This window comes from Diplodia seriata, assembly GCF_021436955.1.
Source record: "Diplodia seriata strain FDS-637 chromosome Unknown scaffold_8, whole genome shotgun sequence".
Taxonomy (NCBI): domain Eukaryota; kingdom Fungi; phylum Ascomycota; class Dothideomycetes; order Botryosphaeriales; family Botryosphaeriaceae; genus Diplodia; species Diplodia seriata.
The window spans coordinates 1-232000 of NW_027117315.1; the positions used below are offsets into that span (position 1 = coordinate 1).

The window sequence follows — 232000 nt, forward strand, 5'->3', positions numbered from 1 at the left end:
CCTAACCCTAACCCTAACCCTAACCCTAACCCTAACCCTAACCCTAACCCTAACCCTAACCCTAACCCTAACCCTAACCCTAACCCTAACCCTAACCCTAACCCTAACCCTAAACCCTAACCCTAACCCTAACTACCAGCCGGCTACTAGCGCGCGTATCGAATCCTTAGATATAGCTAAGAGTATAGCAAATGCAAGAACGCCTAACCCTAATATATATAAAGATAAGTAGCTAAAAATATACTTAAATAGTATATTAAATAGTATTATTCGATAAAATCTAATCTTTCTAACTAGCCCTACGCTAATATTTAAAGTAATAGAACTCGCCTTCTCTAATAGCTTTAAAAGCTAGCGTATAAAGAACTTACTATATATAAAAGATTTACTTTATCGTCTCGTAAATAGATAGAGAGTATTTAAGCTAATTAAAACCTCTTTAATTATATATACTATAACTAGCTCGGCTTAGTATAAAAGTTAGTAAATATTATTTACTTAGCGAAGAGTTTATAGCTTTTATATACGTTATTAAAGCGCTTCGTAGCATGCTTAAAAAAAGATAACGCAAGGAAAAAAGATAAAGTAAGACTCTTAATAGTATTAAATAGAGACTTTAGTATTTTAATAGAGACGATATAAAGATAAATATAATATTTAAAAAGTACTATTATAGTAAAGTTAACTTTAAGTAGAACGAGGTATATCTATTTAGTAGATAATAAGCTAGAGTAACAAGTCTTCTTAGCTGCGCATTTTAACCGAAATAATAAGCCTATAGTCCGTATAAATAAGGCTACTTCCAGCATCTCGCTCCCAAATAAACCCTTCCCGGTCAAGCAGCTTCATATCATACCGCCAGAGCAGCCTCGCCACCGTGAGCCGAATGCTCTGCTGTGCCATGTGCCTGCCAATGCACTTCCTGCTTCCGATGAGGAACGGACGGTAGGCGGTTCGATTGTCCGCTTCGAAACTGCCATCTTCGGCGCCCCCAAGCCACCTCTCCGGGCGGAAGGAAGCGGGATCGAAAAAGTACTCGGCAGACCTTTGGATGGTGTACAGGTCGGCCGAAACAATCGTGCCAGCCGGGACATGAGTGCCTGCTATCGTACAGGCGGGAGCGGTGCGTTGGGCCGTCTTGCCGTTCGCCGGCGGAAGCAGGCGCAGCGTCTCACGGATGCATGCGTCGAGGAATGGCAGCCGAGCAAGCCGTGCCCCGGTGATTTCGTCTTCGTCGCCGAAGCTGCTTCGCACTTCGGCACAAAGCTTGTTGTAGGCCTCGGGATGGCGTAGGATGTGGTAAAGGGTGGACGTCAGCGTGGTAGCTGTAGTCTGGTAACCCGCCAGCCTTTACGGTCGTCAGTACAGTTTCATTTCGCGGAACGAGGTAGCACAGACGTCAAGCCCATTGCGTTGCTGAAGAGGGCGTCGGAACTGAGGGTCAAGCCTTGCTTCTCGCCGTTCATAATGGCTGTAAGGAAGTCTTCTCTGCCGTCTTGCCGGTCTATGCAACTGAAAAGTCGTTAGAAGACCGCGCACCGGGAACCGATTCGATTTCCTTACTCGCGTAGGCTCGTCGACGGCACGAGCTTCGACAACTGCGATGGGAATGGCATCATCGAGACGAGACTCCTCACGGCCTCGAGCGCTTGCGCCACTCCGGGCATGGTGAGCAGAAAGCTCAGCGCTTCAACCATTGGCATTGATGTTTTGCCAAACCGTTTCAAGGCCTCGTACGTCGCTAAATGCACATGCTCAGTACTTTCTCGCTCTCTCCACTGGGCTTTTTTTCGTGTGACTCACGCCGTTTACCAGCCATCAATGGCTCTCCAAATGCAAGGTCACCAATGGTCTCCCAGAACATGGTCTCAAGCGCATCGGCAAGATCTACCTTGGTGCCGCTCTCTGCATGCCTGTCAAGCTCGGAGGTGGCCTTGTCAATGTGGAGCTTCTGGATGGGTTCCTGCTTGGCGAGCGCATGCGGGGTAAAGGCCTGTTCAATGACACGATGCAGCCTCTTGTGCAGCCCGGGATCCGGTATCGTGATGAGCGTGGGAGCATTCAGCACGAGGTCGGAGAAGAGCGACAGGAAGGTACCGGCTTTCGAGAAGCGCCCGTCCTCCTGTTTGGCGTATATCGCCGTCTGCGCCTCCAGCGTCGCAAAGGAAACCTCGTTGGGGCCGATCCGTACCGCGGGACCTGCCAGGCAGTCAGAGAAAACGATACTCCGGCCTCCGGGTTGGATGGAGCTTGCCGTATTTTTGGTGCAGTTTCTCCAACTCGGTGTTGAATTTCATGTGGTGCAGCGCCCTCATTGTCCATAGCTTCTGCCCGTTAGTAACTCTCCCACCTGCCGGTTGCTCTTCCGATACTTACCGGAGAAAACTTGGCCAGCAGCGGCCCGGGGATGTGGGAAATCGGATGGAAGAAGCAGTCGTACACCACAATGGAAGCGACTATTAGTAGCCCCTACCGACGGAGTGCGTGAGAAGAAGCAGAATCGAATGACGTTCGTTTGCGCCACATACCGTAATTCCAGCCACGGCATAGGGCTGACGCAGGTCCCATTCTTGAGGTGAAAAAAAGTCTAACATGGTCGACGAGCGCGATGTCGAATGCCGTTGCCAGGGCCAGAGTATCCAGGCCAAACAGCGTGCCGTGGGTTTTCAGCCGTTTTTCCCGCCCGGTATTGTAGGCAAGACCGTCTCCATCACGGAGAGACCGAGGTGCCCTTCCCTGCTGCGGTGAATTTTGGGGGCGGGAAATCTGAGCGGGATCAGCCGCGTGAGTGCGTCACCGGCCCGGGAACGAGATCCTTTGTGGGTCCCTTGTGCGGGCCTGGTAGGCGCTCCTTCCGCGATCTCACGCCACCTTGATACAAGCTCGCGTCAGGCAGTAATGAAGCGCTCTCGGCTGATTTGGGCTGAAGATGAGCTGGTGTCGTGGCAGCCTGGAGTGGCCGAAGGGCAGTCAAAACTGTGCAGGGGTCCGCAGTAATCCGTAGTGATTGGAGGAAGGAGTGTGGAGCTACCTGCGGCCCCCACGCAGGGTATAGAGATCAGGTCGCGGTATCCTTACTAGAAAGTATCCCATCGCACCAACACCGATGTGCCTACTATCTCCATTCGTGCGGGCCCATGACGCGCCGCTAGCACGAGGGACAATATTGGCAAATGGAAAAAAACGTTAAATGATCTTCTGCGTTTTCGAACGGGTGCAGTTTGTTCAACGCCATTTCGTGTCATCAGAAGAAAGCATGGAGTTACCGTACCAATCCAGACTTATTGCCGCCGACGAGGCTCGCCAGTCTGGCTGCTTCACGACACTCCCAATCCGCATCAATCCCCGCGATGATTTGGCCAACGCGGCAAGCCACAGCTTCATCAAGGATTGGGCGGCACAGATTGGAGATGGTCGAGAGACCAAGACCCATTTCTCGTTTTCCCCGGTCGGAAATTGGTCTTCTCTGATATATCCAGAGGCAATCCCAGCACGACTGGGAGTGCTGGCCTACCTCTCGGATCTGGGCTTGATCCACGACGGTAGAGTCGCCCCGACCCGCGTTCCCGACAACAAGACTGATCCTGTTCGTAGATACCGGCGAGGAGCTGAGCATTGCGGAAGCGCAGGCAGAACATGATGACCTCTATGCAGCGCTGGATCCGGATGATAGACGCAGCCTGGCAATGGACTCCAAGGCCATGAAGACCAAGAGACTCGTCTCGCAGTGCATGCTCGAGTGCGTCGGCCTTGACCGCGAACTCGGGCTCAACATGCTCGCTGCGTTCCGGGATCTTTGGCTTGCCATCGGCGAGAAAGACAGCGACAAGGAGCCTCAAACGATGGAGGAGTATCTGCGGATGCGCAGCGACAACGGCGGTATGCTGTAAGAGACCCATCCACCCCGTCTTCACTGTTCGAGAGATTGAGGCTGATCCGACCGGCAGTGTTTTCTGGCCCATGTTGCAGTTCAGCCTCGGCATGCACATGTCAGGAGCGGAGCACGAGCTTGTGCAGCCCATCATCGACGCCGCCACGCAAGGCTTGCTGCTGGCCAACGACTACTTTAGCTGGGAGCGCGAGTGCATCGAGCTCGAGACGGGCAAGTCCAAGAGGATTGTAAGCGCCGTCGAGCTTCTCATCAGAACAAAGGGCCTGTCGGTCCCAGCCGCCAAGGATGCGGTCAAAGCCATGATCATCCGTGCGGAGGGCGATTTCTGTCTTCGGCGTGATAAGCTCTACAGGGAACAGCCAGACGTCTCGTTGAAGCTGAAGCGATGGATTGACTGCGCCGGCCTGGCGGTTTCCGGCAACCACTACTGGTGCTCGGCGTGCCCGAGGCAGAATGCGTGGAAGAACGAGCAGCCGACGGACATGTTGTCGTCCCCGGCCAGCGGAACCAAACGGCACCTGGACCATGACAGTACGTCCAGCACGGAACAGCCGTCGACAGCGAAGAAGACGAAGAGAAGAGATTCCGGAGCCAATTTGCCCGACACACCGCAGTCCGAGTCCAGCGCCGGTGAGCCCAGGCTCACTCAGGTGCCCTGGTATCCGCTGTACAAGCCCTCAAGCCTCGTCATGGAAGCGCCGGCCAAGTACATCACAAGCATGCCGTCCAAGGGGGTGCGCAGCGTCCTCATCGAGGCCTTGAACACGTGGCTCCACGTGCCGCCCGCGGCACTCAGCACCATCACCTCGATCGTCGACATGCTGCACAACGCATCGCTCATCCTGGACGATTTGGAGGACAATTCCCCCCTGCGTCGCGGCCTCCCGGCAGCGCACACAATCTTCGGCCAGGCCCAGTCAATCAACAGCGCCAACTTCCTGTTCGTCCGGGCGATGCAGGAAGTGGCGCGCAAGCTGAGCCCCGCGGCCCTGGCCGTCGTGCTGGAGGAGCTCGAGGGCCTCTACCTCGGGCAGAGCTGGGACCTGTACTGGAAGCACAGCCTGGTGTGCCCGAGCGAGGCCGAGTACATCAACATGGTGGACCACAAGACGGGCGGCATGTTCCGCATGCTGCTGCGGCTGATGGAGGCCGAGAGCCGCCTGCCGCCGGCGGCGCGGTCGGCCCTGCCCGACTTCCAGCGGCTGACGCTGCTGTTCGGCCGCTTCTTCCAGATCCGCGACGACTACATGAACTTTGGCGACTACGCCGCGCAAAAGGGCTTCTGCGAGGACCTGGACGAGGGCAAGTTCTCCTTCCCCGTCGTCCACTGCCTGGAGCACCACGCCGAGTACCGGAGCCACATCCTCGGCGTCTTCAGGCAGCGTCCGACGGTCGCCACCAGCTCGGCGTCGCCGCTGTCCAGGGAAAGCAAGCAGCATCTCATTGGCTGCCTGGAGAAAGCCGGGTCGTTTGAGAAGACGCTGGACTGCTTGCGGGAAGTGGAGATGGAGTTGGAAGCGGAGATTGAAAAGGTGGAGCAACTGACGCAAGAGAGAAACCCAATGCTGCGTTTATGCGTCGTGCGTCTAAGCGCCAAAGGATTCGTTCCGGTGGGGGCAAAGTGAAAGCAAAGCAAGAGATTAGATTAGCCAAATCGACATGATTCTTAGCATCTCGTTGCCCGTGCATGTGCCCCGCAGCGGGCAGGATCGAGATCCCTGCGTGAGATGATGCGCTGCCGATATCTAAGCGAGCAACGGGGAAGTGATCGGGCGATATAACAGCTCTGCGCGTGGGCCTTGTGCCCGAGATCGACAGCAAACAATAATGCGGCAGGGACTCAGCGCTCTCTGGCTTTGCACACTGTGCGCATGCGGCGCCAGGGGTGAAGCAATCGACTACGACTCGTGCCAGGATGCGGTATGTGGCAATGCCATCCAACGCTCCAACCGAACGCTAACATGCCCAGTGCAATGCCATTGCCGGCCGCTCTCCCGTGGACTCCGACGGCCGCATGGCCAGCTTCCAGCATGGGCAGCAGCAGGCTTTCGTCTCGGCCGGGGATGAATCCCAATCCCAGTCGCTATTCTGGGCGCAGCAGCAGCAGTCCGGGCGGCCGGCCTGCTTCGTGCACCCGCAGTCCGCTGCCGACATTGCAGCCGTGATATCCATCTCGCGCTCGACCGGCTGTCCATTCGCCGTCCGAGGCGGCGGGCACTCGGACATGCGCGGCGCCAGCAACAGCGACGGTGGCATCACCGTCAACATGGCCGGCCTGAGCACCGTCGAGGTGGACGACGACGCCGGTGTCGCCAGGGTTGGCGCGGGCGCCCGATGGGGAGCGGTCTACGCCGAGCTCGAAAAGACCAACAAGACGGTCGTGGGCGGCCGGCTGACCAGCGTGGGCGTCGGCGGCCTTCTCCTCGGCGGAGGGCTGAGCCACTTCTCCGGCCTGCACGGCTGGGCTTGCGACAACGTCCGCAGCTACGAGCTCGTCCTCGCCAACGGCAGCGTCATCGACGTCTCCGCCTCCGCCCACTCGGACCTCTACCGCGCCTTGCGCGGCGGCGGGAACAGCTTCGGGGTGGTGACGCGCTTCGACCTGGACACGTTCGCCCAGGGACCCTTGTGGGGCGGCTTGCATGTCTGGCCGCTGCTCGACTCGGTGACGCGTGCCGTCACTGCTGCCTTTGTGAGGTTTGCGTACAACGCGCCGTCCGACCCGCACGTCTCGCTCTTTGCCGGCCTGGGCTACCGCGGCGGCCACTTCGCCTGGGCCGCGGGCCAGTACGACGCGCTCGGGAGGGAGGCGCCGTCCATCTTCGACGACTTCAACGGCGACATGGAGCAGTACGGCGCGCCAAAGGTCATGAACACTGCCAGGGTGGCCGCGCTGTCCGACTTTGCCGACGAGCTGGACCGTTCCGAGCCCGCAGGCATGCGCAGCAGGTTCACGACGGCCACCTTCCGAGCCGACGCGGAGCTGCTGAGGCGGCTGGTTGACGTTTTCAAGCAAGAGGTGGCCACGGCGCTGCGAAGCGGCCTCGGGGACGACGAGCTCTTCGCGCCCATGTTAGGCATCCAACCCTTGTCGCGAAGCATTCTGGAAGCACAGAAAAAGCGTGGTGGGAACGTCATGGGCCTTGACGAGAGCGACGGGCCCCTTGTTGGTTGGTATTGCCCTCCGGTCGTGTTTCTGTGCGGCTGACATTGCAAAGTTTGCTCTTTCGGATGGAAATGGTCACATGAATCAGACGATGCGGCGGCTATCCAGGGAATCAAAGCCGTCCTCGAAAAGGCAGTGGCCACGGCCAAGGAAGGGGGTCTGTATCACCCGTTCAAGTACCTGAACTATGCCGCTGAAGATCAGGATCCTCTCGCGAGTTATGGCGAGGAAAACGTTGAGTTCTTGAGAAGGGTCAGAAAAGCATACGATGCGGATGGCGTGTTCACAACGCTGGTTCCGGGAGGGTTCAAATTTGTCTAAAGCCTGGTAATGGCCCTTAGAACCCAATGCCAAGAGCTTTACATGTGGGAGAAAATGAGAGGAATGGTCGCCCAGTGACTAGCCCGTGAGAAACCAGATCGTCCACGAACCCCGCCGCAGTGACTGTCATGATTACAAAGGTCCACGCGAGCCCGAACAACCGCCACTTCGGTCCTGCCCAGCCAAGCCCATGTTGAGCAAATGAAATGACCCGATCCTCGAGCAGAAGCAGGTTTGGCATGAGTGCAAAGAACCCCAGAGTGTTTGAAAAGGATTCGGATGGAACCACCAGCCGGGCGGCAGCGTAGTGGTAGAGCCCGGAGAGGGTGAAGGCGACATACCATTGGACGTAGCGGGAGACGGCCGAGCCCGGCGGCGCACCCGCTACCGCCCTTGCAAAATACCGGCTTGGTGTTTGCAGAGCTCTGCGGAAGTTTTGGTGCCAGGTGCGTCCCCAGAACCTCGCCAGCGTGTAGCTTTCCGTCCACGCCCCAATGGCCGGATGCATGTCTTCGATGCGGGTCCAGAACAGACCGGTAGCCACTCCAGCCATGCATGCCACGTGATATGCAATGTCCATGGCTGCGCTCGACGACGCCCCCCAGCACGCGGTGCTGAGGCTACGACGCAGCAGGCTCAGCTCGCATATCGCTTCGTGCCCCCCATGAGTCAGCCACAGCAGAAGTCCGGCCGCAATGTCGTGGACGAGGTACTGCTGCAAAATCCTGGAGCCGCACGTGCGCCAGAATGTTTGCGGCCGAGGAGCAGGCGAAAGCCGCGCCCTACGCATGCCCCAGTTCCAACCAATGCCACGGGTGGAGAATGCATTGTCGAAACACCATCGGATCTTTCCTCTCCTGGAGAGGGAGTGGTACGTGCCCTGTCTCTTGTCGGCACCGCCGTCCTCGGCGGTCCATACGTGCTCCAGGTAGGGATCCTCAAGCACAAGCAGGTTGAAGTTGAGGAGGCCGACGTAGAGGACTGTTCGACACAGCACGTCAGCAGAGAGGCATATGGGAGATGGAAATTACGCATTCTGACCTGTCCCAAAAGTGTAATTTTTCGCAACGTCGGGCCCGAACCGAAGCCCAAGAGCAATGCCCGCGCACAGAAAAAGAAAAGGGACCAACAGATACCAGCGGTGCTCCTTCGGAACACGGGATCCCAGCAGTAGAAGAAGTGGGGTAGTAAGCCACACGGCACCGACAAAGTCGGCGCGCTCCAGAGCCATTATTGAGATTGGACGGTGTTCTGGTCTGAACTGGTGCGGGTTGAGCCGGAAGTAACAACAAGTATGAGCCCGGACCTCGCTCTGTCGCCTTCGGGATGTCCGAGTTGATGACGAGATACAGGTTTGGCCGATGTTGGTTCCTCTTTTTTCTCGCCCTCGCTTTTACTTTTTGCGTCACAGGAAGCCGCATAGTAAAGTGCCCTACCAGGGGCGGGCGGCTAATGCGGGGCATCCAAGCTGTTGCGCAGCTGCAGCCTGTCTGGCCCCGCATCACGGAATGTGTTCTTCGCGGAAGGTGGGGGCCAGCATCTGCGCGTCATCCGCTTAGTGATGCTGACTTTCGCGCTGAGGACCTGCAGCATGAGGTCAGAAGAGGAAATACGGGTCGTGGAAGCCCACTAGCATGAAGCTTGGGTACGGACCAGATTACAAATAAGGAAGGTGGGGGCTGGAAGGTGGGGGCTGATGTGCGGGGCATTGAGTTGGCGATTTGACTTCTGCCCCCCCCCGGCCTGCAGCATTGCCGTTACAGTCTGCAGCACGATTGCCTCTACGGCCTGCGGCACTTCCTCTGCCGTCTGTGGCGTTAGATAAGAAGAGGGGCGGAGCCTAGGGTGCCACCAGTAAGAAGAGTGCGTGGGCACGAATCACGCGGCACCAACACGTAGAGACGGAGTGACATCTTCGCGCTTGTCATGACATCAGATACCGTTGGGCTTCTCTGAGGGAGCCGGGGCTGACCTACTTATGCTGCGGAATGGCATCTGAATAGCGCGCCATTGGCGGCGATTTCGAATTCCACACCGAGTCGCTGCTTCTATCAGTAACCGAGGGGACAGCACTTCTCCCCTCAACCACCTTCCCCATCGACAAGATGCTCGTTGGTGGCAAGCTCGCGGAGATTCTGGGGCCATCAGCGATACTACCGTCCCTGATTGGCCTTGGCGTGTTCTACTCGCTCTACCTCACAGTATACCGCCTTTTCCTGAGCCCAATCGCTCGCTTCCCCGGCCCCAAACTAGCGGCATGGACATATTGGTACGTGGGACGAACAGCTGCCGGAGGAGACAGGGGGGCCTGACATAGCCGCAGGTATGAATTCTGGTACGATGTTGTTGCAGAGCCCGAGTACACCTTTAAGATTAGCCGTCTACACAAGGAATACGGTAATGTGCATGCCTTAAGGCTCGACAATCGGTACTAACTCTTCCAAGGACCCATTATCCGCATTAACCCCGACGAGATCCACATTGCAGACCCGGACTTCTACGACACCGTCTACGCTGGCAGCGGCCGTAAGCGAGACAAATGGGACTGGATCACCAGGTCGTTTGGCGTCGATGAGAGTCTCATCGGCACACTTGGCCATGACCAGCACCGCATTCGCAGGGCCGCATTGTCCCCGTATTTCTCCAAGCAGAGCGTGCGAGCGCTGCAGCCACTGATCGACCGCAACATGGCCATCCTTCTCGGCCGCTTGGGCGAGTTTGCCGGGTCGGGGGAGCCGCTGAAGCTGGACGATGCATTCGCGGCCTTGGCCAACGGTAAGCTCCGGCCGTTTCTCTCCCGCCTGCACCTTTCCGGCTGACGTCTGGCGCAGACATTGTCGAGGACTACGCCTTTGGGAGAAGTGACCATCGGCTGCAGGCGCCCGACTTCGATCCCTCGTTCAGAGACGCGATGCTGCAGGGCGGCAAGGCGGGGCACGTGATGAAGCACTTCCCGTGGCTCATGGACGTGCTGCGCAAGCTGCCCGACTCGCTGCTGCTCCGGCTGAGCCCGGCAATGGGTGCGTATTCGCAGTTGCAGGCCAGCGTGAAGCACCAGGTCGGCCAGATCCAGCACGCCCACCACACCCACAACTACGACAAGACGCGCCGCACCATCTTCCACGAGATCCTGAACAGCAAGCTGTCCGACTACGACAAGTCGACCGACCGCCTGTGGCAGGAGGGCGAGGTCGTCGTCGCCGCCGGCACCATCACCACCGCCTGGGCGCTGGGCGTGTCGACGTACTTCGCCCTGGCCACGCCCTCGATCCTGTCGCGGCTGAAGGCCGAGCTGGAGGCCGCCATCCCCGACCCGGGCCGGCCGCTCAACCTCGTCGCGCTGGAGCAGCTGCCCTTCCTGACCGGCGTCGTGCAAGAGGGCGTCCGCCTCAGCCACGCCATCTCGCACCGCCTGCACCGCATCTGCCCGGACGAGACGCTCGTCTACGCCGACGGCGAGCGCGAGTGGCGCATCCCGCCGGGCACCCCCATGAGCATGACCAGCAACCTCGTCCACCACGACGAGCGCGTCTTCCCGGACTCGCACGCCTTCCGGCCCGAGCGCTGGGCGGCCGATCCCCGCCTCGACCGCTACCTCGTCTCGTTCGGCAAGGGCGGCAGGGCCTGTCTCGGAATCAACCTGGCCTACGCCGAGCTCTACCTCACCCTCGCCGCTCTGTTCAGGGTGTATGGATCGGTCGAGGTCCAGGGCAAGGACGACGTCGGCCATTTGGAGTTGTTCGAGACGACCGCTGCCGACTTGGTTATTACGAGTGACACTGTCCTTCCCACCATGCCCGAGGACTCGAAAGGCCTCAGGGTTAAAGTAGTGGATTCGAGAAAGAAGCAATTTGAGTAGAGGTCTCGTACAAAATTTGATAGAGAATCAATTCTGCTATATCCTCTTAGATGTTCTGAAATAAAAATAGAGGATGATAACTTCAATTTTTTTTACCTACTAGGAGTGGAACCGGGAGATAAAATGTGTGTTATCACGCTTGAGTGGGCAGAGATTTTTCTTAGCTGGCCAGTAGAACAATGGACGCACGCTTTTCGAATCTACCTAGGCCTTCCCTTGCAAATAGAGAGTGGGCACAGAACGCCTGGAGGATGCTTGGTGAGAACTACGTTAGAGGGGCTCCATCATCCTCGCATTCCTCGTTTCTGCGCCGAGTGAATGTCTGGTGCATTTGTCTGATGCGTTTTTCTCTGAAACCCGAGACCGTAATGCGACGTGCCGGTCTTTGACACAGGGAAGCCCGTCGAGAGACTTCGCAAAGCGTGGGTAAAGAGTTGAAAGTAACTGCTGTAAAGTACCGGAACCTGCTTAGCCTAATGGTCTGACTGTATCTGGTACAAATCGAAGAATCCGGAAAAGACGCAATCTTTCAAATCTGCCACTACACCACCTACAATGCTTGGACAGTTCCTGATTTCCTTTCCGACCTCACAGCACTCTTCAGCGGTGAGGAAATCAAGAATCCCCCTTACTTCTCTGGCACGGAAGTGATGATCTCAGACCGTCCACGGCTACCTGTTGTGTTCTATTTATCTAACATAAGACTTTAGCCTTCCCTGCTACTCGTGCTACTCTGTGCTCAAATCTCCCCCGTGGCTGGCAGATCGTGTAGATGCCTTTCGAGAATATCTACACCCCCAAGCATGACATTCTTATCGATAATTAGAGCCGGATAAATCCTCAATCTTCTTCCTGCTGCGTTTAGAAGCAAACCCCGCTTTAAACACAAGTCTGCTAAGCGCTTCCCCGTGACTAGTTCCTGCGGGTGTGTCTCATGGATGTAAACGCTTCTGAACGAGCCCTTACCGGTAATCTTGTCGAAGTAGGGGGACATGATGACACGAAGTCTCGCCTCATACTTCTCGCCGAGGGCAGCAGCTCGGGCAGGGAGTGATTCGCTAAGAATGACGTCGAGAGCAGTCAGTGTGGCAGTGCTGGCCAGTGGATTTCCGGAAAAAGTGGAACCATATCTTGCGTGGTGCGTCAGTTTCAGAAAATTCCAGGTATCCATTCTACCATGGCCGAGCGGAGCCAACGGGGGAGACTTACTGCCCTGGTTCAAGACTATCCATGACTTCTCTTGTGGCCAACGCAGCTGAAATCGGATACAGGCCTCCCGACAACGAATTTCCAAGAATCACCATGTCGGGCTTGATTACAGCAGACTGATATGACAGAAGGCGCCCGGTTCGGCCAATTCCGGCTTGAATCTCGTCGGCGATGAAGAGTCAATTGTGTGTGGTGCGTAATCCTCTCACTTGAACGAGATACTCGCCTAGATAGGCAAGAAAGCCGGTATGGCCCTGAACTGGCTCGATGAGGAATGCTGCGATCCGTTCTCCAGCCTTCTGAAATGCTTGTTCGAGGTCTTCGATGACGACGAAGCGCACGGCGTCACCGGTGCAGTAGGGACCGATGTTGGGCATCCAAGGACCACAGTCTGTAAACCAAGTCAGCACTCCTGACGCAATTGTTCTGTGCCCTGCAGGCCGAGGCCGAGCTTTGAATCCGGGGCAGCCTAATCTTCCTGTATCTCTCTTTAGACGATGCAGAGGGGACGCTCAGCGTCCTGCCATGGTACTCCGACTCCGCGGTCAGCACAAGCGCCTTGTTCTGCTCAACGCCCTTGACCTTGTATGCCCACGACCGCGCGAACTTGATGGCCATGTCGACCGCCTCCGCACCCCCGTTCATTGCAGCAACCTTGTCGAAACCGGTCATCTCGCACAGCTTTCCTCGAGCATAGAGTGACTGCAGTCATGGTAGAAGTGTAGACAGTTGGCGGTTACAAGCAGATGTGTTGGTTAAGTGTAAGATGATCCGTGCGCGACAAAAGAATCTTTTATAAAGCCTTGACTACTCTTAATTCAACAGTTCTTTAGAGGACACAACTAACAAGATGAAGGCGTGGAATTGGCTAACTGCTTAAACCAGGCGTCCGCCGAGAAGTGCCTCAATGATACGAAGGGTCAAGCACATAGGCATGAGACGGTTACTGGGCCACCAACATTCTTCCATCAGGAATCATTTCCGACGAGGTGCTGTCCATGGTGCTGCCCGTAACGGAAAGTCGACTCGCGAGCGCGTAGAATGGCCCTCGAGTGTCTCGGTCTATTCCTTTCCGAAGATGCAGGGATCAATTCCCAGCTGTTTCCCTCGTAGTTTCCTTATCTGTTTTGCGTTGCTGGCACGGAGATCTTCGTGGTCGCAAAGCAAAACAAGCTATCAAGAAACTTCTGCGGGGTCGCAGCAGGACCGACGGAGCGATCCGCTCCCTTATCTTCGGGTGAGGGGCATCTCCGTCGAAATACCCGCTTCGCTCTTATCTTCGGGTCAACGGGCTTGGCAACCGACAACAGCGCGAAGGACCAGAGTCCCCTAGTAGGTTTCATGCAGAGAGCTATGCTTGATATAGTAGTACCAGACGCGCTGAAAGCTTTTTAGCTTTGTTGCCAAAGCCTTGCATAGTCGATCTGCGAAGGGACCAGGCAATCAATAGATCCTGGTAAAACAAGGCAAGGTACTGTTACTCCTGCCTCAGAACTGCTACACCGTGATCGTTCTGTCTCCTCTCCCAACTTCGAGCAATGGGCTCCATGCCGAGGTCATTGCTCCAGCGGTGACGTCTGGCCACACGGCCATCGTCCTGGTCCAAAATGGCTTGAACATTGAGAAGCCCATCATATCAGCATTCCCGTCGAACATTGTAATCTCGGGCATCTCTCGAATGGGTTCGACTGAGCTGAGTCCTGGTCAGGTTTTCCAACAGGACCACGACAGTTTGATCCTTGGCGCTTTCAGAAACCCCAAGCTGGAATCGGAGAAAGAAGTTGCGGTGGCCAAGCAATTCACCGACTTGTATAACGCGAGCGGAAAGGCTTCCGGCCAGTACGAGGCGGATGTTGCGTTCGCACGATGGCGTAAGCTCGTTTACAATGCGTCCTCCAATTCCCTCTGCGCAATCACTGGTATGGATACGTTGAGGATCAAGCTGGCCAGATCTCCGATTACAGAGCTGTTGCTGCCAGTGATGCTGGAAATCAAGAACATCGCGAGAGCTGCTGGCGTGAGACTGTCAGCAGACCAGGAGGACACGTCCTTTCGGCCCAGCATGAAACAGGACATCGAGAAGGTAACGTACCTGGAAACTTGTTCATTCTGTTACCGTCGAGCTGACCACCCGCGGCTGGTAGGGGAGCTTCATGGAGATGGAGATAATTGTTGGGGAACCGCTGAGAGAGGCACAGCGGCTGGGCGTCCCGGCTCCGACTCTGACGTTTATTTATTCACTTCTCAAGGCAATTCGGACGAGGACGAAGCAGAACAGGGGGATGGTTGAGATGCCACCGGCCAACGACTATGGTGCAGGCGAGATGCTCGCAAAGTTCAAGGCTTCGGCGTCCTAAGGCTTTGAAATGAGTAGAAACAGTGCACCATCAACAGAACAACGTATCTTCTAGCTGATCTGCCAGTGGGCTCTCTATTGCGATAAGGTGATAGGTATCGGCATAACGTGGAGCAAGCGATGAACAACCCCACGCGCGCCTGTTGTCTTCGAGCCCCGCCAACCTCTTCACTTCTCCGCACTGCTGACTCTCAAGACGTGCCTCCGGTCCAAGGCCCCTCAGAGCTTCGACGGCAACCTCCTGATCAACCCCGGCACGCCCCCCTCCACCACCGCCAGACACTCGGGCCCAATATCCGCCAGGCTCTTGCACCCCGCCAGCCGCATGCACGTTTCAAACTCGTCCCGCAGGATCCCGACGGCGCGCTCGACGCCCTGCTGCCCGGCGTACGCCAGCCCCCAGATGGGCACCCTGCCGGCAAAGCACACGTCGGCGCCCAGCGCCAGCGCCTTGAAGATGTCGCTGCCCCGCCTGACGCCGCCGTCGACGCCGACCAGCAACGCGGGCGCCCCCGCCGCGGCCGCGCACCCGGGCAGGGCCTCCAGCGTCGCGGGCGCCCCGTCGAGCTGCCGCCCGCCGTGGTTGGACACGACGACGCCGCGGACGCGCGGGTGGGCGGCGGCAAGGAGCACGTCCTCGGGCGTGCAGATGCCCTTCAGCCAGATCTCCATGGCGGCGGGCACGGCGGCGGAGAGCCAGGGGAGGAAGGTGGCGGCGGAGGTGGAGGCGTCGCGGACGGCCGCGCGGAAGCTGCGGGGGTCGTGGGACAGGTTGGGGAAGGCGAGGGTGGGGGTAGGTCGATGCCGTTGCGGTATCTGGCGCGTGGTGTCAGCCGGGAGGGGTTGCGGTGGGGATGGAGGGGTGGGGTGCGAAGTGGCGCGTTACTCGTTCAGGCGGCGGCCGAGGGTGGGGGCGTCGACGGTCACCAGCAGGGCTTTATAGTTGGCTTTTTGGAGGTTTGCACTCGAGGTTTGAAGGGCGTACGGGGCTTCGGGGTTGATTTCCTTGCCGGCCGCCATCACGTCTTCGAGGGACTTGGTGGCCCAGTTGGATAGACCCATGGCGATGCCAGCCTTGGCGGCTGCTCGAGAAGTTGCCACTTCGCCGTCGGGGTGCGCAAGGCAGTGCATGGCCGCGGGGGAGAAGCCGAAGGGAAAAGACACCTTGGCGCCGAAGATGGTGGTGCTGGTGTCCACTTGGGCGACATCCCGGAGGATTCGAGGCATGATTCGGTACCGATCATAGGCTGCCTCGTTTGCCTTGACAGTGATGAGGTCCATCGAGCCTTCGTTAAGGTACTGGGCCCATTTTGGATCCAGCTTCTCCGTTGCTGCCGTGCGGATGTCACTGATCGTGAAAACTTGGTTGGGATTCGCCATGGCGATGGCTAGGGGAGAAGGACGTGGAGAAGCAAGTTTGGGTAGCGCGTCTCAGCCCGCGCGAGGACATTACAAGTCATTCATTCCCCAGAGATCGGATGGTCCGGCTTCGGCTTAAGTTGGCGTCAACCGAAAGGCACATGATAATCTGTGTGACGATCGTGTCAATCATCAAGTTGCGGGGCTGCAATCTTGCCCCCACTTTAGAAAAATCCATGTACCTTTGATCCAGGACGTAAGCAATTATGCATGGACTGCCTTCGTATACATCCTGTAATCAAATAGCAATCTTTATCCGATGGCGTTTAAGCTATTACTACCGAATGGAGAGTGAAGAGTCGTGGACTAGAGATATGCATGTTGAACAGGCCGTGTTATGGCGGCTCAGCAATCGCCCCTCTTACCATGCTCAGACCAGAAACTTGACTCGTGCGTGCACGACTAGCGGCATCTCCGCAGTAGCGTAATTGCTATCGAGAACGTACATACTGCTAACAAAGCAATGTAACGAGTTCCTGTGGGCAAGGACTTATTCGCAAAGCACCTGGAGTTGGAGATATCAGGCACGAGAGACTTCTTCCGTTATTATGTACTTGTGCAAGCCATGTATCCACTTAGATAACGCGAGGCCACAAATCTTAGTAGTATGCACTGTGATATAATTCACGTCTTGCTACGTCTCCCGCCGGGGCAATTCTGCACTCATCCACAACCACTGTGTGTACTTATTGACTGACAGAAGTACCGCACTGCCTTTTGATAGGAAAGGAGGCAGCATAGAGTACTTTCAGTGCACATCACAGGCCACAATAGATCGGCAGTTGAATTTCTACACCCTTCACTGGGTTTTCATGCCTTCAAAAGCACCCACCAACGCCAACCACCACTCGGCCAGCGCCAGAGACCAGCCCGCCAGCGCCCGAAAGCCGTGCAGCAGCTGGTACGTGCCAGTGTCTTCGTCTGGTCCAGATCATGGTCCCCCATCATGACCACCTCCCCATCACGAAGCCTCGCGAAGTAGATGGAAGCAGAAGCAAAGTTTTGCGGACGAGTCTTGCATCTCTCGTCCTTGGGAAGGCGAGGCCTTCGAAAGCTCGCTGAGCTCCCATGCGAATAAGGCCAACAACCTATTCGGCACCGCGGAGCTTTTTATAGAGAGCAAAAGCATCTGCAACGAGTTTCTGCTCCTTCTCGTGCACGGCGAAATGTAGCAGAAATCGGCTGGAGCGGACGGGGGACAATTCGCGTGAGTGTCGGCGTTGCAAGCCAGCAGTGCGCTTTTGGCGTCGATATCATGTGTATAGGAGGTAGTAGCCAAGTCTTGCAGCCTGGCTTCGATGCAAGAGTGACGCGACGTGAGCTCGAAAGCGGCCAGTAACAGCGGCAGGCGAAAGACTCAATCTATTGGTACTCCCAGAATCAGGTGTGTGGCAATGAGCCACAGCTGCAAGGGCTGGAGCACAAGATCAGCCAGTGTAAGGGCAGACAGCGAGGCGACTGTTCGGTTGGCTGTGTGCCCGACACTAAAACGGATGCATACAAGCTCGTAAACGCTGCTTGTGCGGTAGCTTTATAAATCTGTAAAGCGAGAGGCTTGAAGCAATGTTCCATTACTACTGGTTAAGTACGCGGAGTTTAAGAGCTGGATAGCAAGGGGTTAGTTTCTAAAAGGCTTAAGTTCTTTGGCGGTGCGGCTCGTCCCGTCCCGTCCCGTCCCGTCCCTGCCTCTGCGGGGGTTTTCCTAATTGAGTAAACGAGGCGTCAGCGGTTGCCCTGCTAGAATCCTGGTGGACTGAACAAGACCGAGGTAGTATCAAAGCGCGGAGAGCCAGAGCGGCGGCGAAGCTTCACTTCCCCTACTCAAAACAAAGTCAACCTTGCCTTGTTTATCGCCGATCCGGATTCAGTATCGATCGGGCCGTCAGGGAGACGAGGGAGCCAAATACGGCAATAGCACTGCCGACAGATATTCGGATCGAAGCATCACCTGGGGAGATCTTGTCAAGGAGGTATGGGCCGCTGGGACAGTCATGAGGTGCAGACTCTATGTAATGATCTGCCAGCAAGAGCAGAACAGATCTTTACCAACAGGCCTCAAGATCAGCAACAAACAACCGCAACCAATAAACATCCCACCACCACTATTTTCGCCCTCTTCTCCCTCCTCTTCCGACCCGCCCACAGCCTCGTCTTTCCAAACGTCCCACGGACGGCCACGGCGACGGCCACGGCGACAGCGGCAGCGACTCTAGAGACGGCAACCTACACGACCCTGAGCTTTCTCCTCCCCGCGGTCGACGGGCGGTTCGTCAGGCTGGCCACCATTGTCGGCCGCGCGGGCGCGCTGCGTAGCCTCGACGTCAACCACGATCCAGCCGCTGCGGAGCTCGACGTGGCGCTGTAAGGCGACAGTATCCACCAGTCCCACACCTTGGCCTCGGGAACGGAAACGCACCACAGCGACCGTCTCCCCGCTACCCGACCACAACCTTTCCTTTGCCATCTTTCGTCTCCTTCTCCTCTTCGCCCTTACACCACCACCAGCTCCACCCCAGCTTCGAATACCGCGCCCATCAATCCCCTCGACAGCGCTCAGATCTCCCCAAAGCTCACCACCTCGCCCACCGCCGACATCCTCGCGATGCCGTAAAGCTGAATCAGAAGTAGAGTAAAGAGTGGTACATCCCGAGCGTCCCCGACCGAAACATGCCCACAGCGACCACCCAATCACGTTAGCCCGACGACGAGGACAGCGGCCAGCTTCGCGTGCAGGCCACGGAAGCACGCGATGCGGACTGCGTCCGAAGCCGACAAGGCACCAGCCGGTCCGATGGAGTCAGTCCACCGGGACCATCTGGACCGCCGTGCAGGGAGGGGCTGCGCCGCCAATGCCGCTTCCGGGGAGAAGTATTTTTGCTTTTGGTTCTCACGTCGGACGTTGCCCCTCGCCTTTAGTCCCTGTCCACGAGCAACTCTTGGCAGTTTCCGCTTCGCCCCGCGGCGGAGGCAGGTTTGGCGTAGCAGGCGCAAAGGGGGGGAGGGGTTCGAGCAGGAGTCGTGTTTCCGCCGCATAGCCCGCCACACCTCCATTTGGCTTCCAGCCGACACTACACGCCTTGGCCGGCTGATGATCGTGCACCAGCTACGGGGTGGGCATGATACGAGACTTTCCCTAGCGTCGAGCGTGTTTGGATTAGTGAATCTGGAACGAATCGCCTCGGATGTGGTGGAGTTGTGCGGTATTATTTTAGTGGGGGATGAACAGCGACCTTCTCCAAACGGAATGGCGGTTCAGGGGTGCGGGGTAGGTCACCTAGTAGATGACGTGCAGGATGGGCCCTTTTTTTTTTTTACTTGGGGCCAGAGCGAAAGACGCCTCGCGTTAGGGGACGGCCCGCTGCAGGCACGTTCCTGCAGGATTGACGCTACTGGGCCACGGGGGCCGTTGGTTGGGCCGCAGTGGGGTCGCCGCTCATAGCCGATGAGCGTTCGGGTGGATCATCCCGCTTTGAGCGGCTGTGCGTGGCAGCGCGCGCATCGGCAGATCCTCTTCCGGACGGGTTCGACTCGAGGATGCGGGAGTCGGCCCGGAACGAGATTGCCCATTCCTTGGTGCCTGCCTTGTCCGATTCGGTGTGTAAGGATCTTCGAGACACCGGGTTTCTGTTCTGTGGCGCCTCGGGGTCGGGCTTTGTCCCACCGCGTACGAGTGCCATTCCTCAGCTGGCTCGAAAGCCTTGCCTTTGTCCCTTCCTTCGCTGGACGAACTCAAACTGCTTGACCAGTCTTTGTTTCTTCTACCGCAATGCCGGCGACTTCTGCTAGTGCAACGAGGCCGCGCCAAGGGTGTTGCGGCTAGAGGCGGCCGACCTGCTTGGCTTTCTCGGCTACTTTATGCTGCGCCTTTGTGGGGGCGGTCTTGGCTTTCCGTTGTGCTACTGCGGCGCTTGAGATGGCTGCCGTTATTGCCGTGGCTGACGCAGGCGCCTTGGTGTGCTGTTTGGGGAGCGGGTTTTGCGGCTTGGCCTTTTGGCTGGCTGGGAGCTCGTCGTTTGTCCGCGTAGGAGCTGCAACGAGGACTTTCCCCCATGCTGCCTGATCAGGATGGCGCATTTTTCATGCGATCAGATGGAGAAGGCGCGTGCTCTTACTTCCATCAGAGAGATTCAGCCGCGCCAGAGCTGGGCCGAAGAACTTTGTTGCAGAAATCACGAGCGTAGGTCGAAGGCAGGTCAAAGCTAACTCGTGGGTGCATACCGACCTCGCCCGTCCTCAATACTCTGCCCGATAGTGGTCTCAATCCTCTGTTGGGCCTCTGAGCTGGATCGGTTTGTTGCCTCCCGGGCTCCTCTGAATGCGTGCAGTGGCCAAGCAGTATGCGACTCTCAGCTCCTCTCGGTAATCGGAGCATGACTATGCCGACAGCTACGCGAATGCCTTTGCTAACTAGTAACATGCAGGACTTGGTTCCCATCCGCCTCGACCCGCAGGTGGCAAATGCTGGGATATTTGTACGAATCGTATCTGCACGAAGCGTGGACGGGGGGGTTGCATGTTCGATGGTTAGTGTGAGGTGCTTTTTAGGCAAGAACACCATCTTGACCTATCATACTACCTAAACACGACCAGAACCCCTTGTTTTTCGGATTCGCATCCTTCGCGCTGACTGTCGGACGTGCAACCCCTCTGTACGTGGGACACACTTTCACCGAAACTCCTCCACTGACGAATTCCCTGTCATCAGCTAATGCGAGAGCAGGATAGTGCTACTGCGATTTCTTCAATGGGGGAACTTCACACCGCAACTGGCACGGCAACGTGAGGTCCCTTAGACATCCTTCGCCAAGCACACCCTATTGGGATACGGTAGACGACAGGTGCAGCCCAGTCCACTTTGCCGACAATAATCCCCAAGAGTTGTGATGGGCCAGGAAGAGTATTTAACGGACTTCGTCGCCGCTCCAGATCCGTCCCACCCTTCACATTCTACAACCATCCGGTCAACGCATCAGAATACGACACATCTATCCCCTTTCCCACTCGACTTGTTACTAAGATGCAGTTTTCCACCCTCGTCATCTCTACCGCCCTCTTCCTCGCGAGTGGCTCTCACGCTTGGACTAACGGCGTTGCGAACAACCGCTTCTACGTCATCAGGGGCAGTAAGTAGTAGCCTGAATAATGTCAACGTTCAACCAAGATCGAAACTAACATGCTGTGAAGTCACTGTGCATGAAGCATGCACCTATGCGAACACGGAGACCATTCACTACGGAGCTTGTGCGTACTGGATTGACGGTGCTGGCAACAAATTCAGTGGAAGTATGTATCCATCGATCACCGCAAAGACCCACGGCAATTTCGCACGCTTACAAAGCCTCTTAGCCTGCAAGTCGTATCCCAATCAGGTTCTCTGCATTTGAGAAAACGACGCAGGGAGTGCTGGGGCTGTTATGGACGACGGTTGGGTGCCGACCACTCCGAGGGGTCAAGTTACCCACCACATCACAAACGGGGCAAACTCAAGTCGCTCGTTTACACGCCATCTTCTTTCCAACCCCCCTTAACTCTGAACAGCTGTAGACTAGTACTTGCTTGGCAGACTTCAATGAATTCAACTACTATGTTCACTTATATGGCACTTCCTTGCGCTGAACGAGATAGTGACTATTGAATTCCCTTCCACCGTGATCCTGAAGTGTGGGGTGGATTAGGGTTCCTTTGCTGGAGCGCTCCTGGGTTCGGGATCGTGGTCGTGCAAGGCGCTGACGTGCTGGGTGAGTTCCTCGCCGGCGGTGAAGCTTTGGTTGCAAGGTAGGCGGGTAGACGCGTGGGTCGCCACCGTCCTCACTTCCTCAACCTCGGGTTCAGTCTCACCCGCAATACCACAGCGTCATGATTCACGACATGACGCGTAGCAGACGAAGGTGCGGCGGCAGCGCGTGCAGGACAATGAGCAGGTTGAAGTCGTAGGGCATCGAGAAGAAGGCGGCGGCGGCGGAGGGGTGGGCAAGAGACGGGGTTTCCTTGCGGGAGCGCTGTTTGGAGGGCAGTGCAGGCGACCAAGTCGGCGTCGTGGGAAGAAGCTCTATGCCAGGTGAGGGCAAAGGCACGGGGAAGAACACTGATTGTGGCATGCCAGGCGCAAAGTCCGAGGGCCAACGCCGGGGAGACGGTTTCACGTCGTAGTCGAAATTCCCATCTCGAACCAAGGCCTGTACGTACGTGTCCCGGGCCCAGGCGGCCAGCAGCCGCAGCGACGCCGGCACGACCTGGTAGATGCCGAGAAAGGACGCGATGGAGCCCAGGTGGAGATGGCGGTGCAGCTGGATGCGGCCGTCGTCATCGCCGTCGTCGTGCTCGCTCGAGGGAATGCATGTCGTCGTCGAGCAGCTCGGCAGCGTGCCACTTGGCAGCCGCCGGGATGATTCCAACGCCCCCGCCCACGTCGCGGATGGCACGGCACAGCTGCCGCACGTCGGCCGGCGTCTGGCCCGGTCTCTCCAGCGCTACGGACTCTACGCGCATGTCCGAGAGGTGGAGGTCAGCCAGGCGGGAATGTGAGTTGCTGGCGGTTGCGGTATCCGGTCATCACTTACTTGGTATGGCGTCGGCGGAGGAGGTGGGCCATGTTGAGCGACATGTCGGCAAGGCGACGGTGCTTGCGGAGGCTGAAACGGTAGTCGTGGTCGACGGGATCGTCTGGTTGATCATCGAGCCACATGTCGACGCTGGACATGGCGGTTGGCGGTTGTTCGTGGTGGTGGTGGTGGTGGTATTCTTGTTGTGGGGTGACCCGGTAGACACAACGCGATGGAAGTCAGTCAGGGTCGCGCCGGAAAGTATGTATTCATACGGCATTGCCCTTTATTTACTGTAGCGTTGTCATTTGCGAGAAGGGCACAGCGCCTCACAGACTAAGCAGGTGTTTTTAACCTTCTTCCTCTCTTTCACATCAATTATTGCAATTAATATGCCGAGATTTTTCGGTCATATTGCTCAACTCATGAGACAGTTTGTTATCCAGGAAGTCTTCCTCTAAGGACTTATCAAATTCCATGGGGTAGGTGGACTGGTACGCCATTCTAGAGAGTCTTCGGTCGATGCCGCTTTCAGGCGTCTTTCGGACTCGACCAGCCCTCTATGTCCGGCGTAGTCGATGATCACGGCTTTATTCTTCAGACGCCGCCGTTAGACTAGCTAACGAGCTATGTGCCCGACGAGCATATCGTGGTTGTAAAAGGTCACGAGTATGCGTGCCGATTCTATCACAGTCTCCCGGTCCGGAATTAACCATACTTCACTTCCCGGTATGAACGTCGGCCAGCCCGAGACTGTAAGCCAATAAGTATGCGGACAGCGGTCCCTAGACTTGCAGTACTAGCTTCTACAGCCCAGGGACTTTGTGCTACAAGACAGCCACAGGCAAAAGATGGACGGATTGTTGTGGCTGTGAGTGCCATACGTGCAGTCGGTACTTGCAAGGCTGGACATCTACTGCCCTCCCAGACAGTCGGGTGAGGTACTCCCGCGGATATGGTGGATTGGTGCCGGAGCGGCTGCCTCCCTTCCGTTCCATGCAACCGGCAATTATAGAGATGCCTCGCTTCAGAGGCCTCCCTCAGCTCTGGAGTGGACCCCGTCGCCGTACACACCCACGATCAAATCTCTGGGATTTGCCGGCCATGTACCATAAGAAGGACAGAAACAGTATGTGGTTGTAATGATGTTGTTACTGGGAGACGGAACGTGAAATGCGACCGGGTGTTTACAGAAGACGTTACGCGACATCTTAAAAATAACATGTTCATTTTAAAAGTTATTACTATAAGTGTATATTCCGTTGACGGCAAGAAACGAATAGTACATAAAGGTCCTCAACTCGTGATTGGGAAAAGGTTTGGACTCTTTGCGGTGAAGAGCATTTGTTGGGCGGTACTAATAACCGCAGTCATTTGCACAGCTTAGCAGAATGTACAAATTCAACGGCATTGACAGTCAATGATTACTAGATAGAATATGGGAATCAATCAGCTTCCGGCGAAAATGTTCGTTAACCCAGAGCCACACGTCTGTTGTATGATGGAATCTCGACCTCTACTGAAGACCATACCGAAAAACACACCGTTGGTTCTAGCCGGTACTATATGCCTTCGGTGGAATACACCGGTGCCCATAAGTCATCTCCCAACTGCACAAACTCGATTTCATCGGGCAATTCGCACCGCCTTTCCTCGGACATAAAAAGAACGTCAGAACCGTAGCAACTATCAATCCTGTACCCTTGCCATCCTTCCATTACATGGCGGTCAACGCGGAGCCTAACGCATTTAGTCCAGAAGAACAGCAGCCGCTTTAGCACGGAAGTCTTGTGGTGGCCATACTGAGCATCTATCACATCCACCGCATCTTTCGGCGTGTGCTCTTCGAGCGGGCTTGACCAATATTCGCTTAGCTTCCACTCTGGCCTGAAAAGGGCTCTGTAGTTTCCGTCCCCATGTAGAGCGAAGATCTGGAGGCTTTTGCTGATGGAATTTTCGGGCTTCTCACGGGAAGGCCTACGGTAGTTCAGTTTAATGCTGATGCCACGAGTTGGAAATTTCCACGCAGCCCACGTCCAGCTCGGAAAGAGTTCAATGTTCTTGCCGGTCTCATCACATGCGTTGTTTCGTTTCAACGGCTGATTATGGCCGAATATCCTTCGTGTTGACCACGACAGCACGGCCCAGAGTAGTCCTTCCGGGATTCCCCAGATGTGATTGCCCATCCCAGGGCTGAACTCCGAGAGCACCCCGGAAAAGGCATCGATGCGGTCTTTTTCGCATGTAAGCTTCCGTGGTACGTATTGGCGCAACAGCTCCAGATGGTTTGCGAGGCAGTCCTGCCCGGTCGAAGGGGTTGTCTTTCTCCTTAACTGGTCGTCCGGAGAATACGGTCTGAACGGCACATCTGTGATTAGAGACGATTCGGTGGCGATGTCTTCTCTCCAAATAGCCTCGCTGCAAGAGAAGAGCATCAGGCTGGGAGTAAAAATCAAGAGTCTTCGCGAAAGACATCTCTCTTGGAAGGTCCAGCCTCTTTCGTTCCAAGTTGAATTGAGCAATGGCTCCAGGTCATCTCGTATAACTGTCATGCGTGTCCCGTCAACTTCCTCGCTCAACGCGCTACTATGGAAGGGAGTTGTGTTGTGTGGCTTTTCCGTGACCCGAGGCAGGCCAGCATCTGCATTGTCTCCAGCAGCTCCGACAAGCGTCACAACGGCCATGCTGTATATGTCCCCCATGATTCCAATCTGATGTTGCTTATCATCGTCACAGTCCTGATTGATGCAGAGGCTGTCGACCCAGAGATAACGGATGTCCAATTTTCGGCAAAGAGCGATAGCGTCCCTAACGGTCCGTGGGAGGAAGTGAGAATTTTCAGCCAGGTAGCCTTTTCTTTGCAGAAGTTTATGGTTGAAGCTATTCAGCTCGAGTTTGCGGTGTGCCGATTTCCCCCATACGTAACTGAGAGCAGCGTACTCGCAATCGTCCGGCGCATCGAGGATGCAGCCGCGTGTTGTATCGATAAGGCGGACTCCCATTAACTGCCGCTTCTCCTGGCGACATCTCCAGTGGCCGTCAATACAAGTTCGAATCCATGACCTCGCCAGATCCACATCTAGGCTTTGGGGATCGATGACCCTACCCCCACCTGTCCCGAATCTTTCCTCGCATGTTACTGCTGGAGCGCAACTGTATATCGAATACTTGCAAGTCCAATCTTGCCATTGTGAACCGAATCCGAGATTCAAGCGGATCGACCTGGCGGAGGCATGTTCCCGACTAACCAGAATGTAGACTTCTTGTCCGAGATGAATAATTGAATCATCTCGAAACATCGCCTCAAGCTCTCGCGTCTCACTCGCAGACATTATGGGGCGGTGAGGTAACGAAGGAGGAGCGCGCTCGGTCTTCGGTCTGGATGAAGGTTCATCTTTGTGCAGCTCAATTCCACGGACCAGGATTCGACAGAATGGACAGGAAGAATTCGAATACACATCGGTTTTCATCCATCGGTATGGAAGATTGCCGGTGGTGTCTTTGTCCCTTACGCAATTGGGAAATCGAAAGAGGTTCTCAAAGTCCACTTTCTGGCAGACAGAACAGAGTTGATCCATGTTCGGGGTCTGCACTCAGGACTGTTAGATAAGGGTATACGACAGTAGCTTAGGGGTTGTGGTACGGTAGAGATCGAAAGCGATCTAAGCAGCTTACGTGCGCTAGTTTCTCGATCCAGTCGCGTGTGCTTCTGACTGAGGGTTCGACGCCAAGAGAATTTCAATCCAGCTTCGTGAGACAGGATCGGTATCAAAGATGATGTAAGCATCACCTACACCGTGGGCGGGCGGGTGGAAGGGAAAGGAGATTTCTGCCGCTGACGCGTTCCGCTGTTCCGTCGTGCTAAGCGCATTTCCACTGTTTAAATGCGCTCTAAGCGACCCCTCTCGAGGCATTCTCGCCTATAACGAAAGCCACCGGGTTAGCCGCGAGAAAATCCGGTTTGGGCGTCGAGAGTAAGCGTCCTGTGCCGGTTTAGTCGGCGTGCAGTAAGCGAAAGGCCGCTGCGGCAGCTAGAAGCGATAACAAATGCGGGCGACACCCGAAAAAGCGTAGCTCTTATGCCGATCATGGACTTTTTGAGTCCGCCTAGAAGTGTTTCGCTACAGATTTACCGCCGATCGGCGATTGATTTGCCTGATAATTGGGATCGGGGAGCAGGCAGGTAGGTATGAAACTCTTGCCCCTCCTGAGGATGGACTGGACTGGCAAGGGACGGGGGGCAACAAGGGCTGGGGAGTAGCAGTACGTGGTTTGGATGATGTTGGTACTGGGAGACGGGATGGGAAATGCGACCGTGTGTTTCCACAGGGTGTATAAGTACTTGATCGCTATTGGTACGAAAGTTCGCAGTTTTCCACACAGGTCAAGCGTCGATTTCGAGCACGTCACGAGTACCCCATTCCTCCCGTTCGCGGATGGCCACCGCCGTCCACTCTTACTCCACATCATCAGCTCGCTGCTCTCTCTTCATGACAACATCACCCTCGACAGGCTTTCGATTCACTCCCCACCGCTTTCCTCATCGTTGGCCACTCCCCGTCTCGCGAATTTCGTGCGAGAGTGAGAGTCATGAGGCTCATGCGACCTGCACTGATGCGGTTGCCCATCGAACTGCAGACCATGCCAGCCACAATGCCAGCCAGTGCCAACTCCACCACAGCCACACAAAAAGGCAGACTCCACCATGGCCAACGGAGAAGAACTGATATGTGTCAACACGAGGAGGTATGTCTGACCCTTGCTTACGCCCCATCCGTTTACAGGGCATTCGCCTGACGCTATGCATCATAAAACAAAAAAGACAGCAAGTAGAATTTCCGCAACCTTGGCCTTGAAGTCTCACGCTTCGTGCATCTCCCACTGCTACTACGACCTCACCGTGCTGTAAATGCTCCATCAAGTGTGAGTGGGGGAGGTTCCAACGAAGAAGCAAGCCGATGCAATGCCACGGCTAGATTGTGGATGGAACGACAAGTATACAGAGCGACTTCTAGTAGCCTTTAAACCCACTCGTAGACCAACTCACATGCGCCCCGACGGACTTCAGAGAAGACAGACCCGGAACCACACCCAAGGGAGGAGGCACCTCAGACCGATGAGGATGGACACCAGGCCGGATCACAAAAGTTAAGACAAAACTCTCGGGAAAGAACCGAGCCAGTAAAGAATGGTGACCGTCTGAGGGCATTGATGACTATGCAGCTGTCGACTGCTACACGGAGTGCGGCTTTTTCTTCTCACGTGGGCAAGTGCGTCAATATTTGAGCGTCCATCCGGTCCATCTAATGCCTTCCTCTCGCGTTTCTCTCAGCTACGGTAGTCTTCGACGTCATGTTTCGTATCTTCGCAAATACATTGCCTCATCTGTCTTAGATGTTCTCAGTCACTTAACAAAGCATCTTTTAAACAGTGAGAATTACAACAACCTACACACACTATGAATTCATTCGTTTGAATTAACAACCACATAGTAGCTTTCGTCAAACATCTCCCCGTAGCGATGAGCAAAACACCTGCAGACACACCTATTTGCTACCTGCGATTATTGCTCCAGCTAGAGAACTAACCCCCGCATCTCATGCAGTAAATGTACGAAGTGTTCGTTGGCAAAACCATCTCCACCTCGAACCCGCACCCCCCAGGACATCGATACTTACCGTAGCGAGAGGTGATGGCGTCAATCTCCTTTTCCTTAACAGAGGGTGATTGATAGATAGCTCGCGTAAGGTCTTTGCCAAAAGATCCTACTTCATCCATCATGGTGCGGTAGCTTTCACTGTCAAGAAGCTCCTCGATATAAGCTGCTGCGACCTCGACCGCAAGGTCCCTCAGGCCGCGGTTCGAGTCCGGCGTCGTATTGTAGATTGCTTGTATAGCAAGAGGAAATGTTAGGCACCCCTAGGAGGTCCAAGCGAGCTTCTGAAAGTGCCGCTTTGCAAGATTCTTGATTCCATCCACACCGTAGATCTCGCCGATGGCATACACTCGAACATAGAAGAGCAGCCCCGAACCTTCTGGGATGGCATACTGGAAGCGGTAGAGGAACTCGAGCAGCGCTCTAACAGTCTCTGGATCATCTTCTTTAAGGTGAATGATGCCTTCGTTCGCTTCCTATTTGTTTGCCGTCAGTCAATATCGGTAAAACGACATTTAAAGCAGCCTGCGGTTGATATAATTTCATTGAACCTACCTTGAAGCCACGTTCTGGATCACAGGCAGTCTTGAATACGTGGCTTTGGTTGCAGAGAACAAACTTGTGGACCTTGTATGTATCTCCGTTTTTGCACTGTACTCTGAGATCCGAATATTGTCCACTATCGAAACACCTTGAATTAAAATGTTATTTCTCCGGACAATAAGAATATATTTTAAAGCAAAGGCGAATAGAGAAATCCTTACTTGCTCATTCCGCCTCTCATAGGTCCAGAAAGATCTTTAGAGGACATTGCTACAATTGGCTTTTGTTTAGCCTTGTTGCGTGTGCTTGGTTTGTGATGTAATCGGTTGAAGAGTTGAACGTCTTGTGAGTATGACAACAAGTTAAAGAGCAATCCTATAAAACGAAGGAAAGATTCAGCTAGATATACTAAAGGTCTAAGTAGACACGTGTACGGTTGTTAATGCAAGAACTATGTGATGTAAGGTAACTGCCAAGCTACGGGCTTCGAATGGTTCGACCTTGCATTGCCTACCCGTCGAGGCAAACTCATAATTTACTTGCTTAATCTTCGAGGTATCTCATTCTATTACTGTTTAGAGTCTATATTCATTTCCTTATTCACAGCTTTTGCCAAAGCGAGGCTAATGTAGCTGCGAATTGCCTGCCAATCTTATTACATCGAAGCTGGAAGGTTGGGGATGAAAGGGCCTGCACTACATAGCATGGAAGGTGTTAAAATTTCGGAGTGCCCGGATGATCACCTGGCGTCAACAAACGGAATTGCTTGGTCTAGGCCCTTGCTTACCCATGCGAGATGCTTGTTGAAAGAACAGGTACATGGCAAAGTCGCACAAATTTTAGCCACCATCTTAGCGGCCAATGTGGTACGCTGGTAGAGTTACTCGGCATGTTGTCAAGCGACTATCTTCTGTACGCAAACCTTTCGTTCCCAAAATACAGGCTACGCCGCGACACAATAATGTCATACGCACATTCTTCGGGAGAAGGAAGAATCCACCTAGTGGCTCGGTACAACTCAAACTGGAATGCGTGGAACTGTATCAGGCTGCGAACCTCAATGCCTCCGGGTGGCCGGCAGGCTAGCGGAACCCAGGAGAAAGCTACTAATAACCTGTCTATTTATTCTGAATCCCACTCCCTCACAGACGCTCCTCCATAAGCCTTCCAGGTCCGACAATACTGACTCAACACACGCCAATAATAGCGCAACACCTTCTCTGTGACGCCAGTGCCAAGCGCAACGAACCTGAAGCTTGCCCTAGGTACATGATAAGTCTCAAAAAAGACGAGTCTAGCATAAAGCTCGAAGCTGATATATAAATAACAGTACGCAAGATGAGTACGGCAAGGCGCACCATACGCGCTACGAAGCGCATCGCGAAGTCCCTCGCCTCTACCATCCGCAACAAGTGGGAGGATCTCTCGGCAGCCGCAGCGCACTTCTTTAAGGAAGCTTCTACTGAGATCAAGGACCTACTCGCGGCAACGGATTGGAAAGCCTTACTTCAGCAGATCAAGAACTGCATCAAAAACTTGGCCACGGAGATCTGGGACTGGGTCCAGGCTCATCCATACCAGGCGGGATTCATCGTTTTATGCATCCTTACCATCACCTTCACTCCCACCATTGTTCCTCCCGTTCTGACAGCTGCGGGGCTCACAACCGTCGGTACTACTGCTAGTGAGTCATATCAGCTAAATTCCCCAAGTGAGAAGCAGAGCTTGGAAGGCCTTGTTATTGACTGGGGATCGCAGGCACTATTGCTGCAGCTGTGCAGTCAGTAATCTCTCCCGTGGTCGCCGGCGGTACCTTCGCCATCCTGCAGAGTGCCGCAATAGGTGGCTACGGTGTCTCGATTGTGCTTTGTTCCGTGCAGGCGGTTGCTGCTGCCGGACTCGTCACTATGGCTCTCTGGAACTACTTCTTCGGTGCAAAAAGCGGTGACGACGACAAAGACAAGAAAGCCTAAGGGAAATAATAATGGGACCTTTAGACGGAAGGAAAAATTGTTTCCTACACAGTAATTATACTGCTTAGTATTGTCGCATTTTAAAAATTTGTATGGGAGAAAAAAACAGATATATTCACTTTAAATAGATCTTGCATTGAATATTTTTTAACCTTCGCATGGTTCGCACACCTCTATTGCCACAATTATTATCGCGGTGGGGGTGAGGGAGAACAGATGCTGATTGTGGTGAGAACAGGAGTGATTGAGGAAGGAGCCAAGATTTTCACTGGTTTTAAATTGCAGAATTCGTGCTTCGGGCCAGCACGAGGCGAAAAGAAGGTTTGTGGTACTCCATTTGCTCTTCGTTTCGTGCAAGGAAACGAACATGGACCTATAAGCACTCTCTTTCTCTAAATTCCAACTGTAGCTGCCCGTGGCGGACTGGCTTAAAGAGCCTCCCGACGTCTTTTGGCTTTGTCTCTCTGATTTCCTCATCGCTTGCTACCGTTATGTAGCTGTAGACTGGCCGAGTCAAGTCACCAGAGTCATCTAAGATGGTCTGCTGGAGTCGATTATACGTAGAATCCGCTCCCGGGAGGTACGACTCGATTCCTTCAAGCTCAGGGCGTGCAATGAGAAGTGAACCCCCAAACCATCGTGCAGCCTCTTCGTTAAGACCCAATATTCTATAGAGCTGTTAGTGTATTTCGAGATTAAGGCCTAGGGAGACGTAATCTCTAGCTGAAATACTTCTGGATAAGTCTCCAACGCGTTCGGGCGGATCGTGAGCCATGACATTAAGGGCCGGTGGCCGGTTCCCCGTTCCGTACAAAGAAAGCAGGAGCAGAAACCTCGTTTTGCGTCGATCACCCCGCCCACACCGCGGACCGAGAAGATGTTGCAGTGTCCTACCTTCCTTTAGGTTCTGGTTGACTTCGGTGCGTACGGTGACCTCGTCCAGATTCGTCCGGGAGACGATTCTGTGCGTGTACTCATTTCTTACCCACGCATCGGCACTTTGACCACTTTTCCCGCTTCCGTCGCCCCGAAGTGGTAGTGGCAAGCCTTTCCTTTGGTTGGACTTTCTTTGAGTATCATGCTTCCTTTTTTCAGCCATCATCATCGCCTGCTTCGATTTTCTCTCCCCTTCAAACTTTTCGTAGTAGAACAGCTCACACTTGAGTTTAGTGAACTGCGCTAGGTAGGAAACCTTGTCGTACTTCCTAATATGGAGGTGGAGGATGGTAGGATCTTGATCAGTGTGATTCGTGGGATCTTCAAGCATCATCGGCTCGTGGACGATGTCCTTGATCTTCGAGCGTACTTCTGCGTTGGCCACTTCGCAACTATACTGCAAGATCCTGACTGTCTTAAGTACTGGTTGGCTCGCTGGCGCACTTCTAAAGGCCATGAGAACGTCTTGGCTGTTGAAACCCCCACGCTCGGCGGAACGGTGGAGACAAGCCTCCCAGCGTTGTGATTCTGGTTGCGGAAACTGTGCGACTAGTGGAGGAGGGGAAGACGTAGCCCTCTGTCTGAGATGATCCAGCTTAACGGTCACTTTGGTCGCCATTCTGTCCGGGAATTGAGATGGTCGTTTTTTGCTCTTCGAGACCGGGGTAAGAAAAAGTTTCTCATTTTCATCATCCACCACGCGTTGACATCGCCAAAGGATTGCCTCGAGATAAACCGCCCGAAGCTTGTTTAGCTCGTTACTCAGTTCAGCAGCGCTGGCGTTGCTAGATATCTTTAGGGCTTTCTCTGGGTACAGGAAGCCCTCAGCTCGTGATATCACGGCAATGCCACAGTTATAGCAGTCTGGGAAACTGCCGGTGGGATACAACTATACACCAATTAGCAATACAATAGTAACAACAGGCCTTGGAACGTTACGGGGTATGTCTCAGGGGCCGACCAGCAAACCGCGGAAAGCCCGTTGGCGATCCTGTGATTGTTCACGAAATTGCCGATGTTGCAAGCCAATGCTTTGGCTTTTTCATGGTGCCCCCCTTCGTTACCGAAGACGTGCACTCTCTTGCCCACAAAGTCCACGATGACAAGGATCCAGTGATTTCCGGAGCCTTCCCAAACGCACTCGAGAGAATCAGACTCGACATTGCAGGCAATACATAAGTGGGATGAGCTCGGTTTGTGTACCAAGGTTGGCAGTGCAATTTGGACACCGGCTGTGGCATTCTGGCAAGAGATGCCTGGGGCGGGAACATGCCTGATCGCATGAGAAGCTATCAGGATCTCCACCCTCTCCGGAAGAAGCTTTTGTAGCGTCAAGACGATGGCATCATCGTTCAGCTCGCTGTTCAGACGAAAACACTCAATAGTCTTCCTCGAGGTGCCCAGTCCGTTGACGAACCGAAGGACTTGTTCAATCCGATGGTTTAATCTTGTTGCCACAGTCTCTCCCACAGTTGTTTCTGTACTTGGCCCATCTAGCGGCAGTTCCACGTCGTCTGTCATGTCGTCTTCGTCATCCGAAGATATAACGATGACATCAATGGCGTTACGATCATAGGCGCGCTCGTGACCGGCTTTGCCGTCTTGGTGGACTTCTTCTTCTGTCAGGGTAGTTGGCGGCGTTGAGATCCCACGCGACTGGCCAGAGGAGCTTTCGGGGGTTTCGGACGCTTCGGATGGTATGCGCGTGTCTGGAGAGCAGCCAGGCAGCGCGCTAAGAGTTTCAGGCGGCTCTGGTGTCGTCTGCGTGTTGGTGGGGTGGTCACCCAGCGCTCCCGGGGTTTCGGGCCCTTCCGATGGCGCCTGACCGAAGGCTCCGAATGACTCTACTGAAAGAAATGCGCTCGATGGGTGCTCATCCGGTCCGCCAGGGGCGTTAAGCGCTTGCGACGGTGTCCGCGCCTGGCTCTCCTCCGTTGTTCCGTGGTCAGAATCACAGCTTGGCTGCCGAACTTGGAGCTGAGCGGGCATGATCGAGTGTGCACCGCATTTCCCCTCTTCTCTCCTGCAAAATCGGTATCCTTCAGGCGGCCCGGTCCATTCGGATTCCGCAAAGTTTATGGCCACGGCAAGGTTGGGACCGGCGTTCACGACCTGGTGGTACGTTTCAGAGAACGTTACCACCATCTCCCCAGCTGCGCAAGAGACGATTCGATATGGTATGTCCCAAGCGTCAAGAAGTTTAGGAGAAAGCAGGGTGCTCAAATGACGGACGAATTGCGAGCATTCCTTGCTCTGATCTTGGCCCTGGCCCTCATGCTCCTCCTCTTCTCTTTTCCTCTTGTCCTTGACTAGATAACATTTGGCCTTGTGTTCAAGCTCTCTGCGGTAGCATGGCTCTATCATAAGCCATACTTTGGGAGCCCCGGCAAGCACAATGTTCACAGATCCAAGAAACCCATCCTCTACGTGCAAAGGTGAGTTCGATCCCCGACATGCGCTAATGTACAGGTATGCAGTGTGTATTCCAGGGATCCAACTGACCGTTCTCTTGAGCTGCTCGCCACAGTCCAACAGCTCGGGGATGAGGCCTAAAGAATATAACCAGCGTGGACAAGATTCTGCGGGCATAACCAGGTACGACTGTCCCTCGCCTCTACGGGCATCTCTTACGGTAGAGAGAAGCAACTCTCGAGCATCCAGAGCTTCGCCTGGCTGGAGTAGGTCTGGAACGCGAAAGGAGCTAGCTTGGTCGTTTCCATCGATGAGAGAGCTGCACGCAAGTCCGTAGAGCGGGTCGCCCTTTTTGCGTGGCACAAGGTGTAACGTCGTAGACTGCAAGCCATGCAGCTCGTTGATTCTCGATCCGCTGATTTTGTGGAGGTTCGTGTTGCGAACGACGTCCCCGCCGACCGCCACCTTGCAGTATCCAAGCTCTTTGCACCGCGGGAATCCCTCGACAATTTTGCGAATGGTCGGAACAGTCTGAGCATTGAGCTGCGCCAACTCAAGTTTGATTGTCCTGGTGTAGCAGCCATCCGACTCGGGCAGCTGCCGTGACAATAGGCCTTCACCTCTTCGTTGCGATGGAAGCTTTGCCTGCTTCTCAAGGTTTTTGATCAAGTTTTCCACCTGCGTGAGTAGCTGGTTGATACAACGCTTCATCTGAACAGCGTCGTCGATGCACGCCTTCAGGAGCTCGATAGGCCAGTCGGTCGCTGTTGAAGCTGCCTGTCCGACCATCAGTTCTGCGCGCAGGCGAGCTGGCGAGGAAGATGCACGCACGCTGAGGTCTGTCCTTGCTGCCTCCACTTGGGAGAGTATTGAGGATAGGACAGTTTTCCTAGGTGCAGATTGTCGACGAGCCATGGTGGTCAAAGAAACATGCGCCTCTGTTCTAGAAGTTGAGGGCAGCCCCACCTTTTGACGCCTTGTTGCAACGCGGCGCGATTGGAGCCTGTGTGCCACGGAGCTACGTACGACAATCTTAGTTAAGCGTGGCAGCGGCTTGGCGGGCTTTGACTGCCAAGCCGCTGCCATTCATTAAGAGCCAGGTACCCCAACCGTACGCGGCGACGGCATGCCGAGTATTTTATACGCCACCGCTGACCACCGCCACTGCAGCGACTGGTCTCTTCTACATACATGGTATCTCCCCTCTCAACAGTACTCATGAGCCCAATCACGTCCTTTATCTTTTATTGGATAAGTGTATAAGCTTAGTCGTTCATTTTGAGACGTCTTGGACTCAGGAAACGAAGTGATCCATCCTCGATTTCGACCGGTCTGGCGCGTATTCAATCACCGTTGAGGTTTGTACATTGAATGGGCTTTCTACTGCTGCCTTGGAGTGAGGAGGAGACATAGCATCATGATCCTGGCCGAGGTGGTACGACGTCGTCAGTCCTTTTAAGAGTTGTTACACCGTTTCATCCTCGTCTTGAGTGACTACCGCCCATCAATCCCGCCAATTGGGATGCGACTGTCAAGCTCGGCGCTACACGCTCCAAGACCATGCATCAATGTTCAAACCAGGAGTGTAGTTACCCCGCCCAGAATGCTCGATGCAAGGAGGGTCTACATCACCCCGCTTTCTGCCAAACATTGTCTCTGTGCCACTAGATTTTCTGATCCCTTGTCATTCTTCCCACCAGATCAGTCACGCAAGCACTCGGGTGACTCGTACAACCGTACCTACCGATCAAACATTGGTAAGGCGCAAGCAAGGGTCTTTGTGCTTTATTGATGGCGCAACACTTGCTCACACATTGGAGGCAAGGACGGATGCCATTCACTAGCACTGACCGAGCAGCTGTGTTGGAACGCCAGCTCATTTTGGGTATTTATAAACCATTTCTGCACAACCCACGAAACTCAGCTTCGATCAAATCGTCATCGAAACAGCAAAGATGTCGATGCCGGCCCACATCGTACCTCCATTTCAAGTCGGCGGCACTTGGTCTAGTGAGCCCATCTCTGCCTTCAATAACCTCTGCATCCAGAACGCAGTCTCGAAGACTTTCAGCTTCAATCAAGTACGAGAGATGCCTCCAGGCTGGACGGTTTCGCTCCAATTCGGGTTCGACACGCAGAGTGGCGATGGCGAGGAATTCGCCGTCTCCTTGCCGCGGTCTTTTGGCAGCAAGAAAGAAGCCAAAGCTGCAGCATCGAGTGAGGCACTGCCCATCTTGACTGAAGCCGTGGAAAACAGAAACAGAGACAGCATGGAAAACACTTTAGACGGGAACGGCGTTGGCGCTGAAAACCAGAATTGGATTGGCCTGCTTGGAGGTAAGATCTTGTATCACAGCCATACAAATTTCACTAATCATGTCACCACGGCACCCTCTGCGTAGAGCACTGCCAGAAGAGTCGGAAGCCCATGCCCCGTTTCCAGGAGTTCGGATTGGGCTTGAGCCACTCGGTGGAAGTTACGATATCAGACCGCCCAAACGAACCTTTTGGCGGGCGCGCCATAGTGTTCACGAACAAGAAAGCTGCCAAAGCCAATGCAGCGCACGAGGCGGTCGTCTGGCTTCGCGAGAATGGGCGCATGCCACGATACAGCTACGCATCAAAGTACATGGCTTCAGCCGTGGGACACATTGGAGCATCCGCTCTCGGGCCCAGTGGTTCCCCACTTGCGATTCGGCCCTATACCTTGGAAAATGCCACTGAAGCTGGATCGACGTCGGAAGCAAGGGTAGACGGTTATGGTGATTTCCCAACCCCATCTGGGCAGAAGGAATACAGTCTTGGACAGCAAATTACAGGTACGTACACTTACAAAATGCTCCGAGACATCTTCAGGACCACTCTCATGCTATGATCTACCATTTTAACAGTCGTATATTTATGTTAGCTCTCTGTCAGAAACTTGGCTTCACTCAGCCCTCTTACAGACTTGTCTCCGACCCACGTTTCCCGAGCATGTGGTCTGGCGCTGCCTATTTCGTCAACAACCCGGCAGTCGCGCCACCAAGCCAACCAGTAGGCGAAGTCAAGATGACCTTTGGAAAGCAGAGGGCAAAGGACGAGATCTCTAAGAGAGTCCTCATACGCCTTCGAGAAATACTTGCCGAGAGGGAGAAGGAGTTTATGGCGCTGTCTGTTGTTCCTGTGGAGTAGTTGGATGTTTAAACCCCTATAGCATGATGTATTTCGGTTGAACAATTTCCATTTCGATTTTTACTACCTTGATCAGTGCTATTGGTTGCATTTATTTCAAATTGCCGCTTTTTAGTCACGCCAAAAAAAGAATTCCCTTTGACAGTATCAACTTTACGGCTCCAAGCCAAGTCATGCTACGTAAAAGAAGTAGTAGGATTCTAGGCTTACCTTATGTGCCACAACAGGCTTACTCGAACGATACCGTCTTGCGGCAGGACAAACTTGTAAGGCTGCCACATAGCCATCCTCTACGCAGGCAGGAAAACTAAAGAACAAAGAACTAAGAATAACTCCGCACTGGAATCGATCGTACTAGACTGATAGTTAAGAGTGGCATGAGGAGCAAAGGGAAAGGGAACCCTAGGGTCGTATAACAGCCCTTCTAGACAAGTAAGCTAACTATATGGTCGCAAACGGTAGTACTGTAATAGCTACTGATTTGAATTACAGGTCTCGCAGGCTCGCTGGGGAACCATGCAAGCAAAGATCTAAGAGCTCCTGAGAACCCATCAGTAGGCCCTCGAAATCACTTATTTCCGTAGACTCGATAGGAAACAATCTCGCTGATCCCAACTGCCCATCAGCGAGTGCCGAGAGCGCCGGCTCAATCGCTTTGCTGAACTTGGCGAGAACGTCTCCCTGATGTTGATACAGTAGCTCCGAAAACTGTGCAAACACCCCCTCGGGAATCGATATCAGGCTATATGGGTTAGCTCTTCTCTTTGAAAAAGATGGCATCCAATACTGACGTTTTGTCGGTGATTGCAAAGTCCGAGTAAGACGGACTGCACGGAATTAATGCGAGAACCCCAAACCCATATCGTTTAGTCCATATTCGCAACTTTTTGAAAAGTCTGCGCAACTGCGTCAGCTGTTCACGGACCTTCCTGAACTCCGTTGTCCCTTCGATCAAATCCGGCTCAACCCTTTTTAGCAACCTGTCCGTCAATGCGGCTTCCTGCATCAGGGTAGGGTTTCCTGGCTGAGGTGTGTAGCTCGTGCCAAAGCTCGACGGGGTTTCGACGATCATCGCGTTGTCCTGACGCAGTGCTTCGAGCTCTGTCTCGAACAGCTTGACGACGTGATAACGCCTCATCATCACAGATAGAGCTTCTTGGCCGTCATACAAACGGATTGCTCTGAACCTTTCCGTGAGAAGTGGGACGGGTCCAATGGCGTAGGCAGAGGCATTTGATCGAGTCCTGGCAGTTCGGAGGATTTCTCTGTACTGGAGAAGTGATTGACGACTACAGATGCCGAAGTAAAGTAGCTGCAGCTGTCCTACGTGCAAGGGGTTGGCGCTCAATTCGGCAATCCGCGGATGGTCCAGGAGAGCTTCTAGATCGCCGCGCCTCGAGCCGGGGAAGCTTTTCAATTTCTCCAATTCTTCATCGACAAGCCTCTGGTGCAGGGAGCTGTTATGCGGTCTTCCGCGATGAACATGTGAGTGCTCCCTGCTTCCCGATTCCACCACTGGCTGTGAAACCTCAATGACGTCTGACGGGCTGGGAGAACGAGCCATCTCCCCATTGTCAATCTGGGGTCTCTGATTCGATTGTGAGGCAACTGGGGGAAGTACAGGTAGCCCAAAGCTGTCCGACATGTCTCCGATCGTACATGGATCAAAGCATGGAACGTTTGTATTCTGTGCATAGACTTCGAGCACGTCAGCGATAGTTCAAATCTTTAGCGCATATAACATACCCTCAGTTTCAACGGTCCAGGCAGAACCAAAGTCAGGTTCCAGGTCGTGGGGGAAATGTAAACTCGAATTGAAACGGGAAAGTGACTCGTGCTGGTTTTCGCCAGAGCAATGAATCATCGAGGCATCCCATCGATCCGAATTTTGGCTTAGTGTTGCGGAATTTGACATATCGCTAGGGATACTTTGCTGGGTGCCATCATCCTCCCTGGTGGCCGTGGAGTCGCTCTCTTGAACCGTTGGTACCATATCTACGATGACGTTGCTCATCTGACTCAAGATGCTGAAAATCTTCTCACATGCGTTCGAAGTACTCTCGTTGACTGCGCCGAGATCGAGCCAGATCGCACCAATAATGGCAGTCAAGGCGTTGGAGAGAACGGTCGAAGATGGCCTTTCGTGCAGCTGTCGAGTACTCTGGCTTACGAAACTATCGATCCCCAGGTTCGCGCAGACACTTGCTCGTCCTGTCTTGGTTCTAAACCAGTGATCACGCGTGTTCACGTCCCCTACATTTCTCTGAGGAGCCTGCCAGTCAAGAAGCGAGCGGTAAGACTTACTCTTGGTACCGTTCTCCACGACGACGATGTAGAGCGTATGCACCATCTCTATCACACATCTCCCCAAACTGGCCAGACCCCTGTTCCCGTCATAAGATAAACTTTGCTCATCTTCCCTGTGGGCTGCCTGGAGAGCGAACTTGAGTAGCCCAGTGTCCATGAATTCGTAGCCAATCTTTGCTTGGACATGTTCCGCCGCCATGACGAGGATTACGGATTCGAGGAATTTAGATCTTGAATGTTACTTAAATCTCAATCCTGCCTTATACTAACTGCCCGCCCTGGGTGACGACAGAGACATCGTCGCCTTTGCCCTGGGGTGTAGTGGCAGGATTGGATGCACAGCCCAGTTGCCGCACGGTGAAACGCTACAAGCTGCGCATCTCTGTCCTGGGCTCCGGACGGCACATTCGAGATGCCTTGCAGAGATGATTCGAGAGTCAGATGTATGCGGCAAGACGGCAGGGCAAGGCTGACACGCGCGGTGGCGATGATGCTGATCATTTGTCGGCAGTCTACTAACGTGAACGCTAGCTCGAAATGAGACGTTGCGAATTAGGCCAGACAGAACCCCCCGAAAAGAGAATAGCGCCCGATAGCCCCAAAAGTGCGGGCATTTCCCTCGTCCTGCCTTCCAATCGCCTTTTCTTGCTGTCGACTTCGAGTCCCCCTTGCGTGTAAACGTACATGAACCCGCCGCACGTTTCGGCCCCACCAAAGATTCGGGAGTCGACCTTATCGCTCCCAAGCGCGTTCGTGGCAAGCTGCGCTGGCTGTGGCCTCTTTTGCCATGAAAGTTGCTTCTGGATGCTGCCCGACGCAAATGCCACGTCAGCCTTATCAATTTGCTTCTCCTTCGCGAGGTAACGATGATCCCTTACACGGTCTGGAACCTCGATAACAGTCCCAAGCCATGCAAGCTGCTCAGGAGTTTCCTGCCGTGCGATACATCCACGGTGTTGTTTGATGTCCTTGGTGGTGATAACTGGAACAACGGATAATTAGCCCGTGTTTGATGGCCTCGTTTACGCGCTGTAATTCTCCAAGGCTTACGTTGCTCTCGCTGACTGCTGACTGGACGAGTTCCACACCAAAGAAAAACGGTACCGGCAGACCCGCGACCAGTCGGACGGAATCCTACGGATGCGATGAGATCTGACAGCTTCGGCTCCCAACAGTAGCACGGCCAGTTGTACTACCTCAACCAATAGTTGTTAGGTTGGCTTGGCAAGCGTTGCGCTAATCGCCGACCGCAGCTACGCTGCTCCCACCGCAGCTGTGGATGCCGGGCAGTAGCCAACCAAAAACCCATTCCGACCAAACATCGTAATCTACGCGATTGTGCAATGTCTATGCTCGGATTGGGCCTGGAGGAGCCGAGTGCCGTGGAACTGGAGTTAAGTGCAACTTAAAGCTCCCCCTCTCTCCCACCGTTTTCCCTCCGCCCAACAGAGAATCCGACAATCTTTACCTCTTTTTGGATTGAACGCCCAGAATTGAGCTTGCTCCAGCCCTTTCAATGAAGAAGAAGGCGGTGAGAAAGACGAAGCTGACAGAAGCACCCACGATATCCCCACCAGAAGAGCTTGGGCAAGCACCAGATCTTCTACCACTACAGGACGCCCAGTCGCTAGCAATGGATTCTCCACAGGAAGCTGCTTGCGACTATCGGCCGACTACTTCGTAAGATGTCCTTACCTCTCCAGATTGGTGCAAAATGGCTCTTGGAAGATTCTGACCTACTTTAGTCCCTACGCCAGTCCGACTGTGGCACTGCGCTTCGGGGAAGAAGCGGTTGAGTACAATGTTCCTATTGCTCTTCTCCCTTCTTCTCTCGCCCCTGTCTACGGGTTCCGTCAATACCTCTCCAATGTCGATCCGGACATTGCTCACCCGCTTGTGCACTTCCTCTACACAGGCAAATATGAGACTCTAGGATGTGGAGAGGCAACATTGGCAGAGATTCAGGTCAGGGAGCATGAACGTGCTCTGGGCCTTTACGACGTGGCAAGAGAATACGGCATGGTTGATCTGCAGGCCCTGGCGAGGGAGAAAGTCCTTTCAGTCGCGTCCAGCGTACCAACGGAAGAGATCTTGAGACAGCTGGAGGCAGTGTTCTCCAAGATTTCCGATGAGGATCAGTTCCTCGCATCCCGTCTAACGGACACCCTTACGAATGCCTTTCCGGCATCCGGAGACCCCTCGTATGAGATACCCTGCACAAAACTTGGATCGCGTTTTGCACGAGAGATTTTGATCAGCGCAGCAGCCATATTCGCCAATTTGCAAAAGAGAACCTGCGGTCAAAACAGGACTAACCATATGGAAGAGTCTTACCATATGCCGGCACCTCCAGAGGAACCTGCAGAAGAGGTGGCATGTCCTGCGTCGCCGGACACGGCCGGGTCTGATGGGCTCACGCACGATTCGTTTTCAGTCATTTCCTGTAACGGTGGAGAAGACGAAGCTGGATTGGATTGCGGCAAGGATGATGCCGATTTTGCGTCCGCTGATGTCTCCTGTAAGTGCTCCTTGGATGCGGCTGATCTGTAGTCATTACACACACGGCCCTGACTCAATTGTATTAGGTTACGACGTAGAGTCGGGACCATGCGCCGAAGATGTAGAGCCTTCGGGTTCAGCTGCTGGAGAGGAACTCGGCGAACCCTGTCCAGCGGCAGTCGAAGCGCCAGCGGATGACTGTGTCTGCGCTTCGCAACCGGCGATCGTGCAAGATCAAGCAGCATTACCATGCCACGAGCTGGAGCCTACCACAGAGGAGTCACCGCCATGCATAGCCGAGTGCCATGATGAAGATTCCGTAAGGCCTGTTAAACAAAAGAAGAAAAAGAAGAAGGGACGCTCTGCTGCAGTCACCCCGGAAAGTGATAGGTGCAGACTCAGATTGGAACATCTTACGGCTGGGTGGGAGTCGTGCAGTGATTGCCGTAACTTCGTCCTTAGCATGGCTCAGAAGAAGCACCAGAAGATGTCTAAAACTTCATACGGATAATGATTGGAGTTTGTCTATGGATGAAAGGCTTTGGAGATTTTCATGTTCGACAATACGGTAGCAGCATCGTCGGCTAGTGAAGTTCTCATCTTACGATCTCTGTTCTTTCCAATTTAAATTCAATTTGTTCTTTGAACTACGGGACTTGTAATATCCGGATCTCAAACCATGCACTTGATATTGCAGCGTGACTCGATTCTATGTAGACAGCTTATTCTGGTTTAGAACGGTTGAGGTAGTTTGCATTCGCCTCTTGGCCCGTTTTCCTTTTAGTCGACCTACTGGCACGTCTAGCCGTGTCAGCGTTTCTTAGCTGTAATTATACTGTGAGCCTTACTTTATTACAGTACCAGTTGATACCTCATTATACGCATACGAGAAGCCCGTTTGAAATCCGACTTTATGGCTGACAAGGTTTTTCTTGAGTGCTAGCCGTAATTCTATTTGTTAAAGGAGCAGATGGTCGATATCGGTAGTTCTACTAAGGGCGGCTATGTGATGGCGGAAAATCTGGAATCCAGAGGACTAATAATAGCCGGATCTTCCCTTGCAACTCTCGGGCTTGGGAACGTAGAACTGTTAAAACCTAACGTTAGTCGATTGAATATTTAAGCCGATCACTTATCTTACTTGGGGACTCGGATTAATTCCGATATTTGAAAGCTTATTAAAGGCAGTCATCCACTCTCTGAACCTCTCACACTCCGACAAACATCCAATTCATCCAATATGACATGGTTTTGCCAACAGCAAGCATCGTCTGTACCCGATACGAGCACAGGGACGTCCCCCACCACTCAATACACCCCTCCTGAATCTGCACAAGATGGGAAAAAGGAACAGACAGGACATCGCGCGACTTCCGAGCTGGACGACTATCTAGATCTTTTACGAATTGGGGAAGAGTCTACCGATACGTACCCTTTGCATGGCCTGAGCTCGGAGGAAGTCCTCACGACTCCACTGTTCTCCTGGTCAGCGAAGCTTGCGCTCGCTGAACTTTGCGAAGATGACCATGTCGACGCGCATTTCGAACAATTCGCGCTGCTTGGAAGAGGAAGACGAAGAGCGGCTTGCGAAGCGTTACCCACGGACACAACGAACGATACGGATCCACTGTTTCTCAACACAAATGCTCCCTGGTCGGCTTTCCTCTGCGGAAGCCAGGGAAGCGGGAAGAGCTATACGCTGGCATGCATGCTTGAGGGCTGCCTCCTGCCAAGCAAGAGCCTCGGACGTCTCCCAAAGCCGTTGCAGAGCATCGTGTTCCACTACGACGCGTGGGGTGCGGGATCGGTGTGCGAAGCGGCATACCTGTGTTCGGCCGGGATCAAAGTCAATGTCTTGGTCTCGCCGAGCAACTATTGGAGACTCAAAGATGCGTACGAGAGGATCGAGCGATCGGAAGAGCGCGTGCAAGTACGGAAGCTGAGGTTACAGCCAAAGCACTTGAATGTCGAGCGCATGCTTGCCCTGATGGCATTCAACGAGAGCACTGGAAAAGTGCCTCTCTATATGGAGGTAGGCTATACGGGTTGTTTCCCTGTGATCCAAAAAGATGCTGAAAGGTATAGGTTATCAACAAAATCCTCCGCAGCATGGCGATCGCGGGAAAACATCGTCAGGCATTTGATTATCGGCACTTCATCCGCCTCCTCAACGAGGAGAAACTGTCCCCCGACCAGAAAGGGCCCATGAACCTACGGCTTCAACTGCTCGAGAGCTTCATGGATACTAAAAACACCAGTTTTGATGACTTCAAGCCAGCGCCGGGATCCCTCACTATCGTTGACTTGACAGACCCCTTCGTGGACACATCGACTGCGTGCACATTATTCGACATCTGTCTTTCTCTCTTTCTGGAGGATACCAGCTCAGTCGGACGGGTAATAGCTCTCGACGAGGCCCACAAGGTATTGCACAGCGCTTAATTGACAGCTTTCTCATGGCGAATTCACTACTGATCGAATGCAGTACATGACCTCCTCTTCGGCTGCTGAACGCTTCTCGGACTCACTTCTCACTTGCATTCGCATGCAACGTCACGCCGCCTGCCGCATCATCATCGCGACGCAAGAGCCTACGGTGTCTCCAAAGCTTCTCGATCTCTGTTCCATCACGATCGTGCATCGCTTTACGTCGCCGGCTTGGCTGGCTATGCTGCGCTCACATCTCTCCGGCATATGCAGCATGGCAGCCAACACCGACGGCGAGCTGCGTGAAATATTCGAGGAGATCGTCACATTGAAAGTGGGAGAATCCTTGCTGTTTTCGCCGTCAGCTATAGTCGGCGTTGACGATGGACGTGTCGCGAAAAGACTGGGCATGGAAGTTTTAAGATTCAAGACACGACCAAGACTTACCGATGATGGTGGAAGGAGTGCTCTAGCTGTCCGAGAGATTTAGGATAGTTTTTTCTGCCGAATAGTGTTTCTTCCTTGCATCTTTTCTTTCCCGTTTTTCTCTTCTTTTTTCTTTTCCTTTTCTAAAAAAATACGGCTATTAAATCAAATATAACGAAGAAGTCATAATAGCTATAAGCAATAATCCAAGGGACTTCTTTTCCACACAGTAGAAGATGCCACGAGTCAACTTGGAAGTCCTCGAGGTTCTAGACTCCAGATTAAAGCAACGCCCAAAGTGGCTTATAACAAATTATTTAGGGGGGAAGGCGCCCTTACCGTATCGCCACATCAGCTTCAGCGTTCGGCATGTTTTAAATTCAAAACACCCTCGTCGACCTGCCGAACGTTAATAATTTCTCGCTTGCATTAACATTCCGTGGGTTTAACCCGTACGGTGTAGCGTTTTGGCAGACTACAACTAACGCGAGGATAAGTAGCACTATCATTCCTAAGAGGGAAGTATAGGCGCAACTAATGCAAGCTCACGGCAGGACAATCGAGAGATCGGGTGCGCTGTTATCGCCAACTCTACTAACCTCCGTCGGCATGTCACTTTCCTCGTTCGTCCCTCTGTTTTCCGTTCATTAATACAACTTTTTTTTTCACTGCTTCCACTTCTGCCGCCGGCGTCGCCGCTAGATTCCGACTGTGATTGTGCTGCCTTGTTGCGCCACGGCTATCCGTTATCGTAAAACCCCCTTTCCCGGTGCGTCAAGCCATCCTTATCCCAAGCGACACCGGTCCGGCAGAAACATACAAACCGTGGCACGCCACTGTCCAGGGAGACATGACTCAAAAAAAAAAAGTGTGCCTTCCCCGGCGTCGAGCGAGCGTAACCATCCCTCTCCCCTCCCCCGGGCTCACGCGCGGATACTTAGTGCGTTGCGGATCGGCGACCGATCCGATGGGAGCGTAGGCGAGGACAGTAAGGAGCGACGGCTTGCAGGGCTCTGTAAGGGAGGTGTGGCAGTCGAGCTGATGGAGGATGCTGTTGTCGGAGCGGATTATGCGGCGCCCTCGCTTCCCTCTCGCCACCACTTAGGTGACGTTGTGGGCGGGGTCTCGACAGGCACGTTACACGCAATCTCCGATGGTAACGTAGGTCAGCGGTGATGGGAGAACCTCAAGGAATCAAACTAGTCATGCTGAAAGTATAGACCGACTGAGAGCGGGGGGACCATAAGGCTCGAATTCCAGTAACGCTTCAGTCCTAGCCATAGAAATCATAGAAAAAACTCCTTTCCTCCTCGTACTACTCGTCATAATCCCGATATGGCTCCTCGTAAGATCCTCCGAGGCCCCTGCGATTGCGGGTCTGGAACGTGCTTGAGGGTTCGGTCTGCTTAAGTGTGCGCATACACTCGCCACAGGCTCTTTCTGTACACATTGGACACTCGAAAGCAAATTTGTGGTAAACACGACTGCAATGGCGGCATTGATGTCGGCCCGTAATCTTCAGCCAGAACGATTTGTGCGTGCAAAGTGACGCATCTCGGTTTCCGTCTGGCCGGTATTTGGTCTTCTTGGGCTTTTTCGTCTTTTCAGCTTGCCACGCAGCTGCTCTATCCCTCTCCTCTCTTTCTCGTGCTTCTTTCTGCTTGGCCTTTTTTTCTTCTTGTTCCCTGTGCCGCTTCGACATTTCTTCATAGAATCTGCGCCTCTGTGCTTCCTGCGCAGCTGCTCTGTCCCTCTCCTCTCTTTCTCGTGCTTCTCGCTCTTTGGCTCTCGATTCTTCTTGTTCCTTGTGCCGCTTTAAGGTTTCCTCATACACTTTACGCTTCTCTGCTTCCTCTTTCTCTTTTGTTTCTCTCTCTTTTCTCCTTCGTCGAGCCTCTTCGGACATCAAGCGCGCATTCTCTGCAGCTTCCTTTTCCCTCTTCTGATTCTCCATTTTTTCGAGTAATCCCGTTGCCTCTTCAAGCCTTGACTGTTTGATCCGTCTTGCAGCAAGTCTCTGGAGTTTTTCGATTTCCATCACTAGTACCTCCTCATCCGTGACCACAGGGCGCACTCTCCAGGCCCACCAGGAACTGGCAGATTGAAGTTTTTCCTCCTGCTCGCGGTCAAGCTTGTCAAGCGTCTCAAGTTCTGACCTCAGCTTGTCGATCTTCCTGCTGGCATCGGCCATCTTCCGATTCATCGTCTCCATCCAGCTCAACCAGACGCGTCGTTTCTCAGCGCTTGCCTCTCCCTCGCCCGCATTCTTCCTGCCATTGCCGTCCGGCCCTGGTTTTGTGTTCCGACCAGGTGTCTGCTGCTCGCGGGTATTCGCTGCCGGCTGGCGGTTTCTGCGGCTGGCATCGTATTCACGTCGCTTCGATGCATCTGAGAGGGTTTCCCATGCTGCCGCTACCTACATGGCGAGGTGCACAAGTCAGCATCTTCCATACGGGAAAGGAAAGAGGTTGGCTGGCCTGTTGGAACTTCGCAGTGGCACTTCGCTGGCCTTGATTTCTATCTGGGTGATGGAGAAGTGCTTGAAGGTGGTATGCGCGCTTAATCTCTGCTGATGAGGCTGATGGGGAAAGCCCCAAGGTCGCGTAATGATCTGCTACACAGTAAGTCATCACTGTTTCGCAGCAGCGGTCCGGCGATCATTGGACTCTTTGGTGATGACTAGTTGAATATGCGAAGTAATGAACCAGTTAGACTTCTACTGTAAGCGGGACTGCTAGTATATTTTAAATACCAAAGCTACGTATACCAGAACTTTAAAGGGTGGCATGATGGCACGATGCAGTTCGACCGGGTGGAATGCGCATGACGTCTCGTTGGGATTCTTGCATGCAGTATGCGTAAGGAGGGCATAATTACCACGGTTACTGCTACTTTCTCGTATGACTTAGAAAAGTGTTGAGGCCACAGCTTACACTTTTGTGATGCTGTAACACAGCCTACCTCACCAGTGCTCGGTTGGATCATAATATCATGTTACCGACATCTGTGAATGCTACACCGCCTTCACTGCGTCCAGTTTCTCGCAAGATCGAATAGAATATAGACACGTCACACTCTAAAGATAAGCCCGGGATAGAATGACAAGCTTATCTCGGCTAGTAAGACTGCTCTGGCGCATCGAAAAGCTGTTCTCATATTAGCCAAAATATGATTTAATAGCGCGGAAAGTTAAAGTCTTTGAAGCTTCCACTAAGCTACTGGTTTATCCTTCCATAATCTTATCATCACGCAAAAAGCCTTCTTTGTCATGTCTCTCAAGACAGGTCTTGCGCCATCCAAGTCCTTAGACAATGGTAGCTACAAGACAGACCTCAATTCTCTATCCGACTCGATCGAGCTTGCTCGACAATTCACCACCATCGTTAAGGCACTGGCGTCAGATTCAGAGTATCGCCATGTAGCCGAGCTCATTGATCAGATCCCTCGTCTCGAACAGTTAGTGCGGTCGAAAGATGGGGAGATCGAAAGCCTGAAGAGGAAAAATCTAGAGCTTGTGGAGGGCAGCGACAAGGTAAGCAGCCAGTTGATCAGGACTTACGAGAGAGAGTACGACGAATTCAAGGATGAGAAGTCAGCTCTGCGTGGCAGGATAGTCGACTTGGAGAAGTTGAGTAAAAGTCAGGGGGAGGATGTGAAGCGACTCCTGGCAAGTGAGGGCGAGCTGAAGGAGAAAGGTCGGCAGGTTAAGGGCATGTGGATGACAGAAAAGGAAAATTTGTCCCAAGCGAGCAAGAACATTGAGAGCTTGGAAGGGGAGGTCCGGAAAGCTTCGCTGGAGAACTCGCGGTTGAACAACACGCTTAGCCACACTCAGGCTGAGCTTTCTGGAGCGAAGAAATCTCTCCAGAAAGCCGAGGACAGAGTCTTGGTACTCGAGCGAGAACTTCATTCCAGAAGCGAGAGCTTGAAAGAGATTGAAGGGCTAGGAGCTACTCTGAGAGAAGAGTGCTGGGAGGAACCGTAAGTTATCTTCAGCACCTGTGGAAGACCTTGAGTTAAATCTACAGCAGTGTGGCAAGCATCGAGGAGGTGTGGAGATCACTTCACCGTTTGGTCGAGTCTTACTTCGGCAAGGACCTTGAGGAACGTGCTTTGCAAGTATGTCGTTTTGGGTTTATTGGATGGACTTTAGCTGACTTGTGTAATCAAGGCATCAGATACTTGGGCCATGCTTCGAGCGCCAGTCGGCTTCCAGCATCGGATCCCTCTTCCGGCGTCAAATTCTTCTGCAGCCAAATCTACGCGTACTGTGGTGATTCTCGCAATCCTAGCTCGGCTGATCGACAAACACATCTTTCACCCGACATATCTCCTCGAAGATGAGAGTGGAATACGCGACATACTTCTTCGTCAGGCCGCGCTACACAAGTCGAGGGAATCGTTCACTCGTGCACTTCTACTGAACATGTTCCCCGAAGAACAAGAGACCAGAGCTGAGAGGATGGTGGCCGTGGTCCTTCAGAAGATAGGGCCGTACGTCCGCAATCTGCTCCCACCAGAGGAGATGAACAAGTGTCAGGAGGAACTCCGAACACTAATTCGCGTCGGTCGAGATGTGTGGGTATCGATCCAACGGCTCAAAGAACGGCTCGAGCCGAGCTTTGAGCTTGTCCAGTTCGAAAACTTCGAGTGGGAGACGATACAGCTGAAAGGTATCAGTAATGAGCGGCAGAGCGGCAACCGCGCCTCAAAGGCTGGGCGAAAAGACGACGAGGCTGTGCTCCTTGTGTTTCCCCGTATCTGTCTCGTAGAGGATGAAGATCCCTATCCTTTATCTCGTGGCACCGTCATCACCGAGAGTCAGGTAGAGAAGGCTACTCAAGAGGTCCAAAAGGTTGCTTCGACGCCTCCGGTCCGCAAGCTTCTCCAACCACGAGCTCGCCGACACAATTCCGAAGGTCCCTCCCAGAAAGCAACGACCCAAGCGGGGGCGAAAGGAGCGCATGATTTTTTAGCGCCAAGAGTCTGATCAGGAGGAAGATCAGACAAATGTGGAGAGGAAATGTCTAAGATTGTGAGGCTGGAACCCCATCATTGATTACCGCATGGTCATTTTGAAAACGTACACTTGTTTCCCCAGTTCACTCGTTTCACTGCTGCGTCAATTCCGTCAGCAAAGGTAGTTAATCAACCACACTGCCTATCATGAGCCAGCTCTGCGTTTTCCAAGATTTATTTCGCGACACTTGCATTCCACTTCTCTCAGATGCAAGGCGCCTCCAGCCGGTAGTCTCCAATGCGAAGCGGCATGCGTCCCTTGCCTCCGCGTCTCGAGAGGCAGATTTCTCGTTACACCGATAGGCTCGATGGCCGATGCACTGCCTCCTGCATGAACGACCCAGTGTCAGTCTCTCCAGAGCGACGGTTTTGCCACAGGCGGGGTTAGAAACCCAGAACTGGCCGTATGCCCTGCTCGGATTCGGCTCCGCCGCTGGATAAAAATCGCTCGCATCCTCGTAAAAATAATCAATCTTCTTCGCATTCAGTTCAATGCACGATTGTGTTCTTGAAGGACATCTTCAGATTTCCAAGCTAAGCTGCCCAAAGGAGAGACAGAAGGTGAGTGCATACAAACAATAGACCATCCAAAGCTCCACTACATGATCTGACGTGCTCTGCAAGCCAAAATGCGACTCTCGAAAGGCAGCATACTTTGTGGAGCTTTCATGCTCCGCAGCGCCGTGAACGCAGGCCCATGTGCGTACGGCGCTTGTCAAGCGGGATGCTCGGTCGTCGTGATGGCCTGCTATTCAGCGGCGGGGTTCACGTGGGGAGCAACATTGGGAGCGACGGCGCCGGCTTCCATACTCGCATGCAACACGGCGTACGGGACGTGCCAGGCGGCCTGTGCAGCCATCTTGCTCACGCCGACCTTGTGAGTGGGGGAGGAACGTTTCGAAATGCGCTATGAGAATGCTCATCGACCATTTCCTTTTCATGTGGCATGACACTCTATTGTCGCATGTTTTCAGATGTAGTTCAACTGTGTGCAGTCCTCTCATTCCGCTGCAGCGCTGCGCACAGCGAGCAGGCTGTAGCCTAGCAAGACCATACAACTCCCACACCAATGCCTGTTCAAAGTCGGTTGGGAAAAGCTTTGTGGCACAGAGCATAACAGTTGGGGTTTTGGCGGGACGTGAAAGATTGTTGGGAGTGCATGTGCGTAGGGACTAATGTACGTTGCCAATCGATGATCGGACACGGCTGCAGGGTGGTGCTTCCCAATAAGAGTCTGATACGTTCTACCGCGTGGCAGCTGCAGCAAATACGCCAGAAAGCCCAGATTCATCCAGGCATGTGGGAAGATGGCGGAGTCGGGAAGAGCCCAGGGTTCTTGATGTCATCCTAACAGTATTCCATGGAGATATTTTCCATTGAGTATACGCATATAATGGCCTGGAAGCGACTATCTGCATGCTCACTTCATCAGTGGCCGAGGTTGATAGCCAGTGTCACCTCGAATCCGACTAGCGGAAGTATGCAATTGTTTGAGATCGTTCGATCAGTTTTTCCACGGCGCGTAGAAACGTATTGTGCTCGTCCTAGACTATATTTGGGGACCCATCGATGGAAAAAGCGGATGGTGTCGGCAAGCGGGCGCAGCATGACGAGCACAGCGGCTGGCCGGTCTCCATCGCGTGGGCTGCAGAGTTGGGCGTTGGATGGCGGATGAATGCATTGAGAGTATGTACCCTAACTCATACTTCTCCAAACGCAGCAAGGAGGCACGATACCCATTCAATTGGCGCGAAAGGCTATCTAAGCAAGGAGTTTAGTTTTTGCCATCTCTCCAGCGACCACTCCCTGAAGATGCGAAAGCCGCGCCAGGTGCGCAGTTCCTCACGCGGCAAACTGGGGCTTGTCGTGGCTGAGGTTCCACTTGGGCGCCTTGGTTTCGAGGCTGACGAGGAGCGGCCATGTACGGAGAGGTGGGGAGGCCGTGTGGTTGATTGACAGAGGTTCACCATCGGCGGTGACTAGACGCTAGGATTCGAGGATCGCGGACGAGGGCTGCGGGGTGATGGCAGAGCCAGGGTTGTGGGTAGGGTCGAAGAGGTTGGGGGAGATATAGGCAGCGGTGCTGGATGAGTTGTCAGGAGAAGGGCGGTAGAACGAGGAATGGGGAGTAGAAAGAGCGGAGAAGAGGAAACTTACATTGCAAGAATAGAAATAATAGTAAAAGTACAGCTAGCGATTAAAAAAAAAACAACGCGAAATTAATCGAAATAAAGAGCCTTCTTTCTTCTATATAAGTAGCCTAAATATTTTAAAGTATTATATAGCTTTACTACTTTATAATGTTAGCAGCAGCTAGAAAGTACTAGAAGAAGAAAGTATAAACGTATTCTAATCGTAATATTAAATATTAAAGAATAAAAGTATTAGAAAGAAAAGCTAAATAGACGTATAAGACGTATAAATATACTTATTTATTACTTTTTTAGCCGTTTTTTCTTATCTTAAATACGTTTAAGCTTCGAACTTAAAGTCTTCTTTTTATTAATAAGCTCTATTATTATTTTATTCTTTATCTTCTACTCTTAACGTATTTCTTTTAAAGCCGTAAGTAAGCGCTTATATCTATTATTAAGCTCGCTATATAATTAATAGCTTATAAAAGTATTAGCTGGCGTGCTATTATTATATATAAGCTCTTTTTATATTAGTAACTATATCGGCTTAAATCGTCGATATAGTATTAAAACGATTTAGCGTATTAAATCTATATAGTTATTATAGCGCTTTATACGCGTATCTTCTATAGTTATTTTACTTTAATAATCTACTAATACTACTTAATTTTATATTCTTTAAAAAAGTCTCGTATTATAGTTAATCTTATTCTATATAGTCGTTATAATAACGATTTTAAAGAAGAAATTAAAATTATAAATCTTTTTAAAAAGCTATAGCCGCCGCCTCTTACTTTTTTAAATACGATTAGCGTTAATAGACTATAGAAAAATAGCCTTAATTAATATAATATTCTCGTAGTAGTTTTTATATAGCTAGCTCGCTAAAAGCTCTAGAATTTTTATATCGCTTTAATAGATATTATTAAACTTTAATATATTAATTAACTAAATAAGTTTATTATTTAGATACGTCTTATAGAAAGCTATATCTTTCGTATCTAAAATAAGAAATTAATACTAATACTTATTCTTAAATACGCTATTTATATAACTTAAGAAAGTAGCTAATAACTAGATTATTTCTTTTAATTACTTAAGAAATAAAAGTCGTTTTTCTCGCTTTAATAACTTTTAAAACGGCGATTAGATGTTTTAATATCTTTTAAAAGGTTTAAGTTATCTTTAATTAATTTTTTCTTTATAAATAATAAATAAAAAAAAGTTTAAGTAACTAATATAACGCTTAAATACTACTTAATAATTAATTTTTAACGATAGTTTCTATAGTAAAATTCTTCTCTTATTAGTAATACTTTCGCGTATTAAGAAATTAGTTAATATATATAAGATACTTCTTAACTAAATTATATTAAGAACTTTATTTTTAATATAGCGCGCTAGTAAGTAAGAGACGTTTACGAACTATATTATAAGTTTTATAAGATTTTAATATCTACTAATACTTTTTTAAAAGTCTAATAAATATAAAAACTATAGTAGAATCTTACTAGATTTAATTAGTCTAATTTTAAAGATATTTTATAATCGTTTTTTATTTATTACTTTAAAGATATTATATCTATTAAAATAAAAAATCTTATACACCTTACGATAAACGCTATTAATATATAAATATATAAATATAGGCTTAATAAAACTTTTAACTTTAATATAGCTAGATCTTATAAGTCTTTCTTAAAGCTCGTATTCTTTAAATAAATACTATTTACGCTAATAACTAATTCGCTAACGTATAACGAGTAAAGAGTATAACGCTAAGACTTAGTCTCTTAAAATATAAGATATTAAATATACGCTTTTAATAAATAAGTACTATTTATAACTACTAAAACTTACGTAGTATATTAAATAAGTTAAAAGCCTTATAAATATATTTTTATTCTTATACTAAAAGCGATTAAGATTAAAAAGTCTAGTTTTATCTCTTTTATTTATAAAAGTTAGCACGATATAAAAAATTATAAGAAAGTATTTAAATAATACTTATAGCCTTACTAACTTTTCTCTTCGAGTAGATACTAACGAATATTAACTATAAATCTTTTAATATAAATACTTTAAAAGTACTCTTATTAAAACTCTAAATTTCGATAATATAAAGTAGATAAAACTTTATAGTCTAGTCTTAATAGCTAAGTATATTAAATACTAAGAGCTAATTATTAATATTGTATATTTATATAAAATTACTAATAAGTATATAATAAATAGCGCTTATAAAAACGTTAAGATCTTTTAAAAACTTTATAGTTAAGAGTTCTTCTTTCGTATACGACTTATTACTTAGTCTTAATTCTAATCTTTAGTTTTATATTAATTAAAGTATTTCTTAAGCTAGTCGATATCTCGTTTAATAATATTAGTAGTAAGTTTAAATTAATCTTTAAGATAGTATTTAAACTAATAAGTTTAAAGCCGGTCTTAATAGTTTATAGACGTATCTTAACGTTTCTACGAATTTTTTAAGATAGTTTTTTACTATATTTTTATCTCTTTTAAAAACGTTACTTATTATTAATACCTTAGCTTACTCGCTTTAGATAGTAAAATATTATCTTTCTTAGCTTATAATATAGATAGAATCTAGCGCTTATAACCGTTTTAGTAATAAAAATAGTATATAATAAAGCTTAAGCGAACTAGTTAACTTAAACGCTAGTTATATAACGTAACTTATAGATCTCTAAGGCGATTTATACTATATCTTCTAGCGATTTACTCTAGTAGATATAAACTTTCTTAATAAAACTATAACTACTATTATAAATAATATAACGGTCGGGTTTCTAAATAGTAAATTCTATACGCTAGAAATTAAATATATTTATACTCTACTTTATAGTTAGTTATACTAAGCTAATCTTAGTAGATTTTACTATACGGCCGCTTAATATTTACGTATAATCTACTTAACGAAATAGATTAGATACTTAATCTTACTTTATATAATAGCTTTACTATAGGCGCTTACTCTTTATTAAGCTACGGTCTATACGTAGAATTCGTACTATATAATATAGAGAGTAGATTATATCTAGACGAATATAATTATTCGCGATATATTATTAATTCGATTACTATAGTATCTAATACTATTTTTATTCTCGCCGATATATCGCTTAGTATTATTAAGGGTAAATCTACGTTTCGAAATAATAGCTTTACTACTATAAATATTAACGGCCTACTTCTTAAAAAAAGTATCTTAGCGAGCTTTCTTTTACTATTAACGTAGTTAAATCTAGACGTTTTTTATTTATATCTTTCTTAAAAAACGTATAACGTCGTTGCTATCTATCTTTCTATAATCTATAAGTTCTAACTTAAACTATACGTTTAAAATATTAAAGATTTCTTTTATAAGAATATTATTAGCTTACTTTACTTTCTATTCTTTTACTTTTATATCTTTAGTAACTTCGGCGCGATTTAGTTTATTAATATTTCGTTCGCGCTACTTACTCTTACGCTTATATATTCTATCGTTAACGCTAACGTCTAGTACTTTCTCTACCGCCTATACGTATTATTTTATAACGAATACTCGTTTATAATTCTTAGCCGCGTCTTTCTATAGGGCGCGTATCTAGTCTAAAACTAGAAAATAAAATACGTTTAGCTTATAAAAGCTTTAAATTCGTCGTACGTCGCGCGAGACGTTAAAACTATTAATCGTAGCTTTATCTTACTTTTAAAGCTTTTCGTTAAAAAGTTATAGAGTTTAATATAAAATAATATTTTTACGTTTTTAAGCGGAAGAGCGGCGTTAAGTACGGCGACTAGCGGGTTTAGAATTAATAAAGAGCTATTAACGAATATAATAGCTAGAATTAATATAAGAGCCACGCTAGATAAATTAGCGCTACTACTTAGTCTTATTAAAAGGGCCGTTTTATAGAGAAGAAGAGAACGCCGTCGTAAATATACTAGTACTAGATAAAGTAATAGCGTTAACGAAGCTTTATTAAAGATAGCGAAAAGGTCTAGTAGAGTAAAAAAGTTAAAATATCTTTAAATAGTTTTATATATACGTTTATAAGAGTTATCGAGCGCGAAAGTATAAGAGCTATTAATATATAAGCGCGCTTTAAATAAGTTATCGAACTAGATTAAGCCGTTTAAATTATTTATATAAGAGTACTTATAGATATCGTTTTCTCGCTAGCTAGATTTTTATCGTACTAAATATATAAAGACTACGACGAGGCCTTATAACGCTATATAGTATAAGAATATTATATAAATATTAGCGGTAGATATAACTAGTAATATTAGTAGTAGTAGTTATTAATAAACGTCGCCGTTAGCTCTTTTAATCTAGTATATACGAGTTAATATATAAAGTCTTTTAGCTTTATTAAGTATTCTAGACTTTTATAAGATTTAAAGACTATAACTAAAACGATAGAGGTCTACGTCGTTAAAGTTAAAGCCGGCTACTCGTATAATATTTATTAAGAGTATAAATAACGTTAATAAATATATAAAAATACTAAGCGATAGTAGAAATATCGTTACGTTAAGACCTTTTATTATATAGTTTAGTAGTAGTAAGTTACTAGTTTACTATTAAGCGCGCTATATCGCTTTAGTCGTTATTAAAATATAGCTTTATATCTTCGTCTTTACTAGTATATACTAATTTTATACTATTTTTAACGAAATTACTTACGGTCTATTATATTACGAATCTTAAAGTATAAGGGCTTTATAACTTTAAAAGCTAAAAGCCCGTATAAAAGAAAGTATTATAAGAGCTAATAAGTCTTACGAACGATAAAGTCGTATAGATAGAAATTTTATATAAAAAGAACGAGCGTAGAGAAACTTAGCGTCTATAAAACTAAGTTTAAATAGTAGTTAAAGCCCGTACGAAAAAAACGTCTATAAGAAAATTTAAAAAGACTAAAAAACTATACGTAACGAAAAAATCGCGCGAAAAGTAAAATTATAAAGACTTAATAATTTAGTTAAATTATAGTCTCGTAAGAAATACGAAAACTAGAAGATAGAAAAAAGACGTAAAAGTATAGACGTAAGTAAGATAATTATTACGTTTACTTAGTAGTAATAGAGGCTAAAAGTCGAAATCTTAAAAGCTATTTAAAGCGCTAATATTACGTGTAATCTACTAGTACTCTTTATTAAGAGTATATCTTATAATATTCTTAATAAATAGTATTAAATAATAATATTCTTAAAAAAAGTATACTAGATTATAACTAGCTTTCTTATAATATATAGATATACTCTTTTAGCTAGTGTTATAAACTCTAGGGTATAAGGGCTTTATAACTTTAAGAGCTAAAAGCCCGCACGGAAGAAAGTATCGTAAGGGCTAATAAGTCTTATAAACGATAGAGTCGTATAGATAAGAATTCTATACGAAAAAAACGGACGTAGAAAAACTTAGCGCCTACGAGACTAAGCTTAAATAGTAGCTAAAGCCCGTACGAAAAGAACGCCTATAGAAGATTTAAGAAGAATAGAAGACTATACGTAACGAAAAGACTGCGTAGAAAGTAAAGCCGTAGAAACTTAATAATCTAGTTAGATTATAGTTCCGTAAGAAATGCGGGAACTAAAAAGTAGAAAACGGGCGCGAGGGTACGAACGTAAGTAAGATAGTTATTACGACCGCTTAGTAGCGATAGAAGTCGAAAGTTAAAATACCGAAAACTATTCGAAGCGCCGAGGTTACGTACGATCTATTAGTACTCTCTACTAAGGGCACGCCTTATAATGCCCTTAATAAATAGTATTAAATAATAATACCCTTAAGAAAGGGCATACTAGATTATAACTAGCTTTTTTATAGTATATAGATATACTTTCTTAGCTAGTATCTTAACCCTTCGTAGTTAACTTAAAGTTCTAATTTAAACCTTATTAATTTAGAGGTAACCGACTTACTATATATCGTATAATTACGTAATATCTTCTTATCTAATTATTATTATCCCTCTCTTATCTCTTTAAGATAAACTCTTTAGTTTAATCTACCTACTAAGCGACTTTAAAGCTTAGTAAAAGAAGCCTACTATTATACTTTAACCACTATTTTTATAAGAGAAGAAAGATAGTTAACTTCTATATAGAAAAGTATACTCTAGTATAGAAATTACTAATAAAGTAGTAATATAGACGTCTCTATAAGTAATAACCCGCAATAGCCTACGATAATAGACCTATTCTAAATAATTAATAATATCTAAAGTAGGCTCGGGTAGCTTTAGAGCTAATTCCGCGACTAAAGCGAGAAAAACGCCTAACTTAAAAAGAAGCTCGAGGCGCTATAACGTCGACCTACGCCACTAACTATACCGGCGTATACGGCGACCGCGGAACCTATAGTAGTATCTACTACTAAGATTAAGGTCTCGAAATCTAATCTATATCGAAGAGATCGTAAGAAAATATAAAACTTTATTATCTAGCTTAATAACTATATCTACTTCTCTTACGGGCAATTTACTAACGAAGTAGAAAAGATACTCTACGCTAGTATCTTTCTACGTAACTTCGCGGAGTAATAGTTCTATTTTTATAAATAAGAGTAACGAGAGAAGCTATTTAAGTAACGAAATAAAGCGACGGTTAAGCTCTTTAGTAGTTACTTAGTCTTTACGCGGGCTCTTAAGAAAGTATTTATTAGTCTCGACGAAGCTCGCTTAGCTACCTATACTCTAATAAACCTTAAATAGAAGAAATCTATCTAAGACTATACTACTCGGTTCTAGAATATAGTCTATTTTACTATCGGATAGTACTCTAACGCTACCCTATAGACTTTCTACTACTAAGAACTAAGAGAGAAAATTAAAGACGCTATAGTTTATTACGATAGGTCTAAGAACCTATTTAAGCTTATTAAGCTAGCGTAGCTTATAGATTAACGACGTAACGAATAATAGTTTAATAAGAAGCCTTACGAAGCTAATAGTATCTAACTACGACGACCTCGCTATACTTAGAAAGAGAACGACGCTATAGAGTTAGATAATATTTAAAGAGATACCCCGCTAAATAATAATAAGAGTAGAGAATAAAATAAGAGAAAAGATAGACGTACGTAACGTAAGAAATAAATACTCTAATAAAAGTTACGATTTAAAAAGAGGCTATATATCTACTACGGCGATAAATAGAAAAGAACGTACCGCTACTTATATAACTCTAAGAAGAAGGCACGCGATACCGCGGCTACTACTAAAAGTAACTAAGAAGCTTATCGAGAACTCTTCTTAACGCTCTAGCTAAAAGAAGTCGACCTATTTAAAAAGATCGATAGACGACGTAAAGCGCTTAATATACTTAAATACGCTAGGCTTAGTTAGACCGCGTGTTACGACGATAATTATACTATCTACTAAAGCGATAAAGACGCTACGAGATAATATTTAAAACCTCGACGTATTTAAGCTATAGTACGTTATTAGGCGTAGTAAAAGATTAATAAATTTATCGAGGCGCTGCTTCGAAACGACGATTTAGTAAATAGCGATATCGAAGAACTCTACGATAGTATCTTTAAATCTAGTAATACTAAAAGCGAACGTAACACGGCTATACTTACTTAAGTTATTAAGTATCTTAGATAATACGAGAATATACGTCGAACCGACGATATAACCTCTATAGTAACTTAGATATTTACTATAGGGCTAGGTTTTAATACCTAGTAATTCCGCACCCGAAAAGAAAAGCTAGAAGAACGGCTATAGAACGACTAGTAGTAGCGACTCTAGAAGAAATCCCTCTACTAAATAGTAGATAAGATTAGTAGATAGCTTCGCGACGAGGCACGAAATACTTAGTAAAAATAAAACTATAGAAACCTTCTACGTCTCGTCTAACTACTCTTCTAACGAGGCACTATATTCTTTAGAAAGAATACTTTATATTAGCGACCCTACTATAGAGACGATATCTTATTCTACTACTACTAGATAAGAGTAGAGACTTTATATTAGTAAAGATAAATTAGTCGCGAATAATAAACCTACTAGAAGAACTCTATTCTTTAAATAAAGTAGCTAAATAATATAACTATCGAAGATCTCGTCTAATCGAGAAACTAGACGGCCTCTCTAGTTAAAGACTTTAGAAGGGGCCGTTAGAAAGATTTCTTAACTAGATTACACGTATATCGAACGAAATTATACCTATTAAAATAGAACTCTTTAAACTACTATATCTATAGATAATCTTTTATAGTAAAAAGATATAGGCTATAATCGATAGTAGCGTATAAAGTACGTATATCGACCTAGCCTTCGTCGTTAAGTACTAGCTATATTAGTAAGAAAAAGATAAGCCTTACTCTCTTTAAACTATAAACGAATTACCCGCATAGTACGAAAAAGATTAGATAAGAATCGAAATAGGGCTAGCATTAATAACTATCGCTAACTATAAAGAAAAAATTAATCTAGACGTTATAAAGATACTAGAATACGATATTATTCTAGAAATACTATAGCTAAAAACGCATGCACTATATATTAACTAGAGAACTAAGAAAATTATCTTTTCGAACGAATAGTATACTAAATACCTTACTATCGCAAAACGAATAAGCTAAACGCCGGAGACTAGAGCTAGAGCTAAAAGCTAGAGCTAGAAAAGCTAGAGCGAGAGCTAAAAGCTAGAAGTCTAGAGCGTAGAGTAACGACCCGGCGTAAAAGTAGACCGCTTCGCTAGAATCTAAGAAATCTCTTTAGCGGTAATTAGACGTATAAAGCGTAGAGGTAATAAGATATACTATCTATACTTATAACCTAGCGCAGAAATAGAATAACGAATTATCGTACGTATATAACGACCTACGAGGCCTATAGTAGAGAATAATAGTCTAAAGTTAGTCGAAGAAGACTATTCTTAGAGAATCTACGCGCGTTATATAAACGTAGCGGGCGTATCTACGATACTACGTTAGAATATTAGCTCTATATATAATAGCGTAAAAAGAAAAAGAGCGTTATACGATTATCTAACTAAAAGAAAGCCGATACCTATAGGTAATCTAGTAAGCGAGAAAATATACGGGAAACTTAGCGAAGAAATAAGGTCTAAAGAGAAGATAATAACTCTAAAGAAACGACTACCGCTACTTAAAATAGTATCTATACTAAAAGAATTCTAGAAATTTACGGACCTCTACGAAAAACGAGAAAAAGAATTCTTACCGAAATACTAATCTTAGAATTACGAAATACCTCTTATTCTAGAAACGTAGCCCGCGTTTAAGCTAATATACTCGTTATCTCGTATCGAGTTAAAGGCTTTAAAAAAATATATCGAATAGAATCTAAAACGCGAATATATACGGCCTTCGTCTTTATTAGCCGGCTATTCTATTTTATTCGTTCTAAAGAAGAACGATAAGCTTCGCCTCTATATAGACTATCGTTAACTAAACGATATTACGATTAAGAACCGTTACCTATTATTAAGAATCGATAAACTATAAGATAAGTTTTAGACCGTAAAGTACTTTACTAAGTTTAACCTTCGCGAAGAATATTACTTAGTCCGTATTAAAGAAGGCGAAAAATAAAAGACCGTCTTTCGAACGCGGCTAGAATACTTCGAGTATACGATAATATTCTTTAGACTAACTAACGCCTCTGCGTTATTCTAGAGCCTAGTAAATAATACCCTACGCCCGTATTTAGACGTATTCTATACCGCGTATCTAAATAATATTATTATCTACTTAAATATCTTAAAAAAACATCGAAAATATATTCGAAAGATACTACTCGTACTTAGAGAAAAAGACCTACGAATAGTACCCGAGAAGTATAAATAGATTACGTAGAAAATAAAATTTCTAGAATTCGTTATTATATTTAGACATATTAGTATAGACAAGAAAAAGCTAGACGTAATTAAAAAATAGCCCGAACTATAAACTATTAAGAAAGTATAGTTCTTTCTTAAATTTACTAACTTCTATCGTAAGTTTATTCTAAACTACGTAAAAGTTACGGAGCCTCTTACTAGACTTACTTGTAAAGAGCACGGGTTTTAATAGAAAGAAGCGTAGTAGAGGGCATTTAAGTCTCTTAAATAAATATTCTATAAAGCGCCTATTCTAAGTATTTATAATCTAAAGCTACCCGTTATTATAGAGACGGACGTATTAAACTACGCTATCGACGCTTATATTAGCTAACTAGACGAGTAAGGTAAGCTCTATTCGATCGTATACTATTCTAGAAAAATAACGCCCTTAGAGCTTAACTATAATATCTACGATAAGAAACTATTAGCTATTATTACGGCTTTTAAAGAATAGAGATACTACCTCGAAGAAGCTAAATATTAGATAATAGTTTACTACGATTATAAGAACCTTACGTACTTTACTACTACGAAGAAACTAACTCGCCGATAAGTTAAATAGACTAAAGAATTAGCATTATATAATATAAAGATTATCTATAGAAAGAGATTTAAGAACGCTTACGCAGACGCGCTAAGTAGAAGAGCCGACTACGTAAAAGAAAAGCTCGAATTATAACTAGTAGTTCTAAATAGATAGAAATACGGTAGCCTTATACCCGCTAGAACGTACGCATCTATTTTTAGAGTTATCTAATTATAGTTTAAGAAGGTATCTAATACCTCGCTTATCTTAATTAGGCTACTAGCTTCGGCGTATCGCTTAGAAGATAACGTCTAGATAAAGAAGATTCGAGAGGTCTACGAATATAACGTAATAGTCTAGAAACTTAAAAACGTAAAGAATAACTCTCGTCTAACTAAAGACGTAAACGGTACTATTCTATATTTAGAATTAGTTTACGTTTCGATAAGGCTTCGAAAAGAAATTATTAAGAATATCTACGAAGTACTAGTATACGGTTATTAAGAAATAGATAAAATAATTAAAAGAATTACTAGAAATTACTACTTTTCGAGCCTACGAAGAATCGTTTAACGGGTAGTTTCGTAGTGCGACCTCTATATTCGAAGTAAGGCCTTAAGACACGCCCTATACGGCTTACTTTAGCTATTACTAGCCTTAAAAAGACCCTAGTAATCTATCTTACTAGACTTTATTACGAATCTACCCTAATTAAAGAAATCTTTAACTAGCGTTCTATATAATTTAATTCTAGTTATCGTCGATAGGCTTACTAAATACGCGTACTATCTACTATATCTTAAAGCGATAAACGCGAAAGAACTTACCTATACGTTTCTTAGAATAATTCTCGGCAATTACGGGTTACTAGAAGAGCTCGTATTAGATAGAGATCGGCTATTTATCTTTTAATTCTAGTAGACCCTTACCCGTTAGCTTAATTTAAAATATAAGCTATTAACTATAGCATACCCGTAAACGAACGGATAAACGAAATAAACTAACTAGACACTTAAATAGTATCTTTGCTATTATCTTAACTACGCATAGAATAACTAGATTAAACTACTACCCCTTATCTAATTCGCGTATAATAGCTCTAAGGCGTTTACGACTTAAGAATTATCGTTCTACGCTAACTACGGGTACGAACTAATAGCTTACTAGAAACTAATACTAAGCGAATCTCTTACTTAAAAAGAAATTCTTAAAGTAGACTAGCTAAAGACACTCTATAAATAGCTTAGTCTTAATATTAAATATAACGGATTCTTAATATCCCGCTATTATAATAGACGGCACTAGAAGGCATCGAAGCTAAAAGAGAGAAATAAAGTCTACCTTCTTAGAAAAAATATTAGAATAAGGCGTCTAAATAATAACCTAGACTTTAAGAAGATAGGGCCATTTAAAATTAATAAATAAATAGAAAAGATTAATTTCCGCCTTAAATTACTAGAAATAATACGGATATACCCGGTTTTCCATATTACTCTTCTTAAACCCGCACTAGAAAACGCTATAATAGTTTAATAAACGAAAGAAATAGTATTAGAAAGCCCGAACGCCGATAAAAATAAAGACTAGATCGTAGAAAAGATTCTTAATAGCGGCTACGTTAATAGTTAGTTTAGATACCTTCTATAATAGAAAGAAAACTAGAATAATATCTAGAAACTATTAAAAAACTACGACGGCTATAAAGAACTTATTATAGAATTCTATCGTCGAAACTTTAAACGTTCTATATTAGTATCTCGCTTAAGAGAAAGGCCTTAAAATCGAACGAAGATATAGCCCGCGCCTAGTTAACCGACTCGGACGACTTCGGCGACGTAGTAGAACCTAAAGAGCTAGTAGAATCTATATCGATATTAGCTAAGAAATCGCTATATAAACGCTTTAGCGATCGCTTCTTCTTAGTATTCTTAGAGTTAATTAAATCTCTTAAAGATACGATAGCCTCGATACGCTTTAGTTTCTCTAAAGACTTAAAACCCTCGCGGATTATCTAGAAACGACGAGACTAAAGAAAACGCTACTATTTTCGTAAACGAAGAAGCTTCTCTAGAATAATATTCTTCTCTATAGTAAGGCGAGCCTGCTCGCGATTTAGAAAATCTACTATAACTAGTTAGTAACGTAAAGAAATCTAAAGAAATACTTATAACGAAAAATACCCCGCGTAGCTATATTATAACTAGTACGACGAGTATCTAGATATATAGTATAGATAAAAGAATTCTTCTATAATACTACGTACTTAGACTCGTATAATAAGTAATTCGTATAAGAAATTATCTCGACTCTACGAAGAAAAATCTCGTCTAATAACTTCTAACGGCGAAAAATAATATAATTTACCTTACGAGGCCGTAAGTTAGTAGCGAAATTAGAAGTAAAACGTTTCTTAGAAGATATAACGAAGACTTACGAAAAGAAAAGAAACTACTAAGACGACGAAAGATATATACGACTAGTAAATCTTTAAGTCGAAGATTCTTAAGATAGAAGGTAGTATTACGAACTTTAAAGTATAAGGGCTTTATAACTCTAAGGGCTAAAAGCCTATACGAAAGAAAGTATCGTAAGAGCTAATAAGTCTTACGAACGGCAAAGCCGTATAAATAAGAATTCTATACGAAAAGAACGGGCGTAGAAAAACTTAGCGCCTATAAAATTAAGCTTAGATAGTAGCTAAAGCCCGCACGAAAAGAACGCCTATAGAAGATCTAAGAAGAATAGAAGATTATACGTAACGAAAAAACCGCGTAGAAAGTAAAGCCGTAAAGACTTAATAATCTAGTTAGATTATAGTTCTATAAGAAATACGAGAACTAGAAAGTAGAAAACGGGCGCGAGGGTACGAACGTAAGTAAGATAGTTATTACGACCGCTTAGTAGTAATAGAAGCTAAAAGTCGAAATACCGAAAACTATTTAAAGCGCCGAGGTTACGTACGACCTACTAGTGCCCTCTACTAAGGGTACGCCTTATAATGCTCTTAATAAATAGTATTAAATAATAATGCCCTTAAGAAAGAGTATACTAGATTATAACTAGCTTTTTTATAGTATATAGATATACTTTCTTAGCTAGTATCTTAACCCTTCGTAGTTAACTTAAAGTTCTAATTTAAACCTTATTAATTTAGAGGTAATCGGCTTACTATATATCGTATAATTATATAATATTTTCTTATTTAATTATTATTATCCCCCTCTTATCTCTTTAAGATAAACTCTTCGGTTTAATCTACCTACTAAGCGACTTCGAAGCTTAGTAGAAGAAGTCTATCGTTATAGCTAGTATCTTAACCCTTTATAGTTAACTTAAAGTTCTAATTTAAACTCTATTAATTTAGAGATAATCGGCTTACTATATATTATATAATTACGTAATACTCTCTTATTTAATTATTATTATTTCTCTTTTATTTCTTTAAAATAAATTCTTCGATTTAATTTATCTACTAAGTAACTTTAAAGCTTAGTAGAAGAAGTCTATTATTATAGTAGCTTTTAAGATTTTAACTTTTAGTCTTTATTACTACTAAGCGAACGTAATAACCGTCTTACTTACGTTTATATTCTCGCGTCTATTTTTTATCTTCTAGTTTTCGTATTTCTTATAAGACTATAATCTAATTAGATTATTAAGTTTCTACGATTCTACTTTTCGCGCGGTCTTTTTATTATATATAATCTTTTAGTCTTCTTAAATCTTCTTATAGACGTTCTTTTTATACGGGCTTTAGCTACTATTTAAGCTTAGTTTTATAGGCGCTAAGTTTCTTTACGCCCGTTTTTTTCGTATAAAATTTCTATTTATACGGCTTTACTATTTATAAAACTTATTAGCTCTTATAATACTTTCTTTCGTACGGGCTTTTAGCTTTTAAGATTATAAAGCCCTTATATTTTAAGGTTTATAATATCTAAGTAACGCCTATCTAAAAGAATCTAAGATTAACTTAAAAGAAGAAAGAAGAAAAAAGAGAGAAAACGCTTTTAAGTATATTATTTTTAATACTTTTTTAGAAAACTTTCTCGGCACGTATATAGTTAAATATATTATAACGGTAGGCTTCTTTTACTAAGCTTCTAAGTCGCTTAGTAGGTAGATTAAACCGAAGGGTTTATCTTAAAGAGATAAGAGAGAACGATAATAATTAGATAAAAAAGTATTACGTAAATATACGATATATAGTAAGCCGATTATCTCTAAATTAATAGGGTTTAAATTAGAACTTTAAGTTAACTACGAAGGGTTAAGATACTAGCTAAAAAAGTATATCTATATACTATAGAAAAGCTAGTTATAATTTAATATGCCCTTTTTTAAGGGTATTATTATTTAATACTATTTATTAAGGGCATTATAAGGTGTGCCCTTAGTAGAGGGTACTAGTAGGTCGTATATAACCTCGGCGCTTCGAATAGTTTCTAAAATTTCGACTTTCGACTTCTATCGCTACTAAGCGGTCGTAATAACTATCTTACTTACGTTCGTATTCTCGTGTTCGTTTTCTACTTTTTAGTTTTCGTATTTCTTACGGGACTATAATTCGACTAGATTATTAAGTTTCTACGGCTTTACTTTTTACGCGGTCTTTTCGTTACGTATAGTCTTCTATTCTTCTTAGATCTTCTATAGGCGTTCTTTTCGTACGGGCTTTAGCTACTATCTAAGCTTAATCTCGTAGGCGCTAAGTTTCTCTACGCCCGTTCTTTTTATGCGGGATTCTTATCTATACGGCTTTACCGTTTATAAGGCTTATTAGCCCTTACGATACTTTCTTCCGTACGGGCTTTTAGCCCTTAGAATTATAAAGCCCTTATACTCTAGGGTTCGTAATATATATATAAAAGTAAATTTCTTTAAAGAGATTTTATCTTTAATAGTCTAAAACTCTAGAGAGACGTAAAACTAAATAAATAAATAAATAAATAAATAAGACGATAAAAATAATAAAATAAATTAAATTATAAGAATAGACGTAATTTATAGCTAAGTATCTATAACGATTATTACTATAACGAAATAATTAGTATATAAACTACTTTTAAAACTAGATTATTTAACTCGCGGCTTTATTTCGTATATTAAGAATAAACTAGGCGTTAAGTACTTATTTAAATTATTCGGCCTAAAAAGTATATAAAATATACTATTTATTAAAGATTAAGTATAGATACTTTAAAAAAGACTACTTTTTAAATAATATTTAGTATTTACTAATTAAAAAGTATATTTTTATTATTAAGAATTACTTCTATAGAAAAGTATAGAAGAGAAATATAATATTCTTATTTAACGTAATAGACTTTCTCTTCTTAAAGATATTATATCTATAATCTAGATCTTTATAAAAGTAAACGTAAATAATATATTAGACTTTTAAGCTAAAAGTAGTCTAACTCGATTCTCGTTTAAGAATCGTATAGTTAACGAAGTCTAAGTTATCTATAGTCTAGTAATAATAAAAAGATTTATCTCTAATCTTTTTAAAGATATAATATCTTTTTTAAGGCTTTTAAGAGATCTATTAAAAATATCTAAAAAGCGCTTAGAAGATAGCATCGCCTATACTAGGCCGTAGGCTTAGTTTATCGCGTTCTATTATATATATAAGATTCTCGTAGAGAACTATACTTTACGAAGCTTAACTAACTCTTACGACGCTCTAAACGCTTTTACCGTTACTATTCTAGTTCTTTCTCGGCTAATCTATTCTAAATTCGTATTTAGTATGCCTAAATACTATCTCGACTTTGCGCTAATATAGATTACGAACTGTAGTTTAAATATAGCGGTAAAAGTAGTAGGTGTTACTAATAAGTTTTTAAGCTAGTTATAGATAAAATGCTCGGGTAGTATAGACTTTCTATTACGATAGTTATTTCTTAGCATGCTTAATGCTCTTAGAAGCGAAATCGAATAGATTACGGTAGAAGAAGATAGCTAATTATATACGATTCTATAATCTTCGATTCTATAGTCGCCTACTATAGGGTAACTATTAATTTCTCTACCGATAGAACCTTTATACCCTCTATTAGCCACGGTAGTCCTCTATCTCTAGGCTTAAGTAGCTTATTTAAAAGACTTTAAAGCTACTAGAGAAAAGCTCGTTTATACGTATAGTAGATTCGCTATTAATAACTAACTCTCTATAATGCCGTTTCGGAACTTCTAACACTATATTCGCGATCTAATTGGGCCTAATAGTATATTACGATAGATTATGCCGTAGAAATACTATAACTATCTCGCTACGAATATAGTCGGCGACGTTAACCTCGAATTAGTATTACTATTAAGTCTAAAATAATTTTCTTTAACACCTACCTAGCCGCTTAATAATAATAATCTAAGAAACCGGGTACTAGAAAAATAGAGTATAGGCGAGGGTTAGTAGGTTACTATAAATACTATACTAGTGCGGTAGAGTAAGAATAGTATTAGAAAATAAGTTATAGTTAAACATCTTTATAAAAATAAGTAGTTAAGGGCGAACCCTAAATAGCGTTATATTAAAATAGTCTAAAGCTTTTATTACTTATTCTAGACTTAGTATTTTACGACGGCTATACATATAAAGAGATAAATTCTAAACGAAATAAGAGCGACGAGATATAACGTATAAGTAGACTATATTACTATCTATACCTTAATATAAACGAACGAGTTCTATTTTCGAATATCTCTTCTTCTATCGCTCTCTTTATACTCTAAAACTAACTTATATAAAGTCTTCGCCGCACCTAGCTTCGTATCTCTATTTCTATCCCTATCGCTAGTAGTAGTAGCGATAGTAGTAGCCTTAAATAACCGGCTATAAAACTTTTTAGTAATCTTTCTCGCCGCGTAGTTATTCGCATTTTATAGCGTTTCTACTATATGTCGAAACCCCGCCGTCTAGAATACGTTCGCTAGACTAATCGCCTCGTTTAGTAGCCGCTCGCTCGACGTCTCGACTATCGAGTACGCGACTAGATATACTATTTACGCGCGTTCGAGCTTCGTTTTATTTAGGTTCTTAATTATTAGAATCGTACGCCCGTCGTTATCGTTAACGAGTAGTAGCCCGCCGCGCGTTAAGTCGCGCGCTAGCGCGAAGCCGTAGCACGCGAAGTATACGAAGATATACGAGAGTAGCTATAAAAGTACTTCTATCGGCGTCGGCCGCGATAGCGCTATAATACTCGCTAGGTCGAGCGTCTAGCTAATCGCTCGCGTCTTATAGCTAGTATCGAGCTTTCTTTTATATTCTAGCGTCGTTACTAGTAGTATTCTAGTGCTAGAGGCTTAGATGCCTCGGCCGGCTTAGCGCGCGTATACGAGCGCCTTAAAGAAGAAGATATAGAAGAATATAATACTACTTATCGTATTATCTATAAAATTAGGTCTATAGTTATCTATAGCGTAAATAGAAATAGTGCCTATAAGGCTACTTATAACCTACTATACGCGGCGCGAGGATGTAAGCTATAGTTAGTCGAGTACTAACTTAACTATAACGGTCTAAAGCTACTATATAAACTTTTAAATAGTTCGAAAGTCGTTCGCGGCCTTATTTCTCTTTAAGGGCTTTATATAGCGCCTAGAATTCTAGTCTATAATGCTTCTAATATCTGCCCCTATAGTACGTAAAAGATAACTTTCTAGTAAGAGGTTATTCTTACGGGATCTTATCGACCGTCCGCTCGAAGCATATAATCGTACGCCCTTTAGTAGCTTATTATACTTTAAGTTTAGTAGCTTAAAGGCCTTAATAGACGTACTATCGATAATAATTACGTTACTTCGAAATCTTTCTACGTTAAAAGTTACTAAAGGCTTGTATTTAGTAAGTCGTTTAAGATTCGTAGCTATAGCGAGTTATTAAAAGTTCTTAAAGCCTAGAAGTTGTCGTATTATAGTTTCTATCTCTAAGAGAGACTCTACGACCTAATAGTAGGCGTTAGCTTAGTATAGAACGTTATTAGTTATAATTCGAATGTCTTTTAAGATATAAGAGACTTAAGCGCGAAGCTTCTCGTACTTCTTATAGAGTATAGAATACTAGTTTCTAAGCTTAGTAATATTACTTTTATAATTTATACTAAGGGTCGATATTATATAGCGAGCCGACTCGAGTGTCTAAATTATCTTATACGTAATTACTTTATCGTAATTTTTTCTTAGTGCTAGGTCTACTATACTAAGAACGATAGTAGCTACTAGAACGAATAGTCTCGAGATCTTTAATAAGATATTCTAGAGATTCTCTACTAAGATAGAGCGCGAACTAATTAACGAAATAAGGTTTATTATCTTTTAAAGTATTTTATTTACTTTAACTAGATAATCGTTCTAAAGCCGAATCTATTTAGCCTTAATGCTAGTAAGCGTTCGAGAGAGTAGTAGAGCGTAAGATACTTCTAAAGCCCGTAAAAAATATAATTTCGCTTTTCTAGTATATTTCTTATCTACTTTCTTAGTACTGCTAAATAATATTATCTTTATAATACTAAGATTATTAAGCCTCTATGCGATGTTAGAATCTTTAGCCTCGGTTATATTAATAGCTGCTTCTCTAGTGCGTATTACTATACTAAGCGTTTATAGCGCCGATTAAAGGTTAGATTATTTCTAGATTTTAAAGAGAGATATATAATTAACCGCCTAGTTACTTAAAAGAAATAGACGAAAGAGATAAGGGTTAGAAATTATCTTAGTAGTAGCTAACAAAAATCGGATCGCTTCTTTTTCTATATTAATATCTCTAGTCTCTCTAGATTTTATTCTAGTCTAAGAGCCTACTTAGTTATATAGGCTGGCTTAGAATGCGACGTTATCTAATCTAAGACTTAATTTATATTATTTATAGATGCTAATTCTCTTCTAGATAAGCTTAAGGCCCTCGTTTAAGTACTAAGAAGACTTTCTTAAATCTAAAGAATCTTTCTAGCGTTCTCGCTCGTACATCGCTATAAGTATTAGGCTATAAAGTAAGTAAACTTCGGTAAGAATATTAGGTCTATTCTTATATTTTAATACTTATACGATATATCTACGGGCTTCTTTAAGACTTTCGGCCTCGCAAGTTCGGTTATAATAATAGAATAGTATAGTACTATAGTTTCTTCGTACTCGTCTAGTAATAGTAGACACATTCGATAACCTAGATTTAACTATATTAGATGTATTTTTAATCGCCTTTTAAAGATCTAATATAAAATCGGTTCGTTTCTATCGATTGTATAGAAGCCTCGCGAGAAGCTCTATAGCTAACGCACGAAATAGATAGTCGATTATCTCTTTAAAAAAGTTACGTTCGAATAAAATAGCCTTATTAAGATCTCGCGCGTTCGGAAACTTTAGATACTTACTATAGAGTAATTTATCTCTATATTATTAAATTATCTACTAGTAGTTGCTTTTTAAGCCGATAATTTCTATTACTCGCTAACGTATATCGAGATAAAGTTCCGCATCTTAAACCTTACTTATTCTATTAAACTTATACTAGTAGTAGATTTTAAGGTGTTTAAATAGTTTCGGCTTTATAAGTGTTACTTCTGCCATCTAGAGTAGCTAATAAATAAAGATAAATAAAGATAGAGTTTAATCTTTAATTAATTAGTAGGCGGAGGGTCGAAATCTTTAGTTAATTATGAATTCTTTATAAATAAGTAAAGATCTTTATCTATTTACTTAGTATATATTATGGGCCTCTATCGTAAGTATACGGGCTACTATTATAAGTACACGGGCTACTATCGTAAGATTCTTATAGTGTTTTACTCTAATTAAATAATATTCTTCTCTCTTCTTTCTCTCTTCTTCTTTTCTCTCTTCTTCTTCTTCCTCCCCCCCTCTTCTTTCCCCTAAATGCTAGATACACGGCCTAGGTAGCATATATATCGATAGCTATAGCCGTAGCTATTTATCTATACCTCTTTCTCTCCCTCCCTTTAAGCAATTAAATAAGTATTTCGTAAATAACTACGCCTTATAATCTTTAGTTAATTAGTTTAGCTAGAACTACGATCTTTATTTAGTTAATTAATTAAAATAATTAAAGCGTTATAAATATACTTATTTATTAGCTACTCTACTACTACCGCTTTTTTAATTCTAATTATCTTATCTAAGTATTCTAGCTCACCTACGCTTTCGTAAAGATAGATTTAGAGCTAGTATAGCTAGCCTCTTTACTTCGTTATAACTCTAAAGATTTCTTTATAGTTCTTCGCGTCTTCCGCTAAATCTCTTTTTTTTAGATCTTTCGTAGTAATCGAGCGTTATAGTTATTTAACTAGTTTAATTAAATTCTTAGGCGACTATTATCTCGCTTTAGTTTTCTAGTTAACATTATCTAATATTATTACGTTAAATTTTCTATAGGCCGATAAATATCTAAGTTAAGGTATATTTTATAAATCGATAAGAAGCACGACCGTGCTAATACTTCTTAATATAGAGATACTTAGTATTTCGAACTTATACGGTTTATTCTAATTATATGCCGATCGATTAGAGAATTATCTATGCGTAAGCATTATAGATCGGGCTAGTAGGCGCGAGCTAAGTAAGGCTACACCTATATCTACGTAACGCTAATAGGCGGAAAAAGCCGGCTAGTATTTTATTTAGTTTAGCTTTCTAATTAGAACTTTTTACCGTATAACGTAAATCTATAGACGTCTTATAGTAAAAGCTATAATTTCTAATTAACGGTAACACGTTAGAAAAGCCCGGGCCGTTAGCTCGAAAGGCTACTTAGGGTATACGATGTAGTAGACTAAGAATAGACCCCTTGCGCTAAAGCCTAAATATAAGTAAAACTAGCGTATTATTACGCGGATAGCTTACTATTAAGAGCTAATACCGTTAAACGTAGTGTTTTACGGGTATAAAATTTATACTCTACTATTACGGCTTCTCTTCTACACTTAGACCGAGTTTAAACTTCTATTCTAAAGGTTATAAGTAAATTATAAGTCGTACGCCTAAACGTTAGGCATTACTTATTAGAATTAATAAATACTCTTTCTATCTAGGCAATCTTCGCGGCTGCGTTAATAATGTTTAAGATATATACGCTGTTTTAAAGAAAATACTCGATATACTAGCGAAATAAATTACTGTTATTACGTCGTCTCTATTTAGTGCTGCCGAGGCCTCGAATAGTCTTCTCGCTACGACAGCACATCTTAAGAATTCTACACTAACTAAATAGTACATTATTAACGAGATTAAAAAGCTTATAAATCGTGCTTAACGTAATAACTTCGTCTACGTCTACTTTTCCGGTTATAGTACGAGCTAGAATACCAAATACCCGAAACTTAAGGCTAGCTTAAGAGATAAGGCCATCTGCACCACGGACGGAATAATTAGAGACGTAAAGCTAGGCCGCTTGTTTAAAAGAATGAAAAAGAAGGGCGTAAAGCTTATTTCCGTCCTCGACTGCTGTTTTGCCGGTGGGATGGGTAGGCTCGATGAGGACACGATTAGGTTCCAAGACGATCTTCTACCTTAATGGCTAGCCGACGAGGGCGAAGATGATGAAACCGAGAGCGGAACTCGACATACGGCCGCCATTTAGAATTGGTTCCACGGACAGCCTGGGTTCCATCTTATCGCCGTATGTCACCCACAACAGACTGCTGCAGAACGTCTCGGCTTAGAAGGAAAATACAATGGTATCTTGACCAACGCACTTAGAATCGCAATCGAAAGCCTCCATGAGAATCGGAATCTCTTTCGAACTCGATATGAAAACCTTCGTAGAATTCTAGAATCAAAGCTTGCGGAGCTTCGGCCTATCGAGAAGCAATCTCCGCTCATTCGCGGTGATTTAGAGGAGATCGTGTTTGCTTTGACCACCAATCGGAAGTTCGCAAGCGGTCTTGCCGGTGGGATTGGCATCGTAATCGAATCTGACGAGATATTTCTGCCACGTGGCGTCATTAATGGCACCTAGATTGGCGACAGATATCGACTGCTACCATATACAGCCCTTGCGACTGAGGATTCACGGTGCGTCGAGGTCACTGTCGTCAGTATTAAACAGACGAGAGCGAAGTTGGAATTGGACAGTTCCGCGACCATTTCTTACAAAGACATCAACGGTACCTGGATGGCCTCCCTTGTCTCTCGAGCAGACATCACCAATGTTGCAATCGTATTCGGCCCAACTCAAGGGAGACCATCGCCCGAAATGCGAGCTGCAATGAAAAGCCTCAAGGAACAGTGGAGAGAGCATGTAAACCCACATATGCCACTTCGACTCCATTTCCACCACAGCTCCACTACAGACAACTTTCTTATTCGGTTAACGGACAATTCCTTCGAGATCCTCAAAGCTGACTCAATGCCATATAGATCGTACATGCCAAAGTTGGAAGCTAGCAGCAAATCTAAAACAATGACTCCACGCCTCATATACGTTCTCGAGCACCTGAAAGCTTATAGCGTGGTAAAGAGCATCTCAGTCACGCCTAGCTTTCGGCAAGACTACGACTTTCGTTTCGAACGAACAAAGACCGATAATGGGAGTTTAGCAACGCATAATTTCCTGTTCAGAAACATGTGCAAAGCATCAGGAAATACTCTCTACATTGCCCTTTTCGACTTGAATCCTTGTTAGGGAATCTGTCAAATGCTTCCAGAGGGGTCTGGAATGCTATCAGTAGGCCCTAGTCAGCAAATGGAGCCTTTTGCCTTCGACACGTTCATGCCGCCTCACCTGCGTCGATCGGTATCAAAGTAGCCGTTCATAATAGAGGATAGGATGAAGTTGTTCGTGTCCAGGGAGCCACATGATCTCAGTCATTATCAACTTGATGATCTGAAAGAAGATATGGGGGGTTGGAGTCGGCATACTAAGGGAAAGAAAGCGCTGAAGGGTAACTGGGCAGTGCATGATAAGGTCCTCAGGGTGAATGTTTCACGGTAGAACGATGTGAGGCTCTTTCATATGCTTTATATACTCATGGTTCTAATTTAATGAAGTCTTCCGTTTCTCATCCTGTAGCTTGGGGTGCCTAGCTTGAATCATGTCAGCTCCCTTCTCAACAAGCAAGTAAGCAGCATTGTAGATTGGCAATCTACGACACGGGGATACTTAATGCCGTAGACGCGAAGCTTGGAGTTCATGGCACCTTGTTGATGTTCCTTAGACAAATTGGCGATACCGCAAGGGACTGCAGAGATCGATAGAAAAAAGCGAGATAGTCAAGTCATTCCTCACTCTAAGTTTCCGCTGCTGGCCCTGCTACTTCCAGGCGAAGAACCCAAAGCCATCATCAAGAACAAGCCGGGTTACAATTATCCCGGAGGATTAGTGGCTTGCCGCCTCTCGCGGATGCGGGAATCCCGACCACCGACCGGCTTTCCGCATGCGGCAAGGCACGATCGAATCCGAAACACGGAGAGAAGGGGCTGGAACAACGCCTATTTATACCTCAACACCTAACTACCATCGCAAGATTTGCCACCACTACTTCGCCTCCGTCGCCGCATTCCATCCGAAAGGACGAACAATACAAGGCCATCTTAGTCTCAACGTCCATCGATACAACCATGTCCTCCACCACCTCATTATCCCTTTCCCTCCCCCTCGCCTTCAGCCTCGCCATCGGCGCCACCAGCATCGCAACCGGCTGCACCGCACTCACCCAAACCACCGGGCCGGGCTTCGCGCGGCGGTTCGGTCTCCCCGACCGCGCCTCGTGGTACCACTTCATGGGCGCCGCGGGCGCGCGCAACGTCTCCGTCGGGCTGTCCGTCGTCGCCTTCGCCCTGCGCCGCGACTGGCGCGCCGTCGGCACCGTGCTGGTGTGCGGCACGGTCACGGGGCTCATCGACACGATTATCACGTGGAGACATGGCCTTAGGGAGGCGAGTTGGGGCCATCTGCTCGCGACCGTGGTGTTTGGAGGCGCGGGGGTGCTGTTGATGGGGGGTGTGGATGAGGTGGCGCAGGCGCTGGGTTGATGGGTGGGGGATTGGGTGGGGATGCTTCGAGCGCTGGGTTTGGGCGTATGTCTCGTGAGTGGGGTGTGTGATAGGGGAATTGACTCGGATAGTGAGGCCTCCCTGGCGGTATGCAATTGCATTCGTGACTGGGTTCTTCTATCACCGGAAACGTGCTTGTACCTCCCAGTGCCCGGAGGAACAGATGCGACAAGGTCTATAAAGATATGAACATGTCTTCCTACCGATCCCTCGAACTGTACTCTGTCTTGCCGTCTTCCTTCTCCCACCCTTAATGTTTTCCCATCTCGACTATGCCATTCACCGCGGAACTCGTTCGAGCAGTCCTGATACATATTAGGTCCATTAGCGCAGTATGAATCAAGAGACTTGCCAATTAAGCCGCCGGGTCTTTCCGCCTCCACAGCGGATGCGGCCCTTGCGTGCCTCCCCAATCAAAGAATTGCCAAGCTCAACAGCGGAAGTTTAAATTGCTTGTCTCCACTTCACCTCTATATGCAGCCTCGTTCAACGTCATTGGGTGAAGCGCTATAATGTTTGACGACACTCTAGTGGGGCAGCAACGGTGGTTCACATACTCAGAAACTTGAGACTGCTTTCCCACCCAGAGCATGCCGAACCCGTCCACCGACCGGTGGTGGTAAAGCAGTTGAGTAGGCTGATGGCGATGCGAAGAGCGGTGACAGTTGCGAGCAGTCAATATCCACACGATGGCTCCGTTCCCCGAACATGAGCACTGAGAAATTCTTCCTATGATTACTGAGGACTCAAATTCCAAGATCCCTCGATTAAATGACGAGGAAGTAGAGTTCATGAGCTTGATTCTTTACCGCGGAGGTGTCTCGGCCGAGAGAAGCGGTCGGTAAGATGTGATGGCGGACCACATCGGATGTACAAAGTATATGTGTAGTGCGTAACAGCGGCACCGTCACATCGCCGGCTGCACCCCGTGCTCCATCGGCCGCCCGCCCCATTTCGGCACCCACCAGGACCACGTCCTCGCGCCCGACGCCATGGCCCGGCGCCTGCCGGACGACGACAGCCTCCCCATCGACTACGCGGCGTGCCTCGCCGTCTTCAACCTCCTGCGCTATCCGCTTCCCGTGGATGATGCGGCCTCCCCGTCATCGGCCGCCGGTCACGCGATCAACCAGGAGAAGGAGAAGGAAAAGGATCCGCCGCCCGCCGTCGTCGTCTGGGTCGCCGCCTCCAGCCTCGGCTTCACGGCCATCCAGTTCGCCAGAGCCGCCGGCGCGCGCCACATCCTCGCCACCGCGTCGCCCGCGCACCACGCCGCCGGGTGCGGGCGGTGGGTGATTAGGGGAGGGCGTTCAGAATACCGACGGTGGAGGTGGTGGAGGGCAGGCCGGTGGTGGAGCTGGTCCGGTATCTGGAGGAGAGGTGCGAGGCCGAGGCGCGGTTTAGGAAGGTTTGCTTGAAGCATCCGTTTTCGGAGTGAGAGTGAGAGTAATGTAATATGGCTTCTAAACTTTTTTGTCGTCGTTGAATTGAAGCCAGTGGGTATATGTGTAACTCTGAGGTAGTAGCTTTGCGGGAGGCTCACATCGCTGAGCTATGCATTGGTTCCATGATTGGTCACTTGACCCGTGTTGCCCCACCTTTCGCCGCTGCCTCAGCTTGCCTGATGGAGCTGACAGGCTGAGGTTACATCGGAATGTCTAGCATCTGTCAGCACTGTGGCACAACAGTCGGAGCTGAAGTGAACCCGGGCGCTTAAATTACAAAGCCTGCCACATTCAAACCGAACGGTTTCGGAGGGGAGAAACTGCGCTGCGCCTCCACTAGTCGTAGGAGAATCAGCCATCCAACAATTGCTATATGCGGGCATGTTGTCACTCTCAGCCGGTCAGCACGGGCAGGTGAGCTGCAGCCACCACGTACAGATCGGTCGTTAGCCTTGCAAAGGGAAGCGTAAAGTCTGTGGAGAATACAGCTCCTCATCCACCACTCGGGATCCTTTCTTAGGTAATTAATTTGGCAGCTGATAGGTTAACAGAACCTCTTAGCCTTTCGGGCGGTTATAGGATGAATGGAAAATTCTATTTTGGAACACCGCTTATAGGAAACCCTTACTGTCTTAGGAAAACAAGTAGAATTTCCGGTAGTATTACTGCGCACCGGCCTGGGGCTGTCAAATGCATCTAAAGATAGAGATACTAAAGGCTGTGTAGCTAGTACTACGGTTCGATCCAACCCAATCGCTACTGAATGCAGCTTTCCTATAATGGCATAAATGTTCCCATATGCCTACTAATAGCTGGGTGACCATCCAGGGCATAGCGATCAGCCTCGCACATATCCCTCTACCTCTAGAGATAGCCCACGAATTAACTCGCTACGCCATCCCTTACACGCCTCTAAGTCATGCCAATAAACCGCCAGCCCACGGAATACGTAAGGCTTCGGGAAGCAGGTAACACTAGCGAACTAGAAGACTATTACGAGCTTCGCAGGTATAGAAACTCTTACTTACTGAGATCCGACTCGACTAACTAAGAATTCTCAGACACTCAAGCACGTTAAGAGAGGCCACCAACTCCCAAAGTTTCATCTTTCAGCACCGACTCGACGAGACTACCAAATGCTCTACTTTTCGCCAGAAATTTCGGTCCCAAACGTCAGGGTGGCGGGGCGGGGCAATCGCAGCAGCATTCACAGCTGCCTTTGTCTTGATCCTCAACACGTCTGTCACTATTTGGGTTATCAGCAACCGTCGCTTCGGCGATGGTGCTGACGGATGGAGAGTAATGTTAGAAGGAAACTGCAACACCATCAAGGATATCAGCCAATGGGTTCACCTTGTAATCAATACTCTCAGCACTCTTCTACTTGCCGGAAGTAACTACTTCATGCAAGTTCTCTGTTCTCCAACTCTGGAAGAACTCAAACGAGCCCACACCAAGCGAACCTGGCTACACATTGGCGTTCCTAACACCCGCAATCTCTGGTACATCGGACGCAAAAGATCGCTTATTTGCTTCCTCCTCTTCTTCAGTTCCGTGCCTCTGCACCTCGCCTTCAACTCTGTCATCTTCGCAGAAGTGCAAGCCAACAACTACATGGTCATGCCAGTCACTGATGCCTTTTACACCGGTGGTGATTACGACACTTCAGGCTTCACTGGCGCGAGCGATAGCATCACTCAGGCTGTCATAGGCAACGCAAGCAGAATTCGAGAGAGATTCCAATCCAACGCAAACGCGACAAAAAGGCTCGATACTTCAGATTGCCTGAATGCCTATAACAAACAGTACATTTCGCGATACGGAGATGTGCTCCTATTCCAGGACAAGATTGATTGGCACTATCTTCCTTTCACCGCAGACGCCAAAGTATTTCCGTCATATGGTTGGGTATGTCCGTCCCGGGACATCACGAACTGCACCCTCAACTCCAACTCAGAGAATTTCAACAAGACCTCTTGGGCTCCATATGGAAGCCCTGTCTTGTACTGTCTTGCCGAGCTCGTCAAAGAGCAGTGCAAGCTTCAGTTCAGCCCCTGGATTGCCACCGCCGTCATAACATACAACGCTATCAAGGCATTTTGCATGCTCTTCGTCCTTTTCAGGTACCATGACAGATTCCTGGTTACGCTTGGTGATGCCATTGCAGCTCTTTTGAAGCAACCAGATCCAGAAACGGAACGCCGCTGTCTGTGCGGGAAGCACTGTTTCCAGCTCGACTGGGATTGGAAAGAAAAGGTACATTCATTTTCTTGTCCTTTGACTCAGGGCGTCAGAAGGGACGGAACGTACAAGTCAAGGGGGTTGTCGTGGGGCAGAGCCTCGAGTAACCTCCGCTGGCACATGACATACCTCATGTACAGCGCTGCCATTATAGTGGCCGGAATTTCCATTCATCGGACGACGGTAGGAATGCCAAAGGACGCCAAGGGGCTCTGGACCACTGCATTCGGCGGACTAAAAGGTACAAATACCCACGCAATGCCGCGAAAAAAATAAAAAGGCTGACACGCATACAGGCAACAACCTACTTGGCATGAGCATGTCCACTATCGGCGCAATCATCCTAACGAACACTCCGCAGCTAGTCCTGTCTTACCTCTACGTCTGCTACAATGCGCTCTACACCTGCATGTTCGTGCAGCGCGAGTTCGTGCAGTACAGTCGCGCGCGCAAACCACTACGGGTGACAGCGCCAGTGGGCCAGCAGCGCAGCACCTATTGGCTGCAGCTTCCTTATCGCTACGCAGTGCCCCTGACGGGACTGAGTGCGCTGCTGCACTGGCTCGCATCACAGAGCTTGTTCATGGTCAGCATCACGGTCTTCGAAAACTACGACGATGAGAAGGGCATACGCCGCACCCAAAACGCGGGTAGAATCTCTACCTGCGGCTACTCGCCCGTCGCTATTATCCTTACTACTTGCGTCGGATGTATCATTGCAGTTGGCGGCTTGGTGCTCGCGGCCAGGCGATATCCACCCGGTGTACGCCTTGTGTCCAGCTGCAGCGCTGCCATATCCGCCGCTTGCCACCCACCTATGAGCGCCGGTGAGGCTGCGCTACTCCCGGTTCAGTGGGGGGTTGTTTGGGAGAGCGATGAATCGGACCAGTTCGGACATGTCACGTTGACGAGCTTTCCTGTCACCGAACCCATTGAGGGAAAACTGTATATTTAACTATATATTCTCTACTACTTTGTCATTTCTCTCTGGCAGCTGGAGAGAGGGAATGACGACAGGGCGGGCAGGATATGACCGGGCTATTACAATATAACGGAGCTGTCACAATGTGACGAAATCAATATTCTCTCAACAACGGCATATACACCGGCCATAGCAGGCTTGTAATCCAACGACCAGCGAATTCGAAAGATTGGCTGCATGGCCTTCCCGGGCAACTCTTCCAAACTCGTTCTTTTTCATGCTTTGAAACGTCAAAACGCTGCAGAAAATTGAGAAAGGCAAAGATTCCACAGTCCGGCGTCGATGTTGGAAGAAGGCGTGGTGGTATACTGTGGTGCTCGGTATGTCGTCTTGCCCATCGATCGTCGTAGGGTGATGAAAACACGCATTTAAATGAACTCAATCGTCTCCCAATCTATCCTCCAGCTCCATCCATTCGGTTATGCCACATTCATAATGAGAAAGTTGTACGTGGGGACCAAGCAGTATTTTCGCTTTTGGTAGACGAGCACCGTAGCGCAAGCATCTGACGGTCTCAAGGCGCTCCATCTCACTCAGGTCCAATGTACCCCCTAGTTGGGGGCGGCCACGTGCTGTCTGGCCCATGTACAGTTCGACTCTCCTGAGTGATTTTTTCTGGTATTTCTTCAGAACGGTTGAAAGCTTCTTCGTGCTCCAACAGAACAGCTCCCGGTCACGAGACGAAGGGATGAAGTTGTTAAGGGAGAGATTCCTCAGAGCGCGGGGGCATTCAAGGATCCGACCGAGCGTGAAATCGTTCAACCGACAATTCTCGAAGCTCAGAGACTCCAAGGCCGTGTGTTGCCTATCGTGCACCGAGTCCCAGCCGCCATTCCCCCACGTGGCGCAGTCGCTGATGTCGTAGTTCTCGATGTCGATGCTCTGCAGTGTCGGGATGAAGAAGATTGTCAGGCCGGGCAGCGGGCAGCGTTGGCCCGCAACCATCTCGGTCTCCAGGGTCAGCTGTGTGAGGTTGGGAAGGATGCGCCGTTCGGCGGGCGCCCTGAAAAGATCCGTCGCCCGCGCGAAGGTGCTCTCGAGCTTTTCCTCGTGCTTCCGCCACGGCTCGTCGAACCCGTCGTTGTCTTCGGCGGCGCCGTCGCTGTCCTGGTGTAAAGGTGGGAGATAGGGCATCTTGAGGGTGAGTTCCCGCAGACGGTCCAGGTATTCGAGCCCGTGGCAAATCTTCGACGTCTTCAACAGCCTCCCATCCATTCGCCAATACTCAGGGCTTCCGTCCACGGTCAGACACGTGACGCGCTTGGCCAGGGCGGGGTTTTTCTTGTAGAACCGCTTGAATTTCCCGGCCCGGCGTCTGCTGTCGAGCACGACGTTGGCGTAAAGCGTCCGCTCTAGCATGTGATGCAGTTTCCGAGAGACGCGTAAGAGGCGCATCCGGTCGGCTGTTGGGAGATAGCATAATATCGCCCATCTTAGTTCTTCGAGGACCGTGTGGAAAAGGTCGGACGACATGTCGTAGACGGCCACCGCGTCTCACGGCCGGGAGAGCAATGCAGTGCACAGTGTTCGTAAGTCTCGACGTGTCACGCGGAGGCGAGAAGAAGCTGTGGAATCGGGTCGGAAGATTTTGAATGGGCGACGAAGCGCGGGAAAAGCGCGGAGAAACAAGCTGCAGCGGCTCCCTGGCCGACCGCCCGGCTTTATTTGTTTTCCCATCTTTGAATCGGCGACTACTGTCTACGCAAGACCCGATACTCTCCACAAACCACATATCCGATATGGGTGCAGCCGCTTCCTACTCCACAGCCCTACCGTCGCGGAACCCTTGCATTATTGCCCTATCGGCTGCCGAGTCATCGAGCGGGGAGAGCCTCCTTCTTCCCCGCACGCCCTCGACACGAGGGCTCGCCTCGCCCCTCACGTCAAATAGGAAACTTGCCCGTGCTTCTGTGTCGCACGCTTTGCAGCCAGACTGTCCTCGACACGGTACCATGTCATAACAATGTTCGTGCTACAGCGCATGTGACGACGCATGTATAAAGCGGGTTGCCTGTCCCCGGAAACGGCTCTCCTGAAGTAGACCCGGTCTTCACCAAAAATGCATTTCTCTACCACAAAGTGCTTGGCCCTTGCCAGCGGTCCCTTTGCGAGACGAGAAAGCAACCTGCTCCGTGCAAATTGCCGCTCGCTGCAGACGCACCGTGGCATCGCCACCGCCCCGCCAACCAGAACCTACACGCTGAACAACGGCCTCAAGATCCCGGCCATCGGCTTCGGCACCTTCCAGGACGCCGACGCGCAGGAGGCCGCGGTCTGCACCGCGCTGAGGACGGGGTACCGCCACGTCGACACCGCAAGGGTGTAAGCGACGCACCACGACCCAGCGCCGCAAGAAGTCGAAGCGCGCATCTCTGACCGTGCCCGCAGATACGACACGGAAGTCCAAGTGGGCAGAGGCATCAAGCGGAGCGGCGTCCCCCGCGAAGAAATCTTCCTCACCACCAAGCTCTGGTGCAACTCGCACCATCCGGACGACGTGGAAGCCGCGCTCGACGCCTCTCTCCGGGACCTGGACACGCCGTATGTGGACCTGTTCCTGATCCACTACCCGTGCACCTTCGCCCGCGGGGAGGACCGGTTCCCAAAGGACGGGGTGACGGGGCAGATGGCGCTGGGCGAGACGACGTTCGTGGATGCGTGGAAGGCCATGGAGAGGCTTCTCGAGACGGGGAAGGTGAAGTCGATTGGCGTGTCGAATTTCAGCAAAGGCGAGATAGACACGTTGCTTCGGGAGGGGAGCGTGGTGAGTTCCGCCCGACTCTGAAGGCGTCGTCGGACTGTTGTTACTCATCGTTGGAGCAGACGCCGGCCGTGCACCAGATGGAAGGTCATCTCTACCTCCAGCAGAAGGAGTTCAACGCGTGGCTCAGGTCCAAGGGCATCCACGTGACGCAGTTCAGCCCGTTGGGGAATCTGAATTCGTTCTACAGGGAAGTGTCGTGGAGCAAGACGATATCGCACATGGATCGGATCGTCGACCATCCCGTGCTGCAAGAGGTCGCTGCGAGGTACCAGAAGAGTCCCGTACAGACGGCGCTGGCATGGGGTGTGAACTCGGGCCGCTCGGTGATTCCGAAGAGCGTGATTGACTGGCAGATCAAGCAGAACTTGGAGTCCGATTTCGACATTGACGATGCCGATATGGACAAGCTCGCCCAGATGGACCTCAAGATCAGGTTCAACGACCCCAGCAAGGAAAACCGCTGGCGGCTCTACAGCGACCTCGAAGGAGCGTGAAGAGGAAGACCGAAGGGCAGCGCATCATGACCGAATATTCCTCATTTTTTCCTCTCTCTCTCGGCTTCATAAAGCTAGCAACAGCTACACCACGTATCGCAAACACGACCCCAAGCAACGGGCCAACAACCACTCACTCAGTCCGCAGACCCCAGTGACGACCGCTCACGCACTAGGCACCAACGACCCCCCACCAGCCAACCCATACTCACTCCCATTCAACCACGCATTCGCCTCAGCACTCTTATCATACGTCACCGTGAACCCACCCCCCACCACATTCGCCAACCCCTTATCCGCACTCGTGAAATTCGCCACCCTCGAATCGCCCGTAACAACCCACGTACTCGTCTTATCCAACACCACGCTCACCCTCCCCTCCTCCCCCCCACCCTCGGGCAACACCACCTTCCCCGTCCAAACCGAATGCTCCACCAACCGCCACACCACGCTACTCCCATTATACGCCACCACATCCCCCGCCAGCTCGCTCTCCGCGACATTCACGTCCACGACCGCCGGCGCGATGGCGGCGTTCTGCTCGGCGCCGGCGAAGTACGAGAACTCCTGCGTCACCTGCGACGCGTTGGCGACGAGTAGTATCCCCGAAGCCGTTTCGAGGCGCGTGCGGAGGAGCGAGGCGGAGGCGATGACGTTGCCGAACCACAGCGCGGGCGCGGCGGGGGCGGTGACGGTGAGGAGGGAGTCGGTGAGGGAGAGGCGGGCGCCGGAGAGGCGGGTGGAGGAGGAGAACTTTGGGTTGGGTGGGCGGGGTGTTAGCGGGGACGGGGACGAGGACGGGGGTGGGTTGGATGGCGATGAAGTGAGGGAGGGAGGGATAGAGGGATGGAGGGAGGAAGGGAGATTGAAAAACGAAACGCACCATGACGGTCCCAGCCAACAGCCCAGCCGTGAAGTCGACGTGCTCGAACACGGCCGTCTGCGGGCCGTCGGAGAACAGCGCGGGCGCCTGCTCGGTCCAGCCGACGACGTTGCGGCCGGCGACGCTGCCGAGGGCGTAGAAGAGCGCGGAGCCTATGCCGGCCGTGTGCGCGACGCTGTCGGACACGTTTACGACGCCAGCAGGATTGTCGCCCGAGAAGGACGAGCAGCGGTTGCCGCCCGAGTAGTGCCGCACGTTGGTCGCGACGATGGTGCCGTTGCCGGCGGCGTACAGGCCGTGCGAGACGGGGCCGGAGCTGTACAGGTCCGCGTCGGACACGTGCACGACCGTGTCGGCGCCGTACGCGAAGACGTTGGCGGCGCCGTTGTGAACCGTGATGTTCGAGTGCGATATGGTCGCGGCCGAGCCGTTGGCGACGTTGATCGCCGCGTTGAGCCCGTAGAAGCTGGCCTGGTACAGGTTGGAGCTGTACCCGCGCTTGACCACGTTCGCGTACGATAGGTTGAGCGTCGTGCCGTCCGTCACGATGATGACGCTGGTGTCGTTGGCCGCGGCCGAGAAGCTGGCGTGGTCCGCGCTCGTGTCGTTGCCGGCGGCGTACTCGTACGGCCCGACGATGTCGTTGGTCTGGTACAGGATCGGCTCGATGTCGTACACGGCCTTGATCGCGTTGTCGGCCGCGTCGGCGGCCAGGTCGGCGTAGGCGCTGGGATCGACGACCGAGACGGCGGCCAATGACGCGCCCGAGAATGGGAGGAGGTAAGCTGGAAGACGCATGGTGAACAGTGGTCACTGGCTGTGATGCACGGGAACACTGTCGATCTGCTGCCCGAGTCTGAGTCGGCAGCACTCGCCCTCGCTTCCGCAAGGCCGACGTCCTTTATACACAGCTCCCTCCACTCTTGAGGTTGGATCAACTTGCTTCTGTCCACGGAGCAGCCGAATGCAAAGGGGACGCGGATGCCGCAAGCGTGCCAGGAAATGAGTGAATCGTCACCCACATCCTGTTCCTGTAAAGTGCGCCGTGGCTGCATATTGGCTTCTCGCCGAGCCGAGTATAGTGGCACGCGGGGACTACGACTGTGTGCCTGAAGCAGTTAACAAGAGCGGGCGGATCCGGGGAAAATCCGGGGTAGCCTGCGTTCCCCGCGCCGGGTGACGTGGACGCGTGGAGCCGAACGCGGAGCCGAGTTGATAGTTAATTTCACAGCCGAGCAACGGCGCGGATGGTCGTCGGAATGTGGGCCCAGGGCCGTTCTTATTGCGCTTTTCTCTAGGTAATCAAAGAGTAATGAAAAGGCTATCGACGAATGAAAGACATCGAGTACATGTTACACGGAGTAGGTGGACCGAAGCGCCCGCTATCCAGCCAGCCCAAGAAAAAAACGCCAGACCAGTAATGCATACAGAATCGTTCAGGCTCGCAAGCTCCGCTCAGTGCAGCCCGCTCTCCCCCGTCTCGGCCATGTGCATCTGGCACTGCACCAACGTCTCGACCATCTTGGCCACCTCCTCCAGCCTCGTCAGCACCACCTTGTTGCCCTCAACGAAGCCCTGGCACTGGTACTTGATACCCGTCTTGGCGCAGAACTCGCGCACCAGCACCTGGGCGGCGCGCAGGTTGTGGCGGGGCATGCGAGGGAAGAGATGGTGCACGGCCTGGAACTGCAGGCCGCCGTGCAGGAAGTCGAGCCACTCGGGGCAGTCGACGTCCATGGTGGTGCGGAGCTGGCGCTGGGCAAAAGACTCGGTCGGGCCAAGGTCGGCCGTCGGCATGCCCCAGTGGGACAGCGTGATCTGCACGTGCAACAGCATGGTGATCATGTGCGAGGTAAGCACGAAGGCGACGCGGGTGGGCCAGTCGGGCAGAGTGCGCCACACGAGGGCGTAGCCGAACAGGGCCCAGTAGCAGCCCATGAAGGCCACCTCCAGCCAGCGCGTCCACCAGGCCGAGCCGAGCTGGGCAGCACGCGGCGACACCAGATGCAGCCACGAGAGCAGGTACAGGTTGAAGCGGGCGAGGGCCATGACCGGGTAGTACGTGTACTTCTGGAAGGGCACGACGATGTCGGCGGCCTTGTCCCAGTAGAAGGTGAAGTTGTAGAAGGTGCTGCGGATCGACTTGAAGTAGGTGGGCGAGGTGGAGAAGAGCGGGATGTTCTGGATGTCGGGGTCGTGCTCGGGCATGTTGGTGATCAGGTGGTGCACGTTGTGCGAGCTCTTCCACCAGCCAATCGACAGGCCGCAGCAGAAGTCGGCGATGAAGGCGCCAATGACGGTGTCGATGACGAAGTTGCCCGAGATGCCGCGGTGGCCGGCGTCGTGGGCGGTGAACATGATCTGCTGCCAGAAGAAGCCGAGGAAGACGGCCGACGTCAGGTACCACGCCTTGCTGAGGAAGAACAGGAACAGGCAGAACAGGGCCGAGTAGCGCAGCATCTCCTTGCCGTACTGGGAGTAGCGGCACTTGTACAGGCCCTGGGCCTCGACGAGGCGGTGCAGCGCATCGTATTCGGATCGGATTTGCAGCTGCGTCTCGGGGTCGAGCGAGGGGTAGTTGCGGATGCCGTCGGCGATCTCCTTCTGCTCGAGCGCGGCCGTGTACGTGGTGCGCGACAGTTTCTCCGTGGGGAAGAGGGCGGCGGCGGGCTTGGCGGTGGTGGCGACGATGTTTCTGCGCCTGCAATCTCCGGGCGCGGCCAGCAGCGCGTCGGAACGGTCTCCGCAGAATGGCTTGGGCGCGTCGGGCTCAGCGTCGGACAGGCCGACGCTCGAGTTGCTGGAGCTCAGCGGGTCGAGCTTCGCGCTGAAGATGGAGGCGGCGTCGTCGTTGCAGCTGGCCGAGTCGGAGGCCGTGTCGTCGCCGTCGGCGGGGGCGGGTTGGTGGTCAGGGGCGGAGCGGTGGGCGGTGCTGGTGGCGGCCCGAATGGGCGGCTCGAGATTCGTCCAGGGCTGGGCGACGCGGCCGATGCGATAGGCCTTCATGATCGCCAGGGTCTTCTGGAAATGGTACCTGCGCGCGCAGAGTCAGCACCGCACCGGTGCACCGCCGCGCAAGCAACACGCGCAACGCGCACTCATACTTACCCGGCGAGGAGGGGGGGTAGTTACACGTTGATCTCGTCCGTCGCGTCTCGGCCGACCATGTGCAGGATGGCCAGGCGGCCGCCGGGGTGGCGGTCGATCCAGCTGTCCAGCTTGAGCGCGTGGCCCTCGTGGATGACGATGAGCTGGCCGGCGGCGACGAGGCGCTCGACCTCGGCGGCCGAGATGAGGCGGTTGCGGTCCATGGCGGTGGTGGGTGTTCCAGGTTCGGTGGTGCGAGAGGGCGCGGCGGGCAGGATATTTGGGAAAGGGCGCTGCGTTCCAGCCGGGAAAGCGCTATATACCTGCGCGCTCACTTGCTGGACCCTGATCGCCTGGCCTGATCGCCTGGCCACCAGCGCGCCTGGCCAGATCGCCTGCTCTCCTTTCGCCGCGGCCTGCCAAGCGCCAATATGTCGACCGAGCGTGCGAGCTGAAACTGCGCCCCTATGCCGCGTCAAGAGCGTCCAAAGGCTGCTAGGCCATCAGGGGCCGCCGGCAAGCCCCGCGCAATCTGGTGGCCGTTGTACCGGCTGCTTGTGGCCAAGCTGCGTGCCACACGCCCCGCGAGCCAATGGCCGCCGCCGCGAATACGCCCACGCGCTGCGAATACGCGTCCCGTACGAGTCACGTGCCGCTTTCCGCATCTCGCTTAGCCTTCTTCCTCTCCTGCCTCTCCTGCCCGCCGCGCCTTCTCACCGGCACTTAGCCCACGCTGTGCCTCGTCCTTGGTCGTCTCCGGCGCGTCGACCTCGTCCAGCTTCCGTGTCGCCTGCGCCGCTTAGTCGCCCACCGCTCGAGCGAGCGAGCCTGCCGTTGCCCCACACCGAGCGGAACGACTCCCGCTGCGGCCAAGCCTCCTCGCCCCACGGGCCTACCCTCGTCCAGCGCGGAGTGCGCCCGCCCGCCGCCGCCCCCGTCGGCCCTCGCCGCCTCAGCGCAGCTGCCTCTCGCCAACCGGCAGCGTGGGCGTGAGCGTGGCCGGAGCAGGCAGGCGGACTGGCTGAGGGCGGCGGGGTGACGGACAAGGACATGGACACGGACACGGACACGGCGGCGGGAAGGCCACCCGCAGCGGCGGAGGCACACGGCGCATGCGTCAACGGCAGCGCCAGCGGTGAGCTGCCAGGCGCGGCCTTGGTTGCAGTCAGGGGACGTCGATGCAGCGGCGGCGGAGAGACAGGAGCGTACAAACGGCGGCGATGGCGTGATGACGGCAGGTGGAACGAAGCGGCGTTTGCTGTGACCCTGTCGAGAGATCGGCCCCGGCCTGTGTTCGTGCAAGGAGGGAGGCCATGGTCCCAGATAGAGCGTGTTGTTGGTTACGCGTCGTCATCGCTGGCCAGCACGCCGGGCCATCCAAAACATGTCGCGCCTCGACGCACTCTGCTTCTCGGACGTCATAGATGCATGTCCTCGCTCTTACATTTGGATCTGCGCGGCGTGCAACCAAACCTCGCACGGAGTCGGCCTGACTCTGCCTTGAGTTTCGGTGGATAGTGGAGCGGCGTGGTGGAGCAGGGTGCGCCCTGACTCTGACGCTGACTTCCAAGGAAATGCAGTTCGACAGCAGCGGCCAGTACACAGCTCCGCCGCAACAATGCGACACGCTTTTGCGATACGATGGCGGTCCCGAATACTTAAAGTCGGAGCGGCCGCACGGAGCCCCGCTCGAGCTCGTGGAACGTTTCGAGGCGGTCGGGGTGTGGAGACTTTGGCGTGGTGAGCGTGTCGCTATTTTCGCCACTCACCCACGGGCCTTCAGGAGCAACTTTCAGGCGATCTGCAGCGTGTCGCGCGTCATGTCTGACAGCAGAGAACTTGCATCTTTCCAGAAGCCGGCGCATCGGCTAGAGTCAGCTCGGCGAAGTCATGTTCGCGGTGCGTGTGCATTACTTAGGGTTGGTCGGGCGGGATCCCTGGGCAACGTGAGCGACCGCCGGGCACGTGTGGAGTGGGCGAAGCCGGCAACCTTAATTCTTTATCGCCCATGCGGGGTCGAGGTCGAGTCGAGCGGCAAGCCGTGCGTCTCGCCCAATGTTTTCCAAGAGTTCTCCAGCAGAGGGGAGCAATGAAGAGGGAAAGAGGAAGAGAGGCGGCGAGGAGCGATGGGGCGGCGGATGCGCCGGAGGGGGCATGGGGTATTAATAATTGTAGCTGGCCACCGACGGTGCGCGGGCCTAAACCATCCGCCTCACTCACGCTGACGCCGAGGTTACCCTCCCTCTTATAAACCGCACGCATCGCGTTAGCCACCACAAGACGTGAAACCGTGAGCCACGCCGGGCCACCGAACGCTGCCCGCTCGGAGTCCACTCGGCTTCGTCGACCGTCCCTCCCGTCCTTTGATACGCCTTCGGCACGAGCCCGGTGAAACTTGTGATTGGCTCGTCTGGTCTTACTACAGCCTGCAGCTCGATGACCAAGCACTCACAAATGACTGACGAACCACTCACAAATTCCGAGACGGCCATGATCAACGACCCTTTATTCATCAATGAGAATGGGTACAATAAGCTCCCAACCATGCTCGACAAGCAAGGCCGTCACTGATAAACAACCTCAATCACCGCCTCCACGTCCTTCCTAGTCGGCACCCACACCACGGACGCCTTCTTCCCGACATCATCCTCGCCGACCCGGATGCCACCACCACCACGCAGCACATTAACAGCGACCCCGGCCATATCCGTCTGCGGCTCGTGCCAGACGACGAGCCGGTACTCGGCGCCGACATCCCTTTCGACCTGCTCGTCGTCGTACCTCTCCGCATCCGGGAGGGCATCATCGCCACGGCGCACGCCTTCCCCGACGCCCTTCCAGCCCGTCGAGAGCGTGATGCGCCTGCCGGTGACCCTGTCGCCGTCCGCATCCTCGACGACATGCTGCGATTGAAAATCCAAAGTCAGCATATACAACCCGTCACCATCCACACACACACACACTCTCTCTCTCTCGATTAAACCGAGCGAAACCGAGCATTCTGTTGCACACGCACGCACCTGTTCCACGTCCATCCGCCGGAAATTGCTGCGCGCCGCCCCCGTCGCCGTACTCGTTGTTCGGCCGCGCCCCCGCCTCGTCGACGCCCGTCGGCCCGGCTGCAGGAAGAGGTACGCGTCGTCGGGCGCGCTGCTGCGCGACACGCCGTCGTCGAGGTATATGGAGTACTTGCTCGGGCCGCGCTGGAAAAAGGAGGCATTGTGTGAGCCGGGGAAAGTGGGGATTGCCAAAACGTACCGATGAGTGCCCCGGGTAGATGTTGATGGTGATGGGGGTTCGCGGGACATGCCGGGAGCTCCGGACGCGTGCGGTCGGGGACGGAGTCGCGGACTTGGATCTGCGGGATGATGGCGCCTGGCGGGGGTGGGGGGGCATTTAGCGGTTGGAGAGGGGGGGGGGGGGGGGGGGGGGGGGGGCTTGTTTGAGTGGGTGGGTTTTACCTTCGCGGATGTACATGGGGCAGACGTGCGGGAGGTGGCCGTCCTCGGGGGCGATGTGGCAGTCGAAGGAGACGTTGGAGCCGCCCGGGACGCTCGGTTGCAAGGCCTCGCCTATGGCGTCGTCGTAGTGCGGGCGCAGGTTCATGGGGAACCACGCGGTGGTCGACGGGAAGTAGATTTCGCGCCGCGCCTGTTTCTGCTAGGATGTCGTTCCGGACCATGTACTGGCTCTTGTTTGCCCATTCATGCTGCTTGCTGATTAGCATGGGCGTCACGCAAGCAGGTTGTCATGCCCTCACCCTTGAGAAGAGACTGCCGTCCAGAGGATCGGTGATGACGAGTGATCTCGCAATGGGTAGCCCTGTGATGCTGTTCTCGAACATGGCATCGTAAAGCAGTTGAAGGAGGCTGTAGCGGAGGCGGATGTAGTACCTGCTGACCGGCAACACCGACTGATAGATATAACGCTCCCCATCCACCACCTTCGTCCAATTGTCACGGTACCATTCGAAATACCGATATGGCTCCTTTGTGCGAATTCAGCCTCAGAGTGTTGCACCAGCAGTCGGCGTCACTCACCTGGAAGTCTTTCTTCTTCCAATCAACATTCTCCTTGTCAGTATGCTTGGCGGTGTAGTGGTTCCTGCGATCCCGTCAGCGACACAACACGGACCGGGAATCCCACACTCACCGGAACCAAGGCAGGAGGCTGTACGCGCAGTACCAGCGGATCAGCAGCTCCGGATCGGTGAACGCGGTGAGGTTGCCCTCGGGCGGCTCGAATCCGCCCACGTCGGCGCCCGCAATCGTCACTCCAGCCAAGCCGAGCGCGATGACCTGGGCGACGGAGATCTGCAAGAAGTCCCAGGTCGAAGCGTTGTCGCCGGTCCAGAGCCCGGCGTAGCGCTGGGCGCCGCGTAGCTGCCCCTGCCGATGATGAAATTGCGCTTGCCCTTGCGGCTGGCGAGGTGGTTAAGGCTCTACATACAGTTAGTCAAAGCGAACGAGGATGGCTGAGGTGTCTTGCCTGAGTGGTACAAAGGTTCGGCATTCTCAAACGGGCCGCGGCCATAGACGTTGTTGTTATGAATCGATAGTGAATTGACATTCAGCTACGTTCTATATACAAGAAGTCTTTGATGAAGAAGAAGAAGGGGTGAAGGGGGAGGCCTGCTCTTATAGAGCAGGCAGCGAAGAAAACGAGTTTCGCCGAAATGAGTGACTAGTGGTGCGTACGGACCACAACAGTTGTTGTACCGCATGTTGTCAAAGTCTGTATGCTAGATGAGCGAGCACCACGGGGATCAGCTTGTGGGAGTGGGTATGCGTACTGAAGTAGTTCATGTATGTGTTGTCCTTGAACAGATCCTTGCCTCCCTGCTCGCCGAAGCCCATGTACCTCGCCGGATCTGGCTTCTCAACGGACAGGACGATGGCACTCGGCTCTTGCTCTGTGTCGCGCACTTGGTACTGCAGAGGCCTCTTCTTTGTTTTCCAAATGACTGCCTGTCCTGATTCCGCTGGCGTAGAGATGGGGAGGTGGCTATCCTCGTCATCCCGGAGGTGCATCTTGAGCTTCCTGGGCGTCTTGATGGTCCGAGTGGCCGTGATCCTGAAAGGATCGCGCTGGATCCAAAGCTGGACCATGGGATTGCCATTGCCGTCTACCGATCTGAGATTGTAGTACCGCGGGTTGCTGTCGTCAAATTGAACAGACCATGCGATACCTTCAGCCTTGTCCAAGATGCTAATCATTTTCGATAGATTTCCTCTAATGATAGTCCGCCTGTAATAGTATCAGCTTAGGTTGCATAGTAGCAAGTGCAGTAAAGATGGAGGTGCGGCATACGTATTATAGTCTGTAAACTCGTGGCCTTCTTTGTAGTGCGGGTAGAACCTGATGCGCCACACTAAGGTCGAGGACCTCGCCTGGGGCGACGGCTTTAAGGGGGTCGACTTCCGCAACCTGTCCGGCTTCCACTTCCGCTTCCTGGAGACGAAGCAGGCCATCGGGCACGTGCAGTTCCAGACCGCAGGTGAAAGCTTCCCCTTCCCTTCCCTTCCCTTCCCTTCTTTTCCCTTCCCTTCTTTTCCCTTCCCTTCTTTTCCCTTCCCTTCTTTTCCCTTCCCTTCTTTTCCACCATCGCCGCCCCTTCCACATCCACGCTGACGTCCCATCCCCCTTCTCCACAACAACAACAAACAGGCACGAACGTAAACCGCGGCATCCACAACCACAGCCACGACATCTTCGCCGAGATGCACGTCGCGCTCTCCACCGGCACGGGCAACGGCGGGATGGCGCGGCTCAAGAGCGACGTATCCTACAACGTCAGCAATCTACCCGAGGCCGAGATCAGGGCACTTCCCGACGACGCGTTCGAGCGGCTGGTGCTGGGGCGGGACCGGGCGCTGGCGTATCCGTGGCACAAGTGGCAGGGTGGGGATGGGGAGGGGGGCGTGGATGTTTGGATGGCGGTGGAGTTGAATCCGGATCTGTATGATCTGGAGAGCTGAGGGGGCGAGGACGGGCGCGTTCGGCGGCCCAGTCACACCTTATTTATTTTGATACACGCCTCCTTCGGATAACACCTGATTGTAAGATAACAAGAGATGGAATTTGATTCGTATACTCTTATCCCTGAGGCCATTCTTGGCCGTCGACAGCATCTCAGTAGGCGCCGATAATACGGACCGCAGCCCACAAGGCCCGAAAGAACTCTTTCACAAGGATGTCATGGGCGAATACCACACCATGTTGCGTCTTTTTTATAAGCCAACCGCGGCGCTTTACTGGCACGCACCGGCTGACAAGGCAGTCTTGCAGTACTAACGCGCGTCCACGTCAAGGCTATGTTCAGGCTTGAGCCAGCCGCCAAATCATCGTACGCACCGCGGCACCATTCTCTATCGCTGCGGCTTAGCGCAGCCCGTCATCCGCCTCTCACCAGGATTATGATATCTCCACCCAGTAGATGCTTTAGAATTAGTTGGCCCCTCGGCCAGAGCAACGTGTGGCTTGCTTATGATAAGACGACATTGGGAGGATATTTTGCTTCTTCCCAGCTTCGAAGTCTGGGTGCTCTCGGAACTGAGATTCGTCAAGCTAGGTGCTAATGTGCGGATCCGATGGTGTAAGAAGGTGGTGTGTCCGTCGTATCGCTGAGCCGAAAAAGCAGTGAACACCCCCCGAGTCGGTCGCTCTGCCAACAGTGTGACGTTAAATGACCTTGAAAGACTTCGTCGGGGAGGCCGCCCTCACTAGACAGCCACCACTACCATGTCTAGCCTCGCGTTGCATCTTACGTGCATCGAACAGCCCGAAGGTAATCTTTTCTCGTATTTAACTGTAGATATCTACATCCTAAAACATTAGTTTTCCTATGGGTAGTTTCCTAGCCAATTAGTTTATAATCAATTCTCTAAGTGTACGAAAGAATTGATTATGGAAAGCCTCCCATCAAACAAAAGACATTGTAACGGCGGGGATGCAATGACTTGGCATCGCTTGGCAATGGCGTTCTGTACTACATTATCGGGGCAGACACGCCATTGTGGCTTTATAGATATGCGGTCAGCTTCAGCTAAGCCTGCGTAGATTCGCCGGGATGATAGGGGAAATCCTTGCTACATATCGTTCAACCCGAAGACTAAACATGGAACTCGTCATACAAATAAGCGCAAGGCTACTTAGGCTCGTAGCCTCTCCGTCGTTGTTTCTTAGCCCCTCCCTTCTTTTCGCACTACATCCTACTGTCCCCGAACCTTAATTATTGCAACATTCATATAGCGCACTAACCAACTCTACGGAGCAAAGCTGATTTCACCACAATCGTCAATCCTTCGGCTCTATGGTAGCGCAAAACGGCGCAAATGGGGAACAGCAGCAGGCTGATGCTGCCGTGAGTTGCCTATCGCTGCCAAAGCCATCGCTCACCACAACGTTTACCGCACCCACCGATTGTCTACGCCGATGGACTCCTCTTCAGAGCGAAGATGTCTATTCAACTTATACGTATACAAGTCCCCTCGAGACTCTAACGCGGGACATGCTCGATACTACCTGCTTTCCGCCCGGATATCACGCGGAGTGCTCGCAGTTTTTCAGCATATACCCTTTTTTCAGCCCGGGAATCTGCCCTCAGGGCTGGACAAGTGACTGGGGGAACTCTGCTACTGTAGCATGCTGTCCGAGGTAAATTATAACAGGCTAAGACCCGCACTTCTTGTCTACGGCTGATATAAATGGCCGTAGTGGCTTTACCTACCTCATGAAGGAGCCCAACGTTTGCCAAAGCACGTTTAACTCACAAGCCACTGCATTCAGCTTCGACTTCCTCAGCCGCAGTACATTCACCCATACCACCACCGTCGGGATCTCTTCGAGCGTGCAATACACGCTCACCAGTCATACCTATACGGATAGCTCCACGTTGCTCCTTTCGATGAAAACTCTACAGATCCAACCACTCTGGATAGAGACTGAGCAAAAAGAACCGGAGCAAAGCACCTCAAGTGCTTCTACCGCAGCGACAGCTCAGCCGACGGCAACAACACCGACCGAGGTACGTGGCCTATCCACTGGGGCAAAAGCTGGCATTGCTGTCGGAGCGACTGCATTTGCCCTTTTGCTTTTCAGTGCAGCCTTGCTCTATTTCAGACTCAGGAGGAAGAGGAATTCAGTCCCGGTATCGGTCGAAGTGCACAAAGACTGGGACAAGCCAGAGCTGGACGGGAAAGTTGCTTCGCGTGCTGAAACGAACGGGGAAACTGCTTCGCCTTCTGAACTGGACGCATCTCAAAGGGTCTCGAACCACGACATCCATCAGCCTGTGGAGATGCTATAGCAGTAAGAGTAGAATGATTTTGTCTGTTCTTTTGGGCGTTCTACTTCAATCCGGTTTGTTCATACGAAATGCAACGATCAGGGTATGACAGCATTGTAGCGTTTTTTTCTTCTTTGAATCAGGCTTCATAGCCATAGGTAACCGCCCCACAACACGTATCAGTTCGCTCTGTTTGGCGAAGTTGGGGCAGTGGGAATATTGTATTGCAGCATTAAGGAACGTGAACATATCAAGCTGCAGGTAGAGAACAGGCTAGACCCCTCAGCCTCGCGCAAGTTTGGATGGGTTTGTCAGACGCGCAGGGATCGGCTGCATGCTACTACCCTATTGTTCATAAAGATGCGTCAGTCGGGCCTAGCTTACCAATGCATATCCGCTTGTCCAAGATACGGGAGCAGCTCTACAACGTATCACATCACCAGCAGCGAGCGAGCACCACCAGCAGCGAGTGGCGAATACCGCCATCACGCGCTTCACTGGAGGTCCCTCTAATATATTTCGCCCGGGCTGACACACCAACAGCACATATTCCAACACAACGACACAAGGCTGCAATCCAATCCATGCGCCTGCATCAAGCACCGCGCGCGCCAGTAGGTACTGGTGTTAATCGATTCCAGGCCCGGAGTTAATCCACTTGTCGCTGTGTTATTTCGTAGGGCGTAAAATGTCTTCTCTCTATACTCGATATCTGTGGTCTCCTAACTAAGGCGGCCAATAAGTGAAGACAAATAAAGGGCACTCTTTGTTTTGTTGGCGTTGGAGAGGGAGAGCGAGAAAGGCTCACGTGACGTGTAGTGAGGAGGGTGCTGCGCGCGGTTCTCGGTGAGCATGATGGGCTGGCTCGGCGTTCTGGGCCTGGCGCGGTGCTCGCTGGAGGACCCTTACGCGCTGCGGGAAGTCGGCGGCGGCGGTGCTTTGGGCGCAGTCTGACATGTCTCGAGGCGGGTGTTCGTAGAGGAAACGCACGCTCAGTTCTTGGAATGGAATCGCGGGACCGGATTCTGGTGAGGCCAGGCGCAGGAGGGCGACTATTGCTCGCTGTTCGCCGAAAAAACGGAGTGAGTAGAAACAGTGTGCTGGGGAACGATGGCAACAGCATGTTCTGAGCCACCTACCGGTATCGCCCTGATGTAGCGAGTTAGTAGCAAGGCGGGTCGGGAGAGGCGACGAGGGTGAGGCAAACGCAGGCAGACCTCGCCCCGCTCCTCGTCTCGCGTGCTCTCTTCACCCTCTCCCGCGCCTTCTTCTCCGCATGTAGATCTTCTCTCGTACGTACAAGCTCGTCTACCGCATCGCTGACTTCTTACCCGACGAACCCCTGACTGCATGAGGCCATCGACTATCAGAAAGGTCGTAACACCGAAGACAAGACAGGCTGTGTGAGCCCCTCTCCGCTTAGTTGCTAATTTCCCCATCGCATTCATATCTATCATTAACCGACGATAGGACTCTTGTTCAGAAAGATGCCAATGCCAACTCCCGCAAGCAATCCAACGCTTAGGACGAGGAGACTGGCCAGGGAAAAGAAGCCGCCCTTCTCCGTCGGCAGTGCCGCCGCCTTGACATACCTCGTCGACGCGGGCAAGAAATCCAGCGTCACCGCCCCGCGCACCACGTCCTCCTGCATCTCCATCCACGGCGCGCTCTTGAGCCAAGAAACCGCGACGAACAGGGCGTGTCTGATGCCTTCGGCGCCTTGGATGCGGCACAGGTCCCTGGACGCGCTGTTGATCTTCAACATGCGCGGCAGTCGAGCGTCCTGGTATCGGCCCAGCGCGGTCGTGATTTCCGCCAAAGACAAAGACGACGGGCCGCGTGACGGAGACGACGCCTTGACGGCCGCGTTCAGCGCGTTCGCGCAGGCGGCGGCGTCCTCGATTGCGCTGTTGCCGCCTTGGCCCGCATTCACGGATACCTTGGACACGTCAGCAGCAAAGCCGGCAGACGACGACGACGACGGGGAGAGTGAGAGAGAGAGAGAGAGAGAGAGAGAGAGAGAGACGGACCTTGTGCGCGGCGTCTCCGAGGACGGCAATGCGGCCCCAGTGCCAGTTTTTCATAACGCCCTCCTCCATGGGAAGCAGGCCGAACGTCTTCCGCGCCTTCCACACGTCGCCGAAGGTCATCTCGCCGGTGATGACGTCGTGCACGTGTTCGGCCGCCAGCGCCTCGCCTTGCTGAGGGGTGAAGCGAGCCACGTCGGGCCAGGTGTACTTCCTGTCCATCTTCTTGTAGAGGAACCAGAACACGTCGCCGTTCGCCCCGTCGAAGAGAAGATAGCCGGCTTTGCCTGTGGTGAGATGGCTGTCGCCGGACCCCATGGCGGGAACCGGGCCCGAGATGCCGAAGAGACAGCGGTATTCCGATACAAAGGCTGTTTCTTCGATTAGCCCGGTCTCTCCGAATTGCAGGGGGGCGTACCGGATGCGTCTTCGGCGAATGCTTCGGGCTGCGCGGCGCGGGCGATGCGCCACATTTCGGATCGGATGGTGCTGTGGACGCCGTCGCATCCGACGACCAGATCGCCGCGGATGACGGCGCCATCCGCCGTGTGTAGCTCGATGCAATCGTCCCGGTGCTCGACTCGGCGGACTTTGTTGCCGCTTCCTGCGTGGATTTTGGACTTGTCGGCGATGTGGTCGTAGAGCATTTGGACGAGAGCTTGTCGGGGGAGCATGCAGCCGGTGTAGCCGACACTAAGCAGCAGTGGTCAATTTCCCCTACCAGAAGGACTGGGGGCGGTTCTTTTATACCTTTGCTCGAGCAGATGGCCATCGTTCGTGGACTTGATCAGTCGACCGCTAGAGGCATATATGGCTACGTTCTTGAGCTTCCTTGTGATGGCGGCGAGGCTCTTGTACAGACCGAGCTGGTCGAGCACGGCGACACCGTTTGGAAGAAGGCAGATGGAGGCGCCGACGGGAGGAGCGACCGGGTGGCCGTCGAAGATTTCGTAGTCTATGTTGACCCGGTCAAGGCAATGGGCCAAGGTCAAGCCTGAAATCGAGGCGCCGACGATAAGGACCTTCAACGGTTTTTCGGACGCCATGGTGGGGTTGCTGATTGCGGGTAAAGAACCGAGTGCTTCCACGGGAACTTATACATGTCGGATCTCCGCAGTACGGACATCTTCAGGCAGCCATCTTCCCGGAATGGAAGTTGCCTGATTCGCTCGATGCATGGTCGAATGATCCCCGCAGCGTCGAATACCCCACAACGTCAAAATCACAAGTCCGCATACCCACCCATGTCGCCGACCTGCTCTCATGTTTCAAGTAACCACCACTCGCCATTACTTGCAAGGCATCGCATGCACTCCCTTTCGAATGTACACTTGATCTACTGCGCGCAAAAGCCTTGCTTGGCTCAAGTGTCTGCTCCCGTACCCTGTCGCCTTAGGCGCACGCGCCCATTTTGCAATGTCTGGAAACAGGTTAGCCCTGTGGGGATGATCCGACCACGCACCCCTTTTGTACTTCTACTGCAAGGATGCATTGATAAGCCTCTCGAGGCTCGCGTGGGGTCCAAAAGATTATCACCCCAAAAGAGACAGCTCACCTATGTAAGCATCACGAGAAGGTAAATCGTACCAATTTGAACACGTCTTTCTGCTCTTAAACATGCTAATCGCTGGTTTCGTTAAGATGTACAGGGAACTTGGCTTTTAGTCCTCGAACTGGTATGCTTCATCCCGCTTCCAGTAATACCTCTAGGTTTACGATCGACGTTAAAGGAATTAAAAGCATTACAAAGGCACCTAGACATTCTAGTATAATCGTGTGCGTATATATAATGCTACTTAAGCCGGAAAACTTACCCGACGAAAGAGGTAAACTTACGCTAAACTTAGCCCCCGCGATATTTATAAACGTTAAGAATAATACTAGATTATTCTATTACGATATTAGTAAGAAGCTTCTTAGTCTTTACTCTATAGTATCTATAGAATCTATAACGCCTACGCTAAAAGTATTATAGAGAAACTATATCTTATTAATACCTTAATTTCTTATTATAAATTCTATTTATAGAAACTATTTCTATTCTTCTATTCTATACCTTATATTCTATATTCTATCTATATAATTAGACTTCTTTAGTCTTATCTTATGCAGCCGCATATAAGAGGTGGCAGAGGCGTTAATAAGCACAACCGGTGCAAGCAATAGCAAAAACAAAGTAATATTCACGGCCACTACAGAACGCCCTGTCCCTTCCACGAGTCTCTCCCCAAATCAACATCTTCCCCCCAAGTAAGAGCTCCAACCCACCCCAACCCACCCCACACCCACACAAACCCCACCTCAAGCCGCCGGCTCAACCACACTCCCATCATACCGCATCGCGCCCGCCAACTTCAACAAGCGGTCCCCCAGCACCGGCCTCTCCCTGGGCTCGCTCCGATTCCTCGGATCCTCGGTGCCATCCGGCAAAACCGCCTTGCCCTCACGATACACGATGTTGTCGTGGGGCCAATGCGTGGTGCCGGCCCACTTCTTAAAAATCTTCGCCTTCTCGGCCAACTGCTGCTCGCTCGCCCACCGCGCCGGCGCGTAGCTGGCATAGACAACGGTGCGGATCTGCTCGCTGCCCGCCTCCGGCTCGGCGCCCCAGTGCACGGTGCGCGAGTCCCAGACGAGCAAATCCCCCGGCTCCGCCTCCACCTTGTGCGGCTTGCAGCCGCGGGCCTCGAACCACGCGAGCTGGCGGTCGGAGAACATGTACAGATCCCGCTTCTCCCACGTCGCGGGGTCCGTGCTGGTCGCGAAGAAGTCTTCCATGAGGTTGTGGGTGCCGGGATACACGACCAACCCGCCGTCGTTGGGGCCCGACGGGCTGAGGTTGACGACGCCCTGGACGCAGCACGCGCCGGAGCGCAGCGGGCTCTGGTCGACGTGCGGCCAGGCGCCCTTGGCGGGGTGGGCGGCGGCGTCGGCGCGCAGGTGCGGCGGGAGCGTGACGTTGAGGGCGTCGAAGGAGACGAGCAGCTCGTCGGTGCCCCAGAGCTTCTCGAAGGCGCCGAGCACGCCCGGCTCGAGCCGCATGTCCCACATGAAGGCCTCGTGCGACACGCTGTACGCGGAGAAGGTGTTGATCTTGGACTGCACCGGCAGGTTGGCGGCGGTCCATGTGGACGGGTCGGAGAGGTCGAGGGGGGTCCCGAACGAGGTTAGCCAGTCGTGGGCGCGGGCGCGGTAGGTGGCGGCGCGGGAGGCCGGGATGGCGCCTTTGATGACGGCGTAGCCGTCGCGGGCGAGGTCGTCGCGCCAGTCGCCGTGGGCCGCTTGGAGGTTTCTGCAGGTTGGGGGTTAGTGGTGGCGTGGGGTGGGGGAATGGAGATGCTTTACTTGAGGACTTTGGCTTCATTGTCGACGGTTGGGGCCGGGGCGGTGGTGGTGGTGGTGGTGGTGGTCGAAGTCATGGTGTAGGAGGTATCAGGAAGTGGGGTGCCTCCTTCCGGCCGTGATTGGAGAATGAGGGATGGAGAGGGGTGGAAAAAAGACGAGGCGGTCAGTGTCAGTGACTGCGGCGGTTGTCAATATGTAGTGATCATGAAGTGGATCACATGTGCACTGGAGCGACACGCTGCGATGCCTGTTTCGTTGGTGGGGTTGCAGCAGAGCACGCAAGATAGCACATCTCCCACCCAATCGACGTGACCGCTCGGCTCATCCGTGGTTGATTCCCGGGCGTTGATCCATTAATTCTCCGTCTTTGCCTGTGTTCTGCCGTCCATGTCGAAGGTTGAAGCGAACATGCAAGCCTGGCGCCGCATCCGACTGGTCTGGCGGTATCTCTGGGGGCGGCCGCGTGTCGAGCTGCACTTTTAGTCGATTACTCGGTCATTGGGTCGGCTTGTCCGTCTGTTGTCGGGCCTTCCGACAAGGTATCGCGTGGCCAACGTCGTCAATCCCGGACAAGGAAGTAACACCTACGTGAGAAACAGTCAAGGTAAAACACAAACCATGGATTGAAATTGCAACTCAGTATCTGCGATGAAGGTGGAGCAATACAGCGATACTGAACTCCGTCGGGAAAATCGCGCCCCGGGTATTCCAATGCTCCCCTGTAAGCAAACCAATGACATACCCCGAAACTCCAAGCAATTTCAGAGCCAAAGAACCCGATGGCCCGTAAATGCACCTTGCAATTTGGCTTACCGCTGCCGGACGCACGTTGCGAAGAAGCCCACTTGGAAGCAAAGGACAAAAGAAAAAACACAGCAAGCTTCAAATTAGCCTTCAGCAAAAGTCGACCCTACCGGCGTCTACCGATGCCCATGGGATTGCCCCTCGCGTCGACGTGGAGAAGGATTCTGCAATCCGGACAATACCACTTCTCGAAGTGCTTGGTGTTGGACAAGCTGACACATTCGAGATGGAACCACTCTTTCTCACACTGTTTGCGCCAAGTCAGTATTGCAGCGTCCGTGAGAAAATGAATGTGATTATGGAAGGCTTACGTTCTCGTTATCACAAGCAATCATGGCCCCGTAGCTCACGTCCTTGCAGAGGCAGTATCTGGGCTCGTTCGGATCAATGTCCTCCCACGCCTCGTGCTGCATCGCATCCGCCTTGTCCTCCGTCTTCAAGTTCCGCCCCTTCTTCTTGGGAGCCGACGACCGTCTGCCAATGACAACCTTCTTGTCCTCGGTCATTGTCCCAGGAGCTGGTCGCTTGCTGCGCCGCACTGAAAGACGCATTCCGGGCCCTGGCGTCCCCCCTGACCCTGTTCCGGAGCTTGCTTGATCCATGGGAGGCGGGACGCTGACATTGCTACCACGACGCAACTCGCGCAACTCGCGGGGTTCGCGTTTGATGACAGGCTCAGCCGAAGGCGCCTTCGTGGCCGACCCGGCCCGCGATCGTGGATGGACCGCGTTTTCCAGAGCGTTGCCCCCTTCTACTTTGGGTACGACTGATGTGCGGCGGGAGCGAGTTCCAGCCGCGGTCGAAGGAACCACGGCGTTGGGGACTTCATTGGGAGGGGTAAGGACTGGTGTCTGGGTTCGGGTTGGGGGCGCGCTTGGAGCGTTAGGGGAGCTCGGCCCCTCCGGCGCAAGAGGAACCTGCGTAGTCGACGCTTCAGCGCTTAGCGAGGCCTGAGGCTCAGTCTCGGGCACAGGCACAGGCACAGACACTGGCTCAGACACTGGCTCAGGCTCAGGCACAGGCTCGGCAGTCGTCGGAGAGGGCGAACCGACACTGTCGATCTTGGGCGGTGCTGGAGGGCCCAGCTTCAGCTTCTTTGGACCCGACGGACGAGGTGCGGTGTCTGGAGGCTGGGAGGAGCCCTCCTTCGGTTCGGATCTGGACGCGTCAGGAGTCGAGTCTCGCTTCCGCTTCTTGGCGGGCTTCGACTTGTCCTTGATGACGGCGATGGGGGTCGGAGCAGGCCCGTCGAAGACGTTTTTGATGACAGCGCTGGCCTCGGCCATTCGGCGGCTGGCGTCTTCGATTTCCTGGGCGTCACGTGCTGCTTGCTCGCGCATGTTCGCCTCTCTCTTGAGCTTCTTCATCTCATTGAGCTTCATGCCCCGGTTGATCAGATTGTTGTCTTCCTTGCCGAGGGGTTTGAAGCTCGTCTCACCCGGGTCGAGGACCTCCTTGTTTGGGTCCATGGGCGACTCGTCAAGGAACGGCTCGCCCGTCTCCTCAGCCCGTTCGCGGGCCTTCTTGTAGTTCTCCCACCCCCGTCCCTTGCTGGACAATTCGCGTCGGATCATGGTGTCGCTGGGCTGCCAGATGGCATTCTTCTTCATCGTCTTGCGGAGCACAGCCATCTCGTACTCGGTCAGCTTGTGCCACGGGGCATACTTGCTGCCGGGCTGGGCGTCGGAAGGCGGCGGAGTCAATTGGGCCAGCGCGTTGCTGGTGGAGATGCCGGCAACGGAGCTGTGGACGTTGGTGCCCATGCCGGGCGTGCGCGGGGCCCGTCCGGCCTTGCCCTTTTGCTTCGGGCCCTTGATCTTGGGGATCTTGACGCCCGACACTGTGTCGATGTCAATGTCGCCATCGAGATCAGACGCACCGTCATCCCAGTCCGAGCTGGGCTGGGGTGATTCCAAGTTGCGGTCCACAGACTGGTCGGGCGCAATGCCGCGGGCAGCCTCCTGAGCGCGCTTCCGCTTCCGTTCGCGATGCTTCTGCACGCGGGCGGTGGACGTGGGCCGCGGGCGCGGGGTGGTTTCGCCGAAATGCAGCGTTATGCGCGGCGTCCGCTCCAGGTCGACCTTGCGGCTGCGCGTGGCTTGCGGGGTCGGGGCGGGGACCGGGGTGGGATCGCGCGAAGGCGGCTCGGGCAAGGCCTGCAGCTTCTTCTTGATTGTGACGAGGCGGGTGGCATGGCGCTCGGTGTTCTCGCAGAGACGGGCAGCCTCGGCGTAGGCGGACTCGCGGAAGCGCTCGGCATCGATGAGGGCTTTGGAGATGTCCTTGCGCAGCTGCTGGGGGTCGGGGCGCTCGGCCTGGGGCAGCTTGGGGAGATGGCCGTAGATGACGGTGAGCTTGTGGACGCGGTCGGTGGCGTCGCAGTACAGCTTGTCCAGCTTCTCGATCAGGGTCAAGGAGCGGGCCAGATCGGAAGGGTAGAACTCGGTGTAGTCGAGGAAGTCGGTGACGGTGGCCTGGGCGTCGGGATGGGCGTGCGCCTGGGTGGTGGGCATGTCGGGCGGCGTGTCGTCCATCGCAGCCGCGTTACATGCTACGGGGCGCGAGTCGGCGGGTGGCGCGGCGGGACTGGAAATCGCGTCGGCGAGCGAGGGGAAACAAAGGGAGTGAAGGGCAGCGCGTGGCGAGCGCAGAGAGCGGTTGGGCGGGTGAGGTGGTGATGGCGCAGCTCCAGGGCGGCGTCCGGGTGTTGCGGGAACAGCCTTCCCGATGCGTCCGGGTCCGTGCGCAGCCCTCGCGGGGCGGAAAATTGGCGGCCGAAGCACGTGCCCGCGCGTCACGTCCATTTTCTCTCCACGCGCCGTCTCTTTCCCCTCGGTCTTTGCGTGGAGTGAGGTGGTGGCGAGCATCGAGGCCGCGCATCTCTAGCACGCAAATGGCCTGACCGCCCTCTGTCTCTCTCTCTTCTCTTTCCTTCTCCTCGTGCGTCTCCAGATCGATTTAAGGCTGCCGCGCGGCGAGAGGCACATTTCAGCTCAGTCCGGCTGATGTCAATGGTAGATGTGCTCGGATTGACGCTGCAGCTGGCCGTGTAGAGTTCGAATTGATTGGTGCCTCCATGTTTCCACCAGCCACTGTGAGTTGCGTCCGCCTGCCCTTCAGTTCCTTCCTCGTTTGGCAATGTCGATCGCGTGCACCACGCTCGCCTCGCTGCCATAAAGACCATCATGTGGGACGCATCTGCCTGCATCGCGCCCAACACAACAAGTCGACTTCTTTCGTTTCGTCCGTGCAGCGTCCAAGCTCCTCGCAATGCCCTTGTCCCGCGCAGAGCGGCTGTTGGGCCTGCTCAACGACGACATTCTCGCTCTGCCCAAGGCGCCCTCGCCGCCCGCTGGCCCCGATCCCGAACCTCACTTTGCCAACCAAGAAGCACAGGCGTCCCCGGAGTGCGACGGCGCCTCCGACGCGGCCATCAAGCTCCCCGCCGAAGCTACCTCCACCTCGGCCGCGGACCAGAAGCTCCTTGCTCTGGCAGACGCCCTTTCCCTCGACGACCGCTCACCCGAGCCCGAAGGCTCCGAGAGCTCCCACGAGCCTGACCCTCACGACGACTCGCCGGACTCGCACCTGTTCCGCGGCGATCTGGCACCCTGGGGCGAGGCCTACGTCTCCGTTCTGGTCGCCAGCAAGTTTCCCTACAAGTTCTTGAATCGCTCCTACTCCGATCCAGTTGCCAAGAAGTTCTTTGACCGCAACCAGTTCTGGGACAGAGCCTGGGAGCTGTGAGTACATCTCAACAAATGCCGCCGTGCACCCTCGTGATAAGCCCTGCATCGCATGTGTCCAATGCTGATCCGAGCCTGCTGACAGCTACTACCTCTGGCCTCCTGCCGACGTCGCGACCAAGCCACTCATTCTCATCACTCTCACACAGTTTCAGCTCCTGGTCCACGAAATCAACCAGTACAAGCGCAACCTCGACTTCAAGCTGACCGACTACCACCGCGACTGCGGTCTCATCCTCGACATCCCCCACCCGGCCTTCACTCCTCGCTTCCTCGGCTACTCCTACTCTCGTGACGAGTACAACGACATGGAGCAGCGCAGGGTGCCTCCCGCCACCTGGAGGGCCCCGGGTGAGCCCCCTCTTCCTTCTGCCGACAAGCCTACCCTCGAGGCCTACAAGGCTATGATCGAGGAGACAATCCAGCTCAACAAGGCCAAAAACAAGGCTGCCAAGGCAAAGCGCAAGGAACAGCGCGTCAGTCTTCAGCAGAATTGGGGTCGCTTGCTCAAGAGAACCCAGCGCTACCTGGGCCTCCGGCCTGACAGGACCGAAAGCTACAGTAAGTTCAGGCCGTGACTCAGGCGGGTACGAATGCTGACTCTTGTGCAACCTAGAGCTCCTTGAGGACCCGACGCTCAGCTGGGCCGACCTTCAAGCCGCACAGGCCGCCCACAAGATACCGCCTGTCGAGTTTGACAAGCCCGCTCCATTCAACTTCGACAAGAATGTCATCTTCATCAGCGTCGACATTGAGGCTTTTGAGCTTGACAACAACAAGATCACCGAGGTCGGCGTTGCTACCCTTGACGTGCTGGACATCGTGGACGTGCCTCCCGGCAGAAACGGCGAGAACTGGTTCAGTAAGATCCGGGCCCGACACTTCCGCATTGACGAGCATGCTCATCTGGAGAACTACCGCCACGTCGCCGGTTGCGCGGGTGGCTTTGAGTTTGGCAAGAGTGAATTCGTGCGCCTGGCCGAAGCTCCATCGGTCGTTGCGTCGTGCTTCCGGCCTCCATACTCAGCCGAGTTGACGCCTGCAGAGGCCGAGCGGCTCTGGTCCGCCGACGGCTCCCCCGACCCGCTGGGCGACCCTTCGGTCGTCAACGCCGACGGGAAGCGAAATCTCATCTTCGTCGGCCACGATCCCAACCAGGACATCAAGTACCTCCAGAAGCTCGGCTACAACCCGTTGAACCTGTCCAACCTGATCGAAGTCCTGGACACCAAGCTCATGCACCAGCACTGGAAGCGCGACCCGCAAGGCACCTCGCTCGGCAAGATCCTGGCCGACCTCGACATCGTGGGCTGGAAGCTGCACAACGGCGGCAACGACGCCGTCTACACGCTGCAAGCCGTCCTCGCCCTCGGCGTGCACGATGCCACCTCCCGCGGCACCAAGGAGGCCGAGGAGCAACGCAGGCAGGACCACAATAAGCGCATGTCCGACGCCATCGCCGAGACCGTCTCCCGCATCAGCGACGAAGCCGACGGCTGGAGCAGCCACGGCGAAGGCGACGATGGCGGCGCTCCCGGCCTAGCAGCAGCCATCAACGGCCACAACGTCCCGCCGCCGCCGCCTCCCGGCCCCGACAGCAACAACAACCAGCCGGAGCATGCGAGCAGCGACTGCATCTTCGTCGGCAACCTGCCCTACCGCGCCACGCCCGAGGACGTCGTCGCCTTCTTCGCCAAGTACGGCACCATCACCGACGTGCACCTGCCCATCAACCACATCACCGGCCACACAAAGGGCGTCGGCTACGTCAGCTACCGTTCGCCCGCCGAGGCGCAGAACGCGCTGGCGAGGAGCAAAGGCGTCGAGTTCTGGGGCCGCGCCATCCGCGTCGACGCGGCGCCCGTGCGGGAGAAGAAGGGCGGACGTGCCGGCGGGAGCAATGCCGGCCACAGCGATGGTGGTGGCGGTCGTCGCAGCCAAAAGTCCAGCCGCAGCGCCACGCCGCCTGTGTCCGCCCGCCCCGGATCGGGCGGGGCCCCCGTCCGCATCACGGATCCGACGGCCCGTCCAGGTGCCCTGCAGAACAGCAGGCGCCAGCATAGCGGCCAGCAGCAGCAGCAGCAGCAGCCTGCTTCTTCTTCTTCCGAGGCTGCCGCGGTCGACCCTCTTACCGGCCCGACGAAGCAGTATACGAAGCAGGATCTGCCGGAGGATTGGTGGTGAGGGGGGATGTGGTGCGGGCTTGAGTGGTGGTGGTGGTGATTCAGTGATGGGGCTGGGTCTGATGTTTGCTTTTTTTCTCAATTGAACGGAATGGTGAGAGGGGTCTGAGGCTCCGCCAACGGTATATATTCGGCAGCTGATGGGCTGGCGGGGTGGATGGTTCAGTGCCTGGACTTTGCTGATTGGGAGCGGTGCAGATGGACTTTACATTACTTTTTCTCTTTCTTTGAGCATGCGCGGCTGCATGAGATGAGACTGAAGGAGTCTGATTGCATGGATGGGATATGGGGATGGGATGGGGACGGGGATGGTTTCGGTAGATTGCAAATGGAGTTCACGATAAGAAATTGAGGTGTCGATGAGGTGTGGAGAACTCTACAATGCTTCCAGCGTGGGACTTGTGGATTTCACAGGCAGAATGTGGGGACATGGGATCTTCGTGTTGATATCGTGATAGGGCAGTACGGTGTTGTTTTTGACGTTCACGAATGTCGTGGGGGCTAGGTTTAGTGCAGGTCAGGCTCTTTCGTCGGGTAAGTCCCCCAGCTCAAGCGCCACTCTACTTATATACAGGCACACAGCGGTGTCCCTCAAGAAGATGTCGGGACTATTGAGCTTGATTGATCAAAAGGACTGGAATGGCGGTACGTTTTCCAGAAGCGGTCGATTTGAATTACTTGTCACCGCCTGCAACCGGTTGCGTTCGTCAACGCCTCTGCGCCAGGTGTCACAATCGGCCCACTTTTAGGGACTGTGCAGCTGACGATCAGCGTCAATTCTGATTTCGCCGCTGTTGCCTTCGCATTCCACTGCACATCAAACACGGCAGGTCGTTCCTGAAGGTCGTTATCCTCCCACATGGCACCTGTCGGTATCACTATTCGCTTTGCATCATGAACAAGGGCCAGAAGCCTTTGACGTACCGTGTGCGGCAGCTTCCCCTTGAGATTGACAAGGCTGAAGTGATCTCGATACTCCAACGGCATCTTCACACAGACGAGAGCCCGCCAGAGGTTCGCGTGTACTCGCTCGCTCGAGATCTGGTGTCCTTGCACACCTTGCGCACAAAGGTAGCGACGGTCACCATTGCCCCTCTGCCACCGGTTCTCGAAGGGCGGAAACGATGGACTTTCGATACAGACTATCGGGGCGAGGAGTACAGCGTCACCATCGATCTTGATTTTCTGGATTTCACGGTCCTCAACGAAGTCCCTGATGAGAAGCACATCTTGGAGTATGTATCTTTTCACGCATATCAGTTTTACCTGGTATTGACACAGATAGCTGCGTTGCAATCAGTGGCCTCGGCAGCCATCCGTTCGGCTCCTGGCAACACCGTGGTGGCGATCCTTTCATGTGGCTAAGAGATGCAATCCCTCGCGATCTACCCGGCGTCCGGTCAATCACATACGGCTACGACTCCCATGTTTCCAACAGCGATTCATTCCAAAGCCCTCACGATATCGCGGCGAGATTTGTCAACCGCCTCAGATCCGTGGGATATGGGTCTTCACAGTCAAGGCCGGTCATCCTTCTTGCTCACAGCCTTGGGGGAATCATCGTGAAGGAAGCTCTCATTATCCTTGCAGGCATCTCCGACAGGAAGTACTCTCTCATCGAGAAACTCAATTTGGTCATCTTCTTTGGAGTACCACACAAGGGCATGTCGATCTCACGCCTCACCACGATGGTAAAGGACTGCCCAAACGAGAACATGGTGCGCGATCTTTCCCCGGAATCATCATATCTCTACCATGTCGAGGAACGATTCAACGGCGTGCATACGGGCAGACTGTTCAGAGTTGTCTCATTCTACGAAACAAAAACCACCCCAACAGTTCAGGTACAGCATTCTGCCTGGTCAGAGCTCATCATCTCATGCTAATATATCTCGAAGCAAAGAGAGGACGGTACATGGTCGAGAGCTGGCCCACATGTTCGCATGGTAGAGCGTGAGTCTGCCATACAACAATGCTCTCGCGACCCCGAGGATATTTACAGCATCGACGAAGACCATTCAGCAATGGTCAAGTTCTTTCGGGGTGATGCCAACTACAAGTGCGTTCTCGATTGCATGGTAAAAGTCTCCTCAGTCGTTGAGGGAGGGAGGGGCAACATGGTTATTCCGGAAGAGGAATCCAGCGAACGGAAACTCAACATCATTGCCAATGTTGAGGTCCCAATGGCTTCCCCAACGCATGGGCCGGTAGAGAACAATTCGCCCTCGCCTGAAGGTAAAATTTCAAAAGTCGGCTCTAAATACACGGGTGCTCACAGGTTCCAGATATCATTTCTTCGCTTCAACTGGACATACTTGACCGCAGGAGAACCGACGTATCCCTCCCTTACGAATCCACTTTCGACTGGATATTTCGAGACGAAGTTGCCGGATTTCCCACCTGGTTGCTCAAAGGCGAAGGAGCATACTGGATCAAAGGCAAACCAGGTTCCGGAAAATCGACACTGATGAAACACGTGTTTCACCACGAATACACCGCTGGTTTTCTTCATAGATGGGCCCGTGGCGCTCAATTCGTCAAAACAGGGTTCTTCTTCTACCATCGAGGTTCGAAGATCCAAAAGTCCTTTGATGGCCTGGTGAGAAGTATCCTGGTTCAACTCCTGGAGGCAAATCCACAGCTTTGCCAGTGCATTCCACGCAAATGCTACCCACAGTCGGGGGAGTCTACCGAGTACAACTGGAGCCCGCCCAATCTACAAGAGTCGTTGCAGTCGGTTCTCGCTCAGCAACACATAAGACTGAGAACTTGTGTGTTCATTGACGCTTTGGACGAATTTGATGGCCACCTCGAAATTTTGGCGGACTTTATTGAGTCCCTGATCGAAGGTGGTTGCAAGGTATGCTTCTCGAGTCGACCCCGAGACATTCTTGAAAGACACTTCGGCACCTGTCCCGGATTCAGCATCCACGACCACACAGAATCCGACATTCAAAGCTATACTGTGGGGAGACTGGACAGCCTTCTTATCCTACGAGATGGTAGTCAGTTACCCTCGGAGATGCGCAACGCTATCAACACAGCAGTGAACGAGATCATGCAAAAAGCAAATGGCGTCTTCCTCTGGGTAAAGCTAGTCTTGGATCGTATCGACCAAGAAGGAATCTCTGTTGACAGGCTCTCTGAACTGTTACAACATCTCCCGGAAGAGTTGGAAGACTTCTATGCATCCATCATCGAGCGCATACCCTTGGATCTCCGTTGGGAAACCTATCTCATATTGGATGTCATGCTTCGAGCTCTCAGCGAACCAACATTACAAGACATCTTTCAGATCATCAAATGCGCCCAATGCCATACTTTGAAGGAGTGTGTCGAGAAGATGCAGGAAGGAAGCACATTTCCACAATTTTGCCATGGTCTTAAAGAACGGTGTGGGGGTCTCATCGAAATCTCTGAGCCATTCGACCCGGAAACACGAGCCCGCCTCATGCATGAGACTGTGCGGGAATTCATCGGCGGTCCGGACTTCCAAGAACTTGTTGTTGGTCGAACGGCTCTTTTTAGAGCGCAAAATGGATACACGGAGCTTGCCAAATTACAGCTTTTTGGTATAAAGTATCTGCCAAATCGCGCGGGTCGGACATTCTATGGTAAAGAGACAGCTTTCTACTGCCGTCTTGCAGAATCAACAACTGGAGTCTGCCAATCTCAGCTGGTCGACGCACTGCAACCATCTGACTTAATCGGAATCGACTACCAACTCAAAAAGAAAGAGACTGCTTCTACGATAGGTTTTGCTGTCATATCCGGCCTTCTGATATATGTCCAGCAAAAAGTGGCGAGAAGCGAAGAGTCAAGCTTAATAATTGAGGAGGGACTTCAAAGAATCGTAGAGAGATTCAGCAACACCGAGATGGTCAGACGGGATCGTGATGATCTCCTAACTTCCAAGAAGATGGCGCAAGTATTATTAATGGCAACGGAACGGTCACAATTCCCCGGTTCGATGGCATTTGGCTTCCTTTTATTGATAAATTCAGGGATTAATAATTCCGTATGGGAAGAAGAAGCATGGCCAATCCGCTTCTATCCCAGCTCGAATGACTTTCTTGACTTAGCTCGATTATTTCTCGATCATGGCCAAGACCCAAACATGGAAATGACGAGAGAGTCAAGATTCGCAACAAAAAGATGCGGAAATCCAAGAGGTCCGAGACCTTTACATCTCAGTCGCAACAAGATGGGAGAACTTCTTTTAAACTACGGTGCTGAGATCAATTGCAGAGATAGAATTGGGAGAACTCCACTGGATGTAGCACTTCGAAGGCTGGCATTGACTAGGAGATACATCTGGGAAGAGGCGAAGCACACTACCATGTTAATGAAGAACGGGGGTTGCATTACTCAGGCTGGATTGAAATTTTATCGTCCATGTGTTCAGGTGTTTCCGGATAAGCACTTTGATGCTCAGAGGCTATCTGAATTACCACGCAGGTCGGTCGAAAATGGGTTCCTTTCTGATTTTGACCTCCGCATTTTCCCTACAATCTCAAAGGTCGAACTGACTTTACGGAGACTGTTGAGAAGACCGATCAGGAGCAAAGGTGATTACTGTTGAGGGGTGGTCAGGATGTCGCGTGTATTTAATGTCCTTATCCACATCAGAAACTCTCGCGTTTAACCTTATACAGTTCGTCCACGAAGCCTAAAAGCATAGAGGCATGTAGTGCGGCACCAATGTTATTCCTGAAAGATAAGGCCTCATAGTCGCAGAACGTTCCCCCATATCCGAAGCATAAGTTCAGGCGTTATGCAACAAAATAGGATGCAGATGACCACGCTTTACAACAGAAAAGAACTAACGAGACCCCGAGAAAGATCATCGGACAACAAAATCCCGTGGTAGTCCACAGGATGCCGAAATGCCCTACACTAGTTGGGTCCCCCTCGCTTCTGGGAACAATAATCAAGGCACGCTGAAGGTTCGTACGCCATAGCGGGTGGACAACTCCGGCAGATGGGGATCCTCGGCGTGTCGAGATGGTGGACGTCACTTGCGCTTGGCAGACCCAATAGTAGCAGTAGTAGTGCAGTAATCCAACAGTCCCGAACAAAGTAGTTTCTTTTCGGCCTATTGCGAACCTTGTGACGACGCCACTCTGGGGACGAATGCTTGCTTTGGGGGATGGACAGCAACAAGTTGCTTATTGTGCAGGTCACCGCCACATCAGATCAGGCATGTTGGGGTCCGTTTCAAGAAAAAGCGTCGGTGGTCCCTGGTCGGACGCAGGTTGGGCGGGGGATCCCCGACTTATGAAGCTGACAGGGCAAAGACCAGTTGCACAGCAGCTACCCCACCCCCGCTACCAAAGCCACGGACGGCGCGCATCATCTTGATCAGCTGCGAGACATTTCAAGGCATCGAGCCGGTCAGAAGATTGGCAGGCTGACGGGGGAATGATGAGTAGTTCGGGGCATCGCCAGGTAGCCGTGCGGCGCGCTCGAAATAAATCGCTCAGACCCCCGGCCTACGCTTTCCGGACCCCGCGTTGGGCTGTGGGCCCTTCGGCGGCCGTTTTGCTGCTCTCGGCGCGAAAAGTGGTCTTTGTCCACGACGACACGGCCCACGCCTTCATCCAACATCTGTTTTCCCTGAAGACAACGACTGGGTTCCACGCGCGCTGTCAGCACTCTGATCGATATTAGTGCTGACGTGTCAGGCTGCGCAAACCATCAGCTTCTGCAGCAGCAGCCGTGATGCGCATTTGACAGCAGCAAATGTCTCGCTAAGAGCAGCAGGGCCGTGGCGCATGGCTTGCAGAGCTCTGGCCCTCTCCGCTCCCAACGTCACAGCGCAGCGCCGTATCGACCGTCAGTGGCTGTGCCTCTTGCTATCATCTACCTGCAGCCCGCCCCTCCGCTCCTTGGCTGCGAGACCACCGCCCCGATCGACCTCCGCCATGGACGACCGCTCCCCCTCCCCGGCAGCCTTCATGCTGTTAGTCACCCATCTCGATAAGACACGCATCCACACCTGAGCGGAGAACAGACGCAGATTGTCTGCCAGCGATCACCGGACCGGGCTGCGGGACGGCTCGGCTTGCCACGAGCCAAGCGCTACCATCACGCATTGGACCTGTCGCAGGTACATCGCACAAGAGCAGGATCGCCGCCGCGGCAAATTCCTCGTTCCTGCGCCTATTCTGGTTCACACCTTCATCCGCAGCAGCTTGGCGACTGCTTCTCACGGGAGCCCCTATTATTTCGTTGCTCCATCGCGTTGCACGAGCTTCGCGTGATTGTGAAACTCGGCCTGCAGACGTCTTTTTTTACTTACCCTTCCCGCCGGCGGCACACTTCGAGCCGCTCGGGATCTGCAACCTTAATGGAGAATGGGTGGAAATGAGGCACACACGCTCCTGCTCGGCAGCGCGGCCGGACGTTCCGTGTTTCCAAGAATGGGGGCGCATAGGGCGGAGCAGCGTCCACGAACGGCAGCAGTAAGTTCCCCCAGTCGTATTCGCTAGGGGTGAGTGAGCAACGGTGCCGTGGGCGCCTGAAGATCAGTCGCAATGGATCGTTTTGCCCCGCGCCGCCGCCCATGATCAATGCAGCGGCATTTTGTGGGCAGGGTTTGGGAAAAAGAAGAGACTTTTGAAGAAGTGGATGCGGCTGAGACTCTTGTTTTCGCCAGACCACGCGCGCGGCTCTCGCCCGACTATCATGGCGTCACGCTGCCACCCTCCGCTCTGCTTCTCCTTCTGCTCGTGTCACCTCATGCGCGCTCTCCTTATTTTTGCTGTCCCCTGCCACGCTAGGGCATGCATGCTGGTGGAGCACTCGTACGGGGGCGCCGCTTCCGCGCATTACTGCTTACCGGGACAAGGCTCTGATGCTGGGCTGGAAGCGTAAGCGTGGGAAGGATCGTGCAGCTGTGAGCAGAGTTTGGGAAGGGATGGGCGACGCGGGCGGGCCGGGGCTGAGCTGGCCTGCTTCGCCTGCATCGGTGATTGGTGCGCAACCGAGGCTGCATATTCCCATATCAATGGCGCCAACTCTGTCCTGTCACCGCCACGTGCATCCCATTATTGTCCCCTTCAGTCTGCTGCTCCCCAATTGGCGCGCGAAATCCTCCGGTTGGGCCATGCAGCCCGACTGACTGCGTTACCTCGCCCGTCCATGCAGCATCGTTGAGCCGGCCAAGCGGCGCGAAAGGGAATTGAATCACGAAGAAGCGGGAGGCTAGCCATGTTTCAAACACTTCGAACACGCGGGACGGCCACCCATGCACGAGGCCCCAACTTTAATCAAGCCCGAGACCAGGCATTGCTCATTCCAGAAGGTTGAGCGCGCCGCAACTAGACTGTGGCGTTGTCAGATCACTGCCATGCCCGCCCCACGCCCCGATGCACCCCTCTCCGCACCCATAGCGCTTCCTTTTTTATAAAGGCCCGCCCCAGCCCACCCCAGGCTCGATACTTGCTCAATCGGCCTCAGGTACAAGGTAGGGAACGCTGCAAGGCTGAAGGTCTGCCACCCGGGAAAGAAAGAAAGAAAGAAGAAAAGAACCATGGCCCGCCTTCCCCTCCTCCTCAGCCTGGCCGCCACGGCGCTGGCCAAAACCGTCTCGGTCGAGTGGGACATCGGCTGGGTCACGGCGGCGCCCGACGGCTACAGCCGGCCGGTCATCGCGGTCAACGGGCAGTGGCCGCCGCCCGTGCTCGAGGCCAACGTCAACGACACCATCGTGGCGACCGTCACCAACTCGCTCGGCAACGAGACGACGTCGGTGCACTGGCACGGGCTGTGGCAGCGCGGCACGCCCGAGATGGACGGCGGCGCCGGCGTGACGCAGTGCGCCATCCCGCCGGGCGAGACGTTCCGCTACGAGTTCGTCGCCTACCCGGCCGGCACCTTCTGGTACCACTCGCACGACATGGGCCAGTACCCGGACGGCCTGCGCGCCCCGTTGATCGTCCACGACCCCGACAACGACGTCCAGCCCGACCCCCAAGACCAGGTCGTCCTCACCGTGTCCGACTGGTACCGCGACCAGATGCCCGGCTTGATCCACAGCTACCTCACCACGCCCAACTTCGACGGCCGCATGCCCAACCCCAACTCCAGCTTGGTGAATGACCAGCAGTCGACCACCATCAGCATCCGCCCCGGCGAGAGGAAGTACGTGCGGCTGATCAACATGTCGGCGCTCGCCACCTACTACCTGCAATTCGGTACGCTCTCACGTGCCATGATTCAAGTACCGACTGACGTCGTCTCCCAGACTCGCACAACATCACCGTCGTTGCAATCGACAGCGTTGATGGTAAGTAGTCGTCGTCAGCCCTACCCCGTCTTCCCTGCTGCGCCAAGCTGCAGCTACCATCCCGCGTCTGCATATCCGTCCCACCTCCCGCAAGACGAAAATCAAAGTGCTGACAACGCGGGTTACGCTAGTCGAACCGCAGAGCTGGGAAGCGCTCGAGATCGTGCCGGGGCAGCGGTACGACTTCTTCATCGACGGGCTGGACGACCCGGACCGCAACTACGCCTTCGTCAACCAGATGGCGGTGCTCGGGCTGCAGAACGTGAATCAGCTGGTGTACGACGCGGCCTTCGGCGACCCGGAGCCGTTCACCCTGTCGACGCAGGGCCTCGGCAGCGACTTCGAGCTGGTGCCGACGGACGAGGAGCCGCTGCTCGGCCCCGTCGACCACACCGTCACCATGGAGGTCAACAACCTCAACATCGACGGCGTCGGCTACCGGTGCGCCTTCCCCCCCTCCCCTCCCTCCCTCCTCCCCTCCATCCCTCCCTCCCTCCTCCCTGCCGTCCACTAACAACAACCCAGCATCACCCAAGGCCCCGACCCGTACATCTCCCCCCGCACGCCCTCGCTCTACACAGCGCTCACGACCGGCTTCAACGCGACGGACCCCGCCATCTACGGGCAGACCAACGCCTTCGTCGTGGCCGCCGGCGACGTGGTGCAGCTGGTGGTCAACAGCAACGACCTCGTCACCACCAACAACAGCGGGCGCGGCCACCCGATGCACCTGCACGGGCACGTCTTCCAGGTCGTCGGCCAGCTGGCGGAGCACTGGGACGGCGACGAGAGCAGCTTCCCGGCGGTGCCGATGAAGAGGGATACGACGGTGTTGTTTGCGGGGGGGAGTCTGGTGGTGCGGTTTCGCGCGGATAATCCGGGGGTGTGGATGTGTGAGTGATGATTACCCCTAACCTTCCCCCCGACTTCGGTATGGACACTGGTTGACTGATGTTGTGTGAACTACCTAGTCCACTGCCACATCGAATGGCATCTTGATGCAGGCATGGCGTCGACCATCGTCGAGGCCCCGCTCGACCTGCAGCGCGAAGGCATCGTCGTCCCGCAGAATCACCTCGACAGCTGCCGCGCCATGAATCTGACGACATCGGGCAACTGCGCCGGAAACACGGCGGACCTATCGGATACGGCCGCGTGTCATGTGTATGATACTGATCCGTGGGGGTGAGTTCAAGCTCCTTTCCTCTTCCGTCCCTTTCACTTCTCCTCCTCCCCCTCCTCTTAATTGACTTGGATCGACTGTGGCGGAGTCGCGTGGGGCTTGGGTGTATATGATGGCTGACTGACTGACTTGTATAGTGCGCTCATCACTGGACCCGGGACGCCTGGGAACGGGACGAATGGGACGGTGACGTGCTACGGCGCGGCTTGTTAAAGGTGTTGATGTGGTGTTTTTAATTTTTAATATATCCTAGCACCGCTGTACTGTAAAGCGGTGCGTTGTACTTTGGTCCTCCTACCAAAATACTGCTCGTTGCTGGTCCGTGTTCCGTGTGTTTAGTGAAAGTACCCGGCGATTGCTCTTTCGCCGCTTGGTCCGCCCACTTCGAACCTCGCATTATGTTTCCGTACAGCCGTGTTTCTATTCGGCTCGCACTTCTTCATGGGGGTTTGGCAAGTTTGTCGAGCGCAGAGCCTCTTCTACCAGTCGCCCCCACACGCGATAGCTGACTCGCATTGATTGGCTCGCCTGTACCATCTCGTCTATTGGAATGCCCGAAAAAAGCGAAGCGCATAGATCTATGAGGCTGACGACGCGCTTCTTGCCTTTTGCTTTCCCAGTCAAGCTCCAAGTAGCTTTCTCATCATGCCTGTTGTCGGTTGAGAGTCACTGGTTTTTTCCTTCTGGTCTCCGAGCGGATCATTCCGATTGCTCTTTCGGATCACTGCCCCACAAAATAACTACGCCACAGCCACGTTTTGTGAGAAACATAGGAATGTTTTCCCTTTTGCTGTTCATGGAAAGTGATTTGCACTGTACTTGCACACCTTAACGGGGCGAACGCTCCTTCGGGGAGGTGACTGGTAGGCGTTGTTCTGTGCGACAGAAGTGCGGAGAAACCCGAAATAGTTGACACCCCGTCATGGTAGCCTTACTCGGAAAGAAGAACATGGCCAATCTCGAGGCCGCGGAAGTAATCGCCACATGTCATGAGGAGTATTTTCAAGTTATCCCCGCGACCAGTAGAAAAGTGACACATGGGGATCCCGTATCCATGCTAATCTGTCAGTGTATATCAAGGCTGACTGCGCGCCTCTCTCCGGGACCATCTTTTCTTCTGCAGCCTTCCCGTCGACATCTGAACATTACCCTCACCCGCCCCACATGGCCGGGACCGTCGTCCCTTACAACCAACCGAGAGAAGATGAGGATGGTGTGGTTGCACCAAGAACGGTAGCCCGCTCCCCCTTTCGGTTAAGAAATCAACCACTTACGAGCATACAGAACGGCAGAACCGCTGAGCAGCAGCTGATATTGGATCAAGCCAAAATCATCAATGGTCTCGTGGGGACCGTGCGGACTTTGACCACCAATGATCCGCAAGCAAATCAAGCGGGCGTTGTTCCAAGACCACATGTCTCATGGCACTGGGACACCGATTGCAGACTATGGTCCATGGCGTGGAACAATAATGGCATATCTTGGATGGTATACCAGGACGGGAGGAAATTCAGGTGGGATGAACCAAAGATGGGTTGGGTAAAGGAATGAATGCTGTTGGAATTTGAGGTGTTTGGTGAGGTGTTGTTGTATTGGCATGAGGAGCGGAGGGGAGGCGCCCGGGGGCCTGCTTATCTACCCTGCTCCTCGCTGACTAGGCTATTCTGTTTGTATTCCAACAAATGCTTGTGGCCATTGGCTTGGTCTCCATGGCCAATGTCTGGCTGATGGGCATATCCAAGAACTGTAGCATGTGATCCAGCAATGCAATCGATTACGGACGGGAAAGCCCAGATACTGAGTGAGTGGGTGATCGCATCGCAAGCGTTATTGCCGAACCTACTGACGTCAACGTGGTAAATGCTTCGCAGTGCCAATTGAAAAACTTTTGAGGAGTTGTGTGAGCGAAGAGCAAAGTGCAACGTGGCTGCGCTGCCATTTCATGTTCACTGTCAGCCTTTCGGGGCAACACCGCAGAGGCAGCGTTCGCCTCACCTCCACCCAGAAAACCATTGCGGCTTGCATGCAGACCAACGAGAATACAGTACGTCGAAAATCGGCCGTACAGCAATGCTAAATCCCATAGGCAAGGATGACCTGAGCACACTGCAGCCTCGAATGTTGCCTATTGCCCTCAGCCTTGCCCTCAATCACTGAACGACAAGGCTCCAACGCAGACCCAATGATACCACCATACGCCGTTGGCCGACCAGATATATATAACCCTGGAACGTGTGATGGGTCAATTATTACGTCTTACAACTGTAGCCGCCATTGGTAAGCACGCGTACTGGCGTCCAATCACTGATGTGAGTTTCCTTCACCAGCGAGAGAAAGAATTCAATTGACCAGATGCACAGCAGCACGGCACAGCGAAAGACGAACCGGGCCACAGACCAGAGTGCGGCGTGAAGAAAAGCAAAAACGCAGAAGGGCTCGAAAAGAAAGATAAACCCCCTAACGACTCAGACACTGTGCGTCCGCCGATGCGTCAAAACACCCTTATCGGCATCGACATCCTCCCGAACAACCCGTCCGCCCTTCTCCGCCGCCGCCGACGACGCCTTCGACGACGCCCCCGACCCCGCCGACGCCTCGCGCCACAACCCCGCCGCCGACACACCCGCGCCCTCCTCCCCATCAAACACCCTCGCAATCTCCTCCAACGAATACCCCCTCGTCTCGGGATAGAAGAAATAACACGTCGCCCCGATCCCCACCAACAACACGACATACACGATATAATACCGCCAACCGATGGCCTCCAGCGCGACGGGGTTGACCAGGGTATTGAACAGGATCGCCGCCTGCGTCGTCGCCACCGTGACGGCCACGCCGCGGGCCCTCAGCGCAAACGGCCATATCTCGCACGGATAAGCGACCAGGAGCGGCGTCCACGCCGCGTCGTACGCCGCGTAGTACAGGAACAGCATCGGGATGACCGCCGTGCCCACAGCCCTACTCCCGCCCCCCGCGGCAGCATCATACGCCCCCGTCAACGCCGCGATACACACATAACACGCCAACATGCCCCCGCACGACCACAGGAACAACGGGCGGCGCCCGGCGCGGTCGACGAGGACGCCGGCGGCGAAGGCCGCGCAGACGAGGTTCCACGCCTGGATGCAGCCGTTGAGGAGGGTCTGGTCGCGCGGGGCGGTGACGCCGGCGGTGGCGAGGACGGCGGGGAGGTAGTACGACACGTTGCCGACGCCGTTCCACTGCGCGGAGACGCCGAGGGAGAGGGAGATGAGGAGGCGGTGGCGGTTGCCCGGGGTGCGCAGCATGGCGGCGTACGAGTTGCTCTTCCCGTCGCTGGACTCCAGCTCGAGGGCGCGTTGGACTTCGGCGAGCTCGAAGTCGACGAGGGGGGATGACGATGACGACGTGGTGGGGGAGGGGGAGGGGGATGGGGATGATGGCGCGTGGTAGGTGGCGAAGAAGGCGCGGGCGTCGTTCGTGCGGCCGCGCGAGGCGAGCCAGCGGGGCGACTCGGGGCAGAGCAGGTAGCCCGGGAGCGCGAGGAGGGGCAGGCCGGCTTGCAGCAGGGACGGGATGCGCCAGGACCAGGAGCCGGGGACGGATTGGGTGCCGAAGGTGACCCAGGCCGCGAGCATGGAGCCTGGCATTCTGCGTTAAAAACGGGGAGAGGCCGGAGGGAAGAGGGGTTGTTGTTGTAGTGGTGGTGGTGGTGGTTGGAGAAGGGGGCCAACTTACCGACATACCACCCGCAGTTGAACATGGCCGTCAGCACGCCCCGGTGCGTCGGATACGCCGTCTCGGCCATCAGCAGCGGCGCCGTCACCATGAACCACGCGCTCACGCAGCCCACAAAGAAGCGGCCCAGGATGAACATGGCCACGTTCTGCGCCGCCGTCTGCAGGACCACACCCAACACCAAAAAGGCATACCCAGCCAGCACCCCCGGCTTGCGGCCGAAGCGGTTGCCCGCCCACGCGGCGACGGGGTACTGGAAGATGGAGCCGACGGACGACACGGCGTTGATGAAGCCGAGCCAGGCGCCGGTTGGCGTGTGCATGAAGGCGTTCCACTGCGGCAGTGCTTGCAGCCCGTTCATGAGCGACCCGTCATAGCCGTTGGCCGAAGAGAAGAGGATGAGCGAGATGAGGCAGAAGTTGAGCCGGAGCAGGTTGCGGCGCCGGTACCATGGCGGTTGGTCCGCGGGGAGGACGGCGGCGAGCTCGGCGCCGACGACCTTTGTTGCGGCGTCGTTGTCGCTCTTTCGCCGAGGCATGGCAGCCGCCACTCGTGGTGTTGGATCGTGGAGGTGCTGCGAGAGGTTTGAATTAAGGGATGATTGGATCCTTCCGGTCGATCCGGGGCAGAGAAAGCAGCAGCAGCGCGCTGCTAGAGAAGACTGCTTAAGAAGTAGCTTCTAATGTCAGGAGGCGAAGTCTAATGGAGCAGTCGACAGACATTTATGAGACCTGCAGCGGGATGATGACTCGAGGCGGACCATGGTGCGTCGTCAGTGACGGCTTTTGAAACCCCACGGGGAACGCCTCTGCGTCTATTGGTCGAACCGGACGTTGGTCCGTCCCCTGTTAAGCTTCAGCCGGCCGCCTTCGTACTAAATCGGCGCCGCTACCCTTGCATTGCGCCGACTATTTGCCGAAGGGGGTGCTATATAGGGGAACAGAGCGCGCGGCGGGCGCGTTCGGCTTCCCCATGGGGATTCGGGTAGTGGTTGCGGGGGTGCCGCCGGGCGGGGTTGAGGAGCGGGCCGCTGCACTTTGTGGTTTGTTGCCGCGTGGTTTGCGGGGTGTGGGGATTTTCGGGAGCCATCGCCCCTGGGATCGGCAGCGTTTCATGCGGCGGATCGGGGAAGAATTGGCTCCAACTGCTGGAATGAGTTTGACTGAACATCGGTCCGGATATGTAGCAAAGCAGGTTTGTCTCGGGTTCGTAAGAGTAGTTCGTATCTCGCTAAGTGAGGACATGAACGCCTGACTGGTCAAGGATAGAAGTGCGATGTGAAAGGACGAAACAGAAAACAAACAGGCAGGCCAAATAAGCTGAGATACTGCAACGAGTGGCTGCCTGGAGGTCCCATAGCTGTTGAAAGGTAATGCAAGTAAGTTTCGAAGCAAAGTCCGAAGAACATGGAAAGAGAGCAAATCCAAACGAAAGAGTTTCGGCGCCACTTGGACAGTAAGCAGAAACCTTTACAAGCTCCGCGACGGTATGCGGTGCTGCTGCAGCGTTTTGTAAGCCAACCGATTCCGCTCTCCGATATTGTCTCTTAACTCGTCCAGGTCACGGCCACTGATAGGCCAGCCTTGTGGATTTGCAATCGCCAGGACCTTCACGGAACAACGTGACTGTTTCACTGTTTCCGCCAGTAGTTCAACAGACTTGTTCGACTGTGGTCCACAACATAGATCCATGCGGTCAATTACCAGATGCACTGTCTCCTCAACATCAAATAACTGGAATGTTTCGGCAGATAGTGTGCGTAGTGCGGAATACTTCTCTTTGTCATCCTCCATTGTTGGGAAGTCGCTGAACCTTCTCACGGACGCTCCAAGTCGCGTATCCTGGGCGTCATCTCCAAGTCGGTGATGTTTGACATTAAGGAGCTGGAAAAGGAGAGTTGACATGAGTTTATATAGTGTCCTTTCTTGTGGCCTGTCGCCGGGGCTCAATACGTAGAAAGCGTAGGCGGCGTCAGATTCATGCAGCTTGGTTCGAGCCTTCCAAGCCAAGGGGGAAATCCAGCAGTGGTATTTGTTTTCCGTGATGTTGTTGTTGTTCTGGCCCACCAGGATTAGCATGGCTGACTGTCTTGGTGCGATCCAGTAATGGTACGGATCGGTTTCCCCACCCAATTCCTCAAATTTGTTCCACTCCACTTGTTTGTAAACGTTGAGTTCGCCAGATACCCTTGTCTCAGTCCGGAAAGATGTTTTAGAGTAGTCCTCCAGAAACTGATGTTGTTGATCTAAAGACCAATTTTCCAGACCGAATAGCTTCTGGATCACTCTCAGGCGGCTGTAGGCATTTTCACTTTGCAGTTCTAAAAAATACGTTAGTATACTGTACAACTACAAAGTCTGACGACACACCTGTAACTCTTCATACTTTTGCAAGGCTGTTGAGCTTTTGTGATCGCATTGTGAAGTTCTGTGTTCTCCTCAATGTTTTTTTTTTGTCCGTCGTGGTGGTGTGGAAGGCAGGAAGAGGAATAGAGCTGCTCGGTTTCATCGCTGGGCCAGCTTTCCCCATAAGATGTAGGCCCCGAGTTGTGTCTTAACTACAAGTAGTCCGTTCCGCCTTTTGCTTCTTCTTCTCACGTCACATTGAGCCGTTCTCACAGCTTTCACCAAGATTGACATATCTTCTACCAATCTGGGCCTCTAGAAGAGCGGATTTGCCCACAACGACGGGTGCTGGAGTTGTTGTTAAGGCTGCGGCTGTAGCCGCCTGTGCCACAGCCCTCATAGCTGGGTGGTGCCGCAGTGGACGGTCTGCCCCCACGTTCTCCCACCAGGATTGTACTCGTATGTGATGGGAGTCGTCTTCTAGACTCTCTAGTCGCTTCAATTGTCGAGTTGAGAGAATATGGTCAAGTCAACTGGGCTGTCGCGGGTACCCTCCTCGTTAATGGTGTCATACTCATCGCTGGCTATTTGAAGATCGGAAAAGCGAGCTGCTGGGAGAAAGTTCTCCATCCCGAGGCGACCGAGAATTTGGGCGAGGACGTAGCTTCTCATTAAGGCGTTCTCAAAACGAAAAAGAAGAACTTAATACTGCGCAACAAACACGGTGATTAGTAAGTTCCGTTCGCTTCTGGTTGTTTTCCAACGTTGTTTTGCTAACTGTCCATGTTCATTAGTTTTTCCTTTTCAACTATCCAAGTGGTTCCGGCTGGCACTTTGGAGCAAAGCCCAAATCCAAAGCTTTGCCATATACTCAGTCCCATGTAAACAACACCCCTAATCTCTTCATTCTTACTGATTCAATAATACTCTATACAGAGCTCTGTGACCTATGAAGTGCCACTGCCTAAGAGATGATTAAAACTGGAGTAGACAATTAGTCATCACGCCAATCACTTAGTCACCTGCTATCCACACGATGAGCCGATGGGATAAGTACAAATCCAAAACCTCCATCGCGTCAATAGACAGTCCCATACCCTTCAAACAACCACACCCCCACACCCGCTCACCTCCTCCAAAATGCCACCTCAATTCAACCCGGACGACCTCTCCCGCTTCAACGACTTCCGCATCTTCCGCGCAACCTACAAAACCGTCAACTCCTCCCACGCGCTCACGACCGACATCCTCATCCCATCGCACCTCCTCTCCCCACCAACCCCCGCCCCCGCACGCCCGATCCTCCTCCGCTTCCACGGCGGCGGCCTCATCGCCGGCTCCAGCCTGTTCCCCGACTTCTTCGCGCCGTGGCACCTGCAGCTGGCGGCGTGTCGCGCCACGGCGCCATCATCGTGTCGCCCAACTACCGGCTTGCTGCCCGAGAGCGGCGTACGTCGGCGCCGTCCTGGCCGACGTACGTCGAGGACCACTGGCGTTTTGGCTGCAGGGCTCGCTGGCGTCCTTCGTCGCGAGCAAGTGCACCGCCACCTCAGCCCGCTCCGCCAGCGTCGCCGTCGCCGTCGCCGTCGACACGTCCCCGAATCCTGGGGGCCGGGGACAGCGAGCGCGGGCGGCTACCTCGCCCTGATGCAGGGGCTGTCGCACGCAGATGGGATACGTGCGGTTGCCGCGGCGTACCCGCTCGTCGACGCGAAGAGCGCGCACTTCACCTCGGCGTACGCGAAGGCCATGGTCGGGCTGGACCCGGCGCTGTTCCCGCGGCGCGTCGTCGACGAGCACCGCGGCAAAGTGCGTGCGGGGGAGCTGCCGGCGGTGGTGTCGGAGGACGCGCGGCTGGAGCGGGGGGCGCTGATGTTCGCGATGACGCAGGACGGGTTCTGCAGGGAGTTTTTTCCCGAGGGGAGGGAGGAGTTGTTTGTCCTGGAGAGGCTGGGGAGAAGGGGCGAGAGGTTTCCGCGCGGTGGCGTGTTTGTTTGGCATGGCAGGAAGGATTCGGTCGTGCCGGTTGAGGGGAGTCTGAGGCTGGAAAGGGTGGTGAGGGAGGTTGATCCTGGGCTGAGGTTTCGGTTGGCGCTGAGGGATGGGGATCATGGGTTTGATGCGGAGAGCAGTATTGATGAGGAATGGATGGCTGAGGGGTTGGGAGAGATTGTGGATGCGTGGTTGGCTTGAGGACTCCACGTAGATCATGTGGGCTTTCTCTTCATTGCATGGTTGCTGGACTACTTGAACAATTTCCCTTGATCCGGACCAGTCCCCTCCATCCATCACACCACACTACCTTCGGATGACCGCCTAAGAAGCCTTGCACTCCAGGACTATCTCCCACAACCCCTCATATTGTCCTGGTACTCATTATAAGCAATCATCTTCTTCTGAAGACCATTGTTGAAGTCCCTGGCCCTTCCGACGACCTCCCTGATATGGGACACCAACGCACTGCTAAAGTTGGATGTGCACGAACTCAAGCAACTGGAGAAAAGTGAGCATCACCATTTTGCATTTCAATAGAGAAGGCTAATTGGTCCCAAAACAAGCAGCCTAAATTTCGAAGCTTTATACTCTGCACAAACCCTACAGAGGTTCATTAGCCAACCTGGCCGAGGCATTTCAAACACCCATCTACATCTTCCGTCAACATCTCAATCGTAGACAACAAAGTTCCGTCCATCAGACATCGATTCGGCCTGGTCTCCTCGCGGGGCGGGCGGGCGGGCGAGCGTCGGCAAGGTCCGCATGTACGTACGCGGATCAGGCGTGCAACACACGCACTCGAGTCATGTCCGAGACACGGTTTCCCGATCGGCAGGGATACGACACGATAACAAAAGGAAAAAAAAGGGTTGGCAAAAAAGCTTGGTCAAAGGCTTAATTTCCCCTCTCATCTCCACCTCCCGGAGAAGCCGGTTTGTGTGTGTGTGTCGGAAAGGCAAGTCGCGGTCGGGGATTGCTATCCTGCATGACAACAACAAGGCGGCAAGTACACACGTAAGCCTGCTCGCTCCCCTCCCCCCTGCATGGTACGAGAGCGACTCAGCTTTGTGGAGCGCGCGGCGGAAAACTTCCGTCACCGCAACTACACTACTACCCCTTTGCATGTGAAAAAGCTTAGTTATCGTAAGTATCCTATTGGGGGGAAAGACGAGGAGGTTCGCGACGCGTCATGTGGGGTAGATAGGGTAGGGTAGGTCAATAATTTCCCGCACGAGTTCTTGTCGTCTCATGCCCCGGAGTCTGCCTTGCGCCCGCATGCCTGTGTCATATCGCGTTTGACGGAAAGTAACGCGCCAGCGGCAACAGCCACTGGTGACGACGACGACGACGACGACGGCATATCTGCATGATCTATGTTTGATTAATTCCATGTCTACGTAATAATAATATTAATCATACTCCTTCCCATGTGACGACGATGCCCGCCCGCCAGTTGGGTCGTCCATTATTCTGCAAAAAAAAAAAAAAAAAAAAAGAAGAGCAGTTTTCCCTTGCCCTCCCTCCCACTCCGTCATTCTACCGAACGGATAAAAGTAGTAGTAGTACTCCTAGAGCGCCGCCAAGATGATGATGAAAGAAGGCTAAGTAAGTCAGAGCGTCCAGAGCAATGATGGATAAATAGCGTCCGGCGCGGCGACCGCAAACATCAACAACAACAGAGAGCGACGTTTTCACTCAGCTCCCCGCGCCCTTCTTTCCCCCCTTCTTCCCGCCACCATCCTTTTTCCCACCATCCTCCTTCTCCTTCTCCCGACTGCCCTCGTACCCCGGGAAATCCAACGGGTAATGCGGGTCCACCGCCGCAAAAACCTCCCAGTCGACGCCGCGCTGCTTCTTCCACACGCTGCCGTCGGCCTGCATGACGTCGACGTAGCGCTCAGGCTTCCACGCCTGGACCTCGGCCCACGTGCGGATCATGCGGCGCCAGTAGCAGGCCTCCGCGGCGGGGGTGAGGTAGCGGTCGCGGAAGGTGCGGGCCGAGTTGCGGGCGACGCGGCGAGCCGCCGCCGGGTTGGCGCGGTAAAAGGCCACCTTCTCCTCGAGGTCGGCCCAGTCGTTGCGGACGGCGATGTAGTTCTGCTCGGGGCCTTCCGCGACGAGCAGGTCGTAGTAGTGCGCGTGGTGCTGGAGCGGCTGGTGCACGATGGACGCCGACTCGCAGTTTTGCAGGTACCGCAGCCGCCCGCTCCACGCCACGCCCTCGGTGTGGATGGGGAATTGGTACTTGCAGAACTCGGCCATGTGCATGCGGTGCTCGCTCATCTTGCGCACGTCGGCCCACGATTCGTCCGCCGAGGAGGAGGAGGAGGAAGGCGTGGTGTTGGGGGTGGATGCCTTTTCGGATGCTTCGACGACGGAGAGGAGGGCCTCGCGCACGGCGTTGTTGGGCGAGCCGCGCCAGACGGCTTTGGGGATCTTGGAGTCGAAGGGCTGCTCCGTGTGGTGGAGGCGCTCGCGGAACGAGACGTACGAGCCGAGGTCGGGGTTGGGGAACTGGCGTTGCTGGTCAGCCTTGCTTGGAGGAAAGAGAGAAGAGTTGCTCACAGCCCAGCCGTCAAAGTCTGGAGCGACCCAGGTCTTGAGGCGGTCCCTTGGCCGGTTCCAGCCCCACACGATGCGGTCGTCGGGCGCGTCCAGCGCCGGCGTGTCCTCGAGATCGAGGATGAACTCGACGTTGGGGATGGTGCGCGGGTCCGGGACGGCGGCGATGGCGCGGTAGAGGTTGGCCAGCCCGGCGAGGCCGCGCATGCGGTCGCATGCACCCTTCATCTCGTCAATGATGTACATCTGCGGCAGTACCGTTAGTGGCGCGGGACGGAAGAGAGTGAGGTGTCGACGCTCACCTGACCGGAGTGGATGAGGACATGGACCTGGGCATGGGGCCAGGGCTTGCGCTCCTTGTAGATCTGAACGTGCATGGGCTTGACGGATTGACGGCCAAGATGGTCACGGGCACGGTAAAGCTCAGTGTAGAGGTCGGGGAAAGCGACGTCACATTGCTCGTCCGACAGGCCGAGATTCCTGGCGTCGCGGGCGGCATCGAAGCGCCATGTGGTGGTGCCCTGGCCCCAGAGCGGCTTCGACGATCCCGGCCTGGGGTAGCTTTCGGGCTCGGCCAGGCGACGAGGAAAGGTGCCGGAAAAGGCGAACAGCACGGCGAGGAGGACTCCGGCGCAGGTGAAGTAGAAGAGCAGCGAGCGGCGGCCCCGCATCCACACGGGGTTTGTTGGCGGAGACATTTGCGATTCGGCGGATTCGGAGCAAGGCTGGGAGAATGGGCGCAGAGGAGAGGGCGGGTCGCAGGTGCATGTTAAGAGTTCGGGCAGCGTGCAGGGCGCAGGGATGCCATTGGCCGCGTCTTGGTTCTAAATTCAAGTCTGGATTTCGGCAGGCTGCATTTGCGCGGCTGGCCCAGGGCGGCGGAATCAGGCGGGTCGGGCTTGGGCTTAGGCAGGGGCGATAAGCCCACGCGCGGCGACGCTGTTGCTCGAAGGCTAAAGAGAACAAAGAACCGGGGACATTTATGACGTGACCGGTGATCCTCGCTCTGACCGCCCATGACTTTCGAAGCAAGGTGCGTTTGAAGGGCCCGGATGCTAACAAGGCATTCTGCTGTTCTGCGCGGTTTACCACTTCGATAGATGCGCCACGTCCTCCTTGTGCGATCGACACGGTCTCAAAGCAACGTTCCAGCCTCGCGCCTTGGATTGCAGCCCATGTCCAGCGGTGCCCCGGAAACAAGCGTGCAGCATTTGCAGCAGCATCTTCGTATCCCACGCGCGAGGAGTGCTCGCTTAACAGGGGCTCTGTATTGTGTGTGTGTGTGTGTGGTGGGGAGGATTGGGGGTGAGATGGTGTTCAGCTTGGGGCCAAGGCTTGTGCGGAGCTGACGTTGTTGTGCAACACACGGGCTGAAGATCTGGAGTTCTCCGAGCCAGGCGTAACAATGATGTCTTGCACGGCTGTGGAGGTGCGAACAAACGCAACGCCGGCGACGAGCGGCGGCCCGCACCGGCAGCAAACGGACTCACTACTGACTGGAAATAGGTAGCGCTTACGGAGACTTGTCGTGCCCAGGCGCGTCGACGGCTGAATGCGCCGCTGGACCTGCAGGCTGGGGCGTAAGCATTGATCTACCCGCCCCTACTCGGGCCCGGTGCATGGCCAATCACAGACACGTGGATGCCGCTCACCAATGGCCGCGTAAGACGTGTGCGACGAGGCTGATCGCTGCCGCGCGCGGGGGCTGTGCATTCAGCCTTTTGTCGGTCGATGCGCTTCCACTCCTAAAGCCGGCGGTGGTGCAAGGGGGAGGTTGCGGGGACGAGGAGAACTGCGGTGCAGATTGGGCTTGTGGGCGCAGCTTGGCGGATGAGATCATCGCAGCCAAGCGAGAAGCGAACAGAGGAATGAATTAAACAACAAACGTCGCCGCATCCCGCAACCCAAAGTGCTGCGGCAGCGAACCCGCCACCCGCAACCCGATCCCCCGCTCCTCCAGCAATTGGCGCATCTCCTCCGCCTGTCCACTGTCCATCACAACGACGCAGCTCTCCAATTGCACAAGCTCGAGCGTGGCTGCGTGTGCCAGCACCAGCTCAACCAAGTCCCGGAAAGTCATCTTACAGCATGTCAAAACCAGCTCCTTCAGCCTCGCCAGCTGCATCCCGCCTCCCACCAGTCCCTGAACCACTTCGCCGAGTGAATCCGACCCCGATGATATCGCCAGCTTTTCAACACTCGGCGCCGCCGCACTCAGCAATGCGCGCATGTAGCGAAACATCGAAGCATGCCTGCTCGCTTCCTTTACTGATGGCCTGTTAGCCTCCACGTTATGGGGAAAAAGGGCCCCCACACTCACAATCCAGGACATTCATCACTCCGATATCAAGGCTCTTCAACCAAGGCATCGCGCCCAGCTCGCACGACGGCGGGCACGCCTCAGTCGGAGGAGGCTCCAGCACCGCCTTGACCCCCTCCGAGTACATCGCCTCCCTGACGACGAGTTCCGGCACATGCGTCCCCCCGGCCCTCAACGCAGCCACCACGCTCCTGAAAGGCCACGACGACATCGGACCCCAAGCGCGGAAGGACTGTCCGCTACCGTCGCCGTCGCCGCCGTCGCCAATGCTCACCGGAAACCCCCGAAGCTCGACGCGCCGCAGGTTCTGCAGATTCCGGAACATCTCCGCCAGGAGCCGGACGTGCGTTTCCGAACACCCGTCCACGACGTCTCTCTCGATCCGGACCGGGCAGTCCGCCAGCCCCGGGTAGGACCGACACTCGTGCTCCAGGCCAGAGCCGTGCGTGTCCGCAACGAGGAAGCGGCCGTCGACGCAGAGTGTCGATATCCGCCGGGCGACCTCGCGGTTCCGCGTGACGGGCAGGAACGAGCGCAGCCCGGTCTCGGTGAGCCGGATGTGCTTGTCCAGCGGCATGTTTTGGGCGATGGCGTAGGACGAGGCCTGTGCCAGCTTGTGGTTCGCCAAGCGGAACGCTCTCAGGTCTTTCAGCTGGAGATGGTTGGTCATTTCGACGACGAGCTCTTCCGGCAACGACAGGATCGAGGCGGCGGCGGTCGGCGCGGGCTTGGTTTCAGAGGCCCCCGCGTCCCCTTTGCAGCCCGGCTCGCTCTGGCCGGGCGTGGTGCGGGCGTAGTCGGCCACCCTCAACTCCTCGAATGAATGGTCCTGATACGGAGCTTGGAAGACGATGCTCTGGTACTGCTGCCAGTGGTTGTAGGTGCTGTCCAACTCCTCTTCGCGGAAGAGCGGGACGAAGTCGACGTCGGCGGTACCGCTGGCGGCCTTGGACACCCATGGCTGCGAATCAATCGTGTAGAAGCACGGGAATCGTGACAGCAAATTGCTTGCTCTCGCAGCTGGCGATCGTGGCATGGCGCGGTGAATGGTGAAATGGACCCTCGAAGCGTTGGATATTGAGACCTTGTGAGCGGACGCGAACTAATTTATAGCGAGAAGAATGGCTGTCGCGCTGCAGGAGTCAAAAGTGGCGCTCGTTAGGCAGCACAAGGCTCCAGCCAGGAGCCAAGCCAGTGGCGCGTCCGTGCTCGGCGAATCTACATCCAACACCATCGACTACGAATTTACAAGAATGGAAGAACAATTGGAGACTGGAGTGGTCTTCAGCATGCTCTGGTTTACCCAATGCTGAGAAGCCTTGCGTGTAAGTGCGCCTGTGTGACTATCGTTCAACAAGTCAAAACATCTTCTCCACCTGCTACAATCTTTCCTCACGTCTCCCGGTCTGCCGAATGGCATTTGTCACGGCTTCTTTTCACCGTGATGGCTGGTTGGAAAAGTCTCATTTACTGAGACATTTCCTCCACAGTCGGAGATGCATGCGGTCTCCGAGTCCGAAGCACAACCTCATTCGGCAGTGACGAAGCTTGCATTCAGGCCGATACGCTTTCTGCTTTGTTCTCCATCTCGCACATAAATCTCACCTCAACCCCTATCCCCACAAAGTCACGTCCCGCGGAGCCCTCTCCCGGTAGTTCTCCACAAAGCGGACTGACTCCTCACGACTGCTGGGAGGAAGAAGACCCGCCGCCCCGGCCCGTCATGTCCCCCGTAGGACCCCCGCCCCAACCCCACCATCCCCCTCATCCCGCGCCCCTCTCATCTTCCTCAGCAACACCATCCCCCAAATCCCCGCCACCATCTCCGCCCTCGCCCTTATCCTCTAGGTCCGCGTCCCTTCTCGGCTCCGACTCCCACCACCGCCACACCCGGGGCCGGCACCTCCTCCACCACCCACACTTTCGGCTGGCTCTCCCGGCCCACCTCACCTCCCTCGCCCCGCGCCCTCACCACGACCGCGTGCCGTGCCTGCAGACGGGACACTTCACGGCGGGCGCGGGGCGGGGCCGGCACCTCGACTCGACGCCCTCGCGCCCTCGCGCCCTCCCTCCTCCGCTCCGATTGCAACTCGGACGCTGCTGCTGTACAAACATCACCCTTGCTCGCGAACTGAGCAAAGCCAGCGCGACGTCTTCGCCGACCCGACCCCCGGCAAAACCGCGCGTGGGTGCGTACTGCGTACTGCGTCGCCGCGCCGCGCTGTGCTATACTGTGCTGTGCTGTGCTATGCTTCGTCGACGGGTCGGCTACAGCGTCCCGGCCCGCTGGAGGTTGTGTGCGTCGCGTCGCGTCGCGTCGTGCAGTGCAGTGCCGGCGCGTTGCTGCCGCGCCGTGTGGGATGGGACGACGGGGACGGGGGACGGGGAACGCGGGAGGTGTGTCGATATGGTGCCGGGGGGCTTTTTCTGCGAGTGCGGCGCGGCGCGGCGTGCAATGTGGTGGCGGCCCGGACGTGTAGGTGGATGATTGCGCATGCGGTGCGGTGCGGTGCCGCGCGTGTTGCCCGTTGCAGGTTCCGAGGGCGGTAGAAGGGGGGGCTGCTGCTGCTGGGGTTTTTTGTCGTTGGTTGGGGTGGTTGTGAGTATTTAGTTATGTAGTCGGTTGGTCGGTCGGTCGACGGCCTTCCCCTCCCTCCCTCCCTCCCTCCCCCGCGGAGAAGGGGGAGAAAAAAAAAAAAGAGAGAACAACAGCTCGAGGCCCCGATCATGGCGGCGGCTAACGGACAGGCCTGGCCGGGCTGGCTGGGCTTCGCACCACTAGAACCATCATCGCCAGCATCATCCGCGTCGCGTCGCGCGCATCTCGACCATCCTGCGCGAGCGAGCCCGACAAGACGTGGGTGTTCGTACGACAGCAGCATCTGGTCCGCCCGTCGAGGTCGACGTCGGGCTGGTCTGCGTGTCGGCGCGGCCCGCGACGTGGAAGCTGGTCAGGAAGGTGGCGCCGAGGTTCGCGGAGGAGGCCATGACGAATCATCCCTCGGGTCGAAGAAGTGGTGGTGGTGGTGGTGGTGGTGGTGGTGGCGGTAGTGAGAACGGAACGGCGAATGATGCTGGTGGGACGCGGTAAGCATGGCTTTCCCACTCTTGTCTCTCTCGTATTCCTGTGAATTTTTTTTTTACAATTCTTAATTTGTACAGTCAATCAACGACAGCGGCAACGACGTGAAGCAAAAAACATTCGTCGTTGGACGGAACGGAAAATACAAACAGCCTCATGCCGTAACCGAAAAAAAAAATAAAAGAAGAGAAAAGTGAAAAAGAGAAGAGAAAAAAATCCAATGGTATCTCAAATTTCCCCATTGGGGGTGTACGGCCGCCGACAAAGCAACCCTCCGTCCCCCCTCATCGTAGGAAGATTGTCCCGGAAAAAGAAAGAAAGAAAGGATCCCAGAAAAAACCGTGAAACTCCCCATCATATCCCGTCCGTTTTCCTTTCGTTTGATCCCTCCTCATTACATCAAACCGCATCACACTACGACTCCGCAGAGCGGTGGTGGTGGTGTAAACAACTCACAGCGCGCGCCCACCCACCCACCTCCCACACAACCTCCCTCCCTCCCCCCGGGTCGGTCGCCCGGTCGCCCCCACCTACACTACTGCGCCACGAAACCCTCGGGGAAAGTCAAGGGGATATGCCTTGCATGCACGACCGTCACCTCCTCACCCCTTCTCTCCATCGCGCCCTCGACACCCGTGCACGTCTTGACCAGGCCCGGCTTGACGACGGCGACCTTGCGGGGCTCCTCGTCGAGCCCAAGGTTCTGCGGGGTCCAGACGTACGCGAAGGTGGCGGGCTGGGCGAAGACGAGGGCGCCGGCTTGGGCGGCCTCGTCGCAGATGGCGACGAGGGCGGCGCGCTGCTCGGGGGCGCCGGGGAAGGATTCCCACGGCGCGAAGGCGCCCGTGATGCGGTCGGCGATGGCGCGCACCGCCGCGCTGCGCGACTGCTTGGCCAGAGGGTTGGACGTCGCGGCGTTGGGGGGTTGCAGGTAGGCGGTTAGCACGCGCCAGTGTGCGAAGGCTTCGTCGAAGGCTGTTTGTTTGCGTTAGTCATGACCGTATGCAAAAAACATCCTCGCCGCCCCCCATGGTGTTTTTTTTTTTTTCCGGGGATGGATTAATGGATCCATGAGCATCACTCACCAGCCTTCTCCTCCTCGCCCGCGCCCTCCCTCGCATCCCGCCCATCCCTCAACGCCTGCGGCAACCCCGTCATCCACGGCGGCAGCAACGAATTGCGGCCGCCCTCATCCATCGTCATGGCCTGCTGGACCATGTACGCGATGCTATGCCTGATAAGACTCGTCGGCCGGCAGACGAGCGGGTTGGGTCTGTTGCTCTGCAGCAGGTCCGTCAGCGACGACGGCAGGTGCGGCGTGCCGACCAGCATCAGGCACGCCTCGTGCGTCGCGTCCAGGTCCTCCGACGTCTTGTCGCGGTAGTACTTTTCGACGTACGCGTCGATGCCGTCGAAGACGCTGGACACGGCGGACCCGATGGCGGCGTCGGCCGCGGGCTTGGGCAGGAGCGACTCGTACGCCGGCCGGGGCGGCGCGGTGGGCGCGGCCGGCGCGGCCGGCGTGGTGGCTGATGAGGTCGAGTTGCGCTTTTCGTTGTTGTCGTCGGTGGGCGCGTCGCCGGTGGCGGGCTTGCGCGGGCCGAAGCAGGAGAAGAGGCCGGACATGGTTGCAGGTGGTTGGTGGTGTTGTTGTTGTTGTTGTTGTTGTTGCTGTTCCGGGGCACGCTGGTGGCCTGGGGAGCTCGTGCGGGTTGACCAAGGGGAAGATGCGGTCGATGCTTTTTGCGGGGAGGAGGGATTGGAGCTTCCTTCCACGGTGCGGACAATGGTGTAGCTACTGTCTCTCTCTCAATTCACGACTAAGAAGGGAGGGAAAAAAGAAGGAGAAAGCCAGCAGGAGATAACAAAAACCAGACGTCGCACATGTTTTTCAATGCTTGCGGTCCAGGAGAGAAAAAGGATGCGCAGCTCGGCCTCCCGCTTCCCCGCGGCCGCACCTCGTTCCCAAGGGGGGCATGGGCCAGCGCCCGATAAGCTTCTAGCGCCGCTCCAGATGCAGATTGCGCCCTGAGTTAGCCCGTTTGTAGAGCAAGCGTATTGGTTTTTTAGTCATGTCCCGCCCATCATCTACTGGGCCCCGGCCTCCTGTGCGGCGGCCAAGCCCACGATCGCACACATCCCCATTTCACGTGGCAGGCGCCTCCCATGCCGTGCATGATGCCGCACGCGCGCGACAGCTGAGCCATGGGTCCTGCGAACCTCCATTGCGCGCTTCGAAAGGGTCCTCGCCCGAGAGCAGGCCGGGGCGGCACGACAGCAGAGCTTGCTTTCCCGGCGGCGTTGCTCGGTGAGAGTGGCCGCCACTCAATTTCGGGGGCCCGTCAAACCGTCATGTCAATGGGGCCGCAGGGACCAGCGATGCATAATTGACAGTGGGACCGCGTTATTCCGGAACCTCCTCCGATCGTCGCGTATCTCAAACGCACTGTCCCCCCCTGCCACAAGCATCTGCCTGCTGTTGTGCGTAACAAGCGCTTCAAGCGGAGCGGACATGTGTAGTCGACTACTATTACTGCGAGGGAGACGCTCGATCCGAGCGAAATGTCAAAGCGGTCTTGATTGTTGCGTATCAGCTTTCAGGTCCGCGCGTCACGCTTACCCGGCGCCACGAAACTACCCACAATTAAGCAGCCGCTACACATTCGCCAATCAAGCCCTGCGTCCACTCGGCCAGAGAAAAGGCACGGGCCCTTTCAAACGCCTCTCGCGCCCTTTGCAGAGTCGCGACGATGCGGTCCACGTCCACTGCGTGTCCGGCGGAGTGGCGCAACGGCACGACGCGACTCAGGAACGAAAGCGCCGTCGTCAGCGTCATGCTGGAGTAGTCCTGGAAACTCGCGTCAGTCGGCGGCGTCTCCCAAGGACGTGTCTTCTCACTATGGTGTAGGGCAGGCTCTCCGCCAGAGCCTGCGAATCGAGTGCGGTGGTCAGCAGAATGAAGGCGGAATCGACTGCGAGGTCGACGGCGCGCAATGCCAGCTTCTCGGGCGCAGTGGCTCCGTCGTGTATGATGCCGGCATCGAGCACGCGGCCGTTGATATATCTACGCGGCCGTCAGCAAAGAATCGCTTGCGAGCTTCACGTCCCGCGTACAGTCGAGCAAACGCATAAGGGATGTCCAGCCTGTTTCGGTCCTGCGGCTGTGAAAACGTCTGGTAGAGAGGATCGATGGAGTTGTGCACCCGGTGGAACCAGCCCTCGAGCGAAGCGTTGAACGACACCAGCCTGAGCTCACGCTGATGGGCCCCCAACTCGCCGATCCGAGTGTTTTTCGCATTGACTGCGCGCGCCTGTCAGCTGCCATCGGCCGAGCGGTTGATCGCATCTCACCTATGATCTCGAACAGCTCCAGGTACACCATGATGCGCTGATCGACAGGCCTGCTGTGCGGCGACCGCATAAGACCCCGGGCCTGCTCAGCGTGACTCTGGCTGTTATCAACCAGGTACGGACGTGATGAGGTGTTGGCCCTGGGCTAAGATCAGAAGGGTGCGGCACTGCCAGGATCCAACCAACGGGAACGTTACATGAGTTCGTAGGTCACGATGGAAAGCCATGTCCTCGCCCGTTCGATCTCGTCCCGATCCATCGTACCCGCCTCCTTGGTCAGGCGCCGCGCCTCCTTGTGCAGCCCCATTTCGTAGGCGATCGTGATGGCGCTTCCCCACAGCCGATCGAACCGATACCACGCGCAGATCAGCATGACGGCCCTCAGAGCCAGCAGGCTAGGCGGAGGACCAAAGGCCATGGACGACGTCAGAGATTGCGCTTCGGCGAGACATCTCTGATGCAGCTCGCCCTCGGGGTCGGCGGCGCGCGCCCCAACGGCGCACACTACGGCGAGAAGGATGGGCTCCTGGCGGATGGCGTCCAGCGTCTCCGGAATGGCGTCAAAGGTGGCTATTGTGTCGTGGCATCGGGCAAGAAACCTGCGAGAGTGCCAGTCAGAAACGGCGGCCACCGGTGCGGAGCGAGACTCGCTGACGTCTCAAACAACCGGACGCATTCGTCTTCAGTGATGCCCTCTCGGGCAACAGAGTCCCCGTGGGCAACAGACGGGGTCGATGGAGTAGGATTGGGGGTAGGGCGTCGATCGTGGCTTTGGCCGCTTCGATTCGCAGCCGACTGCTGGTTGCTGTTGGCCAGGTCGGTCACGTCGCCCCGAAGGCCCTCGACCACGTCGGTGAGGCGAGCAAGCTGGCCCTCCAGCCTCTCCAACCGCTCCGACCTGCGGCGGTCAGAATCATCACGGCGGCCATCAAGCTTTCGGACTCACGGCTGGGGCGACGCCTCGGGTCCGCTGGTGGCGGCGCGCGTTATGGCTCGCGGCTGCACGAAGTGACAGTCTGCGCCGCTGGCCCTGCACCTGTTGGGCGCCAATCAGCCTAAGCACTCTGGCAAGACGACGATCTCCACGAACCGCTGGCACGGAATGCTGGCCGGCCCCGCGCATTTGACTCTGGTGGAGCTCTAGCCATCAGCCACAATCCTCCGACCCGGAGCAGGGCACGCACTTCAACCGGCGACACCTCAAACACGCGGCAAGGGAGCTGGACAACGCCCCGCTGTCAGCAAAAACACCTAAACACGCTAGGCAGGGCCGGGCGGACGGACCGAGGGTTCAGATCGGACATGGCGATCGAGAGCGGGCGGCAGCGCAGCAGGGACGGGTTGCTTCGGAGTGTGGAGGGGACAGCTGCGGTCGGTTTTATGGCTTAGGGCCTAAGCCGCTAGCCAGGCACCTACATACACGCCCCTCTCCCATTGGCCCGCCCCCCTACCGCCTACCCGCGCGCTCCATCGCGTCCTCCCACTCGGCGCGCACAAGGCCGTAGAACGCGTCGTCCGCCAGCACCTCGAACCCGACCAGCGCGTTCGCCTTGCCCGCCCGCAGCGCCTCGCCGTGCGCAAACGCCGTCCCCGCCGCGTCCCGGAAAGCCGGCGTGTGCGGCGGGCCGGCGGCGTCGATGCGGAACATGGGCTGGATGCCGGGACACAGGTACGTGACGTTGCCCATGTCGGAGCTGCCGTCCTGCTCGTACCGCCGCGCCGCCTCGTCCAGCGGCAGCATGTCGTCCGGCTCGACGCCCAGGTCTTGCAGCATGAAGCGCCGGTACCTTTCCGCCAGCGCCACATTGGTGACGACGTCCTCGTACACGGCGTCCCAGCGCAGCTCGACCGCGCACCCGGCCTGCGCCGCCGCGCCCTCGAACACCGGCACGACCCGCTCCCGCAGCGCCCTCAGCCCGCGTCGCGCGCCCGGATGCTGAACGCGCCCTCGGCGGCGTCCGGCACGACGTTCGGCGCCTCGCCCGCGCGCAGGATGACGCCCTGCACGCTCTCCTTCGCCGTTTTCCTATCCAAATGCTGTCTCAACCGCGCCAGCCCCTCGTACGCGCCGACGATGGCATCGCACGCGTTGCGGCCCTCCCACGGCGCCGCCGCCGCGTGCGCCGCCTTGCCGCGGAAGTACGCGCGGAACTTCCACGACGCTTTCGTCGCGCAGACCGGCGTCGAGAAGGACGGCATCGGGTGCGTCATCAGGCACGCGGACGCGTCGCGCCAGCAGCCCCGCTGCGCCATGTAGTACTTGCCGCCGCCCGTCTCCTCGGCCGGCGTGCCGACGACGAGGACGGTGCCGGGCGTCGAAGTGTGCCGCAGCGCCGAGGCGGCGCCCAGCCCCGACGCGAGCGTGCTGGTGGCGATGAGGTTGTGGCCGCAGGCGTGGCCGATTTTGGGGAGGGCGTCTGCCGCCGATCAAGTGTCAGTGAGTGAGTTTGGAGGTTGTTGGGTGAGTGGATGCGTACCGTACTCGGCATTGTAGGCTACGGTCCGCCCGCCTTCGCCGACGGTGAAGCGCGCCTCGAAGGCCGTTTCGATGTCGTAGACGGACCGCTGCACCGTCCAGCCTTGGCGCTCGAACCAGGTTGTCAGCAGCTTGAAGGCTTTGAACTCTTCGTATTTGGTCTCCGGGTTGTTGTAGATCTGGCGGCGCACGTGAGTCTGTTACTAACGTGTCGGCGTGCTTGGGAGTGATGATGGTTGTTGCTTACTTCGAGATTCAGGCGCCGCAGCTCGTCGCTGGCATCGTCGATGGTCTGGCAGATGTTCTTGACGACATCGGGAGAGAGCTTGGACTCGGACATGTTCTTCTCGGGGAATATATCTTTTGGCAGCTTTGGATAACAGGAGAAAAAGGTCTTGGAAGATGCGGGGTAAGTCGTCTTGTTATACGGCAAGGTGAGTTTATGATTGTCATACGGGGTCGTAACGTCCTGGTTTGCCGGCCTGACCTACAAGGACATCGGCCGGGCCGCCCGATACCCCTGCACCTCCCACCCACGACTTGGCCTCGGGATGTCTGCGATAAGGCCGTGCTGTATGAAAGACCGCTTCCCGGCTCGATGAAAGGTGGTTGAAGTGTGGTTCCTTGCTACTCTTTTCCCGGGTCTGAGCAGCTCCCATTTCCACACATCCCCACAGTTGTCCGCTGCTCGATCCACAACCCACAGCGGTCTCCCCCGCCGGCCTTCTTCAGCATGGAGACGAAGACGGAAAAGCACTCGGGCACTGCCGCGCAGCAGGACGCGAAGCCGTCTCCCGACGACATCGGCGTCGCCGTCATCGCCGAGGTGGGAGAAGTGCTGGACTACACGGAAGAAGAGGAGCGGGCAGTGCGACGGAAGATCGACCTGCATCTGATGCCTCTAGTCAGTTTTCCACACTCACCCATCTCGAACACATACGGGCGGCGGCGGGGGCGGCACTGCTAACACGAAAGAAATTAAAAAAAGCTCATGATCACCTACCTCATCCAATTCCTCGACAAGTCCTGCATCTCCTACTCGGCCCTGTGGGGCATGCGCCAGGACGTCGGCCTGCACGGCAGCCAGTACTCGTGGCTGACGACCATTTTCTACCTCGGCTACCTCGTCGCCGAGTTCCCGCTCAACTACCTCTTCCAGCGGCTGCACATCACGCGGGTCTGCGGCGTCATCATGTAAGCCATCTATCTGTTCGCCGGGGAGGGCAAATGAGTTGACACAATCCTTCAGTGGTCTGTGGGGCACCGTCCTCCTCTGCATGGCCGCCGCCGACGACTTCGCCGGGCTCATGACGACCCGGTTCTTCCTGGGCGCGCTGGAGGCGGGCGTGAGCCCTTGCTTCGTGCTGCTGACGAGCATGTTCTACAAGCGGTATGTTGTGTGCTTTTGTTCCGCAACAACAGTCAGCATTGTCACCAACAACAACCAATCAACCAACCATCTTACCTAACTCGAAACCCCCCCCCCCCCCCCCCCCCCCCAGATCCGAACAACCCCTCCGAACAGCGCTCTGGTTCAGCATGAACGGCCTCGCCCAAATCCTCGGCGGGCCCATCGCGTACGGCATCGGCCACATCCACAACCCCACCCTCCCGCGGGCGTGGAAATTCCCCTTCATAGTCTTCGGCTCGCTCACCGTCGCCTGGTCCGCGCTTTTCTTCCTCCTGGCCCCAAGCTCCCCTTCGACATCCCCCTTCCTCACCCCACGCCAACGCCGAATCGCCGTCCAGCGCCTCGCCTCTAATAATACTGGCACCGACCCGCACCAAGTCTTCAAACCTGCCCAAGCGCGCGAAGCCCTCGCGGACCCCAAAACCTGGCTTCTTGTTGTTTTTACTGTTGCGTCTAACGTGCCTAATGGTGGTGTTGTCGCGTTCGGGCCGTTAATCGTCGAAGGCTTCGGCTTCGGCGCGCTGGGGACGACCCTGCTGGGGATGCCGTCGGGCGCCGTGCAGGTGCTGGCATTGGTCGCGACAGGGGTGTTGGCCGGGCGGTTCTCGACGGGGGGTGGTGCCCGCGTGGCGCTGATGCTGGGGGGTATTGGCGTCGCGCTGGCCGGCACGGTCATGATGTACGCCATCCCCGAGGGAGGTACCGATAAGTACGGCCGCCTCGTCGGGTTCTACCTCCTCCCCGGCTTCAGCGCGACGTACGTGCTGAGTTTGAGCTTGGTGCAGGCGAATGTCGCGGGGCGGACGAAGAAGGGCGTCGTCACGGCGAGCTTGTTCGTGGCGTATTGCGTGGGGAACGTTGTTGGGCCGCAGCTGTTTTTTGACGGCGAGGCGCCGAGGTATAGGTCTGGGTTTGTGGCTATGATTGTGTGTTTTGCGGCGCAGGCGGGGGTTTTGGGGGCGTATTGGGCGGTTTGTAGGGCGGAGAATCGGAAGGTGGGTGATGGCGACTGCGTGATCTTTTTTCGTCTTCTTTCTTGGGTGTGCTGGGCGTGGTTGTATGTGTGCGTGTGTGCTGACGGTTCTTTGTTGTGCTTGTAGCGCGATAGGGCTTATGGTCGACCGGACGGCGGTGAGCACGCGAGTAGGGAGAGCGTTGAGCAGGGGTTGTCGGACTTGACTGATGTAAGTCTTGAATGGCGGCGTCTTTCTTTCTCCTTCACGTGTGCATTTGCGCTGACTTGGTACAGATGGAAAACCCGCATTTCAGGTATGCTCTCTAAGGGCCTTGCCGACGGAAAGAGATGCAGTTTGGGATCGGGAAAAACAACGACGTGTAGTTGCTCTGATGAGCATGTCAGTTTTTACGCTACCTATGAAGAAGCAGATGACATTCAAACGATGGAAATAGCCTCTGCTTGCTAGGAAGTCGTCAAGGAAATTTTCGCTCTCATATTGGTACATTGTAGTGAGCTTTGACTTTGCTGTACAGAATTCGGATTGTGTGGGCCGTTGTAAATATATTTTTTACTCCATGCCCCCATAGGGAAAGTTCCGGCTTCTGTTATTCGCACCTCAGGGATCACCCCTGGGACGAAGCGGCTTCTGAAAGCAAAGTCCGATGTGCTTCGTTAAGGCCATAGATCTAGACCTGCAGAGCCGAGCTGATGGCACGAGTTTTCATCGCCCAAGCGAACAAAAGCTAATGAAGCCAGCCAAAGGCACGATGGCTGAACTTGGGCGTTAATCAAAAGACGGCAGCAAGCGGTTGGTTGAGGGGTGTTTGGTTGGTGCTCGCATGACCGAGGGGGGATGCGCGAAACAGCGAAGGAGCGAGGTTACCGCCAAGCAAAAAGTAGCGTCGAGGGGGTTCCCTGCTTGTTTTCTGGAAGAAGCACGCGCGAAGCCTGGCCATAGATCGGAACGGATCAAGTTGGATCGGACGAGGCCGGGACGAGCTTGGCGTTCGTCGGCGCTTCTCCCAGGCCTTAGCGGGTTTCGCAACGGGAAGATGCCGAGGGTGGAGTCGGGTCGGAAACAGCCATCAGGGTGTTTGAGGTTTGTTGCTGCTAGCCCGTTTGGAGAGCTCAACAGCTCGGGTGGAGCGCCTGCTCGAATCCGGTCGTGGATGACGTTGGGTTGGAGCTCCCCGCAGCTACTTTGGGAAGCCCGCATTGCAGCTGGCGAGTGCACTGACCTTTTGGCCCCCGCAGCATTGAACCGCCATCACACGACACACGAGGGGTAGGTGAGTGACTGTGTGGTAGATATCACATATCAGATATCAGATAGTGGAGGGTAGAGAGAGGCGGATGGTCTGTCAAGCGCAATGGTTGGCTGTGATGACGACGGCTTCACGGATAGATTCGGGCAAGCGATAGATCGGTTGAGGTCAAGTGCCTTAGGACGGGGGAGCCAACTCATCGTGAGACCGAGATTAGCGTTGAGTCTGCAAGCGAGAGGCTGACGCGTGAGTAGAGGCAGATGGCTGGCAATGTTGGTGGAGGGAAGCTCGGATAATGCGGAACAAGGCTCGGGCATCGACGTCGGATGGAGAGGTTGGCGGAGCCTGACTGCGAAGAGCATAGCGCGTGGTTCGAGGCAAGCGATGCTGATGAATGATCACGTCGCAACAAGCTACTCGAGCGGCGGCTAGAGCGGACACAGCCGCGGCAGCGCTTGCGGAAAGAGATGGAAGGGAACGGAGTGGGACACAGCGGGGCGGAGATTATGTGATGGTGCATGGTAACGCCGGCCACTCGAGGAAGGCGCCGCAAGCGCTGCGAGGAGGGCGCGACTGCCGCTGACTGAGAACCCGGGTCGGCACGGGCGATGGTTGATCCGCTCACGTGCGCGCCAGCTCAGCGGCACTCATTGGCGACAGCGAGGGAGGCTGTGAGGACGTGCAACACCTCCGGCGTCTCGTGGGCCATGCGACTCCAGCGCCGCGCTGCAACGTGGTCGAGCGGCTCCTCAACAGTCGCTGCGCCGCATCGCACCAATGGGGCTGGCGACGGGGCAGCCAGTGTTGCGACGACATGACGACTTGGCTGTTGCGCTGGCACTGTTCACCTCGTCCCAATCCGGCGCAGCTCGCAGGCCGACTCTCCCGCTTCAGGACACGTCAGAAAGCACACCAGCCGTCACGTGCGGCACGACGCTGCGCCGCCAGGGACGACAAGTTTTGGCGGGTGTAGCGCGCGACAGGCTGCCCGAAACCTAAGCGTGCTATCGATAGTGAGGGTCGTGCGGTGGTAGCGGTGAACGCCCACTCCAAACGTCTGTGCTGCGCCGAGCGGCAGTGGGGAGAAACTAGAGAAGAGCGGACATCACGAGTGCTCGCTCTTCAGAGATAAATCACCATGGCCCGGAGCCTCTCTCTCTCACCAAGTACCAACATGTTCTCCAAACTCCGCACCAATACCAAACCCCAGGCTACCCAGCCTGCATCCACGTCGGCCATGCATAAGCAGCGCGCTTCTGCAGCCACCTCCAAGGCCCTTCCCTCCAGACCTGCCTCTGCAGCCCCCTCCAAACCGCTGCCCGCCATACCGCAACGCAGGCCCAGCTTCTCCGACCACCAATGGGACGAGCGCCAGTGGACGAAGCCCTTTGCCTCGGCCTCGACCCAGGTCCTCGCTACCCTGCGTTTCCCGCCCGACCACGACGACCAGCACGACCTCCGCCGCATTGCCGAGGAGGAAAACCTCTACGGCAAGGCCCAGCAGCAATCGCGCCGCCACCTCTCTCCCAAGTCTGCGCCCTCGTCCAAGCATCTGTCCGTCTCTTCCAAGACGACGGCCACTGCCCCGTCCGCCAAGAGCTCCGTCGCCTCGCTGAAGAGCAATGCGCCATCCTCCAAGAGCACCGCAACGCTCTCCTCCAAGGGCTCCGCCTCTTCTCTTTGGTCTGAGCGTCCCAGCTCGTCTGCCTCCAACGCAACTCAGGGCACCTCTTGGTCGGTCGACTCTGCTTCGACCGTCATGACCGATCTGAGCGACGATGCTCTCGAGTGCAACTCGAACCGCCCCGACTCTTGCACGCTTGGAGAGTACGACGTCTTCAAGTCGCGCAGCAAGAAGACGGCCCCGAAGCGCGCTGGCTCAACCGTCTCGTCCACTTCCGGCACCTCCTGCGCCGGCACCATCCACTCCAGGCCGCGCACCGGCAAGAGCAGCAAGACCGGCGACATCACCTTCGAGGTCGTTGCCGAGGAGGCCGAGGCCATCTACCTTTCGCCCAAGGCTCGCACCACCAGTCGCTTCCGTTGAATCCCTGCGGCCATGTCTGCACCAACCCCTCCTCCCTGCAAGGCCAGGCGCCCTGCTACGACGCCCATCCGCGCCACCGCCGACGCGACCCCGGACTGGAGTTATTTCTGAGACTCAAGCTCTCATCTCCTCTACTGTCGTCGGCAATCGGAGTCGGTAATTCGGCACTTCCAGCTCGATGAGACCCGATGCGCACGAAGGATGGCTCGAAAGAGTCCCACGATGTCACGACTATCACGACCAGCTTGGCTTTGCGCCTGGATGCGCAACAAAGCCTGCAACTGAAAGACAGCGTAACAGCGTCTTCCACCATTCGCTTCACGACCGAAATTCGGTCCATGACCCTTCCATGATACCATTTGGAGATCCTCAGATTGCTTAGGAATTTTTGGATTTCCGTCTACGGCCAGCTCCATATTTTCTTTTGGTTCATCAGAACTAGTTCTACAGAATGAAACCTCATCTGCATCTCCGCGCCTCGTGAGACGCACACTGCTCTGTGCAGCCTCTAACCGTCTTCTTGCAATTGCCAGATTGCTCACCTCAGGCCTCTTCACAGCTCTGCAGATCATCCAGGGGCAAGTGAGTCACTTGTCGGATCGGCTCCGATCAAACAGCAACACCAGGGACTTCCACATTTAGCTCGGCTTGACGGGTTAGCCCAGTGTGTTGTCCTAGGCTCCTTGCCTCTTACTGCAACGCAAGCGAGACGCTCGGAGCCGGGGTGGGCCTCGAGTCGGAGCATCTCGGGGATAGTGTCCACTTGGCGGCGCCTACAGCGGGAACCCGAGCGCCGTGCCAATCAGGGTCGCCGATGCTGCAAACGCCCTCGAAACTTGGAACGGCACTCGGACGTCGCGGATGTTTCCAGCGCTTCCAATTCTTCCATTGAGTTTCGGTTCGGTCCGATGGGCGGCTGTCCGCTCCAAGGAAGACCCCTCGAGAAGGAGCGTGTTCCTGCAGCAACCCGGAGACAGCCATATGCAGCATGATCTGAGAAGGGTGTGAAGAAGCAGAGATCTCACGTCTGGAGGGGGTGACATCACCCTGCGCTGCACCACCCCCAGGAGGGCGGCACAGGCGGTGATGACTTGGCTCAGGCCGTTCCGAGATCCCGCTGCTGCACGCGCCCACGTCGCACGAGATCCTGCACGCTTTCGACCAACTGCTTGCTCCGACGTCCCTCATTCGAGCTCACTTCTTCATCAATGCGGTGGCATGCACCGCACAGGACCCTTTTGGAAGATCTTCGCACGCGCGTCCCTCTTTCTTCCTCCCCCGCTTGAAACGGCCCCACCCTCGTCTCAACTCGTGAGTCTTCACCACGATGCACCGCTGCCCAACCGCCTGAACCAAGATACTAATCTGCTGCGCAGTAGTTGTTGCGGTGTGCCTCTCCCTTTTTCGACCAACAGCGTCGACACACACACCTCGACACCGGTGTGCAACACTCGCCCTTTCTTCCGACAACACCACGCCAACCCGGTTTCAAGCTTTTCACCGCTTTCCACCCCGACTTTGCTTTCTGCCCAAACGCCTTCGTGGGGGAGACGCAAAAAGCAACCATCGCACGGGGGCCTTGGAAAGGGTCGATCAATGCTCACCGCGCAGGCCACGTACTTGACCGGTCAACATCCTCCGCAGTGCTGCGCCTCTCTCTCTCTCTCTTTCGACCGTCATCGAAAGCGTCCGTCTCCTCGCTCCCCTCGCAACGAATCCATCTTCGCCGGTAAGTCCAGTCCCACCCGTCCGCCCCGCTCACATGGACATCTGCAGCTGCAGATGCAGCAACACACAGACCGTCGTCGTCGCCGTCGCCGTCGTCGTCGTTCGCCACCGGCTGGCTCGAGCATCACTTTTATTTCTTTTTTTTTCTTTTCTTTCTGTCGACCCGCCATGACCGTACGTACGTACATACTACGCACGCGCGTCCCCCAAATTTTTTTTTTTTTTTTCCTTTTCTCCTTGCATCTCCAGTTTTTCTCTTGCTGCGTGAGACACGTGTTTTTTTCGCCCCAAAAGACAATTCGTGGCCTTGGTTGTAAGGCTGCCGAACGCACATCACTGCCAGCTTGTTGATGTTATTGCGGACCGACCTCCGGAGTTGGTTCCATGGATGGACCTGCCAATCACGACATCTTGCGCGATTGCCGCTGTACGCCTCCTCTCCCGAGGCTTTGTCTGATGCCTTTTTTTTTTTTCGGCTGCTGGCACGGCCTCGGAGGTATGTATGTATGTATGTATGTACAGCGTGCGCTGTATATGCATGGACCGGGCCGGGACGGACGGGGACTACTGACTCACATACGTGCGCGCAGCTCTCTCTGTCTGCTTTTTTGACTAGGACGTGGGGATTGCTCCGAAGCACATGGCACATGGATGATGTTGCGATGCTACAGACAGAACAGCGTGCAAGACAAGACCACCTCGTTGCGGTTTCCAACATGGGACCACCCACCACACCACCGATGTAATATCGCACAGCGGACTAGAGGCTTACAGTGGCCCGCCCCCCCTTCCTTCATCTTGGCAGCTCATGGCTCGACGTCGTTGCGGATGAAGAAAAACAGGTTGCCGCACCTCTCTCTCTCTCTCTCTCTCTCTCCGTCTGGTCTCCTTCGGTGTCGTCGTCATCGCGTACATACATTGGCCTGCCTCACGGAGAGAAAGGTTTGCCGGTCGGTGATGTCGAAGCTGCTGGCTGCAGCAGCCACGCGATGTTCTCTCTCTCTCTCTCTCTCTGTGGCTTGCGGAGGAATGTGGTGTGGTGTGTCCCGTCTCCGATGGTTGGTCCTCCCGTCCGTGTCTACATGGACGAGGGGCGGGCGGGCGGGCGTGCCCACAGCTCACCACCTCGCACGCAGCGGTATGTACATACGCCGGCGTGGAAGCTGTCACGAGGATCTATATATCTACCCAGGCTTGGTTCACACGGTCACGGGAAAGGTGTGGGCCTTGCACTCCAGTTGTGTGGTGCACGAGGCCGCGGCGGGGCCATTCGTTTGGTGTTTGTTTACTTGTAAGTGGTAGGCTGTTGTCGGCGTGAACGTGTTCCATGGGCCGATCGGTCGCTCGCCGATGGAGGAAGGTGTCGGGTGACTGCGTGTGGCTGGATGCAGGGCGTTGCGTGGCGGTTGGCTGCGGACGCTCTTGCATGATGCAAGTGCTCGTTCTGGACGTCTTACTGCTCCTCACGCTCTGGAGTGGCCGCTCTGTTTTTTTGGGGCTCTGCTGCAGTACAACTTCACGAGATGGCTAACGTGACCGGAATCGCTCGATCCGAGGAGGAAGTTTTCTGCGCCTGGGCATTAGTGTCGCTGCCGATGTACTCGTGTGTTGCTCTGCTGAGTGGCCTGTCCGCCCCGCGTCTGGCCCATCGTCGTCAAGCGGTAAACACTGACTCAAAGTTGGGTTTGCAAAAAGCCATGCGGCACTTCTTGTAGTAGCCCTATAGCTTGACACCAGGTCAACGACACTCTCCCTGCATTTCCGCAATGTGAGGCCATTGTAGCCCGGACCTTGGATCTTGGTAGCCGATGCAGTGTAATCCCGCATAGATATCACCAAACAATAAGGTAGCCAGAGCCGGTGCTTGTCGCAGGCTCAAACCAACGATATTCTGGAAATTCGACCGTTCTGAGAGAAAGAGAGAGATGGCGCGCACGAGTCATGTCTACCCAGCATTCTCGTGTTTATGATATTTTTCTCGTATTTCGCTATTCAGAAAAACGTGGCCAAGGCCGACTAAGAAAGTAAACAGTACGAACCTTTACGACATTCGACGCGATAGTTGCTGTCGTTCTTGTTGTTGGACATTGCAACTTCTGCATTATAGTATGCACACCCATTTACCCGTTATACCTTTTAGGTGTAGGATATATTCTTTAAAGAGAAGATCATTTGCAGTATGCATACTTTTATAGAAATACAACTAATACACCTACACTTAGGCAACCCATGTATGACTCTGGGAGGCACGAGCGTATCTTCACGTACCGTAGCGGCCGCCTAGCAGCAGTATAGCGGACGTCACTTAAGATTAGACCATTTTGCGGGCTCACATAAAGAGACCTGCGCGACGATTGTTTTCCCCAGCACCCCACCTCAAATCCGCTCCATTCATTCGCCGCAACCATGAAGACCTCCGCCGTTCTCACCACCATCTTCTTCGCCATCACCTCCCTGGCAGCTCCCGCTCCCGCGCCGGCCGTCAACCCCAACGCCTGCATCGACGTGCAGCCGGGCTACCCCGCCGGCGTTTGCCCTAAGCCTTATACGTTCACGTACCTCAAGTACTGCTCCGTTCGCGACCGTGGTGTCGAGAACTGCCCCACGCAGAGTGCCGAGGCCAAGTGCTGCATTGTTTAGGTGTAGGTGAGTCGAGCTTTCGTAGTATGTTTGAGCCGGTTGGCTGACCTTGGCTCGCTCCAGGCATCGCAGGATTGGCCGGGTGGGAAGTCGAAACATTCCCGCTGGATGTAATTGTAGCGGATATGGCCGGGGCAGTTTGGAATGCGGTGTTGGGATGTGTCAAACAGTATTTCCTTATTTCTCAGGCATCTTAGTTTCGCGAATTTTCTATTGAAAGTTGTGGAAAGCATCATTTGGGAATTGCCGATCCGCAAAGGGTCCCGCAGGTGACTCGAGTGGACAAGTGAACTCAGCTACCGAAACACCGGGCAGACGCAGTGTCGCACGGGAATTCAGCCCGCTAAGTTGCAAGCAACAACTAAGGAAACTCGCTGCACCAGGAAATTCTCAGGGGAGATGTTATTTGTTGTATTATTAGGAAAGTGCTGTTTTGATCTGCGCTCTGATCGTAAGTCATAATTGCTGATGTAATGCCGGCACCAGCTTCTTTCCTTATTCTTAAGTGATATAGCTTTCGACTACATCTGAATAAAGGACTACGAGTAGCGAGGTTCAGCTAGGGGTACCATACGGCTTACACTGCGAGCGTAAGAAAAATCATTGGTCTTTAGGGAGAATATCGTTGGGCATCTGCGCAGTAACTTTGTCAAGATACGGACTGCTAGCCTCACTGACAGACACTGGGACCCATTGAAGCTCAATGCCAAGCATAGAGAAGCAAGGCTAGTCAATCACGCACATGACATAGAACTAGCTAGCTATAAGAATGACAGAGGACCAGAAGATGAATCTTTAACGATTCGTCTCTGTTCTGACTCTGATACGATTCATATTGTCTATCTTGATCCCATATCCTTACAAACTTTGTGCAAAAAACTGTAGAACTTCAACATTCTTGATGACTTCCAAAATATTGGAATGTATATTCGCTTCCAAATATGCACTGAGAACTCGGAATAATGCCCCATACACATCGGTCTTTATGGACGAGCGAATGAGGCTGTTGTACTACGGTCAGGACCGTTTGATTGGTGGTCAGTCCTGACCATCAGCTGAATGGCTTGCAGGCAGCTGCATAACCCCCCTCACGAACTTCAAACGCAAGGCTGAAATCTCACTCCTCTTCCCCAACACCTCATCAATACTGTGTATCGCCACAAACACACCTGTCACCACTGCCGACATGCAAGTCCGATTCAGATCACACAGATCACGCCATGCGTCCCACGAGTACGAGCCGCTCCACGAGTCGGACGCCATCCGCCTTCGCCACCTCAACGACGAGCCTGACGGCATGCAAGTCCGATCCAGACACAGACGCCATGAGTCCTACGAGTACGAGACGCTCCACGAGCCGAACGCCATCCGTCTTCTCCGCCTGGGCGACGAGCCTGACGACACCGAAGACCTCCATGGAACACTGATACACACCACGCTCGACCGAGCCCCTCCCTACTTCGCACTCAGCTACTGTTGGGGGAAGCAGAAGAAGAACGATACGCTTTTCTGCGACGGGAAGCTCCTGAAAATCACTCCAAGCCTTGCCGAAGCGATACACCGCCTCCGAACCCTTCCTTCCGATCGAGAGCAACATCCTGAATGGGAACTGGAGCATAGATACTTCTGGATCGACCAGGTCTGCATCAACCAGGCCGATGCGGATGAGCGCTCGTCCCAGGTCCAAATGATGGGCCAGATCTATAGCTCCGCGCTTCGGACCTTGATCTGGCTCGGGCCTGATCCTGACGACATTGCGCCTGCAGGCTTCGGTCTTGCTCGGAAGATACTAGCAATGTGGCAAGAAGAGACAAGGAATCTGGGAGGACGCACGCACATTTTGGGAAGAGATCAATTTGACGGAAAGATCGCAAATATACTCCAACGACTCGGCCAAGAGGACGGAAGTACGGACATCTACAGCACACCTTGGTCGAGCTTCCACGAGCTGCTTCGCCGGCCGTGGACTAGCAGACTGTGGGTGGTACAAGAGGTTGTTCTGTCAGCAAAAGATCCTGTTGTGCTGTGCGGCCACTCTATGTGCGAGTGGAATCAGTTTTCGTCTGTAGCGTCGTTCATGTTGTCTAACCCGGCGCGTGGTGAACTCCGCATGCCGGGCCTACTGGAAACTGCTGCTGACTGCGTCGACTCTATACGCGGGATTCGACAGAGTACAAGCAGCAGAATGAACTTGGCGGCCTTGATCTACAGGACATACGACCAGTTTTGCGTCTCAAATCCTCGAGATAAAGTCTTCGCTTTGCTCGGTTTGGCACGCCAAGGGAGCAATGTGCATGATTCTCGAGATACCAGCAAAGCTATCCAGACGCTCCCAGAGGCCCTCCGACCGGATTACCGCACGGATACATACGAAATCTATGCAAGGGTGGCCAGGTATTTCATTCTGGAGTGTCCGAATAGTTTCGCTCCGATATGTGAGACCCTCTTCACGTACGGCCCATTTTGGACACGGCATCGCCTGTTGTTGGGTCGATACTGGAAGCTTCCCGCAACATGGACACCCAATTGGAACTGTATCTATGGCTTTCCTGGCTGGACCTGCATCTATGCTGAAACCTCGAAGATTGAAATACAACAAGGCGACAATGGTGACCCAGGCACGAATACTCTGTCCAATCTTGAAATCGATCGTCGATGGCGCGCCGCTGGAAGTGTACCTATGCAAGTCAAAGCTGCTGATATGTCCCAGCACATCAAAGTCCAGGGCATCGCTGTCGACACAGTCGCGATGTGCCTGCCCGTTGAGACAGGCATCAGCCTGGTTCTGCACGGACGCAATTGGAAAGAGCGGACCAGGATCGTGAGAAGAAACCTAGAGGACCACACATCTCTTACAACCAAGACATATGGTGGTGTGATTGATCGCACGGAGATCGGGCTTTATACACTGCACGGAATTCTTTCCGGACTCCGGCGTCCATTGACTTTGCGCATCTTGAAAGCGGCCACTGCGAGACGACCGGACATACAACCACTCGATCTTCTTCAAATTATCTGTCGAATGGCGACCTCGTGTGACCCGCCGGATGGTTCGACAGACAGAGAGGAGGTCCATTCAAGTCATCTGCAGTGCCTCTGCACAGCTTTGGCAAATTATATTACAAAAGAACGCCAAAGAACTCGACAATCCCAGTGTTTCAAAGAGTTCGACGAGGTACTAAGGGGGACTGGGGGCGATGCTAAAGAATGGGAAAATCTGTCGAGGCACACTTGTAATGGCAAGCGTTTCTTCATTACAACAAAAGGGTACATGGGACTTGGGCCACCTGGAATGAAGAAAGGGGATATCGTGAGCGTTCTCTACGGCTGCGGTCTTCCCTTTATATTGAGACGGAAATCCAACTGGAAACGCAGGCTGGGCTTTCAGAAGTCCGAGGAAAGCGACCTCTTCGGCATGGTTGGAGCCAGTTGGATTGACGGGTTCATGAATGGCGAGGCCGTAGAGGCGGTAAGAGAGGGAAAGCTTCAAGAGCAAGAGTTTGAGATATACTGAGGTTCGAGGCACTTGTTTTGTGATTGCGTTTCTTTGAATATCATGTTTTTGAGCTTTTGTAGAAGAGTTCGATCTTTCACAAACATTTCCATCCCTCTACCGCCGTTTTTGCAAGGTTGAAACTTTCAGCCTCGTCACGCAAGCGGCTCTGCTGTGCCACCCCACCAACACCAGCTGTTCAGATTACCAAGCCCCGCCGGGCTGGCCCCCACCGCGTCAGCCTTTCGCACAAGTGTCAGCGCCAAGATATGCGCATCGCCTTTGTGAAAGCAGCCACCAGCGAGGGTGACTGGGTAGGTGATACTGGCAGCATGTGCAGCCTTGTGTGTGGGGGCTAAAGTAGTTGATATAAGGTCACAAATGCAATATTGCTTTTCCCGGCTCGTCATCAACGATGGACACTCCAAACGCCAACAGCCAACATCGTCTATAGTTGGCTGAGCTCAATAAGTCAGGGCTGTGTTTCTGGGGTGAGTGGCGGCTTCAAGCAAGGAGGTGAAGGTTGTCGCCGCAAGGCTGTAAGTTGAAAAGGCAGCACTTGTCACCAGGGTGGCCAACAAACAAGCATGTTTGCAAGGCTTTGATTGTTTTAACCAATCAACCAAACAAAGATCGTGGTTCCAGCTGAACCAATCAAACAAAGATCGTGAGGCGTGGTTGTTTGCGAAATGCTTGGTTAATTGCTTGGGGGGGGGGGGGGGGGGGGGGGGGGGGTGGCCATGGCCGGCCATGGCCGTGGCTATCGGTATATATACTGCTTAGGCAGTGAATCTAGTATCCATCAAGCGTTTCGAGTGGCCTATGGTGATGATCGAATACGACTTTTATCGACCGGCTGCGTGGCTCACGTGGTTTGGGATGATATAAACCTCCATACTAAATAGGCCACATACTTTTTTAGAGGCCACGAGTTCAACCCTAGCCCGTGCCAAATGGCGCCTACTAGTGTTTTTTGCCAGCTGCTAGTATTAGTAATAGCGGCCATAGGGGGGAAAAGAAGAGAAGAGAGATAATAGATAATATCGCGTACGGGCCGCTATCGTAAGATTCTTCGTAGTATTATATCTAAAAGCGGCTTAGTACTACTATTAAAGACTTAGTGCGTCTAAATTATTAGAATAACCCGGCCTTAGTACGACCTTACCCGACGCGTTTTCGCGTTATTTATCTATTTATTAATATTAATACTAGTATTATCTTTATCTTTAAAAATTTATAATACTACTACTACCGTTTAAATTCGTTCCCGCTATATAGTAAAGCTTTAGCGACGCTATATCTATAAGTTTTAATATAGATAAAATCTTATAGCTATTAATAGTATTCGAGAATTTAATTAAGTTAAATTATAACTAAAGCCTTAAGCCGCCGTATAAGCGTCTACGTAAGTATAACTAGTTTTTCTTTATAATCGATCTTTAGCGACTTTTTTACTATATATTCGTACTAGATACTAAGCGCGGCGTGTTTAGCTAGGTCTTTAAATACGATTCGCGCGTCTAGAATATTTAAACTAGCTATATAAAGTAGTTATATTCGATCTACTAAAAGAGAGGCCGAGTATTATTACGAACCCTAAGGCATAAGGGCTTTATAACTCTAAGGGCTAAAAGCCTATACGAAAGAAAGTACTATAAGAGCTAATAAGCCTTACGAACGATAGAGCCGTATAGATAAGAATTCCGCACGAAAAGAACGGGCGTAGAAAAACTTAGCGCCTACGAAACTTAGCTTAGATAGTAGCTAAAGCCCGTACGGAAAGAACGCCTATAAAAGATCTAAGAAGAATAGAAGACTATAGGTAACGAAAAGACCGCATAAAAAGTAGGGCCGTAGAGACTTAATAATCTAGTCGAATTATAGTTTCGTAAGAAATGCGAGAACTAGAAAGTAAAAAACGGGCGCGAGGGTACGAACGTAAGTAAGATAGTTATTATAACCGCTTAGTATCGATAGAAGTTAAAAGTCGAAATTTTAAAAACTATCTAAAGCGCCGAGGTTACGTGCGACCTACTAGTGCCCTCTACTAAGAATACGCCTTATAATACTCTTAATAAATAGTATTAAATAATAATACTCTTAAGAAAGAGTATACTAGATTATAACTAGCTTTTCTATAGTATATAGATATACTTTTTTAGCTAGCATCTTAACCCTTCGTAGTTAACTTAAGTTTTAATTTAAACTCTATTAATTTAGAGGTAACCGACTTACTATATATCGTATAATTACGTAATACCTTCTTAACTAATTATTATTACCTCTCTCTTATCTCTTTAAGATAAATCCTTCGGTTTAATCTATCTACTAAGCGACTTCGAAGCTTAGTAAAAGAAGTCTATCGTTATACTTTAACTACTATTCTTATAAAAGAAGAAAGATAGTTAACCTCTAAAAATAGAAAAGTATCCCTAGTATAGAAATTACTAATAAAGTAGTAATATAGACGTCTCTATAAGTAATAATTTCTAATAGCCCACGATGGTAGATCTATTTTAAATAATTAACGATATCTAAAGTAGACTCGGATAGCTTTAGAGCTAATTTCGTAACTAAAGCGAGAAAAATATTTAACTTAAAAAGAAGCTCGAGGCGCTATAACGCCGACCTACGCCGTTAACTATATCGACGTATACTACGACTACGAAGCCTATAATAGCGCCTATTACTAAGATTAAGGTTTCGAAACCCGACCTATATTAAGAAGATCGTAAGAAAATATAGAACTTTATTATCTAGCTTAATAACTACATCTACTTTTTCTACGAATAATTTACTAATAAAGTAGAAAAGATACTCTACGCTAATATCTTTTTACGTAACTTCGCGGAGTAATAGTTTCGTTTCTATAAATAAAAGTAATAGAAGAAGCTATTTAAGTAACGAAACGAAGTAACGATTAAGCTCTTTAGTAGCTACTTAGTCTTTACGTAGGCCCTTAAAAAAGTATTTATTAGTTTCGACGAAGCTCGCTTAGCTACCCGTATTTTAATAAATCTTAAATAGAAGAAATCTATCTAAGACTATACTACTCGGTTCTAAAATATAGTTTATCTTACTATCGGATAGTACTTTAACGCTACCCTATAGACTTTCTACTACTAGAAACTAAGAGAGAAAATTAAAGACGCTATAGTTTATTACGATAGGCCCGAGAATCTATCTAAGCTTATTAAGCTAGCTTAGCTTATAAACCGACGACGCAATAAATAATAATTTAATAAAAAACTCTATAAAGCTAATAGTATCTAGCTACGACGATTCCGCTATACTTAGAAAGAAGGCGACGCTATAGAGTTAAATAATATCTAAAGAGATATTCCGCTAAATAATAATAAGAGCGAAGAATAAAATAAAAGAAAAGATAGACGCACGTAACGTAAGAAATAGATACTCTAATAAAAGTTACGATTCGAAAAGAGGCTATATATTTACTACGGCGATAAATAGAAAAGAATATACCGCTACTTATATAACTCTAAGAAGAAGGCACGCGATAACGTGGCTACTACTAAAGATAACTAAGAAGCTTAACGAGAACTCTTCTTAACGCTCTAGCTAGAGAAAGTCGATCTATTTAAGAAGATTAATAGATAACGTAGAGCGCTTAATATACTTAAATACGCTAGGCTTAGTTAGACTATATATTACGATAATAATTATACTATCTACTAAAGCGATAAAGACGCTACGAGATAGTATTTAAAATTTCGGCGTATTTAAGCTATAGTATATTACTAGACGTAGTAGAAGATTAACGAATTTATTAAGGCGCTATCTCGAAATAACGATTTAGTAAATAGCGATATCGAAGAACTCTACGATAGTACTTCTAAATTTAGTAATACTAAAAGCGAACGTAATACGGCTATACTTACTCGAGTTATTAAGCACCTCGAATGTTACGAACTCTAGAGTATAAGGGCTTTATAACTTTAAGGGCTAAAAGCCCGTACGAAAAAAAAGTACTATAAAAACTAATAAGCTCTACGAATAGTAGAGCCATATAGATAGAAATCCCGTACGAAAAGAACGGACGTAGAAGAACTTAGCGCCTACGAAACTAAGCTTAGATAGTAGCTAAAGCCCGTACGGGAAAAACGTCTATAGAGAACCTAAGAAGAATAGAAGACTATACGTAATAAAAAGACCGCGTAAGAAGTAAAGCCGTAGAGACTTAATAATTTAGTTAGATTATAGTTTCGTAAGAAATACGAGATCTAGAAAGTAGAAAATAGACGCGAAGATACGAACGTAAGTAAGACGGTTATTACGACCGCTTAGTAGCGATAGAAGCCGAAAGTCGAAATCTCGAAAACTACTCGAAGCGCTAAAATTACGTATAATCTACTAGTATTCTCTACTAAGAGTATACCTTATAATGCCCTTAATAAATAGTATTAAATAATAATACCCTCGAGAAAGAATATACTAGATTATAACTAGCTTTTCTATAGTATATAGATATACTCTCTTAGCTAGTATCTTAACCCTTCGTAGTTAACTTAAAGTTCTAATTTAAACCTTATTAATTTAGAGGTAACTAGCTTACTATATATCGTATAATTACGTAATATCTTCTTATCTAATTATTATTATCCCCCTCTATCTCTTTAAAGTAAATTCTTTAGTTTAATCTATCTACTAAGCGACTTTAAAGCTTAGTAGAAGAAGTTTATCGTTATACTTTAACTACTATTCTTATAAGAGAAGAAAGATAGTTAACTCTAAAATAGAAAAGTATCTCTAGTATAGAAATTACTAATAAAGTAGTAATATAGACGTCTCTATAAGTAATAATTTCTAATAGCCTACGATAGTAGACCTATTTTAAATAATTAACGATATCTAAAGTAGGCTCGAATAGCTTTAGAGCTAATTTCGTAACTAAAGCGAGAAAAATATCTAACTTAAGAAGAAGCTCGAGACGCTATAACGCCGACCTACGCCCTTAACTATATCGGCGTATACTACGACTGCGGAGTCTATAATAGCGCCCGCTACTAAGATTAAGATCTCGAAATCTAACCTATATTAAGAAGATTATAAGAAAATATAAAACTTTATTACTTAGCTTAACGACTATATCTACTTCTTCTACGAATAATTTACTAACGAAGTAAAGAAGGTACTCTACGCTAGTATCTTTTTACGTAACTTTACGAAGTAATAGTTTCGTTTCTATAAACGAGAGTAATAGAAGAAGCTATTCGAGTAACGAAACGAAGCGACGATTAAGCTCTTTAGTAGCTACTTAGTCTTTATATAGACTCTTAAGAAAGTATTTATCGGTCTCGACGAAGCTCGCTTAGCTACTCGTATTTTAATAAACCTTAAATAGAAGAGATCTATCTAAGACTATACTACTTAGTTCTAGAATATAGTCTATCTTACTGCCGAATAGTACTCTAACGCTACTCTATAAACTTTCTACTACTAGAGACTAAGAGAGAAAATTAAAGACGCTATAGTTTATTATAATAGGCCTAAGAATCTATCTAAGCTTATCGAGCTAGCTTAGCTTATAGACCGACGACGTAACAAACGATAGTTTAATAAGAAACCCTACGAAGCTAATAGTATCTAGCTACGACGACCCCGCTATACTTAAAAAGAAGGCGATGCTATAGAATTAGATAATATCTAAAGAGGTACCCCGATAAATAATAATAAGGGCGGAGGATAAAATAAGAAGAAAGATAGACGTACGCATCGTAAGAAATAGACGCCCTAATAAAAGTTACGATTTAAAAAGAGGCTATATATCTACTACGGCGATAAATAGAAAAGAACGCACCGCTACTTATATAATCTTAAGAAGAAGGCATGCGATACCGCGGCTACTACTAAAGATAACTAAGAAGCTTAATAAGAGCTTTTCTTAATGCTTTAGTAAGAAGAATTCGATCTATTTAAGAAGATCGATAGGCGACGTAGAGCGCTTAATATACCCGAGCACGCTATACTTAGTTAGACCGCGTGTTACGACGATAACTATACTATCTACTAAAGCGATAAAGACGCTACGAGGTAGTACTCGAAACCCCGGCGTATTTAAGCTATAGTACGTAACTAGGCTTAGTAGAAAATCGACGAACTTATTAAGACGCTGCCTTAGAACGACGAGTTAGTAGATAGCGATACTAAAGAACTCTACGATAGTACTTTCGAATCTAGTAATACTAAAAGCGAACGAGACGTAGCTATACTTACTCGAGTTATTAAGTATCTCGGGCAATACGAAAATATACGTCGAACCGACGATATAACCCCTACGGCAATCTAGATACCTACTATAGGGCTAGAACCTAATATCTAGTAGTTCCGCATTCGGAAGGGAAAGCTAGAAGAACGGCTATAGAACGGCTAGTAGTAGCGACCCTAGAAGAAATTCCTCTACTAAATAGCGGACGAGATTAGTAAATAGCTTCGCGACGAGGTACGAAATACTTAGCGAAAAAAGAATCGTAAGAACCTTCTACGTCTTATCTAACTACTCTTCTAACGAGGCGCTATATTCTTTAAGAAAGACACTCTATATTAGCGACCCTACTATAGAGACGATATCTTACCCTACTACTATTAGATAAGGGTAGAAACTCTATATTAGCAAAGATAAATTAGTCGCGGACGATAGACCTACTAAAAGAACTTAACTCTTCGAATAGAGTAACTAGATAATACGACTATCGAAGATCTCGTCTAATCGAAAAACTAAACGGCCTTTCTAGTTAGAAACCTTAGAAGGGGCCGTTAGATAGATTTCTTAACTAGATTACACGCATATCGAACGGAATTATACCTACCGGAATAGAACTCTTTAAACTACTATATTTATAAGTAATCTTTTATAGTAAGAAGGCCTAGGCTATAATCGATAGTAGCGTATAAAATACGTATATCGACCTATTCTTCGTCGTTAAGCACTAGCTATATTAGTAAGAAAAAGATAAACCTTACCCTCTTTAAACTATAGACGGATTACCCGCATAGTACGGAAAAGATTAGATAAGAATTAAAATAGGGCTAGCACTAATATCTATCGCTAACTATAAGAAGAAGATTAATCTAGACGTTATAAAAATACTAGAACACGATATTATTCTAGAAATACTATAGCTAAAAACGCATGCGCTATATATTAACTAGAGAACCGAGGAAATTACCTTCTTAAATAAATAATATATAAAACACCTCGCTACCGTAAAATAAATAAGCTAGACGATAGAGACTAGAGCTAGAGCTAGAAGCTAGAGCTAGAAGAGCTAGAGCGAGAGCTAGAAGCTAAAAGTCTAGAGCGTAAAGTAACGACCTAGCGTAGAAGTAAGTAGCTTCGCTAGAGTCTAAGAAATTTCTCTAGCGGTAATTAGGCGTATAAGGCGCAGAGGCGATAAGGTATACTACCTCTACTTACGACCTAGTATAGAAATAGAATAGCGAATTATCGTACGTATATAATAATCTACGGGGCCTTTAGTAGAGGATAATAGCCTAAAGTTAGTCGGAGAAGACTACCTCTAGAGGATTTACGCGCGTTATATAAACGTAGCGGACGTATCTACGATACTACGTTAAAATATTAGCCCTATATATAATAGCGTAGAAAGAGAAAGAACGTTATACGGTTATTTAATTGGGGGAAAGTTAATACCCGTAGGCAGCCTAGTAAGCGAGAAAATATATAGGGAACTCGGCGGGAAAATAAGGCCTAAAGAAAAGTTAATAACTCTAGAAGAATAACTACCGCTACTCGAAATAGTATTCGTGCTAAAAGAATTCTAGAAATTTACGGACCTCTACGAGAAACGAAAAAAAGAATTCTTATCGAAATACTAATCTTAGAATTACGAGATACCTCTTATTCTAGAAACGCAGCCTGCGTTTAAGCTAATATACTCGCTATCCCGTACTAAGTTAGAGGCTTTAAGAAAATATATCGAAAAGAATTTAAAGCGCGGATATATACGGCCTTCGTCTTTACCGGCCGGCTATTCTATTCTATTCGTTCTAAAGAAGAACGGCGAGCTTCGCCTCTATATCGACTATCGTTAACTAAACGATATTACGGTTAAGAACCGTTATCTATTATTAAGAATTAACGAACTTTAAGATAAGTTCTAGATCGTAAAGTACTTTACTAAGTTCGACCTCTACGAAGAATACTACTTAGTCCGTATTAAAGAAGGCGAAAAATAAAAGACCGCCTTTCGAACGCGGCTAGAATACTTTAAGTATACGGTAATACCCTTTAGGCTAACTAACGCCCCTACGTTATTCTAGAGCCTAGTAAACGATACTCTACGCCCGTATTTAGACGTATTCTATACCGCGTATCTAGATAATATTATTATCTACTCGGACATCTTAGAAGAATACCGGGAATATATTCGAAAGGTACTACTCGTACTTAGAGAAAAAGACCTACGGATAGTATCTAAGAAGTATAAATAGATTACGTAGAAAATAGAATTTCTAGAATTTATTATTATATCTAGACACATTAGTATAGACGAGAAGAAGCTAGACGCAATTAGAAAATAGCCCGAACTATAAACTATTAAGAAAGTGTAATTCTTTCTTAGATTTACTAACTTCTACCGCAAGTTTATCTTAAACTATATAAAAGTTACGGAGCCTCTTATTAGACTTACTCGCAAAGAGCACGGATTTTAGTAGAAAGAAGCGTAGTAGAAGGCATTCGAGTCTCTTAAATAAATATTCTACGAAGCGCCCATTCTAGATATTTATAACCTAGAGCTACCCGTTATTATAGAGACGAACGTATCGGACTACGCTATCGGCGCTTATATTAGCTAACTAGATAAGTAAGGTAAGCTCTATCCGATCGCGTACTATTTTAGAAAGATAACGCCCCTAGAGCTTAACTATAATATCTACGATAAAGAACTATTAGCCATTATTACGGCTTTTAAGAAATAGAGATACTACCTCTAAGAAGCTAAATACTAAGTAATAGTTTACTACGACTATAAGAACCTTACGCACTTTACTACTATAAAGAAACTAACTCGACGATAAGTTAGATAGGCTAAAAAGCTAGCATCTTACGATATAAAGATTATCTATAGAAAGAGATTTAAGAATACTCGTGCAGACGCGCTAAGTAGAAGAGCCGACTATATAGAAGAGAAGCTAGAACTATAACCGGTAGTCTTAAGTAAATAGAAAGACGGCAGCCTTATACCCGCTAGAACGTACGCATCTATTTTTAGAGTTATCTAATTATAGCTTAAGAAAGTATCTAATACCTCGCTTACCTCGGTTAGACTACTAGCTCCGGCGTATCGCTTAGAAAGTAACGCCTAGATAAAGAAGATCCGAGAAGCCTATAAGTATAACGTAATAGTCTAAGAACTTAAAAATATAAAAGACGACCCGCGCTTAACTAAAGACGTAGACGGTACTATTCTATATTTAGAATTAGTCTACGTCCCGGCGAAGCTTCGGGAAGAAATCGTTAAGAATATCTACGAGGTACTAGTATACGGTTACTAAGAAATAGATAAGACGATCGAGAGAATTACTAGAAATTACTATTTTTCGGGCCTACAAAAAACCGTTTAACGGGTAGTTTCGTAGTACGATCTTTATATTAGAAGTAAGGCCTTAAGACACGCGCCGTACGGCTTACTTTAGCTATTACTAGCCCCGAAAAGACTCTAGCAATCCATCTCGCTAGACTTTATTATAGATCTACTCTAATTAAAGAAACTCTTAACTAGCGTTCTATATAATTCGATTCTAGTTATCGTCGATAGGCTTACTAAATACGCGTACTACCTACTATATCTTAAAACGGCAAACGCGGAAGAACTTACCTATACGTTTCTTAGAATAATTTTCGGTAATTACGGGTTACTAGAAGAGCTTATATTAGATAGAGATTAGCTATTTACCTTCCGATTCTAGTAGACTCTTACCCGTTAGCTTAGTTTAAAACATAAGCTGTTAACCACGGCATACCTGTAAACGAACGGATAAACGGAACGAACTAACTAGACGCTCGAATAGTACCTCCGCTATTACCTTAACTACGTATAGAATAATTAGATTAAACTACTATCTCTTACCTAATTCGCGTATAATAGCTCTAAGGCGTCTATAACTTAGAAATTACCGTTCTACGCTAACTACGGGTACGAACTAATAGCTTACTAAGAGCTAATACTAAGCAAATTTCTTACTTAGAAAGAAATTCTTAAAGTAGACTAGCTAAAGGCACTCTATAAATAGCTTAGCCTCGACATTAAATATAACGGGTTTTTAATATCCCGCTATTATAATAGACGGCACTAGAAGGCACCGAAGCTAAAAGAAGAAGATAAAGTTTATCTTCTTAGAAAAAACATTAGAATAAGGCGCCCGAATAATAAACTAGACTTTAAGAAAATAGGGCCATTCGAAATCGATAAGCAGATTAAAAAGATTAATTTCCGCCTTAAATTACTAGAAATAATACGAATACACTCGGTTTTTTATATCGCCCTTCTTAAACCCGCTCTAGAAAACGCTATAACAGTCTAATAAACGGAAGAAATAGTACTAGAAAACCTAAAAGCCGACGAAAATAAAGACTAGATCGTAGAAAAGGTTCTTAATAGCGGCTACGTTAACGGTTAGTTTAGATACCTTCTATAATAGAAGGGAAACTAGGATAACACCTAGAAACTACTAAAGAACTACGACGGCTGTAGAGACCTTATTACGAAATTCTATCGTTAAAACTCTAAACGTTCTATACCGGCGCCTCGCTCGAAAGAAAGGCCGCGAAATTAAACGAGAATATAGTCCGCGCCCGGTTAATCGGCTCGAACGACTCCGGCGGCGTAGTAGGACTTAGAGAGCTAGTAGAACCTATATTAGTATTAGCTAAGAAATCGCCACGTAAACGCTTTAGTAATCGCCTCTTCTTAGTATTCTTAGGGTTAACGGTTTTTCTAGTAGCTAACCGCTCTAAAGCCGTACGATTCTCCTCTTCTAAAGCAGTAATATTCTTAGTAATAGAAACCCGGTCGAGAATAGCGAAGCCCCGCTCTTCGAGTAGGCGACGCTATTTACGAAAATAAGATAACTTAGTAGAAGCTAACTAAGTACGCTTCTCGGCCTACTACTAAAGCTTCTTTAACTTCTTTAAGAAAGTCTAAAGGGCGTTATATTTGGTTTTCTTCTTAGCCCGAATCCGCTCTTGCTAACGGCGAAGACGATTTACTAGTTAATTAGTAAAGAAAGTAATTAAGAAGAGAAAAACTTACTAGCCGCTACGGAGAAACGCTAAGTATTATATATACTAAAACCCCGTGCAATATACTCTCTACAACGAGAAGAACGAGAACCTACGCGATAAACGCGACCGTTAGCTTCGTAGTTAAAATAAGCACGCGTAACTAGAGTAAGAGTAGTAGCGATAGATAGCTTCGTACGATAAGAAGACTCGTCGCGAGAACGCTTAGAAGGTATAATAGAGCTTATAGAAGAAAGAAAGAAAAACTACTAAAGAATTAGAAGATATATGCGACTAGTAAATCTTCGAGTCGAAGATTCTTAAGATAGAGAATAGTATTACGAACTCTAGGATATAAGGGCTTTATAACTTTAAAGGCTAAAAGCCCGTACGAGAGAAAGCACCGTAGGAGCTAACGAGCCTTACGGGCGGTAGAGCCGTACGGCTAGAAATTCTATACGAAAAGAACGGGCGCAGGGGAACTTAGCGCCTACGGAACTAGGCTTAGGTAGTAGCTAAAGCCCGTATAGGAAGAACGCCTATAGAAGACCTAGAAAGAATAGAAGACTATACGTAACGAAAAGACCGTACGAAAAGTAGAGCCGTAGAAACTTAATAATCTAGTCGAATTATAGTTTCGTAAGAAATACGAGATTTAGAAAGTAGAAAATAGGCGCGAAGATACGAACGTAAGTAAGGCGGTTATTACGACCGCTTAGTAGCGTTAGAAGCCGAAAGTCGAAATTCTAGAAGCTGCCCGAAGCGCTAAGGTTATGTGCGATTTAGTTTACTAGTTTAGTAGAGCTTAGCACGCCGAACTACTAAACTAATAGTTTAGACGTTTATTCGTCTTAGCACGACTAAACTACTAAATACTAGATTATAACTAGCTTTTCTATAGTATATAGATATACTCTTCTAGCTAGTATCTTAATTCTTCGTGGTTAACTTAAAGTTCTAATTTAAATTCTATTAATTTAAAGGTAACCGGCTCGCTATACATCGTATACCTACGTAATACTTTCTTATTCTACTATTATTATCCCCCTCTTATCTCTTTAAGGTAAACCCTTCGGTTTAATCCATCTACTAAGCGACTCCGAAGCTTAGTAGAAGAAGCTTATCGTTATACTAGAAGTCTAAAGCGTAGAGTAACGACCCGGCGTAGAAGTAAGTAGCTTCGCTAGAGTCTAAGAAATCTTTTTAGCGGTAATTAGACGTATAAGGCGTAGAGGCGATAAGATATACTATCTTTACTTACGACCTAGTATAGAAATAAAATAGCGAATTATCGTACGTATATAACGACCTACGAGGCCTTTAGTAGAGAATAATAGTCTAAAGTCGATCGAAGAAGACTACCCCTAGAGAATTTACGCGCGTTATATAAATATAGCGGACGTATCTACGATACTACGTTAAAATATTAGCCCTATATATAATAGCGTAAAAAGAGAAAGAACGTTATATAGTTATCTAACTAGAAGAAAGCCGATACCTATAGATAATCTAGTAAGCGAGAAAATATATAAAGAACTCGGCGAGAAAATAAGGCCTAAAAAAAAGATAATAACTCTAAAAAAACGACTACCGCTACTTAAAATAGTATTCGTGCTAAAAGAATTCTAGAAATTTACGGACCTTTACGAGAAACGAGAAAAAGAATTCTTACTAAAATACTAATCTTAGAATTACGAGATACCTTTTATTCTAGAAATATAGCCTACGTTTAAGCTAATATACTCGCTATCTCGTATCGAGTTAAAGGCTTTAAGAGAATATATTAAAAAGAATCTAGAACGTAAATATATACGGCCTTCGTCTTTACCGACCGGCTACTCTATTTTATTCGTTCTAAAAAAGAACGGCGAGCTCCGCCTCTATATCGACTATCGTTAACTAAACGATATTATAGTTAAAAATCGTTATTTATTACTAAGAATCGACGAACTCTAAGATAAGTTCTAAACCGCGAAGTACTTTATTAAGTTCGACCTTCGCGAAGAATACTACTTAGTCTATATTAAAGAAGGCGAAGAATAGAAGACCGCCTTTTAAACGCGGCTAGAATACTTTAAGTATACGGTAATACTTTTTAGGCTAACTAACGCCCCCGCGTTATTCTAGAGCCTAGTAAACGATACTCTACGTTCGTATTTAGACGTATTCTATACCGCGTATCTAGATAATATTATTATCTACTCGAACATCTTAGAAGAACACCGAAAATATATTTAAAAGATACTACTCGTACTTAGAGAAAAAGACCTACGAATAGTATCCGAGAAGTATAAATAGATTACGTAGAAGACGAAATTTCTAGAATTTATTATTATATCTAGATATATTAGTATAGACGAGAAAAAGCTAGACGTAATTAGAAAATAGCCCGAACTACGAACTATTAAGAAAGTATAATTCTTTCTTAAATTTACTAACTTCTATCGTAAGTTTATTTTAAACTATACGAAGGTTACGAAGCCTCTTATTAGACTTACTTGTAAAGAGTACGAGTTCTAATAGAAAAAAGCGTAGTAGAAAATATTCGGGTCTTTTAAACGAATGTTTTACGAAGCGCCTATTCTAGATATTTATAATCTAGAGCTACCCGTTATTATAGAGATAAACGTATTAGACTACGCTATCGGCGCTTATATTAGCTAACTAGACGAGTAAGATAAGCTTTACCCGATCGCGTACTACTTTAGAAAAATAACGCCTTCGGAGCTTAACTATAATATCTACGATAAGAAACTATTAGCTATTATTACGGCTTTTAAGAAATAGAGATACTATCTTAAAGAAGCTAAATACTAAGTAATAGTTTACTACGATTATAAGAATCTTACGCACTTTACTACTATAAAGAAACTAACTCGATAATAAGTTAGATAGGCTAAAGAGCTAGCGTTCTATAATATAAAGATTATCTATAAAAAGAAATCCGAGAACGCTTACGTAGATACGCTAAGTAGAAGAGCTAACTATATAAAAGAAAAGCTAGAACTATAATCGATAGTTTTAAGTAAGTAAAAAGACGATAGCCTTATACCCGCTAGAACGTACGTATCTATTTTTAGAGTTATCTAATTATAGCTTAAGAAGAAATCTAATACCTCGCTTAATCTAGTTAGACTACTAGCTTCGGCGTATCGCTTAAAAAGTAACGCCTAGATAAAGAAGATTTAAGAGGCCTACGAATATAACGTAATAATCTAGAAACTTAAAAATATAGAGAACGACTCTCGTCTAACTAAAGACGTAAACGATACTATTCTATATTTAAAATTAGTCTACGTCTCGATAAGACTTTAGAAAGAAATCGTTAAAAATATCTACGAAGTACTAGTATATAATTACTAAAAAATAGATAAAATAATTAAAAGAATTACTAGAAATTACTACTTTTCGGGCCTACGAAGAATCGTTTAACGAATAGTTTTATAGTACGACCTTTATATTCGAAGTAAGGCCTTAAGATACGTATTATACGGCTTACTTTAGCTATTACTAGCCCTAAAAAGACTCTAGTAATCTATCTCGCTAGACTTTATTACGAATTTACTCTAATTAAAAAAACCTTTAACTAGCGTTCTATATAATTCGATTCTAGTTATCGTCGATAGGCTTACTAAATACGCGTACTATCTATTATATCTTAAAACGGTAAACGCGAAAGAACTCGCCTATACGTTTCTTAGAATAATTCTTAATAATTACGGGTTACTAGAAGAGCTCGTATTAGATAAAGATCGGCTATTTATCTTTCGATTCTAGCAGACTCTTACCCGTTAGCTGGGTTTAAAATATAAGCTGTTAACTACGGTATACCCGCAAATAGACGGATAAACGAAACGAACTAACTAGACGCTCGAATAATATCTTCGCTATTATCTTAACTACGTATAGAATAACTAGGTTAAACTACTACTTCTTATCTAATTCGCGTATAATAGCTCTAAAGCGTCTACGACTTAGAAATTATCGTTCTACGCTAACTACGGGTACGAATTAATAGCTTACTAGAAACTAATATTAAGCGAATTCCTTATCTAGAAAGAAATTCTTAAAGTAGACCAGCTAAAAGTACTCTATAAATAGCTTAGCCTCGATATCGAATATAACGGATTTTTAATATCCCGCTATTATAATAAACGGTACTAAAAGGCACCGAAGCTAAAAGAGAGGAATAAGGTTTACCTTCTTAGAAAAAATATTAGAATAAGGCGCCCGAATAATAAACTAGACTTTAAGAAGATAGAACCGTTCGAAATCGATAAATAAATTAAAAAGATTAATTTCCGCCTTAAACTACTAGAAATAATACGGATATACCCGGTTTTCTACATCGCCCTTCTTAAACTAGCTCCGGAAAACGCTATAACAGTCTAATAAATAGAAGAAATAGTATTAGAAAACTTAGACGCCGACGAAAATAAAGACTAAATCGTAGAAAAGATTCTTAATAGCGGCTATGTTAACGGTTAGTTTAGATACCTTCTATAATAGAAAGAAAACTAAGATAATATCTAGAAACTACCGAAGAACTACGACGGCTATAAAGAACTTATTATAGAATTCTACCGTCGAAACTCTAAACGTCTTATACCGGTACCGCGCTTAAGAGAAAGGCCTCGAAATCGAACGAAGATATAGCCCGCGCCTAATTAACCGGCTCGAACGACTTCGGCGGCGTAGTAGAATTTAAAGAGCTAGTAGAATCTATACCGGTATTAGCTAAGAAATCGCTACGTAAACGCTTTAACGATTACTTCTTCTTAGTATTTTTAGAGTTAATCGAATTCCTCGAAGGTACGATAGCCTCGATACGCTTTAGTTTCTCTAAAGACTCGAAACCCTCGCGGATTATTCGAGAACGACGAGACTAAAGAAAGCGCTACTATTTTTATAAACGAAGAAGCTTCTCTAAGATAGTATTCTTCTCTATAGTAAGGCGAGCTTACTCGCGATCTAGAAAATCTACTATAACTAGTTAGTAACGTAAAAAGACCTAAAGAGATACTTACGACGAAAAATACCTTGCGTAGCTATATTATAACTAGTATAACGAGTATCTAGATATATAGTATAGATAGAAGAATTCTTCTATAATACTACGTACTTAGACTCGTATAATAAGTAATTTGTATAGAGAATTATCTCGACCCTACGAAGAAAAATCTCGTCTAATAACTCTTAACGACGAAGAGTAATACGGTTTACCTTACGAGGCCGTAAGTTAGTAGCGGAATTAGAAGTAGAACGTTTCTTAGAAGGCATAATAAAGACTTACGAAAAGAAAAGAAACTACTAGAATAACGAAAGATATATACGACTAGTAAATCTTCGGATTAAAAATTCTTAAGATAGAGAATAGTGTTACGAATTCTAGGGTATAAGGGCTTTATAGCTCTAAGGGCTAAAAGCCCGTATAGAAGAAAGTACTATAAGAACTAACGAGCCCTACGGACGGTAAAGCCGCATAGATAGAAATCCCGTACGAAAAGAACGCCTATAGAGGACCTAAGAAGAATAGAAGACTATATATAACGAAAAGACCGCGTAAGAAGTAGGGCCGTAGAAACCTAATAATCTAGTCGAATTATAGTCTCGTAAGAAATATAGGATCTAGAAAGTAGAGAATAGGCGCGAAGGTACGAACGTAAGTAAAGTAGTTATTACGACCGCTTAGTAGCGATAGAAGTCGAAAGTCGAAATCTCGAAAACTACTCGAAGCGCTAAGATTACGTACGATCTACTAGTGCCCTCTACTAAGGGTATATCTTATAATACCCTTAATAAATAGTATTAAATAATAATATTCTTAAGAAAGAGTATACTAGATTGCAACTAGCTTTTTTATAGTATATAGATATACTCTCTTAGCTAGTATCTTAACTCTTCGTAGTTAACTTAAAGTTTTAATTTAAACCCTATTAATTTAGAGGTAACCGGCTTACTATATATCGTATAGTTACGTAATACTTTCTTATTTAATTATTATTATCCCTCTCTTATCTCTTTAAGATAAACCCTTCGGTTTAACCTACCTACTAAGTAACTTCGAAGCTTAGTAGAAGAAGCCTACCGTTATACTCGCGTAGCTATATTATAACTAGTGCAACGAGTATTTAGATATATAGTATAGATAGAAGAATTCTTCTATAATACTACGTACTTAGACTCGTATAATAAGTAATTCGTATAAAAAATTATCTCGACTCTACGAAGAAAAATCTCGTCTAATAACTTTTAACGGCGAAGAGTAATATAGTTTATCTTATAAGGCCGTAAGTTAGTAGCGGAATTAGAAGTAAAACGTTTCTTAGAAGATATAACGAAGACTTACGAAGAGAAAAGAAACTACTAAGATAATAAAAGATATATACGACTAGTAAATCTTCGAGTCGAAGATTCTTAAGATAGAAAGTAGTATTATAAATTCTAGAATATAAGAGCTTTATAACTCTAAAGACTAAAAGCCCGTACGAAAGAAAGTATCGTAAGAGCTAATAAGTCTTACGAACGGTAGAGTCGTATAGATAAGAATTTTACACGAAAAGAACGGGCGTAGAAGAACTTAGCGCCTACGAGACTAAGCTTAGATAGTAGCTAAAGTCTATACGAGAAGAACGTCTATAGAAGATCTAAAAAGAATAGAAGACTATACGTAATAAAAAAACCGCGTAAAAAGTAGGGCCGTAGAAACTTAATAATCTAGTCGAATTATAGTCCCGTAAGAAATACGAGAACTAGAAAGTAGAAAACGGGCGCGAGGGTACGAACGTAAGTAAAATAGTTATTATAACCGCTTAGTATCGATAAAAGCTAAAAGTCGAAATTTTAAAAACTACTCGAAGTATCGAGATTACGTACGATCTACTAGTACTCTCTACTAAGGGTACGTCTTATAATGCCCTTAATAAATAGTATTAAATAATAATATTCTTAAGAAAGAGTATACTAAATTATAACTAGCTTTTTTATAGTATATAGATATACTTTCTTAGCTAGTATCTTAACTCTTTATAGTTAACTTAAGTTTTAATTTAAACCCTATTAATTTAGAGGTAATCGGCTTACTATATATTGTATAATTACGTAATATCTTTTTAACTAATTATTATTACCCCTCTCTTATCTCTTTAAGGTAAATTCTTTAGTTTAATCTATCTACTAAGCGACTCCGAAGCTTAGTAAAAGAAGCCTACCGTTATAAGTATATACGATACTAGCTAATCGCGCTACTTCTATCGCCGCTAACTATCTTAAGAAGAAGTATAATTTAACTAAAAAAGAATAAGAAAGTAAGAAATAGTTTATTATTAAGCTTCTAAAGAAGTTTACTACCGATAACCTAGTATATCGCTTTAATTTAAGTAATTAGCGGCGCGCGTATATACGATAGATAATTCTTAACGATATAAGCTTTCGCGAAGCGACCTTCGCTAACTTCTATAATATATTTAAAACTACTATACTAATTATAAGCGGTTTACTTTTTAGTAGTTATAGTATAATTTCTATTTAGCTTTATTTAGAGTATAGTTAAGCGTTTATTATAATACTTAACTTTTTTAATAATACTATCTTTCTTATCTATCTCTTATTTAACGTTTAAACTAGCGACTCTAAGAGAGCTTATCTAGATATCGTTACGTACTTTCTTAATATTAATTATAATTAATATAACGTTCTTTTCGTTATTTCGCGCCTTCGCGGCTATTATAACGCTTCTAATATCGCGAATAAGCTTTTTAAATTAATTACGCGTTTCGAATTAAAGTCTAAAAACTACGCGCGTATAGACTATTTTATTACGAATAACACGTAAGTTAACGACGCCGCGCTAAAGAATCTTAGCTAGCTACTTAACTTTACGCCGTAGCGCTTACGCTATATCTATTATATTACTAATCTAGGCGTAATAGCAACGATTTATAGTATTAATCGCGATGCTATTAAGAATATTATTAAAGACGTAAAGAAACTTACGTATATTTACTAGTAGAGCTCGCGCCGCGGCCGCTAGTATTATTATCGCTATAACTCTTCTTTAAGCGACTTTAGTAACTTTAGCGATACTATTAATCTTATCGTCTTTACTTATATTAAACGCCTATAGTAAATAGTCGCTTTAAAGATTTTTATAAAGCTTTAAAAGCTAGCGGTATAGCGTTATATAAACTTTATAGATAAGCTTTATAATATTATAGTAAGTATTTAGGCCTTCTCGCTCTACGACGATATATTTAAAGGCATCTAACGTAAGCTAGTCTTATATAAAAATATTATATATAAGCCCGTATATAATAATAGTATTTATTAGAATTCGACGTATAATATAGATATAATAGATATATTAATTTAAGAAGTTAATATTAAAGATATCCCGCTAAAAATAACTATTTTTAGTAGAGTATTTCTATATAACGATTATTCGCGTAATATATAATAGCTAATTCTATCTACTAGATTAGTATCGTAGCTAAACTTTTAGTAGAGATTCTTATCTAAATTTTACTATATATCTTTATATATCGTCCGTTCTCGTAATATATCTAATAATACTATACTCTAGTATACGAGAAACTTTAAGAACTTATCGATATCTATTACTATAAAGTTAGTAGAGTATACTATAATGCCGCCGACTATAATTTAAAGAACGATAAGCTATCTAAGAAGAAATAGAACGAGATTAAAAAACTAATAAACGTTTTAAAGCCGTTTAAAGAGGCTATTATACGTCTTAAAGGCGGTAGCTATAAAGACTTCTTTAGATCGCTTTAAAAGTAGTTATTATATTTTAAAGCTATGCTTAAATCGCTTAAGTAGAAGAAGAAATAGCTTACGCCTCTTTTAAGTAGTTATCTAAAGGCTTATATTAATCTAAAATAGAAGAAGATTAATTTATACTATAAGAAAAGTAATAATATAGCCGTTTATCGTATAGTAATTACGGTTTACCTCTATCTTCGCTTCGTATAGTTTAATAAGTACTAGAGTAACTTTTCGTAGTAGCGAGTTACTATAGAAGACGTTATAAGGGCGCTCTATATAATATATAAAAGTCGCGCGATTAATAATACTTTAAAAATACGTCTACTACTACCGCCTACTTCGCGCCGCGATTTTAATATAATTAACGCTATATGCCTTAATCTATTTACTACTAAACGTCTAGACCCCTTAATAAATAAGTTTAATTAATTCTTCGCCGGCGCGTCTAAGGCAAACTATACTAAATATCTTTATAACCCGTTAGACTAGTAGAAGAAGTATACGAAGAAATACTTAATCGTCGCGCGTATAGCGTTTAACCTTCTCTTATATTCTTTAATATTATACGACGCTAAGAGGGTCTTTAGCGCTGCTAGCGACTACTATAGTAACGAGAGAAGTCGTCTACGCGATAAGATCGGCGAGAAGTAGCTGGTCCTCGCCTTATAGCTTAAGGCGGGCATTATTAAACTCTACGGCTTCGGCGGCAACGATTGGGGTAACGCATAAGAATAAGACGAGACGATAGAACGGTAGAAGAAGACACATAAGGGCGATAGAAGGCATAATATAACCTTAACACTATAAGAGAATCTTACGATAGTAGCCCGTAACCTAATGCTAAGCAAACAGGCAAAGATCTTTGGTTGTTTGCAAACAATTCGCAATCAACTAAAGATTCCGACCTCCCGCCTACTAATCAACCAAAGATCGAACCCGATCTTTGTTTGTCTTTGTTTGTTGGCCACCCTGCTTGTCACGCCCCGCCCCAACCCGCTCGTATTCTATCTCAGTTCCGCGATTTTTCCTGAAAATGGCGAATGCCAGTGAGCCTTCCTTCGCGGAGACGCTGGGGCTCCTGATCATCCTTTAGGGACCTTCTATCTATGCGAACGGAAATTGTTCGGGCAATACTGACAACGACATCGCTGGCATTGGGGAGTTTCGGAAGCCCCTCATTTAAACCATCATATCATGAAACAAAAACAGGTTGTTACAGCCTTCGTCGCAACCGCATCTCTTACCGTGATCCTGTCAGTATGCGCGGCAATACTGGACGGGGCTTCAAACTCTCAAGGCGTCCTACCGACGACGCTCAACGCCCGGCTCCAACGAAACACCCCCGAACGCTTTCGGAAGGAGAAGGACTCCTACCGCAAAGTGCCAGACCAAACAATGCTTACACTAGCCGACCAGAAACTGCTCACTGTCAAGCCATTCTCCCCCAATCCGAAACGGACATCTCCACGAACTCGCTCCACCCAACCGCACACCTACCTCCCCCATTAAACCGCCTCCCCAGCCCCACCCCTCCGTCCATTCCTCCACTCACCCCAGCCCTACCCCTCCGTCCATTCCTCCACTCACCCCAGCCCCACCCCTCCGTCCATCCCTCCACCCACCCCTCCCCCTTCCGCCTCCGCCTCCGCCTCGGCCACCCCTCCCGCCCCTGCCACCACCCGCAGCCCCATCTCCCCCCCAATCGCATCCACTCCGCCATCCCCTACGACGGCCCCATCTCTTACTACTATCCGTCCCGCCTTGCGATCCTCTGAAACATTGGGCATCGGCCACTTAAGTTGTCTCACAAGTAGCGCCTTGATGGGCCTGGTTTCATGACGAGATGGCTCATATTAGATAGCAAAAAGACCCTCACAAATGGCTCTCCACCACGCTCTTACGCTCAACTCAACTCAACTCAACACGAACACCGTGGTATCTACACACACACCACCACGCCCACCATCTCCCCTTCCCTCCCCTCCCCTCCCCCACCCCCCCAAAAAAAAACCCCCCGCCATCCCAGCAACCCTCCCCTCACCTCAACAACCCACACATACACTGACAATCCGGCACGGGACACGTCTTATGTTTCGCGAACCAATCGCGCGCGTGGTGCCCGTGGAAGCCGTGCGCGCACGTCATGCAGAAGACCATCTGGCGGGCCTCCGGATCTTCCGCCTTCAAGCTCTCCGCGCCGCCCGCCGTCGCCGGGTCCGGGCTGCCCAGCCACATCATGCAGATGCCGCAGCGGGGCATGCGGCGGCCGCAGCGCGGGCACACCAGGCCGGAGGCGTTGCTGGGGGTGTTGTTGGAGGAGGATGTCGCTTTGTGTGCGGGTTTGGCGGTTTTGGAGCCGGCGGCGGCGGCGGCGGCGATGCCGATGCCGCTGCTGGTCACCGCGGGTGGCGGGAGGGTGGGGGGGATGGTGGTGGGAGGGGCGCCGCCGGGGCCGGTTGGGGGGTTGTTCGGCTGGTCGGGAGCGAGGGGGACGAGCTGGTCGCCGCGGCGGGCGAGGGCGAGCTGGCAGTGCATGCAGCGGATGGTGATTTGGCGGGGGAACGGCTTGTTGAGGCAGCGGCCGTCGCGGGTGGTGGCGGCGCGGTTGTGCGAGACGATGAAGCGGGTGCGCTCGATGAAGCAGCGCCACGTCTGCAGCTGCATGAAGTACGTCTCCCGCCAGTACTCCCACCGCGCGTCGCTCACGTACAGCGGGTTGGTGCGCGCCGTGACCAGCACCGCCGTCTGCACGTCGCCGAACTTGGCGATGTAGTGCTCGAAGAGGTCCATCGCCCGCTCGCCCAGCCCCGTGAAGACGATGCCTTCGATGTCGCCGTACACTCGCGCCCCGTGCGAGACGAGCTTGATGAATTGCGTGAGTTGGTCGTCGTCCAGGTATTTCAGGGCCACGCCGACCCGGTCAACTAGGCAGAGCTCCTCGACTTTGGCGACCGCCTCCCAGTTGCCGGTGATGAAATATTGGAGAAGCGCCTTGAGATAAGGATCGTCCGTCTCTTCGGCCATCCACTCGCACAACTCGCGCTGGTCCTTGTTCACCGTGTCGCAAGCGATGACGGCCCCCAGCCCGATATTCTGGAGCAACCGTTGACGGACAAGCTGCTTGAGGAAATCAAGCGCTATGTCCTTGTGCCCCTTGAAAACTGCAAGCACAATGGCCTTGTAGTACTGCCCTTGCTCGATGAGGGCCTTGCAGTTTTCTCGTATCCTCTGGGCGGAGAAGGTCCATCCGCAGATGGCCAGGCAGAGCTGACGATGCTCTGGTCGTTGGGTCTTGATGCCTTGGAATGGTGGATATTCCTTTTCTTGTACAATCTCACGAATCACGTTGCGGAAGTCCGGGGCCGAGACCGATGGCCTGCCAATGAGCCGATACCCGTTTTGCTTGCCGCCAAGGCTGTTCTCCCAGATGTACGCAACGCCCAGATAGCTCAAGTCAACTCCATCGGCTATCATGCCGTCGTCCTTGGCCAGATCGTCGAAGCGCTGCACAAGTTCCCACAGCCCCACGAGCCATGGATCGTTGGCAAGAATTTGCTTGTTTTTCTTGCAATCCAGACAGTAACCCTCTTTTGCACGTCTCTTGGCAACGCCGAACGACTTCAAGGTGTCACTGATGTCTAGGGATACACTGGGGTACCCTAGAGTTAGAAGCTCCTCGTGGCGTTCGCGGCTCGTCGTTGCTTTTGCCCGGTCAGGAGCCTTGTGGGCAAAGTTTTCCATGCTGAGCTTATCGAACCGGGCGAAAGCACCAACTGTGTTAGACTTGAATGCGCCTTGCGATGGTTTTCTGTCATCAATCATGCGGGTCTGTAGCCGGAGGAGATCGTCGGAAATGGGCCCATCGGGCGGGGAGGGTTCCGCAACGGCCATCTGGTCACAGTAGATTTCATCCAACGCGGTGAAGCGGACGGTCGAGGCTTGCGTGGGGATCTTGGTTACCTTGACCTCGCGATTGTACTGAAGATTGATGGTGCTGTGTGTGCCTATGGGAGATCCTTCCGTCATGAAATCGAAAGCCATGGAGCGAGTGGACTCATCCTGTCCATAGACCGGATCGTACCATGGATAATGGAGGGTGTGGCTGTATTTGGTGAAATGCTGGTATCGAGAGGCATTGCCCGAGGAGCCCGGCACTTGATCCTTGCATTCGTACTGGGCCACCTCGACGACCTTGAGCTCGCCAGTATTCGAGATGGCACCGAAGCACCCGCGTTTGGTGCCCGAGAAGCGAAGACCCCAGATGGCTGCACCATGGGTGTTGTCCACAGCTGGCCTCAGTTCGAGCACAGCACCGGCGGGAGCCTCTGTTGAGGGGGTGGTAGGACCTGGCCGTGAAGCAAAGCGGCGATCCCACACACTGACTGTTGGGTCTCCGGTGGGGCCAGCGGAAATGATGTAGTTCTCATCCAAAGGATCAATGGCGAGATTGTGCACCTGGCGCGTCCCATATTGGGCAGCACTCACGGGTGCAGAGTCTGCGGTCGTAGCGTCAATCAAGGCGTAGGCTGTGCTAAGGCGGGGCATGAGGAAGGAAAAGGCATACCACGAAGGTCGTAGATGCGGATGCATTGACGCGACACACCGGCAACAAGCGTCTGTGGATGGCCAGGGAAGAATTTGATGCTTGTGATGGCTTCTGAGCTAGCAAGTTTCTTGTAGGGCTCCTGCTGGGCAGTGTAGGTGCCGACATTGAGGTCATATATGTTCATGCAGAAGTCATTGCGGACTCTATCAAGACCGGTGGCCAGCAGATTGCTGGTGCTGAAGGCAATGGAGTTGCACTTGCGCTGGTGCTTGATGGGGAAGGAATGGGTGAAGTCGGAGTTGGGACGGCCGGCATCGATCTCCAGCAGGCTTGCTTCGCCCGAGGCCGAGCCTATGGCCACGAAGTGCTCGTGGGTTCTGGACCAATCGAAGGCGGTGAAGTTGGGCAGCTTGTCGCGGGCAGCCAGCTGCTTCCAGCGCACCGTGTTTTTGTCGACATTGTCGACCTCACACAGGCGGAGGCGGTTGCCGGCAACGTCTACGATGATGAAATGCGGCGACTGCTGGTGGGCATGGGGCGACCAGCGGATGGCGGCTTCCATCGTATCTCAGACGGGGAGCCGAGGGTGAGAGCAGGAGGGCTGCGGCGGAGGGACGGGGGCCAGAAACGGAAGGCTGGCCATGTCACGGGCGGAAGCGAGCTGCAGGCCGAGGCGGCATGGCTCTGGCGCGAGTGAGATGTGTGGTGCGTGGTGGTGGTGGCTGAGAGGCCGAAGCTTGGGCCGCCGCGGAATCGAGGCCTGAGGCAAGAACGGACCGAGGAAGCGCCGGCAGCCCTGCGTCTCCAAAGAATTATTTCCCGTCGCATCTGCAACACCTACCCGTCGAAGTCATGCCCGGCCTGAAGCGCTCCCGCGCACAAGTCGACGCTGCTGAAGTTCCCGCTCGCCCTTCCACCGACCGCTTCCGCAACATGAACCAGACCAAACGCAAGGCCGACGGCAATGCGCCGTACGCGAAGAAGCAGAAGACAGGCGCCAAACCGCCGCAGGCCAAGAAGTACCAGCCCAAGAAGTTCTCGCTCCACCCTCTCAAGAGTCGCATCCGCGACCTGCGCCGCCAGTTGTCGCGCAATGGCGACGACATGCCTGCCAATGTCCGCGTCGACAAGGAGCGCGAGCTGCAGGCCTGCGAGCACGAGCTGTCGGTCGCCGAGGCTGAGCGCATCAAGCAAGACATGATCCCGCGCTACCACAAGATCCGCTTCTTCGGTGTGCCTCTCGACCGTCATTGTACCGGCCAGGTGCTAACAGCTTGACAGAACGTCAAAAAGCCACGCGCTTCCTCAAGAAGGTGGTCAAGCAGCTGAACGACAACTCTGTGCCCGAAAAACACGCCGAGCTCGAGCGCGAGAAGCACGTCTGCGAAATCGACCTCAACTATACCCTGTACTATCCCTTGATTCGCCCCTATGTCTCTCTCTACGCCACCTCCAAGAACAAGGACGAGAAGGACGGCTCGTCGACTACAACTCGCATTGGAGGAGACAGGGAAATGTGGGAGCTTGTGGAGAAGAAGACGCAGGACGGCACGCTGGAAGGCTTGAGGAATGGACTCGAGTGGAGGGAAGGCGCCCTTGAGAAGGCATCCTCGGCCACGCCCGCTGCTGCTTCGGTGGAGAAGAAGGCTGCGAAGACGCGCGCCGGGAAATCCGCTGCCAAGTCTGCTTCGACACAATCCAAGGAAGAAGAATCCGACGAGGAGAGTGACGGTGGTTTCTTCGAATAGAGAGTCTCGGGTTCATCAGCCGATGCACTGGGTTTGCGGCATAAGGTTGCCGGGCATAGCGTGGCGTTAGGGCATGGCCCTCAGGTCTGGCGTTTGGGAAGGACAAAAGCTTTTGCTAGCGTTATGCTATGCATAAATATGGGGTTGCTTGCAGTATGTGGCATCTGGAAATTTATGCCACGTCTGCTAATATGATAGGGATTTTTTGTTCAGAAAGTCGATATGACAGCAAACTGGACGGCAGGGTACGTCCAGGAAGTGCAATCGAAGTGTTGTGGATACTCACGTGAAAGCCTTTTGACATTTTCACGACTTACTGCATACTTGATGGAATTGAAAATCATCAAGAAAACAACATTCAATTTCGTAGATGCATAGCCGGATAAGATTCGTTGCTCTTTGGCGACCAAAATCCACGCAGGGCCAATGACTTGATGGGTGGTACCGAAAAGGCTAGCGCGCCCTAACGCACACTTTATCAACCTGTCTTCCATCTCGTCGTCACGTAGTCTACACCTAGGTCAACCTACCGACACCAACCATTGAACGGCTCTGTTTCCTTCAAAATGAGCTTTGTGCATGCTACGCCGTCATCGCTAGGCGGAGCGTCCAGTAAGTGCTTGGTAGCATCTTCACCAAATTCCCGGCCTAAACTTGTCAAGCAAAGAACAAAAAATGAGCCGTTGCTAATAGCCGAGAGAACTGAGCAGTATGCAGCAGCCGCCGGATCATGCAATCCGTGGCGTTGAGCACTCGGCATCTCCGACTCGGACTTTGCGAAGCTCGAGCTCTCCAAAAGCCACAACACAGCTTCGCTCTCACCCGCCGGCGCTCAGTTCTAATTCCGAAGCCGGATCGCCTCGGGAATAAGCTTGGCCGAGGCTTCGCGACTATAGGTGAGTGTGGCCAATGACAAGGCTCGCAGTCATCCCCACAGGTCGGCACTTACCCGATGATGTCAGCCGAACGCGACCCCGCCCCCGCGCACAACGCGTCGACAGGCAGAGCTGCTGTGCGCCCGCTCCTCCCCGCGCTGCCGACTCGCGCGATATCGGATTTAGGGCTCCTCAAAAGAAGCACGCTTTCTCCTGTTCGAATTGGCTCCGCTCAGTATAGCTCCAGCTGCAGAGACTCCCCTTTCACAATGGCACCGCAGTGGACCCACCTCATCCGCTTCATCGCGAAGGAAGACGGCCAGACCCATCTCGGCCAGGTCGACGCCGCGCAGTTCCCTGATGTCGGCATCGCTGTTTTCGACGGCAAAGAGGTCAGCGTGAAGGAAGTCACTGGCGGCCTGTACGACGGTGTTGTGACGGACCGGGTTCTGCACGTGGACAAGGTAGGATTGCAGCTTTTCTAGTTTCTGGAGCATGGCATATATTCGAGGGAAACGGACTTTGAGAATCATTGCTTACAACGCCTTCCTCTTCTCCATGGCAGCTCCTCTCGCCCGTCACGGCCGACCAGGTACCGCTCATCCGCTGCCTGGGGCTCAACTACCGCGACCACGCCAAGGAGGCCAGCATGCCCATCCCCAACGAGCCGATCCTCTTCATCAAGCCGCGCACGGCCATCAACGGGCCGTTCCCGGCCAAGATCAACGTGCCCAAGGTGGCGCAGGACGGCACGTCCGACTACGAGGCGGAGCTGACCATTGTCATCGCCAAGGACGGCAAGGACATCCCCGAGGAGCGCGCGCTCGACTACGTGCTGGGCTACACGTGCGGCAACGACGTGTCGGCCCGCGCCCAGCAGTTCAAGAACAGCCAGTGGTGCTTCTCCAAGGGCTTCGACGGCAGCGCCCCCGTCGGCCCCGTGCTGGTCAGCGGCCAGGCCATCGGCGACCCGCACGCGCTGGACATCAAGGCCATCCACAACAAGAACGTCGTGCAGGACTCGAACACGAGGTGCGTGCAGCTGGCTTGGACTCGGACTCGGACTCGTACTGACGGCGGGACAGGGAGATGATTTTCAACATCGCAAAGACCGTGTCGTTCCTGTCCATCGGCACGACGCTGGAGAAGGGCACCTTGATCATGACTGGGACGGGGCCGGGCGTCGGCGCCATGCGGAATCCGAAGGTGGTGCTGCAGAACGGAGATGATATGAGAGTGCAGATTCAAGGCATTGGGACCCTCATTAACGAGGTTTATTACGAGTAGAAGCAGCGGGCGCGGATTTAAAGCAGAAGTGAGGCTGTAAGTGGGTACTGATAGACGCTGCAGGCAGACAAATGGAACCGGCTGCACTCGCCCGAAATGGACATGAACGGCTTTCTCAGCTCAGGCGGGTCGGGCCGACGCCAAAGACACTGTCTTCATGCCCAAGCTGAGATGCAGGTACCCGACAGGCTGGGAAGGAGCGCTGTTGTACGTACATAAGCGAATGGGAACCCGGTGCGGTTGCCGCAGCGCCGCAAATCCGAACGTGACATCCGATTCCATCTCTTCTCGACCCACCCAGGCTAACCTCTTGCCACGCTCTTATGCGATCCTCCAGCTACTTTCACACGACCCTGCCTGCGCGCCCTTGCCAAATATTCTTCACGTTGCGTCGCAGGCGCCCACCGGCCTACCAAATGCAATCCTCACTGAATCGAGAAAGAGGCCGCGTACGCCAACCTCATCCCCACCCTCTGTGACATACTGTGATGCAATGTCTGGGGATGCCCGATCCTGCCAGCTCAATGCAACACGAGCACGTCACCGTTCCGTCCGTCGGGGAGGCAAACACGATGTCCGTGCCTTTCTGGCAACCATGGGAAACCCGAGCATTGTCGACCCTCTCAAACGTCTGCACTGGCCTCGAACCGGCGGGACTTCATCTAACGGTTCTCAGAAAGATGATGCATTGGTACATACACGAGATCGAGATTGCCGCTCGCTTATCAGATATAATGGTTCACGCCGTGTGTTTGCCTTGTTCGAAAAAGCATGAGAAGATGATGCAGGGTTGAAACGTCTGGGCTGAAATCTTCTCGGGAAGAGCCACAAATTGATGCAGGGATAACGTTCGTGCCGAGGCATTCGCAGTTATTTCCGCCTGGGTAAGACAACAGCAAAAGCAATAACCCAGTGCTGATGTCGCCGATCGTTTGACCAAAACGGCGTGTCAACGAGAAAGAAGACCCCCCAGCTGCTGGGGTCTGCTCGCAGAGGTGTATACGATAGACAGCCGATTCTTGCAGCTGACGCGGCTGGAACACCCACAGCTTGCATCGCTATCCCCGGCTTTCGAGGCGTCAGTGGCGCATCGAGATGTTTGCTGTCAAGCACGCCAAGTCTATCTATCTCAAATACCTTCAACTCAATCAGGCAGGAACAACAGGTTGCACAAAAAATGAGCCCACTTCTACGTCTGCCTCGCAAGGATATTGCACCACACTGACATGGGTGGTCGACTCCGATGTTCGGATGCAAGTGTAAGTCTTGGAAGTCGACAGCCTCATTCAGAGATTGGATTCAGCTATTGACGTATGGAAAACGCAGTGGCTTTGTCGAGGATTGACAGGTCCTATTCCTCCATACCCTGTTGCGGAATGTACCGCGAGAAGGCTGAGACATGCTAAGGTGCGTTATGCTTTGCACTCACCACCCCACCATCTGATAATGACTCACGTACGCTGAAATGCTTGACTGATACCAAATATGGAATAGTATATGTCTCCTTTAGCGATGCTGAGATGACTGTTTACCGAGAAACTTGTCGCCAAGCTAAGCATGCCTATCTAACAATACGTCTAAGATGGAAAGTGCAAAGATCTGGACTCCAACATTGGGCAATTCCTGACTCGGCTAATTGCCCGCCTTTGCCGTCAGCCGCATGACGGCTTCTCCGAGCTCTCGAAGGGTGACGGAATCCCTGGGGACCGTATGGCCTTTGCCGTGATCGAACAGTTCCGCTGTATCTTCGTCGCATAGGTTGAACAGGGCCATTGCTCCATGGATGTATGGATCATAGCACCCGACAATGTGGCAGGTAGGGATGTCGATGACATCCTCGCACTCGTCTGCCAACAACGCGTGCACCTGACCGTTCCCCAGCTTGACCGGGGGCCAGCCAGCCAGGAAGATGGCTGCCTGAGAGAAGATCAGTGCCTCGAACCAGAAGACAATCACGGGAGTTTTACCTTGATCCGGCGAGGAATGCCTTGCTCCTCGGCCCGTCGACGCTCTTCCAAGACAAGGGATGCCGCAGTGGTGGCTCCCTCAGAGTAGCCGAGAATGCCCTGTGGATTATTGTCATTCACTTGCTTGCATTTCAAATCGACTCCCCAGCTGGGCGTACCTCGATCTCGGGGTCAGCGTCGATCACGTCGAACAAGTGGTCGAGACACTTGCGCAGGTTCTCGTCGCTGTACGACGTCGGGGCCTGGTCGCCCTGGCCTTCGAAAAGCCGGCGCATGGTGTCCTCGGCGGAAATGCCCTCTGGGAAATCGCGGATCTTGTCCAGGATGTCCTCGAAGCCCTCCATGCCGTCGAACTCGAAGAAGCGGTACAGGGGACCGGGACCGAAGTAGTCCTCGAAGCCTTGAGGCGGCTTCGCTGGGATGGTGCCCTGAGTCCAAGCGAGACTGACGGCACCGGTCCTCTCGCACTCGGCGGCAAAAGGGCCCAGCTGGACTTTGAAGTTCTGCTCGGGTGGTAAGCTGGTGTACGCGGGCGACTTGGGTGCTCGGTTGCAAACCTGAGCGCTGCCGTAGGCGCCGGGGAGACAGAGGAACTTCATGATGTCGTGCTGGAGGTGAAAGACTTGGTTGCAAACGACCAACCACAGCGCTTCCAATGGGCAGGAACGCGACTCTATTATCTGCTTCACGAAGCTCCAACGAGACACCGAAGGTTTCGTTTACCTTTTCCTCACCGTTGAATCGCAAACCGGAGGCCTGACCTAAAGGTTACGCCGCATGAAGCGCGTCCAGACAGACGAGCAATGATCAGCGGCATCGCTCCATTGGTGGGTGTGCCTGCTGCGAACGGACCAGACGGCCGCAACCAAGAGTGTCGAAACAAGAAGGATCGGCTCACGAAAAAGCGATGGTAGCATGGATCATCGCGCGGCCGCCACAAAACGAGCAAGACCGGCCCAGGGTGCTAGCATGATAAGCCCTTGCATCACCCAATATTGACGATCCGGCCCAAGACCATGTCCTTCTGGAAAAGACGATTGGGCGCTGAGGAATATAACTCGCAGATAACGAAATCGAGGCCCGACTCAGCGCGTGGGAGACCGAGTCGGAGGATCCCCCCGTTGCTTTGGCGGCGACGACGGGCGCCGCCACGTGGGAAAGGTTAATCAATTCCAGTCAACGGCGGGCAGTCTGGAACAAGTCTCGTCCGACCGTTGAGGCTCCGGCGCGGACGGGCCGAGGGACGCACGCAGGTTCCGAGGCTGAGCAGACCAGGCGGACGGGAGGGAACGTGCGCCGGCATGCTTGGCCGCCGGAAAGTGGGCCGACGACAAGTCGCGCGAGTGCTTCATCCAGAAGCTTGTCCGAAACCCCATCCGAGCGCACATGCGTACGTGGACAGCGACAGCGAGCAATCCGCGCCTTCAGCTCGGGCAATGGCGCCACGGGGCAGGTGCAATCCGGGATGCAGTCCAGGGTGCGGAGCAGGCGTTCGTCTTGCGCCAGCTGTCTCAGGAGCAGGCGACGCTGGAAAAGCAAAGCGGCGCCTGGCGTGCTAGCAGGAGGATCGTCGCCGACGAGGGTCCGGGCCAATGAAGGCGGGGGAGTGGGTTTTGGTGCTGCGCCAAACAGAGCTTATCCACACGCCAGCCGCAACTCTGTTCCCTCCCCACGCGGCCTTCAATCCAAGGCAGCTCGATAAGGTGTTTCTGACGGCATCACTCGGCCTGATCCGTTACACGTTGAACCCTATTCAATGCAAGCCACTGATCGACATTACTTGCCTATCCGGGACCGCGCTCGAGATAGACGGCCACAACACCGTAATCGGGCCCAGCGCAGAAAAGAAACAGGGCGTTTCAATATCACGCCGCGCATGGCGGAGTCTTGGTCCTGTCATGAGAGTGGAGTTCCGGACCATCGACCTCCGAGGTCCACTACCACCCTGTTATCGCCACCGCGCACATAAAATGCAGCCTATACATCCACCCAGCTGGTTCCATACCCCCTCCTCGGCAGCTTTTCTATATACCCCGGCGCTGCGCCTCGACTGCCAAACCAACCTTTGCACCCTCCTTCTCTATCCCGAACAGCCCGCGCTCCAGAACCAGGTCAGCCATGGCTCCCGCGACACACGACCAGGGTGAAAGCCCGAACCTTATGCCCATCGCCATCGTTGGCATGTCCTGCCGCCTGCCGGGAGACGTCTCCACGCTCGAGGAGTTCTGGCGTCTGATGTCCCGCGCCCGCAGCGGCTGGTCCGAGATCCCCAAAGACCGCTTCAGCAAGGACGCCTACTGGCATCCCAACCCGGAGAAGAAGGGCTGCTTCAACACTGTCGGCGGCTACTTCCTCAACCAGGATCTGGCGTGTTTCGACGCCCCCTTCTTCAACATCACCTCGCAGGAGGCACAGTCGTTGGGTTGGTGTCGCCGCTCTTCCCCACCACTAGCCGTTACTGATGCCAATCCACAGACCCCCAGCAGAGAATCCTGCTCGAGTGCACTTACGAGGCACTCGAGAACTCGGGGCTGCCAAAGGAGTCCATCGTTGGCAAGAACACTGGCGTCTTCGTCGGTGGTGCCACGTCGGACTACCGTCTGGGCAACCTGCGTGATGCCGACCACATTCCCATGTTCGACATCACCGGCAACCACGAAGCAATTCTCTCCAACCGCATATCGTACTACTTCGACCTGCGGGGGCCGAGCTGCACGGTAGACACGGCATGTTCGTCCAGTCTCTACGCGCTGCACCATGCCGTCCAGAGCATACGGTCTGGCGAGTCGGAGCAGGCCATTGTCGCCGCGTGCCACATCAACCTCAGCCCGGATGATTACATCAGCATGTCCATGTCCAAGTATGTTAGGCCAAGAAAGAAGACCGCATCCGCCAGCTAACCGTCGCAGTCTCTTCTCCGAAGAGGGCAAGACCTATGCGTTCGACAACCGCGCCAAGTCGGGGTTTGCGCGCGGCGAGGGCGCCGGCTGCTTGGTCTTGAAACCCCTGGACCAGGCGATCCGGGACAACGACAGAGTCCGCGCCGTCATTGCCAACACCGGCGTGAACCAAGACGGCAGGACTGTCGGTGAGTGACGTCGCAAATGGCAGCCGTGGAAATACTCGAATGCTGACATGTGTCCAGGGCTGTCGAGCCCCAACGGCGAGGCGCAGGAGCGCCTGATGCGTGAGGTCTACGCCAGCGCCAACATCAGCCCGCGCGATACGGGCTTCGTGGAGGCTCACGGCACCGGCACAAAGGCCGGAGACCCCATCGAAGCCAGAGCATTGTACAATGTTTTCGGCCAGGGCCGCACGGCGCGGCAGCCGCTGTACTTTGGATCGGTGAAGACCAACGTCGGCCATCTCGAGAACGCCAGCGGCGTCGTTGCCGTCATCAAGGCGGCGATGATGCTCGAGAGGGGCTTCATCCTGCCGAACATCAATTTCGAGCAGCCGAACGACGCCATACCACTAGCGCAGTGGAACATGAAGGTGAGACACGATTGCTTCTTCCGGAAGGTTCCCCCCGCAGACATGGATCCCCCGGCTCACATCAAACCTCCAGGTCCCGACCTCCCAACGGCCGTGGCCAACCAACAAGCGCTTCATCAGCGTCAACAACTTCGGCTTCGGCGGGTCCAACGCGCACGCGGTGCTAGAGAAGCCGCCGTTCCCGCCGCGGTCGGCGCTGGCCAAGGAGAGCGCGGACCCGACGCAGCGGCTGTTCGTGCTCTCGGCCAACGACGAGCAGGCGGCGGCCAAGGCGACGGAGAACCTCGGCATCTTCCTGGAGCAGCACCCCGAGGTGTTCCAGAAGTCGCTGACGCGCAACATTGCCTACACGCTCGGCCAGCGCCGCTCGCACCTGGCCTGGCGCGTCGCCTGCGTCGCCTCGTCGTCCAACGAGCTGTCCATCGCCCTCAACGGCCACGACGCCAAGCCCGCCCGCAGCTCGCAGGCCCCCAAGCTCGCCTTCGTCTTCACCGGCCAGGGCGCCCAGTGGCACGCCATGGGCCGCGAGCTGCTCGACGGCTACCCCGTCTTCGCCGACGCCATGCGGGCCGCCGACGAGTGCATCAAGAGCCTCGGCGCCGACTTTTCGCTGGTCGACGAGCTGCGGCGGGACAAGGATGCGTCGCGGGTGGGCGAGGCGCACATCAGCCAGCCCATCTGCACCGCGGTTCAGCTGGCCCTGGTCGATCTGCTCTGGTCCTGGGGCGTCGGCCCGTCGGCCGTCACTGGCCACTCGAGCGGCGAGATTGGCGCCGCGTACGCCGCGGGCCTGCTCACCCTGGAGTCTGCCATGGCCATCGCGTACCACAGAGGCCAGGCCATCATCACGCTCAAGGCGAAGCATCCGGATCTCAAGGGCACGATGCTGGCGGTCGGAGCTGGCCCGGAAGTGGTGCGTCCGCTGTTGAAGACGCTGCGCAGCGGCCATGTTGTGGTTGCCTGCGAGAACTCGCCGGGCTCCATCACCGCGTCCGGCGACGTGGAGGCCATTGACGAGCTTGCTGCTGCGATCGAGGAGAAGCAGCTGTTCAACAGGAAGCTCCGCGTCGACGTGGCATATCATTCGCCGCACATGAGCAAGGTGGCCGACGACTACCGTGCCGCCATACAGGACGTCAAGCCGCTGCCGAACCAGTCTGCCGCCTTCTACTCCTCCCTTCACGGGAAGAAGGTGGACGGCTCTAGCCTGGACGCGTCGTACTGGGTCGACAACCTGACTAAGCCCGTGCTGTTCTCCACCTCCCTGCGCGAGCTCTGCATCGGCAGCACCCCCGACGTCCTCGTCGAAGTCGGCCCCCACACCGCCCTCGAAGGCCCCATCAAGCAGACGGTCAAGGAGCTCGGCAAGCAAGCCAGCAAGATCAGCTACGCCGGCTCGCTCGTGCGCGGTAAGAACGCCATCACCACGTGCCTCAGGCTCGCGGGCACGCTCTTCACCAAGGGCGTGTCGACGCTCTGCTTCGACGCCATCAACGCGCCCAACAAGCGCGACGACGAGAAGACGCCCATCTTCCTCGCGGAGATGCCGCCGTACCCGTGGTCGCACCGCAACCGGTACTGGAGCGAGTCGCGGGTGGCGCGCAACCACCGCATCAAGCGCTTCCCGCGGCACGACCTGCTGGGCCGGCTGGCGGACCACTCCAACGACGCCTTCGCGCCGACGTGGACCAACGTGCTGCGCGCCGACGACCTGCCGTGGCTGCGCGACCACCGCATGCAGGCGCTGACGACCTTCCCCTTCGCGGGCTTCGTGTGCATGGCCGTCGAGGCGGCCGCCCAGCGCGCCGCCATGCGCGACGTCGACGTCGCCTTCGACCGCTTCGTGCTGCGCGAGGTGCTCGTGTCGCGCCCGCTGCTGCTCGAGGACGGCAAGGAGTACGAGGTGACGACGACGCTGCGCGCCCGCGCCGAGGGCTCGCGCTCCGCCACCGATTCCGACGTCTGGGACGAGTTCCGCGTGTGCTCGTGGCAGGCCGAGCGCGGCGGCTGGACGGAGCACTGCCGCGGCCTCGTCGGCGTGCGCAACAGCGCCAGCTCCGCCCACAACCCCGTGTGCGAGAGCAACAGCGCCAGCATCAACCGCGCCGCCGCCGAGCGCCTGCGCCTGGCGAACGAGCGCTGCGCCAGAAGCACCACCAACAGCACCGGCACCGCCACGACGTCGACCCAGCCGCAGCCACCGTCCGTCGACACGGGCGTGTTCTACGAACACCTCGCGACGGCGGGCGCGTCGTACGGGCCCGCGTTCCGCAACGTGCTGGAGCTGGATGCCTGCGATGATGGATCCGCCGTCGCCGTCGTCACGGTGCCCGACACGGCGTCGGGCATGCCCGAGCGCTACGAGACGCCGTCGATTGTGCACCCGGCCTTCCTCGACCAGGTCTTCCAGCTGGCCTTCCCCATCCTGGGCGCGGGCCGCCGCCCGGACGGCATGCGCGGCACGCTGTACATGCCGTCGGCGGTGCGCGAGATCACCATCCTGGCCAGCGTGCCCAAGGCGCCCGGCGAGAAGCTGCGCGTGCTGGCCGAGGGCAGGCCGGATTTCGTCAATCCCCGCCCCACCGGCTTCAACATGGAGGGCTGGGTCGAGGGCGCGGAGGAGCCGGCCGTCACGTTTGAGGGGTTGGTGTTTAGCCCGATCAAGGGCGATGCGTCCGGCGAGCTTTCTGCGGCGGCGGCCGGCCCGAGGGAGATTTGCTACAAGATGGCGTGGGAGCCGCTTGAGCAGAAGACGTCATCGTCCCAGCATGAAGAGAATGGGACCGTCAATGGCGAGGGCGAGCTTCCCGGTACGAACGGGGTGAATGGTCACGGCAATGACGACCACCACCAGCTCCCGAACGGCAAGGACGGACACAACCACCATCGCAGCCGGTCCGGCGAGACGAACAGCACCAACAACAGCTGGGTGGACGTCGAGAAAGACGCTTCCGCCGTCGTCATCGTCGCGGACGATCGGGGGGCAGAGTCGAACAACAACCCGCTCGTGGCCGCCCTGGCCGACGCCATCGCCATCCGCACGGGTCAGACGGCGACGGTGACGTCCCTGGCTGGAGCCGCCGACGCCTCAGGCAAGCTGGCCATCGTGCTTGCTGAGCTGGATAGCGCCTCGCTGCTTGCCAACCCCACGCCCGAGACCTTCGCCCGCGTCCAGCAGATCCTCACCCAGGCCGCCGGCGTGCTGTGGGTCACGCGCGGCGCGTACAAAGCCGGCGCCGCCAACCCCGAGGCCAACATGGCCGTCGGGCTCATCCGCTCCGTGCGGTCCGAGACGGCGGCGCGCGCCGCGACTTTGGACCTCGATCCCGGCTCCTCGTGCGGCACGGCGGCCCAGGTCGACCTCATCATGAAGGCGTTCAAGCGCGCCGTGCTGGCCTCCTCCTCGGAAGACGGCGACGACGACGGCAGCCAGGTCGACATGGAGTACGCCGAGCAGGACGGCGCGCTCGTCGTCCCGCGCGTCGTGCCCGACGACGAAACCAACCTGTTCGTGCACCGCGAAGTGTCGCCGGAGACGGCGGCGCCGTACCCGCAGGACTTTTCCGGTCCAGACGGCCGCCGGCTGCGGCTCGCCATCGAGACGGCGGGCGCGCTGGACACGTTGTACTTTGCGGACGACACGCACACAGCCTCCTCCCCGCTCGCCGCCGACGAGGTCGAGATCCAGATCCACGCCACGGGCGTCAACTTCAAGGACGTCGTCATCGCCATGGGCCAGCTAGCCAACCCGTCGCCGTCCGCCTCGCTCGGGATCGAATGCGCCGGCGTCATCTCCCGCGTCGGCGCCAACGTCTCCTCCCTCTCCGTCGGCGACCGCGTCTGCGCCATGCCCGACGGCGCGTACGGGACCTACACGCGCTGCCGCGCCTCCAGCGCCTCCCGCATCCCCCCATCCATGCCGTGGGAGACCGCCGCCTCCCTCCCCATCGTCTTCTGCACCGCCTACCACGCCCTCGTCGACCTCGCCCGGCTCCAGCGCGGCGAAAAAGTCCTCATCCACGCCGCCGCCGGCGGCGTCGGGCAGGCCTGCGTGCAGCTGGCGTCGATGCTGGGCGCGGAGATATACGCCTCCGTCGGCAGCGCCGAGAAGAAGGCGTTCCTGACGGCAACCTACGGCGTCCCCGCGTCGCGCATCTTCTACTCGCGCGACGCGGTGGGGTTCGCGGCCGCGGTGCGCGCCGCCACGGTCGACGCGGATACCAACGAGAAGGGCGGCGTCGACGTCGTCGTGAACAGTCTCGCGGGCGAGTTCCTGCGCGAGTCGTGGGCGTGCCTCGCGCCGTTCGGCCGGTTTGTGGAAATCGGCAAGAGGGACGTCACGGCGAATGCCGGCCTCGAGATGGGCGCGTTTGCCGAGTGCAGGAGCTTCGCCGCGCTGGATCTGACGCTGCTGGCGAGCGAGAGGCCGAGGGCGATGGCGCGCGTGCTGGAGGCGGTTATGCGGTTGCTGGAGTTTGGCGTTGTCAAGCCCGTGGCGCCGGTTGAGGTTGTGGGGGTTGGTGAGGTCGAGGCCGCGTGGAGGCGGTTGCAGAGCGGGAAGACGATGGGGAAGGTTGTTGTTGTGCCTAGGGCGGGCGAGAAGGTTAAGGTGAGTTGTGGCTCTGTGTGTGGATCAGGGGCGGCGTGCTGACTTTTTTCTTCTTCTTCGCAGGCTACGCATCCGCGCGCGAGAGACTTGTTCCGCCCCGATGCCACCTACCTCATCGTCGGCGGCACCGGCGGTCTGGGCCGCAGCATGGCCAAGTGGATGGCGCAGAAGGGGGCGCGCAACGTCGTCCTGCTATCTCGCAGCGGGAAGACGGACGGCAAGGTCGGCCAGCTGATCGAGGATGTGCGGCAGTCGCTGGACGCGAACATCGTCGTCCGCGCGTGCGACGTCGCGGACGAGGCGAGCGTGAGGGCGCTGGTTGCGGACTGCAAGGCCAGCATGCCGCCCATCCGCGGCGTCATCCACGCCGCCATGGTGTTGAAGGTGCGTCCCTTCCCTTTCCCCCCCCCCCCCCCCCCCCCCCCCCCCCCCCCCCCCCCCCTACATCTCCCTTTCCCGCCGTCCGTCCAACCGCTAACCACCACAACCACCCGCACACAGGACGTCCTCTTCGAAAACATGACCTTCGACGACTACCAAACCGTCGTCTCCTCCAAGGTCGCGGGCGCGTGGAACATGCACAACGCGCTGCTAAACGACCCCCTCGACTTCTTCGTCGCCCTCTCCTCCGTCGCCGCCATCGTCGGCAACCGCGGCCAAGCCGCCTACGCCGCCGCCAACGCCTTCCTCGACGCCCTCGCGCTTCACCGCCGCGAGACGCTCGGCCTCCCCGCAACCGCCATCGCCCTCACCGCCGTCTCCGACGTCGGCTACCTCGCCGACGGCGCCGACGCCGGCCGCCGCAAGGAGGTCCTGGCCAACATCGGCGGCGACACGCTCGTCGAGGCTGAGGTGCTGGCCCTGCTGGCCGCCGCCGTGTCCTCCGCCGGCGGCGACGCGGCGGGGGGGCGCAACGGCGACGACGGGCATTTGCTCACCGGCCTGCGGTTCCCGACGGCGAACGCGGATGACGCTCCCCCGCAACTCCCCTTCTACGCCGCCGACGCCAAATTCCGCCTCCTCCGCGCCGCCGCTTTGGCCTCCTCATCCTCCTCGGGCCTCGACGACGGGACGACGATGGGCAAAGACAAGCCCCTCCCCCTCGCCCTCTCCCTCGCGCGCGCCCCCAGCGCGGATGCCGCAACCGATGTCGTCGCCCGCGCGCTGCTCGAGAAGCTCTCGGCTATTCTGACCGTACCATTGGAGGATATGGACGCGGATGCGGAGCGCAGCGTGACGACGTATGGCCTGGATTCGCTGAATGCGATTGAGTTGCGGAATTGGATCGCGAGGGAGGTGAGGGGGGTTAATTTGCAGGTGTTGGAGCTGTTGACGAGTGGGAGTGTGAGGGCTTTGGCTGGGGTGGTGGTTAGGAGGGCGGGGGTTGGGCTTGGTGGGAAGGGGGAGGGGGAGGGGGTGGAGTGATGGGGGAGGTGATGGCTGTGTGATGGGAAGAAGTGATGGCTGTGGGGTTTTTGGGATATCCGGGTTGTGGGTTTTCGGGTTGGTTTTGTTTGGTTTTCTCCTCGCTTTTTTTCTCTTTCGGTTTCTTCTTGTACATCGTTGTGTGGTTAGAGGGTATATAGAAATGCTTGGAATTTTGCTTCCTTACTTAACGTTCGTTGTTGCTTCGGCAGATATACTGTGCTCTTCTTACATAGGTAGATACTTTTGTTACAGCTCCTTCTCGCAGCCGATGGCTAGCGTAGATCTGTTTTTTGCTCCTATTATAGGTAGTTAAAGCTATCGTCCGGACGAGAATATTAAATTAAAAATTCTATATATACGTCCGAACGATAGCTTTAACTATCTACGTATTATTATTTTTTCTCTTTAAAAACGAGCTAAGGTATAGTTACGCCATATTCTACTATTCTTCGCGCTAGCTATTGGCTGCGAGAGGGGGTTGTATGGCTAAACGTTAAACTTGTCTACACGTGTAAGTAAGATATAATATGCCTATAGGAAATGTGGAAGGGCCTAATGCCTCTGCAGGCGGCTGAATGGCCTAGTCCCCTCTGCATCTGCTCGAAGCGACGCTAGCCGTCTACCATCTCCTCTCACCGCCGATGGCTATCCAGAACATACTGAAGTCCCTAGGTAGAGAATCGTTGCATCTATTCTAATAACATTACTTGGCTGTTCCACTTGCTTTCGACCATCTTCCATGACATAGAAGCGTCGTCATAGACATGTTAGCTGCCAGAGAGGAACAAAGCGCTGACCGCCACGAACAGACACTAGAAATCCTGTTCCCCAGGGTCCACGATCAACGATTGAACGCGACAGCCAATCGTGTCTTTTACACGCCTCCAGCTTCGGGCCGTCGGGACGTGGCGCACCTGTCAGATGGGAAAAGGGGGGCGGCAGAAAGATGAGTCTGTGGCAGCTGGTGCAGATCGAGGCGTATGAAGCAAGCGCGGCAAGCCACATGTGGGGGGCGCCGGGTGGAGGTCCAGTGGTGCGGGATTTCGGCAACCGGCTACGAGTACTTTGTCGCTTATACAGGTCCCTTGTGGCGATCGCGCGACAGGTACCGGGGCTACGGTTACTCGAGGCCGCTCGGGATGGGAGCTGAGGTGGCAGGTTGCCACTAGCTTGGAGATGGAGACGGCGTCGCTGCTAGTGGTATCCACGCCGCGGGACGGGGACGGATTCCTTCGGAGCCGGGCCGGATTACCGCGAAGGGGGCGGATATCTTAGGACCATGTGGGCGAGGTTGAGGTTGACCGCGGACTCTTTGCTTCCGCGCTCTGTGGCTCTCTCAGCTCTCCCATGTCGATGGATCTCCAAAACGTACAGGAACAAGACACCACGCCATTGGCCAAAGCAAGTAGAGGCTCGAGCCGCGTACCCCGGCAGCTGATGGCACCGACGCCAACCTACTTTGCCAGCGGAACATTTCCGTATGGAAGTCCGCGGACCTACCTCCGGCGATTAGCGTGCCACACTATTGCCTCTCCACACCCCCTCTTCCGTTGCTTTGCCTCTGTTTCATCTCCGTCCCTGCTTTTTTATCGCGCCAACGCTGCCCGCCCGTCACGTCCGTCATCAGCCGTGGCCCCATCATCGACGTTGACGGATCCACGACAGGGAAAACGAACCGGGAAACTAATAGGCTGCTCGCTACGATAATATCGCCCCAACCCTCCGCCCAACTACTACTGTAAACCACCTCTCTTCCGCCATCTATTCTTCTGTTTCTCTCTCTCATTCCCTCTCCCTCTCTCTCCTCCCTCTCTCTCCCCTCCCCAAATCCAACCCCGACGATCCGCCCAACCCGACCCCGTCCGTCCCCCGCAATCGGTCGGCGCGACACACCCACCCACACGCGCACACCCACACACAAACATCCCCCCGCAACCATGCCGTCAAAACGCCAATCTGCAGCCACCTCCGGCACAACCACCACCACCACAAACGCCGCCGCCCCACCATCCGACGTCACCGCCACCGACGACGCCGCGGTGCGCAAACGCAAGCAAAACCGGCTCTCGCAGCAATGCCTGCGCGAGAAGCGCTCGGCCGGCGTCGCGAACCAGTCGTTTTTCGAGCGGCTGGCGGCGGACATCCGGCGGCTGCGGGAGGTGTGCGAGACCAGGCAGCAGCAGCAGCAGCAGCAGCAAGAGGGGGTAAGACGAGGGGGAGGCGGGGGGAGTGGTGTGGGGAGTGGGGATGTGGGCGGGAACGGGCAGGATGAGGTCGATGTGGTGGCGGAGTTGGTGCGGATCAATGAGGGGTTGATCGAGGAGAATCGGTGCCTCAGGGAGGCGGTGCTGAGGATGCGGAAGAAGCTGCTTAGTCTGAGTGGGCAGGCGAGTGCGGCGGCTGGTGAGTGGTGTGCCCCGGCCCCCGGCTATTTGGGGGAGGTTTCGATCTCTCTCTCGCTCGCTCTCCTTTTTCTCTATCTTTTGTATCACGGGGGGAGGGGAGGGCAGCAGGACGGGATGGAAGCGGACTGACGTGCGTGTACAGAGGATCCAGTGTTCCAGAAGCTCCTGGGCAAGGAGTCCGAGGCCGCCGACGCCGCGCCCAACAAGCGACGGAAATGCTCGTCCAGTGCCGGATCGGGCTCGGCATCGGGTCGGGCTGTCGGATCCGTATCGTCGGATGCGGACGATCAGCCGGATCGCGTCGTCGAACCCATGCCGGTCGACGAGGGGGAGATCTTCGCAAACCTCCAGGGCGAGCCGTCGGGCTCCTTCAACCCCCTTTCGTCGGGTAGCTTTGACCAGCGCCTCGTCCCCACCACCACGTCTGGAGGCCAACCGCATTCGTTGCACGTCTTCCCGCCTCCTCCGCAGCACACGACCGCCGCAGAGCTGTGCTCGGACTTCACGGCAACGACGGCCCGCGTGCCGAACCAGGACTTCCACGCCGCACCGAACTTCTCCTTCACGAACCTTCCGCAGATTTCGCTGACGAACACGGCCATCTTGGACGCTTGGGTGAGCCGGTCGTACGCCAACTCGATAGCCCAGAAGATCGAGAACGTGTGCGTGCAGTACGCCCTGAAGTCGCGGGCCGCCTGCAAGCTCGATCACATGGGAGCCGCCGGCCTCAAACCCGGCCCCGTCTTCCAGCAGTTCGACGAGCGCGCCATGGTCGAGCGCCTCGCCGACATCGCCGTGCACATGATCTTCGACGACACCGGGCTGGGCCGATTCATCAACACGCTCGAGGTAAGCATGCCATTCGACTGCCCGCCCGACCACACAGCTGACCACCACCACCACGCACCACGCAGGGCGCAAGAGACTTCCTCCGCTCAGTCCTCACCTGCCGCATCATGCTCGGCTGCGCCGCGCCCTACGACCTCGCCGACGAGCCCGACGTCGACGCCGACACCACGCCTCCATGGGCGACGACCAGCACGCGGCCGCTGATCGTCGACCTGATCGCGTGGCCGTCGCTGCGCGACCAGATGATCTTCCACAGCAGCTTCTACGACCTGGACGAGATGACCGAGGACGTCGTCAACTACACCGTCGTCGACCTGCCCGGCCAGAACCTCGCCCTGCAGATGTACAGCACGCCGCCGAACCCCTTTCCGTCCGTCTGCCGGGAGTACGATGGTGGTGGGGTCGTCAGGCCGTTTAGGTTTTCGGAGCAGGAGTTCACGCATAAGGTGCTGCAGGTGCCGAATCGGGATCTGCTCGATATCGTGGCGAGGCGCATGGAGGCGGCGGCGCCGTGCGGTGGTCCGGTCAGCGGTGGCGGCGGCGGCGGTGGTGGTGGGGGTGGTGGTGTTGGGTGTCTCGCGGGACATGTGCATTCGGATCTTTTGGGGTCGACGTCGGGCGCGGGCGCCGAGTGCATGCCCGCCAAGACAGAGACGACGAGAAGGTTCAAGGGGTATAAGCTCAGCGGGGCCTTTTTCAAGAAGTACCCGTTCCTGCAGTGCTCGTCGTGTAAGTTTTCTCCTCAGCCCCCCTCCCCCCCTCCTTGGACGTGTGTGTTTTGTTGTGGAGAAGGTGTGGAAGAATGGAAAACTGATAGTTCGACAGTGTCGTCCCCGTATCCCATCTTGCCATCCTCGAAGGTGCCGACGTACTGAAACGAAAACTCTGTAGTTAACGAAAGCGAATACTAATCTGTATCTTTACACAAATCGACGATTCTCGCCCTGGGAGTTGTCACCGTTTCCCAGAATCCAAGACTCGGCCCTCGTTGAGATAATCTGGCCATCCAATCCATATGACTGTAGCCAGTAGTATGATTCTTGAGCGCGAGTTGTAGGTCATTCAACTGAGTGTCGACTATGCTACCAATCAAGTATGTTCGACCCGGACTTTACAGCCTTGCTTACTCTCTTGAAAAGTACAAGGTACTTCGAGCATTGTTACGAGCATAAAGTGTACAATGCTAGTCAGTAATCCATTCGTGCTTGAACTATAATTACAAATTGCGGAAGTAGAGTATTCAGTTCACAAAAAGTCGTTCCAGAACGACCTTATTGAGGATGAAGAGAAAGCGGATGGGTGAAACTATTGGCATGCTTGTAAACGTTTCAGATGACGCGCGGCAGAGGGGCAAGATGGCGGATGGCAGATGACAGATGACGGGATCGGTCACGCATGGCGCGGCTGACTGTCAGGTCGTGTCGCGTGGGCCACGATACTCAACCTTCCAACTGCGTCTTTATTTAATGGGAGGATGGGGACACTCCTCTCTGTGTCGGCCAGAAGCGTGAGGAACGCAGCGATGGTCCATGGACGTCACTGAAAGACAATCCATGGTCTTCTACTCGCGGTTGGGGTTTGTTCCGGTATTGACATCGACGCATGTCCAACTCGATGTTGTTGGACATCAGAAGAGGCCTTTTGTATGTGAAGGTGCTGGGAGGCAGGATTAAGAGGTGATGATGCGATGTTGCATGATTTGTTAATGATGGTGATGCGCCGCATCACACTACAATGCTGTATTCATCAGAGCTGGAGATGGCGAGTAGGATGGGAATGCAATTGATTGGCTGGCCGGCGAGACAGTAGACTCTGTGATTCTTCCGGAGGAGCCAGTTATAAAGGAGTGTGTACCACTACATTCAACACGCAGCTGTTGCTGACCGATGTGCGGAGAAGGAACGGCCGGGCGGCGTCATGTTTTTATACACGTTCAGCAGAGCGCCGGTCGCGTGTTTGCGCAGGGAATACTGCATGCCCTCGCGTCGGGTGATGGACGCGGAACGTGTGCTGGTGTCAGTTGAGCAGCGTGCAGTAGACGGGTCGGCGTGTGACCGCAGTGTGGCTGAGGTGTGTGGGGCTTGGCGGTGCTTTAAAACAGGGCTTCAGGCTGGAACAATTCAGTCTTTCCACCAGTGGTGAAGCACGGTAGCATATTGAGTATCGGGCAGGATGGCGTACTGTGGGAGGGCCCTGTATTCTGTCAACAACACACAATGACTTTTGTTTTCAAAGATCGATGTGGCAGAGCATATGAAAAGAACCAGTTCACTCGTAAGCCGGGCGATGGCGATGAAGAGGAAGATACTGCTGCTGCGGAGCTTTGAGACATGCTGACGACACCCGACGTTGCGTTTTGGTGACGAACGACACTGCCAAGTCTCGCTCTGCGAGAGCGGGTTGGCGAAACTGGCGGAAAGCGAAAAAACACAGTCTGGCAACGGCTGAGCCTACTGCAAGCAGCGCAGGAACAAGTATCGTGTCTATTTCTTCGCGATCGAGGAGGGTGCTAATTCTTTCTTACAACTGAATTACGGAAGAAGACTCAGATGTGGGAGGAGGATTGGCTTTAAACTTCTCAAACGACGCGGAAGGCACATGTCATGACTTTGCGACACAAGCGGGTCATCGGTCACGGCATTTTGTACTCTGGATACAGTCGGCTGACAGATTGTTGCCCAAGATGCATGGTGGATGCCCGAGCACTTTAAAACGCCGATCCGGCACAGTGTCTGGACATTAAAGTCCACTGTTCCAAAATCCAGCAAATAAGACAAAGCTTTGTGTGTCAAGCGCACTGTCTGCGCTTTTCTCTGCCGCGAATGTGTGGATTACCTCGCTATCCTGGAAGTGTTGTGCGGGGATTGGACTGAAGTCGATCGTGCTGATAAGTTGACGTTGCTCCGGATCAGCGAAAAGCGCAACTTGTGCTGCGCATTATTATGGCTTAAAGATGACTGGTAGTGCTGTGGCTCCGTTAGGGGAGTGAGAGATGCAGTAGCAGGGGTTTTGTTCGAAACAATGTGAGAGGCACCAAAGTTCGCTCCATGGAATGGACATTGCTTCAGAGCGTTGATGGAAGCCGCTACCTCGAAGAAAGACAAAAACCCTGCAAGTATATATAAGGAAAATAAAAGCATTCTGGTGCCGTGGCAGATGTGCAGATTCGTACAGATTAGACTCGTGGCTTGTATCACGCCGCTGTGGAAGCCGGATATTTTACCTTCGACAAACTGTCATCAGATATCGAAAGCTATTCCCTTACCAGGGGAATTTGCATCTACACAGACTAATTTTCTGAAGTAATCGTTCTCTGGTCGGCTTCCCGCAGCCGTACTACGGGAAGCCGAATTATCTTTTCGAGAGCTCGCTGCTGTAAATAGAGATCAACTTATGCTGCTGTGATATCTTTCTACTCCACGATGAATGTATCTGTATGTCAATGATGCTGAAGAGCTTCATTATCATAGAAATACGCTACGCAAGCTTCTCAGCACGGCAAGGTTACAGATGAACATGGGCTAAAGGAATTCGGCACAGGGCATCATCAGAAAATATTGATGCGATTCACCGGGAGTCGAAATACAGATTTCAGGTCCGTAAAGCTTCTACTAAGCCCAACACCGTGAGAGGGAAGAGTAATAACGTGCCGTAGATAGCATTAAACAAGGAAAATAAAAAGACTTCTCTTATACTTAAGACGCAAATGCGAAGGAAAGTTCTGCATGTAGGATTTGCGTAGTTGGGCAGTGGGACAAGAGGTGAGCGCCGATGGAGGTCTGGGCAGATGGTGTTAAGGGTGCACTTTGACGGATGTGGGAGCTCGTAGTGGGCATGTAGGACGTTGGTTATTATGTGATGAGACAAAAAGGTCAAGAGGTCTATTGTTGTCGAGGAATGTGGGTGTGTCGGCAAGGGAGGCATGGGCATTCTGCGCGGAATGCGGTTACCTCCGCGGAATGCTCCTGCCTGCTGCTGCTCGGTATTCGTATGCTCTCTCAATTGGTGATACTCTCTGTAATATGAGTGTGAAAGTACGCTGTCTGTTCTTCAGACATGTATACTATCAAATGCCAGACAGTTGTGGCGAGCGTCGGGTGCCTTCCAAGCATCTCAAAATCTCCACAAGCTCCGCAATCCCGTTCAATACCAAGCACACTCTCTTTGGCTAAGCGAGCTTCTGAAGCAGTTGCTGGAATGGGTGCGTACATCTCACCCCCATTCACCTCCACCAACAAGATCGTTGCCAATGCGTCCGCCTTCCGCGCCGACCTTTCATGCGGGTTCCTCGTCCACGGCGAATCTGCCGGCCGCAACCTCGCCATCGTCGTCGCGCTGCTGGCGCGGGGCGAGCACCTCCGGCCGCCGCTGATGGGTCTCTCGGGAACAGTCGAAGCGTATAACACGGCCAGGGGGACATGCACCACTCTTGTCATTTTACTTACTGGACACTCTGCTCCTGAAATGATGACCCTTCACCAACCTCCTGACCGTCTTTTCCATTTCTGAGCTCGAGCTCGCATGAAGACCCGCGAAAGGAAGATTGATTTGAACATTACCACATTGACACTCACCGAGGCTTCCGCAGAAGGCCAAAAAAAAAAAAAATACTGCGGCCGAGCAGCCCAAATGTGACCAAAGACATCTCGCCAGCAACAACTATTCATACACGCACACAGACTCCATCTCTTCACAAGTACTCGCACACCTGCGGCTCGTCCACCTTATCCGTCCGAATCTCGAACGGGATGCACTCATCCTTGCCCTGCTCATGGCTATACGCCTTCTCGGCGTAGACGATGTACTCGCCATACGTCTCCGTCGGGCAGGCCAGCCAGTCGGCGCCATCGTAGTACAGCTGCGAGATGTCCGGGCCGGCGACGCGGGTGAACTTGTCGGTCACGTGGTCGAACGTGATGGACTTGTACAGCGGGCCGATGTACGAGAAGATGCCTCCGGCGGCGCCCGAGATGTCGAGGAAGGCTGCGTATTTCGCAAAAAAAGTCAGCGTTGGCGGTCTAAGATCCGTTCTTTGGGTACTGCTTACTTTGCTGCGTGTCCTCCTTCCCGTCGCCGTACGTGCTTAGTGCGCCGGCGCTGTTGGGGCCGTCGAGGACGGGCTCGACGTCGCCGCACGTCGAGTTGGTCTCTTTGCCGATGTAGAACCAGCCGCCGGATGCTTTCACGTAGCTGTAGTGGATCGGCTGTTCGTAGGCCAGGACGATCATCTTGAATGGGCCTGTGTCAGGGAAGCGGGGGTCGACCGGGACGGGGGAACTGAGGCCGGCGGAGACGAGAGCGGAGGCGATGACGGCTGCGACCTTCATTTTGGCGGTGGCATTCGTGAGGGAGACGGTGGGGAATTGGTGGAGGTGGTGTGGATTTGGGGTATTGTTGCGGAATTTCAGAAGGGTTGCTTGATGCTGAAGGTACACAGGGCCCGCGGCAGATATTGATTATATACAGCACTTCGGACCGGGGTGGAGGGCGACGTGGTTCGCCGACGGGGATCATCGGACGCCGGAACGTCATGACAAGGTTGGCTCGCTCGTATAATTTGCTTGGCCTGCGTAGATCGCGAGACTCCCCCACATGCAAGCCACTGCTCTAGTGGAACGAAAAGCCTCACTTCGAACTGCGCGTTACATCCAGTAGTGACACAGGAAAAACTAAGGAACACGCGATGTTACCGGCCCTTCTTGCCACGCCGTTCAACCCGCGCATGACTGTTATGTTTGAACATAAAGCTTCGATAGGTTCTTGCTGTAATTTGTTCTACTTTCAGGTAAGACTTAGATCTGTTACATGCATTCGTCCTACAAAGGGTCCAATAACTTGCAATAGCAGAGAAGAGGAAGAATAGAAAAGGAGAGTAAGCACAGCCTCCTTGACTTTATGACGTAAAATGTCACACAGACGGGTGGAAGGGCGCCAAGGAAGTAAATATAGAAGTCCTCTAGCTGCAAGGGGTCAAGTGCAGGGTACTGCCCCAACCCACAGGGAACCAATGGCGGGCGCCTGTCCCTCCACTTTCGGGAGTCTTTATTCTCAACTTCTGGTCACTGTCACTTCGACTGACAGGTTCCGATGCTCGCCTTTTCTCGAAATGAAGTAACGCCTGACATGGAAACACTACTCGTCCGTACTGAAAAAAGACGTATCGAATCAACAAAACGTCTTACAGAAGTCCTTTTCACTGAGGGTCAACCGCTTCCGATACATCTGATTGGAATTTAGTATATGCATCTTCTCACTCAAACTTTTTGGATCTCGAGGCTACAAACGTAGCGAATCGAACGAGCGGACTGGTATTGACTATCAACTACCTACAAAATACATCGGGAAACGACCCACGTCTCAGTCAATTCAAGAGCAAATCGCAGTGCCCGTCTGTAGCAGTCACTCTCGCGGACGAGTCATGAAGGTCTTGTTGGAAGGAATAATTGGGTTGAGTAAAACGGGCCATTGCGTTTTCCATTGTTGCCTTGCATATTATTCCCGGAGCCATATCCCATGCACCGGCTGTGCCGAGGCTTGCAACATCCCCGGTCGCTTCAACGTTTACAGCGAATCATATGTATGTAGCATGTTGTACCACCCCAAAATTCGAGTACCAATCAGAGTATAGCTGAGTTATCTCTGAAGATCTCCAACCCCACCTCGAACACGACTTCAGCCTCGTCGAATTTCTCGCTCTGTTCCGCAACATCGATTGCATCCCCAAAGCGCCAAACCACCTGCGATAGCCATGGACGTTGCTGCAAGCATCATAGCGGTCATACAGATAAGCGGCGCCGTTTTGAACCTCTGCTACGAATACCGCAGGCTCAGAAAAGCACCGCAGGAAGCAAAGAAGCTCATCCACCAGCTGAAGAGCCTTGACACCCTCCTTGAGGGCGTGGTCAGCCTCCTTGAGGACGATGAAACTCCGGACGAGAAGCGATTCCGTGCTATCGACTATCTCCAAAAGTCTGGAGAGCTTGAGAGTTTCAAAGCCTCACTGGCGGAGCTGGAGAGGAAGCTGCAACTACCACGCAAGCTGGACATGCTGCTTTTCCCGCTACGAGCCAGAGACGTTGAGTCTGCGCTGCAAGAGATGGATCGATTCAAAGAAACTCTCGGCATTGCCATGGGGGTGCACCAAATTCGTCGTCTCAACGTCATTGACGAAAACGTGAGATCCATCCAAGCATCGCAAAGGGATACCCAGCAAGGTACGTCTTGAAGAAGCGACCCGCCGACTATTCTTCAAACGGATACTGACTTATGCTATAGACAAGTGCATGAGCGAGATCACGAAGTGGCTCAACTCTCCCGACCCAGGCGTTAATCACGACAAGAAGAGAAATGAGCATATGGATAACACTGGAGAATGGTTCATCGCCGGAAGATCCATACAGCAATGGAAGCAACTTGCGTCATCGGTCTTATGGCTCTACGGAATTCGTGAGTTGCCCTGACTGGCCAAACCCTCGAGGTACTGACAATTAATTGCAGCTGGTTGCGGAAAATCGGTACTAAGGTTCGCCTGATCCACGTGATATCGTATTCGATGGCTGCTGACCTGCAAAGCTCCACCTTGATTAACACACTACAGAAAGGCATCGGAGGAAAGAGGAACGAGGCTGTCGCCTACTTCTACTTTGAGTTCTCGGACTTGAAAAAGCGTAGTGTTGACGGCATGATAAGGTCACTCATCTCACAGTTGACTTGGACGAACGGCAAACCATGCGCACAGCTTCAGGGATTGTTCGAACAACATGGAGGTCGTCGCCAGGCTCCACTCTCGATGCTTCTTCCAGTCCTTCGAGAGCTTCTGAGCCAATTCGTTCACGTATACATCGTCATCGATGCGCTTGATGAGAGCGACAGTATCGAGGAGACACTAAGCACAATCAACACCATGGTGAATTGGCAGATCGGATCGCTACACCTGTTTCTGAGCTCTCGGGAATGGGAAATGATATCTGGAGCCCTTGACGCCATGCACACGGCATGTATCAAAGTACGAGTCAGCGACGAGCTCATCAGTCCTGACATACAGTCATACATCCGCACTGAAGTCGAGAGATTACCCTATTGGAGTCCTGAAATTCGTTCCGCAATTACAAAGTCTCTTACTGAAAAGGGAAGTGGGATGTAAGTTTTGTCCATCAGCCAGATACGAGCTTCCCACTCAATACCAAAGCAGGTTTCGACTTGTCTCTTGTCAACTTGACCTCCTCCGAAAGTGTCGCAAGCAGAAGAATCTCTGGCAGCTTCTGGACTCACTACCATCCACGCTCGAAGACATGTACCAGCGAATTCTTGAGGCTATCCCACCCGAGGATCGTCCGGACACTTTCAGAGCCCTCGAATGGCTGGCATTCTCAGCAAAGCCCGTTCGACTCGAGGAACTGCCTGAAGCTCTCGCCGTTGAATTAGCCGATCAATCCGGTTACGACGCCACGATGAAGGATGTTGCAATAAGTCATTCGCCGCTTCTGAATTCCAGTCTCATCACCATATCACGGTTCCAAACACGTGAGCATTTCGATACAACGGAGCAATACCAAGGTCAAATTTTGCTTCTGGACGATGAAGTGTCGGAGATCCGCCTCGCTCACGCATCTGTAAAAGACTATTTGCTTTCCTCCAAGGTGTCGTCACTCTCTTTGGACGCAAAGCTGGCCAACAGATCCATCGCACAGACGTGCCTCCTATATCTTCTGCACACACCCTTCCGTTCCGGATTTTGGGGTGGACATACGCACGATACCTTGCTGCAAAGCTGGCCTTTGCTTCTCTACGCGTCCCATTGCTGGCTGCATCACGTGCAGGAGCTCGGCGAAGAGCTCGACGAGGTAACCTGGCAGTTGATGCTGCGGCTGTTCGAGTCGAAGGGCCTCCCCGAATGCGGCAATTTCGGTGTCTGGATCGCCACTCTGGTGCCAGAGACGACTATCTGGGAAATTGAAGACGCCACCCCTCTCTACTACGCGTCTTCGTACGGTGTTTCGTCAGTCGTTCGGAGGCTTCTCGGCTCCGCATACATATCTGATCTGAACAAGCTCAGTGGACGAATGACCAGCACCCCCCTTGAGGTGGCTGTGTATCGCGGGCACCTTGAAGTAGTCACCTTACTCCTCAGAGCAGGTGCCGACCCAAATATCGGCGCCTTGGACGGAAACCCTCTTCACTTCGCCATCGTGTACTCGGACCGAGATGGAACTGGAATCATCAGTCTGTTGCTGCAGTCCGGTGCGGCCGCGCGACGAGATCAACTCGAGCACTATCGGGACATGCTCCTCGCGCGTCGCGCCACTAGCCCACGGAGCCTTGTCACGGGTGGTGATGGATTCAATCAGCGTGAAGCAGAGGATCTAATGGACGCCACAGATACCAATAGCGAATCAACAGGAAATGAATACAGTTGAGGGCGAGAAGTTTTATGTGGGAGAGGGGATATACATGATCCTACCATTCGGTGTCGGCTACGCGAGTCCGAAACGGGGTTTTGTAGGGCAAAGCTCCGGGTGGTGGTAGACATGAGACGCCTGATTTTTCCCCTTCTTTTCTTTTTTGTTTTACTTTTCACATCTCCCATCCAACCGCATCATGCTCTTCTTCGTATGCGTAAAATTCTTCATACGATCCAAGCAAGGCATGTATGTACATACAATTCATATCCATCCCATCATCAATAGCAGCAAGCGAACCAATCCACACGTATGCTTCCAACACACACACACACACATAATCTCGAGCTAGCCAGCAGCAGCAACAGCCAAAACCCCGCCTCCGCCTCCGCCTCCGCCTCCGCCCCCGCCCCATCCCCATTCCCATCCACCTACACCGGCGACCCCGCGACCCTAAACGGATGAGCCTCAGTATTGAAAACCCACTCATTCGCCCCTCCCTCGCCGCCAAAGACCTGGTACACCTCATCCCCGGCAAACATCAGATACGCATACTTCATGACCTCCGCGAACAAAAAACTTTCCTGGTTATCATCCGCGGCGCCGCCGCCGGCCACATTCACATTTTCGACGGCGGAGAAGCCGCTGCCGCGGCGGGCCGTGGCGTTGATGCTGACGAACGCGTCCCAGGCCCAGTCGCGGTAGACGGGGTCGCGCGTGTGGCGGAAGGCGTAGTAGTAGCTCTCCAGCACCTCGGGGCGCAGGTCGTAAAAGGCGTCGCGGATCCAGAAGCCGTTCTGCGCGTAAAACGCCGACTGGTTGGCGGGCAGGGTCGACGTGTTCCACGAGAAGATCTCGGGGCCGATGCCCGTCGCCGTCGCGGCGTACGTGTTGCGGCACCCGGCGACGAGCGCGAGCCCGAAGTCGACGTAGTCTTGGCGGTCGAGCGCGGCGCCGCCGAGGATGAAGTTGCCGCCGTCGAAGCAGGCGAGGTGCTGCGAGAAGTTGAGCGTCGTGTGGTTGTCGTACGCGGCGAGGTAGGTGAGGTCCGGGCGCGACGACGGGTGCGAGGCGAGGTGCGCCATGGACGAGTCGACGGCGAGGATCCAGCTGGAAAGGAATCAGTTCACTTGCACTGCAAAAGGGCGATTTCCGGGTACGTACCGGTCCTTGTACTCGCTGAAGCGGTCGGTGTCATACATCCACATCTTGATGAGGTACTCGTAGAAGGAGTCGGTGCCGCCATTCCAGCCGCCCGACGCATCCACGAAGCTGCCGTTTTCGATGCCAATGTCACTCCCGACAAGACCGGGCCATGGCTCGTTGTACGCGGGCTGCGGGTTCAACAGGTACGATTCAGCCTTCTGCGACAGCTGGGCGTATTCGTCGTCACCCAAGAGGTCGGACAAGTGCGTCCATTCGAGCACTAGCGTGCCCACGGTTGCGAGCCCGTTCGTCTGGGCGCCGTCGTTGCTCTGGTTCGTGAACCAGAGGTTGTTGAACGGAACGCCCGAAGGCGTATCGAAGGCGTACTTGAGGGTGTCGGCCAACACCTTGGACTGGTCGAGCAAAGCGTCCACTTGGGATGACTGGTCTTCTCAGCGCCGTGTATCTGAGCACAGAGATGCGCCGTGTACTCACGTTGCTTGCCAGGTCTGAAAGAGGCCCCTTCAGCAAATCGTAGGCGGACAGCATGCCGGCGAGGTAGCGGATGGTGGTCTCAAACAAGCTGACCTCGGTCGCCGTGGTAGTGTAATCAATGGTCGGGATGTACTCGAGAATCTGATTGACCACCTGCTCGTCCTTCATGACCAGGGCCGTGCTAAGGGCATCGACGGCGCTCGCACCCCAGCCGTTTCTGCGAGCGTGTTAGGACACGGCTTTCCGCAAACATGTTCTTCGGAAGCTTGCCTGGTGTTTCCAAAGCCATTGGAGACGGGATGGAGCTCGTCATTGGGGAAAGCGTAGGTGTAGTAGCCATTCCAGGCAAAATTGAAAGCCTCCTTGACTGCAGCCGCTTTGTCTGCACTGGTGCCATTGTTATACTGGCGGGAATGGTGGGGAAAGGCAACAGCGGAGAGGAGCTGCGGGGCCAGCAGCAGCAACGAGGAAGCGAACGAAGGCGCCATGGCGGGGTCCGGCAGGCTCGAATTAGGGAGGTGGAGGTAGCCTCGGCAGTCTATCGGTGGTGCTCGCGCACTCTAGCTCTAATGTGAACGAAAGGAAAAGCGCGATATTTAAAAGGAGTCGGGGGGGAGAGGGGAGAGACAGTTAACAACGGGCACGACGGCGTGGACTGGGGACAAACGCCGGCGTCGGAGGCTGCAGGGGAGCTTTGATTAAGCAGAAATGCAGTCCACATGCTACCCATGACCCGGGCGGCTGACGTTCCTATCAGGCGTTCAGACCGGGGTAAGCTCCCCAGGCGCGGTCGGCGTCGCGGCGCGCAGAAGCACGCGCCGCAGATCATCATGATGTTGTTGGCGCACGCGGTAGATGTTGATCAACAGACCCGCGCAGTGGCGCTGTGTGGCGCGCTTGAGTGCTGACGGCTTGACGCCGCTGCTACTGACTCTGGGGAAGCTTAGGGGCCGGGCTGTGTTGGGAGTGGGGAGCTTGGTGCCGGGATGGCGGCGGGTGCAGGCGCCGGGGGTGCATGAGCGGCGGGCTAGCGCGAGGGGCCTGCATTATTGACTGCGTTGGCGGTGAGGATGCGATGGTTGTGAGGGCGCAAACAAGCTTGCGGAGAGACAGTGTCTTTGCGCGTGCCAGAGGAGGGGTGGCCGGGCGGCTCTGGCGCTGGGCGGGCTAAGGCCTGATGGAGCAGGTGCCAATCAACCCTGTCCCTGCCCCGGAAATCCTTCTGCCCATTCCATCTCGCCCATCGCCCGCCGTCCGTGATCGACAGGAACAGTACCACGGTCGACGCTGGCAATCCGGGACTCCGCCGCGATCCGCTGCATGCTCAATGACGGCCTCGACTTCTGGCACTTTAGGCTTCGTCGGCCGACGCTTAAGGCTGACTGACTTCTGTGCAATCTCGCTCTGCTTCCCCGCGCGAATGACCGCTTCGCATGGCTCCTTGCTGCACTACTGTCGACCAGTGCTACAGCAAGACATCCCCGCATTGTGCTCCCTTTGGGTACAATCTCGGCCTGTCGACTTCCATACTAATAATAGCTCAACAGCTGGCAATCTTCCCGTTCCGAGCCGCAGCAACTTGATGCATCCGACGCTGCTTTTGATCATCACGTGACGTGCCAGCGCGTCTGGAACACCACGAGAACCTAGCCTGCCAGTCCCGGGTGACATCAAGGTGCCTGTTACACAGTCCTAACATCCGTCGGCCCGGATGAGAACGAGCCGGGAACCGACATCTCTTCTCCGCGTGTTCGTCCCGTCTGCACGGGAAATGGCCACGTGCTGGAAGGAACCTTCTCCGTCAAAAATGGCCGTCAAGATGGGAGGGGAGGAATGAACATGTCATTATGGCCTGATTGCGAATGAATCCGTAGTTGATGCCTCCCTAAGGCCCAAATCCTTCTTCTCGCCCTTGAGGGCCTTGTTGTGCTTGTCCACGAAGGGAGGATTCCCCCAACAAAACGCCATGCATTACTCATGGAAACTTCAACTATATTTCGTGGGACCTATTCCTTGCCCCGCTTGTCAGTAGGCGTCAGGCGAGGCCTGTGTCTACCCCACCGCTGATTTATCTATTCAAATCCCCACGCGCCGTCCTCAGCTCAGAATCATGAGTCCGAAACGAACGGATTCAGCTCGCACCGATTGAGAATGGAAGCATGCGATCCACTATCCTGCCTCCCACGGTCGTACGAACGGCAGTAGCCTCGCTCGTAACAACTGCTGTGCGATGCCAGCGCGAGAAAAAAAAAAAACACTCCCCCATTCCGCTCACCGCTCGTGCAGCCGCGCCCGGTTGGTTCCCACACTTTCACTGCCTTATCAATTGGGCCTTCCACCAGCACTCATGACAGGAAAGAAGAGAGCGATAAGCCTCATGACCGAAGAGCGTGTGTATAGTGTTACAAATATACGCCATGTGGCGCTCATGATCTGCTGAGGCTGGGTGGGCCGCGCTTGCACGGCATATGCAAGTCTCAGCGCCGTACTCTATCAACACGTACATCATGCACGACACGCAGATCACGACGATTTGCTTTTACTTTCTCGCTTACCAAGCCATTGCAGGATTCTCCTTACTTTACCCACGTAGCTTAGCAGCGAGCTCCAACGAGGCTACAGCCGTGAACTGCTGCTGAACAGTGTTGAATCTACTTCTCTTCTGACCGAGGACGTAACAAAGAGCAGCCAGACCCGTGTGCTCTTTGGATTTGGTGGTGAGGTCCAGTGACCCAAGCCCCGACCAACTCCCCTCCGGCGACACCCGCTTCCGCACACTTCCCCCCACCACCACCACCACCACCATCCACCAGACCTCCCCATCCACCAGCGATACTAGACCACAGGAGAAAAACCTCAATCCTGCCCAAAAAACCCCTCCACACCCAACTCCTCGCCCTTGCCCTCGCGCGATCGAATGATCTCCATCAGCCGCCACGGCACGTCGAGGCGGTCCATGACAACTTCCACAATCTGCAGCTGCGTCGGGTCGCGCAGCTCGGGGTCGGCCAGAGCCGCGAGCAGCTCGCGCTTGGACGCGACGCGGCGGTAGCACGTGGCCGGGCTGGGGTGCTGGAAGAGTGGCAGCAGGTGTTGGTACGAGAGGCGGTTGACGTCGTTGTATGCTTTGCGCGTTGGGCGGTTTTGTCAGTGCGGGGCGTGCCGTGTCCTTTTTTTTTTTTTTTTTTTTTGGCGGAGGAGGAGGAGGCGTGTGGGGGAGCGGGGGGGAGGGAAGGGAATGAAGGAAGGACGGGAAAGAAGGAAGGAAGGAAAGAAGGCTCACAGAAATTCGCCCCGTGGATGATGCGCTCGATGGTGTACCCCTTGTTGTTGATGATGAAGACGACGGGCCGCGTGCCCTGCTGCACCATGGTGCCCAGCTCCTGCACCGTCAGCCCGAGGCTGCCGTCGCCGACGAACAGCAGCGTGCGGCCGCGGGCGAAGGGCGAGTCTGCGGACCCCCCCTCACGTTTCTTGGCCGCCGCCGCCATCTCCTCCAGCGCGAGCTCCGAGCCCAGCGCCGCGGGGACGGACCAGCCGATGGAGCCGTAGTAGGTTTGCGCGACGAAGCTGGCGGTTGTGTCAGCAAAACAGAAAGCCATCCCCCCTCTCTCCCTCTCTCTCGAGAAGAGAAAAACAAGCGATACACGGAGCGAGGGGAAAGGGGCAAAACACCAACTAACTCACCGCACATTCCCCACGGGAAACCTCGCATCGCCGAGCCCAAACGTGCTCGTCCCGGTATCCGGGATGACCACATCGCCAGCCCTGAGGAAGCCATCCGCCAGCGTCTGCCACAGCCACTCATGCGTGACCGTCTGCTCGGGCAACGCCTTATTATACCTGCAATTCTTCGGATGCGCGGGGTGCTCCGGACAGTCCTCCAGACGCGGCAGCACCGGCACTTTCACCTCCTTCTTCCCGGGCCACTCCTCGCCGCCCTTCCCCGCGCGCTCGACCAGCTCCGCCAGCAACGGCTTGATAAACGTGCCCTCGTACGTTTCCCCGCGCACCACGACGTCGAACGGATTCACCACCACCGCCCCGCCCCCCGCGACGTCGATCGGCCGCGTGAACGCCCCCGTGTTGGTGTCGCACGGCAGGTCGCCCAGCACGAGCACGACGTCGCTCGCGGCCAGCGCTTCGGCAACACCAGGCGCCGCGAGCTTGCCGTTCATCGCGCCGACGTACAGCGCGTGCGTCTCGTCGACGATGGCCTTGCCCATGTTGGACGCGTAGACGGGCAGGCCGAGGGCTTGGACGAGCGCGCGGGCTTCGCCGACGGCGCCGTGGCGCTGCGTTAGGCAGTCGACGAAGACGGATGGGTTGGCGGCGGCGCGGAGGGCGGCGAGGATGGCGGATGCGGCGGCGGATTGGGCGGCGGTGTCGATGGCGGGGGTGAGGGAGAGCGGGGTGGAGAGGAGGGAGGAAGGGACGGTTTCTTGCGAGAGGTCGAGCGGGAGGAAGATGTAGACGGGGCGGGATTGGATGAAGCATTCGCGGATGACGCGCTGTTTGGTGCGTGGTGGTGGGGTTAGTTACGTACGCGTGGTCTTTGTGTGTATGGTTTCTTCCTTTTTTTTGGGGTTGGGGGGCGGGTGGATGGAGACACGTACGTCGATTTCTGCCGGCGCGGTGTTGATGTCGTCGAGCTCCGCTTCTGCCACTCGTGCTAGCTTCGACATCTTGCTGTAGACCTATCTCCCCCTGCGCGTCAGCATGTGGAGAGAGAAAGAGGGGGGGGGGGGGGGGGGGGGGGGGGGGGAGGAGATGCGTCTTGACTCTCTTGGCGTGCGTACCTTGTGGTCCGGGTCGTTGCTGATGGCGTGGTGTATCAACATGCGGTCCTTCTGCATCTTCCTCGTCGTCTGCCCGACGACGTGGATCACCTTGACCTGCTCGCTGTGCGCGCCGGCGATGCCGTTGAGGGCGCTGAGCTCGCCTGCATCGTGTCAGAATGTGCTTGCTCCAGACCATATCATACAGAGCGCCAGCACTCACCGACGCCGTGGGTGGTGACGACGACACCCGGCACGCCCTTGATACGGGCGTATCCGTCGGCGGCGTAGGCGGCGTTGAGCTCATTTGCATTTCCGACTGCGGTGCCCCCGTTAGTGTCACACGTCCTGTACCCACGGGGATCCCATGCTCTTGATTGAACTGACCCCATCTCAGGCCTTCGACTTCGTAGATGTAGTCGAGAAACTGGAGGTTGAAGTCTCCTGGAACTCCCTACGAATTTTTGATGTTTACGTGAGCACATGAGGTTGCGGTCTACTGATGGAGGCTGGGAGCCGTTGCACATACGAGTATGGTATCAACCCCAACTTGGTGCAACCTGGGTGGTTATGTCAGTCATGTTGCTTTGCTTAGTATATGGGTCGCGCGAGCGAATGAAAACGAACCTTTCCCAAAGGTAGCGGCCAAGGGTAATGGTCGACATGTTGGGGATGCGGGGTAAAAGGGTGAGCCGGAGGTGTGTTGGGGAAAGCTACAATTGGCTGGGTATGTGAATCCACGGAGAACCGCCGAGACCTAGAGGTTGGAAAGTAGAAGAAGGAGGTGTGTATGGAAAGAGAAGCAGTGAACTAAGGAAAGGGATGCGCAGCCAAGCGGGACAGTAGCCGACAGGACGCGGCTTTGTATGTACATTTTGACTCGGCCAGCTGGTCTTACCGAAGGACCCCGCGCTTCCTGTTGGTGATCGCAGAACAGCCGGACCAATTGCCAGCTGCAGCGCGCTGATAGTGGCTGACCTAGTGAGGGGCATTCCCTCGTAATGCTCGCAGAGATGCGCGTGCTATGCCTCCCGGCTATCCGCGGCCTTACGTCAGGACTGCGGGGATCTCACCCCCCACCAAAAGGATCCAGGGTCCCCCGTATCACCGAGCATTCCTGCCAAAGTCGGCGAAAAAACAATCATCATTCAGCTACAGTGGTATCTACTACAGTCAACATCGACCATCCCCATGCTAGGGGCGAGTAACTCGGGGGAGACGAGGTTTCGACTTGCCCTCCTGTTCTCAAAGAATCCCTCATTCACCGCTCATTGCACGCGCTGCACTACCAAGACAGGCGGGAATACGAAACGTAAAAACCAAGGAGATGCTGCTCACGCGCCGGCGGTCGAAGGCTGAGTGGCGCCGGCCACCGACTGCTTCTTCGCCTCCTCGTAGCTGGCCAGCCTGAAGTCGTACGTCACCTCGAAGTCGGCCTTCGGGTCGCCCTTCTTCTCCTTGAAGTCGATGATCAGCGAATCCTTGACCGCGAACACCGAGTCGTCCTCGAGATGCTTGTCGTTCCTGTCGAACACCTGCGTCACGATGGGTTTGTAGTTGGGTGCCGACACCTGCAGAACGTTAGCCAAGATCTTCCCCCCTATCACGCGCACAGCGGGTTACTGACAAGGAAGTGAATGTGCGCCGGCCTCATGGGGTGTCTATCCAGCGCCGTGAGCAGCACACCTGCAGGGCCGTCGTACGGGATCGGGTAGGGGACGGGCCGCAGGCAGTAGAAGTCGTATTCGCCATTCGGGCCGGTGATGAAGCGGCCGCGCAGGTTGAAGTCGGGCTGCTCGGGGTCCTGCTGCTCGTACAGGCCGTTGGGCGCCGTGTGCCAGACCTCCAGCTGCGCGTTGGCGATGGGCTTGCCCGTCGTGAAGTCGACCACCCGGCCGTGCATCCACGTGCGGTCGCCGTGCTCGCCCTCCTTGCCCTGCACAATGTTGCCGCCCATGGGGTATTGCGGCGAGTCCTTGCGGTAAAAGGGGCCCAGGATGGCCGTGGCCGTGGGCGCGTCCTTCGCCTCGGCCGCCAGCTTGTACGTGATCTCGTCGACGAGGGATTCGAGACCGAGGATGTCGCAGACGAGCTGGCCTTCGTTGCGGCGGTCGTTGGACATGCGGCCGGCTTCATTGATCTGGCAGGGAGTCAGTTCTGCTCTGGTCTCGTGCTTGCCAGTGCCCACGTACCAGCTCCAGACCCTGCATCCACTCGTCGACGGTAAGCTCGTTCTCGCGGGCCCAGTCGTGGAGGTGCTGGATGGCGCTGCCAATGACCTGCCTCACCCGCGGCGTGGCCTTGGGACCGGTAGCGTTGATGACATTCTGGGTGAAGTTGGGGTCGAAGCGGTGATTTGCCGCGGCGGTGCCGTTGGTGCCGTTGGAAGCCATGGTGTAGAGTGAAGGTGAGCGGCGGAAGATGGCGGCGTCAGACGAGTGAGGGGAAGGTCGTTGGAGGACGCAACAGCCGGCGCGAGTGGACGGCTTATATTTGAGCAGTCTCACGGCTGATTGTTAATACTGCCCCATGAATAGACGGCTGATCCACCCTCAGCGCCATCGCGGGGACGGCGCCGCGGGGCTGCCCTGCGTCGGGAGACGGTCGGATAGCGGTTCACCTTATCGGATAGCGCACGCTGCCACTGGCGTGGTGGACTTGGGTCGGCCGAGGCGTTGACACGGAGCAGCCGGGGAACGCGACACGGAGGCACACGGCCGGGGCGGTGTCAAGGCCATGCTGGCTCGGCAGGGAGTCGTCTGATATTTGACATCCGGGTCGGCGCTGCGGGACTTGTGGGCGCGCGCGGATGGCCGCCGTTGCACCCTCCAGCGCGCTGAGGAATCAATTCCGCGGTGGGTGCGTGCCGTAAGATCGACCTGCTGGATTCGGGCCTGCGTGCACCGGCGCGCAGGGGGAGCAGCTCTCTGGCCGGTCGTTGATGCTCGCGATGCGCACAGCTCCCGAGTCCAATGGGCGGAGCTGGGTTTGGCCTTATGTAACGCGCCAAGCCCGTCCGCCGTGAACCCGCAACCTCACTCCAACCGCCCCAGCCCATCGCGAGAAGCTCAGAGCACCCCACCTATCGACACAATGGCTTCCGGCTTTGGCCTCAACGGCGGTACGCTTCCTCGCCTCTCCAATTGCCCGGCTTCAGGACCTGCCCCGTCTCCGTCACCCCGACACGCCCCGTTCTCGTCGCTCCCGCACCTCCGTCCGACTCCAACCCGCGCACTCGCATGACGCTCGCACTCCCCGCCGTCCTCGGCTCTGATGCTGATGCGCCGTCTTTCTGAATCACAGGTCCCTCCCGCTGCTTCCCCTTCTGGCAAGAAGTCCTCGCCTGCTATGTGACCAACAGCAGCGCCGAGAACAAGAACGGCAAGAGCCAGTGCCTCGCCCCGCTCGACGACTACTACGAGTGCCTGCACCACAAGAAGGAGGTACGCGTCCCGACATACACACCCCCAGAGACACAAAGCGCGGACACTGGCAGCATCCGGCGGCGAATGTGCGAGGAAGCAGGGAAAGGCTGACGAGATGGGTTGAAACGCAACAGCACGCCAAGACTTTCGCTATGCAGAGCGCCCTGCGCAGGGCTGAGACCGAGAGTGGTCGTGACCGCGACGGCGAGCGCAAGCCCGAGGACGTCAAGACCCTGGGCCTGTTGCCCGGCGGTCCCGAGGAAAAGAACCTGAAGCCCGGCATCATTCCCGCAAAGGGCCCGTCCCTGTTCTAGACACGATCACGCGGTGGTTGAAGGGGCTTTTGCATGGGGAGCAGCCATCAAAGGCGCAAGGGGAAAGATTAGAGATACAATCAAAGGCGCCGGGTACTGGGATCCGAATGCGCCCCCTGTGTATATGATATCCGACGGAATTCCATGACATATGGAGAGCAATTTTCTTTTTGTTTGAAAAGGTTGTTCCTTTGCGAGTTTTACCAATCCATGCGCGGGGCAAACGATTTTCGCTTGCCCAAGACTGACTAAAAATGCAAGTTGAGATACATACAGACTGGATCTATCAGAACTGTTCTCAAAGGACGAGCTTGCTCATGAATCCGGGCAGCCGGTACTGCTTCCGCGGAACTCCACGCTCGGGATCCACGCTCACGATCGATCCGCTGTCGTCCGAGGCGAAGGGAGCCCATCTACCGACACGATCTCCGTAGCGATCATTCAGCACTTCTACCACGCTCACCCGTCCCGATGTGCTTCCACCGACTTGAGAAGGAGGGTTGTTTGAGAAAGAGTGGAGGGAGACTGTGTCTTGACGAGTAAGAGGCTGTGAGGTGATTAGGAGGTGGAAGTCGGCGTGAGCTGGAAGAACGGGAGAGAGAGCTGGCATGAGATGCCCTGCAGATGCAAAAATCGATGGAACTGGGTTTTTGGCGTTGGCTTGCGTGTGCTGCGGCGGAAGGGTGGCTGATGGACGAGGTTTCGGGACGGTGGTCACGGCGTTGATGAGGATGGTGCTGAGTTTGTGCGTTTTGGTGAGTTGGGACAAGGAGCGAAGGAATGACGTCAACAGAGCGGACGCTGGTGTTGTTAGATTTCACAGTGTTGATGAGAGCTCGTGGGGCATACCTTGGGCGTAGTTGGTTTTCACCATAGGGCTAACGGCGTGGGTGATGTTGTCTACAACGATCATGCCGACTCTCCCCTCTTCCACTTCTTCCTCCATCTTGTTGTCCTCTTCCTGCACCTGCTCTGCGCGCCGCTCTGTTCTCTCGTCTTCAGGGGGTTTCACTTCCTTTTCGAGTAACATTACGTCCTCATCCTCGTCTTCTTCCATTTCATCATCGCTGTCGGGAATGGTGCTCCGAACGCGTTGCAGTCCACGACCACTTTCTTGTTCGTTGGCTGGAACCTGATCCTCGACGCCTGTAGGTCTGTGCGACTGATTGTTCTTCTGGCCTTTTTGTCCATGCTGCTGGATCTCGAGTATCTCTCGCACCTCTGATATGGCTTCTATCATGCCCAAAAAGTCGAAAACGCGCATGATCTTCAGCTTGCCAAGGGTTTTCTCAGCGGCAGCTTCTTGCTCTTCTACCGCAGTGTTAATTCTACCATGACTCGGATCGTGTCGAATTGTTGATAAAATGGCGTTGTAAAGCCTGAGGACGTCGAAAGTGCCAGTGGTATCTATCACGACGGCTTGGTTCGCGGGCTGACTCAGCAGGTGCGTGGTCAAGAATGCAAAAGCAAGCTGAAGCAAGTTGTTAGAATTCCATTACACTGAGGCTCTGTTGTAAGTATGAAGGAAGCTCACCGCGGTCTTGCCGGTGCCTTTGTCGCCGCTAATGCATGATACGCCTCCGACACCATGATCCAGGCCTCCTCTGAGAGCGTCGTCGATTTCGCGGGTGCCGCAGCCTGTCCGCGGCAATTGTCTGCTCGCATCGTTAGGGTTCTGCAGCAGTAGTGAGGCTGCCAGAATAGGCTGGATCGTGCTTTGGATTTCCATCCGAGCTCTTGGTGTGCTTGGTAGGGTTGGAGAATGGGTGAGGTCATGGTCAGAGTGTCGGCACTGATCGGCTACCCGGAGCGATTTAGGCTGCCGCGCTAGTCAACCGGCCACTTAACGGCCCGCGTTCCTTTCCTGATCGACGCGTCGGCTACCGACCTTCAACAACTCTCGTCACCGTGGCTCGATGTCTTCTGTGCCAGAAAAAATGAATTAACCGTGCGCCATCATCTATACTCCAGCGGAGAGCCTTTGGATCCCCGTACTCCCACATTTGTCCGCGAAAAATCGAACCGACAACAAACGCCCCAACCCCAAGAAAATGACGAACGAAAGCGTTCCCGAGAGTTCCAGCTCCCGGCCCCCGCACCTGCTGCTTTTCTGATCATCCAACCCTCCCCAATTCACGAATGAGGTAATGCCGTAGCCACTTCATACGTCGGAGCCCTCTCGTAAACAGGCGGCGCCGGCACGTACTCTTCCGACTGCGCATCTCTATCGTATCCATCGGCGATATCTTTCTCAAGCTAGACACACAGTTAGCGAATGTTGTCCATCACGTTGTTCAAGATACAACATACCAATCCATCAGCCTCGCAGCTCTCGCTCTCCGCATCAACATCAGCAAAACCAGCCGCCCCCGCCGCCGCCGCCTCACCGCCAACCCCCGGAAAATCCGCATAAACCTCCACCCTCCGCCTCAACGGCAGCCAAACCGTTCTCGCCGTCGAGGCCGCCGGCCGCCCGCGCCGCGCCACCTCATCGTCATCGTCATCACCGCAATCATTGCCGTCGTCCTCCCCCTCCGCCTCGTACGCCAGCCCCAGCGTGACCTCCAGCTCGTACGACCGCGTCACGATGACGCTGCTGCTGCTGCTGCCGGCGCCGCCGCACAGCACGTCGAAACTCGGCGCCACGGACGCGGGCACCGCGCTGCCGCTCCACAGGGATGTCGGCAGCGCCATGCGCGCGCCGACGGGCGCGTCCGGGGTGCCGATGGGCACGCGCAGGTTGCTGCGCGATGCGATGACCCACGTGTCGGCTTTTTCTCTCTTCTTCTTCTTCCCCTGTTGCTGTTCTTGCTGTTGTTGCCCCGACGACGACGACGACGACGGCGGCCGGGAAGAAGGCGGGTGCGATTGCTTCTGCACGCCCGTGTAGCCGATGAGGGCGACGTGCAGGCTGCGCAGGTGGAGCTGCCCCGCGAAGGCGGTGACCTTGCGGACCGTCAGCGAGAGGGGTGCGGGCCGGTTGGGGGTGAGGATGGCGGGGGCGGGGAGGCGGGCGTCGATGAGGATGGAGGCGAGGTCGCGGGTGGGCGAGGCGACGGCTGGGGTTGTGGTGGATGATGGTCGGGAAGGCGGTTTTTGCAGGTCGAATTGGTGTTGGTGCTTGATGCTCGTCAACTCGGGCACGGGATCCCGGGATTGCTCGATTGGGCGGAAGTTGAAGGCGTGGGACTGTGTTTTCCCCGTGTGTGTCAGTTGGAACGAGTGGTGTTGATGAGGGCGGGAGGGGCCCCGTCGCTTTTCGCTTACGGTGTGTAGGTTCTCCTTGAAGAGGTCGGGCCGCGTTGCCGTGGCTTCGATGCAGTACACGATTTCGATTTCGTCGGACTTGAAGGATGGCGGGAGACCGCTTTCGTCGTAGGAGCGTGTTGCCGCGTTAAGCTTTTCCAGCAGGTCTCCACCTTGGCTGGGATGCAGATCCTTCCTGTAGGTCGTCGCTGCGGGGAGCTTGAGGAAGAGGAGGGTTCAGCTGGAATGTTGCCGCAGACAATCATCGAGGACGGACTTACCCTGAACTGGAACGGGAAACCATGCTGGCCGGCAGACAAGGTCATCGAGCTGCTGGTCCAGAAGCATTTGCGGGATGATGAATGAGAGAAGAGTGACTTGTCGAGTCTGAGGAACTGATACGTTGGGAGTGGTTAGTTGTGGAGAACAGTGAATGCTCGGGATGCACCCAACTCACCTCATGTTGGGCATGATACGGCTTCCACGTCTCAGGATTGGTGTCGTCTTCTGCCAGCAACGAGGTACGGATATAGCCTCTGAGCCGAACATCGATGGCTGACACGTTCACTTTCCGCCTTGCGCTCAACAACACTCTTCCGGTAATGATATCACCGGCGGTGATGATTTGATCATGCGGGTTAAGAAGGATTTGAATGTCCATGGTGAGTAGTGGAAGTGGAAGCTCTAATTTACAGTATCCATTGACGATGGTGCATTTTTCACTCTTATATCTCTCACGTCCTCGGAGCCTTGTAGGGAGAGCGACTGGATCCGGCAACACAGTGTGCGCCAAATTAGCTGCCAGTCAGGATGCTGTGGGATGTCCACTCTCGTTTGGTAAGGCTTGGAATACGACTGGCAGACCGGCACATGCATCGGGAGCCGTCGCTAGTCTCTTGGCGGCTGCGGACATTGAGCATTCTCGAACGACCTCAGTGGCCCGGCCTGCAACAGCTAGCCCATTCAGGTAGGCTCAGCCCTCAGAACACCGCTTCTACAGACGGCGAGGCGTTCGCTAGGGATTCATAGGCTGCGGAGCCATGAAACATTGGTCTGAGCCCTGTAGGGCTGGCGCATCCTCGGTCCTTGGCAAAGGCCTCCGACCGAATTGGGTCGGCCGCTGGGGCGCTGCCGACCCGAACCAGCGCAGCACATGAGATGGCCTCGCCCCGATCGCGCGTCAAAACAAAACACCGCCACATCTTCCCCCCCTTCTCAATCTAAAAATATTCGTGTTCGGATGTACAAATTCGGCGGCGCCACAGTGCGATTGGAACCGGCATCGCCTTCAATGTCTTCCGCGACTCCACAGTCCGAGGTTGCTAACTCTGCTGTGAGTGCTGTTAGACCCCGACGACGTGAAGAAACGAGATTCTCGAGATCTGCACGAGGATCCCGATGGCTGACAAGTGCCGCAGTGTGACCTTTGCCACTCGCGAAAGGTATGGCGTGCCCGCAACTGCCGAAACTTACGACCAACTCCATGGCCGTCTGTCGCGAGCTTGACTGACGCCGCTTCAATCAGGTCAAGTGCGATCGTAACGACCCATGCGGCAACTGTCTGGACGCCAACGTTACCTGCAAGCGGGTGCGGTCCAAGCAACCCCAGCCCCGGAACAAGCTCCCGCCGAAGCCAACGTAGGTGCTGCCATTGTTTCTCGCTCTACGTTAAGCCTCGGGCAATGCGGTCGCTGACTCGGTGGCCGGGCATCTCAGGCAGGAGGAAGTCAAGCGGCTGACGGATCGGGTCGCATTCCTGGAGGATCTGGTCCGAACCAAGGAAATGCCACGGCCTGTATCCACCGCACACAGTGCCGGTTCCCTTGACCACCACACTTCCTCTCTGCAAGACGAAAAGCAGGACTCCTCGCCGGGCGCTGGCAAGCTGTCTTTGCCGGAGCAGAGTGAGCTCCGCAAGCGAAGTCGTTCTCTGGGCTCCAAAGATGAAACTCTCTCCAAGAGACGAAAGCTTGCAGAGCAGGGGCTCAGCCCTTTGGAAAACATCCGGCCCATGAGCACACCACAGTCTCCATCCACTATCGAAGCTCAGTCGTATATCCAACATGAGCTCGAGGCAGCCAAAGACCTTAGCAGCACGAGACGGACGGTGTTACGGTCTGTCGGTGAGCTGATCAACCAACTTGATGGCAAGTTGAAGGCATCTACCAGTGCAAGGGCAGATTTTAGCTGCACCGGGACCGGCTTGCAAGACATCCAGTACCCCTCAATAGAGTTTCTCTGCTGGATGCTCAAGGGTGAGGAGACCTGCCTTTGGGAATCGCTACTGCAAGACTGCTGACGTTGCCTCAGAAATCAAGGGAGATCGGTTGGGCTTCCATGTGTCCTCCTACTTCAAGCACATCAATCCCAAGAACCTGGAGAACATGGGCATCGCTCTGGTGAATCAGCAGGAAGATCAGGACACGTTACTTCTCTACTCGATTTGCGTCAATGCCATGGCGGTCAAATTCCTCAATACAATCATCCCGGAAGAGACGAGTCCAGAGATAGTTGAGGAGATGCGTAAATCCGTGCAAAAGTACATGACCAGCGCAAAGATTGCAATGAGCCGGATCCCGCTGCTCGCCTCTCCATCCCTCACTCTCCTACAAGCACTTCTCTGCAGCGTACGTATAGCATCTGGACATAAGAGGGCGTATGATCTGACTCGAGTGACATAGGCGTTCATCGTCCAAGGTCAAGGTGACACAGCAGCTTGCTGGGCCTTCACTTCTGCTGCCTGCAAGACGTGCATGGATCTCGGTCTTCACACTGGACGAGGCGACTTTTATGATCCGCGATCGGATACCAACGAGCTGTACTACTGCTTTGTGTGGTGCTACAACCTCGACAAGAGTTTCTCCATGAACCTCGGCCGCCGAACGTCGCTCCTGTATACTGATCTTATCAAGCCCACCGAGTCAATCTGGAACGAAGCCCCCGTCAATCTCATGACCATCTACCTGGAGCTATCACGCATCCAGTCCGTCGTGGTTTCGGACTTGACCCACAAATCAAAGGACGAGGACACTTCCGAGCATTCACACAAGTCAGCACTCATCTCCAAGATGCTAGAACAAATGCAGGACGTAAAGAATGAAATGGACAAGGTAAGGCAGAGCCTCTCCTGGCCGCCATATATACAGTTGAAGCTGACACGTCTCAGCTGAAAGATGAACCCGAGAAATTCCGTGGTCTCTTCATGGAAAGCGAAATCAACGCTCTCGAGTTCTCTTACTGGTGCATAATGACGGCCATAAGACGCTGCGAGCGCGCCACCACAGGCTCAAAGACATCCGTCGGCGAAAACTGCCTCGAAGCCGCTCGATCCGCCATATGCTCGTTACGGTCCCTCCAGAAGCCCCAGCCAGTGCCAGTGAGCGAAGGCGGCATCGGGCTCGGCACAACGATGAGCTTCGTGAACTGGTAAGTACATACCTCCAGCATGTGGAAAACGCGCCGGGAAACTGACGCCAGACGCACGCAGGACACTCCTCTTCTACCCCCTCACGCCCTTCTTCATCCTCTTCTGCAACGTCGTCGCGACGTCGAACCGCGACGACTTCGCGCTGATGAAGGCCATGACCGAAGACCTGTCCGACTTCTCCGACCGCAGCACCTCCATCGAGCGGCTGCAGCGCCTCTTCACCATCTTCCTCGGCCTGGCCGAACCGCTCCTAGACGAAGACGCCGACGTAGACGCCGACGGCGAGGACGACGATAACGGCAACACCACCACCACGGGCAAAGAAACCGACAACAACGACACCAACAGCTCCCGCGGCGCCACACGCCGCGGCCGCACCCGCCGCCACCGCCGCAAACACAGCAGCTACGGCCAAGCGCTCGACATGTACTTCAAGCTCAAAGGCTCGTCGTCGTCGACGTCGTCATCCACCGCTCTTCCGCCCGCCGTCGCCGCCTCAACCCGCCACACCAACCACCACCCAACCTCCGACCCCGCCCCCTGGGACGACGCCGGCCCCTACACCAACACCTTCCACCTCTCAGACATCGTGCCTGCTCCCCCCACAACAACAACGACGACGACATCCGCGTCCGAGCCCCCTCCGGCAATTGCACCTGCACCTTCACACACCACACCCTTATCCTCGTCCGTGCCGACGGCGAACATGTACATGGCGTCGCCCGCGCCGTCGCACGCGTCGGCGGCGGCGGCGGCGGGCGCTGCTCCGTCGTATGCGATGAACTACTCCCTCCCCCCGCCCGAGGCGACCGAGGGGTACGACATACCGTTTTGGGAGCTGTTCGATGTCCAGCCGAGTTTGGATTGGTTGGATGTGGATTTGGGGCCGGGTGTGTGATGGGTGTGGGGAGTGGGGGAGGGGGGGAGGGGGGTTGATGTGCTGGATTTGTTGACTGGATGCGTTGTGATATAGCCCTCTCTCTCGTTTCTTCTCTCTCGTCATATTTTCTTTTCCACACGGTTGCACATAGCCTCCGGTGTACATATATATATTCCCTTTGTATTTCATGCGCTTCACGGATATACCCGCCGGATGTCACCGCTGTATCCCCTATCCCGGATTACGATTGCTACTTGGAATTCGTTGACGCAGTTTCTCCCTACCGTGCTTCTGTTCTTGACAAGCATTTCCTTGTGACACTCCTCAGCAAGGCCTACGCCGCCTGATCGGCACGATTCCTCGAAACCCTCTTCATTCTCCAAGCCATTCCCTTCTTCCGGATGAGAAAGACAGCAGCAGCGCCGCAGATACCACTCCAGAGACCCAGGCAAGTAAAGTACCAGCCCAACCCAGCAACCTCGAGCAACGGCTGCAAGATGGCAACACCGGTGGCAGCCATGGCGCAACGGACCATGCTGGCCGTCGCCGCCGCCGTGCTAGGGCTCTGCGGAAACAAGTCGACCAACAGCGTGTTGTAGATGTTGTAGAAGCAGGTTCCCCAGAACCCTTGCACGAACTGCAGCACGAGCGGGACGGAGACGTGAACGTGCTTGCCGACCGCCCATCCGTAGCCCACCAGGGTCGCGGTGGAGACGAGCAGGAGCCAGAAGCTTCCGCGGGAGCGCGCCTTCTCGATGGGGAAGTCGTCGATGTTGTTTCGCGAAGAAGCCGGGTCCGGCGTCCAGCCCAGCTGGCGGGCCGTCGTCTGGAAGTTCCGGTCCATGAGCCTGCCGTTGCAGTAGCTGCCGACGACGATGCCCGCGCCGCGGGGCAGGTACGCCAGGCCCGTGTGCAGCGCGTCGAAGGCGTAGACGTCCTTGAAGACGCCCGGCACGGCGGCGACGAGCGTGTAGTCGACGGCGTAGAACGAGCCGTGCATCCACAGCGCCAGGAACGCGTCCGCGTAAAACACGATGCGCAGACACCGCAGCGGATTGGCGCCGCGGCGGCACTTCTCGAGGAAAGCCACCTTCGCCGCCGCCGCCGGCCGTTCCCTCCTCTCACCTGCACCAGCCCACCACCTCCTCCAAACCCCCCACCAACACCCCTCCCAGAACCGCCCCCCCCCCCCACCGCCGCCGCCGTCACCCCCACCGTCTCCGGCAACGCCACCCCAACCGCCCCCCACAGCCCCGCGCCCACGCCCACCAACACCCAGAAAACCCCCGCGAACCCCCCGCCGTCCGCCCACGCCACCCACCCGCCGACAACCGGCCCCACGCACGCCTCCAGATTCACCGCCACGCCGAGCGGTCCCACGACCTTCCCCCTCTCCGCCGGCGCGCACACGTCCGCGACGACGCCGTAACTCACGGCAAACGCCGCGCTCGCGCCCGCGCTCTGCAGGGCGCGGAGGACGCAGAGAGCGGGGGAACTGCTGCTGGTTGAGTGCGAGACCGAGGGCGGCGAGGGTGTAGAGGTAGAGGGTGGTGAGGTACACGGGGCGCCGGCCGAATGTGTCGGAGAGGGGGCCGAAGAGGGTGGGGGGAGGGCTTGGAGGGAGATGTAGAGGGTGAGGGTGAGGTTGAGGTTGAGGGCGCGGGCGGTGGTGTGGAAGTGGGTGGCGAGGAGGGGGAGGAGCGGGAGGTAGGTTGTTGCGGTTAGCGGGGAGGTGGTTGTTGCGAGGCCGATGAGGAGGGTGAGGCGGAGGCGTTGGAGGGGGGGGAGGAGGGCGTAGGGGGAGGGGGAGGGGGGGAGGGGTAGTGGTAGTGGTGGTGGGAGGTCGCTTGTTGGCGGGGTTAGGACGGTGTGGGTTGAGACGGTTGGCTGTTTGCTAGGGGGTGCTAGTGTTGTGGTGGTGTTGTCGAGAGCGTCTGGGGGGCTGCTCTTTTCCATGGCGGGTAGGCGGGTGGTGGAGGGTAGGGGATGTGGACTCTTCAATGGTTGTTGCGATGTGGAGTGGCACCCCACATGGCTGCTGTTTAGACTAGCATGGACCCCCACTTTGACTATACGTGAGGTGCATACACGGTAGAGTAGAATCGGTCTAGTTGCACGGTTGACATCACACTGACGTAGAGAGCGGAACAGAAACATTGGACTCTGTCTACGTATTTTCATTGTCTCTTGTCACTGAAATGTTCAATTTCCTGAACGTATATATAGATTGCTCAGGATTTGTATCAGTCGGTTTCCGCACCATGCTCAATGTAGCAGCAAGAACAATGAGCCTTAGGTTGCGGTATGGTCCCGCTCCGCAGACAAGGCGACTTTCTCATCTGCCGACAGTCTCGGAAGGCCTTCTCCATTGGGAAACGGCGCGTATTTGTCGATGAGGTAGTACATGTCCTCGTAAGCTCTTTGAAAAAGTCAGCAGGTGGGACAGCAGCGTGCAGAGAGGTACCTTCCTCTGGCGCACGGACTTGCCCTGGCCTAGGTGGTTGACAGAATAGATGGCGTTGTAGTAGACGCAATACATGCGATTCCGGTCATCCTATTCTGCTTCTGGCGCGCTTGGGCTGAAGTGTTCTAGATACGTCCGGGTGTATATCTTATTGTGGATCTTGTTGTAATGGCACCTTTAGTCACCGATTTCCATCTCGTTGTGAGCATACAGGGACGCAGCGTCGAAGATGTAGATGTTACCCGTCTCGACGGACGTCCCCGTGTTCCCCTCCTAGAGATCGGCGTGGATCAAGCCAGGGTGTCCGATCGTCCGTCCATTTGAGCGCGCGCGATTAGACTGATACTTAAGAGCCAATCGCGCGCGCGACGACTTATTACATAAGTAATCGCGCGCGAGATTGATTTAAGCAGTCGCGCGCGCCAATCCGCGCGATTAAATGCACGGCTATTACACGGCCGTATACACGGCCGCGAGTACGGACGTAGTATTTACCGCTTAGCCCCTATTTCGTTTATCCCTCCCTTTTCTTTACTATTTCCTTCCTTTTCTTCACCATCCTGCCTTTCTAGGTAATCTAATCGATACCTCGTCGAAAGACAATCGCGCGCGCGATTACTTATATAATAAGTCGTCGCGCGCGCGATTTGCTTACGTAAATTCATCCTAGAGCAATCGCGCGCGCGATTGGCTTAGGACGGACGATCGGACACCCTGGATCAAGCACGGCTTGACACTCCTTCTATCAGCCTCGAGAGCGCCAATTAATCGGGGAATCACCCGCATCGTGATCCTGCACCCAATCTCGTCGAACGCGTCCCAACGACCGTTGGCGTCGGCGTCTAGCTTTATGACGTGGCGCAGCATCTTGGTGAAGCACGCGGTCTAGCTGGCATCCCAGCCGACATGCTGCGCCGAACGGCCCTGGCAAGTCTTGACGTGGAACCCGAACATGCCGGTGGGGGAGACGCTGTCGCGGTGCAGGCGCGCAAGCTTCCTGCACAACTGGTTCGGTTCCGGGACCCGGTTGCTGATTATGTCGATGAACTGGGAGAGAAAGAAATATGTCCGCGGCTTCTTGCTGCGGAATTCGCCCCACGAGTGAGGCCTCGGAACGAAGGCGGGTGCGGCCTCGTAGATTGCTGACATGGCGTTGAATTCCCCTTCGATGAGAGCGCGACCGGCGTCTTCGCTGGCGCATTTCAGGAAATAACGCTCGATGGTGCCTCTAGGCAGGGAAACTTGTAGGCAAGCGGTGATGGTCCAGGCTGATGTCCCGAATGGAGTGGCTGAGAGGATCTTTGTTCCGGCAGGGAACTTTGCAAGGACTTCGGGGTCGACGAGGAATCCTCCAGATGGATAAGGCGTGTTTGGTGGGGCGCGATTGAGTAGGTCGTGGACTACTGCACTCATGGCAGGCAAGCCCGGTTGTATTGGAGATGTTCAGAAACAAACCAGCTTCGGATGGCGTCTTGCAATGCAGAGTCAACGGTTTTAGTCGTGCAGCAGGTGATTTTTCTCGTACTTACAACAACGAGAGATGAGTTGAGAGATGGAAAATACTCCGTGTGGGTTCCAGGCTCTTAGCTAGAGCGGGGTTGTAGCCCTTATTCGTAATTGGCCTACCTAATACTTTAGCCTTAGCATTAGTGTCTTCGCGGCCCGTTAACTGTAACCCGCTCTTCCAACACACCATTCTCGGCGCGTTATGGTCAGTCAATGTCTCTGTAGCCTTCTTAGGGATATGGGATTCTACTCTGGAAATTGATAGAATAAACTAAACTGTAAGTGTATAAGATGGATCAAACCCCCTCCCGAAAGTAATAATTTCACAAGCTATTTTTTCCATCATCCAATCAATTGCCATCCATCTAAAGTCCCCATCTTTACCCCGAGAGACTACCAGAACAAACGCCATAACCCCGTAATTTTCCAAACCTTTTTGAAGCACAGGATCCCTCCCACACATTCCCAACCGCGTCCGACCTACTTCACTTCACCTCCGCATACACCTCCAACGCATCATGCAGCCTCCCAAACACGCCCCCATGCCACCGCCTCAGCATCTCCCACTCCCCCCGCGGCAACGTCACCGCCATCATCCTCAACCACCCTCCAACAACACAATCCGCATAACACGCCCTCTCCCCCAACAAAAACGGGCCACCCGCCCCCTCAAACAACCCCGCCAACGGCCCCAACGTCTCCTCAAACGACGACACCACCTTGTCCCGCGCCGCGCCCTCGAGCGCGAAATCCTCCCACGCCCCCACGCCCGCGCGCCGCACGAATTCCGCCCGGCTGGCATCCGCCGTCGCGGGGTCGAACGGGATGCCCTGGACGCACAGCTGGACGTGCGCGGTGAACGCCGCGTCGACGTCGACGTTGAACCGCGCGTACGCTGGGAACGCGCTCTCGCGGACCGGCGTCAATGGGACGAGCATGGCCGCCGTGCTGCCCGGGGCGAGTGCGAAATCCAGCTGCGCGCCGGGCGGGAAGAGGTCGCCATCGCCGCTGTCGGGGTACGCGTGCTGCAGGTGCGCGGCGATGTCGAAGGAGTCGCCGAGGGCGGTCGGCGGGGTCGTGCTGGGGTCGACGACGACGGGGAGGGTGTGGAAGTCGGAGCCGTCGGCGAACTGGCGGCAGGGCGGCACACCGAGCTGCGTGCGGACGGCGGCGATGTCGGGCATGGGCACCCAGGTCGTTTTGTGGGGGACGCGTTTGAGGTTTAGCGCGAGCCGCGTTTTGGACGGGTTGGGCGAGCAGCACGTTGCTTCGACCGGGGGCCGGTGGGCGATGTCGTAGAAGGCGAGGGGGTTGGTGGGCGTCGCCATGGTGGGGCCGGGTGCGGGGGTCGTGGTGGTGGTGGTGGGGAGGCTTGGTTCCGACAGGTTGGATGTGGTGGTGTTTTGGACGAGGATGGTGCGAGATGGAATTGTGGTGGGAGGGCTTTTCTCCGGTGGGTTGGATATTTTGTTCTTGACGAGGATGATGGCGCGATGGGTGAATGTGGACTCCTCAATTGGCTTATTTATGATCTGGTTGATCTGGATGCTGACGCGGGAAGATCTGGGTGATTCACGTTGACTCATAGTGGGTGATGTGCTAGTGCACGGTCCTTACTCCATTTGGTAGGCTGCCTTTCAGCTGCTTACGCAGCCGTGCAACAAACAATCGTCTGTACGCGTATCGGAACAACATATCGTACGATAGGCACGGCAACTACCGCTTATACCGAATGACTGAGCTGCAGAAGATGCTACTTGCGCGCAGGTTCATTAGTTTTATTTATAACTCTGATAAGGCAAAAATCAAGACATTACCGAATCGGGGCAAAACACCATAAAAATCTCACGATAGTGGCCTGTGCATACGCCGACCAAACAACCAAGCATTTCGCAAATAACCACGCCTTACGATTTCTGTTTGATTGATTAGTTTAAAACAAAGATTTGCAAACATGGTAACTTGTTGGCCACCTTGTTCCACGTAGCCTGCAGGATCTTTGAAAATCTCGACAACCCCGCTGCGGACCATCCATCCTACAGGAGGGCCGAGGTCGGGATCTGCCTCAGCGCTGAAGCTGCCAGCCACCAGCCCTCAAAGATGCGATCAAGGCTGAGAAGAGTATACTCCGTTTCGCAGCCGGCGACTACCGCAATTCTGGGTTTCAGCACGTTGGTGCCTCGTACGTGGGACGATCTGTCATCTTGACCTATCAGGTATGACGAACGGGTGTTGTAACCTCCTGCCCCGCCCCACTACCCCAAGGATTTAACACATTCTTCACACCAGCCACGGGCTCGGAAGAGAGTAGTGTATAGGCTGTTTACCCTCCAATGCAGCCCTACGATCCCCTCCCGAGACTCGTCGGCGATTCCGCTGCAGGCGACCGCGCCCGGGACAGCCGACAGACACAATGGGTTGCAAAAGACCCGAGACCTATGTGCTCCGTCTGCAAATGAAGGACGCTACATTCCTCCCACATGGAGGTTTGAATGAAACGCATGTGGACATTGGAAATCAACAACCTCGTGAGCGAGGGTGCAATATCTGCGAGACGGGTGTGGAGGGGTTCAAATTAGTCTGTTAATCTTCCGCGTCTTGTATCTTCCCGCCTGTCGTCTGCCGGCAGCGAAATCACCCGAGACGGCACGACGGCGCATCTCACGTAGATTTCTAACGAGCGATGTGATGGGAGGAGGATGGCGCCACAGCCGCCCCCGTTGGTTCGGTCTACCGACAAATATCCGTACAAACCTACTACACGTGAGACACCTTGATTAATTTCATCTCGGTGGACGAAGAAACAAAAGTCCCGTGAATAAAGCGAGGCGCGACGGGACGGCAGGGACGAATCTCGGACAGTTCTGAGCGAGTACGAGACGCGTGAGGAGGTATGATGTCGTGATGATTGATAATAGTACCGGCACCTACGTTCCCCTGTCAAGAAATCACAGACCGACCGACTTGGCGGGACGGGAAACAAGGGCAAGGGCAAGGGCAAGGGCACAAGGGCGGAGGAGAAGGGGGGGAGAATTTCCAGAACAGTGGAGAAGAGGGGTTAATGCAGAAGCGAGGCGAGGCGAGGCGAGACGACACGACACGCTTCTTCTTTCCACCGCAGCGCACCGTGATCGGTGGCTGCTTGGAGACAAACAGGGGCGGGTGAGTTTTCCTTCTTCTTCTTCTCCCTTTCTCTCGACTCACGTTGAATGGGCGGTCGAGTCAGTCAGCGTGCAGCTCATTTCGGCAGGTTTGCCACGGCGCAGGGATAGGTGCGATGGTCAGCGCTATGCCTGGTCCACGGCAGTGCTGCGGGTTGTGGCGTTTTTTTTCCTTCGGAAGCCGGACCGCGTAGGCGGCAAGAGAGAACGGACGACTGCGGGGAGGCTGGCGGGATATGGCATGATGCTTTCTCGGCAAAGCGAGGGCGGGCGGCGACCCGCAGTGGACACCACCAAGCTCGTGTTGAAAGGCCGGCCAGTCGGCAGTAGTGGCAACAATGCAGAAAATGGGGGTTCGGGGTTTGCGCTGCTGGTGAGGTAGGATGAGGGGCATCCGATGATGATGCGGTCACGCCGGCCGGGGGGTGGAGAAGGACAGAGCCGCGTCGGTCGGTCTGGGCGCGGAGATGGGTGGGATCCAATGACATGGGGGCCTGGGGCTCGTGCGGGGAGCGAACAGGCGAACGAGCGGGCATCTTCCGGCGCCGAATCCGGGGACCGGGGGTGTGGGCTGGATGGAGAAGGGCGGAGGGTGAAGGCGCGGTGAGCGGAACAACAGGAAGAATTAATTGCAACTTCTGGGGCCATCACCTCACCACACCTCAGATAC

General features: G+C 52.6%; 51 protein-coding genes across 51 annotated transcripts; 21 read left to right on the forward strand and 30 right to left on the reverse strand.

The window, feature by feature from the left end:
* Window positions 1-744: 744 nt before the first annotated feature.
* SLS55_007618 (uncharacterized protein) lies at window positions 745-1466 on the reverse strand (the record flags this gene model as incomplete). The annotated part of the gene is made up of 2 exons (XM_066779034.1): window positions 745-1348; window positions 1399-1466. 2 exons carry the CDS (start codon window positions 1464-1466, stop codon window positions 745-747), a joined length of 672 nt encoding a protein of 223 aa, XP_066629838.1.
* A 93-nt stretch (window positions 1467-1559) lies between these two features.
* SLS55_007619 (uncharacterized protein) lies at window positions 1560-2315 on the reverse strand (the record flags this gene model as incomplete). The annotated part of the gene is made up of 3 exons (XM_066779035.1): window positions 1560-1741; window positions 1804-2199; window positions 2222-2315. 3 exons carry the CDS (start codon window positions 2313-2315, stop codon window positions 1560-1562), a joined length of 672 nt encoding a protein of 223 aa, XP_066629839.1.
* Window positions 2316-3256: 941 nt separating this feature from the next.
* Window positions 3257-3890, forward strand: SLS55_007620 (uncharacterized protein; the record flags this gene model as incomplete). The annotated part of the gene is made up of 2 exons (XM_066779036.1): window positions 3257-3542; window positions 3595-3890. 2 exons carry the CDS (start codon window positions 3257-3259, stop codon window positions 3888-3890), a joined length of 582 nt encoding a protein of 193 aa, XP_066629840.1.
* Window positions 3891-3981: 91 nt separating this feature from the next.
* SLS55_007621 (uncharacterized protein) lies at window positions 3982-5517 on the forward strand (the record flags this gene model as incomplete). The annotated part of the gene is made up of 1 exon (XM_066779037.1): window positions 3982-5517. The coding sequence occupies one exon, from the start codon at window positions 3982-3984 to the stop codon at window positions 5515-5517; it is 1536 nt and encodes a 511-aa protein (XP_066629841.1).
* Window positions 5518-5906: 389 nt separating this feature from the next.
* On the forward strand, window positions 5907-7379 carry SLS55_007622 (uncharacterized protein; the record flags this gene model as incomplete). The annotated part of the gene is made up of 2 exons (XM_066779038.1): window positions 5907-7062; window positions 7147-7379. The coding sequence occupies 2 exons, from the start codon at window positions 5907-5909 to the stop codon at window positions 7377-7379; spliced, it is 1389 nt and encodes a 462-aa protein (XP_066629842.1).
* A 2105-nt stretch (window positions 7380-9484) lies between these two features.
* Window positions 9485-11238, forward strand: SLS55_007623 (uncharacterized protein; the record flags this gene model as incomplete). Its single annotated transcript, XM_066779039.1, has 4 exons — window positions 9485-9648; window positions 9703-9776; window positions 9825-10154; window positions 10211-11238. 4 exons carry the CDS (start codon window positions 9485-9487, stop codon window positions 11236-11238), a joined length of 1596 nt encoding a protein of 531 aa, XP_066629843.1.
* Window positions 11239-12792: 1554 nt separating this feature from the next.
* Window positions 12793-13408, reverse strand: SLS55_007624 (uncharacterized protein; the record flags this gene model as incomplete). The annotated part of the gene is made up of 2 exons (XM_066779040.1): window positions 12793-13149; window positions 13403-13408. 2 exons carry the CDS (start codon window positions 13406-13408, stop codon window positions 12793-12795), a joined length of 363 nt encoding a protein of 120 aa, XP_066629844.1.
* An 80-nt stretch (window positions 13409-13488) lies between these two features.
* On the forward strand, window positions 13489-14804 carry SLS55_007625 (uncharacterized protein; the record flags this gene model as incomplete). The annotated part of the gene is made up of 3 exons (XM_066779041.1): window positions 13489-13507; window positions 13914-14530; window positions 14697-14804. The coding sequence occupies 3 exons, from the start codon at window positions 13489-13491 to the stop codon at window positions 14802-14804; spliced, it is 744 nt and encodes a 247-aa protein (XP_066629845.1).
* An 881-nt stretch (window positions 14805-15685) lies between these two features.
* GOX2 (glycolate oxidase) lies at window positions 15686-16183 on the reverse strand (the record flags this gene model as incomplete). Its single annotated transcript, XM_066779042.1, has 1 exon — window positions 15686-16183. One exon carries the CDS (start codon window positions 16181-16183, stop codon window positions 15686-15688), a length of 498 nt encoding a protein of 165 aa, XP_066629846.1.
* A 12500-nt stretch (window positions 16184-28683) lies between these two features.
* Window positions 28684-29231, reverse strand: SLS55_007627 (uncharacterized protein; the record flags this gene model as incomplete). Its single annotated transcript, XM_066779043.1, has 3 exons — window positions 28684-28896; window positions 28976-29099; window positions 29185-29231. 3 exons carry the CDS (start codon window positions 29229-29231, stop codon window positions 28684-28686), a joined length of 384 nt encoding a protein of 127 aa, XP_066629847.1.
* A 1070-nt stretch (window positions 29232-30301) lies between these two features.
* On the forward strand, window positions 30302-30936 carry SLS55_007628 (uncharacterized protein; the record flags this gene model as incomplete). The annotated part of the gene is made up of 2 exons (XM_066779044.1): window positions 30302-30647; window positions 30722-30936. The coding sequence occupies 2 exons, from the start codon at window positions 30302-30304 to the stop codon at window positions 30934-30936; spliced, it is 561 nt and encodes a 186-aa protein (XP_066629848.1).
* A 1836-nt stretch (window positions 30937-32772) lies between these two features.
* Window positions 32773-35199, reverse strand: SLS55_007629 (uncharacterized protein; the record flags this gene model as incomplete). The annotated part of the gene is made up of 2 exons (XM_066779045.1): window positions 32773-35078; window positions 35193-35199. 2 exons carry the CDS (start codon window positions 35197-35199, stop codon window positions 32773-32775), a joined length of 2313 nt encoding a protein of 770 aa, XP_066629849.1.
* Window positions 35200-48385: 13186 nt separating this feature from the next.
* Window positions 48386-49676, forward strand: SLS55_007630 (uncharacterized protein; the record flags this gene model as incomplete). Its single annotated transcript, XM_066779046.1, has 4 exons — window positions 48386-49098; window positions 49149-49236; window positions 49493-49611; window positions 49661-49676. The coding sequence occupies 4 exons, from the start codon at window positions 48386-48388 to the stop codon at window positions 49674-49676; spliced, it is 936 nt and encodes a 311-aa protein (XP_066629850.1).
* A 29795-nt stretch (window positions 49677-79471) lies between these two features.
* On the forward strand, window positions 79472-81324 carry SLS55_007631 (uncharacterized protein; the record flags this gene model as incomplete). Its single annotated transcript, XM_066779047.1, has 4 exons — window positions 79472-79521; window positions 79679-80251; window positions 80510-80610; window positions 80666-81324. 4 exons carry the CDS (start codon window positions 79472-79474, stop codon window positions 81322-81324), a joined length of 1383 nt encoding a protein of 460 aa, XP_066629851.1.
* A 405-nt stretch (window positions 81325-81729) lies between these two features.
* On the reverse strand, window positions 81730-82824 carry SLS55_007632 (uncharacterized protein; the record flags this gene model as incomplete). The annotated part of the gene is made up of 1 exon (XM_066779048.1): window positions 81730-82824. One exon carries the CDS (start codon window positions 82822-82824, stop codon window positions 81730-81732), a length of 1095 nt encoding a protein of 364 aa, XP_066629852.1.
* A 586-nt stretch (window positions 82825-83410) lies between these two features.
* On the forward strand, window positions 83411-84609 carry SLS55_007633 (uncharacterized protein; the record flags this gene model as incomplete). The annotated part of the gene is made up of 3 exons (XM_066779049.1): window positions 83411-83673; window positions 83740-84115; window positions 84175-84609. 3 exons carry the CDS (start codon window positions 83411-83413, stop codon window positions 84607-84609), a joined length of 1074 nt encoding a protein of 357 aa, XP_066629853.1.
* Window positions 84610-84774: 165 nt separating this feature from the next.
* SLS55_007634 (uncharacterized protein) lies at window positions 84775-86290 on the reverse strand (the record flags this gene model as incomplete). Its single annotated transcript, XM_066779050.1, has 2 exons — window positions 84775-85362; window positions 85493-86290. 2 exons carry the CDS (start codon window positions 86288-86290, stop codon window positions 84775-84777), a joined length of 1386 nt encoding a protein of 461 aa, XP_066629854.1.
* A 657-nt stretch (window positions 86291-86947) lies between these two features.
* Window positions 86948-88803, reverse strand: SLS55_007635 (uncharacterized protein; the record flags this gene model as incomplete). The annotated part of the gene is made up of 2 exons (XM_066779051.1): window positions 86948-88526; window positions 88625-88803. 2 exons carry the CDS (start codon window positions 88801-88803, stop codon window positions 86948-86950), a joined length of 1758 nt encoding a protein of 585 aa, XP_066629855.1.
* Window positions 88804-91143: 2340 nt separating this feature from the next.
* SLS55_007636 (uncharacterized protein) lies at window positions 91144-94289 on the reverse strand (the record flags this gene model as incomplete). Its single annotated transcript, XM_066779052.1, has 7 exons — window positions 91144-91482; window positions 91932-91954; window positions 92041-92239; window positions 92620-92683; window positions 92732-92946; window positions 93337-93826; window positions 94285-94289. 7 exons carry the CDS (start codon window positions 94287-94289, stop codon window positions 91144-91146), a joined length of 1335 nt encoding a protein of 444 aa, XP_066629856.1.
* Window positions 94290-98322: 4033 nt separating this feature from the next.
* SLS55_007637 (uncharacterized protein) lies at window positions 98323-99939 on the reverse strand (the record flags this gene model as incomplete). The annotated part of the gene is made up of 5 exons (XM_066779053.1): window positions 98323-98401; window positions 98459-98805; window positions 98897-99264; window positions 99312-99551; window positions 99615-99939. 5 exons carry the CDS (start codon window positions 99937-99939, stop codon window positions 98323-98325), a joined length of 1359 nt encoding a protein of 452 aa, XP_066629857.1.
* Window positions 99940-101194: 1255 nt separating this feature from the next.
* On the reverse strand, window positions 101195-102312 carry SLS55_007638 (uncharacterized protein; the record flags this gene model as incomplete). The annotated part of the gene is made up of 2 exons (XM_066779054.1): window positions 101195-102185; window positions 102239-102312. 2 exons carry the CDS (start codon window positions 102310-102312, stop codon window positions 101195-101197), a joined length of 1065 nt encoding a protein of 354 aa, XP_066629858.1.
* Window positions 102313-106312: 4000 nt separating this feature from the next.
* On the forward strand, window positions 106313-108972 carry SLS55_007639 (uncharacterized protein; the record flags this gene model as incomplete). Its single annotated transcript, XM_066779055.1, has 3 exons — window positions 106313-106785; window positions 106874-107349; window positions 107405-108972. The coding sequence occupies 3 exons, from the start codon at window positions 106313-106315 to the stop codon at window positions 108970-108972; spliced, it is 2517 nt and encodes an 838-aa protein (XP_066629859.1).
* An 893-nt stretch (window positions 108973-109865) lies between these two features.
* SLS55_007640 (uncharacterized protein) lies at window positions 109866-110857 on the forward strand (the record flags this gene model as incomplete). The annotated part of the gene is made up of 2 exons (XM_066779056.1): window positions 109866-110206; window positions 110257-110857. 2 exons carry the CDS (start codon window positions 109866-109868, stop codon window positions 110855-110857), a joined length of 942 nt encoding a protein of 313 aa, XP_066629860.1.
* Window positions 110858-116505: 5648 nt separating this feature from the next.
* On the forward strand, window positions 116506-118450 carry SLS55_007641 (uncharacterized protein; the record flags this gene model as incomplete). The annotated part of the gene is made up of 5 exons (XM_066779057.1): window positions 116506-117169; window positions 117220-117261; window positions 117315-117702; window positions 117787-118109; window positions 118233-118450. The coding sequence occupies 5 exons, from the start codon at window positions 116506-116508 to the stop codon at window positions 118448-118450; spliced, it is 1635 nt and encodes a 544-aa protein (XP_066629861.1).
* A 2459-nt stretch (window positions 118451-120909) lies between these two features.
* Window positions 120910-122167, reverse strand: SLS55_007642 (uncharacterized protein; the record flags this gene model as incomplete). The annotated part of the gene is made up of 2 exons (XM_066779058.1): window positions 120910-121935; window positions 122162-122167. 2 exons carry the CDS (start codon window positions 122165-122167, stop codon window positions 120910-120912), a joined length of 1032 nt encoding a protein of 343 aa, XP_066629862.1.
* Window positions 122168-128196: 6029 nt separating this feature from the next.
* SLS55_007643 (uncharacterized protein) lies at window positions 128197-129761 on the reverse strand (the record flags this gene model as incomplete). The annotated part of the gene is made up of 2 exons (XM_066779059.1): window positions 128197-129309; window positions 129366-129761. 2 exons carry the CDS (start codon window positions 129759-129761, stop codon window positions 128197-128199), a joined length of 1509 nt encoding a protein of 502 aa, XP_066629863.1.
* A 1593-nt stretch (window positions 129762-131354) lies between these two features.
* SLS55_007644 (uncharacterized protein) lies at window positions 131355-132419 on the reverse strand (the record flags this gene model as incomplete). The annotated part of the gene is made up of 1 exon (XM_066779060.1): window positions 131355-132419. One exon carries the CDS (start codon window positions 132417-132419, stop codon window positions 131355-131357), a length of 1065 nt encoding a protein of 354 aa, XP_066629864.1.
* A 2581-nt stretch (window positions 132420-135000) lies between these two features.
* Window positions 135001-136091, reverse strand: SLS55_007645 (uncharacterized protein; the record flags this gene model as incomplete). Its single annotated transcript, XM_066779061.1, has 2 exons — window positions 135001-135440; window positions 135551-136091. The coding sequence occupies 2 exons, from the start codon at window positions 136089-136091 to the stop codon at window positions 135001-135003; spliced, it is 981 nt and encodes a 326-aa protein (XP_066629865.1).
* A 1018-nt stretch (window positions 136092-137109) lies between these two features.
* On the reverse strand, window positions 137110-139120 carry SLS55_007646 (uncharacterized protein; the record flags this gene model as incomplete). Its single annotated transcript, XM_066779062.1, has 7 exons — window positions 137110-137313; window positions 137364-137529; window positions 137580-137766; window positions 137817-137956; window positions 138014-138415; window positions 138472-138714; window positions 139101-139120. 7 exons carry the CDS (start codon window positions 139118-139120, stop codon window positions 137110-137112), a joined length of 1362 nt encoding a protein of 453 aa, XP_066629866.1.
* A 143-nt stretch (window positions 139121-139263) lies between these two features.
* SLS55_007647 (uncharacterized protein) lies at window positions 139264-140632 on the reverse strand (the record flags this gene model as incomplete). The annotated part of the gene is made up of 4 exons (XM_066779063.1): window positions 139264-139726; window positions 139759-140233; window positions 140294-140489; window positions 140540-140632. 4 exons carry the CDS (start codon window positions 140630-140632, stop codon window positions 139264-139266), a joined length of 1227 nt encoding a protein of 408 aa, XP_066629867.1.
* Window positions 140633-141025: 393 nt separating this feature from the next.
* Window positions 141026-141490, forward strand: SLS55_007648 (uncharacterized protein; the record flags this gene model as incomplete). The annotated part of the gene is made up of 2 exons (XM_066779064.1): window positions 141026-141196; window positions 141281-141490. 2 exons carry the CDS (start codon window positions 141026-141028, stop codon window positions 141488-141490), a joined length of 381 nt encoding a protein of 126 aa, XP_066629868.1.
* A 3610-nt stretch (window positions 141491-145100) lies between these two features.
* Window positions 145101-145973, forward strand: SLS55_007649 (uncharacterized protein; the record flags this gene model as incomplete). The annotated part of the gene is made up of 1 exon (XM_066779065.1): window positions 145101-145973. One exon carries the CDS (start codon window positions 145101-145103, stop codon window positions 145971-145973), a length of 873 nt encoding a protein of 290 aa, XP_066629869.1.
* Window positions 145974-151554: 5581 nt separating this feature from the next.
* SLS55_007650 (uncharacterized protein) lies at window positions 151555-152180 on the reverse strand (the record flags this gene model as incomplete). The annotated part of the gene is made up of 2 exons (XM_066779066.1): window positions 151555-152130; window positions 152175-152180. 2 exons carry the CDS (start codon window positions 152178-152180, stop codon window positions 151555-151557), a joined length of 582 nt encoding a protein of 193 aa, XP_066629870.1.
* Window positions 152181-175918: 23738 nt separating this feature from the next.
* SLS55_007651 (uncharacterized protein) lies at window positions 175919-178989 on the reverse strand (the record flags this gene model as incomplete). The annotated part of the gene is made up of 2 exons (XM_066779067.1): window positions 175919-178377; window positions 178446-178989. The coding sequence occupies 2 exons, from the start codon at window positions 178987-178989 to the stop codon at window positions 175919-175921; spliced, it is 3003 nt and encodes a 1000-aa protein (XP_066629871.1).
* A 290-nt stretch (window positions 178990-179279) lies between these two features.
* Window positions 179280-180175, forward strand: SLS55_007652 (uncharacterized protein; the record flags this gene model as incomplete). Its single annotated transcript, XM_066779068.1, has 2 exons — window positions 179280-179658; window positions 179709-180175. The coding sequence occupies 2 exons, from the start codon at window positions 179280-179282 to the stop codon at window positions 180173-180175; spliced, it is 846 nt and encodes a 281-aa protein (XP_066629872.1).
* Window positions 180176-181319: 1144 nt separating this feature from the next.
* Window positions 181320-182337, forward strand: SLS55_007653 (uncharacterized protein; the record flags this gene model as incomplete). Its single annotated transcript, XM_066779069.1, has 3 exons — window positions 181320-181514; window positions 181616-182082; window positions 182136-182337. 3 exons carry the CDS (start codon window positions 181320-181322, stop codon window positions 182335-182337), a joined length of 864 nt encoding a protein of 287 aa, XP_066629873.1.
* Window positions 182338-183969: 1632 nt separating this feature from the next.
* Window positions 183970-184903, reverse strand: SLS55_007654 (uncharacterized protein; the record flags this gene model as incomplete). Its single annotated transcript, XM_066779070.1, has 3 exons — window positions 183970-184254; window positions 184305-184403; window positions 184463-184903. The coding sequence occupies 3 exons, from the start codon at window positions 184901-184903 to the stop codon at window positions 183970-183972; spliced, it is 825 nt and encodes a 274-aa protein (XP_066629874.1).
* Window positions 184904-186422: 1519 nt separating this feature from the next.
* Window positions 186423-194112, forward strand: SLS55_007655 (Type I Iterative PKS; the record flags this gene model as incomplete). Its single annotated transcript, XM_066779071.1, has 8 exons — window positions 186423-186726; window positions 186780-187164; window positions 187214-187392; window positions 187450-187799; window positions 187873-192408; window positions 192472-192792; window positions 192910-193704; window positions 194089-194112. The coding sequence occupies 8 exons, from the start codon at window positions 186423-186425 to the stop codon at window positions 194110-194112; spliced, it is 6894 nt and encodes a 2297-aa protein (XP_066629875.1).
* A 1661-nt stretch (window positions 194113-195773) lies between these two features.
* On the forward strand, window positions 195774-197965 carry TPT1 (tRNA 2'-phosphotransferase; the record flags this gene model as incomplete). Its single annotated transcript, XM_066779072.1, has 5 exons — window positions 195774-196239; window positions 196384-197090; window positions 197156-197536; window positions 197738-197819; window positions 197916-197965. 5 exons carry the CDS (start codon window positions 195774-195776, stop codon window positions 197963-197965), a joined length of 1686 nt encoding a protein of 561 aa, XP_066629876.1.
* Window positions 197966-201780: 3815 nt separating this feature from the next.
* On the reverse strand, window positions 201781-202417 carry SLS55_007657 (uncharacterized protein; the record flags this gene model as incomplete). The annotated part of the gene is made up of 2 exons (XM_066779073.1): window positions 201781-202073; window positions 202138-202417. The coding sequence occupies 2 exons, from the start codon at window positions 202415-202417 to the stop codon at window positions 201781-201783; spliced, it is 573 nt and encodes a 190-aa protein (XP_066629877.1).
* Window positions 202418-203838: 1421 nt separating this feature from the next.
* SLS55_007658 (uncharacterized protein) lies at window positions 203839-206478 on the forward strand (the record flags this gene model as incomplete). The annotated part of the gene is made up of 6 exons (XM_066779074.1): window positions 203839-204304; window positions 204366-204536; window positions 204692-205229; window positions 205282-205549; window positions 205910-206325; window positions 206469-206478. 6 exons carry the CDS (start codon window positions 203839-203841, stop codon window positions 206476-206478), a joined length of 1869 nt encoding a protein of 622 aa, XP_066629878.1.
* Window positions 206479-206919: 441 nt separating this feature from the next.
* On the reverse strand, window positions 206920-208297 carry mns1B (Mannosyl-oligosaccharide alpha-1,2-mannosidase 1B; the record flags this gene model as incomplete). The annotated part of the gene is made up of 3 exons (XM_066779075.1): window positions 206920-207598; window positions 207653-208077; window positions 208130-208297. 3 exons carry the CDS (start codon window positions 208295-208297, stop codon window positions 206920-206922), a joined length of 1272 nt encoding a protein of 423 aa, XP_066629879.1.
* A 2688-nt stretch (window positions 208298-210985) lies between these two features.
* Window positions 210986-213572, reverse strand: SLS55_007660 (uncharacterized protein; the record flags this gene model as incomplete). The annotated part of the gene is made up of 9 exons (XM_066779076.1): window positions 210986-211254; window positions 211413-211699; window positions 211817-212640; window positions 212746-212826; window positions 212929-213071; window positions 213131-213226; window positions 213295-213361; window positions 213437-213467; window positions 213535-213572. The coding sequence occupies 9 exons, from the start codon at window positions 213570-213572 to the stop codon at window positions 210986-210988; spliced, it is 1836 nt and encodes a 611-aa protein (XP_066629880.1).
* A 669-nt stretch (window positions 213573-214241) lies between these two features.
* On the reverse strand, window positions 214242-215300 carry SLS55_007661 (uncharacterized protein; the record flags this gene model as incomplete). The annotated part of the gene is made up of 3 exons (XM_066779077.1): window positions 214242-214478; window positions 214535-215047; window positions 215100-215300. 3 exons carry the CDS (start codon window positions 215298-215300, stop codon window positions 214242-214244), a joined length of 951 nt encoding a protein of 316 aa, XP_066629881.1.
* A 700-nt stretch (window positions 215301-216000) lies between these two features.
* On the forward strand, window positions 216001-216646 carry SLS55_007662 (uncharacterized protein; the record flags this gene model as incomplete). Its single annotated transcript, XM_066779078.1, has 3 exons — window positions 216001-216028; window positions 216211-216350; window positions 216491-216646. 3 exons carry the CDS (start codon window positions 216001-216003, stop codon window positions 216644-216646), a joined length of 324 nt encoding a protein of 107 aa, XP_066629882.1.
* Window positions 216647-217463: 817 nt separating this feature from the next.
* On the reverse strand, window positions 217464-218236 carry SLS55_007663 (uncharacterized protein; the record flags this gene model as incomplete). Its single annotated transcript, XM_066779079.1, has 2 exons — window positions 217464-217974; window positions 218232-218236. 2 exons carry the CDS (start codon window positions 218234-218236, stop codon window positions 217464-217466), a joined length of 516 nt encoding a protein of 171 aa, XP_066629883.1.
* A 678-nt stretch (window positions 218237-218914) lies between these two features.
* Window positions 218915-220354, reverse strand: SLS55_007664 (uncharacterized protein; the record flags this gene model as incomplete). Its single annotated transcript, XM_066779080.1, has 3 exons — window positions 218915-220088; window positions 220174-220179; window positions 220350-220354. 3 exons carry the CDS (start codon window positions 220352-220354, stop codon window positions 218915-218917), a joined length of 1185 nt encoding a protein of 394 aa, XP_066629884.1.
* A 936-nt stretch (window positions 220355-221290) lies between these two features.
* Window positions 221291-224217, forward strand: SLS55_007665 (uncharacterized protein; the record flags this gene model as incomplete). The annotated part of the gene is made up of 6 exons (XM_066779081.1): window positions 221291-221334; window positions 221609-222147; window positions 222203-222519; window positions 222574-223002; window positions 223059-223318; window positions 223380-224217. The coding sequence occupies 6 exons, from the start codon at window positions 221291-221293 to the stop codon at window positions 224215-224217; spliced, it is 2427 nt and encodes an 808-aa protein (XP_066629885.1).
* A 316-nt stretch (window positions 224218-224533) lies between these two features.
* SLS55_007666 (uncharacterized protein) lies at window positions 224534-225199 on the reverse strand (the record flags this gene model as incomplete). Its single annotated transcript, XM_066779082.1, has 1 exon — window positions 224534-225199. One exon carries the CDS (start codon window positions 225197-225199, stop codon window positions 224534-224536), a length of 666 nt encoding a protein of 221 aa, XP_066629886.1.
* Window positions 225200-227548: 2349 nt separating this feature from the next.
* On the reverse strand, window positions 227549-228359 carry SLS55_007667 (uncharacterized protein; the record flags this gene model as incomplete). The annotated part of the gene is made up of 2 exons (XM_066779083.1): window positions 227549-228012; window positions 228290-228359. The coding sequence occupies 2 exons, from the start codon at window positions 228357-228359 to the stop codon at window positions 227549-227551; spliced, it is 534 nt and encodes a 177-aa protein (XP_066629887.1).
* A 295-nt stretch (window positions 228360-228654) lies between these two features.
* On the reverse strand, window positions 228655-229791 carry SLS55_007668 (uncharacterized protein; the record flags this gene model as incomplete). The annotated part of the gene is made up of 2 exons (XM_066779084.1): window positions 228655-229732; window positions 229787-229791. 2 exons carry the CDS (start codon window positions 229789-229791, stop codon window positions 228655-228657), a joined length of 1083 nt encoding a protein of 360 aa, XP_066629888.1.
* Between the last annotated feature and the right edge of the window lie 2209 nt (window positions 229792-232000).